The 234,432-nt window shown below is 38.5% G+C and overlaps 5 protein-coding genes across 13 annotated transcripts; 2 read left to right on the plus strand and 3 right to left on the minus strand.

The window, feature by feature from the left end:
• The first annotated feature begins 9,416 nt into the window (after positions 1–9,416).
• LOC134534106 (cationic amino acid transporter 2-like) lies at positions 9,417–56,760 on the plus strand. 5 transcript variants are annotated; one of them, XM_063372161.1, is made up of 16 exons: positions 9,419–9,630; positions 24,260–24,520; positions 26,694–26,822; positions 27,964–28,119; positions 29,042–29,146; positions 32,071–32,226; positions 33,150–33,274; positions 35,438–35,535; positions 37,776–37,915; positions 41,693–41,795; positions 44,229–44,327; positions 45,595–45,788; positions 47,627–47,793; positions 48,851–48,959; positions 55,634–55,693; positions 56,461–56,538. In XM_063372161.1, exons 2-15 carry the CDS (start codon positions 24,283–24,285, stop codon positions 55,672–55,674), a joined length of 1,860 nt encoding a protein of 619 aa, XP_063228231.1. In that variant the 5' UTR covers positions 9,419–9,630; positions 24,260–24,282; the 3' UTR covers positions 55,675–55,693; positions 56,461–56,538. The 5 variants fall into 5 exon arrangements, with proteins under 5 accessions (XP_063228228.1, XP_063228229.1, XP_063228231.1 ...); XM_063372158.1 differs by lacking the exons at positions 55,634–55,693; positions 56,461–56,538 and adding an exon at positions 50,466–54,798 and having other exon boundaries at positions 9,417–9,630; XM_063372160.1 differs by lacking the exon at positions 55,634–55,693 and having other exon boundaries at positions 9,420–9,630; positions 56,461–56,760.
• A 290-nt stretch (positions 56,761–57,050) lies between these two features.
• LOC134534108 (cationic amino acid transporter 2-like) lies at positions 57,051–80,904 on the minus strand. 2 transcript variants are annotated; one of them, XM_063372164.1, is made up of 13 exons: positions 80,522–80,889; positions 78,973–79,101; positions 76,578–76,733; positions 73,839–73,943; positions 71,708–71,857; positions 70,280–70,404; positions 68,622–68,719; positions 67,930–68,069; positions 65,428–65,530; positions 63,316–63,482; positions 62,413–62,579; positions 60,138–60,246; positions 57,051–58,439 (listed from the first exon to the last, which is right to left on the minus strand). In XM_063372164.1, the coding sequence occupies exons 1-13, from the start codon at positions 80,757–80,759 to the stop codon at positions 58,348–58,350; spliced, it is 1,779 nt and encodes a 592-aa protein (XP_063228234.1). In that variant the 5' UTR covers positions 80,760–80,889; the 3' UTR covers positions 57,051–58,347. The 2 variants fall into 2 exon arrangements, with proteins under 2 accessions (XP_063228234.1, XP_063228235.1); XM_063372165.1 differs by lacking the exon at positions 73,839–73,943 and having other exon boundaries at positions 80,522–80,904.
• Positions 80,905–87,446: 6,542 nt separating this feature from the next.
• Positions 87,447–168,885, minus strand: LOC134534107 (cationic amino acid transporter 2-like). Its single transcript, XM_063372163.1, has 14 exons — positions 168,641–168,885; positions 135,593–135,833; positions 114,334–114,462; positions 111,995–112,150; positions 110,235–110,339; positions 107,637–107,795; positions 105,851–105,975; positions 104,260–104,357; positions 104,038–104,177; positions 102,416–102,518; positions 100,309–100,487; positions 96,170–96,336; positions 95,200–95,308; positions 87,447–92,899 (listed from the first exon to the last, which is right to left on the minus strand). Exons 2-14 carry the CDS (start codon positions 135,825–135,827, stop codon positions 92,736–92,738), a joined length of 1,869 nt encoding a protein of 622 aa, XP_063228233.1. The 5' UTR covers positions 135,828–135,833; positions 168,641–168,885; the 3' UTR covers positions 87,447–92,735.
• Positions 168,886–178,908: 10,023 nt separating this feature from the next.
• On the minus strand, positions 178,909–191,707 carry LOC134534109 (general transcription factor IIH subunit 2). Of its 3 annotated transcripts, none has more exons than XM_063372169.1 (8): positions 191,498–191,707; positions 189,535–189,618; positions 187,086–187,287; positions 186,254–186,382; positions 185,830–186,003; positions 182,690–182,943; positions 180,584–180,845; positions 178,909–180,351 (listed from the first exon to the last, which is right to left on the minus strand). In XM_063372169.1, exons 2-8 carry the CDS (start codon positions 189,591–189,593, stop codon positions 180,208–180,210), a joined length of 1,224 nt encoding a protein of 407 aa, XP_063228239.1. In that variant the 5' UTR covers positions 189,594–189,618; positions 191,498–191,707; the 3' UTR covers positions 178,909–180,207. The 3 variants fall into 3 exon arrangements, with proteins under 3 accessions (XP_063228239.1, XP_063228238.1, XP_063228236.1); XM_063372168.1 differs by having other exon boundaries at positions 191,321–191,707; XM_063372166.1 differs by having other exon boundaries at positions 191,160–191,644.
• A 209-nt stretch (positions 191,708–191,916) lies between these two features.
• LOC134534110 (uncharacterized) lies at positions 191,917–217,635 on the plus strand. Of its 2 annotated transcripts, none has more exons than XM_063372171.1 (10): positions 191,917–192,175; positions 193,446–193,544; positions 194,731–194,873; positions 198,674–198,907; positions 199,497–199,587; positions 200,827–201,023; positions 206,115–206,476; positions 209,611–210,001; positions 215,813–215,898; positions 216,857–217,635. In XM_063372171.1, the coding sequence occupies exons 2-8, from the start codon at positions 193,475–193,477 to the stop codon at positions 209,996–209,998; spliced, it is 1,485 nt and encodes a 494-aa protein (XP_063228241.1). In that variant the 5' UTR covers positions 191,917–192,175; positions 193,446–193,474; the 3' UTR covers positions 209,999–210,001; positions 215,813–215,898; positions 216,857–217,635. The 2 variants fall into 2 exon arrangements, with proteins under 2 accessions (XP_063228241.1, XP_063228240.1); XM_063372170.1 differs by lacking the exon at positions 191,917–192,175 and adding an exon at positions 192,219–192,724.
• The last annotated feature ends 16,797 nt before the right edge of the window (positions 217,636–234,432 follow it).

Genomic DNA, 234,432 nt, shown 5'->3' on the forward strand with positions numbered 1-234,432 from the left:
TCGGGCGCCGTCGTGTTTGCGTCTCGGCTCGCGCGGGGAGGTCAAAAGTGGGCAGAATCGAAGTGGCCGAGGTTTTCTGCCACGTTCGCGAACAGCAGAGCTTTCCCTTCCTCCCTGGCACCTTCTTCACCGCCTTTTGCCGTCGTGTCACGGGCGCGATTTCCCCCCTGTCGCCGTCGTGTCGTCCACCTCGCTGGACGCCCTTCCTTGACACACTTGCCTCTGCCAGAGTCTCACCTGGCGGTGGGGGCGGGGGGGATATACATCTAGTACTCGGCCAGAGATGTGAAACATCTAACCTCTGTAAACGGGCAATCTCGCGCGTTCTCGTGTTGCAAATAACATTTTCAACGTGAAACTCAAAGACACGAAATCTAATGTAGAATTTCTTTGAAATAATGTTTACCACTCAAATTTCATAGTTTTTTGAAGTGAAACTTCTAATGCGACTTCCAACAAGGTTGCGTTAAACGTTTAACGCTCTTGGGGCGGGGGAATAGAAAAAGACAGAGCGAGAGTGAATGCGTGTTTCATAGACACATAAATTGAGTGTGTGTGTGTCATTTCTCTATGTCCACGAGGTCTCGCCGCGTCAATTTTCTCCTTGGGGCGAACCCGTCCGCTTGATTAAATAAACAGCTTTTATCGTTGAATGATTCCATGATTTATTTTAGTTTGATTTGATACAATATGATTTCACTAAAAATCAATTTCTACCCCTTCCTATTTTCATTTCCACATTACGAAGTTTCACTTCTTCCGCGTGGAGGGAATCCACGCACTATTTTTCTTTCTATGCACGACGAGAAGACTTGCGTGCCACTTCAGAGGCGATGCCGCGTCAGAAGCACCAGTGAGCATCGCTCAGACACACCAGGCAGTCATACAAATATGTCTGTAGTGTGATGCTCTTATTGGCACAAGAGGGATGGTTGGCAAATGAAATGGGCGTGGTCAGTGTTTCGACCGAGTGCCAGCTCAATTACACGGACAATCAATTAACTGACCTCCGTATTGCATTTCCGAGCCAACCAACCCCGTTAGAAGTATATACATTATAATTCCGCCGCAAATTTTGTTTAGTGGACTGAAGAGAAGTTATGGATATAATTGATACTATTAAAATTTATAACTGGGACACTTTTTTTATCGACATGCCATATTTTGTCTTTTATAAATTAGCAGTCTAATTCTTTATTAAAAAAAAAATAATAATTGGGATTGACCTGGTTTTTAAAACAAAAATTACAGGAAGAATATCTAAAATATTATTAGTATACTACTGGTAGGTAATTAAAAAAAAATAACAATTTTTTTATCAGAATAAGTTTTTGTATTCTCATTTTTAATTTTTCTCTCCTTTTTTACTAAAACGTTCTGTTTCTTCCTCAGGAACACTATCTATTTTGTAATACAGAAATACTCAAATATTACAAACAATATGTAATAGAGAAAATAAAGCAGTCAACAAATAGCAAATCACGGAACGCAGCAGCTGTAAACAGAAGAGAAGACACAGTAAGGTTTCCCTATGTTGACGCATGGCGATCTTTAGTGGAAGCATGGATTGAGCTGGGTTTGAAATAAAACCGGTTTGACACCGGTTTTCGACCGGATTGAACTGGACTCGTTCCAAATAGTTTTTTATCGTTATGTTATTGACTAAACCCTTTAATATCATACAAAAAAAAAATTAAAATTCTTGTATTGAGATGGTTATGATATTAAATGCCTTATGTATGAAAGGAAGTATTTTTAACATACAGTAGTGCCTATATCCTCTATACTTATGATAATAACTAAAATATTCGTGTTAAATATTCAGGGTCCTCCTTTTGTGAAAATACATTTAATATCTACACGCACAAAAAAAATTTACTGCCATGTAGGGTGGTATTTTCGTTCATTTTATCTAACATGGCTACTTTCTTCTAAATAATCTCACGTTTCAGAAAGGTTTTTGTTTAAAACCCGCAACAAACATCTTTTCCACGACCTATTACGATTTTCGAACGTATTCAGTTAGAATTTCCAAGTTATCTAGAAATAAAGCCCCTCTCAAGTATATACACGGAGTCAAGAATACAAAACATCTGCTACAAAAACAAACTCATGTGTAACAGTGGGACCAACCTTACGAATAGTTTTATGTATGTCCACAAAAAGGGCAATAATTCCGATAAAATAAAATTAAATAGCTTTATAACCTTTAAACAATTATTTTCATTCGAAGAAAAAAAAACCTTTAGATAATACGGATTGGTACATTATTTCGATGGTAGTATTAGTAGATAGACTAACTTAAGACCAAAATTGGGGTATTAAATGGACTCCATATCACTTTCAGTATCAAATATAGCCTTTGCGCGGACACTGTATCTTAAAATTACTATTATTTCATTGGCCTTATTTAATTTCAATACATTTATAATTTACAAGCCGGGCTCCTACCGTACCCACTTTATAAATAAGTGTGTTAAATATTCATTAAGTTTTCTGATCATATTCAGTACCTGGTGTGAATTTATTGATGTAATGTAAATAACAGCAGTTTATTTTTTTTTAGATGTATTTGCGCATTTGCGACCTGTTTTATGATCATAAATTACATAGGTTCATTCTTTTTTCAAAAGAGTTTCTGACTATTTGCTTGATTATGGTGTACATACCTGTTGAAGTTATTTTCACCTGTTTGTTTATTTGTATGTGCTACTACGTATTTTTTTAAAGCATTGTTTGTTGTATTTTTTTTGGTTCGTAATCGCGTGGATACAGAGATTGTTCTAGAAGGTTCTAGAACGTTCTAGAACAATCTGGCTGATGCAATGGTTTAAGTGTGAGAGAAAGAGACAGACAGCGCGCACGCTGGACCCGTCTATAAACGTTTAAACCGGGCTTTCGCCCAGTGAGCATGTTTTTGAGGGGCGATGAATTTAAGGTGATATATATATATATATATATATATATATATATATATATATATATATACATACACACACACAAAAAATCCGTCCGGGGTCGGGAAAAATAAGTCCTTTTATCGCACGGTATGATTTGATTTCAAATAAACATCTCCAATCCTACGATTTAAAGCACAACAGAAATACGTTTTTATTTAATTTTTATGTAGCTATTTTATGTAAAAAAAAAACAATAATTTTTACCAAGGAAAGAGACAAGGGGAAATGTTAGTTTAAAGTAACTATTGCAGTGCTCTTAAAAATATTAGGACTCAAACCAAATACTTTATAAATATATTTAAAACTCGTTTATCAATATTAAGTATTCTAAAACTGCAACTCAGCACTCGGCGTCGAGCTTGTCCCTTAATGTCCACATTCGCGGAAGGCAATGACGTGCCACCGCAGTATCATCTCGTTAAGTCTTTCCTCCCCCCCGCCGTGGCCATCTACCCCGCAGCGAGGGTTACGCCAAGTGTTATGAACCACTCAAGTTTCCGCACACGACGCTAGAATTCGCTGCCGGAGCAGCTACGTCGACTATTGAATCATTCTATTGGAACGGCTCCGATAAAAAAAAAAAAAGCGAAAAAATGACTCGGAAAAAAACCCCAACTAAAAACCCCAGCTTTGGACCTAATTTAATGAATTTTTTTTTAAATGCTGGCCCATCTTCATTAAACCGTTGATACTATTGAGTTTCCCTTTGTCTTTGTGAACTTTTAGTTCGCGCACATCCGCCACGAGATGTCACACCTTTCCTTTCACGCGACTTCCGTTCCATTCACGAAACTAATTACTCCTACCGATTGCCGTACATCGAGAGCTATGACGTTACTCATGGATAGAGACCTGAAAAATTCGCGGATTCATTTCGTAATATGCTACAATTCAAATCATTATACCTTAGTGCTGCTTCTACCATTGGTTCCCGGTTAATCTGGAGTAATGAGGGCCAATTAGAGGCTTTTACTCGTGGAAGTGTCGAATCACAGGCTGCCCAGTCGAGACGACTCACAAGTCAACAGCCAATGAACGGTTGGCATTTGCCTGAGTAGGTAGAGGATTGTGGAGTCTATCTTGGAGGTCATTGAACCCACGTATTTTTCCAGTCTCTACTCATAGAAAATTTGGGTCGAAACATGAAATGCCAGAGGGATGCAGGGGCGCAACAACTAAATTTCCAAAAGGCGGGGGGGGGGGGGGGGGAAATATACCTTTTTATAAAGAATCATCGATCCCCCCTATTGAAGCGGGGGGGTCGGGGGGGGGATCCTTTCCCGGGAAAAATTTGTATTTCAAGGTGGAAAAATGGTGCTATTTAAGCAGTATTATTATCTAAAAATTGATTACACAGCACTTTCTTTGCCCGCGTTTGTCCCCCCTTCAAGGTTTCAGAAGGGGGGGGGGGGAAATATATTTGCCCCCCCCCCCCCCCCCCCTGTTGTTGCGCCCTTGGGGATAAGGGAACCAACGTACTCGGAAGGCCCTGAAACGCTAGCGGCGACTTCGGTCGGCGTCCGGCCAACGCAAAACGGGTCTCTCGCTGTCACGCGGCCCGACGGCCTTGGGCGGCCTTCCCTAGACGGGAAACTGCTGCGTGGTCGCGACGACTTTCGCTTTTCCCCCCGGCGAGGGTCGTTCTGCCTCCCTCTTTCGCGAATGTTCAATGTTTTTGTGTATCCCCCTTGCCTCCTTCCTCCCTCCAACCTATCTCTCTCTCTTTCTCTCCGTGTACGACGTCTTGGAGGTCCAAGACCGCCGCTTACGTCGCGTCCGGCAATAAAAATTGTCTTGGCCCAGTTTCTCGCCGTGCCCAGAGGTTACCTCCAGTTTCTTCTGCGCAGAAAACACGGGTCCCACACACGCTGAGCACGTTATTTAATTTTTTTTTGACGTGATGACGATTTTTTTAAATCGGCGAACGCCGGGCTGCACGCACGAAAATAAAACATGGCTCATTGTGTCACGTTCCGCCTGAGCCGAGCGTGCAAGAACCTGGCCAACCACCGCGCGAGAAAATCTTCTAATAATATCAAACAGGTTGAGGTATGCAATTTTTCATCAATGTTTTCTTATGACGTTAACACGTAAAATTATCGTCCGTAAACCGACTTTACAGACAAACACCACCCCCCACCGATAACTATCTTGCATTTCATAATGGGTCACAGATTTTCACGTTAAATTTCTACTAATTTTTTTTTTCGAGAGCTGTAATATGTTGATCTTAATTAGGAACACTTACGTGATTTCAGATAGTATTTTGGAATTATATTATTTAAATATAGTTTACATCATCATCATCATCATCATCATCATCATCATCATCATCATCATCATCAACCGTTTCCAGCCTGCGGCCGGGTCACCAAAGTAAAAAGCCTCCATTTTCCTCTGTCACTCCACCATTCTTCATCCTTCACTTTGTTCCAATCTTCTCTTCTCTCCTGCACCCCGCGCTGCGAATCAAGTGCAGGTTGCAAGTCTTCAGGACTCGGTCCCACACGCAGTTTTTCTGTCATTACTTTTATTTGAGCGCTATTTATAAAAAAAAAAACTGTGTATGGAGTCAACGAGCGACGGAAGTGAAACTTCTAGCTTATTAGAGATAAATTATTTACATTTGCAATCAAACTATTCACATAAAAATGAATGATGCTTATAAAGTTTATTGCACAATACAATAACTCTTTCTCACACACATACTCTATGAAATAAAATAAAAGAACTATGGCAGCGTCGATCGTCAGCCGTTACGAAAACTGAGGAGTGTACAAACACAAGCAGCGTTACGAGAATTCCGTAGCATCACTGCTGCGTCATTTATACCTCTCCCCTGCCGTCTCCCCTTCCGGCCGTTACAATTAGCATACAGCATGCTGCGCTAAGTACATATCCCCCCTCCCCTCCTTGACGTCTTCCCATTCGTCTGCTAGCGCATGCGTTGGAGTGGCGTCGCCGCTTACACATCCTTCTGCTCTACCGGTTCCCCCACCACGCACCTAACCACCTGTTAAAACTCACAATGATAGCCAAAAGAATGATAGTGCACAGGGCCGGATTTAGAGGTCTGGAGGCCTCGGGGCAACAGAGGAGCGGAGGCCCCCTGGCCCCGAATTATTTTACAAATAAAATGAACAATTTTTTTTTTCAGTCGAGTTTTCCAATAAATAATTTATTGTGAAATCAAGTAGATTCTCTTAGTATTTAAAAACATACATAAATATAATCGGAGACAAGAATTATATGAAATTAAATTTTAGTGTTAATGAGTATTTCTGTCAATATTTAACAATAATATAATCACGTATGTACAAAGTACTGTAGGTAAAGGTAAAACAGCGAAAAAAGAATATAAAAGGAAAATATGTTTACTAGTGTTTACTTGTCGGAATTTGAAAGATTTTTTTTCCAAAGTCTCTATTGTGGGGGCCCTCCGTTTGCGGAGGCCCCGGGGCTTTCGCCCCGGTTGCCCTCCCCTAAATCCGGCCCTGATAGTGCACTACCTATTACAAGACTTCATTGGCGTTATTAATAATAAAATTATGGTAGTCACCGTTTAAATACAGAAATGGAAGTTTTCTGAGAACAGGAAGGAACATGAGAATGGAAGAAAAAAAAACCCTAGCTGTAAGCAGATCACGTCGAGGATTTCACAGATGTTTTCGTATGCGAATGTGTTTCGGGCCTGATTTACCACTACCCGCTTACCTTTCGACACGAAGCGGTAGCCTATCCAGCAGGCGCTTATTTATTACTCATCCAAGTCTTCGGAATGTCATCAGTTTAAGGCATGCACTAATCGCGATAAGATTTCGAGACTAGCTGAGTGGTGAAACATTGTTGCGGTGTCTGTGTTTCGTTATTCTATGATTTTCTCCCAGGTACATTTATACCGCAGGCACACTAACCCCAGTTCTCCCGCGCGTTCTGAATGGGCAGGCTAAAGACGTCTTACAGAGAGTCGTCAATTACAACGAAGAAACTGTTTGCACGGGAATACTTGATTACAGTCAAACAAGTGCTTAGATGGTGTCGCGAAATATGCATTACCTTACTGATCACTCAGAACCTCATATTAACCCTATGTAAGTATTTTTTCTTTCAGTTTTTAATTTGGTTTTATAAATAGGATGCATATTTTGCTGTATAGATTTTTTTTTTAAAAAAATGTGTACAGTAACAATTTAAATTTTAGTAAATTTTAATAAATATTTAGTAACTCGTACAATTTTTACTTTTTGTTTTAAAATTCAATTCATCGTTTCTGCAACTGCATCTTGACCAAACTTTGATTAGAGAGTTACATTAATAACAAAGGTACGGTTATCTAACTTCAATAATCTTGCTGTACACTTGTGACTAGAAAGAGCAAAAAAAGTATGCTTACTAATAACTGACTAGAAATACACTTAAGTGTGTTTGTGCGATATAGAGAGAGACCGAGAGAGAGGGAGAGAGGGAAAGAGAGAGGGAGAGAGAGAGAAAGAGAGAGAGAGGGAGAGAGTAACAATTTAACAACAGTTATGAAAATAATTAGAAATTAACTGGACAAATGCAAGTCAAAAGTTTAGTTTATTTTTATTTGGGATCGTATATTTACGTTTACTTAAATACTTACTTTTATTTTTTTTTAAATTGTCTTCCTTAATATCGTTTATGAAATTTTTTTAATACTTCGCGACTGTAAAGCGTCTCTGTGAGACTTTATAAGAAGTGACCACAAAATTTTATAGGGAATGTATCACTACGATATACATATATATCATACGTAAAAACGCCCGTGAAAAAAACCCATTTTAGCCTTTTCCGCAGTAAAAAAAAATTCCTAAAACAAAATTATGAAACAAAACTACCCAAAACAAGTGAAATGACTCTTAAATTCTATCCGTAACCAGACAAACATTGTCTTGGGAACCGTTTGAAAACGCCGTGTTTCAATTTTTCGTTTTTTTTTTACCTTTTTTTAAAGGTCTATTTATAAAATTTTAACTTTATACTTCCCTTGAATTTGTTAGCTTTGCACGAAGCTGACTTATTTGAAGTTATGTCTTGCAACTGCGCGCTTCTTTGTACCTTACTTAGCCCATCCAGAGCGTAAGTGTGAGTCATGGTCGCAAACCCAGGGTAACGTTAACTTGCAAACCTATTTACATGGTACCATTTTTGGTTTTTAAATCTACGTATATTATGTACTATATTGGATATGATATCAATTTTTATAACTATCGCCGTTTTACAGTTGAAGAGACATCAACAAAAAATCTCTCTAAAATTGCCAACTTAGACAACCTCGTAAGTTGTCATAATTCTTCAAAAAAATAATTAAAATACAATCCTGTTCTACTCAACTATTCTCTTACAACCATATTCCCACATTCTAATGTAAAAAAAAATCGACTTACTTTATACACGATCGTCGTACACCTTGAAGTCGTGCTCACGTAAAATGTTTGCTAACTGTTAGTGATGTTACAAATTTATAAATAAATATTAGTATATTTTAAATTTTGTATACAAATAAAATTATTAAATGAGGTTCGTTTATAATTTAAGTGAACCTTATACAGGTTAAGTTGCAGTCCTGTGATTGCCTCTCAATAAGCTTGGTAACTTTCTACTGAATTGGGAACATAACAAAATTCTTATATTTAAATTATTTTAAAATAATATATGTCTATTTAGGTCCGTCTAAAGCTATGTCCCAAATCGTGTCCCAACGGACACTGATAGCTGATTGGTCCACGTGACCCTCTGACATGGATGGTGTGGGCGATGGTCCTATCTCCTTGGTTCCAATATATTGGTCGACTTGTACCTTTTGGTAGCACAGAAGAATGATCACTCGTAATAGTAGCTGTTTCCGGTTACTTTTTTTTAAAAGGTAGACAGAAAAACAGAAAATAACGGACATTTATGAGTTTATTTTTGCCTTAAGAATATTCAAATATTATTGAACTCCCACAAATTTCACAAGCTAGCTAAATAATCAAAACTTAGCTGCGTACACATTTACAAAGCATGAAAATAGTATAAAAAGAATAGAAAAAAAATATTTTGGCGCTCTATTTTACTGCGCTCTGGTGAAAACGTTTGAAATCAGTAGATTCGGACATCGGACCTAGACATGGTAGTTTTCTGTGCGACAATGTGACTTCATTCACATTACGACAAGGACATGGATTACCCACAGGTTCGGACTGTTGTTGACGGGCTTACATGTGCAAACACAACGCCACGAAAGACGAGACGATTTCCATTCGAATCGTACACAACCGCCGCGGTGCGAATCTATTCGTTGGAGCACGCGATTCGGCGACGCGGGAGTGGCGCGGTGCTAGTTCGCGGCACCGCCGCTGAGATGTCGCCAGTGGTCCCGGCAGAGCGTTTCGCGCCCGCGAACAGGAGAGGAAAAAGGACAAAGAGAGAGATAGAGAGAGAGAGAGAGAGTGAGTGAGTGAGAGGACGCGCGGTGGTGGGTGGTTCGCTGTACGGTTACTCCGCTCGGGTGGTAGCCCTGCGCCGTTCGGCGGATCGCAAGCGTGCAGCGCAGCGTAGCGCGTGTCAACGACGTGTTCGCGGCGGCTGCTATGCTGGCAGTAGGACCGCGCGGCGCGCCTGCGCGGAACTGCAGCGACCGCTTCAAGTAGCTCGCTTCTCTTCGCCGGTGAGTACCACATGCTGCGAAACGAAAAATCCGGACAAGGCGGATGGATTCGCGACGGTTGATGACGTCACCTGTCGTCCCTGCTGTACCATTTCCGCGTTGAGCCAACTCAGATGCGCGCTGAACGTCGTTGCAGTGTGTTTGGTGTCATGTCATTGGAATACGCGAGGAGGAGGGAGGGAGAGGGGATGAGTTGAATATATCCATCCCCCCCCCCCCCCCCCCGTAAAAAAGTGTCCTGAAAAGATATATAATTACCACCAACAAATGAAAAGAATTTGAAAGCAATCTCAGAAAAGAAGTACTATCTATCTCTCTCTCTCTCTCTCTCTCTCTCTCTCTCTCTCTCTCTCTCCCCACCACCCCTAAATTGAAATGAAATTCTGCGTACGCTACTGCTTCACGTATTTCTAATGCGTCTTTATACGTAGGACCTAAATGAATGTTACTTTGGACTAGTCGGTGGTAAAACTTCTAACCCAGTGCGCGCGAAGTGGAAACAATCTTGAAGTCTTCAAACTAAGCCCGCGAGTTCTAGATTTTATTTACGAATTCCGTCAAACCTTGCCACGAACTCTGCCTTCAATGCCCGCGCTGAATCTGCCCCAGACGTCCACCTGTAGACAAACGTGTAATTAATTTACGCCAGACACGTCTAACGGTCTAAGATAACCACGAGCCAGTGATTACCGCCAATGAGATTTAAGGCCCGAGCGGCCGTGTTTATTCTGATGGAAGTTCAAATAGGTAGGGATATTTTTTACATAACAAACAGCTAGTGTGAACATCACAGGTTTTAGATTTTGAACGAGGTCATGACACGCAGTTGGCCGTGTAATCTCTTTTTAAACGAAGGCATTTTTAAAATATTTAACAATGAATAATTTTGATGCCGTAATAACGATTGAAACTAATTAGACGTCTTTAGGTTGCCATCTCTCCCCCTTAATATCTAAATATATATAACTCAAAGGTGACTGACTGACTGACATAGTGATCTATCAACGCACAGCCCAAACCACTGGACGGATCGGGCTGAAATTTGGCATGCAGGTAGATGTTATGACGTAGGCATCCGCTAAGAAAGGATTTTGATTAATTATACCCCCAAGGGGATATATATATATATAAATAAGCGAAATACCACTCACTGACTCACTCATCACGAGATCTATAAAACTATACACCCGATTGACTTGAAATTTAGCATAGTTACGCATTTACACTAAGAACGAATTCTGCGGAAATCCGATCCCAAGAGGAGTTTCGGGGGCGTAATATATCAAAATTTCCAGTTTTTGGTAGGAAATCACCATGGCAACGGCTGTTGCTTTGTTGATGCTTCATTCGTATCTATGGCAACGACTATTTCATTGTTAGTGCAGTCCTCATCACCATTGAAATATTGCGGGTACTTTAATTATCTAAAATTGCCCTTTTTTTCAAGTATATATATTTTACAGACTTCAGTGGCGTACCCACAAGGAGGGGTATGTATAATGAGCGGCGCAAGAGTGATCTGCCTGTAGACTGCCGTAGCGAAGTACGGGTACATCAGTTGTACGTTGCGTGCACGAGTCGGGAAACCATCGGTGCTATTCATTTTCTCTCCGGTACATTATACAGCATTGTAATCAATTATCACTGAATTTTTTTTATTTACCATTACTGTAAATGGGAGATGTGGCTTAATTTTTTTCAATTAGTATAGCCGTGCGAAGCCGGGTCGGGCAGCTAGTTTAGCTATAAAATTCCAGAGTGTCCACTCAAGTCTACCGACATGAATAGAATGCAAGCTCGTTTAAGCCTCAGTTACATTGAGCAAGTACTTCATATTTAACTTTATACCGACTCTGCTACACAAATTAAAATACTTACTATATCATTCCATAATTTCTATTGATATAGTAGAACCTCGTTTATCCGGACCTCGTTGATCCTGATCTCCGGATAATCGGGATCAGATTTGTAGACGTTTTATTAAATGTTCGCATAACAATTTAACTGCATTACCAAGAACGTAACTATAAGTAGCCTATGCCAAATATTCACTTTTTAGTCTGATTCAATGTACGGTTCCTACATAGATGGTACAGTTATGGCAATGAATTGTTTTTTGTTGAGTTTAAAAAGCGCACCAGCAGACTAACATCATGGCGTACTTGGAAAGCGTTTGCATGACTATTTCGTCAAAATGCTTTACATGTTTTAAACAGAAGAAAATGGTCGAATTATTTCTTAAGAATGATGTGAAAATTTAATTTTATAGAATTTTTAAACGTTTCTTAAACAATATAGGTCATATATACTATCTATTATTGTTAAAAAAATCCTTAGTTTTATCGTACTAAACGGCAAGTCTTTTTAGTTAAGGTTTTTGATTTGCTTATTACCCAAATTACCCAGATTAACCGTAATTATATTATCCGGATTGCCTTTTTGGTCCCAGTTAGTCCGGATAAATTATTCCGTTCACGCGAACGAAGTTACAGATATTCACATAAAATTTTTGAATAAAAATTTTATTTTTGCCCCACATATTATGAAAATGTAAAATTTCGCGAATACATCTGATGACAGGAAATAATCTAAAGAATTACAATAGGATTAATTGCTTTTCGCGATTCGACCAAAGATAATTTGACACATCTCGGAAATATTTTTCTCCTTCCTGCGTGTCCTCTCGTTGCGAATAAATTCACCCGATGTCGTAATCTAGCTGGCTCGCTGATTGGGCGAGCGCTTTGCTCCAGCGAGCTAAGGTTGAATGAAGACCGGTACACTTTTCTCTCTGCTCGCTCGCCGTTGGTGTGTTCTGACGTGTCGCTGAAGTCCCTGTAAAGGAAATAGATCGTGGCCTCTAGGTTTGAGACCACGCACGTAGAAATTGTAGGCATAACATGTCCGACTGTCCCAATTTATTTGATGGATCAATTGAAAACATTTCGTCCAAATAATATCCCTCAAACAGCTTAGTTTGTAGATTGTAGTTGGGAACGAAAATCTGACACTAATGCATTTCATTAACCGTGGCACTGTCACAATTAGATGCTTCTTTCGAGCGCAAAGTATGTTCCGTTACGAAAGGTTATCAGTGAAACAGATTTCAGTGGACTTGAAATTACATAACACCAGCACGAGCAACTATTTCTACATGGTGAAGGCTGACTTCGTAGCAGTTGACCTTGAAGTAGAGACAGGAAAAATTCACGAGTTCATTTCGCGATAGGCTAAAATACAAATAGTTATACCTCAATGCAGCCTCTGTTATTGGCTCACAACTCACCTAGATGACTCTGGGCCAATGAGAAACACCCAACCAAAGCTGTATCGAATCACAAGCTGCTACGTTGGGACGTCTCACAAGACAGCAGCCAATGAGTGGGTCACATTTGACCGAGTGTAAGTAGAACTATGGAGTTCATCCTACAGGTCATTGAACCCGCGAATTTTTCCGGTCCCTACCTTGAAGCAAGACGCTGTGCGCGAATTTTTATTTATCTTTTCTCTGTGTTAAAGTATCAGTAAGCATATAAAATATCCAGGTTTGCGATGCTAACATTCACTGAAGAACGCTCTCGCTGATAGTCTCTGGGAAACTGTACGATGTCATAACGAGTAAGTGTGTTGGAGTAGAGCCTGACTCCAGAAAATAATGTGAATTTTTCAGGTCTCTGGCTGCATGTAGAGTGAAATCATTTTGCGATAGGCTGAAATTCAATATCAACACCTTTGTACTGCTTCTGCTACTAGGTCGCAGTTTATCTGGAGAACTCTGGGCCAATTAGAAATGCTCGGCCAAAGAAGTTTCGAATCACCAAGCTACCCGGTTGATACGTCGCACAAGTCAGCAGCCAATGGGCAGGTGACTGAGTGTGCAGAGGACTGTGGAGTCTATCCTGAAGGTCATTAACCCTCGAATATTTCCAATCCCTAACTATATGTGGCTCCCCCAACCCGACTTGAACCCACAAACCTATTTTTTTTCCAGCTTGACCAAATGCCCATTGTGATTGGTTTCGTTGGAAGACACATAACACTTAATGTAAGCGACATTTTTTCCCCCTACCAGGCTTGCAACCACTTGGCTGGTCCTTGCTCCCGGAGATTAGGTATATCTGTCCACAGCCACCGTGTTTACCGTGAATACCTATACAACTACGTCAAAGAACCTGTAAAGCTGTCTCAAGGGGTCGTAATTGTTTTGTTGTATGAAAGAGAGAAATCTTCCTCGCCACATCCCGGTGCTACGCTTCTTTGTACAGTGAAAACACATTAATAAAAAACGTGGTAATACAAAACTCTCATTAATACCAAGTATTTTCACAGTCCTTATGAATTACATAGGAGAAATATTGCTAAGTAACTTGTAATACTAATTATGAAGTTCAAAGTGGTTTTTGTTCCAAGGGTAAACAATTAGGTACATGAAGTGAAGGATGGTTAATACAGATATACCAGACTAATGTAAAGAAACAATGTAAAGTTTCAACTAAAATAATACTGATGCCATTGCCCTGGTTCATTAAAGGTTGAAAAAAAAAAATACCAACAAAAATGCTTATAAATTTTATTCTTTCAATAATATGGTAGTAAGTTTTTGTAGATTATTTCTAGACATTTAATTTATTCTTTCTTCCGTCTTAAATCCTTTTAAGCGTCATAAAGAAGAATATATATATATATATATATATATATATATATATATATATATTAGCCACAGGTTAAACCATCGTAAAATTGTACTTTACAATCCCTACTAAAAGTAAATTTAGAAATTATGTTTAATACAAAACTCACTATTGCTAAGTGATAAAGTTATGGTCCCTTCAAGATTTTATTGAATTTTGACTGTAATTATATTTTACATTAGGATGCGTTCCATGTTTTACTTTTTACATAAATTATTTTGGTTATTCAGTTTTAATGTACATTTTTGCTAATTAGGCGTTATTCGCACAAATTTAATGCCACATAGGTAGAGACCTGAAAAATTCGCGGATTCATTTCGTGTTATGCTAGCATTCAAATAATTATACCTTAGTGCTGCTTCTGTCATTGGTTCACTGTTAATCTGGAGGACTGAGGGCCAATTAGAGACCCTCACTCATAGAAGTGTTGAATCACAGGCCACCCATTCGAGTCGACTCACAAGTCAACAGCCAATGAACATTTGGCATTTGCCCGAGTGTGTAGAGGATATTGGAGTCTATCCTGGAGGTCATTGACCCCGCGAATTTTTCCGATCTCTAGTAATTCTTTTATAATATTTTTGAGAGTATGGAATGGCCATTTAGTAAAGCCACTGTTATTTTACGTCCATGATTGGACGCGCCTGATGACCCTAAGCTAGTTGTAAGCAAGGAGAAGTGGTGGTTACCCTATCACGTGTAGCCTGCCAAAGGACGTGACCTTGTTATCGACCAAAGAACACTCTCAAAAGATTTATACACACATACACTAGTTGAGTCTAGCCTAGAGTAAAATGAATACGTGAAATAATCTTGGCTCTACCCCACTATGAAAATGTACAGGTAATTTTCAATCTAGCTTGTCGCCATGAAACAACGCTATTGCTAAAAATCCGGAAATACTGCGTTTTCATTTGGTGTAAGGCTGAAATAATAGCACTCTGCATACTTTGACAATATTTGATTTTTATGTTGGCGGAGTGTTTATTGCGTAACCTCGCCTTGTTTTAATTGAGTCGATTTGAGAGCCGGTCTCCCTACTGCCACCTGGTAGTTTGTCTGGTCCACAGTCAAAGGGAGGAGTGGCGAAAACATCAGGAGCCAATCTCTCTACTGCCACCTGGTAGTTTGTCTGGTCCACAGTCAAAGGGAGGAGTGGCGAAAACATCAGGAGCCAATCTCTCTACTGCCACCTGGTAGTTTGTCTGGTCCACAGTCAAAGGGAGGAGTGGCGAAAACATCAGGAGCCAATCACCAAAGATGTGAAGGTTTATAAATGTTTGCAGTCTACCTTGTGACCAAATTAATCTGCGGAAAATCTCGGAGCCTATCCACTGTTAACAATATTCACATTAAATTTACGAAGAACGCTCGTTACACATTATCCAGGGATCTTCATAAATTTACGGTAAATTTACGGACACAGAGTTCGCCTAGTATGGATATGAATATTTTTGGCATATTAACAAAACATTCAAAAACTAGTTAAATCTACAGCAAGAACACTCTTTCTTTTGTCCACGCGTGTGTTCACCTTTGTTTAGAAACGAAACACACAACTCGGAAGTCGAAATACAGCATAGTTTTTTCTTTACGAAGATTAAGTTATTTAAAATTTCGAAGACCTCTTCGTTTATTTGTGTTAAATTCTTCGTTGAAAAGTCCGTAAATTTATTGTAATTTCTAATAGTGTAGCTACTACCTGTAATAATTGCTCTCTCGTGCTGACTGAAGACCCGTAAGACCCATAGCTAGAGACCTGTAAAATTCGAGGATTCATTTCGCGATAGGATAGAGTCCAAATACTTTTGACATTATTTTGCTTTAGTGATTGGGCCACAGTTTATCTGAAGGACTCTGGGCCAATGAAAAATCTTTAACAGAAGAATTAGCGAATCACGATCATTCCAGTCAACAGGTGATACGAGTCGGTAACCAATCAGCAGATGTAATTTGCACGAGTGCGTAGAGGATCATGGAGTCTCTCCTTTAGGGATTTGAAATCGCGAATTTTACAGGTATCTACCCATAGCATAGCATATAATGATGAATATTGAATGTTTACCCGACGTATGTATTTCATAGTTAAAGAACGGTAAAATTTGCGAGTTCATTTCGCGATAGGCTAAAACACAAATCGTTATACCTTAGTGCTGCCTCTGCTATTGGCTCACAACTCACCTGGATGACTCTGGACCAATGAGAAACACCCAACCAAAGCTTTATCGAATCACAGGCTGCTTCGCTGGAACGTCTCACAAGACAGCAGCCAATGAGTGGGTGGCATTTGACCGAGTGTACGTAGAACTATGGAGTTCATCCTACAGGTCATTGAACCCGCGAATTTTTCCTGTCCCTATTTCATAGTGTAACACTTTAAACTCGCCCCCCCCCCGCCCCCCCCACACACATGCACACACGCGCGCGCACACACACAAACACGTTGAACACACGTTGAACACGTTGAACACACGGACCCAGGAGCAGTCGCGGGTACATAGACTGTCGTCGTTATCTTCGCTCGGGGGATTAGGCATCTTCCAACCGCGTCCCGCCTGTCGAGCACGACGCTACTTCCGGTCTGACGAGGCCTCCACCGTTGCAGACGCTCTCTCCTTCCTCCAGTTCGATTCTTTGGCGTGCCCGAACAAACTGTCCGTTCATCCAGCCTGTACACTGTTAGGGATTACAGGACTTTTCAATGATGAATCTAACCTCAAATAAACGAAGAGTTTTTCGTAATTTCAAATAACTTAATATTCATAAAAAAAAAAACTACGCCGTATTCGACTTACGAGTTGTGTGTTTCGTTTCTAAACAAAGGTGAACACACGCGTAGACAAAAGAAAGAGTGTTCTTGCTGTAGAAGTAACTAGTTTTTGAATGTTTTGTTAATATACCAAAAATATTCATGTCCAAAGTAAGCGAACTCGGTGTCCGTGCATTTACCATATCTTCATGGAAACTACGCCTATTTCGACTTCAGAGTTGTGTGTTTCTTTCCTATTGGTTGATGTCTTAGCGAGAACATTTTTAGCCGTTTAATTGCCACAACTTGATTCGCTTATCTCTCTCCTAGCTGGGCATCGTTGGCTCACGGTCGTAGAGAGGGGCGTGTCCAAATTAACTGCAGTCCAATCACGAACACAGTGCGAGAACGTGAAGGTTTGCATTCTAACTTGCGAATGAGTTAAGTGCACATCGCTAACCAAGGATAGTATTCTGAAGGAGATTAATTCAATTTTTATGTAAGCATATATTACTTGGTTGTGATAAAGTTATACATCGTATTTTTTTGATCACACCTCGCATGTGATAGCCTACATTTATTTCAAGCCCTGCATAACAATCTGTAGTCTATACCTCGGCCTCCTGTTCCCATGTCAGACCGGGCTGGAGTGTAACAGAAAGTGAATAAGTAGACATTGCGGCTGTTAGCGAAGCGTGCAAACTACTCAGCCATCAAGGATCCGACACTTCCTACTTTCTAAGAGACATCGCACCAGCAAATACTTCGTGGCTAGTTACATTTAGGTTTCAAATTGTAAAAATTGTACACTTTTTCGTAATTACCTGCCGAATTGGAATGTTTGACGTTTATGGGCAGTGCCAATAAGGAGAATTACATGGAATTATACAACTGAATCATTTGAGGTTTAAAGGCTACCAGGCTACTTGATTATATGGTGTTAATTTCTATCAGAAAATGTTATTTAATTATTCCAAGCTTTTAAAACTTGTCAAAATTGCATCCAATTCTGTGCTAAGCATTTACTTAAACAGTTCATTGAAGTGTTAAAAATTGCATCCAATTCTGTGTAAGCATTTTTAAAAAATAGTTATTGGAAGTGTGTATCGTGATTAGACTGTTTTTACTATTAAGTTTATCTTTGAAGATAAGATAAATTAAGTTCTAAAATTCTTTTATTTTAAGGCTGTCTTGGTTCTTACAAACAAGAATATCATCAATTGAGAAGCTTTCCTTCATGAAACTATTTGTCATACATTCGTTACTTCAAAATATCCAAGAGGATCAGCGTTAAGAAATTGTTCAATTTTTTTCCGGATTTTATATAAAATATATTTATACAAATATGTTAATTATTTGGAGTAACTTCGTTATTTTCCATAAATTTTCCTGGCATGATTTTACCTCCTATTATTTGAATTAAACAATTTTATGACATCAACAAGTTGCAGTGGTTGTAGTACTTTGTTTAATTGGCATCTTCCAGGCGCTTAGTTTTCTATCTTAAATACGTTCTCTATTATCTGGAGTAAAATTTTATTTCAAGCTTTAATTTCCAAGGCGTAAACCTGCTTTTGAAAATATTGTAACATATGTCACATATATTGTTTAAATTAATTAATTTTTTTGTAATGAACCTGTAGTCAACGTTGGTCGGTCAAATTATGACACTACCTACACAATAGAGACCACACTTGTCTTAAAGAAATGAACTCCACCCACGTAACGTAGTGAAAAGAGAGCGTACATATAAGTGATGACGTATGCAATGGAGGCGAGTCAGGATGAGATTTAAGGTGTTTGTTGATGCCTTTATACGAAAAGCGAACCGAGAAAAGTAAAATTGCTATATTTTCAAACGGTAAAAGTATTTTAGCCTAATAAATGAAAAATAATTGTAAAAATGTTTGCAAATCACTTATTCTTTGCGAAATATTAAGAAAGTGGTATTATAATATTCTACTGCATAAACATTTCAATTCGTGAAATTTAGTTTTCAGAAGTGCAGCAATGTTATACCTGACCTACAAGACTGAATACTTTAAAACGTATAATTCTGACATTATTCCTGTCAACAACAGAGTAAAACTCAACTTAAACGTAACCTGTCTTGCGCTTTTTACAACTGATAACCTATCAGGACAGGTGATTTCCTATTTTAACGCCTTATTGAGTGTAAAAAGTCGCTTAGTAAGATTTTAGGAATGTTCCTATCAGCTGGAATTAACTGTTGCCTGCGTAGTAACTCTCAAACTGTGGGGTTCTCCCCCCTTTCCCACAAACCCCCCTCCCCTCATAACCTTAGTGGCCGGGAGTTATTCTCAAGGAAAGGAGAGCGTAGAATGATTTGATAATATGTGCATTTTGTGTCCATTTTGAAATATTATTAAAATCTTCAATACCTTTGTTACATTTCTTAACTTGTAATTGGTAAACAGTGTCATTAAAAACTGAAAGGGGCGACTTTCTTTTTGTAAATGAAACCGAAATATTCATTTAAAATGACAGATATTTGTAAATCCGTACATTTATGTACATGAAAACAACTTTATCATTACAAAATAGTGTTCGTAGCAATACCGGGTTCGGATGCTTACCCAGGCAGTTATGATTTGTGTTGTTCCATTACCTCCAATAGTTAAAGTTATTTGTAAACCGTTCCCTGAATAGCTTTCCAATATTAACTGCGTACGTAATAAATATAATATATTTAAGTAAAGTACAATTTTTGGATATTTGATTATCTTTTACATTGTCTAAAAACGTTATGTGTGAATGGTATCAATTAAAATATAAAATTATGTGCCAGTATTCGTAAGTAATAATTAGTATAATTAAAGTACTACAATCTATTTCTTACCAACTTTTGTAAAAGTATATATTTATTCTGTGCAACAATGGACTTTTACTCATTATTGTAAATATTGCAATGGAAAAGAAGGGCAATGTAAAGAGGTCTTTAATTTAATAATCCCTACAAACTTTATAAATGAGAAAGTGTGTTTGTTCTTTCATGCAGATACGGAGCATGGGATCGACATGATTTTTCTTTTAATATAGATGATTTTTTGGCCGGATAGTGACATAGAGTACACATAATTATGAAATTCCACTTCTAAGGGAGTGAAAAAGGGACAAATTCTGTTTTATTATAGAAAATCATAGGAGGATTTGTGTTTATTCTCTATGTCCGCCACATAGTCATATCGTAAGGTCTGTCAACTTCCTATCCTTCTCCTTGGCGAAACCCATACACTTAGTGAAGCTCGCGGCTGCTAGCGAACTAAAGGCGCTAATGACAGTTTATTTTAGAACTGTGTAAATAGATGGCGTTGCCTTGAATTTGTAACGCGCCAGCGTTTGGTGCGTCCTTCACGTCTTGCTTAGGGATTACCTGCCTTCCCACGAACTGAAGATTGGTGTCCCGGTTTTGGTGATGCGGAGCCTTGATGCACCGAGATTATGCAATCAGCGGGACTTTAAAATCAAAATTTCCCGTTTTTCAAGTGCATGTCCTACAGACTTGAAACTCTGTAGTGATGTTCCTTATATAACGATGTGTTAAGCCGGGTACATAAGCTAGTTTGCTATTTTCCACTTATGGGCTCCGCCTACCCGGGCACACATACGGTGTGCAGAGCTTCAGAAAAAACAACGCGATTTCAAAACTACTCAAGATATCCGAGTGGGGTCCGCTTACGTAAAACATTTAAGAGTTCGCTGAGTACTTTTGATTTTGGGTTAAGTTTTTAAACAGTATTTTTAGAAGAGTCAAAATGGCTAAAACGCATGTTTTCAGAGTAATTTTTAGGCGTAAAACAACCGGTACAGATCCTTGAAAGCACTTAAGGGACTTGCATTACACCTTTATCTTCATTTATCCGCCATATAATGTTGCGGTCACCGCTCAAATTTCACAGTTATCCTGTGACGACGAGAAGACTGCGCGTCAATTCAGAGCCTTGCGCTTAGAGGCGATACCGCGCTAGAAGCACCATCTAGCGTCGCTTATATCATCCCGCCTCACTAACACACATACACCCCTGACGAGGCGGGCCCCAAAAGTGATTTGAGGGCGCGCGATGACTTCCCCACTCATCAAAGGGCTGCATCTGCTGGATGTGTTTGGGAACCATTGAGCCAGGAGGTGCAACGAGTCAACCCAAGCAGTGAAGCTATGCAGTAATCATCTCGCAATCACCCTCGTTACCGGAGCTATCGAGATAAGGAACACGAGGAGGCACAGATAAGGCGGTATCGCTGGCTGTCGACTGCGGAGGCAAATGTTTGCGTCACTCTCTCCCGTGCAGAGCTGAGCAAACAGAACACCGCACAGACGGTCGCAGGCTTGCTTCGTTCCTTTTTTTCTCCCCGAACGGGAACGCACGTTCTGGCTGAAGCCACTGCAGCTAAAAAATAGTTCGAATACAGTAGCGGATCCAGAAACTCGTGCTCAAAAACTATTGTTCATCCGCATTTTATTTTTCGAAAACGTCCTTTTATCCATTGTGATTTGCGGTCATAGATGTAGCGTAGAGGAGGGGGGATTGCCCTTCAGATGCCCTTCTATTTTGTATTCACCACTGATCACTAGCGACCAGCAAAATTCGCGTTAATTTTAATGGCATTTTCATATGGCCACGAGAAGTTTTAGACGCCCCTAAAAGCCAGAGACCAGTAATAAAAATTACTGTAATTCGTGTGATCCAGCCATTTGCAACCTGGCGTGTCTGGCTGGTGGACCAAGGGGCCCGGGTTCGATTCCCAACCGCGGAGGGGATTCTTCAAACCTTCTCCCTTGATTCAGGACTGGGTGCTTGAGATGTCCCTTTCACCTTCATCCTGCAGAAGGCAGTGGCAGAGGCGTAGCCAGGGGGGGGGGGTTAGGGGTTCAAACCCCCCCCCCCCCCTTAGCACAAATCTTTAATTAATTTCTTATTCATCACTCAAACAAATTTCATATTAAAATTAATGAAATGTTTACCATTACAATATTAAAATGTAAGAACCGAAAACTGCTAAAATAGCACTATTTTACACCTTAAAATCCAAATTTTCCCGGGGAAGACCCCCGGACCACGGCTTCAATACGGGGGGGGGGGGGGGGGCATGCTTCTTAACACCCCCCATACACAAATTCTGGCTACGCCACTGGGCAGTGGTAAACCATGGCGGAATCACCCTACCTCGGCAAGCACAGTTACGTCCTGACGTCACGGCTGTCTTCAGCGACACCCAGTAATGGGTAAAACGACTCATTATCATTATCATCATCATCATCATCATCATCATCATCATCATCATCAGCTGAGATTGAACACTGAGCGTCTTGATAATGTTCAATTGAACAAAGTGCCACAACTACCATAAAACGTTTCGCTGTCGTAGGATGATTTCCCATAATTTTCTGTGACTCTTTTCAAATGATTAGGATTACTGTTTACATTTTCAGGGGCAATGCATTTTTCGCCGGAAAGAATTACACAGACCAGCTGTGTGTTAATATTTTTTTTTGCAGCATTGTCTGTGTTCCGTGATTGGCTGGGTTTATTCCAGGTACATGCCTACTGTTAGTACACCAATCATAGCCATCTGTTGCGTAAGAATACGTGTCCTAGAATGGCTCGGCCAAAAAAAAAAAAAAAGGCAATGGCTTCTCTTGCAACCGGTCTCCAATTATAAGAAAACAATCGCTAGCGCGGACATACCCTATTAAACGAATATATTGTGTGTGTGTATATATATATTTATTTATTTATTTATTGCGAAAAATACATTATCCTGACCATAAATCGTATATTTGTGTTAAACATATTAATTTTCTTGAAGATCCTGCAGCCAATGTTTGTCGGCCGAATCCAGACTGAGTCTATGTTTGCTTTACCATCACGTTCGTTGCCCTTCAAACGTTTGTACATCTCTTCCTCTTGCGCAGTTGTGTAACCTTTTATACAACTCTGCCTGGACGGTACTTCGAGGCAGTGGTAGACATCCCCCTTCTAACAGTGCCTCAATTCTATTTTCCAGTGAAGATAAAATGGCGCGCACTGTTATCAGTGTGATACCACTCGGTGACATAGAATAGTTACGTTCCGCAAATTAATCACATGGCTTATTTTACACTAAACGTTTTATTTTGTATGCCATCATAAATATTAATATGTTTTAAATATCAGTATTTTTTTTAAGACTGTAAAATAGAGTCTTTTGCCAGTATCAATACAGTTGTAGTTACTATGAAAACACTTATTCAATACTTAAAAAACAATTATTTCACTCAGCAAAAGCATTTTGAATTAAGATGGAAACTTTAAGTTCTGTATTCTTAGAGTAAAAAAAAATTATGCTTTTGACGAAATACAAGAAGATGCATTATTTCCAAAATAAACATTTTAAAATTTCCCTGTGTTGCATAAATAATTAATATTATTTTTTTGAATTGACAACGTCTATTAAATCGATGAACGCCGGCTGCACGCACGAAACAGTGTCCCGTTACGCACATTGTTCCGTTACGCTGTGTCCCGCTACGCTCATCGTACGCTTGCGCCGCATCTAAGTATCTCTCTTCCACTCGACTGTTTATAAAGTGAAGTTCAAAGTTAATGTGGTTTTCATTGCTTATTACAAAACAACAATTTCGGCAAAAAAAAAAGGTAATTTTATTCTTGCATTTTAAAAAATCTGATTACTGGTATAATTTCAAGTATTTATTGTCTTATTATTAAAATAAAAATGATTCAATTTTGTTCATAAAAGTATGCAATAATTAGAGACCCGTGAAATTCGCGGGTTCATTTCGTGTTATGCTAAAATTCAAATAATTATACCTTAGTGCTGCTTCTGTCATTGGTTCACTGTTAATCTGGAGAACTGAGGGCCAGTTAGAGACCCTCACTCATAGAAATGTTGAATCACAGGCCACTCAGTCGAGACGACTCACAAGTCAGCAGCTAATGAACAGTTGGCATTTGCCCGAGTGTATAGAGGATATTGGAGTCTATCCTGGAGGTCATTGAACCCGCGAATTTCACGGGTCTCTAGCAATAATTTCATCAATGTGTTGCTATGACGTTGTCACGTTAAAACTATCGTCCGTAAACCGACTTTATGCAGACAACCGATATATTTTTTTTTGTTTCAATTTGTCACGAGCCTGCAGGAACTTCACTTCAGTGTGGTGTGCCAGGTCCAGGCGGGGCACACCTGGCGATGGCCGCTCTGTGGCGGGCCGCGACGCGGCGCAAGCCCCTCCACCCGGGCGGCTGCGACGCCGACGCGGGCACGAGGCTGGCGCGCGTGCTCACCACCACGGACCTGACGGCGCTGGGGGTGGGCAGCACCCTGGGAGTGGGGGTGTACGTGCTGGCGGGCGGCGTGGCCAGGAGCGCCGCCGGACCCGCCGTCGTGCTGTCCTTCCTGCTCGCCGCCGTCGCCTCCGTCTTCGCCGGTGAGTCTCCCTCGTAGAGCAGTCGTGGCACAGACTGGTGGTTACACGGGCCTTGTCTTCTCATAGAGCAGTCATGACACAGAGTCGTCTCACAGACTGGTGATTACATGGACCTTGTCTTCTCATAGAGTAATAATGACACAGAGTCGTCTCACAGACTGGTGATTACATGGACCTTGACTTCTATTAGACAGTCTTCTCGTAGACTGATGATTAGGTACATGGACCTTGTCTTCTCATAGAGTGGTCATGACACAGAGTCGTCTCATAGACTGGTGATTACATGGACCTTGACTTCTATGACATAGTCTTCTAGTAGACTGATGATTACATGGACCTTGACTTCTATGACACAGTCTTCTCGTAGACTGGTGATTACATGGACCTTGACTTCTATTAGACAGTCTTCTCGTAGACTTGTGATTACATGGACCTTGACTTCTTTGACACAGTCTTCTCGTAGACTGGTGATTACATGGACCTTGTCTTCTCATAGAGTAGTCATGACACAGTCTTCTCATAGACTGATGATTACATGGACCTTGTCTTCTGATAGAGTAGTAATGACACATACTCGTCTCATAGACTGGTGATTACATGGACCTTGACTTCTATTAGACAGTCTTCTCGTAGACTGATGATTACATGGAACTTGTCTTCTCATAGAGTAGTAATGAAACAGAGTCTTCTCATAGACTGATGATTACATGGACCTTGTCTTCTCATAGAGTAGTAATGACACAGAGTCGTCTCATAGACTGGTGATTACACGGACATTGTCTTCTCATAGAGTAATGATGACACAGTCTTCTCGCGGACTGATCGTTACACAGACCTTGTCTTCTCATAGAGTAATGATGACAGAGTCTTCTCGCGGACTGATGATTACACGGACATTGTCTTCTCATAGATTAATAATGACACAGTCTTCTCATAGACTGGTGACTACATAGACTGTGTTTTCTATCAGAGTTATGATTTTATACACGGGAGTCTTCTCATTGACTGATGATTACATAGACCTTGTCTTCTCATAGAGTAATAATGACGCCAAGTATTTTCATAGACTAATATTTGAATAGGCCGTGACCTTTCATAGAGTATTCGTGAAATAGACAGAGTATTTTCAATTTTAAGGTGTGTGATATTACTAATTTATTAAGCAAATTGACATTAAATTTTTTTGTATGAATTTGTAAAATGGATGTGTGTGGATTATTTCTTGTTTTAAGTTGAAAAGAGGTGATTTATTACAGATTTATAAGCGTGATCGTATGAAACATTATAAATAATATCTTAAATTTTTAAAATGCTTCTCATGCACTCAGAACTCCAAATGAGCACATCTCCTGAACTTCTTCGTAAAGTGTTAGAGATCTGGCAACATCGCGCACCGTAAGCTTAGCGTGAGACGGCCCATAGCAGATGATGGAGGTTAAGGGTTGACTGCCGCAAAGTGGCTCGCACTAGTCCCGATGACGTGTCTTTGCGCAGGCACAGTTGCTGAAAATGACCTTCAGGGATGTCTTGTGGCGTAGTTAGGTACATGCAAAGTGAATTAAAGACAGAGCTCGCTGGTCTGTGCCCCGCTCAGTTTTATCGCAGTTAAGTCCTCGTACACGAACCGGTAGGAAACGGTAGCATCGACAATTACAGGTTGCTAAATGCACTGTTAGAAATCACATTAAATTTACATACAGACTTGTGAACGAAGAACTCACCTAAAATTCTCCGTGATTCCAGATAACTGGATCTTCATATACATTACACCGTATTTATATTTCCTAGTTTTTTTTTGTTTTTGTTTTTAGAGTAACAAGTTTTTGAATGTTTCGACGACATTCCAGGATTATTCTTGCGTATTCATGTTTACAGTAAATGAACTTAGTAAATTTCCATAGATAACGGTAAATTACGAAGATCCCTGGATAATTTGTAACCAGCATTCTTCGTAAATTTAATTCGATAATTTTAAACAAGTGTGGCAGGCACATTCACGGTTTTGCCCAGTTCTAGGGACAGAAGGAAAAAATTGTCACAGCGGCAAATGAACAAATTACATCGACTTGTTCGCCAGTGACCCTTGGCGTTACGAAATAGCGCGAGTTTCGCTAGGGTCTGAGTCGACTGGTAAAATTGAAGAACGTTCGCAACGCACCGTGATGTGTTCCAGGTCTGTGCTACGCCGAGTTCGGCTCTCGCGTGCCCAGAGCCGGCTCGGCGTACGTCTACAGCTACGTCAGCATAGGGGAGTTCGTAGCGTTCGTCATCGGCTGGAACCTCATCCTGGAGTACGTCATTGGTGAGTGATCTCGAACTCTCTGCACACGGCCGCGTCAGTGTGAATAATATACCTGCGTGAATGGTTGGATGTGTTCGTGAACAGTTACAACTAATGTGACAACGATCCCGTCAACCTCTTTTTGGAATAACTGACATAAATTTTTTATTATTATTATAATTACGGACATGTATTTTTCGCTAAAAATTCTTAGCGCCCATTTAGGTATGCCCGCGCCAACGGTTTCTTTCTTGTCATTGGCTACCGTCTGCAAGAGAAGCCATTGCCTTATTTGGCCAGGCCATTCAGATCGCGTTTGCTTCCGCACTTAACAGTAAACGTGTATCTGAAATAAACTCGACCAATCACGAAACACAGACGATGCTACAGCCTTTTAACCCTCAGATGATAGTCTCGAAACCTTTTCGTGAAAAAATATACGTAAGGGCCTATTAATAGAGACTGGAAAAATTCGCGCTTTGGATGACCTCTAGGATATACTCCACAATCCCCTACATACTAAAGCAAATGCCACCTGCTCATTTGTTACCGACTCGTGACACGTGTCAACTGAGACGCTTGAGATTCGATACTTTTTTGGTTAAAGGTTTTTCATTGGCTCAAAGTCCTTCAGATAAACTGTGAGCCAATCAGAGAAGCAATATAAAGGTACAGTTGTTTGGATTCTATCGTATCGTGAAATGAATCCGCGAATTTTTCCGGTCTCTACCGATTAATATACATAAGTATATTTTAAAAATGTGCATCTCTGTTATAGTTGTAAATCATATGTCGACATAAATTTTTATTATATGTATATATATATATATTTATTTAAACTTTGACATATTTGTTTTTAATGAATTTCTTAATGAGTTGTCTAGTCATACTGCATCTATATTTAAATTATATACCTATTCTATTGTTTATTAAAAATACAATATTTTTGAGCTGTGTTTTGTATTGTAATGTATTACAATTTGTGGATTATTGTCGCTTTGTAATAACTTGTATGAAATTTTCAAATTAGTTAATAACTTTTTTTTAAGGATAGTAACAGTAATTTTTTTTTCGGAAGAATGAACTTCGTTAGTTTATTACTTTATGGCAGTCTGCGTATTTTTTTTAAAATCAAATGCATGTTCATTTTTTTCCCCCGCAGGTTCAGCTAGTGTTGTTCGAGGACTGAGCATGTACTTGGACTCCATGATGAACGACACGATGAAGCACGCTTTCCAATCGTTCGCGCCCATCAACGTTTCAATTTTGTCTCCGTACTTCGACTTCTTTGCGTTCGCGACTTCGCTCCTTCTCGCGGGTACGATTTCAGATTTTTTTATTTTATATTATTTTACCTGGTTGTGCTCCGTACCTGAACGGGAAAAAAAAGTTTTTCCGTACTTTTACAAAAGATTCATTTGGAAACAACTGGCCAAGAAATAGTTTTTGATACTACAAGAAAATTAGCGTAACTTAGTTCTACACATGGCTGTGGTTATTATTGTTTATGAAATATGTTTTTCGAGATAATACTGAGTTTTTCGTACGAAAATTGGCTCATAATTTTATATTTTAAGTGCTGTTTCATTCAAGCATAATTTTTTTTTTCACCATGGAAAATACAATCGTTTATTCAACAATTTAATTTATTTTTCTGCATCATACTTGTTAAATCGCGCAGTTAATACTGGAAAACTATTTGGGGGAATATTTACCATCAGAGGTACTGTGACAACACAAAGCATAAATGACCGGGTAATAATCCGAACCCAGTATTACTGCGAAAAATTTTTTTGGTTGTGATATAGTTGTTTTTTTCATGTAAATGCACAAATTTGCAAATATCTATAATTTTACATGAATATTTATGTTACATTCACAAAAAAAAAAATTACAGAGTAGTGAAATCGGACGCACGCCGGTTATTGGGAAGAGGGTTTGTGGGTTTGAGTCCCTGGCAAGTCATGAAGTGTGTATTTGTAATCGTAGAAATTGGTCACAAACACGTCATGGTCAGTGAAACTGTTAAAATGTCAAAACATAAGTTACAAAAATAGGGGGAATGGTTGGCTCGTTGGTGATTAGAAAATCGGAGATGGTTGTGCGTAAACAACTTGTGTTGTATGTAGCCTTCCTGGTCCCTTCTTTCTTCTGTAACTATCAAGGTTTTTGTGGCGAGGATAACAAAGCACGCAAACATTATTTATCTCCATCTTTATTAACTATGTTTTCTTTTTCAGTTGTTCTGGCTGTCGGGGTTAAAGAATCCTCATATGTGAACACTATATTCACACTGCTGAACATTGCTGTGATCCTATTCGTAATCATCGCAGGATCAATTAAAGGTAAATACACCTAATGTGTACACACATCCATATTTAATAGCAGCCATAGCTGTTAAAGACATAATTTGAGACCTGGATTACTCGGAGACATGATATTATTTATACCTTATACGTTTAACTGGCATTTTATTTGGGATTTGTATTTTTTGACACGCCAAAAAGAAACCCAGCGATAGAATACCGAAATTCATATGATCCAACCATATGCAATCTGGACAGAAGGTGACATGCCGTAGCAGGCAACGAACAAAATTACAGTTACTTGTTTGTGTACAAGAGTGTGCAGGCTAGCCTGGCGCCAGAAAATAACGCGAATTTTACAGGTGTTTATCCATCAAGTTATAAAATATCGTGTATCTTAAGGTGTGCATTTATTTTTTGTTTGATTGGGAGTGATTCCGGGATTTTCGAAAACACGGCAGTGCGCTAATCCAACGTCTTGAAACCAACAGAAAAATATGTTGTGTGCAAAATGAATAATTTTAAGCTTGCTTATGCTAGGAAGTAGTGTTTTCTCTCGCTGTGTTTAAGGCAGAGTGAACGTAATAAAGTGTATCAATTATCCTTTGGGAATTACTTATTTGAGAAAGGTCTTCTACAGGACCATCATTTTCCCTTGTATTTACCCTGCTTGTTGTATTGCATGCCGCACTGCACCTCACATGACCGAGTTAAGGTTTTTTTTCCTCTGTGTTAATGCAGATTTTTACCTTGGCCGATCTTAGCTAGCATAAGTCTAGTGTAAACACAGATCCATGGGTAGGAACGGGAAGAATTCGCGGGGTTCACTGACCTCCAGGATAGACTCCACAGTCCTCTGCACACACATGCTCACTGGCTATTCACTTGTCAGGACGTTGTCAACTGGGTAGCCTTTGATTCGTCAGTCTATTGGTTGAGGGTTTCCGATTGGCCCAGATACCTCCAGACGAACTATGAGCCAATTACAGAAGTAGTTCAGAGTTATATGTTTCTAAATTATAGCTTAAGGCAAAGTGAATCCGCGAATATTCCCGGTGTCCAGTCATGGCACAATTGCTGCCAAACAAAGCTCACAATCCCATGCTAACCTTCACGGGTGGTTCGTACCCAGCATGATAAGGCGTACAGGCTTATGCCTAAGATGCACTTAGGTCCCTTCCTTACCTGGACCCCTGCCAAACATATTACACTTTTGCTTTATGTTAGGTTAGGGAAAAAAAGAAAGGTTTTGTCATTTCATCCTAATCATTTGTTCCCGTACAGCCAGTAATTGACTAAACTGAATATAAAACTGTTGAAAGTACTGCGAAAAGTTCAGCGTGGCCTCTTCCTCGTGTTGAAGGCCATCTTGTAGAGGCTGCATTGTTAGATAGGCCTATTACAGTTGCTCGGGCAACTGCCTCCTGCTCACTGGCTACTGACTTGTGAGACTTGTCAATTAGGGTGCCTGCTATTACGATGATTCTTTTTCTTTCTTTTTTTTTTAATTGGATGAGAGTTCTCCAGATAAACCGTTTTCAAATCACAGCAAAAGCAGAAAAAATGGTAAACGTGTTTTTGAGCCTACTATATTATCACGAAATGAATCCGCGAATTTTTTTTTTTCTGGCCTCTACCTATTGCCCATAAATACTTTCATCAGAGAGAAGAGTGTCGATGGTTTTAAACTGTGAACAGGTCAGACGCTTCTGCCTTCTGATTGGCTGGGTGGTTTGGCCTATCGGAGATGGCCAAACATTTGACGCGCGGGCCAAGCCGCTTACATTTGGTGCACTGGAAATTCACTCGACGCACAAGAAAGTGTCGCACTCATTCGCACTTTACTTCTGGGTCCAACTCGAGATCGCCAAGCTTCGGAGCTAAAAAAGAAACGCTTCAACGCGAAGCACCCGAGTTTGAGATTGAAAATTTTAAATTCAACCAAAGCGACTAAAAAGATCAGTGGATGAGTTAAGTGCACGGCCAATACTATTCCGTGCGGGGTAAACGTGTTATTTGCGAGTGTTCATTAATTTTTTTTTCTTCAAAACTAGTGGACCATATTTTAGGCGAAGAGCAAAATGATCATTATGGAAGTGCTGAATGCCGGGTGGGCGATGGACTCAAAACTCTTCCTCTGCGCTCGCGTGATCTCTCGCTGACGACGTCCGACGGTAGGCGCCAGCAGTTGCTGATGAAGTCTCAGGGCTCAGGACACAGCCAACTGTCTGGTCAGCTGAGTGAGGCGGTGACTATGCTGGGTTGGTGGCCCCGGCCGCTGGTCATTGCCGGAGCTCTAACACCCTCCCGATCAAACAACAGGGAGTGATCCCTAGCAGTCCTGTTTTAATTTATTGCTCTGGAATGTATATAAAACGAACTGGAATGCTACTCCCACGCTACCCAGACAGGGCGCACGTTTGATGGGAGGGGACCGTGAGAATGCCGGCCGTAAGTTCGGAATAATCTGACGACGCCCGAGTGATCCCTTGACAGCTTTGTCGTAATTTTACTTGCTCTGGAATTAATGAAAAGGTTCTGAAAAGCAGTGGCGTAGCCAGGATTTGTGTATGGGGGGGGGTTAAGAAGCATGGCCCCCTCCCCCCCCGTATTAAAGCGGGGGGGTCCTGGGGTCCTCCCCCGGGAAAATTTGGATTTTAAGGTGTAAAATAGTGCTATTTTAGAAGTTTTCGGTTCTTAAATTTAAATATTGTAATGGTAATTTTTTTTATTAATTTTAATATGAAATTTGTTTGAGTGATGAATAAGAAATTAATTAAAGATTTGATGCTAAGGGGGGGGGGGGGGGTGTTTGAACCCCTAAAACCCACCCCTGGCTACGCCTCTGCTGAAAGCCACTCCCGTTCTACCCGGAAGGGCGCACAAACGGGGGAGGACTGGTGGAGGATGCTGACCGCTAAGGTTGGAAACAGAACTTGAGGACGGAAGGACCCTGCCCGCAGCGGACCCCGCCAACTGGAGGATCCGGCGGGAGGACATCCCGGCCGATGTGGTCGGCGGGGAAGGGGGGTTCCTGCCGTTCGGCGTCGCCGGCGTGCTGAGAGGCGCGGCCACGTGCTTCTACGGCTTCGTGGGCTTCGACTGCATCGCGACCACAGGTCGGCTGGCTTCCGAAATACCTACTTATCACGTCTGTGCGATTTCGATACTGCCCGTGAAAAATATAGTGTGTGTTAAAAAAAAAATTAAAAAAATCAAAACATTTTTTTTTCTCTATCTACCAAGTTATGTACCAATATTATCTTTGAAAGATTTGTGCAATGGAAGTGCATGACTTGATGTAAGCTTTTGGACGTACGCCATTGCTAAGCACATGTATGTCTGTAGAAGAAAACTACAAAAAGAACTTAAAAAAAGACAAAAACACTAACTAAGCAAAATATTGCTGTTGTGTTGTGGTGTTTATGTCCTGTGTTTTTGTAATTTTGGGTTTTTTGTAGTTTTCTTCTACAGACATACATGTGCTTAGCAATAGCGTATGTACAAAAGCTTACATCAAGTCAAGTTATGTACCAACATTTGTATAATTATTAGCTTTGCCAATTACCAGAGGACTGTCAATTTCCCATTATTTTCTGGAACCAGACCAGAATGGATACCATTATTATACGTTTAAAAGGAACTTATCATTGGGGCATGCATATTTTGTGAAAAAAATATTCCGAGACTGGCTGAAAGTTAAATACGCTGTAGCATCGCGTGTGTTTCGTGATTGGGTGAGTATTTAAACAGTTTTTTAATGATGTTTTTGGGCTTTCAGTTAACCGTAGTTTTATGTCAAAGTGCGGTCAATATACTTTTATGAATGAACTGATAACCTAGTCATTACAAATAATTTTCCCAATGAAGTACGAAGACAAACTCTTCTAATAATGTCTTCTCGTTTCGTAATTTTATTTTTACTACAAATATTGCATTGTTTTTTTAAATAATTATTCACAGTGTGTTTTTTAAAAAGTGTATTATTTTCTTTGCAAATAAATAAGGACCAAGACGGACTAAAATGTAAACATTTCTTCAGGTGAGGAAGTGAAGAAGCCTCAACGAGCCATTCCGCTTGCGATAATAATGTCACTAATGATAGTTTTTCTATCATATTTTGGAGTTTCGACTATTCTCACAATGATGGTTCCGTATTACCAGCAGGTGAGTTATAAATGAATGATAAATTATTTTTTTTTCCAGATTATTCACAATAAATATGTAACTTTTTTGTGTGTTTCACTGTATTCGTTTGAGAAATATAAATAGTTTTGTTTAATGTTATTCATAAATGTCAATAGAGATAAGATAAAGTGTTTAAATTTATATATACACAAATTAATAATTAGTATTTTTCTATAAATATCTTAAATATTTTTTTTAGTATACTGATTAACATATGCGCATTGGCGCTTAGTTAATGTCAGAAGCATCTCGTAAGATAACTAAAAAATAACAAACCTAAAATCGCTTTAATTTGTCTGAATGACACTTTATCGTGCGCTTGTACCAAACATGACTTACCTTATCTACAAGTCACTGTGACAGAATTGACGAGGTGTGATAAAAAAAAAATACGGTGAATGAATTTTCGTAGCAGCAACTGCCGACGCTACATCTGTTTGGAGTAGCAAGCCCGATAGCCTGACCCGCTGGGATAGTCACTGACCGGTTCGAACAAGTCGTGACCTGTCAGTCGGTTTCCAGAGCCGGAAGAGTGAGGTCGTGTTTACCGTGTCTGTCGCGCATTATTGTTTATGTATTTCTAACAACGCGTTCACTTTATGTTTTGTTTGCGAAATGATGACCAGAAGAAATGGGTTGTGCTAAAAGGAAAACGTTTAGACACAAATCCCACATTCAAGTGGCCACGACATAACAGCTGAAGGCCCTTCCAAAAACCTTCCAGAAATTCTTCCAAACATGGAATCCACTTTGGATTCGCTAGCTAAGGAGAGTATTTTTAAAGAGATTAGTTAAAAAATTTTTATGTAAGCTTATTATTTTGTTCGTAATAAAATTATTCACCATATGTTCTGATCCCACCCCGTACTACAGACAAATATAACTTCTGGTAATGGTAGACATACAAATGATATAAGCGTTAACCTTTTTTTATTTCCGTTCTTTTTAAAATGACTCATGCAGTAGAGAATTTTGATTTGATACAATTTCTTAGACATACGCTATTGCATTTTTGCACTGTTTGACATGGAAAAAAATTTCAAGAACGCAAAAAAAAAAAAAAAAAAAAAAATTAAAAATGAAAACATAAACCCACTGTCTGTTTGTGCGTGATGACGCGAACAGATGCCAGTTACCGAAACGTCGCAACTGTTAGGTTATAAGGAAACCTATTGTGGTCATCGGTGTTGTGTTGTCCATAATATCTGTTTATCTTCATCGTTGTTTTCGTATATCTGTTGCGTTGACCAGGTTTTGTTGTCTGCCTGCATTTGTTATTGAAACTGTCTCGTCGTTGCTAGCCCACTGTGTTCGTTTGTGCTGTTATTATAATAATAATTATTATTATTATTCCATGACTAAATCCCTTCCACGGAATTCTTGTGCTGTCTGATATTTAAGTTTGAATGTGTTCGTGTGTGCTGTCCATAACACCTGTCTAGGTACTATGTACCTATTACCTGAAAGTTTCTTCAATTCAAAATACATGTAATTAAAGTCATTTGTGGCACAAAATGACAGTTTTTAAACTAAATGAACACTATTCCATATTAGGTACCACTTTTTCCAATGGCCTAACAGTATATCTATAAATAAAAAAATTCACCATTTTAAATGTGATAAGACTTTTAGGTTGTAAATATTATTGTGTCATAAAAAATGTATGTCCAACAAATAACCATTACTTTGTAAGAAATATATAAAAACTGTCATTATTATAAATCAAAATCATAAAAGTACTATTCCATATTTGGCTCCCTTCCTCTACATCGTTGGGTTTATCTGTTTGACGTAGCTGATGTAGGCTTGTTCTCTCTGTTTTTTTTTATTGATTATTTTGCATTCTTGAATTTTTTTTTCATGACAAAAAGTGCAAAAACAAAAAAAAATGCAATGGCGTATGTCCAAGAAATTGTATGAAGTTTTTTTTTAAATGTAAATAATTCATTGAAATTTCTCTTTTGTATTCACGGAAATGTTGTCACAAAAATTCGCGTTTTTTTGTTTACCTTCTTTCTTAGTATAATTATAAATTTCAAAGATAAGCATACTAAAAAATTAAAAATTGAAAGGGATTAAGTACAGAATTCAAAATATCAAAAGATTCACTATGACTTAAACGTGTTTGTTCACCTTCCTCAGGATGAAGACGCTCCCATCCCGCACGTGTTCACGAGCGTGGGATGGCCGCTGGCCACGTGGATAGTCAGCGTGGGAGGAGTCTTCGGTCTGTGCGCGAGGTATCCATCCATGGCCAGCCGCGCGCTTGTCTCTGGCGTGGAGACCGGAAAAAAATTCGCGAATTCATTCCGCGGTAGGCTAAAATAACAAATGGTTATACCTCAGTGCTGCCTCTGCTATCGGCACGCAACTCACAACTGGATGACTCTGGGCCAATTAGAAACACCAAACCAAAGCTTTATACGAATCACAGGCTGTTACGTTGGGACGTCTCACAAGACAGCAGCCAATGGGTGGGTGGCATTTGACCGAGTGTACGTATAACTATGGAGTTCATCCTACATGTCATTGAACCCGCGAATTTTTCCGGTATCCCTATCTCAGGGGTTCAGACGAGTAACCTTCTCGGCTGTGTGCACAGAAAATTTTATTTTTCTGTACCTTTAAAAAAAAGATTTCTTTAGGGACCAGTTGCCAAGGAAAAAAGTTTGCAAAACTACATTGTAAATTTGTACATCACATGCATGTGGTTATTTTTTGCATTTATGAAATACGTTTTTTCGAGATAATACTTTTAATTGATGTTTCATTCAAGAATTTATTTTAAACCACGGAAAAGATAATCGAAATGTCTGCAATTTGACTTTATTTTATTGTATCATGCTTGTTAATGTGTGCAGTTCATACAGAAAAGCTATTCAGGAAACTGTTTACAAAATAAATTAAATATCGGAGGTACCGGGACAAAACAATCTGAACCCAGTGTTACTGCGAACACTATTTTGTAGCGATAGAGTTGTTTTCATGTAGATGTACGGATTTACATATTTCTGTTCCGTTTACAGAAAAGAATTACAATGTGATGCTCTATTCGTTATGCGGCTGGGGCCGGCAGGATACATTTCTAACCTGAAAAAAAACTTATTTTTTAGCAAAGACAAAAATCTCTTATGCTTGTTTGTTTGAATAAAATTAGTTTAAAATAAAAACAACTATGATATTCAAGAAACGTATGGTTATTTCTAACACACATTTTTCCTTCAATGAGTTTGATTTATTTAAACATTTATAATTCCTTGTTGCCTACATTTCCTACGGTCTAGTGGTCAGGTTACCTGGTTTCAGGAATCCTAGGTCTCGGGTTCGATTCCCTGCTGAGTAGAAGGATGTTTAACTCGTGGATGATTTACTTCCTTTGCTCAGGACTGGATGTTGAGCTGAAATTTTCACCTCCATACATCAGACAACGGCAAAAATTTGCAGATTTATCGTACAATACTCAAAAATTTCCCAATGGTCCGCGAAAGAAAACAAAAATTATGAAATTACAGTAACAATTGACAAGTAAGTATAAAATAATAAATCATGCAAATTAATGCCAGATTCGAAAATAATAATAAATAATAATAAAAATCGTGACACAAAAATAAAATAAAGGATGTCTATGTTTAAATGCAGGTTAGCATCGGCGGTAAACAATTCACGAGCTAAAACTTCAACAAGCAATTAATTATTACATAAATATATTCCAGAGTAGTTTCACTATCAATAAAGTTTCATTTTGCACACCCAACACGTTTGGTATGTAATCTGATGTTCACAAAAGTGACCATGTACGGGTTCATGTTGCTGCACGTGGGGTCCGCCATCTTTTGTGTCAGTTTTTTTTCCCCCGTTCACGTACATCCGTCCCATGGCCGGTTCTACCGTTGCTATGGCAACGGGGCCCCATGGGTCTAGGGGGCCTGCGAAGGAAAAAAAAAACTTAAAAAAAGTAGACAATTTTAAATAAATCATATACAACTATTTAACCGAAGGCCTAAATTTAGTTACCGATGAAATATTACACCAGAGTAATACTATCCGGAATATGCTGTGCGTACAGAACGTGTCTGGATCTACAACTGTGAGTAACAAAACCCACCACCAATTGACGTGACACCATGTGGACAAGTGCAGAACGCTTACACTCATTCATTTGCCATTATTCAAAATCAATTTACGTTGACAATCGAAACACTGACTTAAAACTAGTTTTAATGTGTTTTAAAACTAATTGTGAAATGGTTAAAAAAAATATTTAATTAAAACAATGTACATAAAGGAAAAAAAAAACATTTTTTTAATCTCTGTTAGAAAAAAAAAGGGGGGGGGGGGGTCATCATGACTTCTAGCAACGGGGCCCACAGAATGATGTGGGGGGTCTGATCCATCCCCTTGTCCAGTAAGTCAGTCACCCGCTGCCAGACGCCGGGTGCTTGTGCGAGAGAGCCGTGTTTTTGTTTTCGTGTGCGAGCAGCCTGTTCGGGTCCATGTTCCCGCTGCCGCGCATCATCTACGCCATGGCGTCGGACGGCCTGCTGTTCCGGTTCCTGGGCGCGGTGAGCGCGCGCCTGCGCACTCCCGTGGTGGCGACCCTGCTGGCGGGGTTGCTCACAGGTGCGCCAACCTGCCGCCGCCCGAAACACGTCGCCCCGTCTCGCGACCAAACCTGCGGAGACCTGAGATTCCATTCCCGATTACACCCGAACAATTTATTCACCTTCTGACAACTTCGGGATTTGTTTTATTTTTTTTTGCGCAGGAAAATATGAATTCAAATATTAAAAGTGGTCGGTTAGGTTAACTACATTAAAACACTTTTAAAACACCATGGACGATTAGTTTAGGTAGGTATATCTACATTAAAATAAACAGAGAAATATAAATATTCATTTTTTTTCCCTAACCTAACTAAAACTAAGTGTATTTTGGAGGGGTCCGGGTTAGAGGGACCTAAGTGCGTCTCAGGCCGAAGCCTATCACGCCTTAGTCATGCTGGGATTAGCCATGCAGGGAGAGGGTCGCATGCATCATGTGCTAGGAGGGGATTGGCCAGCCATGGCAGCGATTGGCGCCATGACTAACTCCCCTCACTCTTAAATCTAGACTATAACTAGAGATAGGTTGGGCCCCAGGTAAAACCTGCATAGACACAGGGAAAACCCTGGGCACATTCATGCGGTATGCAGAGATGCACACAAAGTTCTGCCGTTCCCGATTACACCCGAACAATTCACCTTCGGCCAACTTCGGGATTTGTTTTATTTTTTTTTTTGCGCAGGAAAAAATGAATTCAAATATTTAAAGTGGTCGGTTAGGTTAGCTACATCAAAACACTTTTAAAACACCATGGACGGTTAGTTTAGGTTAGTATAGCTACATTAAAATAAACAGAGAAATGTAAATATGTATACATAAATAAACCCGAAGTTGGCCGAAGGTGAATATTCGGGCGTGTTCGGGCAGGGACAGAACTTGATGGAAATCTTAGGCTTCCCCACCAACCTGCCGCCGCCCGGCTGTGCTTTCACAAAACATTCCTCTGGAAACCTAGTTTGCGATACCACAACGAAGACGTAGTATATCTTTGCACGACACATGGCTGTAGTTATTTTTTGCATAAATTAAATATATTTTTCTTTGATAATGCTAAGTATTTCCTACGAAAAACAGCACATAGTTTTGTATTTTAATTGACGTTTTCATTCAAATTCATTTAATTTACTATGCTTATTAGTGTGCGCAGATAAAGCTTGATTCAGGGTAACGGTTTACAAACGACTTTTAACTGTTCGAGGTATGCACTGGCACAACGAAAAGCACAAATGCTCGGATGAGAATCGAACCCAGCATTACTGCGAACACGATTTTTTTTTAGTGATACATTTATTTCCATGTAAATTTAATAATTTACAAATATCTATTTCTGTTAGATTTAAAAAAAAAATGGGTGCGTGTACTTATATACGCGCGTGAGAAGTTATACTTCTTTGGCATCATTAAAAATAGTTTTTAATTGCATGCAAATAATTAATTACAATAAAATAATAAAAGGGATGGAAAAAGATAGTCAACACAGTCAATAAAGTTCAGTTTAAATTTGAAAAATTAAATAAATAAAATTTAGAGAATAATAACAATAAATGACATAATTTGTACTAAATATTAAAAGATTCTTAATTTTAAATATTTATTATTGATTATTTAATATTTTAAAAGAAAATAAATAAATTTAATAATAAATTTAAACATTTAATTTAAGTTTATTCATTTTTAAAATATTTATTATTTATTTAATGTAATAATAAATATTAAAAATTAATATTTTAATTTGATGTTTGATTTTAATTTTTATCACAAATTTTTATCACAAATTTTTATTAAATGTTTTATTAAATTTATTCCTTATTTTGTAAATATTAAATAACCAATAATAAATATTTAACATTAATAATTTAATAATATTTAGTATTAATTATATTAAATAATAATAATCTAATTTATATCAATAAATAATACATACGGATAGTTAACCTCAATTATATTGGAGCACTTGAAAAAGTATAAAGGCACAATTTTTTTACTAACATTTACAAATAGTAAATAATATTAACCAAAATATTAAATTTAAATCATTACTGAATATAATTTATTAGCACATACATAATTCGCACTTGTATGAAATTAAAACACATGTTGTGAATGTAGAAACTAGAAACATGTGGATACAATTATAAATATGAAAACAGTGATGAGAGGCGACGAGCGTGCCAACATGCGCGACTAATAGAGGTTCTATTTCTATTTTGTTGGTAGCTTTTTTTCGAGACTTAATGAGCGATTTAGCGGGCAGCTTCAACCTGTTTATTTTGTGTTACAGTGATGCGCGCGCATCTTAAAATTTCACTCTCATCATTTTTTCATAACGCTCCTAAAGAAGTATAACTTAAAAAATATTACAGTGTGCGGATTAGTTTACCGCGAAGGTGCATCATGATCTGTGCTCAGCCTCATAAGAACACACGCCATTTGAAAACTGCTCAATGTATCCGAGTGGCGTCTGTTTACGAAAAACATTCAAGGATACACTCAGAGGGATTAACATTTCTTTTGGATTTCGTTTTCAAACTGTATGTTTCGGAGATTTGAAAATGGGTAAAAAAAAGTGTTTGTGTGTGAAATACGCGGTACAGAGTCTTGAAAGCGCTCAAGGGACTTGGTTCACACATTCATGTTCATTTCTCCGCCATGTGAGACGTCGAGAAGACTGCGCGCCAGTTCAGAGCCTTGGGCTTTGAGGCGTTTCGGCGCTGGAAGCACCAGCGAGCGTCTCATGTATCATCCCGCCTCACCGACACTTACACCCTTACTTACACACTGCAATCATTCAACATTAAATTCAAACTTAAAGGGTTTCCCTATATGGTAATAACGTATAAAAATTGCAGGGAGTGACAAGGCAATTTCGCAAATTTTTTTTCACTATGTAATAGTTAATGTTATAAATAATAGACCAATCAGTACTGGAAAATAAGCTGTTAACGCAGCTTTCTTGGATGGGCATGCGACGGCTGTATTCTTTCAGCCTTTTCTTACCCTGAATTCTTTCTTGGGCGCTTGACTGTTAAACCTGCAGCATATAACAACAGCATTTAAAAATATACATACATACTGCAAAAGCTTGTGAAATCGTAACAACAAAAAATCACTCTCAGCATGGCCAAAGCTGTGATACATAAGGTCGGTGATTCTCGCCGAAACACCAAGCCGATGAGACACACGGAAATTACTTAGAATACGCCTGGAGGGCACGCAACCCGCTGTACTACGCTGCCTTGCTGGCTGATGCGCGCTACTCTCACAGGGGTAGCCAAACAACCGGAAAGACTAGCACGCTTGGAACTACATATCATTGTGCACGAATCCAGATATTTTAATATTTATAATCAAAACTAGGTTACTTGATAAACTTAATTCATACGTCTTCCATAGCAAAAGCAAAATATGTGAGGGAGTAATTGGAAAGGAGTGGTGTTTATACTTTTTTCTCTTTCTTGTTTTACGACATTAATATAAATATTGATATATATTCTCAGTGACAGTTGTAAAATTTTCGCCCTTTCAACCTTTTCTAAAGATCTTCCTCAGTTAATTTACACCTTAACATTACAAATATTTTTGGATATTTAAAATTTAATATTTATTCAAAATTCAATTACTTAAAAACACTTCAGTATACCTAAGATTATTGTTATTATATTAGTTTGATGTGGAATTTGCAGGGCCTTTTTAATTTTATTGTGTGTGAGGATAAGGTACCTGTAGGCTCCATCACTCTTTTTCACTCTCATGTCTTGGACAATGGCGGGTAGTGTGAGGCTGACTTTGTTTCAGGTCTGATGGCGGGCTTGTTTGAACTGAGCCACCTTGTCAACATGATGTCGATAGGAACACTACTGGCCTACACGATTGTGGCAGCGTGTGTTCTGTTGCTGAGGTAAGGCTGCACTTACACTGAGTTTTTTTAAAAGTTGTAATAGTTATATAAAGCATAGCTTAAAAATATTATTTCAATTAAAATTAATTGAATGCTGTCTTTAAAATGTTCAAGTGAATCTCCAATTGTTACTTCGAAATATTTCCATTACGCAAAACAGTAATTAAAATAAAATGTTGTTTGAGATTTTTTAAATATATTAACAAGCTGATGGAATATTATCGGAACTTTGTTTGGTCACAGTTATGAGGACGTGTCTGTACAAAACTTCTCATATCCTACCCTTCCACTTGACAGTATAGGGTGATTCGCTAAGAGCTTCCGCCTCTCACAAACTTTATTCCTTGCATCATTTGGAGCAGAACATGCCGCATAAATGCTAGTCCTATTCCCAATATTTACAGAGTAATTCGAAACACTATAATTAAGAATACAATAATAATGAATTCAGAAATAGTACATGTGATGGTTTTAATTATCGGACCGTATTGTTCGCAGTTGAGCAGCATTTTTCGTGTAGAGCTGGACTCACAATGATCCGTCTCATCCGTCCATCAGTCACGTGACATTCAGCCAATTAGAAGGCCCGAAAAATTCCACCCGTCAAAACCTTGCTAAGCTTTAACTCGATGAACGGACGGACGAAATTATAAACTTAAAAATGTCTGAAGGGCATTGTCTTCATTTTAAAAGGTTTCTTAGTTTGATTAATTGCTAAGCTGCATCAGTATTATTTTTTTTACTTGCCTATGAACACTATTTGAGTTTGATATTTGAAACAAAAATTTTCCGGGACACGAAAGTAATTAATAATGCGCTATAACTCGAAAATATTTTTAAATAAATATTTTAGAGTTTATTTGATCATTTATAAGTGCTTACTTAGCGTAGATGATCGTCAAACTGTAAACCTTTTACTAGAGAAATTTCCTCGATAATATACATAAGCCTCAATAGTTGCTTCAGCAGCTGAGTAGAAAAAATATTTTGACGGACGTGTGGATCATTGTGTTTGCGGACGGACGGTTTACGGACGCACGCCACGGATCATTGTGAATCCAGCTTAACTAGCTTACAGAATATGTTCACTCAATACAGATTCTTAGACATACGCCATTGCAGTTTTGCAATGTCTGTCGTGGGGAAAATTCATAAATGAAAAACAAGAAATAAAAATGAAAACATAAACATACAGAAAGCAAGCCTAAATCAGCTGGTGTTGAACAGATGGACCCAACGATGAACCTAAACAGGTGTTATGGACAACTCAACGACGACAGCACAGACAAACACATTTTAAATATCAGATAGCACAAGAATTCCGTTGAAGGGATTTAGTAATGGAAAAAAAAATAACAGCACAGAAAAACACAATGTTTTTACAACGACAATAACAGTAAATGCAGACAGACAACAAAACATGACAAACTGTGAAAAACTGCAATGGCGTATGTCCAAGAAGCTGTATAAAATTAAAATTCCCCATTGCATGAACGATCTAAAGAACGTAAAAAGAATTTATAAAAAATTTTTCGTCTAATCTCAGACTTGGTCGCTCTGCATGTCTGGGCACATGTCGGCTTTGATCACTGGCAGCGGCATGCCAGGATACGTGTTTGTGGAAGTCCTTTCGCAAACAAAGTCCTTCATCCAGCCTCACGAGCAATAAACTGTTCAACGCAAGGTATTTGCGATTTGTTGAATCACTCCGTCGACGCTGGGAACAGGAGTCACATTTATACGACGTACTTACTGCAAATTATGTGAGGAATAAGCGCTGGTGGGATGGCGGTAAATCCTCGTGATTCATTCTGTATGAATTTTGCTGGCTTTATGTACAAGGACGTAACTAGGTGTTTGTGCCCGGGAGCCACTCTTTTTTTATTTGGGGGGGGGGGGGGGGAGGGTGCTAAACTGGCAGTGTAATTTTTGCTATTGATATTTACTTGAATATCGAGGTGTTAGAACACAAAGTTCAAAATATTGGAAGGCAGATGAACACTGAATTATTTGTATTGAAAGGTACAAAAAAATACACGTATACCTTCAAATATTTAAAGACATGTTTTTTTTTTTTTTTTTTTTTTTCGCGTACCATCCAACTTGCGATGATTAAATATGAAATGATGGGAAATAAATCTAATTATTTATCATCTAAGTTGAATCAAAAATACTTGGAATTCCAGTGTTAATATGTGGTGGCGATATGAGATGTAGTCAGGAAAGGTTTTGGTTTTGTTGGTTTGAGAAAAGAAAAAATGGGAAGGTGGCGCTAAGATGAGTTTTTGCCCCGGGTGGAAACTAGTCTAGTTACCTCCCTGTTTATGTACAGGCAATACACATATATACAAACATAAATTTATAAATGTATTCCAAAGAAGCTTTCCATTCACTCCAAATATTTGGAACATGTTTGTATGCTTTCTTAAATAGGTACAGTGCGGGCATGAATGAAGATGGCTATATGTTGCTGGTAACATATTGTGAGAATTTTGATGCTGATGAAGGATGTCAGCCCAAAGATGATGTGACGTAAGGCTTTTGTAATATGTCTACCTTTGACTGTGTCCTGTTTGCTGTTGTGATCGGTGTTGGGAATATCTGCTGTGGCCACTAATTTAAAAGCTTTTTACCGTGTGGACAGAAGTGCATGATTTGTATGAACAGTGACTTGCGTGCGTATGTGTTGCAATACTGCATGAAGGAACGGCTAACACTAAAATCTAAACCGAAATTATTTTTTGACTTCCGTAGTACTTACACAATTTTGAAACGGCATGCAAACAAGAAGCAAACGTGTTATGTTTCTCTAATAAAGGTTTAAGGTTGTAACACCATAACTTGGAAAATCTGTCTGTTATCATGTAATCTGGGTGAAAAAGCATGGACCTGCATCATTGCTATGCAAAAGCATTTAGTTTTCATATAAAATTGTACTTTTTTTGTAATAAAACCAGGACCCAAATACACCAAGAAACACAATACGTTTAAAAATTCTGAAATGAAACATTACCTGTAGGTGTCGTTAAAAGCAAAATTTAAAAATGGTTATAATCATAATTTTAAAAGAATTCTCACTTTTTGAAAACTCAAGTTTTAAGTAAAAACAGCATGTTTATTTTCTTTTTTATATTAATATTTGTGATTCTGAGTACATTTTTGCTCCTTGTGTTTTATTAAAATTTTCGTATATTTTATGCTTATATTATACATTTTTAAGTATGGTGGTCTTTTCAATTGAAACTCCCATATATTAAAAAAAACATTACCTAAATCAGAACGTACATATTATGCTTGTTTGAGTATTCAATGTTAAAAAAAAAAAAAGCTTTTCATGTGTCTCAAAATTGTAGCATTAATAGTAATATACGTTACTTGGAAACGTCCGAGTTGATGAGCCAACATTATTTCATTAAATTAAAATCCACGCATATTCGTTGTATGATTTGCAATTTCTAAAAGATTCAGATAGGCCACCAAACACAGGAGAGATCTTCGTTAAAAAAAAAAAAACTTTTCATTTTTAAACACACGTGTTTTCCTGACTAAGCTGTGTTTTTTTTCCCCAATCGTTTTCAAGGCCTGATTGTTATTTTGAAGTATTTTTAAAACATTTTAATGAAGCAGATCACACTTCTGTCTTTTTTTTTTTCCACGTCGTGAGTTATTTAAAGTTCCCTTTTACTATAACACTCGCTCTTTCGAACTTTCGCTGCCTGAATTCAGCAGAGTCGCAGCTGGTCTCGACGGAGACGGAAACTCGTGTTCCGGACCGATGTTCCGAGTGCGGGGCTCGCAGGTTCACGGACAACGACGACGACGAAGCCCGCGACGGACTCCTGATCACGGACACGGACACGGACAACCCCGCCGCGGCTGAAGGGAAAGGCCACTCGTGCGCCGCCATAGCCGAACAGCTGTTCAACATCCCCTGCGCGAGAAGTCCGACGCCACTCACTTACAACATCGTCAGCGTGCAAGTTTTCCTGTTCTGTAAGTATCCACGCGCTATTCGTGTGTCGTCCGTGCACGTTGTGGGACGTAAGAACATTTTCATAGAGAAAACAGTTTTGTGTACTTGTTTCTGTTTCAGAAAACTGTTGTGTTTGTTTCGTCTTATCGTTTTGTCGTGTTTTTGTCTCGTTTTGACTGTTTTGCTGAATTTTTTTGGGTTCAATATATTTGTGCTGTCATCATTTGTGGTTTTTTTTTCGTTCTCTTCTGTTTTTGGATAACTATTGTGTTTGTTTCGTCTTTTCGTTTTGCTGTGTATTTGTCTCGTTTCAACTGTTGTGCTGAATTTTTTGGGTTCGGTATTTTTGTGCTGTCATCATTTGTGTTTTTTGTTTTGTTTTGTTAGTCCATTTTTCTTTGATTTTCTTTGTTTGTTGACCATATTCCTATTGTGAAGTATTGTGTGGTGTTTATATCCTGACAACAGCAATTTTTTTGCTTAATTTGTGTTTTTTGTCATTTGTTTTTTGTAGCTTTCTTCTACAGACATACATGTGCATAGCAATGGCGTATGTCCAAAATCCTACATCAAGTTTTTACAAAAGACTCCTTCGGACACCAGTTGCCAAGAAATAGTCTGTGATGATACAAGAAAGATATTGTAACTTTGTACAATACTTGGCTAGGTTATGTTTGCGTACATTAAACACGTTTTTTCGAGCCATCACTGAGTATTTCTTACGTTTAGGCTTGTACAGTAGTAAAGAGTGTGTTTGGCGTCAAAAGCTCGTATTTTCACATTCACAGTTTGCAATAAACTGTTGGTGAAAAGCTTGCACAGAATTCCAGAGACCATATTATTGGCAAAAAGGCTGGCAAGTTTTTTTTTTAAATTTGGTTTTTAAAAAAAATAAAACCAGGGGTTAATATTGGCCAGGACATGTAAATCACATTCGTTATGGATGTTCCAGACGTTAATAAATTTTGACAACTGTAATTTCGTCTAGTTGTTGACAGAAAAAAAAAAGTGTATAGGCCTACACCTGTTTCTGTTGGTTACCGGATTTTCCAGCAACGCACGAATTATGTTAATGGTACATTTACGTACAGACAGTGGCGGATCCAAGGGGGGGGGGGCACCAGGGGCAAGTGCCCCCCCCCCCGAAAAACCAGTTGTCTGCTGCATTAATATTGCCGACAAAATGATAGTTTCTGAAACCAATAAAATATTTTAATATAATTGATGAATTTCTTGTAGAATCATAAAATCTGGTGGTTGGATGTCATGTGTAGTGTGAGTAGATTAAATACAAATTTAGTAATTTTAAGAAATTTTTTCTCTGGCTATTCTGAAATCCTAGAGTGCCCCCTCCGAGGTGAACCTCTGGATCCGCCATTGCGTACCAGCGTTGTATAGGTTAATGTTTCCATTGGCGTAGCTGTGTTCATAAAGTTGAGGGGGGGGGGGGGGGGGACAAATAATGATTTTGAAGTCATGAAAACCCATTCCCCTCTTTCTAAGACGGGGTGGTCCGGGGGGTCCTCCACCGGAAAATTTTGATTTTAAAAGTGCAAAACAGCGCTTTTTAAGCAGTTTTTGTATCTAACCATTGGATACATCAAAGTTAAAAATTATTATTGTTTCCTTAAGATAAAATTTGAGAGTGAAGAAATTACAAATATAGTTGGGCAGAATGATATTATGAAATAAAACTATATCACGGTCTAGAAAGTTGGGGGGGAGGGGGGACAGTCCCATCCACCCAAAAGGTTCAGGGGGACACGTCCCCCCTGTCCCCCCCGGTTTCTACGCCCCTGTGTTTCAGGAGCGTTACGGTCGCCGAGTGAGAGAGAGAGAGAGAGAGGTTTGTTGGCAGGCGTGATGAGCGCGGTGACCAGCCAGAGCATCATCCAGATGTCTGACCTTCTGGCGGCGGGCAGCGCGGGGGCGGTAGCCGCCGTGGCGGTGGAAGTAGTCGTCATGCTGCTCATGGTGATCTCCATCGCCCTGCAGCCCCGGTCCGCCAGGGCCTCGCCGTTCAGGGTGGGTGCCCGCTGGCAAGAAGCTTCTATACAGCTGTGGCGATCAGGGCCGGCGCGTCCGTACAGGCGAACCAGGCGACCGCCCAGGGCGCCAAGTAGCTGGGGGCGGCGCAGCACGACACATAACAGCTCATATAATATCATTAACGATTATTGAAACTAGATGAAAATGTGATTTTGGTAACACTTTGGAATGTTTATATTGATATAAGTAATTATTTAATGTCCACGGTGACCCGTTTATGATTTGTAATAAGTAAAAAAAGTAAAAAAAAAAAAACACAAGCCTGCTTACATTTGATTGTTGACAAAATCTTAGGCTTACGTGATGTATTTTGAGGCAAGGAAATTTTTTTTGGGGTGTCCTAGGGGAGGGGGGGGGGGGGCATTAAGGTTTATCGCCTAGGGCGCCAATTTACCTTGCACCGGCCCTGATGGTGATGGAGCTTTTATTATTGACGTGACAACGTCTGATAAATCGATGAACGCCAGGCTGCACGCACGAAAAAAAGTGTCCCGTAACGCACATCGTCCCGTTACGCTGCGTCCCCGTTACGCTCATTGTACGCTTGCGCCGCATCTATCTCTCTTCCACTCGATTTGGAACAACCGTCGATTTGACTTTTTTCGAGGCACGTTAAACTTGTAAACACTCCCATTCGTTTCCTACTTTTCCTATCATCGTCCCTATCCTTACACAGAATAACACAGATCGGAAGAAGTTAAATAGCAAACATGTATAAAAGTTGTAGTTAAAATGATCTGAGTTCGTTAAAGTAATAAACATTTATTTGAATTAATGAGTGCAAATAAAAGTAAATTTATCAATTAAATTGTAGATTTCATTTCACTCCTTACTTGTATCCATACAAAATAGTGATAATTCAATAAAAATGATTCAGTTTTATTTATAAAAGTATGCAATTATTTCATCAATGTTTTGTTATGACGTTGTCACGTTAAACTATCGTCCGTAAACCGACTTTACAGACAACCAATTTTTTTTTTTTTGCTGGAGGCAGTCAGTTGATATGTTCTTTTTCTATGATTTATGCCAGGTGCCGTTTGTTCCTTTCCTGCCTGCGCTGAGCATCTTCATCAACGTGTACCTAATGATGATGCTCGACGTGTTGACGTGGATCAGGTTCGCTGTGTGGATGGCCGCAGGTAAGACGTCTTGCAGCGGTGCAGCACGTAATTCGTAGTTCCTTTGGAGACTCAGACTAGCGTGTAGTTTGTGTTCGTGACGCGACAGCTCAGTTAAATATTATGTTTCATTTTTTGGATGAATCTGGCAGGATCTCTGGTAAGGAACCCAGCCTAGTGTTGGTTTGGAGTGAATTCTAGAAATCGTCGGCAACTGAAATCAGAGTCATGGAGCCAGGGTTTTCGAACACCGTGATATTAGTGCAATGGCTTAAAGTTGTATTTTCTCCGATCTGTAGCATTAATTTACTACATAAGATTTGGGTCATAGTTAAAAAAAACACTAAAATTACGGACTGCATATCTCTTGTTTGTCAATGATTTGTAGATTAGCTACATTGATTTTCACCGATGCGTGTCTTAGTATCCAACGGGTTTTCAGTCAGTAAAATCTTACGAAAATAGTTTAGAATGTTGGTTGAAAGTTCTGACGACTATTCTTTATACTTTAGACTTTACTTTAAAAAAATAATTTTCTTATTCTCCGCAAAACAATGTGGAAGAAAAATAGTTTGTCAATATACACTATACAACCTACCAATATTCTGAATAATTTTGTAGGGCAAACCGCCCTCCCCCCCAAGAAAAATGTCATTGATGGAATGCATACCAAAAACAATTTTTGGTATAGTGTATAATTAAAACAATGTAGGGACCTCAAAACTGATTTTTTTGGCGCGCGGTATCTAGGTTAATTTGTGCTCACAATGTTACTTCCTAAAGAGTTTAAGAACTATGGTCCCTTAAATGTAATTTATATACATGAACAAAAAGTTATCTTCTTTGTAAAACAAGAAGCCAGCAATCAGATATACCTTGTCAATGCTAGTTTTATTATTACACCCTCCCCCATCCTTTCAATACATGGGTTTCAACCCCGTACATAATGTCTGCTGATGACTCGATAAATGATATTAGGCTTGTGAACTGTCCTTTTAGTAACTTCAAACACTTAGCACCGTCATCAAGATGGTCCAACTGCAGTCAACCACAAAATACTTCTTTGATTATTCGGGTTGGCATTTATTACAGCCTCTTCGACGCTTATGTTAAGTCCGAATCATCATCATCCAGTCTGTTCGTGACAGCGTTTTTTAAAACCCTACTCCAATGTTTTATTATAATCATGCTCTCTGGACCTCTGCCTCAAGTGGAACAAAAATAACCAAGAAAAATATTTTTTTGAATTCAAAATCCAAAGAGACTGAACCGTTTTATTTAGAGAACCATATTTATATCAAACTGTAAAATTTATTGTGATTTGGAGGAACTGTTGAAACAAACATGTATTATGTCATTGTGGTTTTATCTTGATTTTTATGTAACTTTCAGAAGTAGGTATACATCTATTAGATAGCGTAAACAGATGAAAGTGAAATGTTTTAAATAGAAAAAAATAAAGTGTTGGAAATGCATATTTGGGTTGTTTGTATAAGTGACACATTCCCATTACATTTCTGTTGCTAGGTGTCGTTTTTTATCTGATATACGGTGTTTGGAAAAGTGATGAAAGGCGCGCTGGTAAACTTAGCGCCGAGGAGAATCCACCCAAGTCTGCTGCTGGTTGCGTCAATGCTGGCTTCGTACCGAGTGAAACATCCAGCGACCCAGAAGCCACTCCGGAAGTGTCGGTAAAGAGCGTCAAGTCAGCAGATGATGGCGCAGCAACAGCTGCAGCTGCCCACAGTGAGAGTGATCACGTTGCAGCAGCTGTTACTTACAGTGCGGTGAAAGAGAATCACTTGGGCTCACCCCAAGTGGAAAAGGCGCTCCTTGGTAGATCAGAAAAATTAGGAACCGATGTCACGTTTGTAAACGAATCACAAAGAAATGTTAAACAGAATGTACGAGTTTTCGGAGGTGATTCTATTCGTTCTTATGTGTCTGTTAGAGATGGCGGGGTGAAATCTGTGAAGGGTGGAGGTTTGATCGTTTTTCCTTGTGCTTTTGTGTCGTCTGAGTGTGCCGGCTTGGATAACAACACAAGCGAACACATCCCCCTCAAAAACACGCAGTCTAAAGAAGAGAGTACTATTACTGTCATACCAGGGTTAATAGGTTCACAGAACGACGGTTTGAAAGCCAGCGAGGACGAGAAGAATTTGTATCCAAGTATTATAGTTCTGCCACATGGTTCTGAAAAGACGCGCGAAGAACAGAGAATAAATGAGACAAGTGACCATGAGAATTCTATAGACAGCCATGACAGCGAGGAATACTGTACACCAGAAACAGACGAGCTGGAAGATTCTATAGGAACCAATAGTTTAAAGAAAAATATTTCCTCGCACAGCAGTGAAGTAGTAAAGGTTGAACAGGATGAAAAAAGTGGTGAAGAACTGAATCTATTTCCAAGAGAGGCTTTGGATGTACAGAAAATTAAAGCTTTGGATGTAGAGGAAAATACATCTTTGGATGTAGAGGAAAATACATCTTTGGATGTACGGGAAAATAAAGCTTTGGATTTAGAGGTAAATAAATCTTTGGATGTACAGGAAAATAAAACTTTAGAAGTACAGGAAAATAAATTAATGGATGGAAATTCAAAACAAAATGGTTCAGATTCAGTAAATGAATCTAAAGAATCAACAGCTACTGTTCGAGCGGAACATGAACCAGATCAAGGAAATCTTCGATCGCTTTCATTTACTGAAAAACTGAACACTTTATTGAAGAAGAAACACAATAACAAAGCGAAACAACTACAGGAGAAATATGGGGCCAAAAACCCAGCCCAGCTTACCGGATCATCTGCAAGACTTGAACCAGGCCACTCCGAGCCGAATCTTCACGAAAAATTGAAGAAAAAGCCTTCAGTCGACAGCAGAGTTATCGAACAATCTTTAAGCATCAAGGATCGATTGGAAATGCTTTTGTCCCAACGACTGGTTGGAACTGCCACGCAACCTGACTCTGGCCTTGGCAACAAGCAACCGGCGACTATATCTCGCAGCAAGAGTCACGATCTTGCCAAAAGTGTCGAGACGCGCGAGACAGCCGGGCGAGAAGGCTCGGCGCGTCGGGACTCTGCCAAAGATGTCGACGGCAAAGAATCACCCGAAGGGGAACCTTACACGAAAGCTGAGCTGCGAGCGAAACTGGAAGATATATTTTCCAGGAAAGAAAGGCCGTCGTTCAGAACCAGGCCCGTTGTCGTGGACCCCGAGTTCAGGGGCAGCGGCAGCGCGGATGCAGTCGGGAAACACAAGCTGATGTTGGAGGAGCTCATCTCGACTTCGGACCAGACGGACGACAGCCCGAGCGTGGAAGGAATCAGCCGAACAGGTTCTCTGGATACTTCGGACCACTCGGGACCACCACGAAAAGCCCAGAGTCGAACTGAGGATGCCAAAGATCCCTTAGAAGACAGCGATAGCAGCGAGATGTATTTTGATGCCTTGACTAATCCAGAATCAGAACGCTCTGAAAGTAGATGATAAATGGAACTGTTAAAAATGCAAAACGAGCACTCTAGTCATATTCCTAATACTCAGAGGTTATTATTTCATACTCGTTCGTATACAAGGAGCAATATTAAGGAATAAGTAGTCAATGGTAGAAACGTTAACATTTTTTTTTTGTGTAGAGCTTTGCCATCGTTGGAAATTTTTTCGCGTGGCGGGGGCTTGCTGGATTGTGAACCCGCAGTGAGAAATGGCGACGTTTCTTCTGCACCTGAGCCCATGCTATGCTTAAAGATGCTGATGGAACGTAGCGACGACGGTGAGGTTCAGCTCCGGTAGAGTTGTCAGTGAATCTTCGTCGCGACTGGACGTTCAGAACCTTGCCTGCCCGGGTCCCATTCCACAGAAGCACAAGTTCGTAACCTGTACAAGTTAGTACAAATATCTAGTCACGAGTGTCTCACAAGAGCACTCTTGCAAACTTGGCGTGACACGTGAATTTTCACAAGTTTACCAGTGATGTACTTAAAAAATTATGTTATTGACAATAATTGTGGCTTACAAATTTGTAGCTGACACTTTTTGTCTAGTACTAATTTTCTACTTAGTTCTTCCTTTACTGAGATAGAAAAAAACTTAATTTAAATCATAAACATATTTATGCTGCAACTTAATAATTTTAACTTTTACTTGTTAGTGACAACTTTAGGGAAATGTTTGAAACGCCTGTTCGTAACAAAGTGTGATTACGAAAGCGTTTTTTTTTACAATGTTGTAAATAACAAGACTTGTGCCCTTGTGAAACGGGCCCCTGGAGTTGTTGTTTTTACGCGTTCACTGAACTGAATCGATGTAACGATGAAGACGTCCGAGGTACTGACTAGCACACACATTCAAGTACATACGCATAGAAGGTTGGCATTTCTCGCGAAGATATTAGACGTTAGGTGTGCCCGCGCCACTGGTTTCCTTCTTGTGGTTGACGGCCGTCTCCAACAGAAACCATTGCCTTATTTGGCCTGGCCATTCCGGCCGCGTTTACTTGCGCACAGAATTTCTGCGATCCTCGTGCCAACGGTTGACATGTATTTGAAATAAACTTGAACAATAGTGAAACACGGCCAGCCTCTACGCTATGCAACAAAAGTAAAGAACTGGTGTGCCGTTTTATTGTGTCTGCTGCGGGGGACTACGAGAACATTAAGTACTATAACGTAACTCAATGGCTTAATTTTAGAAATAATGCATCTGTTTACCTCTTAAAATTCGCTCTACGAGAATTTACGTGCCAAGATATTGTTCAGAAAACTACACGCATAAAGGATTTTTTTTCATTCATAAGAAAACATTATAAATATAAAGTAACCGAGAATTTTTTTTACTTCAGTGACATTTATACTTATTCATACGTCACAGAAGATCTTTTGATTTTTTTCCTAGCAAAAAATAAAACTGATTTCTGCAGTTATGCGCGCGCGCGCGAATCGTGTTTGAAGACGAGGTCGAAAAGTGGAGAACGTCTTTCAAAATTGTGGTGAAATGTTTTTTTTTTTCGAACGACACGGTGTTCCGAAAATTCGTCATCCAATAACCTGGCAACCTTGAAAGCAGGTGTATCATAAAGAACTTCTCGCCATTGACAATAACTACAAATCTCCCAACAAACACATGTTCTAACAGTAAATTGCTGTATTTTACTAGAAGCCGTGTCGGAGATACACTGCAGCTACATCAAAGTGCATCTCAACATCACAAGCATTTGCAGCAGATGTGCTTTGCTGAGAACACATTGCATATTGTGTTTGTTGCCTATTGTGCTGTCCATTTTCTGTTCGCGTAACAAGCGCCTTCATTTCTGTGGCGTGCTTTTGTTGTGTTAAATTTTTTGTTGTTATAACCCAAATTTGAGATTGTAGTATGTTTTGTACTAAGAAATATATTTGTAATAAGCGTGTCTTTTTCATGCTGATTTGAATAAAAAGTAATCCAGTTATGTTTGTGACGTGTATTTTAATATGTGGTACCAATACAATACAAAAATCTGCAAGGTTTATTTAGTTCTGGCGAAATATTTATTTGATGCTGGTTTTGTGATTTCTGAGGTGGGGCTAGAGTAGTGAGTAAAGAACTATGTGGCATGAAACTAATTTAAAAAAATTATTTGTTAATACCTAAGTACAACAATGAGATATCTATGCTCCCTTTGTGGTAACTTGATGTATACACAGCTGCCAGAAAATTATTAGAATGTGAAAATACACCATGAAATATGAATTACCACAATGGTCTGAAATTGAGAATTCCGATTAAATGTTTGTACAATTGTTGAAATTATTAATAAAGTCAAAAACTGAATAAGGGTTCATTGCTGTGCAGGTAAAATATAATAAAGAATATTTTTTATAGTTATTTTGCTTTGTTTATTAACTATTATGATGCTACTGTACACTAACTAATTTCGTTAAGCTCTTATATTATCTTTAAAATTATAAGTTTCAGCAAGTTATTTTTATTATCTTATATTATATCCAATATATTATCTTATATTCTCTTTCAAATTATAAATTTCAACAAGGTTTTTTCTACAGTAACTTTGAAAACATCTTCAAATTAACTAACTTGATATAATTAATTTTGGTGTCAAAACATTTTTGGAAAACTGGGGATCATTTATGTCTCTATGGTAAAGATTTCTCTCTTGCTCATAGGACCTCTAAAAACATCTCTATTTTATATGCTGCCAAAAAATCACATTACTTAGTATGGCGAAAATTCTAGGTATCCCTATAATATACTACACTTTTTTTTATAGAAGTGTTTATCTTCACTAAGAATTTTTCTTCAAATACACTTATTCTGGTAAAATGTCTGTTTCTTCTGTGATAAATATCTCATCAGTTCTTATTCAAAGTTGACTTAGCTGTATAAATAATTATTTTGTACGGATTATAAAATAACTGCAAGTTAAATAAAATTGTTTCAACAATTATCGTGTAAAATATTTACTGTGCAAACTATGTTGGGAATTTTTTAACCCATTAAAGTACTAAAAAATAGTAGCATTTTTTTGAAATGTTGAATTTGTAACTAAGTTTACATACACACACACATATATAAACACTTGCACTATCTATCACTATACACACTCTTGTTAAACTGATATATTGGATGTTATTGAGACAAAATCTTTGTAATATAGCTTATGCAGTAGTACATCAGGTGACTTTTCAGATACTTGCATGAAAGCCAGAGATTATGGTCTCAAAATGTGAGAGAAGAGGACTGAATAAGGTATGCGTAATATTATGACCGAAATAAATTGTATAGGTATTAACCTATAACTTAGGAAAATAATTGAATTTAACTTCTTTTTTCAAAAAAGTAAAAAAAAAAAACTTCTCAGTTTGTGATTTTTTCATCGCAACACTTGCTAAACAATCAAAACGTTCTAGGAAAAATTGATTTAAGTGCTAAAAAAAAAAAATCGAATTTTTTTATGTAAAGAGATCATTATCGCTAACGCAGCTAATGTCTTTTTTTTTATGTTTACCAACCACGAAAAGCTTTTGAATTAACGATTCACCAAAAACTTACGTTATTGATTTTTTTTTTTTACGTTTTCCTTCAAATTTGTGGTTTTTTTTGTTGTTGTTGTTTTGGCACTTAGATTCAATTGGCTCCAGAACACTTTAGTTTCATGAACACTATACGTAATCTGATTAATATTGTGTCAGTCTTGGCTCCAGATTAACCGCGTCTTTGGCCTGACTTCAGTCAGAATGTGAACACGTTCATTCGTATTCGAAATGACTTAACCATTCCAATAATATGATTTTTTAATATATAAAATTAATGTGACCATATAATATGCTGTAATGATAATATATACTATCCGATTATGTTAGTTCGAAAATTACCGCTTTGTGATACGTTTATTCGAGTAAGTCATCTGTAAAATAATTTATGATTATGAACATGTATATTTTTAATACTTCAAAAGTGATCTTGCTGCCAAAGAAACACAAGTGTAAATATACATATTTTTCTTTCTTTTGTAGGTCTGTGTATATATTTCTGCTACAGTGTAAGGCACAGCACAGCAGATCTGTCTTCGAGCAGCGCTTGAAGAAACAAAACGGAGTTCTTCGGTGAAGAAACGGATAAGATAACAAGGGCCAAATAGTGTTCTCAAAGAATGAAAAATCATTCTTTCCGTTCGAGGCGATATATAACGTATGCTTGCAGTGCAAGTTTCTAGATAAATATGAAACGCCTCTGTGTCGAGTGTTCTCTGTTGTGCTTAAAATTTAAAGGTTCTGTTTATTTATACTTGTTCTATAAAATATATTGAAAACATATTTCTATTGTTATTTATTTCATATTTTCTACTGTTATTTTTAACTTGATAGATTCTGAGTAAAATATGTTTAATTTGTTGCAGAATTTAGAACTAACGAATGGACTGCTTTTAAATATTAGTTGGTTTAACAGTATATAAAGAAAAGAAAAAAAGGAGTATATCACTCAACTGCAAAAGTTTTAAACAATTTTTAGTCAAATAATAGCTAAACGCAGTATTTTTGTTTTCTTTTCCAATCTCAAAGTGAGCATTTACAAAATACACTGTGTCCATAAAATAATGTCCCAGTTTTAAAGGTATATTGTAACAGTTTAATTTGGACTATTTACAACAAATCATACATCAAATTGAACATAAATTTAGTTTTTCTTACAAATGTTGAATGTGTACACTTTTAGTTATCCGGCACACATCCCCAGATACGAACATTATGGGCATTACCGTTGACTCATCGCTGAACACCACAAGATCAAGAAAGTCATCTTCCCGCTCAAACAATTGAATTGCGGAGTTACAACGTACACCATAGCCATTTGGTTTGAAAGCATGTAGCAACCGAACAGATTTCTTAGGACTACGCAGGTAAGATGCTATGACACGGTCAACATCCTGTACAGACAATTTTGGTCGTCCCGTTCTGTTTTTATTTTACAAACACTATTGTTTGTCCCAGGGCAATCTTTAGACAACGAGCGGTGTCGAAATCTCAGTGGGAATGTTCTCGTATAAGTATACATATGCCATGTGTAGTATTGCTGCGAGCATGCTAGAGGCTGGGCCCGAGGCAGGCCAGTCAGCCGGGAAGTAAGCACCCCCGGGGTGGGTCGCTGTGGCACGGGGCGCCTTCCTTCCCGGATTAGCGGCCCGGGTCTCGCTACCCCCCCCCCCCCCGGCCCGGGCTCTCTCCTTACGCGGCGCGGTCATCGACTGTCTGGAGGGTTCTGCGGGCTTCCCGGAGAGGCCGCCGCGCGGAGTGGCGTGACTAAGAGGCCGCTGTTCTGGGAGCTTCGGGCGTCGGGTCGACCTTGATGACGCGACACGTCAGAAGGATGCGAGATGATTCCAGGAAAAGGTGGGGGGGGGGGCTGAGGGGTTTAAACACGGTGACGCCAGCCTCCGAGCTAGCGAAGTGGAAAAGGCGCGTGACCTACCGGCGAGCGACGATAACCGGACGACGAGCTCCCGGCTTCGTGTGCAGAGACTGATGTGTCGCGGCGCGGACGAGTGTGCAATGCGAGACAGTGTGCTGGGACAGAGGTGAGCGGTGAGATACATCCAGTAGAGAGTGCCACTGTCGAGTTGAGCTCCCGTGGGGAGAGTGAACTGTGAACTGAACGAAGGCGTGATTATTGTGTGAACAGACATTTTCAGTGTGTTTGAATTTAATTGGCAGTGTAAATATCAGTATTAAATAAAACTGCATTTAATTAATTTGGGCTATCCTTTCCGAACCTGTTTTCCCACACGTAACAGTATATTTAGGTAGAAATTCCTTCCTAGTAATGGTTGTTTTTTTATTATTGAAACTTTCATTGCGAGAGCGCGTCGAATGTGAGTACAACAAAACGAGTATTTCTTATATCGATTATCTCTTTGTTTTTTGCTTCTTCACATGTGCTGTCTCCGGCGTTGCTCCAGAACTCTTCCATATCCCATAACCAAAATAAATGGCAAAACCTGAAAGAAAAATAAATCTTTTAACTTGAGAATACATCCTAACTGCGCATTTTTATTCAATAGTAAAACATATTCTTGAGAGTATTTTTGTTTTGTTTTGAAAAGGACACATCACAATAAATTTTGAGCCACCTTGTTTTTGCATTGAAGTGTGTATTTTATTATAATTTTCAAGAGTGTTTAGTAGTGTTCAATTATACTGAATAAGAAGAAAAAAATCTTGATACGTGCTCGTGTGGCTTGGCACAGTTATTCGCAGTATTGTACGTTCTGTTTCAAAAGGCTGCTGTCCGGCCATGTTTGTTTTACAGAAGATTCCTTTGGAAACCAGTTGCCACGAAATAGCCTGTAATACTACGAGTACAAGAAATACATTGTAAATTTGTACTTCACGTGGCTATGGTTATTTTTCGATAGCTTATATGAAACACGTTTTTCGAGATAATACTGAGTATTTCTTATGAAAATTGGTCCATGGTTTTATATTTTAATTTATGTTTCATTCAATTATAAGTTTTTTTTTAATCATGGGAAAGATAATCAAATATTCAATTATTGGACTTTTTTGTTTTAGTACTCTTATTAATGACTGCAGTTAATACTGGATTGATACTCAGGAAACGGTTTCCAAACAACTTTAACAATTGGAGGTACTTGGAGTACGAGTAAGATTCCGAATCCAGTATTACTGCAAACACTATTTTGTAGTGATACAGTTTTTTTCCGTGTAAATATACAAATGTGCAAATATCTGTAAGTTTACATAAATATTTCTGTTCCATTTACAAAAAAAAAATCACAGTGCATCTGAAGCAAACAATATTTACACTAATTACACCGCTATTGTATCGCTCGTCTGGCAAAAGCCTGAAGGGCGATTCTAACTCGCGCTTCGTACGCCTCGTCGCCTTTACGCTCATGAAACTGTCATCGACCCGCCTTTCGTCTCACGGACTTGACGGTCACCACAATAAAGTTATGACGGAATTCTTAAGACGAACGTGTACTGTGCACAGCTACGTGATTGCTTGTATGTGTACCTAAAGACCTGCAAAATACGCTTTATGATTTTGGGACAGATTAGAATGTATAAACTTATTCGTTTGAAAGGAATTTTCATTAGGTCATGGGTAGTTTGACATGCCCTAAAAAAAAACCCCACAAACTGTTAATAGAATACCGAAATTCGTATCACTGAATCATATTCTATCTGAATAGAAAGAAGTTAAATTGGTTGATACCTACTCGTTTATGTACAAGTGTGTAGAATCTAGCGTGGTACCAAAACAATTATGCGAATTTTGCAGCTCTCTACTTACACCTAATAACAATAAATTAACAGTTTAAAACATCATATCCGTCAAAAATTTACATGTTGAAGACTAAACAGAGTAGATGCCCAAATAACTTAAGCCAGCGAATGTTGAAGAACAGTGGATCCTATGAATGTTATACTGTGGCTATTTGCCAGGGCACTATTTAAGCATTTATTATTTATTTTAGTTACCCATGGTGTTGAATGCTACACAGGGTGTTGACCTATCAAACACTGAGATAGTTTTGCTATGGGTACTTCAATACGACCTTATCGTCATACTCTTTGTAATTTCACAATTTAAAAGTAAAAAAAAATCTTTCATTGTACTCAAAATTTGTGTGGACATTTCAGTGCTTCAATTCAAGTTACCAGTTTCTTACCTACTGCCATCCACACCAAGAATCTAATCCATGTTTGGTAGTCCAGAGTCATCATGAGGTATATGTTAACCAGAATGCTTAATCCGGGTATGAAAGGTACAAACGGAACCTGTAATTCACAAAATAATGTCAATATTAAGTTTTCTGTAGTAACAGCACTTGGTTGGGTTATAAAATATTTCAATCAAATTTTAATTTCATCTCTCTTATGCCAGAACAATATTCATAGTATTATTCCTGTAGCACGACCTTCATAAAACAAAGTAAAAATAAATAATTTTAGCACAGATTTTAAGTGACTTATAAATACTTTAAAATCATTTTTAAACTTTTACTGCATCGTAACGTAAAAGTAAACTAAATCGTAAATTTAGAAAAAAAGACGCTGCTAGTTGGAATTTTGAACAGAACTAGAACATTTTTTTTTATGTGACATCGCAGGTGCTCAGGAAGAATAATACAATATAGATAAATATTTATACAAAAGGGCTCATTAAAATTTACATATAAATCAGTCAATGCATATAGGTATCTTAAAAATATTTGTAAATAGGTTTGACAAACTACAGTGTTGAAGTGCTATGAGTGCTATATATATTTTACTTTACTTGAATTTGATTACATATAGTATATTTTAATGCTATAAAACGTGTCAGTCAAGTACAATTCACTCAATTTAATGTTAATATTGAATTTGTAGTTGAATTTTCTAATTATTGTATTTGTAGTCTCACCGTGCGTTCATTGTAATTATACAAAAACGTTGTTAATAAATTGTGTGATTTTACTGGACTTGTGAAAAACCACCAGGTTTACAAAACCTACCCTACTTTCACGGCTTCGTATATCCGCAGCCATTTGAGCTAGGAAAAGTGGCAACCATACAAACTGTAGATAATACCACTGAATATATATAATGATAATACAGTCTTCTAAATAAAAGGAAATAGTACATATTCCTGTGTATTCTATATATAAATATATATATATATAAATGTTTGAGAAAAAACAAAAAAAAAACTCCCATTTTTCGAAAGTTTTCCAAGATGGTGACGCGTGTACAGGCGTGTCGAGGTCGAAAACTTTTTCTTATAAGGAAAGTGTATATATATTACATGATATCAAAAAATCAGAACTACCGGACCTTTTGCAAGCTCATGTGCTAATATGCGTGTGTTAATGAGATCCTACAATAACATTTAAGCTCATAGGAAAGCAAATTTGGTTAGTGTCTACAGAGGGTTTTAAATTTTAGTCTGACGCCAAATGAATCCTCGAAATTGCAGGGTCTCTAGCAATACGCTGGCCCGGAAGTGCAGTATCACAACTGTTCCTGCCTCGAGTGGAACTGCTATGGACACTCTCATATAATAATACGTACTCGGATCATCCCGATACCAGTACCAAAGTCTGGTTAATGCTACCACTGTTACTCTGTGCTTACTTTTCTGATTATTCTCAGTGTGGAAGAAACGTGGACATTTAGTGGTGTTTTTGGGGGAAAAAATGTAGGCATGTCCATTTTCTGGAACTTGGTTTTTGTTTTAAACCAATTCTTAAAGAAATGTTTTTTTTTTTTGATCCAGAAGAAGTCGGAAAGTACAAAGCGTATTTCGTATGTACGTTTCGGACATTAAACATATAAGTTCGGCAAGATCATTCATTGGTGGGAGAAAATTACAGGGGGAATATTTTTTTTTTTAAATGACTCCTTCGTCAGCAATGGCACAAACCAACCCTGTCCACTCCGTTCTCTGGATACACCAACCTGATTTTTTTTTCTTGCTGCGAACTCCAGAGGGTATCGTGGTACACACATACAGCCCTCACACACTCGAAGAACTTCAGAACAACATTACCACAGCTAGGCAGGCCATCCTGCAGTATTTCCTCGCCCTAGCTTTTCCAGGAAATGCGGCATCGTATGCAGGTCCAGGTCGACGGAAGACACTTCCAGCAACTCCTGTAGGGAAGTTCTTATCGCACTGTATTGCATTTGCATTGATTGAATGATTCTTGCAATGTGGAAGATTGGGCCAAAAACATTATTTGGAGATGGTTTACACTGTATGTCCTTTAAAAATAACCAGAAGTATGTAAACATATATATGTAAAATGCTAAATGCATACACAGCACAGAGAATTCCGTGGAAGAAACTCCTATGAATGTTCCCACGAGAAGGTGGACCTAGAGAACGAGGTGGCCAAGGTTGGTGGTTGGTTTGTCTGATGACGGGGCCTCTGAACCAGCGGGTAGCTGATCCCCCCGGCTGACCTTGAAGGATAGCTTCCTCCGCGACGCCGGCTGCAGGGCTATGGAGACCACGAGGACCACGAGGCAGCCCGCGAACAGCGCCACGAAGAACCACGGCAGCGGCTCCCCTCGCCCCAGGCCTCCCTCGGCGTGCACCGCCACCGCCGTCACGCCCACGCACGCGGCGACTGCAACAGTCCGGGGTGCCAGCCGTGGAGACCGGGGGGCCATCAGGGATGCCAACCGTGGAGACGGTGGAGGACTTCAGGGATGCCAACCGTGGAGACGGTGGAGGACTTCAGGGATGCCAACCGTGGAGACGGTGGAGGACTTCAGGGATGCCAACCGTGGAGACGGTGGAGGACTTCAGGGATGCCAACCGTGGAGACGGTGGAGGACTTCAGGGATGCCAACCGTGGAGACGGTGGAGGACTTCAGGGATGCCAACCGTGGAGACGGTGGAGGACTTCAGGGATGCCAACCGTGGAGACGGTGGAGGACTTCAGGGATGCCAACCGTGGAGACGGTGGAGGACTTCAGGGATGCCAACCGTGGAGACGGCGGGGGCCATCAGGGATGCCAACCGCGGAGACGGTGGGGGCCATCAGGGATGCCAAACGTGGAGATGGTGGAGGACTTCAGGGATGCCAACCGTGGAGACGGTGAGGACTTCAGGGATGCCAACCGTGGAGACGGTGGAGGACTTCAGGGATACCAACCGTGAAGACCGGGCGGCCATCAGGGATGCCAACCGTGGAGACAGAGGGGGGCCATCAGGGATGCCAACCGTGGATATGGGAAAGGGGGGGGGGGCCACTGTCAAGTTACACTATTAGAAATTACTGTAAATTTACGGACTTTTCAACCAAGAATTTGCCTGATATAGCAGCAGCAGTGAGCGGTAGAAGCGACGCGGGGACTCACAGTAGGCCAGCACCTCCCACGCCACCAGCGAGGAGGTGGTCCTGTTGGGCTCCTTGAACCCGCGCAGGTTGAACACGAGCGCCGTCAGCTCGGACAGAAGCGCGCACCGGCTCTTGTTGTCGGCCGCCCGCCAGCCGGGCCTGGGCGCGGGTCCGTCCTCTGCGTACCTGGGGGACAGCGGCGCGGCCCCGTTAGCGACCCCGTCACTGCTGCCAACCAGTCAGCAGGCCTCCGCCGGACCCCGCGGGCTCACCGGGTGTTTGTGTGTTTGTGAGGGGTCCCGGCGTGAGGGAAGCCTAAGATGTATACACAGGGGCGTAGGAACCGGGGGGACAGGGGGGACGTGTCCCCCCTCATTTTTTGGGTGGAGGGGACTGCCCCCCCCCCCAACTTTCTAGACCATGATATTTTTATTTTGTAATATTATTCTGCCCAACTTTATTTGCTATTTCTTCACTCATCTAATTTTATCTTAAGGAAACAATAATAATTTTAACTTCGATGTATCCAATGGTCAGATACAAAAACTGCTTAAAAAGCGCTATTTTGCACTTTTAAAATCAAAATTTTCCGGTGCAGGACCCCCGGACCCCCCGTCTTAGTAAGAGGGGAGTGGGTTTACATGACATCAAAAATTATTTGTCTCCCCCCCCCCCCCCCAACATTATGAACACAGCTACGCCAATGTGTATACATCATGTTCTGTCCCTGCCCGAACACGCCCGAATATTCACCTCAGGCCAACCTCGGGTTTATTTACATATATATATATATTTATATTTCTCTGTTTATTTTTAATGTAGCTATAACTAACCTAACCTAACCGACCACTTTTAATATTTGTAGATTCATTTTTTTTCCTGCGCAAAAAAATAAAACAAATCCCGAGGTTGGCCCGAAGGTGAAATTTCGGGCGGGGACAGAGCTTGATGTAACATCTTAGGTTTCCCCCCTGGCGTGATGTGAGAGATCGGGGAAGGCGCCAGCGGGTGCTGATGAAGTCTTAGGGCTCGGGACACAGCCAACTGTCTGGTTACCTGAGTGTGGTGAAGGGGCTGAGACGGTGACTATGCTGGGTTGGTGGTCCCAGCCGCTGGTCATTGCCGAAGCTCTAACACCTTCCCGATCAAACAACAGGGAGTGAGTGATCCCTAGCTGTTTTGTTTAAATTTATTGCTTTGGAATGTGTATAAAACGAACTGGAAGTTTCTCCCACCCTACCCTGATGGGGCGCACATGTGGGAGGGGAACGTGAGAATGCCGGCCGTAGGTCGGAATGATCACTCAACTAGTCAGTTTGCGCACTTCTCAAAGAAGAAATCCACCCACACAAACGAACAGTTCTTCGTATCTTCGTATCTTCGTATCGTAGCAATGCGGAGTTTTACCCAGCGCCATATTGGTCAGGCATACATACATTATATTACTCTGTGGTATGCGGTGTCTATGTCCCCACACCAGTTACAATGTTACAAATAATCTTTAAGTTTATCAACTTCCGTGCCTGTTTTTTCGGTATAAAAAAAGGTTAAACGCACACGTGGAAGAAGTGAGAGTGTTTTCGCACGAGTCCCGATCAGTTTTTTTAATGTTTTTTTTTCCCTTGTATACCAAAATTATTCTTGTGGAATCATTTTCAAAGTAAGTGAACTTTGTACCCGTAAATTTAGGAAGATCCCTGGATATCTTCGTAAATTTAAGGTAACAATTATTTTGCATCTATTAGTTCGTGTTTTTTCATATTATTGAAAAAAAAAATTATGCTATCACAAAATTTTATTGTTTATAAAAGGTTTTAAAGTTTTTATCACATTAAACATAATAATATAGGTTTTTTGTACGAACTTGAAGGCAAATTTTTATGTCATTCCTAGCATGTGGTTTACATTTTTAAATTAAAAATTCGTATAATTATTTTTAGTTTATTATATTTCCCAAAAACATAGAAACCTGAGTTTTTCACGGTTATGGGAAAACATAAGTTTTATTGATTTTAACATTTATCTCACTTTACTACCAGTAAATATGTCCATATATATGCGCATGCGTTCGAGTACATTTGTTCCATGACGAAATTAATAAATTCGAAATAAAAATAATTTCTGACTTTACCTTAGTAACATAACACAGGCTGCTACTATACTGTAAGCCATGAGAGTGCCGATGGACATCATGTCTACCAGATGCTGCAAGTCGAACAGAGCCGCCATTGTACCTGGAAAATAACACGCATTTAAACAGTAAAAACAGTACATAAAAACATAATACGAAGTATATGCATCATAATAATTACTATAAAAATGCAATTTATTGTGTTGGGCCTTTTGTTAAAATAATTATTAACATGATGTTTTTATTATTCAGTCAGCATGCAAAGGCTACCAAATTATGCTCAGAAGAAATATATTATCATGGCTTCATTAAAATATAAGGTTATATAATTTGTTTGAATGTATTATTTGATGGACTAGATTTTATTCATTCGGAAAATTCTCTGGGACGACTTTGAAAAACTTCATAAAAAACCTGAAATTAGATATAAGTATTAGATATTGGTCACATTGTTGTAAAATTTTGCACTTTGGAAAAAATACTTACACAGTATTTTTATCTTGAAAACGGCATTTTTGTTTGTATAGAACTTCGGTTTGAGGGTTTGTGTGTTCTATAAGCCTACTTCTCTTTGCTATAGGTTTGTACTAGTGTTAGCAACTCCTGGTGTGTTAAGTTAGCAGCTGGTATGATTTAGTTTGTTGAAAACGTCATTGCTCTATAAGAAACTAATCCATAATATTATCTTGACAAAAACTCACTGGAAAATGAGTATTACCTACACTTTTTTTTTTAAATTAAAATAATAAATCTTAAGAGTGAGAATTCATACCAGCACTGCGAGCTTTAATGACGGAATCATTGAAAGGGTTAAATTAATTAAGTCACAAAACTGCACTAAATTATGTTGTTGGCCGCAACAGTCTTATTAATCGTATTATCGTACAAAACAGATTATTTACACTATTCCTGTTGTTTTTTTTTAGTTTGAGACTTTCTAAAATGCTTAAAGTTTTTTTAAAAAATGATTGTAGATATTTAAAGAAAGAATATAAAACACTTTAGTGGCAATTTTATGCCAAATAATGCTTTAGTTTATATTTAATTTAAATGCATTTTATTTTAAACCTGCTTTAAAAAACCTACGAAATTAAAATTTCAAAAATTCTTAAGTATACATATTTACTTGAAATTATTAATCAACGCCCGTATGTATACATGTTATATATAATTAGCTAATGTTATATATATTTTTTAAATTTTGGGTCCTATTTTAACTATTTGGTTTGTACTTTTTTATGATTATTGCAAATGTTTATAAGTGAACTAACTATTAAGAAATGGCACGGAGGAAATAAATGAGTTGGTGTGTACAGTATTTGCAATGTTACACAAATGTATTTCAGGATGTAAAACAATTTCTAGTTAAAATGAAGTTTAACGCTGATTGCTTGCAGATGTGTTGTTTTCATGTTAGTTTTACAATCCTCACTATATGTTAGTATTTCTATGATTCTCCCTAGCGAGTTGATTTCGAGCTTTTGAACAAACTTCTAGCATATTGGCATATTGTTTTGCTATCCAGTTGCTAACCAAATGTACGGAACTTCAGAACATACACCCCACTCCATTGAATTATACGTCCATGATAAATGCCAGCCTTTGTTAAACAAATGAACGCAAAATACAAAATTAAGGGAAAATCTACGATTACAAATCTTTCGGTACACGCCTTTGTATAACTGCGTTAATATTTTTTTAATGTGATAAAAAGTGCGGGTTAAAAGCGCAGCAAGTTATCTCTGTTATTCCACCTGATACATGTCGCTACTCCCCAGATTCTGATTTTGAGGTTCTTTAATTATCGAGGCAAGCTGTTTACATTCCAAGCTCAGTAGGGACTCGCGAATTCTGGTGCTTGCTTTACTGGACAGGTGAACGTTAAAACTGTTAATTACACGAGTAGTTGAAATTATTCCGATTCACACGAAGAAAAATAGGATTTGCGAAACAATAGTTTCCCCTCACAGACAAAAAATTTCTTTGGAAACCAGTTGCCAAGAAATAGATTGAATTAAGTTTATAATACTACAAAAAAAATACTGTAACTTTGTATAACACATGGTTATGGTTATCTTTTTTATACGTGTAATAAGTTTTTCGAGCTAACAGTGAGTATTTCTTACGAAAATTGGTGCATAATTTTATGTTTTAATTGATGTTTCATTCAAGCATAATTGTTTTTTTTTTAAACATAGAAAAGATAATTGAATAGCCAACAGTTTGACTTTATTCTGTTGTATCCTGTTTATTATGTGCGCAGTTAAAACTGGATGGCTATTCTAAGGTACGGTTTACAAATAACTTTAACTATTGGAGGAACTGGGACAACACGAAGCATAAATGCCCGGGTGAGAATCTGAACCCAGTATTACTGCGAACACTATTTTGTATGGCTACAGTTGTTTTCATGTAAATGTACAAATATACAAATATACAAATATCTGTAATTCTACACGAATACGTGTGTTCCATTCACACGGATGGAAAACAGCGTGTTACCTGTAAGCAGACCAGCTAGCACGGTGCCCAGCAAAGGAGTCTGGAATCTTGGATGTACCTTCCCAAGGAAGCGGAATACCAATCCGTCATTGGCCATTGCGTATATAACGCGAGGTAGAGGAAATAACGCTCCCAGCAAACTTTAAAAACAAAAATATACACATGAGAACCACATTTTGTATGTTTTGCTATAAATGTAAAAGTAGAGCATTTAAAAAATAAATTAAGGGTGAGAAAATGAATTTTTCAAATTTAAATTCGCAAAAAAAAATCTACTGCAATACATAAATTTTTCATTTTAAAGATACCAGTTTCAATGAATCAACATCTTAAAAAGACAATTAATGCAATTATTTATAATGCTTATTAATATTTTTTTATCATGATATTTTTAATTTGCTCAATCATACACCAACATTTACCCGACGAAAATTTTTTTTTCTGTCAAATTTTTCCATAAAACTTGAAATATTGTTGAAATGATTAAAAATTTTGAACACTGAACGCAATCACAGTAGTAAAAAAAATTCTGATTAAATAAAGAAAATGCATCTCTTTTAACTTGGGTAAATAATATCTGCTTTAGCAACTCATTGGAAATCCAATAGTAAAGGCTAAATCTTTTTATGAAGCAGTTATTTATATTTACGTACCAAATATATGTTAGAAACATTTTGCATTTAATAACATACCTGGCAAACAATCCGAATATGGCTCCCACACTGACAATCCACTTAGCCACAGGCCAATCTATTTGGGAGAATACGTAAGGAATAGGTGCGTTTGGATCCTGAAAATTACAAACATTAAGTATAGTTTTAATAAAGATGTTATGTCCTTTAATGAATTAATTTCAATGTTCTCAGAGAAAAGAAAATCTTTCAATAGTGTATATTATGTTTTAATAATTTGTCTGATAACTTTATAAAGAATTATAAATTTTCAAACCTGATCTAACCAACTTAAAAAAAAATTCATGGGTTAGGAAGATACATAACAGACCTAGACTACAATTCTCTCCTTTATTTTAATTTTGGCTGTGTTTAACTATCGCGACACCAAGTCTGATCTGACAAGTTGGCCTACTACGACACAAAGTATGTTGCAAAAAAATTCAAGGCCATTATTATTTTCCCTTGTAAGAGCTTTTTATGATTTCTAAAGTAAATCGTCAAACGGTAATTTTTTTAACACTTTCGCCTATCCGTACTTCCCAATTTTGTCTGCTAAGATTTTTTATAAATATAATTACTTTTAAGTATAAATTTGCTTGCACTCTTTTAGACGCGAGAGCTACTTACTGGACTTATGAGCCACTTAAATATTTTGTTTATATTTATTTGGGTGCGCCGCTTTTGCTTAACGTAGCTTTTCGCAGGGTGCTGAGTTGTTAACATTGGCCCAGAGTACGGGTAGTGGTAACATAGGTAAAAAAATGAAAGTGAAATTCAACAAAAATATATCGTATATGTCCACTAAATATCACTAGAACAAGCATATTTATACAGTTTTCATAGAGAAAGGATACTCCAAAGACTATTACACATAAATAATATAACCTGGCGTTGCTCTATGAGCTTTAACAAGAAAGAAGAAAAATAATTAAATAATAATTCAACAAGGGAATACAGTTGTTTTCGTGTAAATGTAACATTTTACAAATAATTGTAAGTTTTCGTGAGTATTTCTGTTCCATTTACAAAAAACAAATTACAGTGTATTCGTTATGCACAATTCGCTACCCTCTGAGTATTAATCTTCTCGTTACGTTCTGATGACATCGTTGTCTCACTTCACCCTCCCGGCTGTAAAGTAATTTCATTTTAAAGAAACTACAGGCAGCATTAATAATATTTAAAATTAAAAACTATACATCTGCAAGATTGCGTTATTTTTTTAAGTATTAGGCTAAGCTTCACACAACTTCACATAAATAAACCAATGTCTTTGGTTTATTGCCTGCTGCCACATGATGCCTTCTATCCGGGATCCTTATTGTTGGTAATTTTGATTTTCGTTAAATTTTTATTGGCTTCCTGTATTTCAGTGGGCGGCAAAAACCCATGATTCAACGCAAACATTGTTCACATGTATAATGTTATCGGGTTTTAGATAACATAAAATAGCGCGTTTAACTCAGCACACGTGATAGACATGAAACTTCTTTGGCAATTCGAACCTCGAATAGTGAGTGTTCTCTTTATTTCTCTTTGGCGTCAGAAACGTTTCGAAAATATTAAAGACCTCTCTCTATTAATTACATTCAGGAGCCACTTTTGCCTCTGCTATCAATTTCAGCCAACACACAACTGCAATACACAGAAAATGAAGCCAACCATAAAAAAATTACCTGCAGATAGTACGGCCACATCATGGTTAGCACAGTTGAGATACCAAAATATGCCAAGAATACAATGGTTAGTGAAATGACGATTGAAAGAGGTATTGCTCGTTGTGGGTTCTTGGTTTCTTCCCCTGAAAACAGGAAAATGACAATTCACAAAGTTAATACTAGTGATGTTTTTTTTTGTTTGAAAACTCTTTTTCTCATGCACCCCTCCCCCTCTCAACAAGTGACGGTGCAACTGTCCCTTCAATTACAACTAGAAACCTAATAATTTCTCGTTTGTATTTGGAGACAGTCTAAAAGGGATACTATTATACAGTCTAAATATCATTCTCATTGGATCACATCTCTTTGATGCACTCTGGAATACAGGATCAGCTAAACAGAAGAAAAAAAAATATTCTGTACTTTTTGGAAACCAGTTTCCAAGAAATAGTTTTTAATACTACAAAAAAGATATTATAAATTTGTACAACACATATTTGCATGTATGAAATTCATTTTTCACATTAATACTGAGTATTTCTTGCGACAACGGAGCATAAATTTAAAATGGTGTTTTATTCAAGCATATGTTTTTAAAATCACGATAAAGAAATTCAAATATTCAATAATTTGTATTAATTTTGTTTTTATTTTGCTTCTCAATGTGTGCAGTTAGTACTGGAAAGCTATTCAGGGAAAGGTTTACAACTAACTTCAACTATTGGAGGTTCTGGGACATCACTAAGCGTAAATTCCCGGGTAAGAATCCGAAGCCAGTGTTACTGCGAACAGTATTTTGTAGTGACACAGCTGTTTTCACGTAAATTTACTAATTTTCAAATATCTGTGCTTGTTGCATAAAATGGGTTAAGTCCAAAATCACAGTTTTGAGAAAATCGCGATTGAAAATTATCAGGTTTCTTGAAGTCAGCTTTTTTTTTAGCTTTATTAACTGCTTTAGAACTCATTAACTGTTTTAAAATAATGTCTCTAATCTCCCTTATCAATTTTAAAAGTAAATAATTCAATATCACTATGTATTGACCATTTGTAACTTATCCCCCTTTACGCAACAAGCACAGATATGTGTAATTATTAGAGACCGGAAAAATTCGCGAATTCATTTCGCGATAGGCTAAAATACAAATAGTTATACCTCAGTGCTGCCTCTGCAATTGGCTCACACCTCACCTGGATGACGCTGGGCCAACGAGAAACGCACCCAACCAAAGCTTTATCGAAGGCTGCTACGCTGGGACGTCTCACAAGACAGCAGCCAATGAGTGGGTGACATTTGACCGAGTGTACGTAGAACTATGGAGTTCATCCTGCAGGTAATTGAACCAGCGAATTTTTCCGGTCCCTAGTAATTATACATGAATTTTCATGCTCCATTTAACTGTGTAGAGCGGACCTGATCGGGGGTCGGTGGATCGCGGGTCTTACCGGAGGTGGCGATGCAGTCGAAGCCGACGAACCCGTAGAAGCAGGTGGCTGCGCCCTTCACCATGCCGGCGAAGCCGTACGGGAAGAAGCCGCCCTCCCCCGCCTCCGGAGGGATGTCTTCCTTGCGCAGTCTCCAGTTCTCCGGGTCAGCTGGAAGCGCGGGGGCAAACCATCCAGGCGCGACTCAACACCGCCGAACCTCTGCTGGGTTCCCGCAGGGTTATCATTTCCACTTCACAGCTACGACTTCGCGAGACAAGCGAATGGGAGGTGCGGGAATTCCACGATTCATAAAGTTGAAAATTTCTCTACCGCTCACGTTTTTGGCAAATTAATTTATCAGAAGCACCCTGGGCCAGTAAGAAACCCTCAACGAAAAACGAAGTACCCAATCAAGCTAGTTGGAAATTTATGAACGGATGACTTGTCTACTGGCCAAGCATTCAAGGGTCTGTTGAGTCTGTGCTAGAGGACATTTGAACAGATGACTAGTCTACTGGCCAAGCATTCAAGGGCCTGTGGAGGTCTGTGCTAGAGGACATTTGAACAGATGACTAGTCTACTGGCCAAGCATTCAAGGGCCTGTGGAGGTCTGTGCTAGAGGACATTTGAACAGATGACTTGTCCACTGGCCAAACATTCAAAAGTCTGTGGAGTCTGTGCTAGAGGACATTTGAACAGATGACTTGTCCACTGGCCAAACATTCAAAAGTCTGTGGAGTCTGTGCTAGAGGACATTTGAACAGATGAATGTTTCCTGTCCCTGCCTGCGAGCAGAGGTAACGGGAATCACGCAGATACATTTGTTCGCAAGCTAGAATGCAAATCTTCATATTATCGAATCGTGTTCGATTACTGGGCCACAGTTATTTGGACACGCGCCTAAACTTACCAAACTTTAGCTTTCTTGCTCGTATCCTGAAAGTGTTCATTTTTGCCTTCAAAACCCCCTGTGATACATACAATACATGCAAACGCCAATACAAGCAAACCAGCTGGTTTTAATCCATTTCGACTTGTTGTCAATGACGTTCACACAGCGAAGACGCAAATGTGACTGTTTGACATGAGTACCAACATTCGTCCGAGCCAACCTCCGTAGCGGAGTCGGATACATGTCGGTTCTTGGTACGAGAGGTTCTGGGTTCATTATTTATTTATTTATTTATTTCGACTTCAGTTTGGCGCAGTTAAGACGTGTGCGCCTTCTCTTATATTTAACCATGAGATATAAAAAATGTATAATAAGCTATAGCTAGAAATCATTCATAAAATTACATATTGACAAATTACAAATCACAGAAATTACTGATTATTCATCTAACAATTAAACATCCAAGTTTAGTAATAATTAAAACCATATTAAACAATTTATCAAATATAAAATTTAAAATATAATCACATAAAAACCTAAAATATCTTAAATATTATTTTTAGTACAAAATATCATAATATAATTAATTAATTAATTAAAATTCTTATTGTGATGTCTGTGAATTTAGAGAGCCAAATTTTTAAATACCTAAGAGTTTTTTTTAAATATCCTGGAAAACATTGGTGTACATAATCCTGGTATGGGCTCTTCCGGCTATCATCATAATATCATCTTATATAATAACTGTCATTATCATCATCATATCGTCATCATAATGTTATCATCGTCATCTTCCTAATCATAATCAATTAATGCCCACTATAGTTACTCTTCCTTATCACTTTATTACAAAAATAGAACATATGCATGTTAAATTTATATGTTTGTTGCTATTTGTATTTTTAGAAACGTTTGAAATTGAATTAAATTTTCGTAAAGTACAAGTTTGTCAGAGTGCATAAGTCAGGGCCGACTGACATGATAACAAATCTCATCCAATTGACAATTACTTAGAGTCATCGATGAAAAATCTTAGATACATCCGAATCCTCAACTCTATGAAATTTACTTTCACGCTACGCTATTATGATAATTTGAATTCTGCCATTTACTGACGTTTTGGCTTTGAGGTGAAATAAGAACAATACTTGTAATAAGTATAAACGTACATTTCGAAATTTCAGTAATAACCAAGTAGAGTAGGTATAACCCCAAACTTTTAAGTTTTAGATTTTTTTAAAAGAAAATTTGTCTTACCTTTGAAAGCCCCTGTTATGATCACGTACAATATGACGGTGACGTTAAGGATGGTAAAAATGTTGTTTACATTCGTTGATTCCTTAACGCCGAGAGCCAAAGCAACTGCGGGAAAAGAAACAAGCTGTTAAATAATTATTGTTTTGTTATTTCATTTTGTTATTACCGCATTGTGAAACTCACCATCATGTAAATAAATTATATCTTTACTATATAATAATTTTGACGTACACAACTGGTTATTCATCCACAAACGCTCAAGGTTTTGGTTTCTTAATCCAAGATGTAGAATCAATGTATTATCGGAATAATCGTTTTCTTCCTTTCTTTGCTTGACAAGTTCAAACGGGTTTCCCAAAAATATTGCATGAATTAACTGCCAAATAACTTTATTATGTTTTCTTAGTAATTTTTAGTGGTTACCGCGCAAGGTTCTTCGCATTTAAAACTGCACTATTTTTTTTAATTCATTGAAATGGTAATTATTAAAAAAAATGCTTTAGTAAAATCCTACTGAATTACAAGTTTGTGCGATCATTAAAGGTAACCACAGACGGCCAATGGTGGATAAAGCTTAATTGTGTAAGGGGTTGATGAAGGGTTTCATGGTATGGACTACCCCACAGTTAAATTGAGAGCCCAAAATAATTAGAATATTTACAACAAATCATAGATAAAATTAAAGGTAAACCAACATATTTTTTTTTTTACAAATGTTTAATATGTGCACATTTAGTTATACGGCACAACATCCAACCTAAATTCCAATTCTTCCGACACTTTGGTTAACAAGTCTGGACTAATGGGAGCAATAGCCTCTTCAGTTCTATGTCAACTCTGGAAAATATTTAGGGAGTGGCGGAACTTAGACACGATATTTTATAAAGTCCCGAAGGAAAAGAATTGCATGGCGTTATGTCAGATGGACGTGGAGGCTAGCGAAAAAGAGATCTGTCATCTGGAATTGCCTATACCATCGGCGGATGTTTTTGCCTCACAATTAAACTTTAAACGGAACGCGCGTTGAAATGAAATTACAGATTCACTCTTAGAAAATTTGCTAAACACAAAAATCTTTACGCTCAGGAGTCGTCATTTTGCGTAGGTGGCGCTGCAAGCGAGAAAAAAAAACACAGCAGTACTAAAACTGTTTGAGTTACTCTTTAATTGTGACCATGAATCAACACCCTACAAAACTTACAGTTGATACTATTAAATTTTATAAGTGGGACATTCTTTTATGGACGTACTGTATAACACACATTTCTATTAGTTTTTAATTTGCCTAGTTTGATATAAGAAACTGTTTTCATGAACCTAGGTCGTAGGTTTTCGTTGCCAGAGTCACTAACTATTTCTGGCATCTGGGTTGAGGTCATCATACCGGTGGAAATGAAAGTGTTCACATAATGGACCATCACTAAGGGCGATTAACAACTATAATCTCAATTTAAGATGGCTACAACAAGGCGCGCCGAAACATCTGGCACACTCAGAAGCCAAGAAATAGTTGGTCTCATGAAAGACAAAAAAAAAAAAAAAATGCAATGGGGTTATTAGGAAAAGGTTAATAAGTCCAGTTTCTGAAAAAAAAAATTTTGTGTTAACCAAGGTGAAGAGAGGGGTAATCTATGCAGAACATGTCAATAAATGCAAACAATCATTTTTATAGATGTTTTAGAAATTAATTTTTTATCTAATTGTTGACAGCAAAATACATGAATCGGTTTATGATAGTTATAAACTTTCTTCCAGTAACCCCACGATTCACAGGATGTCTCAGATTTCAACGTCAAGCTGTGAACAGTTGCTTGACCAATTAATGACGGATACAAATGATAAAAAAAAAAACAGTTTACGAGATACAGTACTTTTTTTCCTAAAGTCTTAAAATACCCACTCTGCACAAATTTGTTCATTAAAATAATCCTCCGTATAATTTTTTTATTTTCATTTTTGATTCTAAACCGCCATTAACTGGCATATCATATATGTTCTAGGGTTGACGTTGCGTCCTAAGATATTATGCACACTTACGACTGCTATTTGTAAATTTAGTCCGGTAATAAGTAGAGACCGGAAAAATTCGCAGATTAATTTCGTGATGGGCTGAAATCCAAACACGTGTACAATTCTGCTGGTTTTGCTATTGGCTCGAAGTTTAACTTGAGCTCTCTGGGTCAATGAGAGATTATCGACCAAAGAATCATCGAATCACAAGCTACCTAGTGGAGACGCCTCACAAGTTAGTTAGCACCCAATGAACACACGTGTTTGCTCGAAAAATGCAGAGGATAATGGAGGCTATCCTAGAGGTGATTGAATCCGCGAATTTTTCCGGTCTCTAGTAATTAGTAATCGTTAGAGACCTGCAAAATTCGCGGATTCATTCGGTGATAGGCTAGAATTCAAACACATATAGGCCTACCTCTTAGATAATTTTGCTATTGGCTTACTGTTCATCAGGACGAATCTCAACCAGTTATAAACCCTCATCCAAAGAAGGATCGAACCACAGACAAACCAGCTGAGACGACTTACAAGTCGGCAGCCAATGAACTTACGTTATTTGCCCGAGTGTACAGGGGTATGTGCAGTCTATCCTGAAGGCCATCGAAACCGCGAACTTTGCAGGTCTCTAGTAATCGTTTAACCCACGGCACTTTATGTCAGGTAGGTATACTGCAATTGTGGAATGGAACAACTCGAAAACGTGCGTTCTCTCCAATGCGCACCGACCTGCGAACATGTTGACCACCACGAACGCGAAGAAGTCCGGGTAGGCGGACATGAAGCTGACGTCTATCGGCGCGATGCGGCGGAACTCGTTCTGCATGGCGTCGCCGAGCAGGGCGTCCACGTACGTGCTGAGTCCTCGGCCGACGCTCGCGGCCCCTGGGGACGGCAGGCGGTTCGGTACCCTCACGCCTGACCCATCTTCAGGTCCGGCAATCTCGGTACTCGTCTTCGACGGAACCGAAGATTCCCTGTACTGTCGGCACCAGCTTTGAATATATATACTGTATAGAAGTCGCCAGCCCAGGTTAAAATTTCTAATACGGTTTGAGGTAGTTGGTTAATTCACCGCCGCAATCGCCACCATCTCTAGAGCATCGACTTGTGGTGGTCCCTAGCGGACAAGTGTCGAACTCTTCAAACACCCCTTCCCCCTCCCGTTGAACGACCTTGAGCTGCAGTGAATGATGGGTGGAGGGCGCGGGGGAATGACAGCGGGCGACAGTGCTGCGCTCTAACGTGTAAATAACAACCTAAGACGATACAGGGCGTTACGGCAGCGCCCTGCAGCGGTGAAGTTCCCAAGCTGCTCATCATACGCTCCTGATAAACGTAGAGTAAATCCTATTCACTCGCGACTTCTATACAGTATATATATTCAAAGGTACTAGGTAGTTTTTTTTTTTTTACTGTAATGGTGCATGCAGTAGGTGAGTAGGCCTCCGTAGCGTGGTCGGCAACGCACCGGGATAAGGTGCGGGGGCTCTGGGTTCGAATCAATCCCGGGTAAGACATGGTTATGATTTGTGTTGTCCTTATCGTCTCCTTGGCGCTTACCCATGCACCAACACCTACTCTTACAATTTCAATACGACGCGGGGTTACGTAAAATGACATTAGATTAGGGGGGGGGGGGGGTGATTGGCACACTGGTGACTGTCAAACTTGCCGGTGTGCCACTCATCTTTTAATTTAAAAAAAAAAAAGGTGATTGAAGTCATGGTTAGTTTTGAACGATTAATAAAATTTTAGTGACCAGGGTTTGATTCCCGGCTGAGTAAGGATTTTTTTTTGCTTGTGGAAGATTGCCTGTTCGGGTCCAGGACTGCGTGTTGTGTGGTAACTGTTCGCCATCGCGGGATCATCTCGCCTAGCACGCCCTCGGTCACGCGACGGACGGCTGGGGTACAATCCAGCGATCGGACTTATCACCCAATCAATCATCATTCATCACAGTATTAATACCCTGCACCTGATACACTTAACAGTGATTAAGGTAGTCAGTATGGTAGCAACGAGCCCACACGAATCTTAGAAGATGGTAAATTTAAAAAGCTCTATGAATTGTACTGGCTAGTAGTATTAATAATATTGCTTTAAATTTTTTTTAGAGACTTGAAATAAAATGGAATATTTATTAGTGATTTTAAGTATATTAAAAAGTTAAAAGTAGGTATAAGTGATTATATTAAAAATATAATCATTAAAGATTCCATTCTGGCATTGGGTACAAAAACCTATGAATGTTTATATGAATAATATGCAAAACGATTAACATTTCGCATATTAAAATATGTTAAAAATCAGAAGCAAAATCATTAAATGTTTTGTTTTAATTTTTTAGTATATTAAAACCATCCGTGCATTTCTCAGTTTTGAGTAGTTGGCTGGGTTTCACAATTAATTTTTTTTATCTGTTTTATCTTTTCTTTTAGGGATATTTATAAACTTTTAACCCTGTATCTCCCTTGGATTTGTTTTCTTTTACTAATGTTTATTATTGATTTTATTTTTGTATATGACTACAACTGAAATAATTTTGTCGGCAGACACTATTTAAAGTCTTTGAAAAGCTGCCTTGAAGAAGGAAATTCGTCCATATCTAATGATTAAGAGTGTCATGGTATGGAAAATTTTGAAACTGATGTGGCATATTTCGGTTTAATATCTCTCCCCTCCAGTCTTAGAAATAGCTGTAAATTTACGAACGTTTCGATGAAGAATGTACATGAAATAAACGAACGAATTTATCTTCGTAGTTCCGAAATTGTTCGTAAAATCATGCCAGATTCCTTTGTAAAACACGCAAGTTGTAGGAAAAAGAGTGTAGCCTACATGTTTTTTTTTTAGTTTTAATTATTATATATTATTCTTCGTTCAATGTAAATTAACTCGAAAATTGTGAATTTACGATGATAGTTGATAATTTACGAAGATCCTTGAATAATTTGTAACCAATTTCTTTGAATACATTTAAGGTGAAATTTTTTTAACTGTGTTTAAAGACGATACTTGCTTAGAGGAAAATTGTTTTAAAAATCAAGCATTTTCAGTAAAAAAATAAATAATTAAATATCATTGAAGGTTAAGAGTAAACCACAGTTAGTAGGCTGCTTACCGATGACGTACTCCAGGATGAGGTTCCAGCCGATGATGAACGCCACCAGTTCTCCGACGCAGACGTAGCTGTAGATGTACGCGGATCCTGCGCGCGGCACCCTGGCCCCGAACTCGGCGTAGCACAGACCTAAAGCACGCGCCGCACAGCCTCCTAGCACTGGGGGACCCCAAACACGGTGACCCTTCAGATACGCAAGTTTTATTGACGTGACAACGTCTAATAAATCGATGAACGCCAGCTGCACGCACGAAAAAGTGTCCCGTTGCGCACATTGTTCCGTTATGCTGTGTCCCGTTACGCTCATTGTATGCTTGCGCCGCATCTATCTCGCTTCCACTAGATTGGAACAACAATCGATTTGACTGTTTCGAGGCACATTAAACTTGAACCACTCCCATTCGTTTCCTACTTTTCCTATCATCGTCCTATCCTTAACAGAATAACAGATTTGTAGAAGTTAAATAGCAAACATGTATAAAAGTTATAGTTAAAATAATCTCTTCTTTAAAGTAATAAACATGTTTGAATTAATGAGTGCAATTAAAAGTAAATTTATCAATTAAATTGTAGATTTCATTTCACTCCTTCTTTGTATCCATACAAAATAGTGATAATTCAATAAAAATGATTAAATTTTATTCATAAAAGTATGCAATCATTTGATCAATGTTTTGTTATGACGTCACGTTAAACTATCGTCCGTAAACCGACTTTACGGACAAATAATTTTTTTTTAAGGTGTAACATCTTAGCTCTCGGTGTACGGCGCTTGGTGGGAAGAATTCCGTGAATGCGACGGAGGTCAAGGAAGGAAATGTGTAAACAACCACACCGCTGCCATCTACGGCTGATGGGACGTACCAAAGTTAAATAGTGATATTTTAGCAGTTTTCGGTACTTAAATTTAAATATTGTAATGGTTTTTTTATTAATTTTTAATATGAAATTTGTTTGAGTGATGAATAAGAAATTTAATTAAAGATTTGGTGCTAAGGGGGGGGGGGGTGTTGAACCCCTAACCCCCCCCCCCCCCCATGGCTACGCCCCTGGACACCTTCACAAGACAGCAGCCAATGAAAGGGTGACATTTGACCGAGTGTACGTAGAACTATAAAGTTCATCCTGGAGGTCATCGAACCCGCGAATTTTTCCGGTCCCTACTTATATTAATCACTAGAGACCTGCAAAATTCGCGGATTCATTCGGTGATAGGCTAGAATTCAAACCACATATACCTCTTAGATAATTTTGCTATTGGCTTACTGTTCATCCGGACGAATCTCCACCAGTTATAAACCCCTCATCCAAAGAAGGATCGAATCACAGACAAACCAGCTGAGACGACTTGCAAGTCGGCAGCCAATGAACTTGAGTTATTTGCCCGAGTGTACCTACAGGGGTAGGATGTGCAGTCTATCCTGAAGGCCATGGAAACCGCGAATTTCGCAGGTCTCTATATTATCGCGCTCGGCGTGATACGAGTTTTGGAAATCCGCTGGTTTGTCGAGCACGTGGAAGAGGAGGGGAGGAGCGGGAAGAGACTCACCGGCGAAGACGGACGCTACGGCCGCCACTAGGAAGGACAGCACGACGGCGGGTCCGGCCGTGGACCGCGACACGGACCCCGCCAGCACGTACACCCCCACTCCCAGGGTGCTGCCCACCCCCAGCGCCGTCAGGTCCGTGGTGGTGAGCACGCGCGCCAGCTGGGTCCGCCCCAGCCCGTCGCCCTCCTCGTCGGCGAAGACCTTGCGTCGCCGCAGCCTCTGCAGACACGCCGCCATGGCTCCCGGTCCCCTCCTCGTGCGGCCGTCGAGCGCGTCTGTGTCTCTCCTGGCGCGGGGCGCGCGCACCTCTCGTCCGGAGATCGCCCGCGATAAGGGCGGGCTGTCTTGCACACACCGCGCCGCGCACCGCCGATTAGATAGCGCAATCTGTCCGCAGCGCCGGCGAGTGGGCAGCCGAGCACCCGGTGCCTCTGGCAAGGCGTCGCGTTCTGAACGCCCTGTCGCACCGTCCAACACATCCCGCTACAGGGGCGCAACAACAGGAGGAAGGGGCAAGGGTATTTTTCCCCCCCTCCCTCCCCTTTCTGAAACCTTCAAGTGGTGGCAAATGGGGGCAAAGAAAGTGCTTATAATCAATTTTCAGATAATAAAACTGCTTAAGGGGCCCGCCTCGTCAGGGGTGTATGTGTGTTAGCGAGGCGGGATGATAAGCGTGACGTTCGCTGGTATTTCTAGCGCGGTGTCGCCTCTAAGCGCAAAGGCTCTGAACTGACGCGCAGTCTTCTCATCGTCACAGGATTTAACTGTGAAATTTGAGCGGTGACCGCAACATTACATGGCTGATAAATGAAGATAAAGGTGTAATGCAAGTCCCTTAAGTGCTTTTAATAATCTGTACTGGTTGTTTTACGCCTAAAAATTACTCTGAAAACATGCGTTTTAGCCATTTTAACGCTTCTAGAAATACAGTTTAAAAACATGATCCAAAATTAAAAGTACTTTTCAGACCTTAGCGAGCTCTTAAATGCTTTTCGTAAACATACCCCACTCGGATATCTTGAGTAGTTTTGAAATCGCGTTGTTTTTCCTGAATGGTATATTGCCCCCCCCCCCCTTTTGGAAATTTAGTTTTTTGCGCCCCTGATCCCACAGTAGTGTCGGAGGGGCAGTATCTACTGGACGGCAACATGGCTTCCAATTTCCTCCGTCAAATACATTTGAACCGATAACCACAAACGTGTTTTATTTTTGGTCAGAGATATCTCAAACTTTTCAAATTTTTTGAAATTTAATAATTTATCACAGTGCCGGATGAGAAGTTTTTTTTAAAACTTGTTTTGCTAGTTGTGTAGTTTTTTTATAAGTACGTATTAATTAAAAATCATAATGGTATTCGCTACATAACGAAATTAATGTTAAGTGATTTTTTAAAGTTATAGAAACATAAATTTTCTTTTCACACACACACACACACACACACACACACACACACACACATATATATATATATATATATATATATATATATATATATTCGCACACGACTGACTTCATATCAATATTATTTTTTGTTATTTTCACTATCATAACCTCTTTAACCGTCCACGTGCTGTTGTTCTTCGCCATTTTAAAAATTCGCTTTGTGGCGCAGTGGCAGAAACGGATGTTAATTTCTGTTTTCGCTGCACACCGATTTTGATTGGCCGATCGCATCCCACATCCAAGATATTTTATAACCCGTCCTATATATGCAGAATATTTGTTTGAAACTTCAAGTCCTCCAACTTGTCAAACAAAAATGGCTGCACTAGAGTCTTTTTCGGCCACGTCACAGCCCTCCAACTTTATTCGACCCAACATATTGTGAGGTGTTGCAAACGAAAATTTGACACTGTGAAAGGGCGTCAAGAGACGCGACTCTAACTGACGCGCAGTCTTCTCGTCGTGCCTGGGTCCAACTGTGGTATTTCAGCGGTAACCACAACATTTCATAGCGGAGAAATAAAGAAAAGTCTATAATGAAATTTGAGTGTATTCAAAAAATATCTACCTGGAGTTTCATGCCCAAAAAAAAAAAATATTACTCTGAAAACACGCGTTCACTCTCCTGAAAATGCAATTTGAAAAACGAAAACTGGAAACAGAACTGTCATCCGCCCATCGTTTTAACCAAAACAAAAGGTTTTGCTACCCCATGTGGGAGAGGGAGTCATGTGGTTTATCCCATTATGAAATGAATTAATAGGTACAAATGTTGCACCCACCCACTCCATAGCTCATTGTTACGTACATGGTTCAGAAGCCCTAGAGGATAGAAGCACGAATGTATTTTGGTCTCTTGTGGCCGCCTCTGGCAAGGTGGTGAATTAGGGGGGGGGGGATGAGAAACCCCAAAGACGCCAGCTTGGGTACAACGGATAGTTTTAAAATATTATAAATTATCATGGAAATTAGGAAAATTGTATACATTGATATATTTTCTGCGACTGTAAAACTAGTATCATTCGTAACTTTATTGCAGTTGTGGTTATTCTTAACAAGTGAATTCAATAATGAGCCCAGAGGTTTGAAAGCAAACGGAGGAAATATGTGATGTACCATTCGCGTTCAACTTCAAGCATTTCATTAAATTATGACAGAATGTTCGATGCCAATTAAGTGAAATCATCATTTCATGATCATTGACTGGGAATAAATATGTTTTTAAAAAGTTGACCGTTGTTGTAAACTTTAATGCATTTGCGAGCTTGGCTGCGTTATGTTGCCACTCCTGTGCCCTGTGTTTAAGTGCCACTCTCGTATGCTTTGCCATAATCTGATCAATTCGTAGACTTGTTGCGTCATATCTCCCGAAAAGATTATTTTTCTATCTCTTCCCTGGTCAAATACATTATTATTATTATTGTTATTACTGAGTTATGCGTATAACTGCGTTACTTTTACACGTTAAAACAGGTAAAACGTCTTTCAGTTAACATTTGTAAACTGCTTAGAAAGCTGAAATTTTTTTCGAGGTTTTGTTAGTTTTCCCAGTTCGAGAGATATAAATTTATAGTATAATTTTAAATGTAAATGTATTTAATGAGAAATAAAGTTTATATTTCATTCATCGATCAATTTATCTGACACATTCAGATAAACCGTAAAATTTTGCCATGGACAGCCATTATTATAAAAATAATACCTAGCCTACTAATACTTTAAGTAAGGTGTTATATCAGATGTTCGTCAATATCTAAATGATTGAAGGCCATAACTCATGATTATCATTGCACTACATCCCTCTGAATTAAAGGCTATCTATAATTAACTCACTTTAGGTGGGCGAAGTACTGTGTTGAAAAGGAACACAAAGGTTTGATATCTTCGTGAATCAATAATTATTGATTTTATTTTAAGCTGGAGTCACAATGCCACGACCACCGCGACACGACAAATCCGATTAGGCGTGGTACATCGTTCCGGCACGACAGAGTTAATAGCGTATGGTCACAATACCACGACAACATTAACACGACGAACTCTAACATGTCTGTCGACAAATCATTCCAAGTCAAATGCGTCCATAAGATCTAGTATATAATGCGCCAAAGACAGTATAGGACGTATGTGAATCTTTTATTTCCTGTTTATAGCTGATGTGCATAACAATATAACATTTAGTCGTCTATTGCACAAAGATATGTGGAGTTCATTTTATACACAAGGAATCAATCTACAGATGTGTGGATAATGGACAGAAAATAATTCCGCTGTTAGGTATGCTAAAAATTAAAAATAAACTTAGTAAACAGTTGAAGTCACATACACGGGCCTCTCTGGCGGGGGGGGGGGATAATGGGACATGTCCCCTCCAAAAATTGTATACATAAGAAGTGAGAGTGATATTCAGCAGAATAGCACTCAAGGTTTTTTTTTTTTTTTTTTCATTTTTCTTATTTTCAAGTTTCTACGATTCTCAGAATAAATATATTTCATTTAAGAAATGTTTTGTTTCTGTCTCTTAGAATTAAGTGTATTTTGTGTGCTATTTTCCCAAGTGCGAATTCTCTCGTCCCAAAGCATTCTACACAATTCTTCATTCAACATTACACTATTATCCTTACATTGTTACTATTATTATCATTACATTACATACAATACATTCTCTTTGGATATTTTTACTTCTATTCGCCAAATATATTTACATCCCATGTTACCCCCCCCCCCCCCCCCCCACCACACCCCTAAATTTACTTACCAGAGAGGCCCATGGTCACACAACAGATATGAATGTGTACCCGAATGTAAAAGGAAATTTCGTTTCTCAACACAAAGAATTGCCACGAAGGTAAATAAATGTTTTTGAAGTTTAGTTCTGTAAGGTGTCCGTTCGGCTTCCCGTCGTGCGGCACGACACGACACGACGAGATTTAAAATGTAATCTTGGCTCTTGCGGGCCGTTGGGGGCGCGTGTTTAGTCGTGTTGACGAACAAGGTCGCGGCGACCTTGTATTTCATTGGCTACTGGGCGTGTCAGGCCTGCTGCATCGTGTTCGTCAAGGCATTGTGACTCCAGTTAACTTTTCATGAAGAATAAATACACGGCAAGCGCGGCTCCAGAAGGGGGGCGGTGGGGGCGATAGCCCCTCCCGAGACCAATTTTATTGATTAGTGTATATTTATGTTTACTTACATATTTAATTTCAAATGTTAAACTTTTATCTCATCAAAAGTTGCATGGAGCTACCTTTGAATATATATACTGTATAGAAGTCGCGAGTGGATAGGATTTACTCTACGTTTTTCAGAAGCGTATAATGAGCAGCTTGGGAACTTCACCGCTGCAGTGCGCTGCCGTAACGCCCTGTATCGTCTTAGTTGTTATTTATACGTTAGAGCGCAGCACTGTCGCCCGCTGTCATTCCCCGCACCCCTCATCCATCATTCACTGCAGCTCAACGTCGTTCAACAGGAGGGGGAAGGGGTGTCTGAAGAGTTGGACACTTGTCCGCTAGGGACCACCACAAGTCGATGACCTAGAGATGGTGGCGATTGCGGCGGTGAATTAACCAACTACCTCAAAACCGTATTACAATTTTTAACCTGGGCTGGCGACTTCTATACAGTATATATATTCAAAGGAGCTACTAAGGTTCTGTACTTGAAACCTGTAATTTGTAAATAATATTCCAAGGCCAATATCTGACCACTTTCATTTTTTTTGCAACCACGACCTTTCTTTGTGCGATAGCCCCTCCCGAAAAGTCATCGTGAAGCCGCCATTGGTACACGGTGCACTTAAAAACGTCCACGTGTATAGACACCCGGACGAACTTCAGTCGATTACGTCAGTTGGCAAGCATGGACTTTTGAACCACTTACGGTCAGCAATTGTAACGGCTGCCAAGCCAAAATAAAAAAGGTTTGTCAGATGTTCAACTGCATCCTGAAGAACAACGCCAAATCTGTCCCGGGCGAGCAGGCAATGACTGCATGATCATAGTTAAACCCCGGTGTTTAATTAATGGTGATACCGCGTGCATAGATTATCACTAGAGACCTGCAAAATCCGCGGATTCATTCGGTGATAGGCTAGAATTCAAACACATATACCTCTTAGATAATTTTGCTATTGGCTTACTGTTCATCTGGACGAATCTCAACCAGTTATAAACCCTCGACCAAAGAAGGATCGAATCACAGACAAACCAGCTGAGAATACTTACAAGTCGGCAGCCAATGAACTTGCGTTATTTGCCCGAGTGTACAGGGGTATGTGCAGTCTATCCTGAAGGCCATCGAAACCGCGAATTTTGAAGGTCTCTAATTTATCACGTATATCAGCAACACTTGCGTGCAGCTAGAAGTTTCACTGTGTCCACGATTGGACCGCAGTCATTTGATATGGCGAATGGTCCAATTCCGTGAACATTTCCTTTAAATGTAAGGAAATTTCACACAGCGTATTTCAGATCTCTGCCAATTAGCGCTTGAACAGACATGACCCCTTTTGTTTTTCTTATCACACTTCGCACAAATCTGTCTCCTGTCACAAGATATTGGGGCTTCCGGATATTATCAGGAGTTAAAGGCAATAATTCAAAAGGTCTCGAGCGCCTGTCTCATAATCCACATCAATTCATCATCCAATTGTACCGTTCGATCGAAGTAACATTCGTAACTGATGTGTGGAGAGAGATATGCGATAGCCTAATCTGCCCGCGATAGCGCAGGCATTTAATGTTTTTTCCTTGTAATTCAGCAGAATGCCGCTGAAAATGTTGCGCTCGAATTGCAGTACAGTGTAAATGTGTACCACTGTTCTCAGATTGTAACCACCCAGCTTGATAAAATTAAAACAATATTTATTTTATAGACCATATTTCATTTAAACAAAAATTTAATTTTTAAAATTTTTATCATCTGCTGATTTTTATAACACCATAAATTAGTGTATCTTGACAGTATTATCACAAGTGAAGTCATTCAAAAATAATAATTCAATGCTAAACACCAATTATTGTTTCACAGGAGAAACTATTTGTAGCAGACGGGCTTTATTTACAAGGCAATCCATAAAATTATGTGCCATTCTTAAAAGAACAAAAAAAAAAAGTATTGAATGTCTTAAAATATTGTACACAAATACAATTGAAACCAAGATGGTATCTTTCAATTACGACTCCTTAGAAATAAAAGAATAATATTATCTTAATGTTTTGTTTAAAATTAAATATATCTTCCATTAGATACACGATAATATAAAATATTAATACGATTATAAAAAGTGAATATTTTTATTTAGTTGGTTTACTTATAGAGTAATTTAGCTTGCAACAAAACATATTCTTTACACCAATTGTATATATATATATATATATATATATATATATATATATATATATATATATATATATATACACACACACATACAGAGAGAGAAAGAGAGAAAGAGTCAAAAACAAACCATTTGTTGTGGCAAAGAAATTACTTTTATAGTGTAAACATATGGGTAATTTTAGTTTCAATGCACGATACCTTACGATTATATAAATTTAGTCAGAAGTGCAGTATAATCTCAGGCTGCACATTAGTTTCAGCAGATCTGAGCTTGAAGCATCGATGCCGTTCCGTTTTAGGCAGGAGGACTTACCTGCTTTCTAAGAGAATTTTCTTAAACGGCGAACACTTATATTTCAGTTCTGCGTCACCCCTAAATTTGGGAGGAGCCCGACGCAGTGGTGAAAATTTGGACTTGCGTTTTCGTCCCACTGCGCCCATCCTGATTGTGGTGTTTCGTGGTTCTCCCTAGAATCACTCCAGGCAAATGTTGGACTGGCTCCTACCACACGCCAACGACCGATTCTCCACAGATGGCGTCCAGGTTTAATGATATCGTCCTTGACGATATATATATAATTTAACTCATAAAACAATATTTTGTTTTTCTGAAAATTAGTAGCATTACGTACCGTCAGAGGCGGACGCAAGGATAATATATGGGTAGAGACCGGAAAAATTCGCGAATTCATTTCGCGATAGGCTAAAATACAAACAGTTATACCTCAGTGCTGCCTCTGCTATTGGCTCACAACTCACCTGGATGACTCTGGGCCAATGAGAAACACCCAGCCAACGCTTTATCGAATCACAGGCTGCTACGTTGGGGCGTCTCACAAGACAGCAGCCAATGGGTGGGTGACATTTGACCGAGAGTACGTATAACTATGGAGTTCATCCCACAGGTCATTGAACCCGCGAATTTTTCCGGTCCCTAGATATGGGGCATCTATCACCCCTGAAGTTATGAAAAAATTTGTGATATCTCGGCAAAGGCAGTGTGTTATTCTGGGTGATGCAAGGTGAGCTGATATAACACCTGGAACCACAAACCACACACGAGGAGATCCATGTTGAGAATAAAACAACTGTCAACACTCCATGTTGAAGTAAGCTTTTCAAAACAGGTTGAAGGGAACTACATTTTAAAATAAGATGTAGACATAGTGTCTTCTTAATTTGAACGTCAATATTAAATGGCAACCGGTTGAATGGTGTAGAAGTTGCTTGCGCTATCTAGTAGTGAGTTATCGCAAAATGGATATCGCGAAAATATTCGTGTTCAAATATACATGTATACGAACTTTCATGGCGATCGGTCAGACGGTGTCGGAGTTCATCGACGTCACACATACCAAAATCCAATTATATATATGTATATGTATATGTATATATATATATAGACTACCAGTAAATAAGAAAATGATCTAGAAAAATCAAATTTGTGGTTATGTCTGACCCTAAATCTGGGAAATTTTATGATTAGAGCCACGGAAATTTCGCGGATTCATTTAGTCGCAAGCTAGAATGCAAACCTCCGCACTGTCGCACTGTGTTCATGATTGGTCCGCAGTTATCTGGACACGCCCCTCTACGACCGTGAGCCAACGATGTCCAGCTAGGAGAGAAGTAAGCGAATCAGGTAGTGCCAAATAACAAGGATAAAAATGTTCTCGCTAAGAAATCAACCAATGGGAAAGTAAACATGCGTCGAGCACACCTATAACTTTGAATTCTATCCTGAGGCCAGAGGAATCCGCGAAATTTCGGGACTCTATTTATGATCACTAGACGGAACTTTTTTTATTGTTCACTCTCATTGTGGATTTGGGATCACTGATATGGAGCCTTTGGTCCAAGATGAAGGTAAAAAATTACACTCCCCAATGGAGGTAGGTTAAATGTGTTACACAACTAATATTTCCACGTAAGTTTAGTTGTACAGCTAAATTTTCCAAGATAATTCGAACTTCCTTTTTTTTTTTTTTTTTAATCAAAACCACATTTTACCATTTATATATTGTTATTGTTTAACTATTCCGCACGATAAAAAAAAAACTAAAAAGAAACATTTCATCACCTGACTGAAAGACATCCAACTCCTACATACAAATTTGCGAGAGAAAAAAGCCTGTGTAGTGCAAAATTTTCTGCAAAAAAATTATTTATGTAAATATCTTCATCTAATCACATAAATGTGCGAGCAGCCAGTTGTCTGAGGAAGTTGATTCCAGCGAAAGTCATTAGTAACCTGTCGTAATATTGTGTAATTGGGTAATTTTAATCTATTTTATGATAATTTATTTTAATTGTGTAATTTTAAACGATTTTATGATGTATATATTTTTTTCATATTGCCGTCCAGACAGTGCCAAAATTCACACTGATATGATTAAGTTGTAGAGGATGTCACACCATTCATTCTATCTCTAACATACGCAGTACATAAAGGGGTTTAGTCCATGTCATCTTCAGAGTTTATTTTTTGCTATAATTTCATTTTTAAATTATTTTTTTCCAAATTTTCGACATGACAGGGTGAAGCGTTTTTTTTTACTAGTCAGTTTCTATAATTTACTGCCGAGAGAAAACAACTAGTTTATGCACACATACGACTTCAACTAAGTAACATGATAATTATATCAGTATACGAAATTTTTACATCAAATAAGTGCCCAAATTGGGTCATATGCCGTAGCGAGACAAAATTTTTTTTTCATTAGTAAGCTGTATTGCAAACAGCAGTAAAATAATTTAAAAAATTAGTGAACGGAAAATTATATACAATAACATAATTCAGTTATATTAAGAAAAAAATTAATACCTTCCGTAATGGGTTCTAAAGGTCTTTAAAGCCAATACATTAAAAAATACAGGTTTAATTTACGTCATTTTACATTATTTCAGATAAAATATGAAAAAAATTACAAAATAGTGGAGATTGGTCTATGATCTAGTACGTAAAATGAATAACAGGTACGATTTCATTTAGACGTTAAAGTTAATAGTCTAAAAAAATTTAAAGATTTGTGTTTTCTCTACACATACATACTAAGGAGTATTATCACAACTGCATACATAACATGTACAAACATACACAAAATTCTACAAATATTAAAATATGTCCATTATAAAGTATAATACACTCGCCAGTCTTAACATTATAGTTTTACATAGCAAAGTCTACAGGAAATGACACTCTGGTTATGTATGTCATAAAATTCCTTTAACAAGTAATGACAAATTTCATGCGAGAAGTACTATACAATATACCATGTTCCTGAAATTATGTACAGTTCGAGAATGCACATTTTAACAGAATTTTTGTACAAGTAACTGAGGAAATTAATTATTTTATGAAACGCTATGCGACATAGAGCAGAACACATGAACAAAAGATATGTGTTCATTACTGTTGTATTATAAATAATAAATAAATAAAGTACATTTTCAAGCCCAAAACATGTAATTATTTAGATACTTTGATAATAACTAAATATGTAAAATTAATATACAAAGATTTTTTTTTCAATTTATGTTGTCAAAACATTATCGAAAGATTAGCAAGACTAGGAAATATATAATAAACATACACCTATACACAGTAAACAATTTTTGTGAATAAAATTGAAATGTAAAATGACAGATGTATGTTAAAGTCCAAGAAATATTTTGTAAATCTGTTGTATTTGTACACTTACTAAAAACAACTGTATCGCCACACAAAAAAAAAATGTTCGCAGTAATACTGGTTTAGGATTCTTGCCTAGGTATTTATGTTTTGTGCGGTCCCAAATACTTAAAGAAATTTGTAAATCGATCCCTGACTGAATAGATTTCCAGTATTACCTGGAAATATTAATTAGCAAAATAAAGTAAAATTGTTGAATATTATATTATTGTTTCCGTGGTTAAAAACATTCATGATTGCATAACACTTAAATCTAAATTATAAATTTTGCGCCAATTTTCGTAAGCGCGACAAGAAATATTCAGTATTTATTGTTCCCAGTTTCCACACTATATAAATTACTAGTGCTTGGCAACTGTTTTCCCAATAAATCTTTTGTGGACGAGGAAAACCCAGGTCGTTCTTAGTTCGTTATACCTGACCTTATAGCTCCCATCGCATAAAGTATCCGTACGCAACCACTCAACGTAAAGCCAGGCAACAGCAACTAGGGAGAAGCATTCGTTTCACCGAACCCAGATCAGTCCCGAACATATCCGAAGTTCGATGCTCGCTCGTGCAACTTCGCGGACCGAATTAATATATATATATATATCAGATCTAACTTAACCTAACCAACATTTCATTTAATTACGATCTCCTACACACGCGAAAACCTACCCTTACAAAAAAAAATATAGGCTATTATTTTTCAACCTAGCATACCTTTTACTTTATCAACAGAAAAAAAAAATCGGCCAAGATGCACGCAAACGTATTATTCGGGCGTCTGACTAGGTTCGGTCATTAGTAGAGCAGCTATCTCTCTGCTGATTGCTTATGAACTATTAAGAGAACTGGAATCTATTGAAGATGCAAGAATTTCCGAGGAATTCTTTCCCTTTGATAAACGTCCAAATCCCTTCGATACTAAAGTGCTGACTCGAAGGTCGGAGAGTTTGTCTGTGTTCCAGAGACGTTATCCAAATATCAGTTCCAATGCCATTCAAACTTATGTAGTTGAATCTATTGAGCACACTACTCATTAAAAATAATCGACACCCGTGAAAAGTATTTATTACATTTTTAATTATGTAGTCTATATAGACTTTCTTTGGCAGTACCTAATACTTTGAAAAATATTTTTTTTTTTTTTTAAATGGGAGGGGTTTCCAAAACAAACCCAGTCAACAGGTTTTTGACCGCTCATTCAGCCAGATCAAGATTATAAATAACCTGCACATTTAAAACTAGTATCATGTCGACTCACAAAATATAAGTATATGCGGAATACCAGTTGCGGTCTTATTAGGGGAAGGGTTGAGCCATCTCCCCCTCCCTCCTTTACCCAAAATATTTATAACTGAAAAAGAAAAAAAGTCTGAAGTGATATCAAAATATTCTTTTCCAGACAGGACCCGACATTGTAAATTTTTTGTAAATTTACATATTTTTTTAAAAAAAAGAGCTAATAAACAAATTTTTTTTTGTTTTCATGACGTCAGAAAATTCGTTAAAAATAGCCTTTTTAATGTGGATTTTTTTATTTTACTTGCCACTAGGCTGGGTTACGTCACAGGTAAATAATACAACCCCCTTCTCTTGCGTCGCGAAGAAATGGAATTCCGTGTGGAATACCGCGGAAGTTTCGGATCAGATAACTCGGTGTTGCAGTCCGCGAGTGTCCGGGAAAGGGCGCTGGGCAGTTCGTCTCGCCGGCAGACGCGCTCCCCGGGGCTCCGTCAGGGCCGCGGGGAAGGTCACACCTGGGGGCCGGCCCCCGGAGAGCTGACCTCGGCTTCCGCCCCCGCCGCGTCCGCCCCGCGCGCCTCGTGGGCCTTGGAGCTCAGCTCCAGCGCCTTGAGCTGCCTCCTCTTGCCCTCCTCGCTGTGGCCCACGCCGTAGAAGAAGTAGATGAGGAACCCTGCAAGACAGCACGAGGGCCGGACACACCGCGTCTATACCAGCGGCGTAGCCAGGATTTGTGCATGGGATGTGTTAAGAAGCATGCCCCCCCCCCCCCCCGTATTGAAGCTGGGGGGTCCGGGGATCCTCCCCCGGGAAAATTTGGATTTTAAGGGTGTAAAATAGTGCTAATTTAACAGTTTTCGGTACTTAAATTTGAATATTGTAAAGGTAAAATTTTTATTAATTTTAATATGAAATTTGTTTGAGGGGGGGGGGGGGAGTTGAACCCCTACACTCCCCCCCCCTGGCTTCGCCTCTGGTCTACACTCCCCTGCGGGCCCCTTGCCAACATCACCACTCTTTAAGGGCTCCGCCCACCCGGACACACACACACGCGGTGTGCAGAGCTTCAGGAAAAAAAACCACGCGATTTCAAAACTTCTCAAGATATCCGAATTGGGGGTCTGCTTACAGAAAAGCATTTAAGAGTTCGCTGAGGGCCAAAAAGTACTTTTTTGATTTCGGATTAAGTTTTTTAAAGCTGTATTTTTAGAAGAGTTAAAATGGCTGAAACGCATGTTTTCAGAGTAATTTTTAGGTGTAAAACAAGTGGTACAGATTCTTGAAAGCACTTACGGGACTTGCATTACACCTTTATCTTCATTTCCCCGTAATATGAAAATACGATCACCGCACAAATTTCACAGCTATCCTGTGACGACGAGAAGACTGCGCGCCAGTTCAGAGCCTTGAGCTTAGAGGCGATACCGCGCTAGAAGCACCAGCGCTTATCATCCCGCCTCACTGACATACATACACCCCTGACGAGGCTGGCCCCTTAATGGTGCAAAAGTACAATTATTATTTCCAGTGTGGGCCCAGGGCTGATATAGAAGGCGAAGCTAGAAAGACCCCTCTCCCTCCCTTTCCCAACCACTCGGGGGTTGAGTATCGAGATTTTTGAAGTTGGTACTTCTTTAGGTGCGTTATAAAAAAAACTGATGAGAGTGAATTTTTAAGATGCGCGCGCACAATGCAAAGAAATTTTCACAGGATGAAAAAAAAAAGGCTACGTACAAATAAAAATTACATATGTGCTTTTAAATATTATACTTTAGTGGCTGATATTGGATTCTGGGTCCATAATTGCGAATATCAGTGATAAAAATTGCGTATATTTTTAATACGAAATCCGGAGACGTAACTACTCATCCACCCCCATCGTATTGTCAAATGCCTTCCGTAAATTGACACCACTCGGATATCTCTAGTAGTTTTGAAGTCACGTGTTTTTTTTTTCCCTCTAAAGCTCTGCACACCGCATGCCTACAGGACAATGAAAAAACGATTCGACGGGATTTTGATTTTTAAGGCTCAGTCTCATCCACCATTTTGGACATCATAAATATATTTTAAAAAAATCATAAATAATGCAGATGAGTTACGTAGGAAAACATAAACGGATAAGTAAAACTGTATGCCACGGGAGCAAAACGAAAAAATAATGAACTGAATTAAATATGCTTGAAAATATTTTTTTACTAATAGCTTTGAATATATATACTGTATAGAAGTCGCGAGTGGATAGGATTTACTCTACGTTTTTCAGAAGCGTATGATGAGCAGCTTGGGAACTTCACCGCTGCAGTGCGCTGCCGTAACGCCCTGTATCGTCTTAGTTGTTATTTACACGTTAGAGCGCAGCGCTGTCGCCCGCTGTCACTCCCCGCACCCCCCACCTATCATTCACTGCAGCTCAACGTCGTTCAACGGGAGGGGGAAGGGGTGTTTGAAGAGTTCGAGACTTGTCCGCTAGGGACCACCACATGTCGATGCCCTAGAGATGGTGGCGATTGCGGCGGTGAATTAACCAACTACCTCAAAACCGTATTAGAAATTTTAACCTGGGCTGGCGACTTCTATACAGTATATATATTCAAAGCTAATAGCGAAGGACATGCAGCACACACATGCAACGCTTACGCAGTAAAACATCTGTAGTAATTACCTTAAACCACAAATATTGACAATGAAAGTGGAATTTGACGTCTTTTAAAGGGATATTTCTGAGACTACTTTGATCACCCATCACTTACAAATGCTGTTCCCTATCTGTACACATAGGTGTGTTATAGGTGTGAAAGTGTGAGTGTGTGTAATAAAACATATTTACATTGGAGTTTGTTTACGAAATAACATTAAAACGTTGTAGTCATATTACCATATTTTAACAATTTCTCCTCTAAAACTAGGTATAGTTTTTTTTAAAGAAAATATATATTTCTACTAAATGCTTACGGGCGAGATAGTTCTTACCAATAACGAGCCAAATGGCAAATCTGATCCACGTGTTGGAGTCGAGCATCATCATGAGGTAGACGTTGATGAGGATACTGAGACCAGGCACCAGTGGTACCAACGGAACCTGCAGTGACACAAAAAAAATAGTCTCTTACTTAAGAGCTAGGCAGTCGTAAGAAAGGCAAGATGCAAGAAGTAGATAAACAACCAGGGCCCCCCATGGCCGGTGGTACCGTTGCTATGGCAACGGGGCCCGTGGGTCTAAAAAAATTAGAACAAAAAAAGTAGACAATTTTAAATAAATCATAGAAAACAATTAAACAGTAAGGCCTAAATTTAGTTACCGATGTAATATTACACCAGAGCAATATTATCCGGAATATGCTGTGCGTACAGAAAGTGTCTGAATCTACAACAACTGTGAGTAACAAAACCACCACCAATTGGCGTGACACCATGCTGACAGTGCAGAACACTCACGCTCATTTATTTGCCATTATTCAAAATCAATTAACGTTGACAATCGAAACACTGACTTAAAAGTAGTTTTAATGTGTTTTAAAAATAATTGTGAAAAGGCATATATATATAAAACTAAAACAATATACATAACGGAAAAAAATTTTTTTTTTTAAAATCTGTTAGGAAAAAAAAAGGGGGGGGGGGGGGTTCACCATGACTTCTAGCAACGGGGCCCACAGAATGAAGTGGGGGGGGGGGGGGTTGTCTGTAAACAACCACTTTTAAAAATATCAATTTATAAATTAAGCTCGATGCAAAAAAAAAAGCTATATAATATAGAATATATTTCGAGTTAGTCATTTATACCGATCTTACACTTGTCAACCGTTTAATTTTTTTCGTAGCAGAGTAATTCATAGTTGGAGTAGTTCTCCATATAGGTATAGCACCACTGCACAAGTGATATGACAACACTGCACTACAGCGCTCCGGGAGAAGCCTCGAGGGAGGCGGCGGAGCGCACCTTGAAGGACAGCTTGGCGCCGGAGACGGGCTGACGACCGACGACCACCAGGGCGACGACCAGCGAGACGCCCAGCACCAAGGTCAGCACCACGGCCCAGCCCTCGCCCTCCGCCAGCTGGCTGGACGCGTGCACCAGGCTGGCGCAGAACAGCACGCACAGCACGCCTGCGGGGCACAGACACCACACGACATCCCTGCTGGCTGGCTGGCTGGCTGGTGCTCCGAGGGGTTCCCCCTAGCCCGGTGCGGAGTCGACGTGGTGAGCGACGACAGTGGCGTAGCAGGCGGGTGGCAGGGATGGCCTCTGCCAGGAGCGCCGGAGCAGGAGGGGGGGGGGGGCGCTGCCGCGACGGTTTCGCAGTTACTGAACGCTACCCCCCCCCCCCCCTCTGTTTTAATCCAAGAGGGGGCGCCATTTTCAAGTCTGGCCAGGGGCGCCAGTCACACCTTAGCTACGCCACTGAGCGACGACACAGCTGCGCCTCCGCCGGACCACGGGTTCAATGGGGTGCTTTGAGGGGTGGGCGCCAGCAGTTCTGATGAAGTCTTAGGGCTCAGAACACAGCAAACTGTCTGGTCAGCTGAGCGAGGCGGTGACTATGCTGGGTTGGTGGCCCCAGCCGCTGGTCATTGCCGGAGCTCTAATACCTTCCCGATCAAACAACAGTTCTGTTACTTTAAAGCTCTGGAATGTTAAAATCAAGAGAACTGGAAGTTACTCCCACCCTACCCTATTAGGGCGCACATGTGGGAGGGGAGCGCGAGTAATAATCTGCTGGCTAGTGGTCGACCGGACGGCCCAGGGGCGCCGCCCCGACGCCTCCACGCCTCGACGTAACGGCCGTGTCCGTTCCCCTCGCCCCACACACGGGGGGCCACGTCATTCCCCCGTCGGACCTGCCCTTTCGCCGACCACACGCAGGCCCGCAATAAGTCAGCACAGCGCAAGCGAGACAAAGTCGAAGGCCCCCTTTACCATAGTGGTGTCTGTTTACAAAGAAAAAAAGCATAGGTATAAGAACGCTCTGAGTGCGGATCAGTTGAAACTGGCCTTTCAAAGAGCCCGGAACAGATTCCCGAAAGAACTCAGCAGGGACTTGCAGTACACCTTTACCTTCGTTTCTCCGCCGTATAAACGTTACGGTTACGTTGACCTTACCCACGCCAGTGTAGAAGCGACACCGCGCTAGAAGCACCAGCGGGCGTCGCACTTAGCGTCAGGCCTCACCAACACAAATACACATCTCTGAACAGCACGCGAATCTGCCAGATTATCAAGTGTCAACGTATACGGGAATATCGAGTGTGAAAAGTAACCCGATGTACTGAAATGAAAACCGACATTAACGATAAACTCTGAGCGAACTAAACAACGCCATCAAAGCGATAATTTGAACCGGCAGTTAGGGATGGCCCGAACTTTTCTACACATCCATGTATCGGTTTTTCGATATATCGCTCAAATTGTACCGATAAAATATCAGCCTGAAAATATCGATATTCTCGATAAATGGGTCTATCATAATATACACATTTTTACCCAAGCTTTACTTATTATATATCGGCCTTAAATTTCGATATTCTCGATATATGGGTCTATTATAATACCCAAGCTTTACTTATTATAAAATTGAGTTATTGATATACATGAGCTAATATAAAGGAATTACATAGTACAAGTTTAGCTCTTTCTAGCAAAAGAGATAATTTGTATTAATGTTTTTACTATCCAATAATATATCTTCTATACGTTTAGAAAGTTTTTTTCCTCCAAAGTTTCTTTTTTAATTTTTAAGTATTTTATTCTTCTGAAGATGTTTAGCAAAAAAGAAGCCAACAAACATGTGGAAAAGAGAATTATTAATAATAAAAAAAATAAAAAAATAATTTAGTTGTTAAGTTATTTGATTGTGCCCAACAATTGACCTGACACTGCATTGCAATGCTTGAACTTACCAACTTATGAAATTCCCCACTGTGTACTGCAATAGTTCGCTATTTCCCCCTCATTTTAAGTAATAATTTGTTCTTTCCGAAGGATTCGGTTCACCATTTTGTTATTTTTTCTGCCAAATTCATTTACAGATAATTTTCATAAATGATTTTATTTTTTTACTTGTTAAATATAATTTTATTCTAATTCGATATCATCGGAACAAAATATCGATATAAAAATATCAGGACTAAAAAACCGATACCAAATAATCAATGTTTTGAGCCTGGATACATTGATATTTCTTATCTATCGATATATCGTGGCCATCTCTACCTGGCGGCCAAGGTCAACGGCAGGAATGCACCCGGAAAAATCTGAACGTGAGAGGCTTGATTGGAACCGGATTGCAGGATGCCGGATTAACGACATTTTATAGTGGCATTTGTACCACACATACACACGACGGCTATAAATGTTTACAAGTTTATTAACGGACGTATTTGTGGGAAATAGGGTATTTTTAAATCCCATATTTCAAGTTTGTTAGGAAGGATCGCTGTCATTATCTCATTCCAAAGATTTCACAGATAAATTTAGAAAACAAAATTTTTGAAAAATGTAAGAATAAAAACAATGTCATCAGTGCACCAGTCTGATGATCATTCGGAAACAAATCTCTGCCATGCGTTTCAATAAACTCCCGCCCGCGACGAAGGTGGAAATAGCTGATAAATATTCGTAATCGGGAAGCCTTTAAACGCGACTGAAAATCGCATGCAAGTTGTACGTACGCGATTGTCTAAAGGTAATTATTCCATAAAAACGCGTCGCGTTTATCGCGTCGCGCCCCGTAGCACATTTGTCATTCTAACATCAGACGGAAATTACAAGTTGCTCCTTTTTTTTTCTGGGCGCAGGTGACTCCAGCAGTTAGAAACAGCAACGCGCTAAGAGATTCTCGTGGAAGGGTGATCCTTCTGTGGTTTGCCATTGCCTTACGCATCACACATCACACAGCCTTGAATACGAGAAAGGGAATACCCCAGCCGGGAATCGAACCCGGGACTTTTGGACCGAAGAATAATTTTTTTCTTCTTCCAATTTCGGAATCGATTAAGGCATACATCCAGGAAGCCTTTACAAAGAAAGAATGCAATTATTGTAAAACATGACATGATATTAGTCAGATGTTGGCCTTGGGATATTTACAAATTAATGGTCTCAAAATGTCAACTTTAAAATATTTCATACAACTTTTGAAGAAAGAAAAGTTGAACGCAAATAATTTAAGGATTAAGGTTGACATAAATCTGTATCTCTGAGGCACAAGATACTATGTCAACTTTCGGGCAAAGATCACTATTAACCATCAACTTGACCACCGTTCGACATTATTTCTAGTGGCATACAACAGATCTACAATGTACATATCAAAAATGCACATATTTTGGGTAAAAAAATATAGTTTAGTAAATAAGTGAGGTATTATTTAAAATTCTTTAAATTGCTCTCGTGAGAGAAAAAAAAAAGTGTCTTATGCCTCCAAGGTACAGAAATATACCCTTCAGACTAAAATTAAAAAATATATATATATTTGGCATACCGGTTCCATACCGGGCATTGATAGGTTCTTGGAATAATTATTGCATTGGGAAACTTTAACTTGAAACAGTTTCATGAACATACTACATTGCTGATTTGTACTGTTTGTCACAAGGGAACCTCAGGAGGGGTCATGCAGCGTGGACCAGCAAATTGCACACGTCCCTCCCTACCACCACCCCCCTCTCCTTAGGGAACTCACTGGGAAATGTTTTTTATTATTATTATTTGAATTAGGGTGGCTTACAGTGTTACACCAACAGCCAGAGGGTACTTTGTCCTTATCCGAGACCTTATCATATCATCGTCAGCAATCAATTAATTGTAAATTTACACCCATGCCTTACCCGGGACTCGAACCCAGGACCCCTCGCACCGTAAGCCGGTGTGCATCCGACTACGCTACGGAGGTCTGCACGTGTGTCAACAGCGCCAATTACACAAATAAATTACTGCGTGTAATATAGTTTTGACGAGATTTTGCCTATGTTTTGGGAATTTCGTTTACTTGGAATCAAAGGCAATAACGAAAAATTGAAAGAACCCGGGACTGTGGGCACGACAGGACAATGAAGGAGGGGGGGAGGGGGGGCACTCACTGTTGGCGGCGATCCCCCACTTGGCTATCCTCTCGGTGGTGGGGGTGGGCTGCTTGAGGTTGTTGAGGTTGAACAAGTGCTTGAGTGCGCGCGCGACCACCGCCAGTCGCCCCTTGCTGCCGAACGTCAGGGTGGCCTTCTTGGAGAACTCGTAGCTCGCGGAGGGTCTGTCCTCGTACCTGCGACCAGTCGCGAGAAGGTGCTGTGCAAGTCCTGCCTCTTCTGCCCCCTCCCCCCCTCCCCCCCCCCCACACACACACACACACACACCAACACACACACACACAGTACGCAGCCTAGCCTGTTTTTGTTACGTCACACACGGAAGAAAAAAGAGTCTGTACTTTTACAAAAAGATTCGTTTCGAAAACAGTTGCCAAGAAAAAATATAGTTCGTAACACTACAAGCAAATACACCGTAACATTTGTGAAACACATGTCTGGGGTTATCATTGCATGCATACATCAAATGCCTTGATGTATGTAAGCTTTTGGACATACGCCATTGCTAAAGCACACGCATGTCTGTAGAAGAAAACTACAAAAAAAAAGAGACAAAAACACAATTAAAGCAAAAAAAAAATTGCTGTTGTCAACAGGATATAAACACCAAATAATATTCCATAACAGGAATATGGTCAACAAACAAAGAAAAACAAAGAAAAATGGACTAACAGAACGAAAAAAAAAACCCACAAATGATGACAGCACAAACATTCTACAGACATACATGTGCTTAGCAATGGCGTATGTCCAAAAGCTTACATCAAGTCATGCACTCCCATTGTACAAATCTTTCAAATATAATATATATCAAATGCGTTTTATTACGAACTTTGGGACATAATTTTACATTTTAAATGATGTTTCGTTCAAGCAATACACCCCTGACTAGGCGGGCACCTTTAAGAAATTACAGTGAGCATTAGTCCTGTCGTTAAAATATGATTATGTGTATAAGAGTGAAATGGTTAGATACCGGAAAAAAATTTCGCGGATTCATTTTGCCTTTAGTTATAATTTAAAAAAAAAAATTCTGTTTTTGTAACTGGCTCACAGTTCCGTCTGAAGGTCTCTGCGCCAATTATAAACCCATAGACCTACAGACTGACGAATCACAGGCAACCCAGATTATACGTCCTTGCATGTGAGGAGCCAATGACCGTGTGATGTTTGCGTTCCTTACAGAGCGGACTGTGAAGTCAGTCCTGGAGTTAATTGAATACTAGACATTTTTCCACTCTCTTGCATTGGTTAATAATCGAAAATCATATACCTTTACACAAGTATACATAGAATTACCTTTAGTTATTAAGTTTATTAAGTACTCAATTCTAAACTAGGATTAAAATGGACAAATATTTTTACGTTGTCTTAATCATTTTTACTTTATTACATATGGGTAGAGACCTGCAAAATTCGCGGATTCATTCGGTGATTGGCTAGAATTCAAACACATATAACTCTTAGATAATTTTGCTATTGGCTTACTGTTAATCTGGACGAATCCCAACCAGTTATAAACCCTCAACCAAAGAAGGATCGAATCACAGACAAACCAGCTGACACGACTTACAAGTCGGCAGCCAATGAAAACTTGCGTTATTTGCCCGATTGTACAGAGGTATTTGCAGTATATCCTGAAGGCCATCAAAACCGCCAATTTTGCATGTCTCTACATATGGGTCTTTAAAGTTCCCGCATTTAATGCTAGACGTCTGATCAGAGTACGATCAATGAGCTAAATAAAAATGTATATTTCTTTCTCTTGCTACAAAATAGTTTGTGAAAATCACATTGCCAAATATTTTTTAGCGACAAAAAGGATTTCTTTGTAGCAGATAGTGAAACCGTGTGTTTGGTGGCTGAAAATTTTTGTTACCGCTAATAAACATAGCTTTGAGCCAAAATAAAATTATTTCGCTGGGCCTAAAAACCTATTAGATGGGTGAATTTCCATAACATTTTCATTGTGTGACTCAATATAATAATTTTTATGCGTACATGTAATGAAAGTTTATTTCCTAAAGTATAGTAAATATATATTTCTACCCCATTTGTGTTTCAACGGTCTTAAGTTGGCACGATTTTGAACTAAATAACTCACCTTAAAACTAAAACACATATGGAGACAATCGTGTAGGCAAGAAGAGTGCCGATTGACATCATGTCAATCAGTTGCTGTAGGTCGAAAATTGTAGCCATAATACCTGAAACAAATTATATTATTAATTATTTATAAAACCATGTAAATTTAACAATAAGGTATACACTTTAGAATGCCCTGTTAAGTACTGCTCATACTATAGAACACTTACACTATCTGAAGGCTAAATTATATAACTATTTTACGATATAAAATGCACAGATTTGTTATGTTATTTATTTTATTCTATAGAGGAATTTACATACACACTTTTGATAGCAGTGATGTGCATGACTGCCTGGCATAATCACAAATAGCGAATACCATTTGATTTTATGAAAATGAACTTATTGGATCATTTATCAGGCATGTCCACAGTCCACAGTATGTGAAAGTTCCCGCTAAACCGCTCAAAAACAGGGGGGGGGGGGGGTTGCGTTATAAATCAGACAATATGAAAGAATATGAGGGTACAGCATACATATAGGACTGTGCACTTTAGCCTGTAGTCAAATGAATCCTGGAAACTTCATGGTCTCTAGTTACCATGACCTACCAATGGTCTTAAACTCTGACAACAAAAAAATAACTTTAGTAAAGACTTGTATGATATCTAGACTCACAATCGAGATTAACATTAATCATCAATTAATTCACTATTTTAATAGTATGAATGAATAGTTTACTTTTCCTGGATATTTACTTTACTCTGTTACCAATGAAAGAAATATTTATCTGAAGTATGCGACCTTTGGTTGCTGACAGTGTGGATTTTAAATTATTTCGGCAGCAAAATAGGATCTTTCAAAAACATAATTATATTTTTTAAGTGTTAATTTTATTTATTTCAGTGTTTCGTGCAGTGATAAACTTTTGATCCAAATTGTCATACAATTCTGAAGAGCATAATTTTGCTTAGTCTTTTTAATGTACTAGTTTTTTTTTAAATTTATTTTAAGTTTCTTACGTAAGATTTGTGTTGTTATTATTAATGGTTTAATTTAGTTTTTAGTAGGAACTTGAAAAAAAAAAATTCGCTGTTACAATTACATCTAAGATAGACTCGGGGAAATGACACCTGTTGTTGACTTGGTTGCTTTTGATTCGGTATTTTTTTGACGTGACAACGTCTAATAAATCGATGAACGCCTGCTGCACGCACGAAAAAGTGTCCCGTTACGCTCATTGTACGCTTGTGCCGCATCTATCTCTCTTCCACTCGACTGTTTATAAAGTGAAGTGAAAAGTTAATGTGGTTTTCATTGCTTATTACAACAACAACAACTTCGGCAATAAAGGATCATTATTATTGCATTTTGAAAATCTGAACACTAGTATAATTTTCAAGTATTTATTCTTTTATTATTAAAATAAAAATGATTAAATTTTATTCATGAAAGTATGCAATCATTTCATCAATGTTTTTTTTGTGACGTTGTCACGTTAAACTATCGTCCGTAAACCGACTTTAAAGACAACCAATTTTTTTTTTATTGAGGGGTTCTTTTCCCGTTTGCTCCGAGGGCTCCATGTATAAGCTGCGGCCCAGTGACCGAAGCATCATGCCTGTGGTTCGCGCTCACCGGCCAAGGTGCCCGACACGAAGGTGGCCAGGATGGGCGTCTGCGTGCGCGGGCTCACGTCGGCCAGGAACCGGAACAGGATGCCGTCCGTGGCCATGGCGTACAGCACCCGCGGCAGGGGGAACATGGCGCCCAGCAGGCTGCGGGACAGAGGGACAGCCGCCGTCGACACTCCCCCCCTCCTCCCAGCTCCCAGCTCACAGGCATGCCCCCGTGTCTCACCTGGTGCAGAGCGCGAACACCGCCCCCACGGTGACTATCCACTTGATGACGGGCCAGCCCACCTTCATGAAGACGTAGGGCAGCGGCGCGTCAGGGTCCTGCGGACGAACGAGCAGCGATGACCGACAGAAATTTACTAGAGAGACTGCAGAACTTTATGTTGAATTGTATAACATGACGCCTACCATGCATAAACTATTGATACATGGTTCTATAATAATAGATAATGCCCCTTTTGCCTATAGGACAATAATTGTCTGAAGAGGCAGTAGAAGCCAAAAAAAAAAAAAAAAAGCATTTTCGTTCATACAGGCTAAATTTCACAAGGAAATTTAATAGAGCAGACAGTAATACAGATATTTTAAATATGTAGTTGTTAACATCTGATCCCCTGCTTGCATCAAGGCGAGCAATGATCAAGAAAAAAAGGAAATTATTTTATGAAGGAAACATTGGAAATCTTGATATGTGATGAAAGTTAAGACTTTTTCCATTTAATATTTATATTTTTAGTTTTAAATTATAATTATATTTTGTTATTTTAATTTAGTTAGCAGATACGTATAGGCTATAGTTGTCCACTTTAATTATTAACCAATATAAATTTTACTTACAAGAACTTTCATTTTCTTTCGCTATTTGTTTTCGCTTTTGCTCTTTGCTACATTGCATTGCTGGAAATCAGAAGTGAAGATACTTTTGCAGGCAAGTTTTTATGAATTACAGATTATTTTCCAAATGTTTAAGAGCGATAAATAATTTTGTCCCGCTAGATTAGTCCAATACCCCTATGTGCGACGGTCACATTCCGCTCGGCTCGGCGCAAGGAACACGCGTGATCGCACGACAGAGCCAATTTTTCATCAGAAGTTCTGTGATTCATGTGCTGAGAGCAGACATGTGTATGAAAGAATCTCAACCAATCACGAAACATAGGCGATGATATATAGTGTTTTGACACACAGATTCTCTCGAAATATCTTCGCGAAAGATCACAGCTCCTAATTATTATTCTGTGCGAAAGCAAACGCGTTATAAATTGCCTTGCCAAAATAGAGCAATGACTTCTCTTGCAAACGGCCACCAAGCATAAAGCAAAAATCACGGACGCAGAAATACCTTATTACTGTAGTACAGTAAGCGAAGAGGTTGTTTCGCGAAAAATCACTGGCTCTAAAAATAATTTACTCTAATATAAAAAAATATAAGACATTTTATTTATTCCATGGGCCTAAAGTATGATGTCGACCAGATTTGTTAAACTTCGCGTATCACGGATATATAAATTTTTCAACTTCAGTGTACAGAGTGTAAATGTTGAATACGGTAACACGCATTTATACAGAGCATGGATATTGGGAAAGGATGAGCTATGGCAATAAGCTATGTCAAAGGCACATCCTAGCAATTTGGGAAACCATGGAAAACAGACCTTAAGGGAGGCCTGACGAGGATTCGAATCTGCGTCCTCTGGAACGCAAATCCAACGTCTTAAATACAGCGCCAACTAGCTTCATATCAAGACGTTGATAACATAAAAAGCACAAAAAAATGATTACAACCCTTCTAGGCCAAAAAAAAAAAAACTGACCTGATCGTAGTATGGCCACATCAACGTCAGCACTGTGGATATCCCGAAGTAGGCCGCGAAGATTATAACCAGGGACACCACGATCGCTATAGGGATGGACCTCTGAGGATTCTTAGCTTCTTCGCCTGCAACAGACATGCAGCTAGCTGGGTTCAGGCAAAACTCCTGCAGTACGTCACGTAGAATTTACATATTTTTGGACTAAAAAAACGAACATCCGTGTAATTTGTAAATGTTTTGCATTTCACCTTGTGATCAAATAAATCGGAGAACTTTCCGGGTCTGAACGATTTAATGCAATTTATTGGAAATGCGCCATTGCAGTTTGGCATTGTTATTATTGTGAAAAGTATTTATGTTTGAATGTGTTCGCCTGTGCTGTCGTAGTTGTGTTGTCCATAACATACATGTTTAGGTTAATCGTTTGGTTTATCTGTTTTCATATCAGCTTGATTTATAGGCTTGTTCTCTGTGGGTTTATGTTTTAATTTTTAATGCTTATTTTGCATTCATGAATTTTTTCCGCACGACAAACTGCAGAACTGCAACGTCATTTGTCCAAGAAATTGTATTAAATCCAAATTCCATATTGCAAGAATAATTTAAAGAACTACAAAAAGCTTTGTGTTGTCCTAGTACCTCCAGCAGTAAAAGTAATTTGTAAATTGTTCCCTGAATAGCTTTCCAGTTTTAGCTGCGCACACAATAATCATGACACAACAAAATATAGTCACACTGCTAAATATTCGGTTATCGTTTCGATGGCTCATAAAAAATCGATGCTTGAATGGAAAATCTACTGAAATATTTAATCATGCGCCAATTTTTCGTAAGAAAGACGAAGTATTAACTGGAAAAAAAAGTCTTTCGTACGTGTTGTACGAATTTGCAATACGTTTGGCATCATTAATATTATAATCAATTACTTACTATCCATTATCAACAATCATCAACAATCGACATTAATTAATTTATTTACTGCCTTATTTTAAGTGGCGAAGTCTTACACTTAACAACATACATATTTACTAACTAGGTACATGCAAAATACACCTAAAAAAAGATTGTTATAGCCTATAAATACAAAAAAAAGTCACAAATACATTTAAATAAAAAGACTGAATTAACATATCAATACACATATCAACAATAACAAAAAAATTAGCATAAAAGATACACATGAGCTACCTAAAGTATAATATATTAAGGGCATATTATAAAAAGTTTTTTTAAATCTATCTAATGCTGAAAGTTATAAAGTTTCAAAGAAGTTTAATAACCTGAACATTTATGAAAAGAACTAAGGAAGACACAAAAAATTTAAATATGTATTAAATAGGTGGGTGTCGGGCGCAGGAGGGCGAGGGCGTGTGTCGGGTGGGGGTGGGTGTCGGGTGGGGGCGAGTGTTGGGCGGGGGCGAGTGTTGGGCGGGGGCGGTTGTCGGGTGGGGACGAGTGTTGGGCGGGGGCGGTTGTCGGGTGGGGACGAGTGTCGGGCGGGGGTGGGTGTCGGGTGGGGGTGAGTGTTGGGCGGGGACCGGTGTCGGGCGGAAGTGGGCGGGTGTCGGGCGGAGGCGGGCGTGGGCGGGTGTCGGGCGGGGGCGAGTGTCGGGCGGGGGTGGTTGTCGGGTGGGGACGAGTGTCGGGCGGGGGCGGGTGTCGGGTGGGGGTGAGTGTTGGGCGGGGACCGGTGTCGGGTGGAGGCGGGCGGGTGTCGGGCGGAGGCGGGCGGGTGTCGGGCGGAGGAAGGCAAGGAAGGGAGGGGAGGGGGAGAACCAGCGCTCACCGGTGGTGGCCACGCAGTCGAAGCCCACGAAGCCGTAGAAGCACTTGGCGGCGCCGGCCATGACGCCCGCCACGCCGAAGGGCATGAACCCCCCGGCGCCCACGTTGCGCACCTCCGCCGGCACGTCCGCCGGCTCCACCCTCCAGTTCTTCAGGTCCGCTGGGGACAGCACGCGCGCTCTCAGTGGGGTGCTGTCATAACTTAGAAACACACAACTTAGAATTTTCTAAGTTATGACAGTTCTAGGTTATGCCATTCTACGTTATGACGTTTCTAAGTTGTGTGGTTCTGCGTTGCGTGTTTCTAAGTTACGTGTTTCTAAGTTATGACAGTTCTAAGTTGTGTGTTTTTAAGTTGTGATAGTTCTAAGTTGTGACTTTCTACGTTATGACGTTTCTAAGTTGTGTGGTAATGCGTTGTGTGTTTCTAAGTTGTGTGTTTCTAAGTTATGATCTTTCTAAGTTGTGTGTTTTTAAGTTACGTGGATTTTTCCAAGTTTTATAAGTTATGACAGTTCTAAGTTGTGACTTTCTAAGTTATGTGGTGTTCCCGCACTCAGTCTCCAATCACCAACCACCAGGCAAGGACGACTCCTCGCCGCAACCTAGCGCTCCTAGCCTTGTCTCTTTTTTTGCTCTCTAGTAGTCTGGGAGCAAAATGAACTTACGTAGGTCAAAAAAGAGTCGGCAACTCTATTACATGGCACAAGAAAAGACTTCTTGAAAAATTACAATTGCGATTCCTCTGAAGGTGAAACTGCTCAGGCAACACCTAAAATTTCGTGCCGCAAATGATGACGGCTTAATCAAAACCACGTTGTGTGTGTGTGTTTTCAACGTTAAGATCGTCAAATACGAATATGCTCCGCATAATCTTTAGCAATGAAGTAAAAAACATGTTTTATACAAAGATACTATATTAAAAAAATATCATGAGGTATAAATATGCCAACATCCTTATAGTTTTTGTAACGTGATACAATAAGTTATTTATTTTCCTAAAAAAAATCGCAATACACTGAATTTTACGAACAACACAAAGAAAGGTAGACCAGCAGAGACTTGCCCTCGCAAATCTTCCCTCGAGAGGAGAGGCATCAAGGCCTTGACCTGAGTAGAACGGCCGTCCGCCATACTGCTTCCGGCGAGTAAAACGCGCAAGGACGCCTCCCCCCCCCCATCCCCGAGCTATAAAAGGTCGAAAAGAGACTTCGAGTAAAACAAACCTCTTCTTTTTCTTTGGAAATCAGCGAACTGCGCGTAATTTACAGGCAGCCTAAACAACCTAAAGCTGGAGTCGCAATGCCGCGACGGGCCCCGACGCGCCCAGCAGCCAATGAAATACAAGGTCATCGTGACGTCAGCACGACGAAAACACGCGCCACGACGACCCGCGAGGAATAGATTCTATTATTCTCAGTACGTCGTGTCGTGCTGCCTGACGGAAAGTAAAACAGAAACGGACAGTAAACCTTACAGAACTAAACTTAAATAATATTTACCCACTGAAAAATGAAATTTACATTCACGTGACGTTTAATTTTAAAAAGTTAAGGACCGTGGTATTCTCTAGGACATTGCGGGTTGAAGGAATACACAAATGCGTACAAAAAAAATCCCTTTGGCACAGCCTACAAACGTAGGTATATTTTGAAGAACGTATTTATCCTGGAAATATTTTGGAAACTTTTATAAACTTATGGAACTTAAGTTACATAACATATCTATGTACTCCAATATTAGAAAATGATAGATTAAATATTTGCTCATTTAAAAAAATATTAATATTTTTAACTCAAAATGTATCCAGCATTGAATAGTTTACAACGCAGCACTGACTAGCTTAGAAAGATTTTCATACTATTAGTCAAATAAGGTAATTATTTATTTTTTTGACCATAAAACACAATTATTCATCCCTTGCACTAATAATGTGGTCGTATAAATTTTTTCTTTACACCAAGGTTTAAGATATTAAGATGGTTTAAAAGAAATTAAAACGTTTTTAAGACTAAGAAAGTTTTGAACTTTTTTTTAAAATTTCAACCCATGCTTTTACGGTAATAATTAGTTTCATAAAAAAATGTTTCAGCCAAAATTTTGTATGAAGTTTAGGATTAATACAATAAGTTATACCGGGTATGATAGTATATCTATTAAAAAGTAATGATTATTTGTTACTTTCAAAACTTGTTATTTCCACCACTTGCAGTAATGGTTGAGTAAACAAAAAATCATTTTAACAATAGTTTTCGTAAATATTTAGACAGTTAAACAAAATTAAAAATGGATTCGATAGAGTACTTACGTAATTGTAAAAGTGCACAATATTTGTCAGAGTAAATTTACAACTACCTAGTGTGGGTGTACCGTGCTCATAAAAAAATTGTCACAGCTATAATAGATACATAAATATATATTTGAATTTAATTGTTTTAAAACTTTCATTTGGAAAGTTTCTATTAGAAAGTGAAACGATTGACGTATTGTTTCAAACAAGAATAAATCAGTACACGATGAGTACGTTGTGGAAACACGTGAACGCAGCCATGCCAGTAGTTCCCCAAAAAGAGTTCAATTACGTGAAATCTCAACTCACCTTTAATGGAGCCTGCCACAATGACCGTTATTATCACCAGAATGTTGAATATGGTGAACAGGTTGTTGAGTATAGTGGACTCTTTCACTCCAATCGCCAACAGGCCTGTGGGCATATAATAAATGGCATTTATAAAGAACACAAGTTGATTAAGTTCCATTGTTTCGCACACAGTAAATTTGGACACTTTTCAACGAAGAAAGCACCTGCAAATGAACGAAGAGTAGAGCTAAATTCCCAGTCAGATGTTTCTAGCAACTACACCGCATTTGAAATCCCCTCCCCCCCTCCTTTTTTACGTAGTAAACAAGGTAAACATGCAATTGTAGACGCAACACGATTAGAAGGTTTTGTTAACAAACCCAAGGGTATTCTTGGGAGATCATGTTTGAAATCAAGTAAACTCGATGTAAATTTAGATGATAAAACTTACATTTACGAAAATACTTGGATAGTAAAGTTATGTTACGCATTTTTAATAATTATGCTGAAACTGTCGTTTGATGTGTAACATCTTAGCTTCAATAGTTATAGTTATTTTTAAACAGTTCCCTGAATAGCTTTCCAGTATTAACTGCGCACATAATAAACATGAGATAATGATATAAATTAAAATGATTGAATATTCGAATACCTTTTCCATCGTTTAAATAAAATTATACTTGAATGAAACACCGATTAAAATATAAAATTACGCGCCGATTTTCGTAAGAAATACTCAGTATTATCTCGAAAAACGTGTTTCATATATGCAAAAAAAAAAAAAAAAACCATAGTGTATTTCTCACCAGTTCCTCCACATTGTCCCTGTTTCAATATTTGCTAGAGCCAAAGAGACGCGAGGTCTCGGCTTCAAAATTTGTGTTCGTAAAACTCAAAAGTTATGAGGATGAGGTTTGGGGGGGTTACGCCGGAGGCTATAGTTTTGGCTCTCCATGGCCACCACCACGGAGAGATGATCAGGCGGGACTGTTTCCTTCCGCAGCACAGAGGCGAACGGACGGACACGAAACCGTCCTCTGGGCGCATCAGGAAGGAAATTTGCCACGCGTGGAAAACCCGTCCGGGAATCGAACCCGTGCGCAGTCGGGAAACTTAAAATAGCAATAATAATAAAAGGAAATGTAAATACTTAAATCTATCTCTCTCTTTTTTTTTTTTTTTTTTTTTTTTTTTTTTTTTTTTTTAAGGATACAGATCTCACTTTAAGGAAGATGGCCCCGATCCTTCTCTGAGGAAATTGTTGTGTAGAGTCAAGAAATGTTGGGTAACTTTCACAGGGGTTAAAGGGAAATTCGGACAATGAATTCCAAGATGGTGACTGGTCATTGATGCGCACGTTAGACTGAAGCCTGCGCCCACCACTGCCCTTGTGCATGGGCGCGTGGCACAAACCGCCCGTGGGGACACACCAGCTCGGCAGGGCTCACACAGAGAAAAAAGGTTTGTTTTAATCAAACAAATATTTGTTTATATATGGCGAAACAAATATTTACTAGGTGGAACAAAATGTTTTGCTAGTTTAACCAAACTCGGTAAGAAACCAAAAATAATTTGTTACACCTAAACAAATATACATTTGAGTTGACGAAATCATTTTGTGGGGTCAACGGAATCGTTGTTCCTGCCACAAAATATTTGTTTGAATTAACAATATATATATATTTTTTTTTTCGCCATAAACAAACAAATATTTTGTTGGGACGAACAAACATTTCTCCCGGTGAGCAGCGAGCGAGTTCTGTTCCGCGCAGAGGTACCTGTGAGCAGCATGACGATGCCGAAGGCCAGGAAGTCCGGGTACTCGGACAGGAACTTGATGCGGATGGGCATGACCTCGATGAGGCGGTCGTGCATCACCTTGTCCGTGAGGCTGTCCACGTAGTTGCTGAGTCCGCGCGCCACGCTCGCCGTGCCTGCCGGACATACGGACAACCCTCTCGCTCCATTTTGTCCGTCAACGGAACACAAATTAACATCCACGTGAAATTTACTGATTTTTTTTTGACGTGACAACGTCTAATAAATCGATGAACGCCGGCTGCAAGCACGACAAAGTGTCTCGTTACGCACATTGTCCCGTTACGCGGTGTCCCGTTACGTTCATTGTATACGCTTGCGCCGCATCTATCTCTCTTCCACTCGATTGGCCTATGAATCTACTATTATATTAAATAGGTTAAGGCGGGCTTTTCAAAAGTAGCTTTTAAATTTAGTACTTTAACTAAACTATTAAATTATTAATTTTTTTTTTGTTATTTTTCCATTTTTTCCATTTTTCCAAAATGATTCAATTTTATTCATAAAAGTATGCAATCATTTCATCAATGTTTTGTTATGACGTTGTCACGTTAAACTATGGTCCGTAAACCGACTTTACAGACAAACAATTTTCCATTTTTTTTTCTCTCCAACCATTGTACATTTGCATCGTACACAACAAGCATGATACAACAAAATAAAGTCAAACTGTAGAAATTTTCGATTATCTTTCGTACGTGTACAGCTGTGTTCCAACCTTTTGGTCGGCATCCTCCACCATTCCTCCCAAGATTGCGCCCTTTAAGGGTGGATTGGGAGTCGGCTTAAAGATATTTTTTTTTTACATTCCATGGCAAGCAATATTACGACAGAGCTGTCAAGGGATTACACCCCCCCCCCCCCCCGGTTGGATCATGGATCAGGAATGTGTTAGAGTAGAGACCGGAAAAATTCGCGGATTCATATCGTGATATGCTAACATTCAACTAATTATGCCTTTGTGCTGCTTCTGCCATTGGTTCACTTTTAATCTGGAGGACCGTGGGCCAATAAGAGACTCTCAATAATATAAGTATCGAATCATAAGCTACTCAGCCGAGACGACTCACAAGCCAGCAGCCAATGAACAGGTGGCATTCGCCAGAGCAAACACAGGATTTTGGAGGCTATCGTAGAGGTCATTCAATCCGCGAATTTTTCCGGTCTCTATGTTAGAGCCTCAGCTCTACCAGACTAGAACAACCCAGCACAGTCAACACCTCAGCCCCCTGCCTCACTCAGCTGACCAGACAGTTGGCTGTGTCCTTAGCCGTGTAGACTTTGTCACAACTGCTGGCGCCTATCCCCGATCTCCCACATCACACTGGGACCCCTCTAAACACCCAGTGAACCCGTGGTACGGCGGAGGTCTACCCAACCTCTACTAGCTGCCCAGGCTAGTACCGGATTCGTAAGCGTACAGTCGGGGTCTACCCAAAAATGATTCCTGGAGCCCGCCCCTGTGTAGGTACATCCAAATATCCACCGCACTTCTCTCCCTCGTACCGACGATTCAGTCTCTGAATTTTTGGTGGCTGCTGAAACACACACACACACACAGCCTGTACATGGGCGTCGCAACCGGGGGGGACACGTCCCCCCAATAATAAAAGTCTTCAATATCGTCCCCTCCAATAAAATGTTTAGTTTCGTAGTTATTTTAAAAATATGATTTCTGTGATATAACCCATATGTTGCGCATAGTGCATTTAGTCCAATCGTGGTAATGTTGAGCACTTTTTAATTCCATCTTCGTGTAAAATCTAAATCAGGTCCGATACCGAATACAGATATGTTAACTGTGTTTTTACAAATTTGTTCTCTGAAAATATTTTTTAGAAAAAAATAAATTATATATTGCAACCAACTATAATTAGAATATTGAGGAAAGAAAAATGCCTAAAAACCACATTTTTGCACCTTCAAACACCAAATTTTCCCGGGGGAGACCCCCCGCTTTTTTTTTTTTTTTCCCAGGGGATGGATATTGCTCAACAACTAAATCAATTGAAGTCCCCCCCAAAAATATATATACTTTCGACGCCCATGGCCTGTGCCACGTAACTTGTCCCAGATACTTGATGGCAGTCTGCGTTCCGTTCCGTCGGCAGGGTTTGTGAACAACTCGATGTGACGGTCAGTTCGATCGACGCTTTGAGAGCGACAGTCTTGGGGGGGGGGGGGGGGGGGGGGTTAGGGGGTAAAGGGCCACCAGCTGGCACTGCTCTCGAGAAGTGCCGAAATTTTTTGGGTGCACAGAAAAATGCGCGGGTCGCAGAGCGCTCTACTGGAAACCCACCGATGACGTACTCCAGGATGAGGTTCCAGCCGATGACGAACGCCACGAACTCCCCCACGCACACGTAGCTGTAGACGTAGGCAGAGCCCGCCTTGGGCACGCGTGCAGCGAACTCGGCGTAGCACAGACCTGCAGAGGACAAGACACAGCGTTAACTAATGAGCACAACGAAAAAAAAGAAGACATTTTAAACTCCCAACTGACTACATAATGAAGCAGTTACGTAGCAAGATCCTGCCCTCCCAGCCTTTTAAAGAGTATACATATGTTTTGTCATTAGGTGGATCAACTGATTATATAGCCTCAAGGTCATAGTGACCTAGTTTCACGTACTTGTATTTTATTACTTTTAACGTTCTTGCAATTAATTATATTTAATTGTTTTTATTTATAAAAGCCTTTTAACGTTTTTTTTATTTTCACTTTTCTGGCTAGGATACTAATCATGTGAATGTGATGCACGGTATTTTATTTCATTTAAATGATCTTTTCAGTACCATATTTTTCCGTACATAGTGTGTTTGTGACGTTTCCACGAGGTGGATCAGTGAATTCTGTAAAGGAAAGAAAGAAAGACGCCCGACGCCGACAGTTAGTTGTACGTATACTCGGCCAGATGTCACCCGCTCCACGGGCTGTTGTTGTTCAACTTCAGCTTCGGTTGAGTTGCTTCTCATTGGCAAGCAGTCCTCCGATTGAGTTGTGAGCCAATAGGAGAGGCAGCGGTAAGGTATAAATAAATATTTGAATTTTTTTTTACCAACAGCGAAATGAATCCGCTAAATTTTCCTGTTTTGTGTACATATGTAATTTTTTTTTCTAAAATTATAACCAGACACTGTGGTAATGGCAATAAGAATAGACTAATTTGTATAGGCTACATAAAAACTGGTGGATAATTTTTGTGTGTTGGGGTTACAAAAAACACTGGAAAAATAATGAGCCCAGCAGTTAGCATTAAGTACTGGGTCGTTTGTAACATAATTATTAACCTTATTTTACAGTGGATATAATTGATGCCAGGGGGAAAACAAAGGATAAATCCGTATGATGGTAATTTCGCAAGCGCAAGATGCCTCCCCCCCCCCCCCCCCCAAAGTGAGGGGCCTATTAGATCTTCCCCCCCCCCCTTCCCCGCCAGGATTTACGTGAATGCCCGACTGTGACACGTCGCGCAGGAAACGCCGCGCGCTGCCGCCAGGGGCGCTGGAGGAGAAAGCTGGCCCGCCCGCGGGGCGAAAACAAGAGATAACGCGGAGCGGCCCGTTTCGGCCGCCGTTCGCCTAGCGGCGCAAACAACCAAAAACCGACCGAAGGCCCGGCCGCCCGACCCAGATAGCCGGGGCGACTTTCTAGCCTCGCCGGCGACGGCTTGCCGTCTGCGCATCGCGACCCGCCGATAGCGGTGCCTACCATCGGGTCGTTACCACAACGCCGAAATACCACAACGCCAAAATACCACAACGCCGAACGTGCAATAACGCCGAATGTCAAAATTGACCACAACGCCGACCGCTAGAAAACTGCTGTGTACCACAACGCCGAATTACCACAACGCCGAAAAATGATTTTGCGGGGAAGGGGTGGCCACAGGAGCAAAATTAAAAACAACTGAATGAATTTGTGTGCTAACCTTACCTAACGTAACCTTTGTGGCAGTCCTGCAATGACATTTTTCGGCGTTAACGTATTTCGGCGTTGTGGTAATTCGGCGTTGTGGTACACAGCAATTTTTGAAGCTGTCGGCGTTGTGGTCAATTTTGACATTCGGCGTTATGGTATTCAGCGTTATTGTACGTTCGGCGTTGTGGTGCGTCCCCCCGACACCATCTGAGTATCCTTCTGCCACTGCTGTTCCGTCAGCTGTGCTTGCAAAAAAAAAAAACTTCTCGTGGGCGTCAGGTACCTAGGGGGGGGGGGGGAGGTGTAAATCACCCCCCCCCCCCATCCCTTCCCAAAGCCTGTGTTAATCCCCTGACATCGAGAGGATATCCAGCTCAAAACCGATTTAAAAAAAAAAAATGGGGAGGACATCTTTCGGACAGTCGACAAAATAGAGCATGGGTGAGGGAATTTTTTCAAAATGAAACATCTCTTTCATGGGGAAGGAGGGTCTTTGGTGACGTAAAATATAATTAACAAAAGAAAGAACACCAACTTCAGTGGCTAAAAAATTATGTTTGTGAGATTTAGTTTTTCTTGCTCCTTGTTTGAAAATTTTTTTTCACCTCGGAAGTTTCCCCTTCCCCACTCCTTATTACCCACACACTTCCAATATTGATTTTCTATCACCAATTAGTTTATTTCGTAACCTAGTTGATCAACTTACAGTCAAAGAAAGAAGCGATGAAAGAATCAAGTAACAATCAACAACAATTGAAAAAATAATATATATATACATACATTTTTGCAGTCTAATTTTGCGACCAAATGATTCTGCTAAGTTTCCGGGTCTTTTATCATTAGAGGATTAGAGCTACGTTTATTTCATTTATTAATTTAGCTCCAGGTAGACTCGGCTGTTGTTTAAGTACTTAGTCAAAATCCGTGTGCACTCTGACACTGAGACTGAGGTCAGAGACTGTCATCTTTTGGAATGGGTTGCAAATGATCGTATCAGTCTATTTCTCACCGCTCATTTTGTTCCAGGGCGTGATGATAGAGCTGTAGTCCATTCATCGACTCAAAGCATCTGTACGCGTGTTTTAAGTCCACTTTGCTGGCGAACGAATCACAGAAATGGCGTGGCTCTTCTAACCATTAGGGACACGTATTTTTTTATGATCGCTCAAATACTGCAACGAGGTATGCTCACACGAGAGGTTTATTCATTGAGATTGGCCGGTCGTCTGCAAGATCATAATTTGCCTTATTTGGCCAGGACAATCGAGGACGCGTATGCTCCCGCATTGAAATATTGTAATTATTGGTGTCCTTGAAAAAGACTCCACCACTCACGAAAAAAAGACGATTCTGCGGTGTTTTTTATCTCTTCAAGCAATCCCCTAACCATGTGACATGCTTTACGAGTGACAATTCGGGGAAATGGGCAAGAACTGGTAAGTGTTTTTTCAGGATTGTCAGATTCGAGTAAAGTCATGTGACTCGGGCTTTTGATCTGGTGATTTCATCGGCGCTATCTCCGAATCAACTTCTGACAGTCATAGGTAGGGATACGGAAATTTCGCGCATCATTTAGTCGCAAGTTAGAATGCAAAACCTTCAAAATCTCGCTCTGTGTTCATGATCGGACGGCAGTTATTTGGACACGCCACTCTAAGATCGTGAGCCAACGATGCCCAGCTAGGAGAGATGCAAGCGAATCAGGTAGTGCCAATTAACAAGGACGAAAAAAAATGTTCTCGCTTAGAAACCAGCCAATGGGAAAGTAAACATGGGTTGAGCACACCTATGACTTTTAATTCTACCCTGACGAATCCGCGAAATTTTCGGGTCTCTAGTCATAGGCGACCCCACCGTTAAGTCTTCCAGGCCAGACGACGTCCTCAGGGAACGGTCCATCGGCTAGCGCACGAGAGAGACAACATCACACAAGAAGGCGACCAGCTCCAAGTAAACATGTTTACAAACGCGCAAGTGTACGGTTACACCGGCAGTCGGTATAAAGCGTGTTCAACTCCAAAACCGATCCGTCTACTGTCATCTAATGAATGTGTTGTAGATCCTATTTATCCGAGCAAATGTTCCTCTTTTAGATGATTACCGTCAGCACCAACTTTAAAAACAATAAAATATTTTCACCTTTTGATATTTTTTTTTTGTTGCAGTCGGTAAACTACTGCACGAAATTCTGCCAGTAGCCTAATATTGTCCATCTTCCGGGATTTTTTCCCCCCGCAAAGGACTCTTTATACTCTCAACGCCCAACAGTCAATCAGAGGCTTATGTAAAGAGATGCAGTTCTGAACTACTTGACCAACCTGTTTACGTTGGATGAGAAATGGCCTCGAACGAAATACGTTCAGACTGCGTGCAACCGCACGCAAAAGTTCAACTAGAGTTCCGCGTAACCGCGCCCTAACTTGTGTACTGCGAACCACGTCGAGGCCTGCAGGGACGTTTGTCAGCCTAACGAACGTCCAATCATTGAAGTAGAAGTAACGCACATATGTTTCAAGGGCGTCCTGGACTTAAAATAAACTGCGATATAGATATTTCTCCAATAACTATTTCTGTTCACAATTCCCCCAAATTTAATGTAAACATCGTGTGACTTAACGCCTGTTCACACTGGCGTCATATTAGGTTAAGTAGTTTAAGTACGTATTTTTAAATCTAATTGGCTCAAAACAAACATTTAGCAATTATTTTTAAGTGTTCAGTTTTGCAGGAATGTACTTTTTCATGCCAGACATTTATAAACAAGATCTCTCTCTTGAGAAGACGGGACCTACCTTAAGGTTGTTTCCATAACACCTGGTTATCGAATTGGCGTTCTCAAATTTAGGAGTATAACCAATCCAATAATATAATATTTCGGTGGAAAAAAAAACGACTCATGCAAAAACCAAAACTCACATTTATATTCTGATACAATTTTACTCTTGGATTTGGACAATGGAATATAAAAAGACACCCATACAATATGTTGGTTACTTTTTTTTTTTCATTCTGTTGGTTTCGCAGAAAAGATCCTTAAGGCTGTTCAAGAGGTCCAAAAATCGTCCCTACTTCAGAATGACTTCAAACTGATACATCACTCACAATAGTATGAAAACTGATCGCCGGACACCCTAACAGCGCTTTATAAGACTCAAAGTTCTTTGTTAAATGTAAATAAATTCTAATAGAGACAGAACTTTAAAACTGCAGTATTTACGAAATGTTTTAGTCTCTTGAACAGCCGTAAGCTGATCTCGTTAGTTTCGGACCAAGTTTTTATAACTTTGGATACTGCAGCAGGAACCAGCATTCTTTTTTTGGGACTTGCTGGAACGCGACTCGAGGGAAACGGGATGACGAAAATTACGAAAATGTAAACGAGCAAGGTCAATTTAGCGGCACTTGGCAAAGACTGCGGCCTTGGCTCGAAGAACAACTCCGCTCATGCAGAGGCCGTCGTCGCTTCTTGGCAAAGGTTCGTAACTCTCGGATTGCAAAACGGTTTCGAAATAAGGGTCAGGGTGAAGCTGGACTTGCAATTATCCGTCGCGACAGTCCGTCACTCGTCCAATCCGTTAATCACGTGTCCGTCGGCCAATCAGATGGCACGGAAAATTTTATCCGTCCGTTCCGTCGGGATCTTAACAAGCTTTAAATTTCGACAAGCGGACGGATGAAATTATAACCTTTAAAATGTCTGAAAGCCATTGCCTGTATTTTAAAAGGTTTTTATTTTATTTTTTGACGTGACAACGTCTACTAAATCGATGAACGCCGGCTGCACGCACGAAAAAATGTCCCGTTACGCACATTGTCCCGTTACGCTGTGTCCCGTTGCACTCGTTGTACGCTTGCGCCGCATCTATCTCTCTTCCACTCGATTGGAACAACCATCCATTTTCCTTTTTCGAGGCACATTAAACATGAAACACTCCCATTAGTTTCCTACTTTTCCTATCATCGTCCTATCCTTAACAGAATAACACAGATTGGAAGAAGTTAAATAGCAAACATGTATAAAAGTTATAGTTAAAATAATCTCTTCGTTAAAGTAATAAACATATTTGAATTAATGAGTGCAAATAAAAGTAAATTTATCAATTAAATTGTACATTACATTTCACTCCTTCTTTGTATCCATACAAAATAGTGATAATTCAATAAAAATGATTCAATTTTATTCATAAAAGTATGCAATCATTTCATCAATGTTTTGTTATGACGTCACGTTAAACTATCGTCCGTAAACCGACTTTACAGAAAACCAATTTTTTTTTCTTAGCTATTTCGATATTACGTTTTTACTTGCGTCTGAACACATTTAAATTTTTGATTTTGAAACAAAAAAATTATCGAGACAACGTACGGTAACTCAATAACGTTTGATACATTTTGAAGATATGAAAATATAGTTAATTGTTAATGAGTGCTTAGCTTTTAAGATTGTCAAACTAATAACCTTTTAAAAGATAAAATTTCTTCGAAATTCAAGCCTTTCCAGGTGGAAAAAAATCATATTATAACTCACGTGCGTATCATTGTCAGCTTGTCGTCGTGTTGGCCATAATACTTGTTGAGTTTCATTGTTGGTACTGTTTGTCCGACATCAGCTGATTTAGTCCTGTATTCTGAGATTTTTTTATCTACATAGTTTTTTTTTTTTTCGTAATTTTTCCATTGAAAACAGTGGAAAACTGCAATGGCGTATGTCCAAAAAAAATTGCCTGTTGTTTACTAAGTAAAAAAAATTAATTCAAATGCGGTGTTTGTTAACTTAAATATAACTTTTTTTTTCCATTACGATAAAAATCCTCAATATTGTAGTTGTTTTCATAGTTATAATCCTGTAAGAATTTATGTTCGCTATGTTACTTGCATAGTGTTTAGTTGTAAGAGATGCAACGAGCCGTAACCTCAGCACCTAATGAAAGACAATTAATTATCATTAATTATTTTACTATCTTACACACAGCTAGTCTTCCAACAACACACTTTTCCTTCTCATAACACCTTTTTTCTTTGGAAGGTCAGAAAGAACGTGTTACGACGACAGTCTGGGAATGTCCCTCCCCCCCCCCCCCCCCCTCACGGCACGTGACGTGGGAAGCTATTCATTACCACGATGACTCTGATATGTCACAGTAAGTTCGCCTTGAAAACCCGACATCACGTGTTTCTTTTTTTTTTTTTAATGATCGCGTGGTAATAACTTGGTTGCATTCGTGGCCCCACCAATTATGTCTGCGTTGTTTAATTGTGTTGGGATCGCATCAGCACGACGGACGCGACGCGAAGGTCGCGAAGCGACAGCAAAATATCGTGTCATTTTGAACATCCGGTATATACAAAAATATACAGTATACAAATAGCTAAATAAAAAATTGTTCTGAGCATTACATTCGCATTGCATGTACGGCATCCATAAATATTTACACATTGATTGAATTTATCTTTTTGAGCGACCACAGCGTTTCTGGATTCAAATCACGGGTTGAAAATATGGACGTAGATAAGTTCCTTGGTCGCGCACTCTGTCTCATGCATACTGTAATTATTTTTTTTTGTAATTGGAACTGAGATGTTCATATATCATATTCAGATATTTGTAAATTTGCATTACAAAATTGTGTTCGCTGAGTTCGTATTCTTACCCGCGCAATTATGTGTTGTCCCCGAATAACTCCAATAGTTAAAGTTATTTGTAAAGTGTTACCTGAATAGCTTTCCAGTATTAATTGCGCATATTAATAGGCATAATAAAACAAAATAAATTCAAAACACTATATATTCTATTATCTTTTCCATGGTTTCTAAAATTATGCTTGAATGAATCATCAATTATAATATAAAATTATGCGCCAACTTTCGTAAGAACTACTCAGTATTATTTCGAAAAAGTATTTCATATATGCAAAAAAATACCATAGTCATATAGTGTACAAAGTTACAATATCTTTATTGTAGTATTGCAAACTATTTCTTTGCAAATGGTTTCCAAAGGAATCTGTCGTGAAAGCAAATATATATTTTTTTATTTTTCTGATTTTTGAGTTACGTGTTAAAATCAAGTAAAACTGAGCATTTTGTAAAATTTCACGAATATCCTTGGATGTTTTTTGTAACCAGCATTATTCTTAAATTGAATGTGAAAAACTTTATGACATGGTTTTTAGAAAGAAATAAAAAAATTGTCACACGTTCACAAACTGGGGGAACCCCAGTAAAATCAAAGAAATGATGAAATGGTTGTTTTGGGAAAGTGAGGGTGGTGACTGCGCACCGGTGGTCTTGCCGGCCGCACGGGGGGGACAGGGCGGGGGGGGGGGGGGACGAGGCCGGCGAGTCAAGGTCGCTCTTCGGGCAGGTCGCCGCGACCCCGGAGCTGACCTCGCCTCGCCCGAGTTTCGTCCGCCGACGTCACCACCTCTCTCTCTCTCTCTCTCTCTCTCTCTCTGCCACGGGGGCGTGCGTTTCCTGATGTGTAACACCCGCTGGCGTGTTCCATAGCGGATTCCCCCCCCCCCCTTTTCCTCCAGCCGAAACATGAACAATGTTTAAATTTTCTCCTAATTCCTTATCATAATTAGGACCCCGGGAATTTCGCGAACTCTTCTGGCCTCCGGATGGACTCCAATATCCTCTACACACTCGGGCAAATACCAACTGTTCATTATTGGCTGTTGACTTGTGAGTCGTCTCGACTGGGGTGGCCCTGTGATTCGACATTTCTATGAGTGGAGGGGTCTCTAATTGGCCCTCAGTCCTCCAGATTAACAGAAAACAATTTACAGAAGCGGCAATAAGGTATAATTAGAGACCTGCAAAATTCGCGGATTCATTGACCTCTAGGATAGACTCCACAGTCCTTTAAATACTCGTGGAAATGACACCTGTTCATTGGCTACTGACGAGTGAGACGTCTCAAGTAGGCTGTCCGTAATTCGGCACTTTCTTGGTTTAGTGTTTCCCATTGGCTCACAGGTCCCCGGATAAAATGTGGGCCAATCACACAAGCGGTACGAAGGTATAGTTGTTTTGATGCTAGCCTATCGCGAAATGAATCCGCGAATTTTGCATGTCTCTAGGTATAATTATTTGTATTTTAGCATAACACGAAATGAATCCGCGAAATTCACGGGTCTCTTACTTATCATAATTAGGACCCCGGGAATTTCGCGAACTCTTCTGGCCTCCGGATAGAATTCAAAGTCGTAGGTGTGCGCTCAACCCACGTTTGCTTTCCCGTTGGTTTTTTTTTTTCTTCTTAACGAGAAGACTTTTATCCTTGATAATTGACACTAGGTACCTGATTCGCTTGCTTGTCTCCGAGCTGGGCATCGTTGGCTCAAGGTCGTAGAGGGGCGTGTCCGAATTAACTGCGGTCCAATCACGAACACAGTGCTAAAGTGTGAAGGTTTGCCTTTTAACTCGCGACTTTATGAATACGCGAAATTTCCGTACCTATCTCTAATCATAATTCATCAAACTTACGCGCCTCTATGGGACTTGAAAAGTGGCAACCCTGTTATTTTACACTCTATCCTGTATCACTTAACAAATACCGTTATTTAGAATATTTTTAGTAGCACAAAATATCCCTCGAAAACACACGTTCTCGGATTTTTTTTTCTCTTCACACTGTTAACAAAAAAAAACAACACGTTAAAGACGAATCCACGAAATGAAACTTGTACGGGCGAGTGCAGTGGCTGTTAAATGATATTCCTGATCAAACTTTAATTTTTTTTTGTAAATCTTGAGCGGTTTGTAAGGGTGTTCAAGGGAGTCGGACATGTCATTAAAGGCAATGTTATGTGAGATATTAGTCATATATATGTAACAAGTATGTGTTAAGTGCATGTTTAATAACATTTCGAAACCAAAACTACTTTTATTACATTTTTTAATTTAAATTTTAATGTCCTAAATACATTCATACATATCGATATACTTATATTTCTTTTTAGTAATGTTTAAAGATATATTTATTGTAAAAGTTTCCAATATTATCCCCTGAAAATTTAATTTCGTTAGAGCCAGAAGATTATTTTTTTCTATTCTATTAAGAATTATGGTCATTTGAACAGAAAATAATATGGTTGCAGTTTACTTAGAAAATGAAATTATAATAGGGGTATTATGGAATCATATTACCAGAGGATATAGCCGTGTCTGTTCACTTTACGCTGATACATGATTTGTATATATACGATGAAAAATACAGCTGTGGTGTATGAATACATGGAGACGTGTGTCGCTCTTGCGCGAGTAACCGACTTTCGTGTTTCGTTCCTGCGCGACCCTCGTCTTCGCGTGTACTTCCGCTGGCGCTCGAGGTGTCATTGCTTGGAACTACGTCCGGGAGCTCCCGCGCGTTCGTCAAACACTACTTTCGCGCGCATTTTGTGTTTTCTTTCGTGAAGTGCATTTGTTAGTCGTTGAAAATATTCTTCCGTGCGCCACCATGCCAAGGTCTAAACCACCTCCGAGCCGCTCTCACAAAAAAAAAAAAAAAAGCAAGAAAGCAAGGATCAAAAGGAATTTTTGGCTGGAGAAAAAAAGCTAAGGATACCGAATCTGAAAAAACTTTCCCATGTTTTCATTGCGTGTATTTAGTTGTGTCTATTGGTATATCCTTAGACAATGTGTAGTTTTAAATGTATATTTGCATTCCCACACTCTGGACTCATTAGTTTTTATTTTCATAAATATATAATCACCTACATCTAGCCCACAGTGGGGCTGTACACAATTTCTCTTTCAGTCGTCACTACTTGGACCCTTGTGTCCTATTCCTTTGGTACTGCCCTCATGAAGTTATCTCGGGACCTTGTCTCCGGGTTAGAACGTTTCGGCAGAAATTAACTTTTATCTACCTTTAAAATTCTAGCAGGAACATGTCATGAACAATTAGATTTATGACCTTGTAAACAGCGTCATGTAATGGTGGCCTGTATCTGCTTTCGTGTGATTCTTCAGAGGTTAAAGATTATTCATTAATTTTGCTTTCAAAAATTGCTTTCTTTAATTTTAAGTATACATTATAATTTCTTAAATTTTAATTTCATAAGAAGCTTATTTATGATCGTATTATATTTTTTTGTGTTTGGAGTTATTTTAGGTATTGAGTTGATCGGGAGATTGAAATGTATTCAAAGTTTATAGTATTTATTTTATTCTTAATTAACTGCACATATGATTTAAGTAAATGTAGGTGTGGGTTTTTAGTATAGCAAAAGGTTTCAATAACTATGACTAAATAAGTTTTTATTAAATAAAAATATAAATGAAGTATGAGTCTTGTTTTATTGACGAAATGTAACATTGCAAAACCCAGCAGGTCGTTTAGTTTTTTAAGGTATACTAATATGTTTTATGTTATACAGAAAATTTGCTGATTATGTCAATCAAGGTCATGTTAATTAATATTTGCTTTACATTTTTACTTACAATGTGTATTTACACTATTTACTAATTTTTTCGTATTTGGTTAGAATACTTATGGATAAATATTTTACAACATGTCATTTAAAAGAAATATGCACTGCATATGCATTGTGTCTTTGAGTTATAAAATGCAATACCTTAAACCAAAATATTTGAGAACTATAAAATTTGTTTCAGCAATCATTGTTCAATCTAGAAACATATCGATATACTTTAACGTTGAATACAGACAAAAAGCTAAGAGAGTTTACACCTATATAAGTTATTTTTATGCGTATGGCTGAGTACATGTGATATATATATATATATATATATATATATATATATATATATATATATAAGTATCGGCATGTGTATGAAGCAACAGGAAAGATAATCGAGAAAGGATATTAAATGGCAGCCATATTATTCGCTGTGAAAGTACGCCGTCGCTTAGCATGAACACGCGAAGCTACGCTCCGTGCTGGCACAAAACAACCTGGCGGACATCAGGCGAATACGACCCGGCGAGGAGTGAGTTCTGGTTGTGATATCCCATCCTACCTGCTGCCAGCCTACAAACAGTTAGCTAAACCCCCGCTTGGAGCGACAGGGGCGACATTCTTACGCGCGTCGACCTCCCGCTGTTCAGGAGCCGAGCGACACAACCTCCACCTTCGAAGGCCCTCAGGCGACTGAGCGCTCAGCGGCGAGACCCAGAATCATATACAGTGCTCTTAGGGTGTTTAGTGATCAGTTTTTATGCTATTTAGAGTGATTTATTAGTTTGAAGTCATTCGGAAGTGGGGACGTTTTTTGGACCACTGGAACACCCTTAAGAGGCCACTCCAGTGTTTCAGGGGCACTACGCAACCTGCGTTAACCTCATAAGATTCAATGCTATTTTCATTTTGCTTATAACTAATTAACTAATATAGATTTCGAAATGATGCTTGCTTTATATGTAAGACAACGATGCTCTTATCAAAGCCACTTTCTTCAAAAACGTGCATAAATTATGGTTTTATACTAATCTTTACTAATATGAATAAGTGTATTGTCTAGGTTTGAACCATAATTTATGCACGTTTTTGAAGAAAGGGGCTTTGATAAGAGCATCGTTGTCTTACATATCAAGCAAGCATCATTTCGAAATGTATATTAGTTAATTAGTTATAAGCAAAATGAAAACAGCATTGAACCTTATGATGTTAACGCGGGTTGCGTAGTGCCCCTGAAACACTGGAGTGAACTCTTAAGTCGCGTCGACACTCGGAGCTCTGCACGCTGTAACGTGCGAGTTCGCCCTGCCACTTGGGACGAAAATTACCTGTATATCTATTGCTAACAGCAGTTACTGTAAACCTTACAAGTTATTGAAATACACGCAGACCGTGTTTTCAGTCATGGCTGGTAACTTTTACAGCCTATACATACACATCTATACAAACTGTGGCGTTTGAAAAGACGTACCTAAGGGACCCGACAAAATTATTTGCCGGGCCCTTAGTTTCCGGGCGTTAGAGTAGGCCATACCAGTATTTTCGTAGGTATTTACATATTTATTACAAATTAGAACTCTTCCGTATCATAATGCGATTATGCTTCGACCCTCAATGATAATTACAACAAATTTATGTTAAAGTTTAATCAGACTCTTTTTTTTACACTGCAATCAAGTGGAAATTAGTACAAGGAGGACGTGATTTCGTAAGTCGGTCGAACGATTTATTTAGTTTTCCAAGGTTTGAAGACTGACGGACGGCTTCATTAAGGCCAAACTACTGGCCCTGGATGACAGCGGCAGTGACACAAAACTTCAATGTTACTGAACTTCAAAACGTGTACGATTTCGTTATCTTTAAAAGATTTGTGCAATGGGAGTGCATGACTTGATGTAAGTTTTTGGACATACGCCATTGCTAAGAACTTTTTCTGTTGAAGAAAAACTAATAAATAAAATAAATAAATAAAATAAATAAATAAAAATAAAAATAAAAATAAAAATACTGTGTTTCCGTACCATGTGCGTCTCTGCCTGAGGACGGGAGCAGATAGCAGTTCCCGAAACGTCGCTTGTTTCTGTTTAGGTAAAACTATTGTATTTGTTTGTTTTTTCGTTTTGTCATGTTTTTTGTCTCGCTTCAACTGTTGTGCTGAATTATTTTGGGTTTCAATATTTTTGTGTTGTCATCATTTGTGGGGATTTTTTCGTTCTCTTAGTACATTTTTCTTTGTTTTTTCTTTGTTTGCTGACCATATTCCTGTTTCGGAATATTTTGTGGTGTTCATATCCTTGTTGACAACAGCAATTGTTTGCTTAATTTTGTGTGTTTTTTGTATCTTTTTTTGAGTATTTTTATTTTTATTTTTATTTATTTATTTTATTTATTAGTTTTTCTTCAACAGAAAAAGTTCTTAGCAATGGCGTATGTCCAAAAACTTACATCAAGTCGTGTACGATTTCTTTTTTTTTTTTTCAACACGACATTCCACTCATTTGAAGATGATCATGGGTTCACCCCCCCCCCCCCCCTTTTTTTTGCCATTAATCACGATTACTCACGAGCACAAAGTAGGATATCGTGTAGTTCAGAAATTATATAATTCTGCGTATCTTACGTGAAACGGGTAGTTTCTAAATGTTTGTGCATCTACAATATTGTATATTGTATTGAACCAAATATATAACTATGTTCCATAGTTTTTAAATGCTTTTATCACTTCAGTGAATGTTATTGAATGATTTTGAGAACCATTAGGTGAATTTATATTTCAATATAGCATGAACCAAGAGCACGAAATCGTGTGCTGTTGTTTAACCATTTTGATGATATAATTTATTAGTAGATAAAAATTATATTTTCCCTAAACCCTAAAAATCTCTCAATGTTAATTTTTTTTGTAAAGACAAAATCTAATTTATTTACGTATGATATCCCAAAAATAAAGTGTTTTAAAGGCAGTCTATAAGCGTTTAATTGAAAACTTTCTCAATATAATTAAATGAAAACTTATTAAGTTGAATAATTCATTTCTAAACAACTTAACATAGTTATATTAAAAATTATTTATTATCATGAGCAAAACTCAAATATGTACGGTTTAAAAATGTATGATATTACCACCTTAAGCCATCCTACATGTGTGACATAAAACCCTTCGTTTTTAAACACATCTCCCCCTGTTTTTTTTTTACAACGAATTAGTTTGGTCGCGGTTGTGTCGTAATATTGCTTCTGTGATGAAATAACTCTCATCTTGGCTCATGTGCAGGCTCACGAACGGAACTGTGAAAGCAATAAGAACCACAGCTTGCCGGACATAATGGAGATTAGCAACACTTTTACCAGTAACAGCGAGAAGTAACACGAGGGAAAAAAAAAACATGAGCGAGTTATTTAGTACTCGCCATAGATGTGTAACATCTATCCTCGGTAACGAACAAATCCACGTGTCCTCATGTTGCGAATACACTCATGATACGAAACTCGGACACGAAATTTAACATAGAATTCTTTTAAATAATTACGAGCGTGATAAATACAGGAAAATTGTATTTTCAACTACATTTCTGGACGCGAATCGCACGTAGTTTCCGCACCCGCCGCTAGAATTCGCTTCCGGAGCAGCTACGTCGACTATCGAAAATTTCGATCTGCAGACCGAAAGTTTAAACTACATAATGAAACTGTTCCAATAAAAGCAATAAAAAAATACTAAATAGTTAACACTATAAAGTATCACTTTAGCTTTGTGAACTTTGGTTCGCGCCAACCGCAACAGATGGCAGCACCCTGGTTACACATTTCCGTTCCCCGCGACTTCCGTTCAATCCGCGAAATCACTCCCACCAAATGCCGTGTGCCTAGAGCTAAGATGCTGCCCGTCGGAATCTTTACACTATGGCCACGGATGTTGAAAGTAAAACAAGTGTCTCCTTGTTACTGTCACAAGTTACTTGTTACAAGTGTCACCTTGTTACTTGTTACAAGCGTCACCTGTTATTACGGTGTCTGTCCTCGGGAACAGTTATTTGACAGTTATTGCCCGGGCTTGAAGGTCGTTGTGTCGGAGGCAAGTGTCTGTGGCTCACACTCCAAACACGATGCCAGGCTAGGCTCTCCAAGCACTTGTACACAAACAAGACATGACGAGGGGGGGGGGAGAGAGAGAGAGAGAGAGAGAGAGAGAGAGAGAGAGAGAGAGAGGCTTCAGTTCGTACTGAGCGCCTGGGCAGCCGTGGGTGGATTGTTTTCACCTCCCTTGCATGATGTTAGCCGAGAGTGTAGCTGCTCTCTAATGACCTCGCTGTTTTCAAACGGGCCTGATACCACACTAGCCGCACGGGACTCCGACAATAGTCAGAGTCGCATTGTCCACCGTGTCACGTCCGCGCCCCAGACCTGCTTCCGGCAGCGTTGCCAGGTCGCCCGACTAACCGTCACTTGTCCTGGGAAGCCTACAACTCACGCAGTTTCGGTTCCCTACCACGTTCGTGCAACTTCGGATTTCTCTCAAAAATTAGAATTAAAAAAAATCGAAGGGTTAGGTTAGGTTAGGTCAGTCACAACATGCTTGTTTTCATTTGAAACTTCTGATTTAGCGGCTGAAGTGGCGTTAGTTCCAAAACGCAAAACTTCGGAAATCTTCGGAAATTCTTGCAGGGAACCGAAACTACGTGAGTTGTAGGCTTCCCACTTGTCCTCCTGCGCGCAGACAAGTACAGTCATGGATATGTTAGTTTTGAGAAGCCTAAGATGTCCATCAAGTTCTGTCCCTGCCCGAACACGCCCGAATATTCACCCTCGGCCAACCTCAGGATTTGTTTTATTTTTGCGCAGGAAAAAAATGAATTCAAATATTAAAAGTGGTCGGTTAGGTTAGCTACATTAAAACACTTTAAAACACTATGGACGGTTAGTTAGGTTTGTATAGATACATTAAAATAAACAGAGAAGAATAAACATATATAAATAAACCCGAGGTTGGCCGAAGGTGAATATTCGGGCGTGTTCGGGCAGTGACAGAATTTGATGTACATCTTAGGCTTTCCGTTAGTTTTCTTGCCACTAGTTTTTACTTGTACGAAAAAAAAAAAAAGCTGTCACCACATTCACAAAACGTACCATAGTTCTTGAGCAATGTAGGAGACGAATTTTTATCGTGGTGATAATTAATATTAGGAATAGGCTTTTAATAAATGTTCATACAATAGTATATTACTGAAACCTTCATCTCCTGCCAACTCAATTAAAGTAAAGGAAATAATTCCACCCTTAGGCGCATATTTATACAAGTCGGTGTTCAAAGAACACAGGTCTGGACCTACGCCTTTCTTGACATCTTAGTAGTGACTATTTTTGACCTACGATTATAGCCCACTTGTCGACTATCTTGAATATCCTGAAACATTTAATCACCCTTTCCAACGAAAGACAGCCTTTTCTAAGTGGGCCGTTTATAGTGTTTGTAATGAGTGACGCGTTTGTTATGTGTGACGTGAGTAGTCCACGTGTTTTGACTTTTTCTTCTGCCCCATCCCCCTTACGATCTACCAGTAAATGAATGGAAAGTTTTCATTTTTCTCAGCGCACACGTGTTACTATAGGTCTGTCGAAATCTGAAGTATCGTGAATTGATGATTGAATTTTATTTAAAAGCTAAGTAAAGTTCTGTTTCTATCAAAATATTTTAACCAAATACAATTCTCATAAAAAAAACCTATTAGTTTCGTATTAAAAAATAGTTTCGTATTGTCATTCTTGTAGAATATTAAGTGTTTTTTTTTTTTTTTAATGTGTGTTGATGATCCAAAGTTCTGGAGTAACTTAAGTTAATGTAATTGTAATCTAAGAATTCGTTAAAAGGTATTTTCATTAAAATTAACTTTTGTGATTATTACTTGATTATAATTTTAAACTTACTAAAAAGCATGAAAAATTTTATTTAAATTTAAAGATTGTTTATAAACATTTTTAGTTCAAACAACAAACGCGTGTTTTTTTTTATATTTTAAAATAAAATTTATTTTTTTATTTTATGTTTAATGATATATTTTTTCTTATAAATATCTCGAAATTCACCACAAAATCATTTTTCAGAGTCCCAAAGATTTCGGGGGCAATCGAGATTCCCCCCCTCCCCATCCATTCACCGTGGCCCCACCCGGGGCGGTCCGATGGTGCCGGAAGAACTCAGGAGCACTTTCGATAGACTCTTTCTACTCAGACCAACTCTTCATCCAGAACCATCCTTTGTCTCCTGTACTTTCCTACATTTGTAACCCTTCTTCCTCCTTAATTGGAAGAGGGGTTGCGTCCCCGACTCACTCTGGGCGCGAAGGGAAAAAATAAATATTAAAACCAGGCATAAAAAGCTAAACAATATAAATTCCCCACACCACTGCCCAGGGGTCAGGCCAAAAAAATTCAAAGGATATAATAGTAGAGTAACCATTAAACAAACAAGAGGCAAGACTTTGGACGTATGTTATTAAAAAATAGAAATTTGCAAAAATAATTTTTACTATACATAACCATACAAGCTTAGTTACAAAAGCTGACGTTAATAATGGCAGCATCTTATCCCCATTTGCGATACTAACAATAACCTTTAAAAAATCGTAAAAATATAAATACTGATAACAACAAGTATAAAAATATATAAGGGCGTGAGGCGTGGCCACTATAAAATATCAAAATATACTGACTGCCCTAATACCAAAAATCAAACAAGACAATCAATATAATATATAAATATATAAAAAAATATTACAATAATAAAACTGAAGTACAAAAAATTTATTTAAATAAAGTTCTTAAACTCTCAATCAACGGTTTAGTCTTTCTTCAGATGTTCGTTGCTAAAGACTTGCCAAAAAAAACAAAGTTAATATCCTAGGCGTGCGCTGGCTTCCTGACCTTCCTCACCAACTCCAGAGTCTAATGCCACGCCGGGCCATAGGTACGAATTCACAAAGACGTGAACGATGATCAAAAAAAAAAATTATCTTATTTTTAAGGGAAATGTAGCAAAAACTCTTCACGTAACATAACCATGTTACCACAGAAGTATTTATCATCAGCTTCAAACAAAGTCTTACTTCTTTATTAACTTGCCAATGATTTTATAAAAACGTAGAATGGCCGCACCAACCAACATCAGGCTGCGCATGTAGTCCAATACCGATCGCATACTTTTAATAATACTGCACAAGCTGATATATTAGCTAAAGCCAACTTTAAGTATGCCAATTCCGAAGACAAAGTCTCAAAAACAAATTGCAAAATGTTCGTTTCTTCCAAACTTATACTTTTATTTCAACTACAGGCAAACGGGCGACCTTATTAAAAAATCCCACACTGGAACAACGTGTGAAACAAATGGGCCTCTTCACCAAACAGGCTAATAAAAGTTCCGTCCAAATAAAATTTAGTATGGGAAAATACACAGTTCACTAGGTTTGCCAAAAACCAGTGCAGCACCACGAGGGTAAAAATCAAAATCGCGGCCTCTCTTTACCTTGATTTCTTCTGTACCACAGGGCAATCCATTTGCCCTGTCACCCATCGTGGAGCCTCCAACCCAATACTCTTCGTCGCCCGTTGCCGTCCGGCATACCAGTCCGCGCCGTCACATGGCTCTGTCCTCGACGGTCGCTCGGCACAAACTCTCTCGCCCCAGCTGATTTTTTTCTTCCCGGCAAGCCGAATGTCTGACGTCATCAGCCAACCGCCGGGCGCTCACCAAGTGGTATTTACGTGAAACACAATCGATATTCTTAAACTCATAATCGATAGCTACCAAACGGCGTATAACTAATTAACAGAAACAAATATAATTAAAAAAATTTACAGATAAATTAACATTAATTAAAAAAGGCGTAAAAATACGTGAAATAAAAAACCATATAAAACTAGAGACCAGCAACAAAAATAAATTACAAGTAAAAATGTGGCCCTGCCGGCCACAACCTCCGCCTTGAACAAAAAAAAAAAATTTAAACAGCAATCTTAAATAACTAAAACGTCAAAAAAAAACCTTGGACTTGGAGACAAAGTATTCTCAAAAACTTCTAATCCAACAAACCAGCCCAAACTCAAACAAACAAACCTGCAACAAGGAAAACTTGCCTCCAAAGCCTCAGTCAAAATTTCAACGCTCAAAAAAAAAAAAACAAGAGAAGGATTTTCCAACAAGTAACGGAAAAGACAAACTAAACTCACAAACCGAACAAACGGGATCTAAGTATGCCAAAACAAAACAAACAAGCTCCAAAGTCAAGACCGAAACGTATTAGACAAAACCTTCTCTCTCAAAATAATCAATAACTAAAGGTTGCAAACTAAAGCAAAGAACTATAAAAACAATAACCTCACAGGAAAAAAATCAAAACCATCACTGGAAATCTAAAAGACCACTAAAATTCCTGGTGCTGATCCTGCTCCCGCAGCTTGCAAATTAGCGTAAACCTGTTCTTTGGGAAGTTTATAAATCCAAGAAACTGCCATTATTAAAAAAATCAAAAAAGTCAGCAAAATCGCAAAAGTCCAAAGTCTCTGCCTAGCAGAGTGGCGCAGGTTGTAACTATGTTACCACCGAAGTATTTATCATCAGCTTCAAACAAAGTCTTACTTCTTTATTAACTTGCCAATGATTTTATAAAAACGTAGAATGGCCGCACCAACCAACATCAGGCTGCGCATGTAGTCCAATACCGATCGCATACTTTTAATAATACTGCACAAGCTGATATATTAGCTAAAGCCAACTTTAAGTATGCCAATTCCGAAGACAAAGTCTCAAAAACAAATTGCAAAATGTTCGTTTCTTCCAAACTTATACTTTTATTTCAACTACAGGCAAACGGGCGACCTTATTAAAAAATCCCACACTGGAACAACGTGTGAAACAAATGGGCCTCTTCACCAAACAGGCTAATAAAAGTTCCGTCCAAATAAAATTTAGTATGGGAAAATACACAGTTCACTAGGTTTGCCAAAAACCAGTGCAGCACCACGAGGGTAAAAATCAAAATCGCGGCCTCTCTTTACCTTGATTTCTTCTGTACCACAGGGCAATCCATTTGCCCTGTCACCCATCGTGGAGCCTCCAACCCAATACTCTTCGTCGCCCGTTGCCGTCCGGCATACCAGTCCGCGCCGTCACATGGCTCTGTCCTCGACGGTCGCTCGGCACAAACTCTCTCGCCCCAGCTGATTTTTTTCTTCCCGGCAAGCCGAATGTCTGACGTCATCAGCCAACCGCCGGGCGCTCACCAAGTGGTATTTACGTGAAACACAATCGATATTCTTAAACTCATAATCGATAGCTACCAAACGGCGTATAACTAATTAACAGAAACAAATATAATTAAAAAAATTTACAGATAAATTAACATTAATTAAAAAAGGCGTAAAAATACGTGAAATAAAAAACCATATAAAACTAGAGACCAGCAACAAAAATAAATTACAAGTAAAAATGTGGCCCTGCCGGCCACACATTTAATGCATCCAAACTAGCATCCCGCATGAAAGTGCCCAGTGTTTTCCCTGTGTCTATGCAGTTTTTACCTGGGCCCAACTTAACTAGTAGTTTAGACCAGAGATAAGAGTGAGGGGAGTTAGTCATGACTAGAGACCCGTGAATTTCACGGATTCATTTCGTGTTATGCTAAAATTGAAATAATTATACCTTAGTGCTCCTTCTGTAATTGGTTCTCTGTTAATCTGGAGGACTGAGGGGCCAATTAGAGAACCCTCACTCATAGAAATGTCGAATCACAGGCCACCCAGTCGAGACGACTCACAAGTCAACAGCCAATGAACAGTTGGCATTTGCCCGAGTGTGTAGAGGATATTGGAGTCTATCCTGGAGGTCATTGAATCCGCGAAATTCACGGGTAATCTAGTCATGACAACCATCGCTGCCATGGCTTAGCCAATCCCCCTCCTAGCACAATGATGCATGCGACCCTCTCCCTGCATGGCGAATCCCAGCATGACTAAGGCGTGATAGGCTTCGGCCTGAGACGCACTTAGTCTCCCTCCTTAACCCGGACCCTTCCCAAAAACACTTCTAGTTTTTAGTTAGGTTAGAAAAAAAAATCGGTTGACGGGGAGGGGGGGGGAGGGAATTGCAAATGACCTTCACATGAGGCCGAGGTGTCGCACGTCAGAAAGGAGGTAGAGGGGTAGGTACTCACCGGCGAAGGCGGAGGCTACGGCCGCCACGAGGAAGGACAGCGTGACTGCGGGACCAGCCTCGCTGCGAGCCACGGCGCCCGCCAGCACGTACACGCCCAGCCCCAGGGTGCTGCCCACCCCCAGCATGGTGAGGTCCAGCAGCGTGAGGCAGCGCGACAGCTGCGAGGCCTCCATGCCGTCCCCGGACACCGCCTTCTTGCGGCACAGCGCCGCCGCCAGGCCGCCCGCCGACATGGTCCCCTGCGCCCAGTGCCGTTCCGTCAGTGCCGCAGCGTCACACAACAGCACCGAGCACCTCCAACAGTTCCCTCAATACCTTTCCCTCGTTGACTGCGTACATGGCAGGCAACATACAAAAATATCGAGTATTTTTTGTTGCTATTTGATTATTTTCCCGTATTAAAAACAATACTTCAATAAAGCATCAATTAAAATATAAAATTATGCGCCAATTTTCGTGATAAATACTCAGTATTGATTTAATTAAATTATTTGAACACAAGAAATTGCAGTTTTGCACCTTTTGTCATGGAAAAAATCACAAGAACGCAGATTAACCACGGAGAACAAGTCTAAATCGGCTATGTCAAACATACAAACCCAACGATGTACCTAAACAGGTATTGTGGGCAACACAACGAAGACAGCACAGACTAACACATTCAAACTTAAATATCAGACAGCACAAGAATTCCGTGGAAGACATTTAGATATGAAAAAAATAATAAAAGTAGGACGAACACAGTGGGCTAACAAAGACGAGATAATAATGTTCGCAGGCTTTCACGGCCATTGTCAGAAGTAGCTTGGTTTCTGGGTTGTAGCCGTGTCCTTGGCAAATAAGTTCATAAAAAAACATTAAATAAGAAATGGTTTAGCCGAAAAACCTTCATAAACAATCAAATATGATTATATTGCTAATTCATTAAAAATAATGTGCAAATACACGAAATATTAGAAGCAAAATAATACAGGAGTCCACCCCTTTAAGGGTGTTGTGTACAACCCCGTCTCGAGCGAAAACAAAAATCACTGTGCAATTAGGGCAGTCGTTTCGAACCAGGGGGTGGGGGAGAGGGTGGTTTTTTTAAAGTTATTTTTAACGAATTTATAGGACAAAAAGACTAACACATTTTCGCATTTATAATATTAATAGGGATTTTGGGGGATTTGAATTGACTTATTGACATTTATTTGACCGTGTTCAGACTTTTACACGCCCATACCTCACCCACTAAGCGCGCATACAACTGAGCCATGTGAGGTAGACTTGACATCCTCGAAGCTGGAGTCGCAATGCCTCGACGAACACGACAAAACAAACCCGACAAACCATCGTACAGATCCAGCACGACAGGTTTAATATCGCAGGGTCACAAAACTACATTAACCCAACGATTTCTGATTTTGGCTGTCTGCAAATCGTTCCAAGCCTAATACTTCCATAAAATGCGACATATAATGCACTAAAAACAGGGTATAAGCAAAAAAGAAAGAATGCTATCCCAGGCCATGCTTTTTTTTTGGCACATTTCTGTAGTCCTTCAACCCAATAACATGAGCCTCATATTTATTAATTAAAAGTTCTTCGCTGAACTCGTCCATTCTTAAATTCAATCTTCACCAATCTACAATAACAACAATGATCATGAAACACGATGACATCCATTTATATAAATAGATGAACGCAAGCTACAAATATCAAAGTGGTACCCACGCATACAAGAAAATTTCAATTTTCGGCATAAAGATTTACCCAGAGAGTAAATATATTTTTGAAATTTAGTTCTGTAAGGTTTCCGTTTCCTTTCCCGTTTTGCTTTCTGTCGGGCAGCACGACACGACGAAATTAGAAATAGAATATATTCCTTGCGGGCCGTCGGGGCGCGTATATTGTCGGGGTGACGTCACGGCGACCTTGTGTTTCATTGGCTGTTGGGCGTGTCGGGTCTGTCGTGGCATTGTGACTCCAGCTAAACGGATCTCTGAGCCAACGTGTCACACGTTTTGCGCCTACGTTAGCATTGCACGTTACGTTTCGTCGCGTTATTTTGTTGCTTTCGGCTTCCGAGCGACCGTGGGCGCACTTCGCTGAAGCCTGGTTTGTAAACTACGCCAAGAAACGTAAGAACAAAAAGTAAGACAACGACAATTTCAAATACCTGTTCACAAACTCCTTCTTGTGCTTCGGCTTGCGTTTCCGTCTTCCATATTTGAAGTGTAACGTTCCGAAAACTATTTATGGACGCGAACGTTATGTGAATGCCACAATATTACTTTTTTTTAAATTATATAATTCATTTCTTCTACGTTTTAATGGTTGAAAGAAAATAACACATATAAATCATAAAATTACGGACAATTTTATGTATTGATAATAAACATGAATGAAGCCCGGGGAATATGTTTGTATTTTACTGTTGAGTGGTAGGGGGTGGTGACGTCTTACGACTTTGGTTCTTTTTTTTTTTTTAAAAAAAAAAGACCGTGATTTTAACCAAACCGGCCTGAATGCTTCTGGGAAAGGAAGGGGGATGGGGTTTTCGCTTCGAATAAACGACTTATAAAAGAGGTTTACGACGGCGGGCTACCGTTAAATGACGTTACGTCACGAACTCGTTTCAAGACGAAATAAAGATAATTTCGCTTCGTGTTTCCCCCCCCCCCCCCCCCCCCTTTAGATGATCTGCAGGGAGCTCTGTGGCGCGATTCCATCTCCGGGCAGAACGCGACATCACGACGTAGCACAATGCAGCCACCCGGGGGAAATAAAGTTTCTGGTAACATAATGGAAATAGTTGTAAACTAAAAAATCTCGTCTCCAGTCGCAGGTTTGGTTCGGGCAGAATTAGCAGGATCGGGGGAAAAAAAAACGGTACCTACCGTTGGAACACGACGTCGAAGCTTCTGCTTCAGCCCTATAGTAGAGGTGATAATGGGGAATCGACGGAATGAACAGGTCCTCTAAGGTTTCTCACTTGGGCCCGTTCTGCAACGCCACGTAAACGAAGACGGATCTCCCGGCACATTTATCTATCGCGTCTGCTGGTTGTCTGTAAAGTCGGTTTACGGACGATAGTTTAACTTGACAACGTCATAACAAAACATTGATGAAATGATTGCATACTTTTATGAATAAAATTGAATCATTTTTAATTTAATAATAAAAGAATGAATACTTGAAATTATCCTAGTAATCAGATTTTTAAAATGCAAGAATAATTAACCTTTATTGCCGAAATTGTTGTTGTAATAAGCAATGAAAATAACATTAACTTTTCACTTCACTTTATTAACAGTCGACGAAACTGTTCACGTGTAGATGACTTGTAATTAATTTTAAAAACTGGCGTTTAGCTATAACGTTTAAATATAATTATAACAAGTTTTCATATAAATAAACTGTAATCAAATATCTATCATCGATTATATGAATCACCATAATTTTTTAGTCAATCTTAACATAACCTATTTTTACTGCACTCGCCAACAGCGTAACGGAACAATGAGCGTAACGGGACACAGCGTAACGGAACAATGTGCGTAACGGGACACAGAGTAACGGAACAATATGTGTAACGGGACAGCGTAGCGGAACAATGTGCGTAACGGGACACAGCGTAATGGAACAATGTGCGTAACGGGACATTTTTTCGTGCGTGCAGCCGGCGTTCATCGATTTATTAGACGTTGTCACGTCAAAAACATTTGTGGTTAAAGATTACACCACGGACAGAAATTACACACACACACACACACACACATACATATATATATATATAATAAACGACAAAGTAATAATATAACACCAGATATTCTTGTACTTGAACCAATTTTCAACATGTTAAAAACATAAACTAAAATGGTTACAGCCGGAGTCAAGTACTCTGCCTTCATTGGTCGCACGGAGCAACGTTTACGGAAGAGCTGTGTGTTGCCGAGCTAATCCGTGCGGGTACGTCTACGTCTGCGAGCTGTTGTAGCGACTTTATTCCGTGAGATTCGTCTTCGTTTCGGGTCATGGTAGAATCTGGCTTCGAACTTCGTGTATCGAACCTGAACCACCTTCATTAGAGGCGGGTGATATGACCGCTCTAACTATCGTATAGTCAATGGAAATCATTAACTTATATACTTAAGTTGTACGAGAAATCTGTCAATCAAGTATGGTAAGTTTCCTATACAGTTAACTTTTTTTTTCCTTTACAAACGTAGGAGAGATACCTATTCATGTTTAATATCTTTACCAATTTATATACCTAGTCATATATTCTTGGGGAAAATATTTCGAGACCAGATGTGTTTTAAAACACTGTAGCATCGTCCGTGTTTCGCGACTGGTTGAATCTCTTCCAGTTACAAGTCTACATACTTTTGGCACACGAATCCACAGCGATCTTGCGCGGAAGCAAACGCGCTCTGAACAGCCCGGCCATACAAGGCAATGGCTAGAGACCTGAAAAATTCGCGGATTCATTTCGTGTTATGCTAAAATTCAAATAATTATACCTTAGAGCTGCTTCTGCCATTGGTTCACTGTTAATCTGGAGGACTAAGGGCCAATTAGAGACCCTCACTCATAGAAGTGTCGAATCACAGGCCACCCAGTCGAGACGACTCAAAAGTCAGCAGCCAATGAACAGTTGGCATTTTCACGAGTGTGTAGTGGATATTGGAGTCTATCCTGAAGGTCATTGAACCCGCGAATTTTTCCGGTCTCTAGCAATGGCTTCTCTTGCAGACGATCGTCAATTACAAGGAAGAAACCTCTGGCGCGGGCATACACTATTGTAGCCTAACTAGCAATAAGCATTCATATTGTTTGTTTTTTTTCTTTTACGAAAAATAGTTGCCCCCTAGTAATATGACAATTTTCCGAGAAATTTCTTACGGCGCACTTTGGCTTTCAAAAAAAAAATGGCCACAGGTTTTCACAGAACGCCTGTCAGCAGACACGGGAACAATTTGTGCACTGTAATTTCTTGTAAATGGAACAGAACTATTCAAGTAACATCAAAGATATCTATCTGCATATTTTTTTTTTTACATTTCATGCCAACAACTGCATCACTACAACATAGCGTTCGCAGTAATACCAGGTTCGGATTGTTACCCGAGAATTCATGCTTTGTGTTGTCCCAGTATCTACCTTCGACCGTTCCCTGAAAAGATAGCTTTCCAGAATTAACTGCGCACATAGCAAGCATGATACGTTATCTTTTCCATGGTAAAAAAAAAAAGCTTGAATGAATACTCATCATTGTCTCGAAAAAAGTAGAAAGTTAAAATATTACAATATCTTCTTTGTAGTATTACGAACTATTTCTTGGCAACTGGCATTCCAAAGGGATCTTTTGTAAAAGTAAAGAAACTCGTTTTCTGCGTGGGTTAATTTTGACAAGTTCGCGTCTGCAACCAGTCCTCAGTCCACAGGAAGTTCTCTGCGCCAGTAACAACCCAGCCTGGACCCCCTGGCATTCATCAGCCAATGAGCAGGCGATTTTTTTCCTAACCTAACTAAAAACTAAGTGTGTTTGGGAGGGGTCCGGGTTAGGGAGGGACCTAAGTGCGTCTCAGGCCGAAGCCTATTACGCCTTAGTCATGCTGGGATTAGCCATGCAGGAAGAGGGTCGCATGCATCATGTGCTTAGGAGGGGATTGGCCAGCCATGGCAGCGATTGTTGCCATGACTAACTCCCCTAGTCTAAACTACTAGGTAAGTTGGGCCCAGGTAAAACCTGCATAGACAGAGGGAAAATCCTGGGCACTGTCATGCGGGATGGAAGTTCGCATGCATTAAATGTAGGAAGTACAGGAGACAGATGATGGTCGCCGAGCCATCGGGTTGTTCCGGACCGCACAGAGAACGCACATGTGTCCGCGGGGAAGCCCCCCCGGCGCCGGCGGTGAAGAGTGCCCCGGAGTGTGGCGGCAGTATAGGGTCTCTGACGATGACGCGCGGGCGAGCCTGCAGGCCTGTAAACCTGATGGCAAAAAAAGAATAATGGCCGGGATTGAAGCCAAGGCCAGCAGCTGTGTCCGCTGCGGGGACGTGAGACATGTTGTTCCGCCCGGAGTGGCCTGAAGGTAGTTAGTTAGCAGTCACACTGCGGTGCACCAGCACCAATGGTTATCTTTGAAAGATTTGTGCAATGGGAGTGCGTGACTTGATGTGCTGTCATCATTCGTGGTGTTTTTTTTTTCGTTATCTTCTGTTTTTGGAAAACTATTGTGTTTGTTTCGTTTTTTCGTTTTGTTGTGTTTTTGTCTCGTTTCAACTGTTGTGCTGAATTTTTTTTGGGTTCAATATTTTTGTGCTGTCATCATTTGTGGTTTTTTTTTTCGTTCTGTTAGTCCATTGTTCTTTGTTTTTCTTTGTTTGTTGACCATATTCCTGTTATGGAATATTATGTGGCGTTTATATCCTGTTGACAACAGCAATTTTTTGCTTAATTTGTGTTTTTGTCTTTTGTGTTTTTTGTAGTTTTCTTCTACGGACATACGCGTGCTTAGCAATGGCGTATGTCCAAAAGCTTACATCAAGTCAGCACCAATGGTAAATCACAACTTCAGTTGAAGGTGGAAGAAACCAAATCTTTTATTATGTTTCATATTATTATGTAATTGTTTGAAATTTATTTCTAGTGTTCTTTTAGCCTGCTACTATTAACTTCTGTTTATGAATTATTTTACACGCATTTTTACCATAGTTTTTACTTGTTCTACGTTTTTGAGTTAATTATGTTCATACGGGATTTATGGAATATAAGCAAATTACTAACCAAAAACTGGTGGCTGAATTATTCCAGAAAGTGAAGAAAGGTATCCAAAGATACTAATGTAGGACAATAAAATTGTACTGTTATAATTACCTTCAACAATGAAATTTTCTGTCGCACCAAATGCAAAATCATTGTCATAGGTATTCTTCAGACTTGTAAAATTCCTCCCCAACAGAGTAGATGTCCTTAAAAGAACTGGATTAATGTTTATACCTGAACTTTTTCCGCCACCAGTTTTCGCGAGAAGAATTTTCTCTTTAGAATTTTCCACTTTTGTATTACATTTTAACTTATCATAAAGTCTATACAAAGACTTTATAGAGCACACAACATAGGACCCTACATATTAAATTCCAATTTTTCCCATGCAGCATCATTTTCTTTGCTTGAAACAGCATCCGTTATGCTTATTTTCCATTACAGTTTTGGGCCTCTAAAATAAGCTCAGGACCTGCATTTTCTCATCTGGAGAAAAATTGTGCGTCCTCAATTCTTTTGTTTCTGACATTTTCATAATTAACTCTGGCGTTCACATGACAGAACTATCCTAAACGTGTTATATACGCACAAACAACACTGAAATACCGCCAAAAGAATAAAAATCTAATTTTCTTGTTTACTAATAATTTTTTATTGGCTAGAATGTATCAAATGACAACACTTCGAATACCGTCCTGAAAATTATTGGTGATTTTATCCGCACGAAGAGAAACTCTGTGGTAAGACGGTCCCTATCCAAGCTGTCCCTACATAAGTGTATGTTACGATTGTGGAAACCCAATTTCGTTGAGTAATGGGTTTAAAGACCTCCTAAGCTTAAGCATTCCCTTGCTGAGGGTATGTTCAGGAGAAGTTGGTAAAAAAAAAACGGCAGTAAGTCCCTCAAATGTGAGACGTAAAATTTACGGGAAAGCTTCCGTTTCTCTGGCCCCAGATCAGTTCCGAACACATCCGAAGTTCGTCGCTTGCTCGTGCAACATCGCAGCGGGGAATAAAAAAAATAAACACAATTTTGTGAGAAATCACACATTTTCACAATCCTAAACTATTTCAATAGTGCTCACAAAAACCCAGCCAACATTTCATTTTAGTTTATGATCACCTAAACGTATGAAAACGGACACTAAAAAAAACCGTGAGGAATTTATTTATGTAACAGACCATGCATAACCTATATCTTTCATTTTAACAAAAAAATTGGTTGTCTGTAAAGTCGGTTTACGGACGATAGTTTAACGTAACAAAGTCATAACAAAACATTAATGAAATGATTGCATACTTTTATGAATAAAATTGAATAATTTTTAATGAATTATCATTATTTTGTATGGATACAAAGGAGTGAAATGAAATCTACAATTTAATTGATGAATTTACTTTTATTTGCACTCATTAATTCAAATATGTTTATTACTTTAACGAACAGATTACTTTAACTATAACGTTTATACATGTTTGCTATTTAACTTCTTCCAATCTGTGTTATTCTGTTAAGGATAGGACGATGATAGGAAAAGTAGGAAACGAATGGGAGTGTTTCAAGTTTAATGTGCCTCGAAAAAATCAAATCGATGGTTGTTCCAATCGAATGGAAGAGAGATATATGCGGCGCAAGCGTACAATGAGCGTAACGGGACAATGTGCGTAACGGGACAACGTGCGATTATTTAGACGTTGTCACGTAAAAAAAAACCACAGACATGATAAAATAAATCCGAAGATGCACAAAAAGCGGATTAGACAGGTGTCTGACTCGGGGTCGATGCATATCGCGTTCCTCCCAGTTGACACAAGTCGTTAGTCCGTCGCGCCGCCCGACGCGATCACGTGAGGGTGGTACACGAGACGCGCCGATCACGTGGGCGTCACGTCACGCTGTTTGCGGGGATGTTTAACACTCGCTGACCTAGATCGGTCCTCTCGGAGCCGGTTCTCGGCCCGCGACCGACCTTGGCAATTCGACCGACTACTTACTCGCTGCATTCGGCGCCCTCCGTCGTTGCAGCTGGGGTTGGAAACTTGCGTTTCTTTAAGGCCCTGACACACCCTCAAATATTCGTCTCCAATACATTTGACAATGAATTTGGACGAGCAGTACTGGACGGAAAATAGCTTAATCAAATAAATTCTCCATCAAATAAATTTTAACAGATAACCCCAAATATGTTTAAAATAATGTCACACTATCGACGTTTATTTTTAGTCTGAGTTATCCAAACTTTTCATTATTTTTTTATTAGAAATTTAGATATTAATTAATGCATCACAGTCTGGATGGTGTTTTTGAACTTTTTATTATATTTGTGCAATTTTTTTAAATTTTGAACAAGTATAATTTTAATCCGCAATAATATTGTTGCGATCTACAGGGTTTGTAAAGGGATAGACCAATTAAAGATTATTATCACACACGCAGTGTTATTTATTGCCACTACCCAGTAACTTGTTTCTTACAATCCACACATCTCGCAGGGCCGCGCCTCTGGCGCAACTCTCGCCGCAGCACCCCTCGTGGATCTCCGCCGCCGCACTCCGTCGCCGTACTCCGCCGCCGCCGACGCACTTGCCTTCGCCGAGGATCCTCTCGACGCCTCGCTCGGAACTTCGCTCGGGACTCCGCCGCGCCCGCGACACTATCGCCCGGAACTGAACTCTTCGCCCTGGGACCTTCGTCCAGGGACTTCGCCGCTCTTTCGCCCGGAAACTCCGCCGCGGGAGAACTCCCGACTCCGCTGAACTCCTGCCCTGGAACCTTCTTCCAAGGACTTCGCCACTCTGTCGCACCCGCGGCACTATCGCCTCGGAAACTCCGTCGCGGGAGAACTCCCGACTGAACTCTCACTGAACTCCCTCTGAAGCCGGCGTCCCCAGGCGCTTTCCAGAAATCACGAGCGCGGCTGGGGCCAGTCGCGTCATTCCGCGCCGACCCGACGGCAGAAATCTCTCGAAACACGTGTCGGCGGCTCGCGTAACTCCGCAACTGTCAGGTTTCGGATTTCAAACTAACAGCGCCGCGCGGGGAGCTGAGGACTGGAGGGAGGAGAAGCGGCGACCCGGGTGCGTGCGGAACGTCTCATGTTGCGCGGCCACGTGATGTCAGCCAGCTGTGCACCTGCACGTGTCGCGGCCTTGCTCACGTTCGTAACAATATTAATTACATATGGAAATGAATGTTCAGTGATGTTTTCAAGTTATAGAAACATAATTTCATTTTCATACATCTGTAATCGCCCATGTGTTATTCGCCATTTTAAAGAATCTTTGTGGCGGAAACGGATGTCATTTTAGTTTCCGCTAGGCACGATTTTAATTGGCTGATTACATCCGACATTGAACATTTTTTAGAACCCATCCTATATGCAAAATATTTCATGGAAACTCAAGTCATCCAACTGCGCTATTGACGTTTTCGGTGACGTCATAATCCCATTTTTTTAGGCACAACATGTTGGAAGGTGTTGGAAGCGAAAATTTGACAGTGTGAAAGGGCCCTTATGGCCACGGCGGTTGAGTGCTGCGACCAATCAGCTCCCACCAAATTGATCCGGATACGATTCCCAACGGAGGTTAAAATCCAATTTTTTTTACCCGGAAAGTGGGAAACAAGACGGACATAGCCATAAGCCACGTGTTTCCGCAGTTTGATCTCACATCTCATTATTTTTAACGCAGTTCAACTTAAAACACCTTTTCAAGTAAACTAATTTTTACAAACATCCTTTGCATGAAATTTTTTTATTCGCATGCTCACAAGGACGCATTTTAAATATTTAGAGGGCATTCACGTAAAATGGAACTAAATTAATCTTCTCTTGGCTGTTTCACAGCACGATGTCCCTAAAGACTAGTTTACAACTGAGCACTTGATAATTAACACTAAGCATCATTTCTGTCCTTAAAATACACTTTGCATAAAGAATGTCAGTCAATGCCAATCATAAGCCATTACCTTTTTATGCATACAGTCCCATATTAAGAACGGCAATAAATAATTCTTACCGTTAATTATTAAGAACTTTAACGTAAACCAGCCTTAACAGAAATAGGTTTTGCTGTCTAAGACTACGTCTAATATTTTTTTAAATTGTTTGTTTTCATATATTACATTTATGTAGCAATAAAATCTTGTCTACAGGGTTAAAGCAAATGATCCGTACTGTCGTCCAGCGGGAAGGTCTCGGAACTGACCTTGAGAATGTCTGGCGAAGGCTCTGCGCACGTGAGCACTATGTTCGTCTTGGTTAGCCAACTGCGGCCCGAAGACCAGGCGCTAACGCGGATTAACTTAAAATGCAACACCTTCGTTCGGTCAATAGAGACCAAATACTAACTCCGCGCTGTTGCCGGATGACCGCGTTCGCGAAGCAAGGAAGACGAGTGGCAACTCTGTGCTGTAACTAACGCTCTTCATTTCCTTCGGAGATACGAGAACTGTGAGGGATTTAGAGGCAACCTAACAACCTGAAAATCGTCAACTTTTCGGAAGTAAATGTTGGCAACCTTGTGGTTGCTCGAAGCTGGGAACATTAATCGTATTATGTTTTAAGATGATTTATTTTTTGAATACTGAACAACCAAAATACTATGTGAAAATGCTTTATCTTTTGTTCTGAATATTGAAACCTGCATTGCCGCTGAAAATCATAACCTCAGTTTCTATTGAAGGAAAAATATATATATATACACACGAGCAAAGCACACACAAGATTTTGCTTTGGAGCCATGTTTATTTCATTGCTACCAAAATAATTTAACATTTGCAAAATATATTACAAAGTATAATATTTTTTACATTATAACACACCACTCCGTTAATACACCAATCCATAAATTCTAAACTAATAATGTTCGTAAATAATTAATTTTTTTTATTTATGTTAGTATGTTTAAGAAATTTATATGTTTTCTCTATACTTAAAACTTAATTATTGATATTGGAATTTCTCAATCGCACAGTTTTTTAGTGGCCATATTCCGCGATTACAGTTGTGCCTCCCACCCCCACCCCACCGGATCATCGGAATCCCTGTCCTTTACTTGAGTGATTTCAAGTGTGCATGCAACCTAGGCTTTCCTTCTACTACCCCCCCTTCTCCCCCTCATTTTTCTCCTTTCGAACACAACAGCGAGCCAGCATATCTAACCCTCCACTTTCCTTTGCGAAAGATACTACTCACATTTAGTCTCTCGCCCGTATTCCATTATCCTCCTTGTAGAAAAACAAATTTCTGTACTTTTACAAAAGATCCCTTTGGAAACCAGTTGCCAAGAAATAGTAGGTAATACTACAAGAAATATATCGTAGCTTTGTACAACACATGACTACTTATAGTTATTTTTGAATATATGAAATACGTTTTTAAATAATACTTAGTATTTCATTCGAAAATTGGCGAGTAAATTTACATTTCAATTGCCGTTTCATTCGAGCATATTTTTTTTGATACCATGGAAATGATAATCGAATATTCAATCATAAGACTTTATATTGTTTTATTATGCTTATTCATTTGCGCAGCTAATACTGAAAAGTTATTCAGTGAACGGTTTAGAAATATATTTTTGCCACTGGAGGTAATGGGACAACGTGGCAAGTTAAGAATACTAACCAGTATTATTGCGAACACTAATTTGTAGTGACTCAGTTGTTCTCATGTAAGTGCACAAATGTACAAATAACTGTAATTTTACATGAATATTTCTGTTCCATTTATAAAAATTAATCAGTGTATATTTAGGTTTGCTATTTGCCTTTTATTTCAATCTTTTAGTAGTTTACAAACATTTTTTGACCCATCCTACCCCCCAGCCCTCCCCCCCATAGCAACCCCTAGATTCGTCTCAGCACACTGTTCATTATTTGTCCTTGAAAGCGAGGATCACGCAGAAGGCAGGCTGCAGCTGTGATAATTCCCTGGGAAACTCGCACGTCTGCACGATAAGTGCATGCTTTCTTGCGATCTTTAGAGCTCCATTAGAGCCCTCGGCGAGTTCTGACAGGTTGAGAAAACACACGTGCTTGAGGGAGGGGAGTTCGCTGTCCTGTTCTGGGTCACGTGCGCACGAGTTTGCTCTCTCTCTCTCTCTCTCTCTTTCTCTCTCTCTCTCTCGCCCTGAGCGGCAACACGTGATTCGGTGAACGTCTCACAGCATATTTGTTTACATGAATTGAAAAAAAAAAAAATACACGTCACGAAACTGCTCAAAACTGTGCTTGTCATTTAAATGGAAAATCAGCACTAAATAAAAATAAAAAATAAGTTCTGAGAAGTCCAAGTGAGTTCTGCGCATGCACGCAATTTGGGCAACAGAACGGAAACGGATAGGACACCAAAATCCGTTTCCCTAAAAATAATAAGTAAACTGCCCGTGTCCTATCTTGCACTAGGAATACGGCTAGGGTTGTAGCATATACAACACGCGAACCCTCTTTTTTTTTTTTTTTTTTTGCGTTTTGAAATACCGCCCTTACAGTCATGTGCTCATCTTTGGAGCTTGTACGTACGGTGTATGAGTACATAATTAATTTAAGAGCACCCACCAAGTGGTTCGGAGACCATTATGCTGGCATGGCTGCGTTCACTTCCGTCGTGCCTATCCGTGTTGATAAGTTGGCCGACTAGATAAACAAAAAGTGTGACGCAATGGAAAGTGTTTTGGTGTCTGCATAACTTTCTCTGCCTTCCCCCCCCCCCCCCCTTTCCCAATATTTTTTTCTTTCCCTTCCCCGTACATTCCATCGACCTCTCTATTTCTCTTCAGCCGTTGCCCAACCAGAAGTGGCGAAACTCTGCAGCTCATGTAGCCAGCGACGAGTTACTGAAGCGTTTTTTCAATAAAGCTAAACATAAGCTGTTTTTTTTTATTCTCAGGTGTTGTAACTGTAATTAAATAAGGCAATAGACGTTTCTATAACTTTACTGCTTCAACACCACAATATAACTGACTGCCCAGCAGGCCATTCTTTTACCAACAACAAATACGCAACACAGAAATTACACCAACTTTACAATACTAAAAACTCACTTACCAACTGTAACATACACATCAGGAAACGTCTGGAAGAACAACCATAAAACATACAATCCGTTTTGAAGAATCTTTTACCCCAAAATCTCACTTCATGCTATCAGATCTTTAACTTCGAAACTCTATGGGTATCAAAGTAATAAAATAATTAAATACTCAAATCTAACTTTCCTTCTTTTTTTTTTTTTTTTTTTGATATTGCGTTTGTGATATCCATATAATATCGAAAATGTGATAACACTTGAATAATAAAAAAAAATTTGTTTCGGTTATTTTTAACTAAAAAAAATTATAACTTTTTAGTCTACAGCTTTTTTTTTTGTATTAGAAGAGAGAATTTGATTCTTTAGGTTCCCTAATACGGATGTGTAGTAGGTTCTTTGGAATGTATGTATGCGAGTATGTTTGGCTAATCGCCCACACTACCCTAAATTCAAAATACACCTATTATAAAATTATTTTTAATGTAATTTTATAACACTGTGTGATACGCGTGATGTATACCTACAGTAATAAGAACATCGTGGACTTAAGTTTCTACGCACATAACGTCTGCGCCTGAAAAAGTTTTGGGAACACTTCTATTCAAATGTGGTCGTCGGAAACGCAAGCGAACACGCAAGAAAGTATGAAGTTGAACAATACTTGCGTTGCGCTACTGCGGCTAGCGTAGTTGTATACACCGGAACTCTAAAATGCGATTTCTGTACATTTTCCTTCTTGCGATCTTGCGTTGTTGCGTAGTTTATAATCTAGGCCTAAAACCCGTTCTACAATGACACGGAAACGGAGACGGAAAACGTAAACGGAGACGGAAAACGTAAACGGAGACGGAAAACGTAAACGGAGACGCATCTCACGGAACAGAGTTTCTACAAAAGTACGCAGACGGAGACGGACTCGTACGGATCAGCTCGGCAATGCTGGGCTCTTCCGTTAATGTCGCTCCGTGCGACCAATTATAGATGATGAGTGTTTGGGTGCGGTGGTTACCATGTCTGTTTATGTTATAAACACGTTAAAACAAATGCCCGGCATGTGTTGCAATGTCTCATTTTTTTTAAACGTCTTTGAAGTAGGTACACATATGCAAAGTATCTCTCTATCTAATTCTCTACATATCTATACCTACATATATATATCTTCCTCTATCTCTCTTTATCTCTCTATATATCTCGCTAAATATCTATATTTCCCTCTGTATATCTCTATTTCTATCCTATATATACATATATATCTAAATCTCTATATGTCAGTCTATAGCAATGAAAATATTTAAAATATTATTATTTTTTTTTTTTAGCTATCTACATTTTATCTATCTTTCTACCTGACACAGGTGTGAAATATGTATGTACAAACACGCGCGCATTAAATGCAATGTTGTGTCAGAATTTCAAAGAAGTCGCTGAAGAACTTTCGGAGATTTAAGATTTTGAACGAACATTTACATTATATATATACACATATTTATATACACCTAAGTGTGTGAGTGTGTAAATTATGCCCGTTCGAAGCATAATATATATATATATTTAAAATTAAACTAATAATTCGTAACCTTGAAAATCAACCTGATTGTTTGGTCTCCTGGCGCCGTGTGGGAGCGGCATACGCGATAGCTAGAGACCGGAAATGTTCGCGGGTTCGATGACCTCCAATATAGACTCCAATATCCTCTACACACTCGGGGCAAATGCCTAGAGACCTGCAAAATTCGCGGATAGATTCGGTGATAGGCTAGAATTCATACACATATACCTCTTAGATAATTTTGCTATTGGCTTTCTGTTCATCTGGACGAATCTCAACCAGTTATAAACCCTCAACCAAAGCAGGATCGAATCACAGACAAACCAGCTGAGACGACTTACAAGTCGGCAGCCAATGAACTTGCGTTATTTGCCCGAGTGTACAGGGGCATGTGCAGTCTATCCTGAAGGCCATCGAAACCGCGAATTTTGCAGGTCTCTACAAATGCCAAATGTCCATTGGCTGCTGACTTGTGAGTCGTCTCGACTGGGTGGCCTGTGATTCGACACTTCTATGAGTGAGGGTCTCTAACTGGTCCTCAGTCCTCCAGATTAACAGTGAACCAACGACAGAAGCAGCACTAAAGGTATAATTATTTGAATTTCAGCATGACACGAAATGAACCCGCGAATTTTTCAGGTCTCTAGCGACAGCGGCGCAGCGGGCGCGCGCCAGGGGGACAGAAGCCCCGGCTGTGACAGCGACAACAGGCGGGGGGCCGAGGGGCGGAGGCCGAGGAAGGTCGCGGTGCGGCCGCGCCTCGCTCCACTTGCAGCCTTCCTTGCAGCCCCCCCCCCCCAACCCCCTCTCCCACAACTACCACGTGACTCGCAAACACTTCAGCCGTAACCACACAGGAATCGAGAATATTTCTGTACCTTCACAAAAGATTGTAACTTTGTTCACCACATGGATAGGCTATAGTTATTTTTGCAAATATTAAATACTTTTTTTTTTGACGTGACAACGTCTAATAAATCGATGGACGCCGGCTGCACGCGCGAAAAAAAGTGTCCCGTAACGCACATTGTCCCGTTTCGCTGTGTCCCGTTACGCTCATTGTACGCTTGCGCCGTATCTATCTCTCTCCCACTCGATTGGAACAACCATCGATTTTACTTTTTTTTCGAGGCACATTAAACTTGTAACACTCCCATTCGTTTCCTACTTTTCCTATCATCGTCCTATCCTTAACAGAATAACACAGATTGGAAGAAGTTAAATAGCAAACATGTATAAAATTTGTAGTTAAAATAATCTCTTCGTTAAAGTAATAAACATATTTGAATTAATGAGTGCAAATAAAAGTAAATTCATCAATTAAATTGTAGATTTCATTTCACTCATTCTTTGTATCCATAAAAATAGTGATAATTCAATAAAAATGATTCAATTTTATTCATAAAATTATGCAATCATTTCACCAATGTTTTGTTATGACGTTGTCACGTTAAACTATCGTCCGTAAACCGACTTTACAGACAACCAATTTTTTTTTTAGAGATTTCTTAAGAAATTTGGCTCATAATTTTACATTTGGGGAAAGAAAAATCGAATATTAAACAATTTGACTTTATTTTGTATCGTACATGTGCGCACTTAATACTGGAAAGCTATTCAGGGACTTGTTTACAAACAACTCAACTATCAGAGGTACTGGGACCACTGAAAGCGTACATAAATTCCCTTGCAAGAATACGAAAATCAGTATCACACTGCGAACACTATTTTTCTAGCGATGCAGTGGTTTCCACGTAAATGTGCAAATTTACAAATGTTTGTAATATATATTACAGTTTAGAGAGCAACGATATTATTCCACGTACGCATTCCGCTAGATGCTGTACTGAACGTGCTGGTGTGCAAGCAATGTCAGGAAACGCTAATCTGCAATGTTGCAGGTGCGAACAGTAGATCACGAATGTGAAACTCGTCCGCATGGTTACACTACTCCAGCATGGTTACACTACTCCAGCATGGTTACACTACTCCAGCATGGTTACACTACTCCACTGGCCGGGAAGACGAGACACCGAACCATAGCGAGGTTTAAATCCTCAGCGGTAAGCAAGCGACGGACCCGGGATCGGATGTTTAGAGTTAGTCGAACGCACTAGCAAACCAACAGTAGATACACCGCATTTCGTTTTAGAACTGCATTTTTAAGTGAGTTATTAAACAAAAAAAATTTTTTAGACAGGAAACACCCGGTAAAGATTCTTGAAAACAACCGAGTGACAACTTGTAATTAACCTTCACCTTCATTTCTCCGCCATGTAATTGTTATTGTCACCGCTCAAATTTCATGGCTGCCATATTGCACGACGAGAAGACTGCAAACCAGTTCTCAGCCTTTTGCGCTTAGAGGCGACCCCGCGCCAGGAGCACCAGCGAGCGTCGACTCTTAAGGCCCGACGTGACCTTCGTTTTTAATTTTAATGACCGCTGCTTCTGCAAACTCACGTGGCAGATATCAGAGAGCCAAGGCTGATTACGGACTGCGCTGCATAAACTAAACCAACCCCGGAATAGACCGGCGACTGTTGAGTAGGCCTGCAAGTCGCGGTTGATTACCGAATCGTTCCAAGGCCCCCAGCAGCCGTGAAGACAAATGTGGAAGGCGTTAGGACAGGTCTACGATGGCACGGAAACGGAGACACGGATCACGCAAATGGAGACGGATCTCTTGGAACATTTCACTACCGCGTCTGCTGCTTCCAGAATGGTCGGTGAACTTAACCAATGAAAAGCAACGAGAATGTATTCCAAGGTTAGGAAATATTAATTTAATTTTAAAAAAATTACATATATGATGCTTTGAAATAATAGAACTCTAGATATTCTTGTACTTGAAACCATTTTTTAAAGTATTTAGAACATAAACAAACATGTCCACAGCCGCAGCCAAGTACTCGGCTTCTATGGGTCACACGGAGCAACGTTTACGGAAGAGCTGAGCATTGCCGAGCTGATACGTACGGATCCGTCTCCGTCTGCGTACTGTTGTAGAAACTCTGTACCGTGAGATGCGTCTCCGTTTACGTGATCCGTTTTTGTTTCTGTGTCATTGTATCAAGCATTGCCCAACTTTCAACTTCTTACATTTCCACCTTACAATTTATTTTTGAAGTGGAGTGATCAGAAAACTTTTAAAAACGCAGACGATATGCGCATACAATGCCAGGATTATTTTTGTAATTGGTTTTCCCTTGTTAAACTTTTGCTCAAGGAAATAAATAACAATTTAAAATCAAATGATTGAACACTCCAAATGTTTTCATGATAAACAAAAAAATAACAAAAGAATCCTAAGGAATAAATTAGTTTTCTACTGTTTTACGATTTCTAGTTGTAGGTCTGATGACTTCTTGCAACTTACGTGCTTTATAAACGACCGTGATTCTCTTGCGTTTGTTTCGTGCTGCGTCGTCGCGTCGTTGCGTTCCTTACGTAGTTTATGAACCCGGCCTTATGTTTTTAGGAGCACTGACGCAAAGCGAAGGACGCGATACTACAGAAAAGTATCACGTTATTGCGAACAATCTATTGTTTCCGTATAGACAAATAAAAATAAACGATTATATAAATAATTTCCATCACATATTCTCTACACATACGACCTCCATCAATGTTGATATTTATTTTTAATTTAAATAATTGAAAACCGTTAACAATTTTCACCTTAAATTCCCGAAGAAATCTGGTCACAAATTATCCAGGGAACTTGGTACATTTACCTCATGTACGTAAATGTACAAGTTCTAAGTTCACCTACTTTAAACGTGAATCTACAACATTAATCTCGGAATATCACAAAAAAACATTCAAAATGACGTTAAAACTCATTCAAAAACAATCAAATTTCATCCACGCGTGTTTTTACTATCAAAACTAAACTCGGAAGTCGAAATACGGCGTAATTTTCACGAAGATTCATTGACCAGAAATTAAAAAGATATCTTCGTTTATTTGAGATGAATTCTTCGTTGAAAAATTTACTGTAATTTCTAACAGTGAAGGAAATTCGTTTGAATCGATGTAACGTTCATTCGGAAAAATCTCTTTGCGTGAACACATTTAAAAGATTTCACAGTTAAATTTAGTAAACAAACCTTAAAAAAAAAATATATTCCAATAATAATTATATTTAAGCACTAAGTCGAACCATCACCCGAAAAACAAATTTTGAGAAAAATTTCATTGAAGATGTGCCCGCGGCGTGATGGACATAGGAAATGACGTCACAGCTGCGTCACAAGGTGATTGGCTAGCTTATTATTTTATTCGTGTCGTGCACATTGATCCTTTTTTTTATTCCAGCATTAGCCGCGGCTTAGAATATCTCATCCCTATTACAATTATTTAATTGACAAGGCATTGGTTGAAGTATACACAATCGTTACTTAAATATATTGTTGCCTTCACTTAAAAAAAAAAAAATTGTTCTTACATACGAAAATCTCCTAATGGTTTCCCGAGAAAATAATCAAGCAATAAAGTAATAAACTACAAGATAGTTTTTTTTTTTCAGTATCATGTGTTGCAAAAATGTATTTTAGCCTATCAATAATTTTGATAAGTAAAATGGTTCATGAAAACCTGAAAAACTGAATTATGATTTCAATCACCTTAAAATACTTTGAAGGATGTAATATTTTGCCTACCGAAGGAGCTATGAATTTTCTCGTCCTTCAACCTCTATTTTTTTTCTCACCCTTTTGAACTAATAGTTGGTGTTCAGAAAAAAGTTTTCGACGCTACACTCTTAACTTCAAACATATGCAACATGTTTCGTATTAGGGGAGTTACAGTAATTTTTCAGATTTTCGAAAAAAAAACAATCTTCGTTTTCACCCCATTTGCGATTTCGGATGAGGATTTCTATCTGTATATTTTAAGTATCAGTCTGAAAGTTATCGTGTCCGTAATAAAATATGATGTATTTTATAATTTTTATTTGTCGATGTTTTTGGAGTCTTAAGTGTACCTACCATGGAAAAAAAAAGGAAGAAATTATCCAGACGTCGCACCATGGTAATGCTTGCAAATATAGTCAGCTGTGTTATGAAAGGCAAAATAAAGTTTACGTCATCTCGTGTTGTGAACGCTCGTTAGTCTTCGAGACGCGATAAGTAGCCACGATAAGTTAATAGTGGAAATATTCCTAGCAGTGGCTAAGATGGCCTCTAAAAATTCTGTGGAGTTAATTCATCTCAACTTAGGTCTCAGAAACAAGACACACAATTGATTTTCAACTTCCACTACTAGTAGCCTTGCTTATAACTTCTGTTACTCAGTTGAACATGGCTAACACATGCCATCCACCAAAATGTTGCAAGTCTTGCGGCCATAGTTTTACCAGTAAACACGAAAACTACGGTAAAAAGATCTTTAATTTTGTAATATTTGGTTTGGCAAAATCTGTAATCCGGCACCGACAGAGCTGTTCTCGTTTTTCCTGCAGATTACAGCTGTTAAACTTGGCCGCCAGGTCCCATTACTGAGCTGCCGTAGTTTTTATTTCGCTTGGGGTTTATAGTTAGTCAGTGTTTTTTAGGTAGACCTATTGTAGCCGTTACCATGGTGTGACTTTCGAAAAAAATTTATATAGTTTTTCGTTCCATGGTCCATAGACCCCAAAAACATCAACTCGAAAGTTTATATACGTAGCCTATATCACAATATTTTGGACACGATAACAGTCACAATTTTTCACAAATCACTTCCAAACTGACACATAAAATCTAGTAGTGATATCAGTTGAGTTCGTTAATGGGCAATATCCGAGCAAAGGGGTAGAAATAGGGAAATGTTGTTTTTTTTGAAAAAAAAACAGAAAAATCGCTGTAACGCCCATATTATGGAACATATCATATCCGTTTGAAAGTACTATCACTTGTAGGAGTAGTACAAAATATTTTTTCTGAATAAGTTTTTAATACGACCAAACATAACTACAAGAGGTTGAAAAAACAAAGGTTGGAGGACAAAAAAAATCATAACTCCCTTCGTAGGCACAACATTGAATTCGTTCGGATATTTTGTAAATGTTATAATTTTTATCTAAAACATTTGTATAAAATAACTTTTCTTTAGATGAACAATTGCTGCAATGGGTTGAAAAATTGAGGGGTAGAATTAAAAAAAAAATCATAACTCCCTTAGTAGGTGCACTATCAAATTCGTTCGAATTGTTTTTAAATCTTGTAATTTTAATCTAATACTTTTGTCTGAAACAATTATTGATAAGACAAACCATTGTTGCAGGGGTTACAGTGATGGGATACCGAAACTCGTATGATCCAATCACATTGCCGTCTGGACAGACGGTAAAATGCCGTATCGGCCAACAAACAAAATAACTCCATCTATATGCGTATTGTGCGAATTTAGCAGAACTTTAACTTCTTCCGTTGGATTGGTTTGACACCACGCTGAAATTTACAATACTTTGTATATCGCACATTCCAGATAAACATCCTAGAATCTTCTTCCTGAATTCATTACTGCCAACCGCTGCACGTAGTTCCGCTTAATCTTCAACTGTAATGCAATCGTTTTAACAGAAAATGTATCGGGACAAGTATTTTCGGAATTGAATTCTTTCTCAAATGAAATAGAACACGTAGCAGGAAAGTCAAAACTGTTCAGATTAGCTGGAATGCATCATTATCTGTTTTATTTGTAACAAACAATTGCCCTTTTTTTTCTAATCGTTTGCACACAATGTAACCATTCTTCTGGAAACTGGCTTTCATGGGTTAAGGATCGTGTCTATATATATATATATATATAGTGGGCGCTAACAGAACTCCGTTAAAGCCAGCTGCCATTGGTTAGTAGAAATCTTTGGACTCTACTCTCACTCTGACCAAAAAAAAAAAAATCAGTTACGCTACTAAATACATAATGGAAGTTTATAACCTGTGCAATTGATTCGGGAATTTACTATTATCCTATATTATTTTACGAAAAGGAAGGAATGTATAGGAAATGTACCATATTTGTACGGTGAATGTTTCATACAAATTGTATGGGTTTCATTACATGTTTAGGAATGTTATCAAAATCCCTTGATCGAATAACGTTGATTCATTTGTCTAAACAACCAACTTAATAAGAAAGCTACTTGTAGTTTTGCGCACTTGAGGCTGACTGCTGGCGCAGCAGATTTCAGCGATACATCATCGTCCCTGCCCATGCTTCTCTGGCCGACACGCGCTCCATGCAGAGATAGCGCGGCGTGGCGGCGGGAAGGGGGAGGGGGGCACGCTCGTGGCATCGCCCCCCTGTGTCCTGTGTGGGGACCTGGGGGGAGGGGGGACGCCCCGCGGCCTGATTGGCGCTAACAAGCCGCCCGTGGTAGCGATCACCCGGCCTGGGAAGAGTCGCAGCCCTGGATGGGCACAGAGACCTTCTCCGGAGGGAAACACCCTGAAATATGAGCTCATTCGAGTCCTTATATCCTTCCAAAAAGGACACAAAATAGGTGGGTACTTCTCGAAACGTGGGTACCCATCAGGTCCAGAGTCCATCACAAGAGTGAAATACCCTGGAATATGAGTCCCAACAGGCTCCAGAGATACTTTCCAGAAAATGGCACCTTGAAAAATGTGCCCATACAGGCATCAAAATCTTCCCCAAAAATATATTCTTTATATATGAGTACTTGGCATACCAAGAGAGGAATTTCCTGAAATTTGAGCTCCAACAGACTCCAGAGATCCATTCCAGAAGGTGACAACTTGAAATATGAGCACTTAGTGTGTCTATAAACCCTTCCAAGAGGGAAATACCTTCAAATGCGAGCCCCTACAAGTCCTTAGATCTTTCCCAGAAGAAATACTTTGAAATATGAGCACCAAATAGGTCTACAGACCGTCATTAGAGGGAATTATCTTAAAATATAGGCCCATACCGTCCTTAAGATCTTTCCCAAAAGGAGAACCCATGAAATATGAACACTCGGCAGGTGTATAGATCCCATACAACAGGAAATACCTTGAAAATTAACCTTACAAGCCAAGAGATCCTTTTTAAAAGAGTACTCTTGTGGGATAAATTTGCTATTATCTTTATTCATCTGTATAAATATTGAGGAAGTGTGCCGTAAAATCTAAACGATTTCATACCAAATCTGTGAATATAACAAAACTTTGTAAATTATTACTTTCAGTGTAAGTAATTCTAAAATATTATAAGTTTAAAATGTTCGCAAATTTGGTTATTTAAGCTAACTATTAAATTATCGAAATTTACTCAATATGAATATTTTATTAAACCTTGAATTACCTTAGCGCGCAATTGTAGGACTTAACAAAAGGTAATAACAATTTTAGAAACCAAAGAGAAATTAACACGCAATTCACTAATTAACACACAATCAACTCCAAGTAGTGTCCAATTTGTTATAACTTTTGCACAAGTAGGTAACAAAGATCATTAGAATTATCAGAATTACTATTATTATAAGTTTTCAGCAAAATTATATTAAAACAGAATAGCTGAGATTTCTTCTCAAATATAGAAATATTTCGTCGAATTTAGGTATGTAGTAATCCAAACTTGACTAATTCTTCTTCTTATATTAGTTTATGTCAGATACAATTACACATATTCCCTTAAATTTTCCAAACATAAGCATTATGCTCAAATAAAACTGTCATTCGTGGTGGGTAAATATAAACTGAAGTTTCCAAAGAGTTGAACATGGATACCTTTCTTCCTCAGCAAATGACTAGCCAATCAGAGTAGCTGTTACAAATTTACAATATTTCTACATAAGTGTCAAACAGGTTTCACAGGTCATTTTTCACGTGGAAAATCTCGCTATAACATTATCTTCATTCAAATCGACGTTTGGCAGCCATATTATAGCTTTAACTTAGTTAACAAGTGTATAATTCAATAATATAAAATTTAGAGCATGAAATACAAGTTAAAACTGCAAATAAACTTTCACATGAGGTATTTTAGTAAAGCCAAAATTATCTCCCGGATACATTTTTTTTTTTGCGCCAGGCTGACGCGAAAATCAGAGGCGTTTTGACCTTGTAACTTGGCTGCACGTGATTGGATCAACACTTTGTCATCTCCTCCTAGTTTATTTCTGGCTCAGGCTCGTGTCAGGGTCGGTCTCGCCAGTTCAGGACGTGTCAAAAATACTGTTCTCCAATCACCATAGTATAAAGCGGATGCATAACATGTGCTTCTCCCAGTCTTCTTTGACACAGAAGCAATGTGTAAAATTATTGTGCTTTTAGTTATTGTACCCGTCACTTTAAAAAAAATTTCAATACGTCATGTTAGGTTAAAAAATGGGTGCGTGTACTTAGGTACGCGCGTGAGAAGTTATACCTCTTTGGCATCATTAAAAAATAGTTTTTAATTGCATGCAATAAATCATGAAATCATTCAACGATAAAAGCTGTTTATTTAATCAAGCGGACGGGTTCACCCCAAGGAGAAAATTGACGCGGGGAGACCTCGTGGACATAAAGAAATGACACACACTCACTATTTATGTGTCTATGAAGCATGATTTTTTTTCTGCAATTTAAATTGTAATATACAAAAAGGGTATTGAAAATTGAAACAAATATGGCGACACTACAAACTGTCAGGATCTTTATTTTTTTTCTTACTCTCTACTTAGTTCCTTACAATAGCATTCACTCTCGCTCTCTCTCTTTCTATTCCCCCTCCCCAGGAGCGTTAAACGTTTAAAGCAACCTTGTTGGAAGTCGCATTAGAAGTATAACTTCAAAAATTTTTTGTCAAAAAAGATATGTTTATTTTAAAAAGCCCTAAGCACGACTTCATTGAGAACGGTACACTCAAACCCATATCGACTGTTGATCGAGTCAGTTACGTAAGGTAAGCTGATGTTATCATACAGCGACACATGGAATAATGATAACTACTAGCTGAAGTGCCCGGCGTTGCTCGGGCTTAACACATCATAATATAAGGAACATCACTGCCGAGTTTCAAGTCTGAAGAACTAGGACATACACCATAAATCCGGGAAATTTTGCATCTCGGTGCATCAAGGCTACGCATCAGCAAAACCGGGACGCCAATCTTCAGCTTCATTTTGTAGGAAACGCCAAACGATAGCGCGTTGCAAATTCAAGGCAACGCCATCTATTAAGAAAGTTCTAAACTAAACTGTTTTTTTGGCGCCTTTAGTTCGTTAGCAGTCGCGAGCTTCACCAAGATGATGGGTTTCGCCAAGGAGAAGGGTACCAAGTTGAAAGTGTGGCGGACATGGAGAAATGACACAAACTAACTGTTTTTACTCCCTTAGCGAGTCACTCTCCGGCCCATAAAACTATCTACATACAAAAAAATTCGTGTCGATCTGTTGCTCCGTTGCTGCGTGAAAGAAGTACAAACAGACAAACACATTTTCTGACGTGACAACGTCTAATAAATCGATGATCGCCGGCTGCACGCACGAAAAAGTGTCCCGTTACGCACATTGTCCCGTTTCGCTGGGTCCCGTTACGCTCATTTTATATTGATCTTTGCTAACCTGAACCTCCTAGCATTGCGACCGAGTCCGTGGCGTAATTCTGTTTTCATGCATTTCAATGTAACATTTTCATTGCTCTTTGCTAACCCGTTCCTCCTATTAGCATTGCTGTAGAGTCCGTGGCGCAAATATATTATTTTTGACTGCATCTTGGTGTTGGGTAAGCCATTTTCCTTCACATCATCCTTGAAACACTCCCATTCGTTTCCTACTTTTCCTATCATCGTCCTATCCTTAACAGAATAACACAGATTGGAAGAAGTTAAATAGCAAACATGTATAAAAGTTATAGTTAAAATAATCTCTTCGTTAAAGTAATAAACATATTTGAATTAATGAGTGCAAATAAAAATAAATTTATCAATTAAATTGTAGATCTCATTTCACTCCTTCTTTGTATCTATACAAAATAGTGATAATTCAATAAAAATGATTCAATTTTATTCATAAATGTATGCAATCATTTCATCAATGTTTTGTTATGACGTTGTCACGTTAAACTATCGACCGTAAACCGACTTTACAGACAACCAATTTTTTTTTTGCAACAATGATATTAGTAGGGATGATTTAGAATGTTTCTGGTGGGTAACTAACTGCTGCCTTGCAAACCTGTCGCAGAACTGGTTTGTCTTTTCTCTGCTCAGTCTTCTCTGTGTGAGCGCGGGTCAAATGCGAGTTTTCCTGCCCGCGGGGAAGAACCCGGCATCGTTCCAAGGCCTTTCGCGGCTTCCCTTCCTCCCCCCCTTCCCACAGGGGATAACCTGTGGTCAAGACTTCATGAGGAAAAACTGGGCGTACCTTCCTGCGGTCGTAAAACACTGCACGTCCCGGAAAAAACGTTCACACACTCGGTACGGCAATCGACGAACACTTGAGAACACAAGCACGATGGAATACGGGTGGTTTCATTTACTTTTATTCAACAGCATTTAACGGTCTCAAATTTAAATTTAAAAAAAACTTAATTTTCTATCATGTCGCTCAACACTTTATCATTTTGTCATGATCGCCTGGACGCAAGGGCGAATCCAGAGGAAGGAGGTGAATTGAACCTCTTTCGTGGAAGAGGAGGGTACATGGTGCTATACAATAATAAACAGATGATGCAGTGTCTCTATTTCGATAGCATTTTAAGTGTTGCAATTACGAAAACCAAACGGTTAATTTTTTTCCTCCGAAAATGTTGTTTATATATTTTTTTCCTATTTCATTTTTTCTACTTAACCTTCAACCTGTGCCTGGACGTCCAAAAATCTACACTCCCGCAAAAAAAAAAAATATTTGAGAGAAATTTACTACAGAAACAGACCTAGCATAACCTGTCTTCTACTTTTAAAACATAACAAAACAAATTTTGGTGCACAAAAACAGATTCCGCTCGAGTTCACTATAAAAAACAAACATAAATGAGTGCATAGAAGACCACGCTCACGACTTGTGCGAAATAAATTTAACAGTTCAATTATTATGTTTTAATATTCAACCAATGATATTTTACGATGAAAATAACCTATAGCTATTGGTAGCGTTGATAAAAAAAATATATTTTAAGTATGATTATCCAGTGCTAGTTGTTCAGCAGCATGTCAACACTTTTTTTTAATCATAAATTTTATTAGTTTATGTAGAGTAAGCCTAAATTATAGTAAACAACATTTTAGGAATCAACTTTTCTTTAGTATTTCTATAAACATTTATTACGAGTCTATTATTTAAATATCTATTATGATAATTTTAAAGTAAGAATTGAGAAAATTTGTATCTCAATAATTTCCTACCAGCGTATGATAAATAAATAAAAACAGTTCCCAACTACTGCAAAAATACCACTCCACTCTGCCTTCATTGGCTGTTGCACCACCATACGTCCGTAACAGGAATAAAATCTAATCATTTCCCACCTACGCGCATGACTGTTAAGTATGTTGTTGTGAATCAGTAGGTTCGTTAAATTGGCGGTCAAATATTGTGCACACGACATACTTTTACCGTTAATTATTTAAGTGAAACCTTTTTTTACAGTCGGTAGAGTAACATCAGAATCACAGGGTAACAGAAGTGAGTAGGTAACGGAGTCAGCGTATGTAACGAATACCGCTCGATGACGCGGGGTTAAAAAAAAGATTTAAATTGAAACATCTTTTCAGCCGGTTACAGATGGCAGCAGCAGAGGACGATTTCGTGAACTTTCCAATACTTTTGTAAACTCTATCATTCTTTCTCATACTTTTGCTTGGTTTGCATACTTTCGTAACTCGTAATTCGGAACTCTCTCAGCTACTGAGGTATGATCCCGGCATTATCATTAGAATTGTGACAGTACGTATAGTTATTTTCACTACGGTTATGCATCATATTTTAGCTATCATAAACATAATCATTCATTCTTAGATTCCATTGAAAACATTGAATAAAACATTAATAGTAAATAAAGATCTGTTTTCAACGCATGATTACACGTGTTTCAAAAATTAGCTTACCCTAAAAATTTCTTATCCCTCTTATCAGCGAAGTTTCACTTATAATACGCGTGGCAACCTCGCACTTTTTTTCCCCCCTTGCTTCCGACTCCAGCCTAGTGGGTCGCTCGACTCAGGAACAATGAATCTGAGGTTCTTCGCGTCTACGAAGGTCCTCTGCGGAATGTGTGTCGTGTGAGTCGGTTTCCGCGCTATCGGGCTCTCGTATGGAAAACTGTGCCATCGCGCTTGTTCTCACTGTCTTGTTCTCACGCTACGTGCGCGCGCGAGCCACCCACACGGGAAGCCTACAGTTCACAGGGATGAGAGCCACACCCGAACAATACCGAAGTTCTCAGAAGTTTGCCGATAACTCGTAAAAAAAAAAAAAAATTGGTTGTCTGTAAAGTTGGTTTACGGACGATAGTTTAACGTGAAAACGTCTTAACAAAACATTGATGAAATTATTGCATACTTTTATGAATAAAATTGAATCATTTTTATTGAATGATCACAATTTTGTATGGATACAAAGAAGGAGTGAAATGAAATCTACAATTTAATTGATAAATTTACTTTTATTTTCACTCATTAATTCAAATATGTTTATAACGAAAAGATTATTTTAAACATAACTTTTATACATGTTTTCTATTTAACTTCTTCCAATCTGTGTTATTCTGTTAAGGATAGGACGATGAAGGAAAAGTAGGAAACGAATGGGAGTGTTTCAAGTTTAATGTGCCTCGAAAAAGTCAAATCGATGGTTGTTCCAATCGAGTGGAAGAGAGATAGATGCGGCGCAAGCGTACAATGAGCGTAACGGGACACAGCGTAACGGGACAATGTGCGTTACGGAACACTTTTTCGTGTGTGCAGCCGGCGTTCATCGATTTATTAGACGTCACGTCAAAAAAAAAAACATACTTCAAGCATTCATAAATTTTTTACGGTCATAGAGTGTTTTAAGTAACGCTAACCTAACCAAACTTTTGATTTCAGTCGTGGAAAAATATATAGTAAGGCCCGTCTACAACAGTCCTAATGTGAATGACGTCACATTGTCGCACGTAAAACGTCCCTGTCTACAATTGTGATGTCGGATGTTCAAATCTACTGATTTCTAAAATAGTCACTACAGCGCAGTAAATATACAGCGTCAAAAAAAAAATTCCTACTGTTTTTGTTTATTGTTTTAATGTGCAGCTAATTTTTGAATATCCATTTAAATTGTAAAAGTTGCGGAAGTTAAATAATGTTTTTTTTTTCTTATCCTGTAAAGCAGAAGTAAATACTAATAAATTAATTTGTGTTTGGTCCTTTGAAAAGCGTCAGTCGCAAACGGACAGCACCGATCAGTATTTTGTCTTGGTCTTCTTGGCTTCATACCACACTGTCCGTTATTTCATGTTTACCTCTTTGAAACGGTAACAGGAAACTGCAAATATCGCACGAGTTTTGTTCTTTGCAACCAAATGACACTGACTGGGACAAAAATTTCAAGTTGACCAATGTATTCGGACAATCGCCCACACCACGCTTGACGTCAATATAGTCAATCAGCGATCAGTGTCCGTCAGACGCAATTTGGGGGATTGCAATTATTGTAGACGGGTCTTTATATTATATTACACTGGCCGACCCTAACCTAACCTTTTATTTCGGTGAACTTCGGAAGTGTTCGGGTTGTGGTTGTGGCTTTCGTCCCTGTGAACTGTAGGCTATCCCCGCCCTCACACTAGCCCGTCGTCACAAAGAGCACGCTACTATCGCAAATAGCGATACGATCCGAGCTCTTCCGCGTATGGACGTGATGTGCGCTTTGTTTGCGCTTTTTTTCCCTGTAACTCTTCGGCTGAATACGCTCGCCTGCCCTCAGAGGAAGACTATACTGTTCTTCTGTCCTGTCGTTCGTCGCTGTGGTTTACAGAATATTTGTTTAGTCACATAGCTGAGTTCTCCTGTGCTCTCTGGGTTGTTGTTTTGTCCACATTATCTGTTTGGTATCATCGTTGGTTTCAACTGTCTGTCGCTATCTTCTTTTTTTGTCTGTCTTTATTTGATATCCTTGCTGCTACTGTCTCGTCGTTTGAGCCCGCTGTGTCCATCTGCACTGAAATAAATTTTTGACTAATTCCTTCCACCGAAATTTTGTGCTGCCTTATATATATATATATATATATATATATATATATATATATATATATATATATATATATATATATATATAATTTTTATGGTTATATTTTTTTGTTCGTTATTGAGGTGTATTATGACCTACAGTGTAATCGGCAATGGCGTATGTCCAAATGAACATTTTGAATAGGCTAATTATAGGTGAGTGCATGCACTTTTTCGCGAAAAAGATTTTCAGACCAGCTGATTGTAAAAACTTTGTAGCAATGTCCCGGGTTTCGTGGTTGGCTGGGTTTATTCCAGGTGCATGTATGCTGTCGGCACCCCAATCAGAGCCGTCCGGTGCGGAAGCCAACGCGTCCTGAACGGCCCGCCCTAAAAGGGCAATGGCTTCTCTTGCAGGCGGCCCCCAACAAGGAAAAAGCAAACGATCGCTGGCGCGGGCATACCTCATTGCAGTCTAATGCGCGATTAGATTATTTCGCGAATAATATACGCCCATAAATATAGGTTAATATAAGTAAATATAAATGGCATATTTCAAATTGATTCCATTTTTATCAGCACGATTATCGATTAAACAAAGCTATAGTAAATATGACAGCGGGAAGAGAAAGTTATTTGCCTCTAAAGACTTGCAAAAATTCGTTTTATTTTCTTCTGCAGGCTAGAATCCACACACTTATGTACACAAAAAGTTAATGCATTTTGTTCATTGGCAGCTACGATATTTCAAATTCTGTCCAGAACGCATATGGTTAGATCATACGAATGATAATTTATTTCTTTTTTTGGGTGGGGCCATTCAAACGTATGTTATTTATTCTAGCCTGTCTAGCAGGTTCAATTATATTAATCGCGTATAGGATCTGTGCCAGATTTGGTTTCAAAACGTTTCAACTTCTAAGCACTTCATATTACTATATCGCAGACCTTCGTGGTCAGAGTCGCTGATTCTGGATTAAGGCCACATTCTTGTAAATCATGATGTGCCCGATGTTTCGGCGTGCCCTTGTAGCAGCCATCTTCAAATGCGATTGACAACTCCCTTGTATACGGCAGCAACGTCGGGTCATCCATAAACTATTCAAACGTGGCTTTAACTCAGAAGCAAAGAAGAAGTTCTGCTTCATACTGTCAGGGACCCTACCATTTCGCGGGGTATTTCATCACCAGGCTGCCTTAATATCTCTGTGTACGTTTCTTCGTAATTAGTGGTTGAACAATCGTTCGTTATTATTTGGACGTGCCCTGACAACTTCGTGACAATGTAAACATTTAACTGTCGGGTGTTGATATTATAAGTGGTTGCAGTAACCAATGAAAAGTTATCTCTTCTTATATAGTAATTGTTTTGTATAATTTTATAAATATGTTCTTTGGAAACTAATAGCCATAACGTTTCTATGCATTCCTACTACGAATAAAATATTGAAAATTTCCCAATACACTGCCGCGCGACAAACAAATTGTTTAATGTATCTCCATGCTTATCATACTACAAAAGACATTGACACTATTATATTTTTAATTCATAAACAATTTTTAAATAATTCATCGCAAAGTTTACAAGAAAATGTTCAGACAGAATATTTTGTAAAACTTTGTGGAAAATTCTGTCTCTAATGCTTTTTTTTTGTCAATTCCAAATTTTATAAGAATTGTTTTTATTATAAAACTATGGAAAATGTATTCATTACTGAACTGCGGAAGCACAAATAAAATATTTTGAATAGACAATATTGATGAATAACATAGCTAATGTTAATTATCAACACATTCCTGCTTTTTAAATTTAGCAGATCACTTTTAGTGTCTAAATTAAAGTGGCAAATAATAATGGCAACATAACTTAAATCAAGTACTTATAAGATAACATAAATCCATATCAACAGCCTCAAAACCAATAATATGACACAATGTTTAAAACAGAGCTTTGTGTATGGGTCCGCTGAGCCATTGGTATATCTATGTGAGTGAAGTGAGTTGATAAGGTCGACCTTCCCTGGCTTATCACAAGCTCACTCAACTTTATGACTCAACAACGTAAAATTGTAAGTAGGCTAACAACAACGTGAAAGTGTGAGAAAAATGCCAACCAAATACAGGTACATCAGAATAATATTGTTATTGTTGGTAAACTAGTTTTAACATAATCTATAAAACTTTATATATTCATAATACTTTAATCCAAATAATATAGACTACAGTATAATATCATTAATTAATATCATTGTTGTTACAACTTTCTATATATATATATATGCATACATACATATGTAATCACCTATGTTATGGGTAGAATATTATTGAACATATAACATACAAAGGGAAAGTAATATGTATATAATGTCCTGATTATCGGTTGGTTACATTTTTAGTCTGTCTTTCAAGGTTATTACTAAACGTAGGACGATAATTTTCACTATACCTTTATTAGCCGCTAAGAAAATAAAGGTAAGCAAAACGTTTCCAGGTTGTAGGTTACTCAAATGCTTTCCCTTACCTCAATTGAATACGGTGATAGCGTTCCTAGAAAAAAAACCAGTAAGCTAGATAAATACGTACCTAATGTGCGTGAAGTTCAGCGGCGAGACAGACTGGACGGACGAGGTCTCGCCGTCCGCGCGCGCCCAAGTCCGAGTTTAAAACTCGCGGGGAAGAGCGGAGGAATTGCGATCGCCGCTGACCGCCGCCGAGTTCGCACTCCGTACAACCGCCTGCGACCCACTAAAGGAACCCCCGCCGCCTAGCAGCGCGCGGAACTTCGCGCCAGCCAGCCGACCTCCCACTCTCTCTCCCTCTCTCTCTCTCTCTCTCTCTCGCCGAGGAGGAGAGTCCTGCGACGGCGCTGCGCTCCGGTGGCGAGCGGTGGTAACTATCCCTCCCTCCCTCACGACTATCCTACACGAACACAACGTCCACCGCACGGCTGTAGCTTCCGCAACTCGCGAACCCACAAATAAAACAGCTAACTATATTTCCACGAACATTTTCATAACTGTGATGTTGCCTTAACGAAACTTTGTGACTTTTTTTTTTCAATGTTGCTGATACGTTTCTGGAGTATACGCTGCTTTGTGGGGAAGGTCATATCAAGCAAGGGCGTAAGCATGGGGTGGGATGGAGATGGAGGATATTCCCCTTTACCCAGAAATAAAAATAAATCCAAAAACATATATCATACCCACTGTTATGATTACAATTGTAATTCCATTTTATAGTAGTTAAAAAAAGACCTCATATTCTTTGTTCACTACTTCTTTATTTAGATTACACTGGATATTATATACAATGATATAAAACACACTTCCCTGTTGGCTTCCATCGTTTCATCTGTCCTTTCTTGCCAACCTTATATACACAACTTCCTCCTAGCGATCCATGTATTTCTCTTCTATTACATCTCCCTTTCTTAACAGTACTCTTCCAAATACTTAGGTCTATGTACATGACGTCCACTTTGTGTTATGAGAGTGGTGGCAGGTTGAGCCGTGGCTAACTGATTGTCCTCGTGGTGTAACATCTGATTGTTATGTTGATCCCACTGCATTGTTTCCTTAAACTCCCTACCTACTCTCATCATCCCATCCTTTAAAGTCCTCGTCTATACTTTCCCTTCTTCCCCTCGCCTTACGGTTTGTCTCACCTCCTTCCCCCTCGTCGATCCTGTTCTTAACTCTGAACTCGAAATTGTTAGTTCCTTTATGCACGTGAACTCTATTTCTTTCAAACTGCTTGCCCTCAGGGGTCATAATCACATATGATCGTGGTCTTTTGGAGGAGTACCCCAGTACCTGCCCCATGGTCCTTTCCTGATACCCTTGTCTGTTATAGAATACAAGATCGCCTGGCTTGAAAGGCTTGAGCCTTCTTGATCCCCTATTGTAATACTCTGACGCCGTCCCCGCTACCTCTGAGTATTTAGACGTGATTTTGTTCAGTTCGTGATCTCAGGGAAGGTTCGGCCTTGTGGCTAGAGGTAGGGGTCAACGCAGTAGGGCCCCCCGAGCTGTTGAGGCCACTCGGGACGCCTGAATAATAACACAAAACCTCTTCAGATAGTTGGTGAATTTAATACAGCACAGCCCAATACATGGTGCTGCCCGTTCTGGCCGTAACGGTTTGCCCGACGCGACTAGTCACACGCGCAGCTCACTTCCTCAGTGGCGGCTCACGATTCTTATGCGCGTGAGGGGCAGACTCGTATACGTGACGCGAAAGTTACAAAAGACACTCTGACATGGCACACGATATTTTGAAGCACAATACACTACACTAATACCTAGCTCTGGATAAACTGGGCTAGCAACACGTAGGCCCGTGTCTCCGGCGACTCTACGTGGTGACTAGGTGTGTCCCAGGGACTGAATCGTTATTAAGTTTGGTGGCGCACTGCAGTACGACGGTGATACATAAGCCCTGACATGACGAATTACACTTAGGCGAACAACTATTCCGCTAACACATTACACTTGATAAACTGGGCTAGCAACACGTAGGCCCGTGTCTCCGGCGACTCTACGTGGTGTCTAGGTGTGTCCCAGGGACTGAATCGTTATTAAGTTGGATGGCACGTGTCGCCTGCTGGCTGCCCCGTGCGGGCCAAAACTAAGTAGCCTGTAGGCTAGGTTGGGCGTGAAGCGCCGACGTAAAAACACATACTCTCCCCACAGTACTTACGTATGACGTAAACACTCATCTCGGAGCACTGATTGAATTAAGTTAAGTACCTCATGGTAAATTTAGGCCGACCGCGGAACTGTACAAAAGGTTGAAAAGAAATTACACTATGGAAAACTACATGTCGGTGAATGCAAAGGTTGAAGGTTCCGCGTTGCGCGCAGGCTGCCGGCCTGGTTGAGCTCTCGAAGGACACTAGCGGTGTCGCCGCGCGCGACCCCCCTCCCCCGCCAGCCCTCCCGCGGAAACGTGTGAATTTCGCGGGAAACTGAACCGGCCAGGTTCGGGACAAATCGCACATTGAAACATGATTTTGCAAAGACTTAATTATTAATTAATAAAAAATAATGTTTAATAAAATCCTGTGGAAAAACATAATTATAACAATTTGTTGTAGTGCGGCGGAAGGATATGCCACACCCGGCCGGATCCTTGCGCCGGTGTAGCACTCGTTGTATGGCGTTCGCCTCGTCGCACGAACTGCACTTTGCTGCGCGCACGGGCGCGTTCGGTGCACACGCTTTTGCGAGACGTTGATGAGGCATAGCGGTCTATGCGACAGAGGAGCATTGGCGGTCGGCGTCAACTCCTGTTGTTTGTTTCATCTGCTAATGAGCTTTGCCTTGTCTGCCTGATGTACTTCCAGACTATCTCTACCCACTGTCAGCATGATGTTTGGTTGACGACCAAACATAATTTCTGCTGGCATTTTCCAGTTTCCCTCTAGTGGAGTTTTGTTTAGTTCCAGCATTGCTAACTTGACATCCTTGTTATCTACCCCGACTTTCTTTAATATCCGCATAACTGTCTGTATGTATCTTTCTGCTAGCCTGTTTGATTATGCATATTGTGAACTGGAGGTGACATGGTTGAACTGCCATTCCTCTGCAAATTGTTTGAATTTTGCATTGCCATACTGTGGGCCATTATCACTATACACAACGTTCGGTATTCCATACCGGGAAAAAAAATTGATTTTAATTTATCTATAGTACCCTCGCTAGACATATCTCTGAGTTCTTCTATTTCCACAAACTTGGTAAATCCACCACCAACACATAATTCTTTTGGAAGAAAGCTAAAATAACCATGCTTACAGCCAGCCACGGACCACCTGGTACCTCTCTCATGTACATTAGTTGCTTGACATTTTTCTTCGGACACCTCAAACATTATTTACTTCTTGAACCACATTAGGCCAGTACAAATGTTGTCTGGCGCGATGTTTACACTTAGATATACATAAATGATTATAATGCACCCGATTCAGCATCTCCTTCCGTAGGGCCTTAGGAATTACAATTTGCTCTCCCTTAAACAACAAGTCATCAACTATGTTTAACTCTCCCTCCCTGCACCATGAAGTAAGGTTTTGTGACATCCGCACACTCTTTCTTGACCTTTTGCCAACCCTTTTTAACGAGATGTATTACTGCCTGCAATTCTGGATCCTTACAAGTCTCTACTTAAAACTGCTCTAGTCTTACATTGTGTGACTGGCAGCTTAGCTATTACTAGCCCTACGCAGGGGCTTAGCCAGGGGGGGGGGGGGGTAGGGGTTCAACCCCCCCCCCCCCCCTTAGCACCAAATCTTTAATTAATTTCATATTAAAATTAATAAAATTTTTAATATTACAATATTTAAATTTAAGTACCGAAAACTGCTAAAATAGCACTATTTTACACCTTAAAATCAAAATTTTCCCAGTAAAGGACCCCTGGACCCCCCCGCTTTAATACGGGGGGGGGGGGGGGGGACATGCTTCTTAACACCCCCCATACACAAATCCTGGCTACACCACTGGCCCTACGTGTGCTTCAATTTCTTGGCAAACATCACTATTCTGTGATTTCTCTTCCCCCAGTCTCGACAAAGCATCTGCGAAGAAGAGTTCTTTACCCGGGACATGCTCCAGGGTAAACTTGTATGGTTGTAACCTTAAGCGCATTCTTTGCAATCGCAACGGACACTCATTTAAGGGTTTTTTTAAAAATAGAAATGAGAGGTAAGTGATCTGACTGTACTAAAACTTAGTTCCATACAGATATTGGTGAAAGCGCTCACAACCATATAGTATTGCAAGACACTCTTTTTCAATCTGTCCATATTTTTCTTCACTTTTGTTAAGTGTTTAGTTTGCATATACTACTGGCAACTGCTTTTGAAGGATAACTGCTCCTATAGCTATGACTAAACCCTTCGACTGATAAAACTATTGGCTTATTTCTGTCATAGTACTGTAGTGCTGGGTTTTTTGTTAGCACTTGCTTAAGTTCCCTAAAGGCCTGCTCATGGTGATCATTCCACTGCCATGCTGCATGCAGTTTATTAACTTCTCTCAGGGGATGACTAATTTTATTTACCTGAGGGATGAACTTTGATACATACGTGATCATTCCCAAAAAAGTGGCTAATTCTTTCTTATTTTTTTGGTGTGGGCATGTTCCTTATTGCTTCGACTTTTGCCTCATCAGGGCTAATGCCGTTGGAACTGATTTTGTGCCCAACATAAGTTACCTACCTCTGAAGAACTGATCCTGCATTTTGACTTGTTGAATTTTACTCAAATTTCTCTAGCTCTTTGTAGTACCTGTTGTAACCTCAAATCATGTTCTGCTTGATCTTTCCCCCATATAATCGAATCATTTATTTAAATCCCCCACATCCTTTCCCCGGAACATATTCCACCATAACCCGAACTCTTGAATTGGAAACACTCCTAATCGAGAAAGCATTGATTTTTTTTTAAATTTTCGAAATTTTGGGTTTGCAACCCCCTTCCCCCTGGGGGCACAGTCGACCCCGGGGCAAATTCCCACTATGCCCCGACCTCATGGATACACAAAAAGTATGGTTATTACCCATAGCTTGAAATTTGTGGTTTTTTGACCCTCTGGCCCTCCCCCCCCCCCCCCAACACACCCTTAACACTAAGGTCTTACGTTTCAAAATATTGTATAGTCAGATTTCTTTATATGTTTGCAAAATTTCAACACATTTGGACGTCGAAAAGTGGGTAAAAATTGAATGGAAAGATTTTATTACATAGTCCATTCATTCATACAGGTCAAGCTAAAAAAAAGTGCGGTAATAAGAAAAATATTACTGTCTACCTCAGTGGTTCCTATGAGGTGTTCTGCAGAACCCTGGGGTTTTGTGGCAGCATCACACAGGTTCCATGAGTCAGGACGAAAGTCATATAAAGAAGGCACAATTATTGCCAAATAACGTTCTTTGAAGGAGTCGGAGTTCTGCCAAAAGAAAAGTCGATCACAGGGTTTCCTGGCTGATAATTTGGGAACCACTGTTCTACATCTACATGTGAATAATAAAAACAAAATTGTCCACAATATTTATGGAATCATCTAAATGAGATTACTAAGTATGAAGCAATATTTAATGATATTAAATATTTATTCATTTTTATACATAGGTACTACTGTTTTTAACAGCATTCTTGTAAATATTACATACTAATTTTCTAGAATACCTATGTGCTCTTCTAAAAAAAATTTAATTAAAATGAATGAAAATTGTATTTTTGAGTTCCTCTAATTCTTTTTGATGATTGCTAAACAGCACTGCAATATTTATATTAGTTTATCAATAGTTCACGGTTTTGAACATTTGATATGGTAAGGTTAGATACTTATCAAATGCTGTATGATATTGGTCAGTATTTTTTTGTAGATTACGAAAACATGTTTCGATTATGAATTTACCGTACTGATTTCATACAAATATATTAAGTGTAAATTAATTACTCTATTACAACAAAATTTCAAACAACGAGAGACAATCTGTGTCGAGATCGTCCATTGTAAAAACGGGAAATATGAAATTCGAAGACGTTTTTCAGGCTAAGCCGCTAGGATCGTTGCAGTCGGGTGACGCCAGTGAAAAGGCCTGCGTTTCCTAAATTGTCCTACTACAATATTTGTAGGTAGTATAGCGAAGGGAAGCCTTCATTTCACACACGAGAGAGCCACACCCGAAGTTCCCCGAAGTTCATGCTCGCTTTTTTTTCCGTACCATAACAGGTGTATTTATTTAGGATGTAGCTTACTCATACGTCATAGGTACGCCGTTCTATGTTCTATCTCATGTATAAACCAGTGTGGCATTAAATTTTGCGGTCGATTAGAATAGGTTAGCTACATTATAAATACTTTAAAACATTGTGGATGGTTGGTTATATTAGGTAAGTATAGTCAGTGGCGTAGCCAGGATTTGTGTATGGGGGATGTTAAGAAGCATGCCTCCCCCCCCCCCCCCCCCGTATTAAAGCGGGTTTCCCGGGGGTCCTCCCCCGGGAAAATTTGGATTTTAAGGTGTAAAATAGTCCTATTTTAGCAGTTTTCGGTACTTAAATTTAAATATTGTAATTGTCAATTTTTTTATTAATTTTAATATGAAATTTGTTTGAGTGATGAATAAGAAATTAATTAAATATTTGGTGCTAAGGGGGGGGGGGGGTTAACCCCTAAACCCCCCCCCCCCCCTGGCTCCGCCACTGAGTATAGTTACATTAAAAATACTGTAAAATCATTTTATGGTTGCTTAGCAAATAACTTTTTAATATGTAGCTATCCAGCGCTAGGAAACCGTTGACATGATTTCATAGTATCTTTAATGTAGCTATCCTAACCAAATCAACCATCCACAATGTTTTAAAGTATTTATAATGTAGCTAACCTAACCTAATTGACCATTAGTTATCATGAGTTGTCCAAAATAAACATTCACGGACACACGACAAACGAAAAATATGGCGGCGTACAAATAAATACCGTTGCCTTGTTTATGGCCATATTTATTTACAATGAACAAAAAAAAAAAAACCGAAGATGCACGATCGGGAGTTTGGCTCTCTCGTCTGTGAAAAGTAGGCTTCCCGTATAGCGGTATAGCAAAGTATAGTGTTGGAGTAGGACAATAGAAATTTAAATATGTGTAATTCACAGCATTTACATATCTAATAGAATTGGAAGAGAATTTTGCTTGTATGTTGTAAGTATTAAAAAGTATAAATTAAAGGCTTAATTTATAAACTACACAAGACGTAAATAGTTTAACAACGTTCTCGAATGCCGTTTATTCACAGTGAAAATGCAAGTCGAAACGTAATAAGTTAAAATTTGTTTTATGCTTGCGTTACGTTTTTGCCTCTTGCTTTACGTGAGTAGTTAATAAACCTGGCGTTAAAAATGCCGCTAACATAACCTAACCAACTGTTAACACCATTATTACAAGTATTTTAAATGAAGCTGAGCTAACCTTACCAAAGCTTTCACACAGTATTTTTAATGCAGCAAACCTATACTAACCAACCATTCAGGCCATATTTATTTAAAATGTAGCCAAACTTGCATAACTATCTTTTGAAACGGTAAATGATAAGTATTGCAATGCCATTTTACAGAATCATCAAATAATAAGTGAAACTTTAGATACATTTTAAGGATTTTTTTTGCAAGAGCATTTATGCTAGTAAACTACCAATTTTTTTAATGAGCAGCTTGTGTTATTAATATTTAATCATAGTTCCTATTAAATAATATACAGCAATCACATTTGTATCATGCGTGTAATTAGCACATCCAAAAATAATTTCGAGCCTATGGCAGTTCAATATTCATGAATATATTGGGACTGCTTTATGATTCATATTACACATTCGACCGACAAACTTAGGTTGCAGGTTCATTACAACAAAATAAGTTGAAAACTTAATAAGACTTATGGTCTAAAATGCTTATATCACGCATGATACAATCACTTAAAGGAAACTTTTATTTTACCTTCAGCCAAGTCCAGTAACAAAAATAGAACTGAAGGTATGCTCTGAAATATATGATTGCAGCATAGATATAAAGTTTTTGCGGTTTGTTTATTTTTTAGGTTTTATCATTACAATGTTATGCACAGAGGCTTATCGCGACTAGTTTTTCAAAACTATAATGGCCTTCGAACCACATGGGTTACTGCCTTGGTGCTTGCAAATTTGATTCATGCAGAGGTATTGGGATCAATCCCATGATGCTTCCCATGTGTGCAAGATGTGTTAGTGATTATGGCCACCCTGGATCTTTCAAGCATTTTAACTGAAAGTAGTTGGGTATCGAGGTTGCTACAGCTGGAAGTGAGGGATACTAAAAGTGATCAGTGAAAACCTGGAAATGTCGGGGATAAGTTTGAGTAGTTAAAGGAAATAAATTACATAAGTTTTAGATTTTAGGAAACATGTTAGTCATAGTTTGTAACTACTGTAAGAAAATTTCCAAATAAATAATTTGAATATCATTTTCTTTTAGTGTGCCATGTATGGCACCAACATAATGTGCTGTGTGTAACAAGAAAGTGTTCCTTTCTAGATTTTTTTTTTTTTTTTAGTATTTATTTTAATAATGGGGTAGCTTTTTATTTGTTACAAATATTAATGCAATTTTTACAACAGAATTTATGATAATTTTAGTACTTAATGTGACTTTGCAAAATGCCTATTATTTTTTAAATGGGCAAAATCATTTTTAATCACATATTTTTTATGGTATGTTATATATATTTTTGCTCAAAGTGGGTTACTTAAAAAAAACATCAAAAGTAGAATGCATGCATAAAATTAATATTATGCATGGGTATTTTGAGTACTGTTAAAAATAGGCCACAATAGGTATAATCATTACAAACATTAAAATTTTTTTAAATTCATTACTGTATTGTATAAAAATAAGTGTAATATAGTCTTGCTGAATGAGAAAAAATTCGCAATTCAATTTGACTTAGCAAATATTTTAAACATTTGATATTTGGTTCACATAAAAAAAGCTAAAGATACTTTACTGTGGCTATAGAAGTGTTTGCATGATCTTGCTGAATTTTTCAGGGCTGCCATGGAAGAATTCTCTTCACTTTCCTTGGATGACACCGCATCAATAGATTACACAACACCAAAAATCTCCATCCACATGTTTCATGATGACACAGACGACCTAGCCTTCAGAGTCTTGAAGCTAGATGGCAGCTTGTTTATTTGGATTGGTTCTGCATCATGCCCTGAGTTCAAGGATTGCTCGCTGGCTTTGAAGACTGCCTATGATGTCCTGCCACTGTCGACCAAGATTTTGGGTGCGGAGTCTGATACAGCGTCATCAAGCTTAGCGATAAGGCTAGTGAAAAGACTGAATAAACCTGTTTATGTGAGCTGCAATTTGCCGCCAGAGAGAACTTTACTAGCAGCAGCAGAGAAATGCCTAAAGAATGAGATGTTGGTTCATCCTGAAAAGTTTTGAATAAAGCGCATCCTGAATTAAGACATTTGGACTGTAAGGTTTATATTTTTAGAAGTAAACTAACTACTATATGTTATTAGGGTATTATGCATAAAATAAAAATATTAAGATGTTTGAGCTACACACTCATGTGATTTTGTATCATACAAATTACCTCCCTTTGTAATATTTGTAGAACCCATAGTTATTTATTTAAATATGTTCCTATTCACTATCGTGGAAGTGTTATGATCCTAACAATTTCAAAATGATTAGTCACCCTGATTTCAGTTTTCACACAATGTTTCCAGACAAAACTCCAGGTAAATGCTGCCAGGGTTACTAGAAGCAGTGGCCTATTCCTTCCTTAATATTGCTGTTGTGTAGCAATCTCTAATGACCTCACTGATGAGAGTGAATATCATCTAAAAATTCACTATGACATGACATCACCCGCAGGCTTCGAGTTTGAAACCCGGGGTGAGCGTAGAGGGTTTTCTGGTGCTCCGATGTTGATTCTCTGGGAGGGCGCCAGGCTAGTCTGCAACTAACCAAAAGTTTGCAGCATGGGTTGTTTGCCCCAGCGTTGTCTCACTAGGCCCTAGGCCAGGGAGCCCTATGACCGACTTTTCTTTTGGTAGAATCCCAACTCGTTCAAAGAAAGTTGTTTTGACAATAATTGTGCCTGCTTTATATGGCATTCATCCTGACTCACGGAACCCCATGGTTCCACGGAGAACCTTTTGGGAACTGCTGCCCTAGGCTGTTGGTTGGTGTCTGGCGGAAACTATATCTAAATTATGTTTACACAGTCCCTACACAGCATAGTACACTGATCTCTAACAGGATAGTCTGCAAACTACGGAATGAAAAATACTCGGTTGGATAAATGTAACTTTAATCACCACGTGGCATTGACATAGTTACATAGAATTGGCATGGATACTTGGAACACTACACACACTAAACACTTGAGTTCAACATTGACACTTAAGTTTGTTATTTATCTATGTTCAGCATTAGTTATCCTCACAGCAGTCTTGCTAGGGGCTTGTGGATTCCGATTGGAGGCAGCCAATCCTGTAAGTTGCTCGCGTAACTAGTCTTTACACGTGGCTGTTTGAGCCGTGAATCTATCATGGTTAAAAACAAAGAGATGTGATACCAGCAGACAAGTCCGAGGCTGTAAACTTGAAGCACTCTTCTGGAGTCGGCCAGTCCTGTATAAAGCGGACCCTGCAGACGTGGTCACGTGGCAGGGTGAAGTTTAAGGCCGGCGGGATATACCCGGCATTGCAAAATGACCCGGGGACATGTGGGAAGCTAAGTGAAAAGGTTGAGATGAACTCTAGTTACCAGAATTATGCTATTGGTTGAGAACAAAGTTGAAGACTTCCCATGGAATGACAAGTCCGCCCGGGATCGTGGCCTGCTGGAGATTGCTGGGAGGGGGTTGCACGAAGGAGTAGGACAGTGTCGCCCCGCGCCAAAACCCACCAAGATAAAGACGGTAAAATGAAAACTAACATGTTACCGAAATTTATGTAACACACATCCTAGTGAATAGTACTAGCTTATTGTAACATTTAGATTTATAAGCATATTGTGCATTTGTCAGATATTATGCACTTTGCGTTGTTCACGGGTTAGTGAAGGTGGGGAGGGTTGGTGCGGCCGTGGGCACACTCTGCAGGCAGGGGTTACTGCTGGTAGCAGGTTGAGGACCGGGCTTCAGTCATCGTGAGAGGTACAGTGTGAGACATAGCAAATATTTGCATAACTCAACCTTCAGTCACTTAATTGTGGGTAGTAATACGTCCATAAACCCAATCTTAAAATGGTATGAACATAGCAGTACTGAATACTAACCTCAGGGTTCAGAAAAGAGGACTCCCTAATAAGAGAATAACTACGAAAGTGCAAAAAATTATATTCTAAGAGAAATATCTTCAAGTGTGTACTGTACCGAAGAAGATATAAGTTACAATTATATCACTATTGAATATATTTTATTACATAAAATATGAGTATAGTAGCTAGAAATGAAAAATATGTTTCTGATAATAGTATAAAAAAAAAACTATCAATTTATTCATTCTATAGTCTCTAAATGGGAATAAAGAAAATGTATAGATACAGTAAAAAGTTATATTCAAAACACACGTAAATGTTACAATCATTTAAATGACAGGCATGACCTCACGACCCATTACTTGGAATGTATGTTGACTCGTAGCACAGCCGGGGCAAGTGTGGAGTGCTTCATGAACAAACAAGTCGCAGTCTATACAAAAAATCTTCAAGCATGTCGGACACTGGTACTTCTGAAACAAATAATAAATAGGTCCATTATGTTATGGTAGGTTAAAAAGGGCACTGGTCAGACACAGTGGCAAGGGAAAAGATTACTTGGTAAATTGTGATAACATAGAAAAGCATGTCATGAGACAGCATAATCCCAAATGTGTTGGATTATAAAAACCTGCCACCGAGCTATTCTGTCTGGTTGACCATCACAACAAAAAAAAGTGGAAATAATAAGACTACGTAACTCACATGTTTGTCCTGCTCGACGAAGGGTCGCTGGCAGGCGAAGCAGTGGTGGGGGCGGTCGCCGCCGCCGCCAATCTCCTGCTCCTTGTACGCCTCGACGGGGAAGAGGTGGTGGTAGGACCGGGCCAGGTGTGGGGCGGAGACCAAGGTCAGCCCGCACGCCCGGCACTCCACAGGCAGCTCGCAGTACTTGCTGCAGCACTGCGGGCACGAGTAGCGGCCGCGGTTCAGCTTGCTGCCTTCTCCGTCCGGCTCATCCATGTGGCTGCGAAAACAACAGTGCCATCTAGCAGGGGCGTAGCCGGGAGGGTTAGGGGTTCAAACACCCCCCCCCCCCTCTTAGGACCCAATCTTTAATTAACTTCGTATTCATCATTTAAACAAATTTCATATTAAAATTAATAAAATTTTTACCATTACAATATTTAAATTTAAGTACCGAAAACTGCTAAAATAGCACTATTTTACATCTTAAAATCCAAATTTTCCCGGAGGAGGACCCCCGGAACCCTCCGCTTTAATATGGGGGGCCATGCTTCTTAACACCCTCCATACACAAATCCTGGCTACGCCACTGCCGTCTAGAGAAACACTATACTGAAATGAAAACCGACTGCAAACGGAAGTCTCGGCCAACTAAAAAAAAGGGCTGACGGCACAGCAACACGAGCTAGCAAGTGTGATATTCTGATATAGTAGAAAATATTTTTTTGAGCCACATGGTATGCCTATCCTAAACTTGTACTTTAGATTTTCTACAAAATGTACATTTGGTTTGGTATAAAATTGTGTGCTAGTTTAACTTCATTTGAATTTGATTTAAAAATTATTTGTGATATTATTTAAAAATTTTCTTTCACAATCTATACAACTGTAATGATAGCATATAAAGACACTATTTTATGGCCTTAAAACCAAAAAATACTAAAATAAAATAATTATTGATGTCTAGGGACCAGATTATATGATGAATTGCAATAAAATCAAAATAACACTTAAAAGTATGTCAATACACAGTGTAACATGAAATGAAATTATAAAATTTTACAGCATTTTTGATTAAAACTTAAATCACAAAAACCTAATGTTTTAAGGCATAACATTAAATAAATGTAATTAACTGGGCATTAAGTTTGTTGCAAAATGTATTTAATAAAAAGATTAGAATTTTTTTTTAATTTGAGCTTCACAACTGTTATTAGTAACTAATAATTAGTACGTTGAGATAAATTTGAAACACACACATACTTGCCAATTCATTTTTATTGTTCCCGAGTTGTTAGGCATTACTATTCAAAATCACGATATTGTTCAATGTACATCATTAGAGTACCGGAAATTTCACGGATTCCTCTGGCCTCAGGACAGAATTCAAAGTTATAGGTGTGCTCGACCCATGTTTACTTTCCCATTGGTTGATTTCTTAGCGAGAACATTTATATCCTTGTTATTTGGCACTACCTGATTCGCTTACTTCTCTCCTAGCTGGACATCGTTGGCTCACGGTCGTAGAGGGGCGTGTCCAGATAACTGCGGTCCAATCATGAACACAGTGCGACAGTGTGGAGGTTTGCATTCTAGCTTGCGACTAAATGAATGCGCGAAACTTCCGTGGCTCTGTATCATTCAAAATGACACTGTTTTTGTGAAGAAAAAAAAAACAGAAAGATTGCATTCACTATAAAAACAAAATATCCTGTTTTAAAAATCGAATTTGGCCTAAAAGTAAACCCATAAAATCTTGTCTACTGATGGCATGATGTATAGTTAACAGAAACAATGATCTTATCTTTAGGCTAATAACCAACTTTAATAAATTTGATAAAGACTTTAATTTTTTTTCCTTAGTTCTTAATGATCATGTGTGTTTTAGTTCTGTGTTGTCTAAATTGTAACATTTGAATTTTGTTTTATTGTCTCTGTTATGTGTGTTTTGTTTTTATATTGTATTATTTTGTGTTTTTCATTTATGTTTATTTTTGTGAGTGTATTTGTGTCTAATTGTGTGCCTACCATTAAAGGCTTTGTCCTGTTAGTTGGCATGTTACAATTATAAATAAATAAATAAATAAGATCTGTGACGTGAACAAGCCGGGCAGCGGTACCGACCACATGCACAGGGTGATGGGGGCCTCCTTGCCACCGTGGACCGCCTGGTGCGGGAAGCCCATCTTGACGAGGGACGCCTCGAGGCAGGCGGCGGCCGGCGGGGGCCCCACGGCCTGGTGCACCTGGTCCCTGAAGTGGCGGTCGTCCACGACCACGCCGAAGGTGCCGCCCGTCTCGCGGGCCAGCAGGCGGCACACGTGCACCTCCGCCGCCAGGCCGATCACCGAGCAGCGCACCCCGTGCGACTTCAGGCTCTGGAAGCACGCGTCGCCATCTTCCCGCTCGGTTCAGCAACAATGAGCCCCGGTCCACCGTGTTCCAGAACACACGGTTCAGCAATAATGAGCCCCGGTCCACCGTGTTTCACAACACACGGCTCAGCAATAATGAGCCCCGGTCCACTGTGGTTCAGAACATGCAGTTCAGCAATAATGAGCCTGGTCCACTGTGTTTCAGAACACATGGTTCAGCAATAATGAGCCCGGTCCACTATGTTTCAGAACACACGGTTCAGCAATAATGAGCCCGGTCCACTGTGTTTCAGAACACACGGTTCAGCAATAATGAGCCTGGTCCACTGTGTTTCAGAACACACGGTCCAGTAATAATGAGCCCTGGTCCACTGTGTTTCAGAACACACGGTCCAGCAATAATGAGCCCCGGTCCACTGTGTTTCAGAACACACGGTCCAGCAATAATGAGCCCGGTCCACTGTGTTTCAGAACACACGGTCCAGCAATAATGAGCCGGGTCCACTGTGTTTCAGAACACACGGTCCAGCAATAATGAGCCCGGTCCACTGTGTTTCAGAACACATGGTTCAGCAATAATGAGTCCCGGTCCACTGTGTTTCAGAACACACGGTCCAGCAATAATGAGCCCGGTCCACTGTGTTTCAGAACACACGGTCCAGCAATAATGAGCCCGGTCCACTGTGTTTCAGAACACACGGTCCAGCAATAATGAGCCCGGTCCACTGTATTTCAGAACACATGGTCCAGCAATAATGAGCCGGGTCCACTGTGTTTCAGAACACACGGTCCAGCAATAATGAGCCCGGTCCACTGTGTTTCAGAACACACTGTCCAGCAATAATGAGCCCCGGTCCACTGTGTTTCAGAACACACGGTCCAGCAATAATGAGCCCGGTCCACTTAGTTTCAGAACACACGGTCCAGCAATAATGAGCCCGGTCCACTGTGTTTCAGAACACATGGTTCAGCAATAATGAGCCCGGTCCAATTATCTCTAGCATTCTTGCACTGTGTTTCAGAACACACGGTTGAGCAAAAATGAGTGTGTTATGTACGCACGTTAGACGGTATACTTACTTGGCATAATAAAAAAATTACTTTCATTTTGCATGCAAAAAATTAATAGAAATCAAATTAATATTGAATACTGAGTATTCAAAATTAATACAAACACATGTACAGATTGAATTTTTTTTAATTTAGTAAACCAATAAAGATTAATTTAATTAAAAATAACGTAAGAAAGCAAATCAATTACATACACAGGAATAAAACCTCTCTCTATAAATACCCTTGAAAATACATGAGAAACATTTATATAAACAAAATATCTATCACTAATATACACAATAAATAATTGTTTTTAATGATCTGGACCAGTATTGAATTTCAATCACTAAAGTATCAGATTTTAAAAGCACATATATAATTTTTATTTGTGTGAAATCTTTTTTCATCCTGTGAAAATTTTGTTGTACGGTGAGCACGCTTCGTAAAAATTCACTCTCATAATTTTTTCACGACGTGCCTAAAGAAATATAACTTAAAAAATCAGCTTTCAGGAGATGCAAATAAAGTCTAGGATACATGGATGAACACTTCAAGGCTTAACATCTCATCCACATCAAGGTCATTAGAGGTGATGAGGGGTACGCATTGATGGAATGAATAGTTGAGAAAAACGGGTATAATCTGAGAAAACCCTACTGATTCACTGGAACAAACACCACTTATTCAAAATTTCGGTAAACGGGCTGGAGATCTCCTTGATGGAAGGCCAGTGATCTGAGGACTCCGACAATAAAGACCTTGGCCCCATAATTTAAAATAACAGCTATGCTGTGTAAATATGTAAGCCAGAGACTAATTTTTGATAAAAGCCCTTTCTTACAAATCAGATTTCTGTGGAAGGTTCATCTCATCACCCCTTCACCTTACTGGATGAGTCTGGCAGCCTTACAAAAATTAAAGACGTATCATTCAGAGGAAGAATAATTATTAACTATATGGAATTAATTATTTAACGAGATGAGAGTAGATACAGTGCAAAGAATGTGTGCGTGGTTACCACATGCGTTGAAAGTGTAACATTACACTTCAATAATCCACAGAATAATGAAACATAATATTCAGTAATTCACTTGAAAGACAAAACTATACAATAAGAATAAACAATAAAGCATATGCAAGATATTGATTGAGACAATTTTTTTTTATAAAAAAAAATTACTCAATACATACTAAAAACACACTAACACTATTGTAAACATCCATACAAAAAATTCATAATTCTAAGTTCATTTCATTTTAAAAGAAAAATGCTTAGCAAATTCCAGCATAACAAAAAATGCAGCACTGCACTAACGCTCAATAGTGAGGAGTGGAGTGTTAAATAATCCCCCTCCCCCTCTTTACCATTGAGTGTCCCCAGGGGCGCAACAACAGGGGGGGGGGGGGGAGAGCAAGGGTATTTTGCCCCCCCTCTGAAACCTTGAAGTGGGGGCAAACAGGGGCAAAGAAAGTGCTGTGTATCAATTTATAGATGATAAAACTGCTTAAATAGCACCATTTTCCACCTTGAAATACAAATTTTTCCCGGATCCCCCGCTTCAATAGAGGGGATCAATGATTATTTATAAAAAGGTATATTGCCCCCCCTTTGGAAATTTAGTTGTTGCGCCCCTGAGTGTCCCACTCCTCAGCATTGCACTTTTCGTTACACTCTAATGAATTATTGCCTCAACTTACCCACCCAACTGTAAAAAAGATTAATTAAAAAAAATCCCTACAAATCATGAAATTGTAAAACTCACCAACCATGATTTTTCCCCCCATCGCAGAGACAACTATGGTTCTCAGATACACCTAACATAAGTAACAACCTACCTTAATTGTGACAGTTATGTCGCCAGGGTCACAGGTCGTGAGACTGCCCATCAGAACAAGTACTTCGCGACTGGCATGACTTGGCAGCATTTTCAGAGACTTCAAAGCCAGCTCTAATGCATTCTGAAGAGACGGCTCTCCAGCACATGGTGTTTCCGTTGTTTTCTGAATGTTCTGGGCAAATCACAACTAATATTTTATGAGCATCATCTTGATAAAAGAAGCATACATATAAATACCACAAAAAGTTAAAAACAAAAAAAAAAGTCTGCATTCCTATATTTATAATTATAATTTTTTTGTGTTATAGCACCAAATTAAATACGAATTCAGAAGTTCTTATGACACTGTACAAAACTGATTTGGAAAATTTAATTTAACATATTTTCAATTATAAGTGATGTGCTTCAATTTACATTCTTACCATTATGTGTTTACGTGAATTTCCAGCAAGCTCGCTTATTTTTTCTGCCCTTTTGTTCCTTGTAGTGATGATTCCCAGTTGGCTGATAGGGTTCTGGTCAAAGAACTCCTCTACGAAACCTTCCAATATCTACAAGTCAAAGGCACCAACCATAATGCGACCCCCTACACAGCTTGACAAACTCATTTGTCCAGGACCTATGGGAGTCAAATCTGTACTTCACCCATTGAATGATTGCTAGTTTATTTTTAAAGTTCTAAGCAAATATGTGCTAGACCAGCTTATTATTATTATTATTATTATTATTATTATTATTATTATTATTATTATTATTATTATTATTATTATTAATATGTTTTAAATTATGACACAGTAAAATTTAAATCTACGATTTTTAGTAACGTTAGTATGAAATTTTTTTTCTTTAATTTTATTTGCAGAATAGTAAGCAATAATATAATGAATAAAATAATTAAATATATGATATAAAATTCCTCCGTTACATTTAAAAAAAATTAAAATCTCGTCTTTATGTACAGGTAGTGACTGGAAAAAATTTGTGGTTTCAACACCCTCTAGGATAGACTCCACGATCCTCTATGTACTCGGGCAAACTACACCTGCTCATTGGCTACCGACTCGTGACACATGTTACCTTGGATGCTTGTGATTCGATAATTCTTTTGTTGAAGGGTTTTTCATTGGCTCAAGAGTCCTTCAGGTAAACAAACGGTGGACAAACTACTGAAGCAGCCGTGAAGGTGGACGGGGTTGGAATCAGAAAATTAAATTTTTCCAGTCTCCATCCGTGGGCGAGGGAAACATCGACGACCTTGATGGTGCAGAGCTGCCTGGTGGGCTTCAAGTCCTGGTTGTTCATGCACTCGGAGCAGTCCAGGATGATGTAGAGGTGCCGCATCATCCCCAGTTTGACGTTCACCCGCTGCTGGGCCTGCCGCTTCCTCTTGGCGCGCTGGATGATTTCAGCCACCGTCGCTTCCAGCAGTCCTTCGTCATCCTCTTGTATCGCTTCCCTGCAAGCCACGCACGCGTCTTTGCAGGAGGATTAAACCTCACCGTTTCCAAACTTCAGGTATTTCGATCAGGGGCGCAACAATTAATTTCCAAAGGGGGGGAAAATATACTTTATTATAAAGAATCATCGATCCCCCCCTATTGAAGCGGGAGGACCGGGGGTCCTCCCCCAGGAAAATTTGTATTTCAAGGTGGAAAATGGAGCTATATAAGCAGTTTTATTATCTAAAAATTGATTACACAGCACTTTATTTGCCCCCATTTGCCCCCACTTCAAGGTTTCAGAGGGGGGGGGGGGGGAAATACCCCTCCCCCTTGTTGTTGCACCCCTGATTTTGATACCGCTTGCAATAAAGCACCTGTGCTAAACGTTTTGGTTTGACATGGCATAGGTTCTTAACTTTGGCTACTTGTTGAAGTCAACACTTGTGAACTGGTGTCATTATCATAACAGTCGTAATTGCCTGCGTGAAACAATAAAGACCTGGGAGATATGATTAATGCCTGACATGCCAAAAATTGGGATAAATAACTAAAAATTATAATTATTACGAAACCATGTAAAAAAACCAACATGGCAGGGCCCAATTCCCCTTAATTGTACAGTTTAAGATTATGTTCTGGACCTCTGCCATGCTGGATTATAGATTTTCAGTTTTATTGGACATGAAAATAGTTTTATTGGGAATAGCAAAGGCTTTTAAAACAAGCTGATCTATAGATAGAATAAAATTCAGATAAGTGTTTTACTACTTAGAAAAATCATAACAGAACTGTAACACGCTAGAAAATAGGAAACATTGTACTGAAATGATATTCTAAAGTAAGAATAAAATCTGAGCAAACTAAAAATGTCGGCAGAGCAGTAAAACATCAAAGAACTGAAATTCAGCAAATCTGCACATCTGACTGGGACTTAACCACAGAAAGGCTATTTCCCCACAGGAGCAAGATTCTCCATAGAATGGGTGTTTCTCATACAATGGGGATTTACAGTATAGTCGGGGATTTTCCACAGAACAGGAATTAACTAATTAAAATTTTTAATTTTAGAGGAATATTTAGCTGGGTGTGATTTACAACTTATTCACATAATTTAAATGATAAGACCTTACTTAGTATATGATTTTTAGTTCATGTAAATGTAAATCACAAGAAACATTAATGACCAAACTTTTGTTGTTATGAAAGTGGAATTAGACCTTTCATTAAAAAAAAATAACTTTATCAATTTAAAAACACATTATTTAAAAAAAAAAAAAACCACATGATTTTTTTATAAGAACCAATTGATTTAAACCATTGTGGTATAAATCTGCCAACCCTGGGCTCGATTGGTGCCGGATCATTTAACAAAGACCTTTTACCGTACCCACATTCAATAGTGTAGCCTGGATCGCATTTAAAGGTCTTTGTTGGCCATGATTGCTTATCTATTGTGCTCACGTGACAAGGGTCGTAGATTTGAATTCCAACGCCCTGGAATTGTACTCTATCCCATGAACGAGTGCTCTTTTTGGACAGTTTCATGTGAGGCTTTAAACTGTCACAACAAACACAAATTATTCCATTATGAATATTTAAGTTAGCCCCCCATTCCTCCAGAACAACACTAGCCAAATATTTACCCTTATTTTCTTGGAAATGATGGAAAGCTATTCAGCTGTCAAACAAAAAACATTAACATAGTTACCAGTCTGAAAAATGCATTTGTCCGTGATATATGTAGATCCTAATTAGTTAGATTTAAGTAAGAAACCAAACTGTGCCTACATTTCAACCAAGTTGACATTGCCTCCAAGGGGGTAGCAGGAAGTGGTAGGTACTCCACTGAGCCTTGTAAAATTGGCTGCTTCATGATATTGTTACAGTTAATTTTTTAAACATCAACAGGGTACTGGTATGTTATGTGGTCATTGAAACACATCTCTGAATAGTCACCAATACAATGGTGTCAACCTAGGCTACCGTACAACAAAACAAGCTAATGTAAAAAAAACCAAAAAAAAAAACCAACAGTGTTAAGTTGATTTTAAAATAATACTATCAAGTAACCACTGCGCTAATTCATTACGCAAAAATTATATAAAGTCATCAAAGTCTTTCTACTTCAAAGGCATTTTCATCACCTTTATCATGATTTTAAAGCAAATAAATTGGAGCTTTCAATATTTTTAATTAATAAGCTTAAAAAGGAAGATCGGTACCTATGTCCTAAGCACACGAGTAAAAATAGTTTGACATACCAAGTTTTTTCATATCCAGATTCCCATCTGTATTCTTTGCCATCATCCTCTTCTGCCATTGTAAATGTGTTATCTCCACAAATTCTGCAACAAAAGAAAAAAAAAATAGTATCTCAGCATGTTATTCAAGCATGAGTACAAAATAATAGATTTTTTAAAATTATAAATGGACCCACAAATTATAGGTATGGTCAAAATTATTATCTTCCATAATAAACAACCTTTACTATAATCAGGCAATATTCTGTATTCAATATTGCTCGGTATTTTAAATTACACAAAAATTACAATTTTAATTTATATCAGATTTTTTTAATAATGATGGTACCGGTACCTAGGTTTTTACATTAGCAAAAACTATGATACCTATATTCCACTACTCAAGACTGTTGAAAAAGCAGTCATGTAGGGGGGGGGGGGGGGGGGGGGGGAAATCCTTGAGTTTACCCAGAGAGAACAAAATTACAAGCTTGTAGCTAATAGAATTTAGTGGACACATTACAAATTATGAAACATGCACAGGTCACATTTACAGTGTTAGTTACTGTAACATTAACACTCTTCAGATTTTGTTTTTTAAATTTGGGATTATAAAAATAGTACATTATGTAATGGGGGGGTGGGTCCAACAAAATGATTTGCCCCCGGGCCCCTAGTTTCTCGCGACGCCCCCGATTTTACAGATTACCATTCTGTTTGAGAGAAATTTAGCCAGTTTGTTTTGTACATGGCTTCAGTAGTTTCTTGTAGTACCTATGCTGCAACAAAGTCTTTGCATTAACATAGTCAAACCTTGCACAGTTCTGAGCACCAGGAAAAATACCTTTGGAAGCCTATTTCCATGAAATAAAAATCTTGGTGGTTGTGGAGTTTAGAAATTAAAGTGAAAAAATTAAAATAAAAATCCAAAAATTGTGGTTTTAGGTGTTATTATTCTTGGTTAATTATTCTGCAAAATGGCATTATAAAATTTCAAATATATTTTATATATCTGTAAGTTTTCAAATACAAATCTGCACTACTCTGTTTCCCTGGAGCACAGGCTCAAAGGGTACAGCCATCTACCTGCAGCATACTATCTCTTACTGCATACAATTAACTGAACAATGCAGCACTAAGAAGGGTGTGCGCTTTCTGCCTTGGTTCACTTACACTCTGCAATAAACAGACCGGCAAAGAAATTGAAGTAACTATATATATGTAGTTGAAAGCACCATGCTTGGAATTAAAGACATAATTCTCCAAAAAGATTAAAAAGTATGTCTTTGTACTTTAGTGGCTCCAGCATGAAAACATTCCAAAAAAAGGTAATTTTTTTTCAGTGTTTTAAATGTGGTAAAAAAAACTTAACCAACTATCTACACTATTAAAATTATTCTAAAAGTAGCTAAACGAACCTAACCTACACAACCATTAACAATAAAAAAAACTACGTAGGTACTAGAAATACCGTATTATCATTTTACAGAATACTAAATACTATATACGGATTATAATTTTTTTTAACGATCACCGGCACTTATAACAAATTAATTAAAAAGAAAAATATTTGTTTGTATGCAGGAAATATTTCGTTTAGGGTACAGATTTAAGAGGGTATGCAAGTGTCAACCACTCTCACTGACCTTCAAAATTTAAAATTTTTTTTTCAGACGTGTCCGACTCTTAATTCAACGTAAAAATCAAACAATTTATTCAACTCAATTCTAGTTCACAACATGATAGTTATATCATTCTTCGTCAGTGAGACATTAACCTCCATTTGTAATAAAATGAAACTACGTACTACAAAATTTGCGTGCAATGCGCCTCTTCCCACAAAACGCAGAAGTTTTTTTACTTTTCTGCTTGAAGAAATGGATAGAATTTAATCACTCATCGGTAACTTCATTAAATAGTAGTTTGATATTTATCTGCTTTGAACAAGAACGTGGGCAACAAATGAAAGATAAGTGTTACGTGCCATTACGCCATTTTCATTTTCTTTGAAGCGCGGCATTAATTTGAATTTTCGAGACAAACATTAATAATAGGAAAAAATATATTATAATGCTTCAAACTAAAGCATATCGCTGAAACAAGATTAACATACAACACATCTGTGAATCAAAACGTGAAGATTGCTGTATAAAATACCGTTATAAACTTTATCTACTGTTTTCATTAAAAAAAATGCTTACCGCGCCAATTATTTGTGCTATTTATATAAACTTTAAATAAAGGCTCTAATAAGCTTTATATATTTAATTTTGCAAAATAAATATATTTACGTTAATTACGAGAAAAATTTGAATGTAATATTACATATTTTAAATATAAATTATAGCATAGAGCAGCATAGTTACAGGAAATTTCCGAGTTGTTAACAGCGCCACAGTCGGCTTTGTCGTGACGCGTTCTGAAGCGAGGTGATGTGATATTCTTCAGAAAGTGAAGTGTTGTTTTTCATATAGGCGGGTGGTTAGAAGCTATTTGAAGATAAGAAATTATAAACAATATTAGTAACGTTTTAACATTACAGTTTAAAATATTTTCAACGTTTTCAAGAATGTGAGGATATCGAACCAAATGTGTATATCGACTATACGTTGCCATCTTGTTTGGGTTCTGTTCCTCTAGCTAGTGTATTTTCAACGAGGAGGTAAATTGTGCTTTGTAAATATTGGATTTATTGGTTTGTAGGGTTGCATTATTTTTTTTATCGTGAATTATAATTGTGAACTTAAAATTCATAGACTGGCAGTATTTGATATCTAGTTTAAACTAAGTTGATTTGACTCTGTCATATGAACATAATAAATTTAATAGGCAGCTTTATCTACATTGAATGCATTTGAAAGAAGGCGCTTTTTTTTCGCGAAATTCAAATTCGCTATTAGAGCATGTTTAAATATTAAAATCATAATTGAAATGAATGCTCTGTGAAAGTTAACACTAACCCAACGAACAATTTGAGCGGTAGCAGATACAGCTAGTGTGACAAACCAGTGTGTAAATTTAGGCTTGCCAACGTTCAACAATGTGAATGTACACAATTAGCGGTTTTTAGTTCATTTCCCCAACTTGGATACTGTGTATGGGTTAGGATATAAAATAAAACCATCTATACATTGAAAAAAACACTTAACTATGCATATTTACATATTTATTAATGCATTCAGTATATATTTTTGTTTAAAACTACAAGGTAGTAAGTAAAACATTAAATGTTAATCATGCACTAATAATATAGTTATTTTTTTACAGAAGTAATGAAAAATAAATAGTTCTTGATCAACTTTGTTACCTGTGTGTTAATATAATTATGAAACAATAGATTCACAAAAGATTATTTAGGTTTAGATATTTTATCAAAATAATTTTGATGTTTACGTGACCTTATACACAGTTAAAAAATTGTAATTGTTCTTTTTCATGTATCCAAGTTATCCCTTGATACTGATGGCATGATCCTCTATATATTGATCCTGTGCTACATGATGCTTGCTGTTTTAATTAAGTATACCGAAATATCCTGGCTAAACAAAAAGTCAAATATCACAATACAAACTACTTGTGTCTGATCTTATGGAACGTCTTTCTTTATTATTCAACTTAAGATCGGAATTATTTTTATTTCACATGTTTAGTTGTTTCCTGGATCTTTTGGCATTCTAAATTAAAACATTAAGAATCATGAACCACAGGATCAATGCATACAGGATCATGCCATTAGGATCAAGTGATAAACTTGGATATGTGATCTAGAACTTTTACCAGCTATTGGTTATGGAGTAGGCAAAGTAGTAATGGCATAGTAACTTTATAATCAAATTTTTTTGCGATATTTGACACTTAACTTTGTGTGCTATATCTATATATATATATAAATGGTTTCATGGTCACTGAAATTGCGGTTCTTCTTTCCACAGAGTCTGCGAAAAACTTCAATGAAGCCACAATGTCGGGGAACATGAAACTTGATGGTGGTAATCCGTCAACTGTCAATAAAAACCCAAAAGTCATTAAAGGTATTAAAATGATGTAGCTAAACACCTCTTACACATCAGGTTGTAATCTAATGTATTGATCTAGTGCTCATTTGCTATTTGCTGTCTTGGTATGTTATTAAATTTTGAAATGGTTTGTGTCACCATATATATATTTTATTGAAGGCAAAATGTAATGTTGAATGTAAGGAGTTAATCATTAACATGGTTCTTAGCTTTAAAGGCAGTTCTGTTAGTAATGAATATATATTTTTATTTAACAAGTTTTCACATTTTTACTTTCACAATCTGCAGTTCCTTATTATGCAAATAGATTATTTACAGTTTTTACATATAGGCCTATATTTTTTAGCTTAGTTTTGTTTTTAAAATTGTAGAGTTGGGTTGTTGTTTTTAGTTTTTAAATGCAATTACAACATATAAGACCATAAAATGTTTATCACTATGTAATATTTTTATAATTGTCTTTTTTGTTGTAATATAAGCTTTATTTTTTATAAAACAATTAAAATTTTATTATATGTGGCAAATTTACTCATAACAAAAAATAAATAGGCAAACTTTTGTGTGTTTCTATTAGGACTTTATAAAAGAGTTGGTAATATGAAAATGAATTAATAAGAGGTGAATTATTACAATCAAGGTGTGTCATTAATTTTTAAAACTCATTTCACGTAAACATTTTGCAAGTAACTTCGTACGAAAAATACAATATTCAGGTCCATGGAATTTCGGATGATGCAAAGAGTAAAATTCCAGTGTTTTGAGTAAAGTTATGCTTAAATTCATCTTGACTTGCACTAGTGTGTTACTCAGTGTATTAACTTGTATTAACTTGTATTTCACTGTATTTCACTGTTTCTGTTTTATCGCAATCCACAATAAATACTTGTCCCAAATTACATAGTGTATCATTAGTGTTAAAAAGGCTGATTATGTTTCGTTTTAGCAAATTTTAAATGGTCTTTAGTAACAGTAGCCATGAAATTTAGAATGTTCATATGGATTGATTATTTTTAAGCTGAACAAATTATATTTGGTACTAGGAGTTTGGGTAGATGCAGGCTATGAATCTAATAATCGTAGGTATAATTTGTATGTATTTATTATTTTAATATCTACTGCTTCTTGGTAGAATTATGATTAATTAATTTTAGAATTTTGTCTCCAGTCATAATTTTTTTGTGCTCTTGGATTTTTATTTCAGCTGCCCAGAATGAAATTGGCAAGATTGATGTGCTAGTTTGCGGGTCATGTTTCAACGTGTTTCATTTTGTGGAAGAATTTCAGTTGCACAAATTGCAGGAAGACTGCGTTTCTAATCCAGACTTCAAGCAGCCGTCTCCATCTGTAAGTTAACTGCTCACGCTAGTGTTTTATATAGTCAAACTAGTGGACTATAGATAAAATGCAAGTGTATGTGCTTATTATTTTCAACAGGAAGTCCAAATTTTTTCTTAAAATTATTTAATTTATGAATATAAATGGACTGAAATAAATATGCAGGATGAAAGGAATGTGAAGTTGCTAATACTGTTGGGAATAGTTTTCTGTTTATTTTCAATGGACTTGTACAAGGAAAAAAAAACTGAAAAATAGAGCAATCCATTTAGCAGACTAGATAGGATATCGGTTATAAACTACGTATTTGCTATACTTGGTGGCCATTCACACGAGACACACTTCTCTTTATTATTTTCTACAATATGTAGAATTTTTTTTCTCTAGTCCTTTGAGAAGTGTAAAAATACTGTTTTACTTCAGATATTTATAAAAAAAATTAATTTCTTTCCTTGAGTTTGTTAGTTAAGAGTAAGTGGTACGCTAGTTAAAATTTTGTTGGGTGTTGATAAACTATTGTACAGAGTTTTATTAAGAAACTTTGGCTATATAATTTTTTTTACTTATTTCCTTCATATAATTTAGATATTTGATTTTTAATTAGGATAATGTAAGGCTTTTTAATAAAGGACCCAGGAGAGACAAGTCTGTGATTCTAACCATGCATGTATACAACCTTATTTTATACTGAGAAAAAGTTTATTGTCACAAATGCAATAATTCTAATATAAAATAACTAAAATGAAACCCCCTCTAGACCATGACACGCACAAATCATCATTGAATAATTCAATTTCTAACATCAGGGGTCGAAAATGGTCACTTAACTCACTTACAATCACTTTTTTGTCACTTTTTTTTAAACAGTCACTTAATTTACTTTTTTTTTCGGTATTGGTGCCCAAAATTTGCATTTACGTTTATGAAAGTGACATTAATTAAATGTTTGAATTTGTGTTTTTGACCGTAATCAAGGTATTTGCCGTTTGCCATAACACGGATTGTGTTGAGATTGTTTTTTACATGCGTAAAAGCGTAAACAACAACTGAAGTCGAACTATCCATTAATTGATTCGCCCGACAGTACAGATCGGCTGACGTGATGACAGATAACCTATGTTCGCGCCAGTGTGTTCTGTAGTTAGTCTGATTACGGTCTTAAGTTAGTTTTGTCCTTAGGGGCCTTTGCTAGCGATATGACTTGTGTAATGCTTTACTATTATTTGAGATAAAAAAAGTAACCGGAAAATAATATCGTTGTGTTTTGATGTTTTCTTTTTTCTTGTGTGGTGAAGATGGGGAAGTGTCGTTTTCGTAGCGAGTGGCTAGAGAGGCGCGATGATAATGGATATATCATTAACGAGTGGGCAAAAAAAACGTAACGATACTGATGTTTTTTGTGCAGTTTGCTGTGTCACAATCAAAATATCAACCAAAGGGTATCAAGCACTATCTCAGCATGCTACTTGCGAGCGACATAAGAGTGAATGTCGAAATAAGTTGGCTCCTAGTCAGCTAAAATTCACGGTCGTTCGACTTTCATGTTCAGCTTCCACATCAAGTGAAGTGTCCTCAGAAAACCATGTTAAATGTCTTTACAGTGTACGAGATCGTGCAACAAGTGCAGAACTGAAATGGGTAATGAAATGTATTATTTCAAATTATTCAGCATCATCTTGTGGAGGAATAGCTGATGTTTTTAAAAGTATGTTTGGTGAGGGTGTGCCTGAGGACTTCAGCCTGAGCAGCACTAAATTTAGGTAGGTATCTACTAACAGATGCATTAAGCCCATATTTTCGTAATAATGTTATTTTTAAAGACATGGATGGTGAATACTATTCAGTGTGCTACGATGAAACAACAAACCACACAGGTAGAAAGGAACTGCAAATTGCTATCAGGTCACCTTTTTAGTCACTTATTTTCCTGGAGATCACTTTTTTCTCACTTTTTCTATCACAAAGGTCACTTTTCTCACTTTTTTCCAGTGAATAAAGCACTTTGAGGCCTGTAACAATTATATATGCTATATCTGCAGGGTGGCCTCAGAACCAGTAAAAACTGGGTAAATGTTGGGAATTTGAAAGGGCCTGAGAAAAATGGAAACCGTCTGGAATTTTACTTCTTTCCTGGGAAAATGCTGCGTGTGAAATCTTAACAATTTTTATACTAGACATACATTGCAGCATCTGAAAATAGTGGTAGCCAGTGCAGTGCAGTGTTACCAGACGTGTCATGTTTCTCCTCTTATCAGTGCAGTAAGTCACTCTTGGGAAAGAGGGGGAAGGGAACAGCACACTTGCGCGCAGCGCGTTATTGTTCTAACTTACTCTATTCAGTACCAGTCCTATGCTATATAGTTTATTAGAATGCCATTAGGACACTTGTCTTCTAGGTATTTCTGTCGCTATGAATCTGAGTTTCTGTGGGCCACCGAGTATGCGATAGACAGAACTGATGCGAGATCCTAGATATGCTGTAAAAGTTTCAAGATTGATGCGATGGGTAGAGAAGTACCTATTTACAAGCCATGTCAAATCCAAGAATCACAATAGAGTGATCAATAACCGAGCGAGAAATGCATGACGTCAACGGGCCGTGTGTTGCCATGGGGGCGAATGGCTGTCTCTAGCCGTCTGACCGCTAGCAAGCCCAGCAGGCTGTCCTGCGGCCCAGCCTTGTGACAATATTTTTCTAAACTTCTCTTCAGTATGAATTTAACTTGTGCAAGCACACTACAGATGTTTCAATCAAACACATAAATCACCAACTTATAAAATTTTTTTAAAAATAAATAATAAACTACAGTCTTGTCTGCAGAAAGTTGCTGGTCGAATAAAAAAAAAAAGTCGGCTAAGTGTGGATGGCAAAGCTTGTAGAAAAAAAAATGAAGCTCAAAATAAAAGAGAAAGTTCAGGTAAACTATAAGTGCACAGTCTCTTTTAGGTCGCACGAGCTGGTTTTTGGCTATCTCAGACACAGTGGCGGGAGATAATCCTCTGTGATTGACAGCACTTACTCTTAAGATGTTACTTATGTATTCACTTTCATATCTGATTACCATGATTAGTAATTTAATTTAATTCAATATTTTGATTGATTTTTGTTTGTATGTATGAAGGTCAGGGTTGGAAAAAAAAAGCCAAAGTACCTGTTTTGTTTGTTAAAGCCAATTTTTTTAAAAAATTATTTTAGTTGTTTTGGTTCTCACCATGTTCAAATTAAAGCCATACAACATTCTTCTTTCTGCCGCTCATGTTGAGCCAGAAAAGTTATATAACATCAAAGGACTGGGACTTAACAACAGCAAGGGTATTTCTCCACGGGAGGATTCTCCATAGAATGGTTGTTTCGCACACAATGGGGATTTACAGTGTAGTTGGAATTTCCGATAGAATAGGAATCAACTATTTAATATTTTTAATTTCAGATGAGTATTTAGCTGGTTATGATTTAAAACTTATTCAGATAATTTAAATGATAAGATCTTGATTAGTGTATAATTATTTGTCCATGTAAATCACAAAAAAAAAAAAAAAAACATTAATGACCAAATTTAATTTGTATTAGGGTGGGATTAGAACTTTCAATAAAAAATATTACTTAAAAAAATAATAATTTTGTTTTTCATAAGAACCAATTGATTTAATCCATGGTTTAAATAGTGTTTAAGGGTTTAAATCAGCCAACCATGATGAAGATCTTAAGTTTATGAAAGAAATGTTCTAGAAATGGTGAATAATTACTATTCTGTAAACAGGTAAACATATTTATGTAGATGTTCATTAATGTTGCGTTCATGTTGCAGGAAACCAAGCCACAGGTGTGGGCATTTCTGCTGTGGAAGAGCTCGATACTGAACGAGAACAAAAGATTCGGGGAGGACCGGCAGGCCGACGAGCTGGGGTCATGGCACCTGTACCAGAGCTGGTGCAAGCTGGAGGAGAAGATACGGGACAGCTGGATAGCCGCGGGCCGCGCCATCCAGGGCTTTGCCTCCATCGCAAACGCCAAGATTCAGGAAGTGAGGAGTGTGCCGGAGGTGAGTATTCTTTGCCACACACCGCCACTTGATGGCAGACAAGTTTTGCTAGAGGTGCTTAAAAACGTAGACATTTTAACTTAACGTTTGAATGACTTCCAAGAAAGTATGGTTTTTTTTTAATGTAGCTACAGTAGTTAAATTTTATTGGCCAAATTGTAAAAAATTACACCTGCTGATAATTATGTTTGTTTTTAGAAGGTATTTTGCTGTAGATTTTATCTATTAATGTAATGCTGTTTATCACCACTGTTTTATTTTCAGTCAGTCTAATGATTTGTTTTGCAATTTTATAATAAGAAGAATTAATGTAGACCTTAACATATACTGTATTTTTGTCTGTGTACTTTAAAACTTGGGGAAAGGCGTATTTCCATAAATTGACATCTAGATTTTTTTAAATTTGGGTTAGCTATTCTTACCTGTATGTGGGACTGTAGCTTCGTAAAAAAAAATTTCCATTAAAAGATTTTTTATTGTTAATGTACCACAGATTAAATGTAAACAGGATCTTGCCATCAGGATGAAAGGATAGACTTGGATACATGATGTGTAAATTTAATAATATTTTCTTCTCTGTTTTGTATAGAAAGGGCGTGTCACTGCCACAAGACCAGAGTCTCAGGAGAGAAAGGATAGCCCTCGTTCTCAGCCAGCAGATAGGAATGCACTCCAATCCAGTAAGTCTACATTTTGAATTTTGTGATTGAGGAGAAAATCAAGATATTTGGGGAGTTGTTTATGATTTCTTTTTGCAGCTACGTTTTGGTGCATTTGGAAATTACATTATTGTGATCAACAAATGATTTTTTTAAATGTTTGTGTTGTTAGTGCAAAGTTAATAGCTCATAGGCAATAGAAACAATGCACTTAAGTGGTTGTATGTTTATTTTTGTGGTGTTTATGTGTATTTAATTAGTTTTATTGTGTCTCTCTCAGTGATTCACTTTTAAAACACAAATGCTTGCTAATTTATTTTAATTGTTCTGAATTTATCTGTTTTATAACAATTTATTAAAAATTATTTTAATGTAATAATGCAGCATATAAATTTTATTAATGTTTTGGTATTTTGGTGGAGTAAGTATTACAAAACAGCTTTTATAAAAATATATATCACAGAAATATTTTTTTAAAATTAATTTGTACTAAAAATAAAACCATTGAATCTTATCTCCACATATACCAAAATTACATTCACATCTGTTTAACAGTTTTAGATTATCGTAACTAGAAAGTAGAAACTGATTTTGTACACATAAAAACTTGCGTATTCTGTATGTTCTACCATTTTGAGGAATAATATTCAGAGGAATAACATTACATATATAGAAGATTGTACTATATTTTTAGCACTGCAAATTTAGCCAAACAAAACATGTGACTTTAGGATTGTTATTTTTTGTCACCTACTAAAAACATTATTTCATTATTTAAAAAATATAATGGTCATAGTATAATATATTTATCATCTCTGATACCATAACATCGTATGAGCATGACATTTATCAACCTTGGCCACCAAGGACCGTTATAAAACTGAATTTTTAAAAAACTGTTTTTAGAATAATTTTGGGAGAAAAAATAACATTGATAAGTTAAAATTGTCATTAACGAAACAATTTTTTTGAATTATTTCAATAACTCAAGTAAATTGTAAAAAAAAAAAAAAAACTTGTAAAGTGTATTCCACAAAATGACAGCAACCCATGTGTAAAAATTGTTGTGGGAGTTCCTAGATTCTAATTTAAATAATCTTTGTGAGAGGCTGTGGTCTGGCCAAGGTTTGATGTGGTATTTAGTGAAATACACTTTTCACCTTTTCAGATTGGTAAAATGCAAAATTTTTAGTGCATTTATTAGAATACTTAATAATGTATATGCTTTTGTACATTGATACTAAGTATTTTGTTTTGCAGAAGTTGCTGTTCAGAAAATTGCTCCTCGCTCAACAAGCCTCGATCATGAAAATGCTGCCAAAGACTCTTCTGTCAGGAAGGAGACAGTGTTTGAAGCCAAAGACAAAGATGGCTCTTCAGGAAGGCAGTCCAAAGATTCTTCACATGCAATGAGGTCAAAATCTTCTGCAGTCAGCAGTGAAGATAACTATGACTCTGTAAGAATATATTATTTTGATTATATTTTCATACATTACCAACATAAATTTAATGTTGTTAGCTAATATTAAAACACATTTCCACAAAATTCAGTTTGGTTACAGGCTGGCAGAGTATTACTATTTTGTATAATTTTTTTTAATGATATTTTAACATAGTCTGAAAATCACTTATATTTGAAAATTCCTTTATTCCTTTGATCTGGTTGGATGCCATTCAGCATGGGCGTAGATCCCGGGGGGGCCAGGGGGGCCCGGGCCCCCCCTGGAATTAATGGGCGGGCCCCTCCTTGGGGGGGCCCACTTCGTGATTTTAAAGTTAATGGTGTACACAACATATATATATCAGATTATTATTTACAACGACGACAGACACTTTGACATGCTTTACATTCCTACCTTCGAGTTCCGTAGTTATTTTCCCTTACCCCTTCTGCGAAAGCCATGGTATGGAGTTTTCCAGTGAGAACTTTGAAACCCTTAATTCCTAGAAACCGTTCATTCCAAAGGACGAAGCTAGGGTAGGGTTCCGTTAGCATTTCCTCCCCATTGTTACCCACACTACCTTGTCCTCGGAAATGACAGTATTATAGGTTTCAGGTAGTCTGTTTTTAAAGTGGTTTTGCTCTCGTGTGCGCCAGTCTTCTGCTTTCTTGGCAAACATCAACATGGATAAGTTCGTGACGCGGAAGAAACGGAAAACAATCTGATTCTCACCTGGTAAGCTTGATTGTTTTATAAGTAGTGACTATTAGTTAGGTAATATATTTTATTTAAGTGATTATGTAACGTTATTTTTTCCAGTAAATAAACAACTTAATACTTTAACAGTAATCATAGCAGAATTTAGTTTATTTACGAACTTTAACTTATATACCATTTTCTGGAATTTTTTTAGCTCATCTCCATTCTGTAAGGCTAGCTGCTCTGTACATTACATGTGAATATACAGGGAAAATTTTTTTTCCCTCGTCAATATGGAATTTAAAATCACTCCCCTTTTATTATCAAACGATAATTTTCACAATTCATGGCCGATAATCACTTTATAACATTTGTTATTTGATAACTGCAACACTGCACGAGTAAACAGAAGTAAGAAAGAGAAAGAAGTATTTAAACGTTACACATTCGTATTTAAGTTAATAAGGAAGCAAACGCGTCTCTTTAATACCTAATCAAGCGGCATATTTTAATTAAATAATTCACTGCCAAAATACTGATTATACTAAATATAAGCCGATAAATGTATGTGGTTCAATTAGCTGTAGAATAAATTTCATTGTTCTATCTCCGAGATGTTTCATTTGTGTCATTAAGTTATTTTTTTCTTTTTTACCTGGTTGATGCCTTTACTAAATAAAATAGTTTTTAATGGTTTTAATATGATTCAATCGTTCATTTGATGTTGATCTGTTTATTAGCTTTGGCGCTTTGAATTTTTAGAGCGCATCAAAAACTGTGAACAAAAATTTCACGAACAGCATTTTAATCGCAGTAATTATGTGATGTGGCATAAAAAAAAACCGACACAGTGCGAGTCGAACTCGCGCACGAAGGGTTCCGTACCATTATCTATAAAAACGGCAAAAAAAAAATCATGTTTGTTGTATGGGAGCCCCACTTAAATATTTATTTTATTCTGTTTTAGTATTTCTTGTTATAGCGGTAACAGAAATACATTATTTGTGAAATTTTATTCTGTTTTCACGTTTGTTGTATGGGAGCCCCCCTTAAATATTTGTTTTATTTTATTTTAATCATTTATTTTTAAAGTGAATACATAACTAAATATTCTGTGAATATTTCAAGCATCTACATGTTGCCGTTTTCAATATCGAGCAAAAACGAACAAAAAAATCACGTTGGTTGTATGGGAGCACCCTTAAATATTTATTTTACTATGCTTTTAGTATTTGTTGTGTCTAACTATCACGGTTCATGAGATACAGCCTGGTGGCAGACGGACAGACAGAGAGACAGACGGACGGACAGCGAAGTCTTAGTAATAGGGTCCTGTTTTACCCTTTGGGTACAGAAGCCTTAAAATGTAACCCCACTCTTTACATCTCAAAATTCGTCAGATTGAGATGATTTTAATAAGATCTGTTACCCTAATATTAAATTTTTACTGATTTTCTTAGCAACTTAATCGGTCTCTACGGTGAAGCTGACATTTTGCTTCAAGATCTGAAATTAGAATAAACACTTTTGGAAAATGGTAATGTATGGGTGGGGTGTTATCTATTTGCATTATATTCACGTATATTATTTTTATAGATTTTTTCATGAATATTTTATGTATTTAGGTTAGGAAATTATTTAAACATGTTTGAGAGATCACTTCTTATAGTCATTAATTAATAATTACTAAAACATATGTTGCTCCGCTTTATTGTTAATATCACTTACGTAAGAATAAAGTGTATAACATACGAGCTTATCATCTAGAAGACTTGTTTCGGTTGACCTCTAGCGCAAAATAATTAAACCACAGAATTCACGGGCCCCCCCTGGAAATCCTACAGATTTGCGCCCATGCCATTCAGAGTAAAGAAGTTTATTCTACTTTGATGGAGCAGGAAGTTGGCTAGTCTCAGAGGATTCCATAAAAGAAAATTCAAGGGAACCAGTACTTTATTACCGCAGATGTTGGTCCATTACCACCCGGTGGTTAAGCATCCATGTAAGATGTGAAAGCATTGCTTCACTTAATGAAATTCATTGCTTAGCTAAGTAAAAATTATTAATTTCTGTAGCCCTAATAATGATGTGGGTGTGATCATCCTGTAGGGTAGTTTGAATCATTGGCTGAACACTCGGCCGAATTGACATTTTTTATTTACCATTTTCCATTGGGGCAGAAATAAAATGGTGCAAATAACAGGAAAACTTAGAAAGCATTAATGTAAAATAGGGCTTCTACTGTGCTATTTAAATTGGGCTAATGTAAAAATGTGATGAAGGAAGAAAATGGCTATTGTTTATTGAATTGTTTCATTGTTTTTAGTGCCATATAATTCCTTTTAACAGATTTAAAGCATTGGTTGCAGACCTTAGAGGAGATGGCACATAAAGAAGATGAAAAATAATATATTTGTTTGCATTCCCAACAATTGGCCCTTGTACTATGTAAATAAGGCTAGTTTGTTTTCTTTTTTAAGGATGGTTCAATTATTTTTTGAGCTGCGGTTCTGTTTAATAAATGTACTGTGTACATGTTGCTGTGCAGAATGTGTCGCCTTCCTCTACATACAGCCAGGGCAACAGAGAAACGTTACGTGTGTTCCCTTAAGAATGTGTCTGTGTCTTCATTGGGTAGCCAGGGTGACAGTGTTTTCAGCATGTCAAATGTTTTTTCCCTGCAGAACATGTCTATGTCTTCAGCAGGCAGTCAGAGCAACAGAGCATTCTACATGATTTATGTTCCTTGTAGAATGTGTCTTATTAGTCTTCATTGGGTAGCCAGGGGGACAGAGTGTTCAACATGATGTTTGTTTCATGCAGGATGTGACTGTTGTGCTGTTACATTGCACACATATTTTTTTAAAATAATATAAATCTTTTATTTAATAACTTTCTCATTACTGCACAAAACCACTATTGTTTAAAATTCCAATGCAGTTCTAAATAACTCATGCTCTATGGCACACTTGATTTCTGTAAACATTGCCACATAATGAAAAATCAACAAGAGAAATTAACCTTGGACTGTCTTTTGATATAGTATTTATGTCTTGAGTATTATAATTGGTTTTTACGTTTTTCAAGCAGCTTAAAGAACTCTAAGCAATTCCAGGTACTTTAGAGAATCTGTATGTGTTTTGATTAAGTCTGTTGATTTTTATTCAGCATAGTTATCAGCAATTAAAATTTCTGAATTTAATTTTTTTAAAAAGGTTTTGTGTGTCTTTTGTGGGGTTTGTATGGCGTATGTACTGATATCTAATATGACATGAATGTGAAGCTCTTAAATAAAATGATAATGATGTATATTTGAGATCAGTCTTCCTAGTTTAAAGGATGCGGAATTCTTATATGTATATTTTCAGTTTGCTCATAAATTAGGGCTTGCCAATAAAAGGCAATGCAAAATAGGAGTGTGTGTGTGTATGAAGACTATCACAGTAAGTCCGTAGAGTCATTGTGCCTTATACTAAGCACTAACAAATGAAAACTTTGAAAACAATATGATGCTTGTAATTAACTTGCATATCTGCCTGCATCAGTAAGTACCTTTGTTACTATCCCAGTGGTCAGTAAATAATTGTTTTTGTGTTCACAACTGAATCAGCTTAGCCGGCTCATATAATTGGATTAATTTTAAAAGACAATGTTTTAATTCTATATAATATGTGAACTCATATTAATTTTTATGAACGCTTGATATTACAGTAGCCTGTGCCCGACGTATATCGAGGGGAATTTTCAAGTTAATGGTAAAGAAATCCTTAGCCCAAAGTTTTCATTATTATATATAAATATTTATTCAAAATATTTTTAATTCTGTTGTAATATATGTAAAAAAATTGTACATACAGTTAAAATTATTTGAAAGATCATTGTGTTTGTTTTACACTGACTTGTTAATAGCTTTGTATGTTTTTGGACTAAATTAAATTAATATAAATTTTGCTTTATATTTCACTCAATATTTCTTTGGTAGGTATTGGAAACATCATTATTATTTGTTTGTATGTTTAAAACCCTTTGATTTAATGGAATGTATGATGACACTACTACATTCTATACTATAATAAGAGAATAGTCATTCACTAATGTGACTCATTTCTTTTTAGAAAATATTATAATTGCTCCGGTTTTCTAATCATATTCAGTCAGTGTAATTTTGTTGGTGCTATTATCATACTGCTCTGTAATTTCATGCCACACTGTCTTCAATAGGCAGCCAGAGGGACAGAGTGATCAGCATGACAATGTTTGTTCCCTGTAGAACGTGTCTGTGCCTTCTACGGGCAGCCAGGCGACAGAGCATTCAACATGGTGTTTGTTCCTTGCAGAACGTGTCTGTGTCAACAGGCAGCCAGGGCAAAATGCGAGTTCAATGTGACGTTGTTTTGTTCCCTGCAGAACGTGTCTCCATCGTCTACGGGCAGCCAGGGCGACCGAGCGTTCCATAGGGGCTCCGGGGACTCTCTGATGCCGGACATAGACATCAAGGAGGAGCAGATGAGCGAGGAAGAGGAGGAAGAGGACGAGATGGAGGCGGGCGGCGACAACTCGAAGACTCGGTCGAAGGAACCGGCCGCGAGGGGCGTGCGCACCAACAGCAACAAGGTCGTGAGGAAGAGCATCAAGGACACGAAGGCCCTGGACGGGAACCCTGCGGCAGCGGGCGAGGAGGAGTACGTGGTGGAGAAGATTCTCGCCAAGCGCTACAACCCCAAGAAGAAGTGCTTCGAGTACTTGCTCAAGTGGGAAGGCTACCCGCAGTAAGTAAATAAACCTAGGCTCTGGGAGTTGCTATAACACCGGATTTGATGTTGTGTTAGGTCGATTCTGATTCTGTAATTTGCAGATTCTTTTAGTTCCAATGGGATCTGAGGATTTAGAATCAAATTGAATTTAATCAAAAATTGGTTGATTCGTACCCTATAGTCAGGGACCCCAGAAAGTAGTAAATAATATTGACCAAAAGCAGTGTTTAAAATAAGGCAAAAGCGTTGCAAAAGGTTTATACAAAAACATAACAGTTGAGCAAAAAATTAGTGTGAAAATTGGTTACTTAAAAAATTCTGTACCTAATGTTATTTTACTTTTTCATTTCCTTAAAAATTGTTTTTTATATGCTGTGAATTGTACCACAAGAATTTTTGTAAGTTTTCAACACAATTAGCATTTTTTTTTTACTTACTGACATTTTTCTTTAAAAATGCATTTTGATACTAAACTTAGTTAAATATTGTAATAAGTGGTTAGGATAGGTACATTAAACTTAACTACAGTCAAACCTCTCTGAAATGACCCCTCACAGTTCCCAGGAATAGGGTCGTAATAGAGGGGGGGTCGTAATAGATGTTTTCCGAAATTTTCAGTTGATTTCCCCCCCCCCCCCCCCCTCCCGCTACTCGCTAAGAAACCAGCCGTACAATGGCAGGATGCTGTCACTCACAATGCTAAGACGGCTTTGCTTTAAACCCACTTCAACCTTCATGACAAGTCCGTCGCCCTACAGGCCACCTCTAAAGAAAATATGTCAAAAGACAGTTTATTTTTACTGGTTAGTTTACATGTACGTTTTCTGCTTGCCGTAGTTAAATACACTAGAACCCCGATGTCACGAACCCCGGATTTAATGAAGCAGTGATTTTACGAATACATTCTCGGGAACCGTCAAAAAATTGGACATTTTGACCAAAATGTGAAAATCGGAAAAAAATAAAATAAAAAAATAAATGAAATGAAAGATCATTAAAATCTGTTAATTTTAACACACAGCATATATTTTTGTGTCGGCTTTAATACTTCCAATAATGTTCATGTAAGAATAACAAATAAATAATGGGTCATTTCCTTTAAAAATATGGCAGCTGTAGGTTCTGCAACGCGAGTGGGCGCACACGAAGCTCGCCCGGCTGGCTGGCGGCAGCGGCTTCATGACGCATAAGCTCATCCCTCCCAGACACACAAACCATCTAGTGTGTGTCCTCCCTTATAACACCTGAACTTCGCTCCCCTTTGAAAAACCTTCAGTGAGAAAATGCTCATTTCACCCTCCCTTCTCCCGTAAAATTGGGCTATTATGAATGGGGTACTAAAGCGGTGAGGGAGGGGTCAAAATATGTCAATTTTCACACCAAGTTCGAGTTCAGTCATCTCTGGCAAGGAATTTACAAGATTTAAAACTTAAATATAAATGTATTTTAATAGCAAGGGTCCTATGAAAAGGAATATACCGAATAAAATCAAGCTGTTATCACCAAACAAAGCATAAATTGGCCCAATGCGTGGTCGCTTCATTATTGCTCGCGCGAGAGGTGAGACGTTGAATGTTAAAAGAAAGATAAGTGCGGGGGAGACAGATGGCAGCCAGTGTGTTTCCTGCGTGGGGAATAAGCGGCGTACCCTTTTTTTTATGCTTGGTGAAGCGACCTTTTTCTGTCAACCCACGGGAAAATATAATTGCTTGAGCTGTCAAAACAAACATCACTGCAGCAGTTAAAACAAGTCGAGGCGGGCGTGCATCCAGTCGGTCGCTGTGTATTGTCAACCGATAGTAATCAAAATCAAGAGAAATCCAGCAGCCTTAACTGTGTACCACACTAGACACTCTCAAAAAGCTAAACGTAAACACGTCGCCACAAAAACCTTTATCTGCACCCTGCCGGCAAAGGGACGTGGAATGGGGGTTGTTAAGCGCTGCCAGGTCGACAGAAAGTGGTATCTATTTTTTTAGATATGCGCTGCCTATGGCAGTACAGCACTTGCAAGAGAAACGCAGTAACACGCTACTCACCACAAGAAACTTATTTTCTGTCCGATTTTCTTCGGATTTTCGGCAATTTTTTCACGGTTCCTCGAAATCGGGTTGTAATGGAGAGGTGGTCGCAATAAATGGGGTCTCAACAAATAGGTTTTACTGTATGTAATTGTGTGAATGGTTGGTTAAGTGTTATGACCCACTTTGTGACTTTTCAGAAATGACAATCTATCAACTCGTGTTTTCATTTAAAAAGAAATGCTTAAATTCTACAATAAACTTTAAACCGTTGACTTTTTTAGGTTTTTTTTTGCAAATTTCCCTTTAGCCGTTTTCAGGGTCCACACCTTTATAGAAACCTTTAAATTGTTCAGTCATTGGATGTGATGGAAATGGTCTGCCCAAAATAATTAAATAATTTGGCCTTGATTTTTTTTTAAATATTTTAATTTAACTCCAGGATTTTTAAAATGCAAAATGATTTTTCAACATTTTTTAAAATATACTTCAATGTATAATGGACACTGTTATGGAAATACAACAATATTTTATTTTTGCTGTTTCTATTAGCTCTCTGTTTTCCGGGAACAAATGCGATTTTGAAGGTCTGCTATTACTTTAGTTGCAGCTCAAAATATTAACTGGAAAATTGTGATTAAAATTTTTAATGACTGTTTTAACAAAGAAAAAAAATTTGATAAGTTAATTTATTCAAATTAGGGTGTTATTTTTGTGGTGCTGGTGCTCTCTATTTTCATTTACTTGCCTAATTTTTTATGCCAAGAGAAATATCAAAGTGTAACCTACCACCCCCAATATCGTGTTTAGCTTAATATTTTTTACTATGTAGTAGACATCCTGATAAAAGAAACTCATTTTTAAGAATTGCACAAAAATAGAGGTTTCACTCTTTTACCGTTCTTTTCCACTTAAAACAGCCACAATGTTTGAGTCGTCATAGATCTCACTGTAAAAGCTGTCAGGTTTCTATTTTGGGTGTGGTCACAGCAGGATTTTTTGCAAATGAGAAATTTGATGTATTGCAGATGGGTGGATTGGTTACTCGTGTTTAATCATTGTCTCTAATGATCTTGGTGTCAATGACACTATAAGCCCTGATTCATTTCCTCATTCCCTCCCACTCAGCGAGCAGAACACGTGGGAGCCGGTGGAGAACATGCAGGCGTGCGAGAACCTGGTGGAAGCGTTTGAGCGCAACCTCGCCAAGCAGAAGATGATGCAGCAGCCCAGGCCCGCGGCCGGGACGCCGATCCAGCCCCCGCAGCGGCCGGCCCACCAGCCCCAGGGGCCGGCCCAGCCCTCCCTGCGGGTCTCCGGGGTCACCAGCCTGGCCCGGGCCCCTCAGCAGCCCTCGCGGCCGCCCCCGCCGCTGGCCGTGAGGCTCACCTCGGAGCCGCCCCCCGCTGGCCCCCATCTCGCAGAAGAAAGTGGGCCGACCACCGGGGCCCCGCGTCGTCACCCCCGACTCGGAGCTGGAGCACATGGAGGCTGGGCCCAGCGACGCCGGATTTGACAGGTACTGCCTTTCGTTGGCGTGGGAAACGCAGACCTGCCAACCCTCCCGCTTTAGGCGGGAGACTCCCGATTTTATACCCTTTCTCCCGCCCTCCCGATTTGTCATTCAAATCTCCCGATTTTTGGTTCTGTTTATCTTGAAGTTTCTAATGCAATAAATTTATAGAATTAATATGTTTGTACCATTATTCCGTACAATCGTATAGTAACTACGGTTCGTACCATAACGTGAAGACATAGTGACGAATTTCCGTGTATTTTGGAATCGAGGAAAGGCATTTTGTTCTTTGTGTCATGATTTTTTCGTCTCGCATGCCGGAAAGGGCGACATTGTGAAGCATATAAATACGAAGAAACATGCCGTCAATGCTATGGCATCAAATTAGAAATTAGACGTTTTTCGTGACACAAGAAGGAAAGAAGATAGTGTGACAAAAGCAGAGTGTTTGTTAAAGTATTTTATTTTAGAACACAATTTGCCCATTGCTTGTGCTAATCATGCTGGTTTACTCTTAAAAAAAATATTCAAAATTTACAAAATAAACAAAAATTATCCCCCCCCCCCCCCCCAATAAAAATCCTCCCGCTTTTGGACTGGCCAAATTTGGCAGGTATGGAAACGTGATTTTATACTGCCAGATTTGTGTTTACTACACTGCATTAACCTTTTAAATAATAATCAAAACAATTTTTTTTTCTGTTTTGGTTCTTTTAAAACACCCGACCTGGAACTCTTATTGATTTAATTTTATTGTACTGAGAAAAAAAATATTATTATATAGATTTATTACATTTGAAGTGACACATTTTTTTGCCATAGAAATATTAGAAAATTTTTTTACCATACACATACATAATAGCGAAACCCATTAATGCCATTTTTTTAGGGACTGTTAGAAAAATGTGCACATTACGGAAAAGCCTGTGTTACAGCTCTAAATATGTAGTACAGTGATTAATGCTGAAGTATTTGGCGCATTAATTAAACAAACCTTGTGAAATTTTACATTTTTTATGTTTGCACTGTTTAAATAACCTATTGGTAGGGACACCTGTATTTCGCGATTTCATTTCATGTCAAGGTATTTCACAAAACACTGTATCTTTTTCTAAGAGTCATGGCAAATTGTGAGGGTGCAGCAGTACGGTGACCACATTCTCATTGGCCCCGTCAAGAGCGGGACGACACCTCTCACCGACCTCAGCCAATAACCACAGGAGAAAAGCTACAGTATTTTGTGAAAAACCTTGACACTAAATGAATTCGCGAAATACAGGTGTCCCTACCTATTGGATATTATTTTTAAATGCCTTTCAGTGGATATGATAAAACTGTGCATAAATTATAAAATTATTTAATTGCAAATGTAAACACCTGGGCAAGTTTAACACTGTAATACTTTTATGCCTGTGCTAATAATCAAATAAATACTAATAATTAACTATTTGATTTGACCTCAAATACCATCACTTGGAAATATCGTATTTTATCTTATAAATGTCACACATTTTATACTTGAAGTCAAGTTTTAAAAGTTAGGGGTGTGATTTTTATGTGAAAAAAAGCATTTTTTGTTAAATGAAGTTAGTCTTAAAAACAAAACCTATTAATGAGAAGTATGTTTATTTAAAATTTAGAGTATACAAAAGCTAGCTAAACAATTTAAATTAATAAGTCATTCAACAAAAACATATTTCATTCAACTTTAAATAGAAAAATGAAAACCGTGACCGATCGTGAGCCAAATAGCATAACTATTGTAGTACACGCCACGAAACAGTTGTGGGATATCAAATGTAGTTAACTCGGCACTAGACAGAGCACGCGTGCAATTGGGGAGCTATTGATATTCGACTACGTATGCACGTCTTATACGGGAATCAACGTAACCAAACATGAATGATGCCAACTAGCACTGGGCTGGCTACATTTTTATAAGCGGTACAAAGCGGCGACAAAGATGAACAGACAAACGGTTTTAACGTTTGAAAACATCTTTAAAAGAAAATTTTCACATGGACAACTTTGTATTTCTGTTCATTAAATAAGTAAGCGGTAATATCCGAATGAATATTAGATTCCAACTTAAAAGTACAATTTTTATAAGGAAAAACTGCCTACATATAGTGCTCGGAATCGTAACAGCAGGACCAAAAACATCATGAAACGTTTATGAGAGAATTCTTTTTCCTCCAAATTTTGATGACCTAAAATAATGGTGTCATGATTATGCGATAAAACACAATAACAAATATTTGTTTGCTTTCGATAACTTGACTTAGCATACTTCGTGAGTTTGTCATGTAACAGTGTTCACTGCTGAGATTATGTAATTTGTGCATTTAAAGGGACTTCATAATCAAAAATATTAACAATAAGCAATGTTATAAACATGCAACAGGTATTCAAAGTTTTTTTACTACTATTTTGTGTAAACAATGCCAAACACTGCATATTTGTCATTTCAAACTTGAAAAAAAATATATAATTTGTATTATTTTCATCACACGTACCAGAAGTGGGAACAAATTAACAAATACCAACAACCAAACAACCGTAGACTACAACACCACAAAACACTGACACTCCATTGAGATGGGCATTAAAGGAAGTAATTGACATAGTTTCAGTGGCGTATGAATCAATAGTCACAATCAAACACCATGTGATACAGTATCATCTTGCTTACTGCCTACATCTATGGCGAAACAGATGTAGCAACACAAAAATATATGAATAAAACTTAAATAATGGTTTAAATACCAGATGCAATCAAACACCATGTGATACAGTATCATCTTGCTTACTGCCTACATCTATGGCGAAACAGATGTTGCAACACAAAAATATATGAATAAAACATAAATAATGGTTTAAATTCCAGATGACATTAGCAAAAAATTGTGTTTATAATATTGCTGAACTAAAATACAATTTACCGGCTGCCATTACCAATAAAAATTCATAAATAGAAACGGTTCAAATATGTTAGTATGAGCTCATTCAATCAGAAATTTGGGAATACAGCATTTTAAAAAAGATTCACATTTTTCGTAAAATATAATGCAATGGATTTTGCGGAATTTTTCATGAAAACTTTCTGGATCAATATGTAGAGAAGCAGGTTGTAGAAAATAAGGCGAACAGGTACTGAAATGAAAGGTTGGTTGGTTGGTTGGTTGGTCCATTAGGTTAGATTAATTTAGTGTTAGCTGCATAATTTTTTTTTTTCATATTTTAAATATTTTAACAAACATTTTCCACATAATAATAGTAGCTGAATTAACTTAACCAACCTTTCACTTCAGTATTATTTTATAATTTTTCATACCTGATGTGAAAAAATGTGTTTGTTGGATTCTAATTCACATTCTTACTATTAAAGTTCAATATTAATATTTGTGAATAATTTGATACAGTCAAATTTCTATCTATCGTTTTTTAGGGGACCAACAAAAAAATTCAGTAGATGCGGACATTCAATAGATGTGGACTTCACTCTTAGATTTTGAAAAAAAAAATATTTTAACCTCACAATTAGTGTCAGAAATATATCAGTTACTTGTCATTAAAGTTTAATCAGTTGAAAAAAAATAAAAATGGAAGCATTTTAATTAATTCAATTTACACTTGCAAAAAAAAACATACGCACAATAAACCTACATGGAAATTAAACTCTTTTTCAATATCCTGAAGTCTGAAATATGTTTACTCATGTCATCAAATGTAGAGCTGTACTGAAGTAGCCGATTTTGCCAATATTTAGTTGAATCGGCAGTTCTGCCGACTTCCGATATGCTTGTTAATTTTCGGCCGATATTACTGAAAAAACGAGAGAGACTGCCATAACCTAAAAATCCACGAGTACCCTTTTCACTTTTCGTAGTAGTAGGTGCATTCTTTCAGATCGCATTATTTCTTCGCAACATGTGCCAACCGTACATATAAAAATTTAACATGCTTTTTTTTTCAATAATGTTCTTTAATTTTAATATGTCATAAATAAATACATTACCATCACGGTAAATATACATCTCGGTTGTTACGGTAACTGTAGTGCAAATGTGGTAGCTATCGTGCTTCTGTAGTATTATGGTATCTACAAAGAATCTTTAGTTCTTTTTATGGTAATTATCATAAGATAACAATTGGGTTTGTACTGTAGTTATGGTACATAATCCATATTTCTTCGTAAGTTGTTGTTCATTTGTCTTTTCTTCATGTTTACGTGCTCCATTACTTGGCTGCAGATTTAAGGTGATTTTTACTACTTCTGGATACAATCGTTACTGTTTTTATGACGGTTTCTGTCTAAGAAATGGTTATTTCTGCAAAATCTTTATGGTTAAACGATCATCTATTATAATTTATAGTGACGGGACCACATATTTTGTACGATCAATGTGGACAAAACGATAATTCGAACATCGGTACAAGCTGACTTTTTTAACCTTAGTTGTATGGTAATTTTGCCGGGACCGTAGAAAGTATACGATAAACACAGACAATCGATACTAGCGAGTTCGATAGATAGAGGTTTGACTGTATTCGTATTCATTTCAAGCTAAAAAAAAATTGAAATTTTGCACAGGCTTAATTACTAGCTATTTTCTGACTAACAACTATTTTCGATACCTCAGAAGTGAACACACAAGCATTATCAAAGTTTACATAATTTATTTATTTATTAAAAAAAATTAAATTAAGCATGAAACACATAGTAGCATGTATATAATTATAAACAAAACCACCCTGCACTTTGAATAGATAATTAAATAGGTATATGAGGATACAAAATGTTAACACTTTTTTGTTGTACTGCACACACCAAAATATATTTTAATCACATTCGTATGGAACATTGATGCTATTGATTAACACTATAGGAGTAAAGTTTATATTTGAGATTTAGAAATATTTTTATATTTTAGATTTCTTTGCTGTGCTACACATCTATCTATGATGTGGGACATTCATTCTAAAATGGCTGTGTTTCCAATGTTTTGGATAATAAATAGTAGAATTTATGGTTTCCAAGCAGTATAATTTAAGTGAATGGTTAAAATTGGTTTAAATGTGAAATAAACCCTACCTCAAGAACAGTGTATAAATTATTGCAAATTGCAAAATTAAATTAGAGAGAACATAAACTATTGTGGTTTCACTGCAACATAAAAATCATAAATTTTAGAAATTTAATTGAATTACCAATGGTAAATATAATGTATACATATTAAGGGTATCCCATAACTTTAAAATGGCAATACAGTTAACGAGATTTGGTCATTTCAGATAGGAATAACGTTTTTTGTTCATATTGCTGGAATAAAAATAAAATAGGTACTTAGACTGAACTACATACAGTACATGCAAAAGATCAGACATTTTTGTTGCTTTTAAGTGTAGTAGTTTGGAGTCAAGAAAAAGTATGTATCAGTGAAACAGTCCCATTACAAATATTACATTATTGAAATGATGTGTTGTAATGATGAATTGGCTACATTGAACTTAGTAAATTCTCTAACTTGAGTAACAAAATTGTAAATATTAAAGTTATTCAACCTGACATTAAGATTAACTTTTATTGTCTGCAGGGCTTGCCAGAGTTGAAGAAACGTGGAATTTTAGTTCTCACTAACTAAAGTGTTTTTTTTTTTTAAATCCATTTATGTAATTTTTGTAAATATATGGGCTTTTATTCTATGATTGTTGTCTCTTTTTTCTCTTATTATGATCCAGTCAACATTTCTTTGTACTCTGCATCAAAAAACTTCTTCCACAGTAACTTATTTTGCTTTCATTTCTTTTTAGGCGGCCGGTTCGTAGCAGTAAGAAGAAGGCGCTAGAGCAAGTGAAATCGTGGTGTGGCACTATGGCTAAGACAGAGGATTTTGATAGTAATTTTTCAATTTTTTTATATATATTTTTAATATGAGTTTCTTCCTTGTATGAATATGTAATGCAAAGTTCTTCTACGGACACAGTGAAATCTCATTACAATATACTTGAAAAATTCCGCCTTTTTGGTACTTTATAATGAACTGTTACTAAATGTAAAACATTCTGTTGGGACCTAAAAATATGAACTTTAAAGTGAGAAATCCTATATAGTGAGGTACTTTGTTATGAGATTTCACTGTAAATCATGAATGCAAGTTTACACATTATGCACGTGCATGTATTGATTGACATAGGTTGAAGTGCAGTGCTTTCTTTGAAAATTGTTTGGTAAGAATAATTTTGGTACGTCGGCATGTATGCTATGGCAATAAATTCAACAAAGGGTTAGTTTCTTAGCACCAAAAAATTATAGCAAAACCAAGAACAAAATATCAGAGAAAGTAATATTTTCTTGTTTTTTAAATAATATAAATGGAATATATTGCTAATGTGGAAGGTGAGTCAGGATACATAAACATAATTTAATTAATGGGCATGTAAAAATAAAGTGTTACTGTATTCTGAAATGCTGGAAAGTGTAAAGAAAAATATGTTATAATATGTTAAAAAATGTTTGTCGTTACAGGAAATTGGTGTAAAAATGCAGGAATGGTTAATATCAATAATATCAGATACAAAATGTTCTGTGTTTAAATATATATTTTTTTCCAAAGGAAATTGAAACTACATTTATTATAACTGCCCACATTACATTTGCCTGTTTATTGAAGCACATTTAATTTGTTTCCAAACCTTAATTTTTAATACTTTAATTCTTTGATTCCGTTAGAAATGTTATGTTAAAGTTACACTGAATTTAAAGTGCATATGTATGTTAAAACTGCTACTATATATCTAATTTTATAATGTTGGGCAATTGATAGTGGACTAACTGTTGTGTTAATTTAATTGCAGGTAAACGTAAACATTTGGAAGACAGCGATTCAGATATAGATGATCCACCAGTAAAGAAAATTAAATCTGAGCCAGATTACGATAGAGAGTGGAGTGGTGGGGAGATAGAGGATGCTAATGATAGTATTCCATCAGACGAAGACATGCCAAGGAAATTGCTTCAGCGTCAATCGGACATCTCTCATCTTAAATCGGTAACCGGAAATCACACACACAGTGCAGCACCAGTTGAAAATAAAGTGGTAGTGAAAAGACGTCCTGGACGGCCGAGGAAAGAATGGGGCATACCGAACGGTGTGTCCTATTCATCTTCAGGAAGTTCTCTGAAGAGAACTGGTGACAACAAGATTTCAATTGAATTAGGTCTGGAGTCAGATTCATCTCCCGAGAGGAGGAAGTTCCCACCCAAACCTGTAAATGCATCCAACTCTCAGACACCTGTTCTCGTTGCGAACTCTAAAGGTATAATTACTGTCGATCCGAGACATGTCCCAAACCTGACATCGGGTGTGTTCATAGTGTCTAAAAAACCTTCTAGTATAGTTTGTGAATCACAGAATACTGATAAAAATAACTTGACAGGTAAGAAATCTCCTGTTGGGTCTTCAAAGTCTTCATCTGCAGGTAATATTATCGTGGACATTAAGTCTACGATGCCACAAAGTGGCATCATCAGAAAGACTGCCATAAACTCTCGGCCCTCTATGAACCCTGTTAAGATCATGCCAAAACCAAATGTAAGTGAGCAGACCAGCCGAGCCTCCATCAGTCATTCGGAATCCACCCCGTCTACATCGAGCCAGTCGAGATTGGGCAGCTCGGCCACAGCACACGGGAAGCAGATCAGTTCCGGCCTGGTGCGGCTGCCCGCCCCGGCCAGGTCGCCGGGGAGCGGCGGTCCCAGGACCCCGTCCGCGAGACCACTGGTGGCGGGTCAGAGAGCTGCAGGACCCCACAGCATGGCGATGATGAGCGCTCGCCCAGGCATGGGCCTGGGGCCCCGGCCCCCATTGCTCCGGCCGGGCATCAGACGCTCCCCCATGCTGGGCACCAGGCCCCGTCTACCCACCAACGTCACGTCCATGTCGCCCGGCACGCAGGTGAAGAGTGGCATCAAGCCCATTCACGCCATGCTCGGCAAGACTGTGCAGAACTACGGGAAGCTGTCCCCGCTGGCCCAGCAGAAGATGGCGCTGAGGCAGCCGTTGGAAAGTACAAACGAGTCCCGGTCGGCGGATAAAATCAATGTGGTCACTAGCTCTGCAAAGAAGGACATAATAAACGTAGTGGACCCCAAAACACCTCTCCCCAGGGGAAGGCCACCAAAAATGGATGACTTGGGCCTTCTGAGTAGCAAGGTCAGAGATAGCAAACTGGTGGACAGTGACAGTCTCCACATGGAGTTCCAAGAAGTGCACTCCAGTTCCGACAGCGAAGACAGCTCTGACGGAGGTCTCCCTGAGCTACCCATGGGGGATCTACCGCCGCTGGAGCCTGAAAGTCCACCGCGACCACTGACCCTATGTCCCGAAACCGGCAAGATCTTGATGCGCGCTGAAGGAGAACCAACGCCACCACCCACCCCAGAACCTGTACCGGAACCACCCGAGTTGGAACCCGTCATGAACATCAAGTCGGACACCGAGTCAGCTGGGGAGTCGATGCTGGGTGGTTCGTTGCCCATTCTGGATGCTGAGAAAATAGATCATGTTAACATGATAGTCCAGGATGGAACGCCTGAAGAAATCCTTCCTGATCAAAGAGATGATGATGACGAAGAAATGATGCCAGGCCTCGGACAGCAGACTCTTCTCAAAGTTGAAATGAGTCCTGGAGGAACAACAGGAACTCTTGTGCGCAGGTATTTATTTTTAAAATTTTTTATGTTCTTGTTAGCGTTTGTGGTTAATGTTTCTGTAAAAAGTGGAAATTCATGGCCTTAATTCTGTTTCTTGTGCTGTCTCGTGATTTTTTGTGTGTGTGTGTGTGTGTGTGTGTGTGTGTGTGTTTGAGTGTATTAAATCATGTATATTCCTAACCATTCGAAACAGTCTGCTGTATAGAAAGACGGAAAAGTTAAAAGTTGGTGACAATTTTTGGTAACATCACACATTTTTGCAGAACATTTTGTACTGGAAGAAGTGTCAAAGGTATACTGAAACTAGAACGAAATCGTAAACCAACTTAATGTGTGATAAAGTACAATTGGTCCAATGTGATGCCAAAACATGATAAAATTGCCTTTAATATTATGCAGGCATTTGACTTATTGATATGACTGAGTTCCTTGTGTTAAATTTTCTTTTGAGTTGTGAATTGCATAAAATTGTTAGATGGAATGATATGGTCCAGTGGTTAAACCTCGATTTGCATTCCAGATGACTCGTTCTGATTTTGGTCTGGTCATCCAGTTTTGGTTTTCCACTATGGGAAAATGTTGGAATTGTTTCTTGCTTTAGGCATAATGATGGATATATACCAATCAGGGTGGCTACATGTTACAAATGTTTTAAAAGTCACAAGCAAGTAACCAAACCGGACTGGTCAAGAATACCATATTTAGCCTGAACTAAAATAAATATGCATACTCAATCAACATTAGGACATACTCATATATACACTTTTCAGAATTTTATTTTTTTGTATTTTCCCCTAAAAAACTGCTATATTCTTCTTCAAGTACTGTTTTTGACACCATTAAATGGGCGTGCCAAAAATCATGTGCATAAACTGTAACATTATTGAAACAGAAAATTGACTGGGTGTTAGTTTTCTTTTTTTCTGCTATTTTATGATTTGGAAAGAATGTCCCCAACATTAAAAATGTTGATACTTATTTATTTTCAAATGTCACTAATTTTTTTTTAAGACATTAAATTCTGTGAAAATTATATTTTTTTTACTGACAAAAATAAAACCTTCCATCATTTTTTCTAGATAGTCAAAAGATATGAAGATACAGGTTGCAACACTTTTATGTTCATGCCGATACTATAGATTGCTGACATTTTTCTTTTTCATAGTTTGTTTGCTATTACAGATCTATGAGGTACAGAAGGCCATTCCAGAATGGCATCTTTTCCAGTGTTCAGAAATGAAAATTGCCGAATAGAAGTATTTTCAACAGTTTAACTGTGTAAAATTAACAGTACTTTAAGAAAATGTTGATAAAAATACAAGATTATGCTGTGAAGCGTTTGCAAAATAATGGCACATGATTTTATGCTTGTTGCAAATGTCAAATACGCAACAAGTTATAAGAAAAAAATCGTTAGACTTGTCCTTGTTCGTAGAAAAATAATCTAACTTTCTAGCAAAGTACATCTTTATCTAACTCACTCGACTCTGCCAGATTTTCAAGTGTCTCCCATCTTTAATTGAAACGATAACAGTGCAAACTGGTTCATTGAGTTGGCAAAACAATGTTTGTAGTTATACATATTTATATTGATGACGGATTCATCCGGTGATAGGCTAGAATTCAAACACATAACCTCTTAGATAATTTTGCTATCGGCTTACTATTCATCTGGACGAATCTCAACCAGTCAGTTATAAACCCTCAACCAAAGAAGGATCGAATCGTAGACAAACCAGCTGATACGTCCTACAAGTCGGCATACCAATGAACTCGCGTTATTTGCCCGAGTGTGCACGGGTACTGTGTGCGGTCTATCCTGAAGGGCCATCGAACCCGCGAATCTTGCAGGTCTCCACCGATAGAGACAAGAAAAAAATGGGGGACGCTCCTGGGAAATAGTCTATAGAGTTAAGAACGTAGGAGCCCTGCGTTTTTTGAGTACCTGTTGTAAACATGCGTGTTTTATCAGTGTTTGCCTTAACTTTCGGCAGGTGGCAGGCCAACGGTGGGCCCCCCGGGCGTACAGCTGGAATCTGTATTTTGTCTGTTCTTGTAGTGCGTTAGAGTTTCGTGCCGGGTCGACTGCAGGCGCGTGACGGTGTGGTTGCAGGGACAGCGGCTACATGGACTCGGTGCGCACGGAGCAAGGCCTCACCGTGACCAAGATCTCGAGCTCGGACACGCGCGGCTCCCAGGAGGCAATGGTGGCGACGTCCAGCGCGCAGCCCGCCAAGCTGGGCGGCATCTCGGTGCCCGCGCGCAAGCTGTTCGGGCCGGACGACGACGGGAGCGGCGTGGGCATGGGCGGGGCGGGCACGGAGCTGGTGACCATCACGGGCGAGGACGGCGTGGTGTACCAGATCGCGACGGACGGCGGCGGCGGCTGCGACGAGGAGGGGGAGGACGGCGGGGGCCGGGACGGGGCGTGCGTGTACGTGACGGCGGACCAGGACGGGGAGGGGGGGGGCGGTGCTGACCTTGGACACGGCGGTGGCGGAGGCCGTGGCGCAGCTGCTGCCGGACCAGGTGGTGGGGGGCGGCGGCCCCCAGTTCTACATGAAGGGCGGCGGGGAGGAGGGGGGCCAGGTGATGATCACGTCGGGCCTGGAGCAAGGGGGCGAGGAGACGCTGCAGGCGCAGGTGGTGGCCCAGGTGGTGCAGGAAGGGGAGTCTGCTTCCGGCTCAGGTGACTATATGACCGACTATACGTGCCTCTTATTTCAGTCAGTTATCCCTGTACACAGGGGCACAACAACTAAATTTCCAAAGGGGGGACAATATACCTTTTTTTTTAAAGAATCATCGATCCCCCCCTATTGAAGCGGGGGCCTGGGGGTCCTCCCCCGGGAAAATTTGTATTTCAAGGTGGAAAATGGTGCTATTTAAGCAGTTTTATTATCTAAAAATTGATTACACAGCACGTTCTTTGCCCCCGTTTGCCCCCACTTCAAGGTTTCAGAAGAGGGGCAAAATACCCTTCCCCCCCCCCCCCATGTTGTTGCGCACCTGCCTTTACATGTATTAGATCTTTATGGTATAGTACGTTTCATTTTGCTTGTTACTGAAAAATCAAAATTACCCTATTATAAAAAAAATAGATGACGTGAAAATTGTATTTGTGTCCTGAAATAGTCCGGCAATATGCTCACTAAATGTTTGTAGACCCGAATATGCATGTGTTCTCCCCCAAAAAAATATGGAAATTTTGACCTCGTTTAACCACAGTACATACGTATGTTATTTAATACAGTGGTTGAAATTTATAGTGGCTGGCTTCTATAAATGGTTTCCTCTGTGAAATCATTGGCATTTAATATTGAACTGATTTTTTGAGAATGACTAACTTTAGTAATTTGTCAATTGAGACTATAGTCTCGGAAATTCTCTTGATTAGAGTTGGATACGTCTCCAAATTTTTGAGTCAAGTCTAATAATAATACCATAGAATCAAGTTCTTGATTAATTTTTGGTTGGGTCGAGTCCTTAAAAATTAAGTCAAGTGGACTAGTTGTAGACATTTTTGGGAACAATTATATGTTCTTTGTGTTTATGGAAGTGAACTATTAGCACGGTATTTAAGTCCATCTGTCTTCTACATGATAACTCATTTGCATCAAGTAAATAAGTAAAATACAGTCAAACCTAACTGAAATGACCCCTCATGGTTCACAGGAATAGGGTCGTAATAGAGGGATGGGGGGGGGGGGGGGTCATAATAGATGTTTTCCGAAATTTTCAGTTGATTTCAACCCTCCCCCCCCCCCCCCCCTTTTTTTTTTTTTTTTTCACAAACCGCTACTCGCTAAGAAACCAGCCGTACAATGGCAGGATGCTGTCACTCAAAATGCTAGACGGCTTTGCTTTAAAGTTTTAAACCCACTTCAACCTTCATGACAAGTCCGTCGCCCTACAGGCCACCTCTAAAGAAAATATGTCAAAAGACAGTTTATTTTTACTGGTTAGTTTACATGTACGTTTTCTGCTTGCCGTAGTTAAATACACTAGAACCCCGATGTCACGAACCCCGGATTTAACGAAGCAGTGATTTTACGAATACATTCTCGGGAACCGTCAAAAAATTGGACATTTTGACCAAAATGTGAAAATCAGAAGAAAAAAAAAAAAGAAATGAAAGATCATTAAAATCTGTTAATTTTAACACACAGCGTATTTTTGTGTCGGCTTTAATACTTCAAATAATGTTCATATTAGAATAACAAAAAAATAATGGGGCATTTCCTTTACAAATATGGCAGCGGTAGGTTCTGCAACACGAGTGGGCGTACACTAAGCTCGCCCGGTTGGCTGGCGGCAGCGGCTTAATGACGCATAAGCTCACCCCTCCCTCCCCTAGGTAACATTCTTCAAGGCTAGCTCATCCCTCTCAGACACACAAACCATCTAGTGTCCTCCCTTATAACACCCCAACTTCGCTGTCCTTTGAAAAACCTTCAGTGAGAAAATGCTCATTTCACCCTCCCTTCTCCCGTAAAATTGGGCTATTATGAATGGGGTACTCAAACGGTGAAGGAGGGGGGGGGGGGGGGTTAAGATCGTTGTAAATATTTTCGGACCCCTCCCTCCTCTCGAAACACGCCCAAAAAAGTACCGTATGTCAAGATATGTCACTTTTCACACCAAGTTCGAGTTCAGTCATCTCTGGCAAGGAATTTACAAGCTTTCAAACATAAATATAAATGTATTTTAATAGCAAGAGTCCTATGAAAAGGATTATACCTAATAAAATCAAGCTGCTGTCACCAAACAAAGCATAAAACGGCCCAATGCGTGGTCGCTTCGTTATTGCTCGCGCGAGAGGCGAGACGTGGAATGTTAAAAGAAAGATAAATGCGGGGGAGACAGACGGCAGCCAGTGTGTTTCCTGCGTAGGGTATAAGTGGCGTAGACTTTTTTTTTATGCTTGGTGACGCGACCTTTTTCTGTCAACCCACGGGGAAAAGATAATTGCTTGAGCTGTCAAAATAAACATCCCTGCGGCAGTTAAAACAAGTCGAGGCGGGCGTGCATCCAGTCGGTCGCTGTGTATTGTCAACCGATAGTAATCAAAATCAAGAGAAATCCAGCAGGTAGCTTTGCCTTAACTGCGTACCACACTAGACACTCGCAAAAAGCTAAACGTAAACACGTTGCCACAAAAACCTTTATCTGCACCCTACCGGCAAAGGGACGTGGAATGGAGGTTTTGAAGCCCTGACAGCGGTCGACAGAAAGTGGTATCTATTTTTAGATATGCGCTGCTTATGGCAGTACAGCACTCGACAAGAGAAACATAGTAACATGCTACTCACCACAAGAAACTTATTTTCTGTCCGATTTTCTGCAATTTTTTCACGGTTCCTCGAAATCGGGTTGTAATAGAGAGGTACGTAGTCACAATAAATGGGGTCACAACAAAAAGGTTTAACTGTATATCTATCATTCATACCTATTTATAATTTTTTTTTAAATTGAGTATTTTATTCCCATTAGATTCTATGATACTCAGAAGTTGTGAAGATTTTTGAAGTCAAGGAAAATTATAAATTATATTACCTTCCTAGACTTCATAGCTGTTCTGACTATCAAAATTTTTTATAACCCAGACAGAATTGAGAACTGGGCTTACGCAGGTTAATCTAGCAACATAAGAAATACAGAAGGTACAATTTTTGAATTTTTTCCTTCGGAAAAGCAGCTTTAGTCAACAAATACTTTGTTTTAATGCCATTCAATTGACAAACTGAAAAAAAGTAAAAGATAGAAAGTTAATGCTTTATAATTTTTGTGTCTGCCTTTTTTGGGTAACAACAATTGTCCTGGCTTTAAAAACAGGAATAATTAAGGCATTTTCAAAGGTTCCAAATGTATTTCTTAAAAACTGCTTGTAAAAACTAGTTGTAAAATATGTAATAACGTTCGTTACGAACAAAAATAAAGCTATTGGCTATTTTGACTATATATAGATAATCAAAGATATGAAAATACATGCTGTATCACTTTCGTTTTTGTGCCAAACAATAGTGTATATTGCCACTTTAGTATTAAAAAAGTAAATTCTATACATGAAAATATGTTCTTTTTGTAGTTGGTTTGCTGTGTTACATATCTATGATTTATAGCAGGCCATTCCAAAAATGGTACCTTTTTCTGTATTTAAAAACTTAATTAAGTGGAATAGGTATTCTTTATATGCTTTAATACTAGTTTGTGCTGTGCATTGTTAAAAATAATTGTACATTTTTTTATGCTCATTATTTATCAAAGAAGTATTTTGTTATAAGAAAAATACGGTTAGGTTTTGTCCTGCAGAGTACAATGGACTCTGCTTTTGAGTCGAATAAAGTTGCAACTTGGCTGAAGTTTTAGAGTCTCTGCCTATCTTTATTCTTGATGTTGTGTAATGCGTCTGCAATAGGTTTTCGTTGTTGCTACATATATGAAAAAGACAGGGAAATTAAAATGGTCAGAGAATACCAGGGAAAGTTCGCGAACTCGCAGCATATTTCTGGGATTTTTTTTTTTGTGAAAACTAAAGTGGCACGGAAAAACAACTTTGGTTGATGTTTAGGCACCTTAGAAAATGCTAAAATGTTTAATTTCACAAAATTTGGTTGATATTCTGTTTTGTAAAACCCAGGGCTTTACTCTAAACACTTAGTTTGACAAAAAAAAAAATGTATTCCCACATATTTACATATAATTTCAATAGCATGTATTCAGTAGTTCTAGGCAAACCAATAGCAATCTTATACAAATACGTGCATCTTTCTTAAATGTCTTTAATTTGGCAACATAGCTATTTATTTTGATGTACCTGAATTACGTAGCGTTATCAATCCAACGTATAATTTATTTTATATTTAATTTGTGGATGCTCTGCATCTGCATTTAGATAGAGACAAAATTCTGAAGAGTTATTACAAAATAGTTAAATAATTTTCTCACATGCAATAAAATTTCAATTTGTAGGTATTTTTTTTTTCATGGGAAGAAGATCAATATTGAAGGGTTTTCAAGTAGAAAATATTTATTTGTGATTTCTTCAATGTTTGCATTAACTGAATTTTTAGTTAGGGCCTATGTGTTTAATATTAAACAAAAAACAAATGAAAAACCAGACCACACATGTTTTGGTATTGGTTGGAAAAAATGGCACCACAAATCATTTAGATATTCATAACTAAAACAAATACAAACCGACATGATGTGACGCTTATCAGCAAATCTTCATGGCCATCGGAAATAAGTGAGTGACTCGTAAAACTAGCTTTCAAAATCAGGTAAATTAACTTATGAAACTGGCAACCTCATGAAAAGTATACACAAAATTTATTATTATAGTTAAGGTTTTACAAAGTGTTTTCTTTGGTTCTTTTGATTTCCCACTTTTCCATTGATTTTTGCAGTTGGTGAGGCTATGTTATAGAAGGTAATTCATAATCAACTATCAAACAATTTCATTTTATTTTTAATGTAACTAACTTTATATAACCAACTATCCACAGTATTTTATCAAACAATATCGCACAATTTTTTAATGTAATTAACTTAATGTAACCAACTGTCCACATACTTTTAAATTTAGCTGACCTAACCAAACCAAACTAAAAATAATCTAGTCTGAACTCTATACTCAAAGGTATAAATATCAAATTCTGCTTGACTATTGTTCTTGCCATATGGGGAAGTCTCTAGTAAAGATATGTTTTAAATAAGTTGTATGTGTAGTCTTGTCTCCATGGATCCTAGATTGAAGGGGAAAAAAATTATTTCTCATACTTATTTAGAGTTCCATTAAAATGAAAAATCTGATTAGAAATTCCATAAATTTTCAAAATGTTTGTTAAAATTGGTTTTGACTTGACTTCAAAATGAAATATTTGACTTGGCCCACCCCTACATTCAGAATTGGAAAAAAAGTGTTTAAAGAATATCTTTAGTTTATTAGTTTGTATTTATATTGAATAGATAGTCAATTATTGACCTTGTACTGGGTACCAATGAGTAGGTTAAAACTTTGCTGTTCTTGTTTGTTCAGGTGGAACGAGACGGGTCGTGCTTATGCTGCCAGATGGAAATCTTATGATGACAGAAGTGGATGAAGAGCAATTTGCAGCACTAGATCTCGACAAATAAACTTTGAAGAACTTTGATTTGTTTACACTGCAACTGTTTTTTTTGTGTGATGTGTTTCTGATTATATGGTTGAAATAGTTTCTTGTCAAATAACAGTTCTGTGCGTGGACTCTCAAAGCAATCCCTGTTAGCAAAAATGTGTGATTTTTACATAGTTTTGTGACAGAGTGAAAGATGTGTAATTAAGTGTTGTACAGAAATATGTGTTGAAACAGTGAACAAGTTAAAAAGAATCAGCATATTGTAGCAGTATTCGAGGGTGACAAGTTTTTCAGCTGACAATGATTGAAAGGATTATGTTCTAAAGAGAACAGTCTTGTTTTATGGAGTGTTTCTAGTTTTAAAGCATACATTGTACTGAAAGAGAGACAAAAATTACAATGTTAATACCTTGTAACCATAAGTTTTTGCAGAGATTTCTTGCTTTTGCAAGGATAAGAAATGTATAATAAAACATATTAATGTATAAAATTGCCATTTTAATTTTGTAGTAGTGTAGTCTGGGTATTTTTTGTAGTTATCTTGTAAAAGTTGAATAAGATCATAAAATATAATTGATTTTAATGTGTTTTGTAAGGTATTTATCCTGATACAGTACATGTTGCTTGCTTGTTAAATTGTTATCATGTATAAAAGAGTCGTATTTTAGGTGAAATACATGTCACTTTAGGTAACTTTTCATACAGAGTATTTTTGTAAATACATATCTCTAAACATCTAATTGTAACTATGCTTGGTCTGTCTTTTTTTTTTTTTTTACATATATCTGACATTCCAGCAAATTTGTGCTTAGCTTGTAGCTGTTAGCATCATCTTTGCTGTATTGTGCTCCTTTTTTCATATTAAAGGTTGGAAATAGTTTAAAAAATATATCTGTTTTTAAAGTTTTTGTTTTTATTGTAATAGTTTACTGACTTTATTAATGTAATTAATGTAAGCATCGCAAGAAAGAAATAGTGTGTGTTTGTAAAATACGTACTAAATTTTTGTACCTAGAATTTACTATTTTTAAAATGGCTTGGATTTTATGTGTGTTTTCAAGACAGTATTTGTATCTTCCTCTTGACCTCTTAAATTATTGTTTGGAGTTTTTTCCCCACACAGTTACTGTGAGCGTTAAGTAACTCATAAAAAATGAGTGGACTAATGTAAGCATAAATTTGGGACAGATACGTCAATAAATGGCATTCACTATATATTTTTCCAATCAGAATTGAAAGAAAAAAACTTTTATTTTATATTATATATTTTGAGAGTGAATTTTCTGTACAAAGTTAGGCATGGAAACTAGCGCTCCTATACCAATCCAATTACTGATATTTTTCTTTAACATCACTACATAGTATAAAACAGTCGCTTCCTGCTGTCTGTCGTCCCTATGTATGCTTAGATCTTTAAAACTACGCAACAGATTTTGATGCTTTTTTTTAATAGATAAGAGTGATTCAAGAGGAAAGTTTATATGTATAATACATGCATAATATAGTAGCGAAACACTAATAATATTAGAGGTTTCTAATGTGATGTCATAAATAAACACATTTTTTTTGCGCTTACATTGCAAATGCTGGCCGAACCCTACGAAATAGTCAAAATAATGTACTATATTATTGTGTACCTTAAAAAGGTCTTTAAAAAAGTCCGCGATTGTATTTGTCTATCTCATAGGGATATATGTACCACAATAACGATTTTTCATCCTTTACTTTTTACGAGAAATAATGGCTTATTTACGAAGCAATTTTAAGCAGTACATCATTAATCCTTATCCAATTAAGTACCTAAAATACATTGTGCATTTAATATAGATCAATATGGCCCTTTACAGCATGTAATTTGAATGAATATTTTTGAAGATATTACAGATTTAAATTGCAGGGACATAGCGGTTGCGGCGGTACCGGCCGGGGGGTGTGCCTATAAACAGTGCATCGAAGGCCGCGCTTCACCCTACAGCACTTTATGATTATTAGCGATCGCACGCGTTTATTGGAGCTCTCTAGCGAGGAAAATAATTATTACGTAATAAAAATGTGCTTTTCAGCGCAACAACGTAATCTGTACTTATAAGTACGTTACAATAAATTGCACCCGTGCGAAGCCGGGGCGGTTCGCTAGTACTGTGTGTGATAAAAATCTTTAATTGGGCTATCCTGTACGAACCCGCGGTAAATCGTAAAAATATCTTAGTTTTAATTATCAGTCTGGTAAATGTCTTGATAGCCGTACGGTTAAAGATGTATGTATTCCAACTTAGAGGTCAGAGCTGTGATTGTTCGAATCACAGTGCTTCCAATATATTTTGTAAAAAAAAAAAAATAAAAAAAATGTCAATAAGGGCAATAATAGCTCTAGTATGTAATGGAACGTCGAACTTAGGTGATGAGACAGAGCGACGCTGGCACTGTCTAGGAGTAAACAGCAGAAATTTAGACTTATTCAAGATGGAACAGAAAAAACTAAGATGGTGGATGTGTCATCATCAAAGATGGCGGCCTCCAGCAGACGAAAAAGATGTCGGACATGATATCAGAATAAAAAAATGACTTATCAAATCCAAGATGGCGGACCTTTTATTATAATTCAATATGGCGACCGTAATGAAAATTGCAACACTATAATCTAAGATAGTGGCCGTAACGAAAAGTGCAATGGTGTCAGTATACACGTTCAAGATGACTAACAGAATTAAAAGTGCAGCCTTAGTGAGTGGGGTGCTCGATTTAAAGATGGCGGATCCGAAATGTCGCCCAAGGTCAAGGTCATCCAATATGGCCGCCGTGACAGCACCACAGCCTAAGCCTGTGCCCGGAAGAACTATTATACACTACTGCGAATTTTAGATTTTTTTCTGAATTTATAGCCAAAAAATTATAGATTTCCAGATGATGTTCAAGACGGCCGAAAAGATGGCGAACGTCCAGGAAGTAAATGATTCCTGCACTCTAGTTGAAAAAAAGTTAAACAAATATGATGGCAGTGCACTCTAGTATACGAAACAGTATGTCGAATCCAAGATGGTGGCCTCTAGCAGACGGAAACAAGATAGCCGCCATGACGACGTACTGGTTGAAGAAATATATTCCTTGGTAGTTTGATGGTGTCTTCCCTGAAGGATGGATCCATCGCCATTTTTAATCGAATGACCTCACCGGGGTCGAATAAAAGACTCCACGACATAATTTGATTTTTTTATTAACATTGTAATTAAATATATATTTTTTTTAATTTTCACCATTTTCTGCTTAAAAATACGGAATTTCAAGATGGTGGCCAAGATGGCTGTAAAGAGGGCAGGTGGTACTAGAATCCAAGATAGCGGGTTTGTTGTAAACAATTTTTTTTTAAATTAAAATCTTATTTCAATTGTAATTAAGAATTTTTTTATTTTCTATTAATCAATTACATGTTTACTCTAGCCGAGAATCGAACCGAGGACCGGGATGTATTCAGTAACATAACATTTGAAGTAAATAATTTTTTTAGAGGGGGGGGGGGGGGGGGCGGCGGCGCCATGGTTTCTGAATTTTTAAAATCAAATATTAAAGAATTTCAAGTTTTTGGTCAAGGTCAAGGTGGCATAGAGCGGGTTTATTTTAAAAGTCTTAAGCCATTTTTAGGAATTTTCGTTTTTTATAACGCAAATTTATTTTGAGGCATTTCGTACTTTTGAATTTGTGAGGGAAATTTCTAGAAATTTTGTCATTTTTGAGGAAATTTGACATCAAGATGGCCGTCTGGACGTCACAATCCAATATGGCGGACATCGACACTGGCATCACGAACCAGACCCGGTCCTCGGAGCCCCATTCCTATCCTATATTCTTCTACCAGGGTAAACTCAAAACATTAAAGAAAAATTCTCGGATATTAACAACCCCCCACCCTTACGTTACTCTTGCGGTGACCCCCTGTCTTCACTCATTACTGCGACCCATTGCGACCACGCCCAAGTCGAGATCGCTCAAGTTAATCGCGTGTCGATATCACGACCTTGTCAGGTCTCGTCGGCGTCGGCGGGTTCAGGGGCGGACGGCTTGTGTTTGAAACCTTGGGAGGGGAGGAAGAGAAAGGGCGGAATGATCACAGGACATATTTCTTCCCTTATCGCGCGGCCGTCGGCCACTTGTACCACGCGCCCTTCGCGTGGCTCAGGGGCGGACCGACGAAGGCCACGCCCTTCCGATCCGGTACTCAAATAAATGCGGTTATCCCCCTCCCCCTCCTACTTTCGTTTGCCGCGAAGACGGCGTGGCTGAACTCGCTTCCGCCACGACACGTCAGCGTCTTATAGGGACGCGGAGGCCGGTATTCCAAGCAGGGCAGCAACTAGAGTCTCTGGCACCCGGGGCATGAATGGATTTATGCGCCCCCCCCCCCCCCTCTTTTTGCACATACCACACCAATAAAGCGGGGGGTCCGGGGGCCCTCCCACGGAAAAATGGTGCTATTTAAGCATTTTCCATACCTACATGTAACAGTTTCTGTGCTACTGTAACTTCCATGCATGAACCCACAATGTCCATAAAGTAGTCCGTATAATCACTAGACTTGTTCATTAAATATGTTGAGACGTTATATTGTAAATCAGATTAGACATTCCTGGCATGCAAGTTAAAAAAACTTTTTACCAGTTACCAGTTGTAGTAGGAATTACAATGCAAGCGATTTCGGCGCCCCCACAGCTTTGCGCCCGGGGCGTATGCCCCGCTTGCCCCCCCCCCCCCCCCCTTAGTTGCGGCCCTGATTCCAAGACACAAGAATAAGAGCGTAGGTGTTGAATAAGCTACACTTGTACCCTAACCATATTCCTAGTGCACGATAGGACACAGCCAGTCCCTTGTTTTTAGATAACATATTTTTTATTATGTCCTATCCGTTGCCGATCTGCTGCCCAAATTCCGCGCATTCGCCGAGCTCACTTTTTCGCTGATCTCGCCCAGATGGCGGTCCCGCGTCTGGGGCCATTAACTCGTACATAGTCACTTTTGTGATCATCGGGGGACGCACCAAGCATGAAACGTTCCAAATGAAACTTTATGATTGCTAAACTATCCTGGAATTCATTCTGTACCTTTTTTTATGGCCATAACAAGAAATAACCGCAACTTAAAAAGTACTCAAGAAAATTATTTTGTGCGAAGGTGCTAGTATTTTTGCAGTAAACGTATCAATGGTTGCGAAACTTCCGCTAGAATCCGTTGAAACTAGTTTCTAGCCTCGCGCAGGAAACCGTTTATCAAAACGGTTGACGATGTGTTTCCTTACCAGGATTCGGTTTGAACACGCTCTGGAATTCGGCCCGCAAGTTAGGTTACGGTTGTATTCCAACAAGGCAGTGCTTATTCGCTACCTTACCCGAACGTCTGGAAATACCGCCCTTAGGATCGTCTCACATAGAAAAGATTATAGTCAGGAGTGTAGGGATTAGTCGTTGAGAAATCGCACACAACAGTTCATATTATTTGCAATGTTATACAATTTTAGTGACCTAGGTGACTTCATATTCCAGTGCCTGCGTCTGACTTTTTTTTAGTTTTAAATCTTACAGATATTTTCATAGCTATCAAAAATTAACAATCCCAAAATTATCAGGACAGTCTTTAATGATGTTAGGAACCAAATGAGGTTATAAATCTGTATGAGGCTAGAAGTTATTTTATACTTTTTAGTCCATTAAAAAAAGTTGTTTATGAAAAAAAAATATTATTTTCTCTTTTTTAATCCATAAAGTGATGACTATTCCACCAATAAGTTATATAGTGTTTGTGAGTTTCTTTCTGGCTGAAGAGAATGCATCAAATTCTGTCTCGCTTTTTAAATTTGTATACAAAATATATATTTTTCAGTTTGGGCACATTGAAGGCTGATATTTTTTCTAAAGTAAATTATAAATTATTTAAAAATAGTTGTTGGCATTTTTACTTCTTTGTTTTAATTTTTATTTAAATGTCACATCAAGAAGTAATTAAAAATAATTAATACAACAATTATGACATTTTTTACATTTTGAAAAAATCTTAACGCAGAGAAAATATATGAATTGGTATTTACTCAGACTGTTTAGGGTTATTTTCTGCTTTCAGTCCATAAAACGCCTGTGAGCACTGCGTTATGCATCCCGCAACACTGAACTGTTCTGCTCGTAGCCTAATGCTATGAATCTGGGGGCTTGCTAAAAAAAATTCCCAAACAAATTTGTAGCGAACAGACAGACAAACAAACAGACAGAATGACAAGAAAGCGAGTTAATAATGCATTGTCGTCCAGTTCTGAGTTTTGTTAAAAGTTTGAAGTGTCTAGTTCATCGGGAAGTTAGTAAAAAATCGATTACAAAATTTGTACCGTACAGACAAAATAGACAAGGAAGCGAGTGAACAGAAATGTGATAATAAACAAGCAACTGAAACTGTGACATTGACCCTGGAGGGAGTGACAGGGTTGGATTTTGCTATTAAGTCTGTCCCACACGCCATGTTGAATTTTCGTTTAGTTTTATTAGTTCTAAGTTTTTTAATTTTAACTCCAGACCTCCCTTGCATTTGCTGTTCTTCCACAAATATTTTCAACATATAGTTACTTAAAGTGGTATCATGGGCATGGGCGTAGATCCCGGGGGGGGGGGGGGGCAGGGGGGCCCGGGCCCCCCCTGGAATTAATGGGCCCCTCCTTGGGGGGGCCCACTTCGTGATTTTAAAGTTAATGATGTACACAACATATATATCAGATTATTATTTACAACGACGACAGACACTTTGACATGCTTTACATTCCTACCTTCGAGTTCCGTAGTTATTTTCCCTTACCCCTTCTGCGAAAGCCATGGTATGGAGTTTTCCAGTGAGAACTTTGAAACCCTTAATTCCTATAAACCGTTCATTCCAAAGGACGAAGCTAGGGTAGGGTTCCGTTAGCATTTCCTCCCCATTGTTACCCACACTACCTTGTCCTCTGAAACTACAGTATTATAGGTTTCAGGTAGTCTGTTTTTAAAGTGTTTTTGCTCTCGTGTGCGCCAGTCTTACTGCTTTCTTGGCAAACATCAACATGGATAAGTTCGTGACGCGGAAGAAACGGAAAACAGAATCTGATTCTCACCTGGTAAGCTTGATTGTTTTATAAGTAGTGACTATTAGTTAGGTAATATATTTTATTTAAGTGATTATGTAACGTTATTTTTTCCAGTAAATAAACAACTTAATACTTTAACAGTAATTATAGCAGAATTTAGTTTATTTATGAACTTTAAACATATATACCATTTTCTGGAATTTTTTTAGCTCATCTCCATTCTGTAAGGCTAGCTGCTCTGTACATTACATGTGAATATACAGGGAAAAAATTTTTTCCTCGTCAATATGGAATTTAAAATCACTCTCCTTTTATTATCAAACGATAATTTTCACAATTCATGGCCGATAATCACTTTATAACATTTGTTATTAGATAACTGCAACACTGCACGAGTAAACAGAAGTAAGAAAGAGAAAGAAGTATTTAAACATTACACATTCGTATTTAAGTTAATAAGGAAGCAAACGCGTCTCTTTAATACCTAATCAAGCGGTATAAAATATAC

Source organism: Bacillus rossius, chromosome 7, assembly GCF_032445375.1.
Source record: "Bacillus rossius redtenbacheri isolate Brsri chromosome 7, Brsri_v3, whole genome shotgun sequence".
In the NCBI taxonomy this organism is placed as follows: domain Eukaryota; kingdom Metazoa; phylum Arthropoda; class Insecta; order Phasmatodea; family Bacillidae; genus Bacillus; species Bacillus rossius.

Bases quoted from the DNA above. Each gene is read 5' to 3' on its own strand.
- LOC134534108 (XM_063372164.1), bottom strand. From the start codon at position 80,759: ATGGCGGCGTGTCTGCAGAGGCTGCGGCGACGCAAGGTCTTCGCCGAC. The intron at 71,858-73,838 runs GTAAGACAAATT...CCGCGCTTCCAG, and splicing joins CATAACAGGGGCTTTCAAAG to CTGACCCGGAGAACTGGAGA. The intron at 60,247-62,412 runs GTCAGCCGGGGG...TGTGAATTACAG, and splicing joins GGAGGAAGCTATCCTTCAAG to GTTCCGTTTGTACCTTTCAT.
- LOC134534110 (XM_063372170.1), top strand. From the start codon at position 192,664: ATGCATATTTACATATTTATTAATGCATTCAGTATATATTTTTGTTTA. The intron at 194,874-198,673 runs GTAAGTTAACTG...TTCATGTTGCAG, and splicing joins TCAAGCAGCCGTCTCCATCT to GAAACCAAGCCACAGGTGTG. The intron at 199,588-200,826 runs GTAAGTCTACAT...TTTGTTTTGCAG, and splicing joins TAGGAATGCACTCCAATCCA to AAGTTGCTGTTCAGAAAATT.
- LOC134534106 (XM_063372158.1), top strand. From the start codon at position 24,283: ATGGCCGCTCTGTGGCGGGCCGCGACGCGGCGCAAGCCCCTCCACCCG. The intron at 37,916-41,692 runs GTGCGCCAACCT...ACTTTGTTTCAG, and splicing joins GCTGGCGGGGTTGCTCACAG to GTCTGATGGCGGGCTTGTTT. The intron at 41,796-44,228 runs GTAAGGCTGCAC...TTTCTTAAATAG, and splicing joins GCGTGTGTTCTGTTGCTGAG to GTACAGTGCGGGCATGAATG.
- LOC134534109 (XM_063372169.1), bottom strand. From the start codon at position 189,593: ATGGCAGAAGAGGATGATGGCAAAGAATACAGATGGGAATCTGGATAT. The intron at 186,004-186,253 runs GTAAGAATGTAA...TGATTTGCCCAG, and splicing joins ATTCACGTAAACACATAATG to AACATTCAGAAAACAACGGA. The intron at 182,944-185,829 runs GTAGGTTGTTAC...GCGTGCTTCCAG, and splicing joins ACATAACTGTCACAATTAAG to AGCCTGAAGTCGCACGGGGT.
- LOC134534107 (XM_063372163.1), bottom strand. From the start codon at position 135,827: ATGTCGGCGGGCGGCCTGGCGGCGGCGCTGTGCCGCAAGAAGGCGGTG. The intron at 100,488-102,415 runs GTGAGTTATTTA...GACTGGTCGCAG, and splicing joins ATATGTGTTTTAGTTTTAAG to GTACGAGGACAGACCCTCCG. The intron at 92,900-95,199 runs GTAAGAACTATC...GCTGTCTTGCAG, and splicing joins TGCCATTTGGCTCGTTATTG to GGTTCCTCATCTACTTCTTC.